Below are 263,126 nucleotides of genomic sequence, written 5' to 3'. Positions count from 1 at the left end.
CCGCCGAGATGTTCTAGAGGCTGCTTTAGAGGACTGTGACTTGGCGTCGTTTGCTGGGAGAGCTGTCGGTGACGACGGTCTGCTGGACCGCCGAGATGTTCTAGAGGCTGCTTTAGAGGACTGTGACTTGGCCTCGTTTGCTGGGAGAGGCTCATTCTTCTCGATTGGCTGGTCGACTTCCTCTAGAGTATATTGTTTTCCTGAGCGTAGACTCATGGTAGCTGAGTGGTATCTTCCTGTGCTTGAGCCCGCTGTGCTGCTGTCTTTTTACTGTTGTGCCCTCGCAACGCGTTTCTATGCAGAGCTAGACAGATAGCGAACAACTCGATATCTTCCAATAAAATCACAAGGCTTGACTTTTCTTGTAACGCTTTACTGAACGATTCTAATTGTAAAACTGAAATACAACACAGAAATGGAAGGACACATTAGTATACAGACGCATAATTGATATGTATACACAAATTTAGGTACGCCTGGGCAACACGGTACATCTGGCAACGAATTATATTTAGCAAGCTGGAAGGCATTCTCTTTAAATTAGCCCTGTACATAGTGTATCAAATACGGCTGCTAGTTAACCAGCTAGACAGAGAAAGTTACAACTAAACATTTTCTACAACATGCAGTGTACGCTAATCGTCTATAGCATTCTAAGTACTCACAGACAAACAATTTCCAAGACTGAAGCATGGGGACAATACAACCGAGGAGCACCGTGGCGCAGGTCTTGTTCCGGCGGCAGCTCCACGAGGAATGAACTCGCAGTGCCGTGGGGAGCGTGGTGACCTCATCACGCTCGGGGTCGTGACGTCGTCGCGTTTGCCGGTAGTTGCGTCGCTGGCCGTTGGGGCCTAGGTCGGGAGCAGGAGCTGGAGGCCAGGCTGGGCCGGTGCTTGCCGCGGGAGCGGAGGATAGCGGCGCTCCCGGCGGCTGATCGATGCGGCCGAAGACGCTGGGCCGGGCTGTGCCGGCAGCCTTTCTGGAGAGCCGAGTCGGGCCGGCAGCCGCCTCACGCACGTACGTCACGTCGTACGTGACGTGACGTCAGCACGCTAAGGCGCGTCTTAAAGGGGCAATGGCCCTAAACGGTGAGTTAAAGGGGCAACGGCCCTAACAGGTAAGTTATACATATTTAAGTAGGTTATGTACATACAGTAAGGTTAAGTTAGAGGGAGAGACAGCACAATCTTGATATCCCCAGCATAAGCCTATACATTCTTCATCGAATGAAGAAAGTGCTCTCTGGAGCCCCACCCATGTTCAAATTACATCTCTGAAACACAATCTCATTTTCCATTAATAATTGTTGCCAGTTGTGTTTTTCATTTACAATTCATTCCATATTTTTTACATTGGACTTTAAGCATAGTTAGTTTCTAAACCACTCATTTTCCATTCCAGCCTCCTTTTCTGTTGCTTATAAAAAGCAGACGCATTTAACTTTCTCCTCCACCTTGTTTCCCAGACAATAGATGGCTACATTTCTGGGCTATGGTTTTCCTTTCCCATCTTGCTTTGTATCTCCTATTTTTAATTTTTTTTGGCTTGTACCATTAAATCACTATCATGGGTAATTGTGTGTTCAGCTAATGCAATCCATACCAGAGCATGGTCTGCTGTGATGATGTCTACTGCTGTGTCCATCAGAGCTCGACAAGTGATCTGAATAGTAGAGAAGTACTCATCAGTAGTGAATCTATAATGAAATATAGAATCTCCCACCTTAATTCTACAAGATCCAGATCATAGTTTTCAGCTATCCCATTTTAATTAGGATATACTGACATTAAACAGTGCCACTGACAAAATCAATAGCATCACGCAAAACTGCCAAGCTGGCAACAACAGAAAACTGTGCTCCTGCCTAACTCTGACCCAAATTCCACTTTTTTTAACACACTGTAAGGAAAGAAGTTGCATATATACATAACCCTTCAGCTCCTTAAGATTAATTGCTTTTGAAGTGTAGGCCATGTTGTTTACTCGGCAAAAACAGCAGCCAATTTGTTCTTAGCAAATCCCAGAAACAGCAATCAAATGATTTGCTTTTTGATGGAACACCTCCGTTCAGCCTGTAAGTGTGACCCCGAGCTTCCGGTCGCCTGTCATTTTAATTCTCCGCTCCACTCCCACTCTGACCTCTCCATCCTCGGCCTCTTACACTGTTCCAACGAAGCTCAACGTAAGCTCGAGGAACAGCACCTCATCTTTCGATTAGGCAAATAACAGCCTTCTGGACTCAACATCGAGTTCAACAATTTCAGACTATAACCTCGGCCCCTATCTTTTCCTTTTTCTCTCACATGGCAGCTGTTGATGATTCTGCCAGTGCCATTTACACCTCATCTAGAGTCATTTTTTGTTTCTTAACTTGTCCCATTACCATTTCCTTTAGCGTTGCACCATCACCTCCTGCCTTCCATCTTATCACAGACCTTCCCTTTTGTTCTTTCCTCCCCTCCTCCCTTTCCCTGCCCCACACTTGCTTAAATATATGTTACTTCTCCAACATTTTCCAGTTCTGACGAAGGGTCATCGACCTGAAACGTTAACTCTGTTTCTCTCTCCACAATGCTGCCTGACCTGCTGAGTGTTTCCAGCATTTTCTGTTGTTTTTGGTGGTGTTGGTTAAGTGAGGAATGTTCTCTGGCACCCCAGCAGGACTCCTTTGCTCTTCAAATAGTGCCACAGAATCTTTTACATCCACCTGAGAAGGCAGACGAAGGCCCTGATTTTAATTCAGCAACGCACCGGGAGCGGTGGGGGCAGGCGGGCGGGGGAGGGGTCCGATAGCGCACGGGAAACCCGGAAGTAAGTGCAGCGCGTCTGTCAGTGGCTTTTTAACCCAGCCACCTCATTATCATTTTACTTCCGAGTTTCCTGTCCAATCAGCGGCAGCGGGCATGATGTGAACCGCCTGATGCAAATTTCAACTCCAATATTTAAAGGGACATTCCAAACATGTAATTTGAAGGAGTTTGGAGTTGGGAACCAAAGAGATGGAAGTGCCAGAGTGGAGTCCAGACGGGCAAACACTGCACCTCGCCTCAATGACGCCTCCCTGGATGTGCTCCTGGGGACTGTGAGGAGTCGGAGAGAAATAGTCTTCCCTCCCAATGGGAGGAAGAAACCTGCAGTGGAGATGAAGAATGCGTGGTTGGAGGTTGTGGAGGAGGTCATCAGCAGGATGTGGTGCAAATGCTCTTGGATTCAGTGCAGAAACCGCTTTAATGACCTAAGCAGGTCAGGAAAGGTGAGTACAGTGGCACAGTCACCTATGTCCTGCTGTATGCAAGACCCCACCCCCTCACTCTGCCTCCTCAAGCCTATTTTACCACATCACTCCTTACACCCACTTACCTTGCAGGTGCATCCCTCCTCCTCTTTCTATGCACTTCCTCACACCCCTATCTATCTATCCACCACTCCCACTTGCCCTCATCCTTAAGCAGTGTCATGCCTCTCCCTCATAGTCACCCTCACCAAATGCACTCCATCCATCGGATGAACACATGCCATTACACTCACTCATACGTGTTAACACTCCACAGCATGCACATGCGGGCTAACCCAGACTTCTGGTTTCCTGACCAAAACTCCTCCCCACCGCCCCCCCCCCCCCCCCAAGCTTGTGCAAAACGTCCCTGTCAATATCAGGGCCCAAAATTCACCTGCTGAAAACTGGCCCCCATTTAAATTCAGGGCTTAGATCCTCCTCTTATTCCCTAAATCTTATTCCAATGAATTAAATCTAATGTACTCAGATGTTGAAATTTCTTTGTGATCAGATACTGATAACAATTTGATATACATGCAAAGATTGTGTCAAAAACTGTCAAAAATCTTGTCAGAACTCACCTGATGGCAGTGTTTAACTGTGCCATACTGATCAGAAGGACCCAGGTCCAATTTACTATCTGTACTGAGTTAGCAGTGCTTGTACTGAGTTAGCAGTGCTTGTACTAGAGGCGCTACCACTAGCTATAGAGAGACAATCAGCCAGTGTTCCTGCTCTTGATTGCTATTTACTGATTCCTGTTGGACAGTGCATGTTTGTGGATGTTGAGCGAGGATAGGGTTGGACTTGCCTGTGAAGCTCCACTTATTATCTAGTCCCACACATGAAGAATAGCCACTGCGGCTGGGGGAGACTGGCAATGGTTGAACTGTACCCCAACAAGAGTCAGCACCTTCAGGAGAGGTGGGAGAAAATTGGGGGGAGGGGGAAAAAAGCTTAGTAAGAATGTCATCGCACATTAAGAGTGTATTTACAGCTGGCTTAACACTCTACCAACTGCTGCCAGCTCAACAACAAGAAGAAACCACTATGATTGAAACAGTACATATTACAAAAATACAGACAGCATGAAGCGATTTAGTGCCGTAGTCTAATTAATGGGATTCTGCTGATGTTATTTCACTTTCAGGGTTTGCTTCATTATTTGAACGGCTCAATTAGGTTACAGCTTTGTAATCACTTATATCACATATAAAGTTAATTACCCAACTAATAATTTATCTCATTAAGAATGTAGTGATTAATGATTATCTTGTCATCCAACAACTAATAATCGTCTAGATGCTTGATTGAGCCATTAAGAACCTGCGCTACAGAAGAATGCTGTTGACATTGTTTTGGTAAAACATTGGAATATAGTTTTAGTCTTATTATTTGGACAACGGAAATGCATTGATTAAGAAATGTAAGCTAAAGTTGCAACTTGACGTCAAAGTATTATTTCCATATTTATCTGGAGGTGTTGCTTTCACAGTGGGACTGAGCAGTTGATTACTCATTTCAAAATGAATGGAATATCTAGTTGCAAAATTAAATAGGTTTGCACAAGTCGAGCATTATTTTTATGTTTATCCTTTTGTGTTTTTGAGTTTTACACGGTACTTGAGTTCAGTGTAATGGACCACTCTTGTAAATGGACCTGGTGTTTCCCACAGTGCAGAGTGTACTTTTTCCTACCCAATATCTAGGTAAATGATAGCAAGACCCAAAGCTCAAACAAAACTCTTGCCATTGTGCTGGTATGTACCACAAATCGCCATGTGATTCTCCTAGTATTCGGTAGGTGGACTACATAGAATTTATAGCACAGAAACAGGCCATTCGGCCCAACTAATCCAAGCCTATGTTTTGTCTATGCCGGTGTTTATGCTGCACATGAACCTCTTCCCACCCTACTTTAACTCTATCAATATATCCTTCTAAGCTCTGGAACTCCCTCCCTAAACCTCTCCGCCTCTCTACCTCTCTCTCCTCCTTTAAGACGCTCCTTAAAACCTACCTCTTTTTCCAAGCTTTTGGTCACCTGCCCTAATTTATCCTTACGTGGATCGGTGTCAAATTTGTTGTCTTAAAATACTCCTGTGCAGCGCCTTGGGACGTTTTACTACGTTAAAGATGCTATATAAATACAAGTTGTTGTTATTATTCCTTTCTCCCTCATATACTTATCCAACTTCCCCTTAATTGAATGTACATTGGGCTATAAACCAACAGATAATTTATTTCACATAAAACAGGTAAATGAATAGTACTTAATGTAAAACAGTGTATTTACAGACATTTACAAATGTTGTTATCTTTCATGATATATCCAAAACAATAATGAGGCATCTCACCCTGAGCTATCTCTCAACTTATATGGAACCTTGAAAATGAATGTCTGCTTAAGTGGTGAAACATTGCCACAGAGTCAAACTAGCCTAGACACTCTGCTGGTTGTAGACACTGGATTGACTGCCAAGCTAAACGCCTGTAGCTCAATATAAACCCATAATTGGAATCCCTGGTCATAGAGCTATCCGTCAAAAGGACTACAAGGATCCATTGATCCTGCTCCTACTCACAGGCCTGACACGTGTCTTCATCCTAATCACAACTGTCAATCAAGAGATCTCCGAGATGGTCTGTTTCTTTGAACTGAGCCATATGCCTTAACTGACCTGTTTCCAGATTCTGCGATGATGTGGGTCCTAGTCCCTCATTTAATTGTTGCTGTAATAATCCAGTTGTTAAAAGATTAATACCGAGGGCTGTACATTCAACCAACATTAACATATGAATATCGCCTTTATTTGACAGAAACCAAAATTCAATGCATATTAATTGACTTAAGCCTGCCAGACCAAAATGCATATTACTGTACCTTGCAGAAATATCCCATAGAAACCATAATTAACCCAGTGTATACGACCAATAAACTAACGCAGACAATAACACTTCATTTTTGTCACAATCCTGTTTAGCTCTTTTCCACTTCAAGCAACTCCATATATTATAGTTCCACAAAGCAGGTCAAACATGCACTGATTTCTAATTGTTGGAACCAATTATGTGGCGTTCACATTTAAATTGGTTATTAAATATCTACACTTTGGCATATTTTAATTGTGATTGTCGGCAGCGAATTCATTCTAAGAATGAGATATCCTTTGATGGAAAATTCTCAAGTCAAGCAAAATAGGTTTGTGGGATGTGTTGACAATTAATTGAACCTGTGACTTGAGCCTGTGCCGTCAGGCTTGCAGTCTAATTTTCACCTCCATTGAGTGCATCAGTGTAGAGTGGTGGCTCTTTCCTTCCTCATTACTTTACATTACTTGCTCTGCATAATGAATATCTTTAAATTTTTGTCTCTGGAGATGTCCAAACTGGGGGTGTTAAAGTTGTGTTTACTGCATAAAGATGTGAGTGTGACAGATTAGCGTTCTATCCTGTTTGACAGTAAAATAATTTCTAGGTTACATGAGTTTTTAACTGTTCCATTATTCTGGCCATTTTAAAGTTGAGCCTTCTCTCACTTGTTGATGGCGCCGAACACCTCGAGTCTCTTCGCCGGGAGCAAGCGGAAGCCAAGCGCAAGCAGCGCAAGGAGCGCCCGTCAACCCAAGCACCCCACCCACCCGCCCCTTCAACCACCGTCTGCCCCACCTGTGACAGAGACTGTAGGTCCCGCATTGGACTCATCAGTCACCTGAGAACTCATTTTTAATGTGGAAGCAAGTCATCCTCGGTTCCAAGAGACTGCCTAAGAGAGAGAGAGAGAGAGAGTGATAGGATGATAGACCGTCCATTCACACATTCCTTTGACGTCTATTTTAATTGACAATTCAATAACCAAAAGCTGCCTAAAACTAGAGGGGCGATTTTAACCCAACCTCCTCCGCCTGCCTGGCGGGAACGGTGCAGGTGGGGGGGGGGGGGTTACAGTTGTATCTGTCACAGCCCACACACTATCTGCAATGTTCACGCCCCCAACATTTCATCTGACCGGTTTGTGGCTGCGTGTCAGGTGCCCACCCCAGGCGAGCGGGGTCCTAATTGAAAGGTCAAAGTAGAGCTCCGATAACATCATACCCTCCCCCACTGCATTTTAATTCAAATTCGCAGATGCTCCACAATTCGCCGGTCTGATGTAAGTGAAGCCTGAGGGCCCAATATTGGGTGGGCCTCGGGCCTTCTCTTTCTGGCGCAAGGAATGTTCCCTGCAGACACTTTGCGCCGCCCTGCCGACGTGAACCAATTTCTAGGCCATGAAGTCAATTCAGTATTAGCTCAAGCTAAAAGTCATAATTTAATTGACAAGCAACATGCAAAATGAATACAAATCCAACAATGCTTAGATGTGTATTAGCATAATTTTGAATTCACTTCAAAGGAAGAGAATAAAGAACTTGTATTTATATTGCATCTTATTATGTCCTCACGACATCCTCAAAATGCTTTACCACCAATGAGTTACTTTCGAACTGAAGTCATTGTTCTTATGTAAACAAACGTAGCAGCCAATCTGTGTACAGAAGATCTTATACAGTGAGATAAATGAACAGTTAATCTGCCCTTGATGCTGTTGATTGATTAAAGAATTTTTTTTTAGCCAGAACACCAGGAGAACTCCATGCCCTTCAGATATTGTTGTGGTATCTTTTATGCCACCTGAACAGGAGGCCAGAGAGGGGCAAAATACCGCAGATGCTGGAAATCTGAAATATAAACAGAAAGTGCTGGAAGTACTCAGCTGCCTGATGCTGCTTGATTTGCTGAGTGTTTCCAGCACTTTCTGTTTTTATTTCGGATTACCAGCACCTGCATTATTTTGCTTTTGTAGGAGTACCGTCAGGACTGGCGACAGGAACAGAAACTGGGTCAGGAGCTCAAGGACACTCAAAGGATCGATCCCTGGCATGAAGTTAGTGGCGGGGCAGGGAGTTCACTGGGGGTGTTGGCGTTGGGAGGGAGAGGCAAGGCCATGGCTTGGGAGGCTTGGGAGGTCCAAGGACTACTTGCAGGTCCAAGGGGAGCACTCATGCTCCTACTGGCCCACAAGGTCTCCCCAGAAAAGTAACATTTTTATAATTACATTGGCCTCTTCTGGCCACTCCAGTGTCTTGCACCAGGCCTTGCTGTTGTATTTGGCCCCACGAGGGCCTCCCACGATGCTAATTAAAAATTGTGGTGCAGCACTGATGATGTCATTAGGACCCCGCCTGCCTGTGGTGGGCGGCCTCCACGCTGCCGGAATCCTGACAATTAAAATGACAGGGGGCGGGAACACAGCGGCTTTTGCCCGGCCACCATTTTAACCCCACCCGCCATCCACATAGTTCCTGACATGAATCTTGTCATTCGTGTGAAAATGACTTATGAAATGATACTGGGCGGCCTGCTGGTGGCGCTGTCCAGGGAGAGTGTAAATACTCGGGCACGGGCCCAACTTGCTCAGGACATTCTTTAACAGGAACCAGTGAAGGACACAACAAGATCGCCATGTTGAAAAACAATTGATTAAAGCCTTGTTTAATACTTGGACCAAGTGCCTAGTAGTTTTCTTATGTCAGTTGCCACGGGTTGGGTTACACGCGTGACTACAGTATCAGCCTAAGTTATATGCTGAAGTCCTGGAGTGAGTGCTACCAACACCATCAAATGCTTTACTCGCTTTTTTCTTCAGACGAGAAGTTGCAGAAATCCCTATATGCATGAAATTGTATTGATTACTTACCCATTGCAATAAATATATCTAAACACCTGACTAAAGATTATTATCAGCAGGGCTGCTGGTGTAGTGGTGTCATGTAAGATTCCTATTCTAATGACCCTGGTTCGATTCTCAAGAGGGGCAGTGCGTCTTAATTCATGATCTGCCGGTTCGATTCCCGGGCACAGACTTTAATTCACCGGTCTCGGCTTCTTTTAAGCAACTTGCTTTTGACATGCTCTTAATAAAAAATGCAACTAATTACGTTCTGCGAACAGCAATTTTGTGGTTTAAATTATGAGCATGTGCTTAATTGCGTGGTTCCATTTCATATTTTGACTTGCAAAGTACTCACATGTCCCATCAGCGCTGGGACAGCTCAGAATTTATTTGCAATTTCGCGTTGGCTTAGCTGCTCAGTTCAATTCATTCTAAAATATGTCATAAATTCTCCACGAAAAATTGAACAATTTAATTTGTTTATTCCATCAATCATCTTAATAAAGAGGACTAGTCACTTTGCTGCAAAGATTTTGCAAATTGTTATTCCAGTGTATGTAACTGTAGCAGTGGCCGCAATTTTGTTGACCTCGGTGGATCCATGGTGGGCGACGTCGGGGGCGGGTCCTGACCCTGCTGCTGGCTCCATCCCGGCCTCTGAAATGAATTTCCCGAGATTGGGCTTGTTAAGCCCGCCCAGCGAGTTTGCCGGCCAATTAGAGGAAGTGGGTCTGGTGATATCATTTGATGAGGCGTCATCAGCCGGTTTCCTTAAAGGGACCAAGGCCAACTTTCTTTTGACATTTCTGCTGTGAGTGTTCTACAGCACTGAAGTGCTGCAAACACTGACGAGCTCTGCACAATGGTGCAGGGCTGCAGCCAGGCTCTAGCATGACTCCCTCCATATGCTTATGAAGGGAGTCACAGCACGCAGGGAGATCCTCTTCCTTTCCCATGGGCAGAAGAGATCTCCCCAGGAGATCAACACAGCCTGGTTGCACATTGCAGAGGAGGGCACAAGTAGGGATGTGGTCAGGAGGACCTGGGTGCAGTGCCGCAAACATTTCAATGATCTCAGTAGATCATGAAATGTTAGTACAAAGCCACACTCATTCTCATCCTGATGTGCCTCTCATCACATCCATATCACTCTGCCTTCCCTACCCTACTCCTGCACATCCTTACTCACACCAACTTAACTTGCACCTCCAACCATCCGTCTCTATCTACATTATCACATGCCCATCTCACTAGCCAGCCCTCACACTCACCCTCATCCTAATGCAATCATACCAACTAACAACACACATGGGTAGGCACTTGAGTGTTTTATCCAATGTTCATGTAAAGTTTCTGTTAATGTGGTGTCAAACATTGAAACCTTTATTTTCAACACTTTGCGTTCTTGGACAGATTTGTGTTCACCTTTGGAAGTGGCTTAGTGAGTTGCAGTGAATGGTGAGACATAACGGTGATGAGTGTGAAAGGAATGACTTCGTCATTGTAGGGATGCTTTATGGTGTTGGTGTGGGGTGGTGCCAACCTGGCGCATCATGTGGCAGCTACAGTGTACAGCGTCAAGTGAAGTAAATCTGGTCATGGTACGGCCATCCCTGGCCTCCCGGGCAGCAATGTGGTCAGGTGCTGATGCCCTCTGTCCTGTGCAGCATCAGGTGATTGTGGAGAAGGTTGGTGGTGTTGTTGGTGCTGCTGGTGTGCCTGGTGCTGCTGGTTTTGAGGCTGATCATGGTGGGATTCTGAGGACTAAGGTGAGAGAGTATAAAGGGCACCCATGCTGATGGAATAGATGGCAGGTGAAGTTGAGATGACAGAAGCGATCTGTCAATGGTGAGAGAGGTAATGAGGTCAGACTGGATGGAGACTTGCATAAAGACTTGCAGCATGGTGAATCTGTTGTGGAAATACAGTGAGGAAGAGTTTGTGGCTCAGTGAAGATATATCTGTAAGGTGGGAGCTTTTACTGTACATTTGAAGCTGTCAACTCAACAGCTGATTCAATGGCCACTGCACTCCCGCCTCAGCTTGACAGGCATGGTCCACGACCAGCATGGACCCTGTGAGCGAGCTGCCAAATGCAGAAGGTGAGCTGAAATTCATTCTTAAATGTCTGTAAACAAGCCACTAATTACCTGAATTGGATCCCCCACTGTGAATCTGCCGCTGCATGTCGGGTTTGCTCAGCGCTGATGGATACGACATTGGGAAAAGGCATGTGGCAGCGGGTTCACAACGGGGTCCTGACCAGCTGGGGGAAAAAAAACACTTTCCCAGCCATCCTGCCACCGATCATGACTGCTGACCCCTCGGAAAATCCAAGGAAATTATATTAAAAGAGAGTTCTGTTTACTCTACAGAATTCATTTTCCTGATAATGGGAGTAGGTTAGTACAACGTGTGCTGCTTATACCTTGGACAAGATGTACTTCACTTGCTTGGGCAGTTAAAGACACTCGATCCAGCCTGTACCTGCTTATGTCACTACTGGGAAATTATAGACTACCTGGGCAATTTTCACTTTGGCAGGGTGGAAAACTGGCGTCAGCAGAGTGACCGCCCGTTATACGCCCCATGGGGGTCATTTTAACTTTTAGCGATAGTGTAAAATGGGCGATTTTGTATCAGCCGGTCGTTATAAAGAAACGGATTTATAAAGCATCTTTCATGATCTTAGGATGTCCCAAAGTGCTTTACAGCCAATGAAGTACTTTTCTGAAGTGCAATAACTGTTGTAATGTAGAAAACGTGGTAACCAATTTGCACACAGCAAGTCCCACAAACAGCAATCTGATAAATAAGAAAAAACTGTTTCCAGTGGCAGAAGGGTCGTTAACCAGAGGACACAAATTTAAGGTGATTGGCAAAAGAACCAGAGACGACGTGAGGAAACATTTTTTCACACAGTGAGTTTTTGTGATCTGGAATGCACTGCCTGAAAGGGTGGTGGAAACAGATTCAATAGTAACTTTCAAAAAGGAATTGGATAAATACTTGAAGAGGAAAAAATTACAGGGCTATGGGGAAAGAGCAGGGGATTAGGATTAATTGGATAGCTCTACTAAAGAGCTGGCACATGCACGACGGGCCAAATGGCCTCCTTCTGTGCTGTAACATTCTATGACTCTATGGGAGGGGGAGGTCCGATAGCCCATGGGAAACCCAGAGTGCAGCACATCTGTCAGTGGAGATTGCTGACAATGATTCCTCAGAGGAGCTGAGTCCTTCTGAGGCTACACCGTCACAGGACTCATTCAGACCATGCACCAGCTCAGATACTCACACTTCGGTGGGACCAGTAAGGCAGATAGTTGGGTTTTCACCTGGTGACTCACACTTTACAAGTGAGCAAGAGCAGATGGTGGAGTCAGGGACAGCAGTGGAGAGTCCGTGTCGGAGGGCGCAGCCCTGTCCAAGCTCTGCTCAGCTGGACACAGATGCTGAACCTCGGGGCCATCGATGATGAGGAGAATCAATGAACAGCAGACAATGTGCGATGCACTGACAGGCCTTCAAAGTGGAATCACCATGATTACAGAGAGATTGGAGGAGTCCATCTCAAGCATGAGGGGCTGATGTCACAGGCCACTGAGATGTCTTCTTCCATGGAGAGAGTGGCCAGCGCCATGGACCGTCATACACACCAATTACAGGAGTCCATGCACGCCTTCAACACCACTGTGCAGACTCTGGATGCCAACATGTCTGCCATCTTCTAACATGTTCTCCAGCACAGTGGTAGCAGAGAGATGATGGTGAAAGGGGTCGTGGAAGTGGGGACTCCACTCAAAGCGCTTCGATTTCTCACCCACAGCAGTCATGCTGCCTTGTCTCCCGATGGCCCAGGCTACCCCTGCACAGGTGCAGGTGGAGCAGTTTTTGGTGGGGACCTCACGAGCTCCAAAACCCAGAGGATGTCGGCCAAGAGCATCTCAGCAGTCAGAGCAGGGATCTGAGCAGCCTGCCTCTACCTCTGCTGAAGCCACAGGGGTTGCACCACGTAGAAGTAGCAGAAAAAGGAAAAGTAAGGCTTTGTAGTTGCACAGGGGTATGCACATGAGTGTCTGAGAAAATGTGTTGCTAAGTTTTTGTTCTTTATTTAGCTCACATAAATGTTATTCTTTTAACCACTTTTCCATCTTGTCCATTCTTGGGTGTTGGGTGATAAGTGGCCTTCTAATTTGTTGATGAATGTGAGGACATGAATTGATGGGGACCAATGGTGGGATGTTGAAGGGGTGGTTGGTTAGTTGCAGGACTGCTTTGTGTCAGTGGCATTGGGCGGGGGGGAGGGGGGAAGAGTGGCCATTGCATTTTCTGGTGACTTGGGTTCACTGCTGCAACTTTAGGGAACCTTGCATTAATAAGGGCATCCCAGGCAGCAATCCTTCCACCCTCCTTCTTCTTCCTCCTCCCCCTCCAAATCATCCGAGGAGGACCTGAGCTCTTTGCCTTGTTCCTCCTGTAGCTACAAACCTCGCTGTTGTGCAACGTACAGCTAACCACAACCATTCTGGAGACCCCGGCTGGTGCATACTGAAGGATACCTCCAGATCTGTCGAGGCACCTGAAGCTTATCTTCAGCATGCCGATGGCCTGTTCAATCACACATCTGGTGGTGATGTGGCATTCATTGTAGCGCTGTTGGACTTTAGTTGTCGGGTTTCTGACAGGTGTCATGAGCCATGTTTGCAGTGGCCTAGCAACCACCCCTTAAGTCTGCTTCCAGGTGTGAAGAGATCAGGGAGCTTGGACTGCTGGAGGATGAAAATATCATGGCAGCTACGCGAAAGTTTTGCACACACCAGCATAAACATCTTTTTGTGGTTGCCCACCAGCTGTACATTGATGGAGTGGAAGCCCTGGCGGTTAACAAATACTCCTGGTTGTTGTGGGGGTGCCCAGATTGCCACGAGTATGCAGTTGATGGTGCCCTGCACCTGTGGGAAGCCAGCCAGAATTGCAAAGTCGAGCGCCCACTCGTGCTGACTGGCATCAGCGGTGGCAAAATTGACATAATTGCCGGGCCTGGCAAACAACCCATCAGTCACCTGTCTTATGCATTTGTGCGCAGCCGAGTGGGAGATTCTGGATATGTCTGCGGAAGAGCCCTGGAAGGATCCGGAGGCAAAAAAGTGGGCAGTGGTGACTATGACAGCTACTGGTAACGTGTAGCCACCAGGTCCAGCGGGCAGCAGATCATCTTCTAGGAGGCTGCAGATGTCTGACACCAACTGATATGACATCCTCAGCCTCCTGAGACTTCATGGGTAGTGCCTCCTGCGAACTGCATCTCTGCTAATCCCCTCTCTGCTGGTTCCCTTTCTACTGTGCAGCGACAGATCTATGGGCAGCAGGCTGCTGCTCATCTTGGTCCTCATCTGATATCCAATCTAAGGCAGCACAAGCGACACCCATCCTGATGTGATAGAGCAAACCACCAAAAGTGTAGAAAGTAAAAGTATTGTGAACAAACCCTTTCCCACTAGCGGGTAGCATTGGTGGTACCTCGCCAGTGCTTTGAGGTGCCTGCTGTACATGGTCCATGTCTCTGAGGCATACAGCAGGGCGGGTATCACTATTGCTCTGTAGATCATGAGCTTAGTGCCGGGTTTGAGGTCCTGGTCCGCAAACACTCTCTTCCTCAGGCGACCGAAGGCTACACTGGCACACTGAAGGCGGTGTTGGACTTCGTCATCGACATCTGCCCTTGTTGACAGTAGGCTCCCGAGGTATGGAAATTGGTCCACGTTGTCAAAGGCCTTGTCGTGGATTTTGATAATCAGGGGGCAGTACTGTGTGGCGGGGGCAGGTTGGTAGAGGACCTTTGTCTTACAGATGTTTAGTGTAAGGCCCATGCTCTCGTACGCTTCGGTGCAGGTGCTGACGATGGTTTGGAGTTCGACCTCCGAGTGTGCGCAGACACAAGCATCGTCTGCATACTGTACTTCGATGACAGCAGATGGGACGACCTTGGATCTGGACTGGAGGTGACGGAGGTTGAACAGTTTCCTGTTTGTTCTGTAGATTAGCTCCACTCCAGCGGGTGAGATGGAGCATTGCAGCAAAGGAAAATCGAGAAGAGCGTTGGTGCGATGACACAGCCTTGCTTGACCCCGGTCCATACGTGAATTGGGTCTGTGGTGAATCCGTTGGTCAGGATCATGGCTTGCATGTCGTCGTGAAGCAGGCAGAGGATGGTGACAAACTTTTGAGGGCAGCCGAATTTGAGGAGGACACTCCATAATCCTTCATGGTTGACAGTGTCAAAGGCCTTTGTGAGGTCAAAGAAGGCCATGTACAGAGGTTGGTGCTGTGCCCTGCATTTCTCTTGTAGTTGACACACGGTGAAGATCATGTCCATTGTGCCCCTTAGTGTGCGGAATCCGCATTGCAACTCTGGGAGGAGCTCTTCAGCCACTGGGAGAAGGCAATTGAGGAGGATTCTTGCGATGACTTTCCCTGTGGCAGACAGCAGGGAAACTCCTCTGTAATTACCGCAAACGGACTTGTCACCTTTCTTGAAGATGGTCATGATTATGACATCTCTGAGATCTCCTGGCATGCTCTCCTCCTTCCAAATAAGAGAAATGAGTTCATGTATTCACGCCAATAGTGCTTCTCTGCCATGCTTTAGTGCCTTGGTGGGGATTCCATCTGCTCCTGAGGCCTTGTTGTTCTTCACACTGGGCTGGGGTTGTGCTGAGGTGGTGGCGGGTAGCATGCTGCGGGATGGAGTTGAGGACACTTGCGTCAAAGACAGAGTCTCGGTTAAGGAGATCTTCGAAGTGCTCCTTCCAGCGGGCACTGACTGCCTCTCTGTCCTTGATGAGTACCCCTCCGTTCTTGGCCCGCAGTGGAGTAGGACATTAGGTGCTTGGGCCGTAGGTGGCCTTGACTGCACTAAAGAATCCACGCACGTCATGGTTGTCGGCTAGCTGCTGGATCTCCTGCGCTTTCTCCACCCACCATCTGTTCTTTAGGTCACGAGTTTTTTGTTGGACCTCGGCCTTCAGGCATCTGTAGAGCTGCTTTCTTGCTCTCGAGTTGTATTGCTGTTTCCAGATCAGGAATGCCTTGCGCTTGCGGCTTATTAGCTCCTGGATCTCCTGGTCGTTCTCATCGAACCAGTCTTGGTGTTTCCTGGTCGAGTGACCGAGCATCTCTTCACAGGTGCTGATTATGGAGGCCTTGAGTGCAGACCTTGCGCTGTGGACACTCTGTGTCTCTGAATCACTGGGAGTCGTCAGGCTGGTTGTGAGGCGCAGGCTGAATAGGGCTTTCTTAGCAGGGTTTTTGAGTGCTTCAGCGTTGATTTTCCTGCGGCATTGTTTCTGTTGCCGCCGCTGTTTTGGGGCTACATGTTCCTCCGCAAGATCCTGCAAATCCATTGGCAGGATAGGCGCACCAACATCAGTGTTCTCGCTCAGGCCAACATCCCCAGCATCGAAGCTTTGACCATGCTCGACCAGCTCCAATGGATGATCCACATTGTCTGCATGCCCAATACGAGACTCCCAAAAGAAGCGCTCTACTCGAAGCTCCGACACGGCAAGAGAGCCCCAGGTGGGCAGAGGAAACGCTTCAAGGACACCCTCAAAGCCTCCTTGAAAAAGTGCAACATCCCCACCGACACCTGGAATCCCTGGCCCAAAACCGCATAAAGTAGAGGAGAAGCATCCGGGAAGGCGCAGAACACCTCGAGTCTCTTCGCCAGGAGCAAGCAGAAGGAGCGCACGTCAACCCAAACACCCCACCCACCCGCCCCTTCAACCACCGTCTGCCCCAACTGTGACAGAGACTGTAGGTCCCGCACTGGACTCATCAGTCACCTGAGAACTCATTTTTAGTGTGGAAGCAAGTCATTCTCGGTTCCGAGGGACTGCCTAAGAAGAAGGAAGAAGACAACAGGTAAGAAAGCAGCTGTGCATACTGATTATTTATTGGCATCTTTGCCTGAGATTGCTTCAGCCCACTCAATTGCCACTGTGTACTCGCCTTGCTTTCACTGGCGAGTTTCAGGAAGCCCGGGAAACCTGTGGACCCGACATTAAAGTGAAAACTGTGTCAATATCACTCTAATTGAGCGATTAGCATATGGAAATTCACAACCTGCCTCTCCCGAGAGGGTTGCGCGCACGCAGCCTAACGCGCTGGAGTTAAATGCGGAAATCAGCGGGTTGGAGCCGGCTTCCCCACACGCTGCCAATGTCGCCGGTTTTAACCACCCCCTCCCCTCCCACGCGCTCTTCCACATTAAAATTCAGCCCTGTGATTCTATGACATGCACGAAATAGTAAACATACATAATTCTTTAATTGCCTTTATCACAGATAATTCAGTTCTTCCTCTGAACAGTAATCTTCCTTGTTGTGGTTGTGTAACATACCTAACAAGCTGTCCAACTTAATGCATTTCATTATGATATAGCTTTCACAAGAATGCTAGCTTGGTTGTGTCTGGAGGAAGACGGCTGGCAATTGATAACCAGGGCATGGGCTTGTCTGGGTTCTAATATGATGTGCCACAACTCTGGAAACTTTAGGATGGCACAGAAGATTTATTTTCCTCTTTTCTAGAATAATAAACACTTGTTAAGTAAATGCCCTTCAATTCAGTGAAAGTTTAGTAAGGAATTTCTGTTGCTCATTTATTTTTAATTTTTTTTAATTTATGATGCTAGCTTCTGAAATGTGAACATCTTCACATGCTCTATTGCTTCCACTGCCAGTAATTTGACGCTTTACAGTAACAAAAGTCACACAACAGAATAAGCAAAAGGTGCCTGTAACTGAGGTGAACATGAAAAAAATGTGCATCCCAAACAAACATTTACAGTTAAAATTATTTAGCAAGTGGGAATAACTGAGTGATGTCACATCATGCAGCTTTAAGCTATGGCCTTTCGATTCTGTGATTTCACTTGATAATCTTTTGGAGTCTTGGTTCCATGCTGTTGTTGTTATGTGAATTATATTCCTTTTGACGTTAATATATTCTGCTGCGAGGGCAGAATTTTCTACTAAAAGGTTTTCTAAACCACATGGTATTCACAAATAGTTTTTAAAAATATTGTTACATAACATTTATTTATGATTTCTTGAGCTAATTATTGATCGTCTGCCAACGCATTGCATTGCATTTATCCCACGGGAGGAGAGGCACCATTTCTCATTTTGATTTTCCCTCTATGGCCCCTTATGCATTTCTTTTAGTTTTCTTCTAACCTAGCGAGTATCAGAATTGGCACCAATTCTGTCCAGGTGATTAGGTCCATTGAATTTTATAGGTGTCATTTTTACAGTTATTTGTTCATGATTCGTTCCATGCTAGTCACTGAGCAGGGAACATTGAAAAGGACATTGACCTGAAACGTTAACTCTGTTTCTTTCTCCACGGATGTTGCCTGGCCTGCTGAGTTTTTCCAGCATTTTCTGTTGTTATTTTGGAGGTCTTCTGTTTTGTTATTGACAGAGCAATAATGTAGAGAGCAGAGATCTTATCCCGTCAGGTATATTATATGAGCTGTGATTACTCAAAGAAAACATCAGGTATACAAAGTATTGTTTCCATTTTTCTCCAAGCTCCAACTAATTAAATATTCATTAAAAATGACTGCAGCAAGTTTGTCACAGATTAGGGTTTTTCTATAGTTCTGTGTGTCATTCAGTATACATGATAGCATTCATTTTTAAACTCCTGATGCTAACAGCTGCGTCATTTATCACAAAATGTGCACTGCCAAATTTTTATATTAATCCAACAGATACTCAGTTGTCTGTTTTGTCCTTCCACTTTATATTTTTCTTATTTTCTATAGTTATATTTGCCAGGGAAAAATCATTTCCGGTCTCAGGAGACTTATACATCACACATAAAATAACATGGTTGTTTATCTCTCCTGATTGAAGTCAGCATTTGACCACAGGATTCCTCATGGAATTGGCACCATCTCGATTTCATGGGTTGATTTTCCTTTTATTTCACTTTGATGTAGAGGGAAATGATTGCATGTACACAGAGAAGCCTGTCCGATTTTCTATCCATTTAAGTTAGTGGGTGGAAGATCGGGTGAGCTGTTACAGTCGTGCAATTCTACCCACCCAATTTTCTTCTATGTCCTGTACCCTGGCTATCTTTAACGCCCAAGTGGCAATAAGAGGAAAATTTGCCCTTGACTGTTTAAAGTGACATCAGCGCGATGAGGGTTGTTAGTGCTAGGAAATTAAATACTTTCCAGTTTAGACACCCAGGCCTCGATATTGACAGAGGCGGACTGTGTAGGCAGGGGAACGGAGTTTCGAACAGGATAGCCGGGCTTTCCCTTTCCCCGCATGCTGTGGAGTTTTAACTCCGCAGTGTGCGACTTTTGTCTTTGACAGGATTACTCACCCGGAAGTCAGCCTGATTGACAGGCTTGGCTTCCAGTTGGGTGGAGAGAACTCCAGATCACCCCGAAGTCCCAGCAACAAGCACTTGCTTGCCAGGTATAGCTTTTTGCAGCTGCTCCCTCTGCTTTACCTCAACAACAATAACTTGCAGTTATATAGCGCCTTTAATGTAGTTAAACGTCCCAAGGCACTTCACAGGAGCGTAATCAGACAAAGTGTGACACAGAGCCGCATAAGGAGATATTAGTACAGGTAAAGAGGTAGGTTAAAGGAGGAGAGAGAGGTGGAGAGGTTTAGGAAGGGAAATCCAGAGCTTAGGGCGTAGACAGCTGAAGGCACGGCCGCCAATGGTGGGGCGAAGGAAATTGGGGATTCATAAGAGGCCAGAATTGGAGGAATGCAGAGTTCCTGGGGTGGACCAGGAGGGGTGAGGCCATGGAGGAACTTGAACACAAGGATGATAACTTTTCCTTTGTTGTGTTGCTGACTCGGGAGCCAATGTAGGTCAGCAAGCACGGGGTGAACGGGACTTGGTGCGAGTTAGGTTCTGGGCAGCAGAGTTTTGGATGAGCTCAAGTTTACAGAGGGTGGAAGATGTGAGGCCGGCCAGGAGTGCGTTGGAATAGTCGAGTCTGAAGGTAACAAAGGCGTGGATGAGGGTTTCAGCAGCAGATGAGCTGGGGCAGGGGCGGGGATGAGCGAGATGTTATGGAAGTAGAAGTAGGTGATTTTGGTAATGGTGTGGCGACACGCCACCACTGGACATAATCCGCTCACGGCGGCCCTTTCCTCCAGCAACTTGTTTCCCGCAGGGACAGGCTGCCGGGAGCACTTCCTGTCTGGGAAGTATTTAAGTGGATGTGCGGGCTTTTCTAGTTCCTGTTTGCCATGTGGTCAGAATAAAGCAGTTGTGTTTTCAATAGCTCTGTCTCGACTCCCACGTTTGCCGCCGTATCTCAACAATGGAGAGGATATGGGGTCGGAAACTCCGCTCCGATTCGAATAGGGTGCCAAGGTTACAAACAGTTACCTCAAGTCCCAACTTCAGTCGGGCACCCCCGACCCTGGGAGCTGCACTGAGGGCCGGAAGAGACCCAGTAAGGTATGTTTTCTAGAATTATTTGAAGGGGGGAGGAGAGTTTCACAGAATCACAGAATCTACAGTGCAGATAGAGGCCATTTCGGCCCATCGAGCCTGCACCGACACATATCCCACCCTATCCCCATAACCCCACGTATTTAATCCCCTAACACTAAGGGTCAATTTATCATAGCCAAATCAACCTAACCTGCACATCTTTGGACTGTGGGAGGAAACCGGAGCACCCGGAGGAAACCCACGCAGACACAGGGAGAATGTGCAAACTCCACACAGACAGTCCCAGTGAGTCTGTTGAGGGGTTTTTCATTCTGTGAGGGGTATGAGATTGTGTGCTTGCCTCAGTGAGTTGGGGGTTTCTAGAGTGTAAATTTTGCCACAGCAGGTGTAGGGGTTTCGCAAAATTCCCCTGAAAACAAGAGAAACATTGGTCCACATCGTGGATGAAGATTTATGTGTTTTGAATTGCCTCTGGGTCAGATCAATGTTTTAAAGCATGCTCAGAACCACGAAAGACTGCTGAGCTGGGCTGAGCTGGACTACAACGGAATCGAAGAAATTCGTGGAAGTATTCACACACATTGAGAAAGAACATCTTGATTAAAATTTGTGCTTTTGAGCCCGGTCAAACACAGAGGTTTACAGCTTGTAATGTGTTTGTGTGAAAGACCTGTCAATCAAACCAGGGAGGTCAGGAGTTGCCCACTTGACCCGAGGCCACAGAGACAGGTTGTTATGGCTGGCTATGTTCAGCAACCAATCACAGTCAGCTAGGCAGCTTGTAATGTGTCTGTGTGAAAGACCTGTCAATCAAACCAGGGAGGTCAGGAGTTGCCCATTTGACCCAAGGCCGATTATGGCTGGCTATGTTGAAACAAGCAATTCAGCAACCAATCACAGTCCTTTTGTTTGTGTACTGGAACTTTAGGCGGGAATCTTTCCAGACAGAACGGCAGCAGCACACAGGTATAAAGATAGCTGCTGAGAAGCTTTGCTCTCTCTTTTTACTTCGCTGGACCACAGGTGAGCAGGGTGTTCTGACTCCTCAACAAGACAACCTAGCAAGGAGTTTGGGGTGGTGATTTAAGGGAATTACTAAGATTGTTTAAATAACATTGTAGTCATTGTATCCCTTGTTTTTGCCGTCTGTACCCCCTTGTTATATACTTTTGTTGCATTTACTATGTTCGTGTGGTATAGTTTATATTTGATTATGGTTCTTTAGTTTAATAAATTTTGACTTTGCTCATATCCAAACCAATTGTCCGCTTTAACATCATTAATTGTAAGTCCTCCAGTCAGAACTGAAAGGTGGGGTAGCGATTCGGAACCACTGTTAAAATTGGTTTACAGTGCAGCAGGCAAAAAGGCTGCTGGCCAGGTATGTTACCATAAACCAGGTAATAGATGCCCTCCTACACAGGGGAAGGATGAACTTTTATGTTAGCAGGGCATTTATTCGTCCATGGAAGTTGAAGGGACTTGGGATGATTTTTGTGCCATCGCCAGTTCTGTTGTTGGATGAGAAGCTCAGAGTGCCATCAGGCTGCAGGTGCCTTTCAGCTTCTTTCTTAAGTAACGTTTTCATTACTTTTCCAGGTCCAGCATCTTGCAATTTTTTTTAAGCTGCTCTGTGGTTTTTTTTTTAAAGAACCATTTGTGTGATTCTGAAAGTGGGTTAATTTATTTTTGGCTTTGGGTGGCCCTGTCACATAACTTATGTCCCATAACATAATGCTCACAACTCCACCTACAGCTGTAATACTTTTACCATGTTGGAACGGTCGCCACTTTTAATATATAAAATGTATCAATATTAAAAATGCAGTGATGTTGATGGATACTAATAAGATGCATGAAGAGATGGGGAGAAAAATTATCATTTCTGGAATGATCGAGGATAAAAAGTGTTGAAGGTGAGCTGACAGTTTAATTCCTTAAATTGAACGAAAATGTATTCAAGAGAAATATACAGAAACATAAACATAACATGACATCATAGAATCTTACAGCACAGAAGGAGGCCATTTGCCCAATTGGGCCTGTGCCGGCTCTTTGAAAGAGCTATCCAATTAGTTCCACTCCCCTGCTCTTTCCCCATAACCATTCAGGTTTTTCTTTTTCAAGCATATATCCAATTCCCTTTGGAAACTTTGAATCTGCTTCCACCGCCTTTTCAGGTAGTGCATTCCAGATAATAACAACTCGCTGCGTAAAAAACATTCTCCTCATCTCCTCCTGGTTCTTTTGCCAATTATCTTAAATCTGTGTCCTCTGGTTACTGACCCTTCTGCCAGTGGAAACCGTTTCTCCCTATCTACTCTATCAAAACCCTTCATAATTTTGATCACCTTTATTAAATCTCCCCTTAACCTTCTCTGCTTTAAGGAGAACAATCTCAGCTTCCCTAGTCTCTCTATATAACTCAAGTCTGTCATCCCCGGTACTATTCCACGGTGGCATAGTGGTTAGCACTGTTGCCTCACAGCGCCAGGGACCCGGGTTCAAATCTGGCCTCGGGCGACTGTCTGTGTGGAGTTTGCACATTCTCCCTGTGTCTGCGTGGGTTTCCTCCGGGTGCTCCGGTTTCCTCCCACAGTCCAAAGATGTGCAGGTTAGGTTGATTTGGCTATGATAAATTGACCCTTAGTGTTAGGGGATTAAATACGTGGGGTTACGGGGATAGGGTGGGATATGTGTCGGTGCAGGCTCGATGGGCCGAAATGGCCTCTATCTGCACTGTAGATTCTGTGATTCTGTAAATCTCGTCTGCATCCTCTCCAAGGCCTTGACATCCTTCCTAAAGTGTGATGCCCAGTACTGGACACAATACTCCAGCTGAAGCCCAACAAGTGATTTATAAAGGTTTAGCATAAGAACATGAGAACATAGAATTAGGAGCAGGAGTAGACCATATGGCCCCTCGAGCCTGCTCCGCCATTCAGTAAGATCATGGCTGATCTTCAACCTCAATTCCACTTTCCTGCCCGATCCCCATATCCCTTGATTCCCTTAGAGTCCAAAAATCTATCTATTTCAGCCTTAAATATACTCAACAACTCAGCATCCACAGCCCTTTGGGGAAGAGAATTCTAAAGATTCACAACCCTCTGAATGAAGAAATTCCTCCTCATCTCAGTCTTAAATAGCCAACCCCTTATCCTGAGACTGTGCCCCCTAGTTCTGGTCTCTCCAACCAGGGGAAACAACCTCTCAACATCTACCCTGTCAATCCCCCTCAAATCACCTCTCATTTTTCTAAGCTCCAGAGAGTATAGGCCCAATCTACTCAATCTCTCCTCATAGGACAACCCTCTCATCCCAGGGATCAATCTAGTGAACCTACTTTGCATCACCTCTAAGGCAAGTCTGTCCTTCCTCAGATAAGGAGACCAAAACTGTGCACAGTACTCCAGGTGTGGTCTCACCAAAGCCCTGTACAATTGTTGTAAGACTTCCTTACTCTTGTACGCCAACCCTCTTGCAATAAAGGCCAACATGCCATTTGCCTTCCTAATTGCTTGCTGTACCTGCATGCAAACTTTCTGTATTTCCTATATGAGGACACCTAAATCTCTCTGAACACCAAAATGTACAGGAAACTTTCTGGTATCTGGCACTGACGGGACCGAGCTGGTGCCGTTAGATCAAAACTGCTGTATAAACCAGTGGCAATGTTAAAACATACAGAGCTTTTCAGCTCCGTGTGAATCAGCAAACCCTGTTGCTTAGCAACAGCTTCAAAACAGTCGGCTGCAGCTGCAAGCGTCTCTAGCTGAAGCTGTTGCTTAGCTACAGACCTTGCAGAGCCTGACTGGGAAAAAAAAGCAACGAGAAGTAAAAAAACTTATAGAAAACGGCTCCTGAATTTTGCCGGTAGATAGAGCTTTCCGGACTTTTAACCTTCGGTTTAACGAAAGTTTCCTGTAATAGTTTTTCACCATTTAAAAAATATTCTGTTTTTCTATTCTTCCTATCAAATTAAATAACCACACATTTCCCAACATTATACTCCATCTGCCACCTTATTGCCCACTCACTTAACCTGTCTATATCCCTTTGCAGGCTCTTTAGGCTGGATTTTCATTCAGTAGTCGGGAAGGAGGCGGGACTACAACTTTCGGGTTTTATTCCCGCCTCCATCGAGATGCGGCCAATCCACGCGATTTTCCCTTGATTGACCTTGTTGAGGCCGCCCAGTGGGCTCAGCAGGCCAATTAAGGGCCACCCGGCAACAGGTGACGTCACAGACTGAAATTTCATCTGTCAAGACATCTTGACAGATGAAATATCAGTGTTTCACAGCTGTTTGAAGCTGTCAAACACTGACAGTCTTACTTCTAACCTGAGTCCTTCTACGCAGACTCAGTTAGAACTCACACCGGCACTGAAAGCTGAAGGCTGTCACTTTTGACAGATCGCAGCCATTCTGCTTTCAGTGCCGGCTGAATGATGGACTCCCGAAGCCTAGAGGAAGAAAGGCTGTAAAGGTAAGTACAGGTAATTTAAACTTCTTTACACGCTTTAGACACACCAAACACACTTACCTTTGCACTCATGCACCCATCACTCACCTGAACACTGACATCGCGACCCCTCCAAGTCCTTCAACCCAACGGCCTGACTGCTCTAACCTGGCGTGGTTTGGAGCCATCGGGAATCCCACACGACAACCTTCAAAATAGGGATTAGGCTAAAAACTGCCTGTTAACTATCTGTTAACAGGCAGTTAATTGGCACTAATCCATTCCCGCCTCGGGCCGGCGGGTCCCAGTGTGGAGCGGGTACCCGCCTCCTTTGAAACTTACGTGGAGACGGGTTTTGGGCGGGATGGTGTCAGGACCCCCGAATTCGGGATTTTAGCCCCCCGCACGCCTAAAAGCCCGCCTTACGGCACACTGAAAATCGACCCCTTTGTGTCCTCCTTGATATTGTACTCTATGGGCTCAATTTTAATAGCCCTGAGGAGGCAGGTTTGGAGGCGAGTCAGCAGCGAAAATCGGAAAAAATGGCTTCAGACTGCCAACCCAACTCCATCCCGCCCCCACGCAATTTTCATGTGTGTCAGGTCAGATGCTCCCAAACTGACCCGACTGGAACAGGTGGGACAGGTAGTTAAGGCAGTTAAGAGCCTGTTAACTGCCTTGCTAATCCTATTTTTATAGTGGTTTCCCATTTTCGTGCTTCTGGCTCCTGTTTCCCATCTTGTCAGAAACACACCAGCTGCAAGGAGACGAGTTTTTCGAGGACATGATTTGTAGTCATTGGTGCAGTACTTTACAAGCGCTCCTCTAACATGGCTGCCATTCAAATGCAACAACTTTGTTGTTGGAGGTTTGGGATAGGACTTTGCAAATCTACAGACCTTGTGACTGTTCAAGCTGACGCTCATCTGCAGTGTTACCTGATTGGAACGATTTCAGGCCACTTTGAGTGTGCGCTTGCAAGCTTCTTGCCTCAACTGAAATCTATAGCAACGCGATGAGAACCATTTACATCCTCTCATCCTGGCCGTCAGATTCAGAGGAAGAGCAGCCGCAGCAGCACCAGCACCAGCCACAACAGCAGCGCCAACCTCCTCCTCCCCCACCTGATGCTACACTGGACACAGGGCATCAGCCCCTGACAAAATTGCTGGCCAGGAGGCCAGCGATGGCATCTCCATGGCCAGATTTTCTTCACTTGATGCTGTAAACCCTGGCTGCCACATGATGCGCCAGGTTGAGACCATCCCACACCAGCACCATGAAGCATCCCTTTAATGTCCAAGCCATTCCATGCATACACATCACTATAGGGGGGGGGGGGGGGGGAGTTATGACTGAACAATCACTGGAACTCGGTAAAACACTTTTCAATGTGTGCTCAGATCTGTCCAATAAAGGGCACTTTTGGTAAAAGATATTACACTGTATGACAACATATTAGCAGAAACTTGGACGTTGGCTAAACCTTTCAAGTGCCTACGCTTGTGTGTTGTTAGTTGGTATGCTTGCAGTAGGATGAGAGTGAGTGTGAGGGGTGGCTAGTGAGATGGGGAAATGATAAAGTAGATAGAGAGGGTTGGGTGAAGGTTCAAGGTATGTTGGTGTCCTGGGGAGGTCTCTTCCACCCTTGGAAGGGAAGAGAACCTCCCTGTGTGCTGTGACTCCCTCCATAAGCATTTAAGGAAACCGGCAGATGACGTGTCATCAAATGACGTCATCAGATCCGCTTCTTGTTAATTGGCCGGTAAAGGCCAATCAAGGGAAAATCACGTCTGCAGAGCGGAGGCAGCTGGGGGCGGGATCGGAACCCAGAAACCAGCTGACCCGCTCCCATCCTGCCTCCAGAATTAAATTTGCGGCCTATGTCTCTATTTATAAAGGCCAGGATCCCATTTTTTTTTGCAGCCTTATCAACCTGTCCTGCCACCTTCATAGATTTGTGTATGTAAATCCCCAGGTCTCCCTGTTCTGCACTCCCTTAAATTTTACAATTTAGTTTATATTGCCTCTCCTCATTCCTCCTTCCAAAATGCATCACTTCACACTTCTCTGCTTTAAATTTCATCTGCCACGTGTCTACTCATTTTATCAGTCTGTCTATGTCCTCCTGAAGCCTGCTACTCTCCTCCTTATGGTTTAATACATTTCCAAATTTTGTGTCATCTGCAAACTTTGAAATTATGCCTCCTATACCCAAGTCCAAGTCATTAATATATATCAAAAAAGAGCTGTGGCCCTAATACTGACCCCTGGAGGACCCTCCAGTCTGATAAACAACCATTCCCCACTACTCTCTGCTTTCTGTGCCTTAGCCAATTTTGTAGCCATGCTACCACTGCCCCTTTAATCCCATGGGCTTCAATTTTACTAACAGGCCTATCACGTGTATCATCTAATGCAAGAAATTAGAAAAAAGTATGACAACAGCAAAAATGATTGTTGGTGCCAGTTTTAAAAGGTGATAGTCCCCTTAACCATAAAGGAGCTCTTATGTAAAATCAGAGAATTCTCAATGAGGAAAGAAAAGTCTGGAATAAACACTCTGAAATAGGCTCGTGTGCAGCATAATTCGCTTGCTGAAGTTTCCATGGAAACTCAGTGTTCAACATTGGATTTTAAATGTGTTAAGTCCCACTGCTCATTTCCTGTTGGGTAATGAGTTTACAGATTTTAATTACTGCATTTTGTTAATACTGTCTGTGAACATTTATCCTACTGTTTGGATTTATTTTCCTTAGGTGCTATGAATTGCCTCGTGTTTCAGATTTCTAAAAAAAAATCCTAATTTATGTTGATTCCTTCGCTAATCTCTCTTTCTAAATGGCAGAGCTGCTTCACTAATGCCTTGTAGTTTTAAATCATGAGAGTCTTGAGATGTACTCTCAACACAGATGTAAGTATGTTGCGTATTAGATGGAGACAAAAATATCAGAAGAAAACAAGGACTAGTGTTTTAACTCACTGCATCACCCAGTTCTCTCTTCTCAGCATTTTCGACCAGCTTTCTTCCCTCCTCACCTGAAGGTGGCGATTTATGCTGGGATACAGATCCACAGGTGCTGGCAACCCCTTGGTACCTTGCTCAAGTGGCCATTCTTTGAAACAATGGGTGTCAGTGGGTCATCACTGCTGAGCCTCGTCCTGTCCTTACCTAGTTTCCATACAGATGCACTTCCCTGTCGGAGTCATTGAATGGAGATCAAGGGGGCGATTTTAACCTAATCCGTCTGTCAGCAAACAGATAAGTATTGGCCAGGATACCGGGGATAACTCCCCTGCTCTTCTTCAAAATAGTGCCATGGGATCTTTTACATCCACCTGAGACAGGCAGACAGGGACCTTGGTTGAACGTCTCATCGCCACAAGGAGTTAGATATATTTCTTAAGGCTAAAGGGATCAAGGGGTATGGGGAGAAAGCAGGGACAGGGTACCGAATTTGGATGATCAGCCATGATCTCATTAAATAGCGGAGCAGGCTCGAGGGGCCGAATGGCCTACTCCTGCTCCTATCTCAGCACTCCCTCGGTACTGCACTGGAGTGTCAGTTTAGATTTCTTGCGCTCATTTCCAGGGAGTGGGACTTGAATCCACAACTTTCATTACTCAGAGCTGAGAGTGGGACCCACACTGAACTACTGATGACTCAGAGTGGGGAGAATGTGGAACTCGCTACCACAAGGAGAAGATGAGGTGAATAGCATAGATGCATTTAAGGGCAAGCTAGATAAGCAGGAGGGAGAAAGGAATAGAAGGATATGTTGGTGGGGTGAGATGAAGAGGGGTGGGAGTAGATTCCTGTGCATCATAATTCGCTTGCTCGAGTAGCCCTGCCAGTGCGCAGGTGCGGCGGCCGAGGTGCTTCCTGGGAGTTGTAGTGGCCCCATGGTGCCTTTGTCTTCCTGCGGTATCCGGACAGCGCCCGAGCCCGGACTACAAGTCCCAGAGCGCCGAGCGGCCGACAGCCTGGGGAAGTTTTGTGGGCTGCGGAGTCTCACACACGGCGCACTGGCCGTGGCTCTCGGCTCGGTTCTCCGCTCGCTCCGGACCTGCTCCAGTCCGAGGATGATCGTGGCGCCGGCAGCCGAGAGGAACAAGGAGCCCATCCTGAGAGTCCTGAGGCAGCAGCTCGGCCCCTCCGCCGCCGCCCCCGCGCTGGCCCTGGAGCTGGCGTCCGGCTCCGGCCAGCACACGGTGCATTTCGCCCAGTCGCTGCCCAACGTGCTGTGGCAGCCCTCGGAGGTGGAGGAGCGATCGCTGGAAAGGTGAGGAGGAAGAGGGCGCAACAGATGGCTCTGCTTTCCCCTGTTCTGCTTTAATAGTTTTCAAACTGCCGTGTAGCGATTAGAATAGAGGTGAGATTGACCGAGCCGTGAGCCTCAGCACCGTCACTCACTCACTCACTGTCACTCACCCACACTCACTCACTCACTCACCCACTGTCACTCACTCACCCACCCTCACTCACTCACCGTCACTCACTCACTCTCACTCACCCACTCTCACTCACCCACTGTCACTCACTCACCCACTGTCACTCACTCACCCACACTCACTCACTCACCCACTCTCACTCACCGTCACTCACTCACTCTCACTCACCGTCACTCACTCACCCACTCTCACTCACTCACCGTCACTCACTCACTCTCACTCACCCACTCTCACTCACTCACTGTCACTCACCCACCCACTCACTCAGCCCCAACTCCCGAGCTCGCCTCTTAAAGGATGCGTCTACTGACAGCAATGGAATGGTCATTCCGTTAACCAAGTCAAACTATTTGTCAATGGTCACTATGTTCGTCAATGGCCACGCAGTTGATCAGTAGTCACTCCGTTCACCAGTAGGCACTGTTTGTCAATGGTCACTCGGTTTGTCAATGGTCGTGTCTTCGGTTTAAGTTAGCTCGTTCAACAGACGTGAAATGTTTGTGACTCATTCATCAGAACTAAAGGTCGCCGTATTCCCGGTGCGTGTATTCAGCGCTTTAAAACAATCTAGTAGTTTAATAAACAATTTCCAATTCTGTTTCTAAAACTTCAGAAACACCGTTGTCTGTTCAATGTCATAAAATTAAATCGAAATTAACCCAAAAAAATTAATTCGATTTATGCGCCGTGCCACTAATGGGGCTGGAGGTCCAGATCATAACTGTCTTTGTACAGCGCTATGAGCTTGTTCTTTTATTCGGTCTCAAACGACCAGTGCTGAAAGACAGACGATCATGATCAAGACCTGGGAATGACTGGAATCCAAACAAAAAGACCTGAGGCAGAACCAACTAAACTGAATTACAGGCTGTAAATGATCAGCCAGGCACAAGATTTACAAAAATAAAACTCAGTAACCCTTCTCTTAGGCAGTCCCTCGGAACCGAGGATGACTTGCTTCCACATTAAAAATGAGTTCTAGGGTGACTGATGAGTCCAATGCGGGACCTACAGTCTCTGTCACAGGTGGGGCAGACGGTGGTTGAAGGGGCGGGTGGGTGGGGTGCTTGGGTTGACGTGCGCTCCTTGCGCTGCCTGCGCTTGGCTTCCGCTTGCTCCCGGCAAAGAGACCCGAGGTGTTCGGCGCCTTCCCGGATGCTTCTCCTCCACTTTGTGCGGTCTTGGGCCAGGGATTCCCAGGTATCGGTGGGGATGTTACACTTTTTCAAGGAGGCTTTGAGGGTGTCCTTGAAGCGTTTCCTCTGCCCACCTGGGGCTCTCTTGCTGTGCCGGAGCTCCGAGTAGAGCGCTTGTTTTGGAAGTCTCGTATCGGGCATGCGGACAATGTGACCCGTCCATCGGAGCTGATTGAGCATGGTCAGAGCTTCGATGCTGGGGATGTTGGCCTGAGCAAGAACACTGACGTTGGTGCGCCTATCCTGCCAATGGATTTGCAGGATCTTGCGGAGGCAGCGTTGGTGGTACCTCTCCAGTGCTTTGAGGTGCCTGCTGTACATGTACTCAGTAACCATCCTGTAGATCAAAAGGTAAATAATGTCATGTTGTGGGACTGATCTCTGGTAAGTGCTGATCTCAGCTGAGCAATGGTGGGAGTGTGACTGTTGCCCTCTGAATCCCTAGTTTTATAGAGGAGTGGAAAATGGCCTGTTTTCCTGCTGTCAATTATCCAGGTACTCTCTGCTGGAATTGCAGACATGTGGTGGAAGGACAGGATCTGGCTTGACTGCGATGGCTCTCATGACTGAATAACCCACTAGCATTCAGTGTGCAAGTTCACACACAAAGATGGGTGAGATACCAGAGGGATGTCCACACCTGTGAAACAATACCACAGCATGGAGAGGGATTTGCCTTAATTATTCCAACCAAAATTGAGTGGGATCACAATGGAGAGTGTCAGAAAATGCAGGCGGTGAGGCCATCTCCCTGACTGGGATTTCCTCCTTATTGGGACTACTATTGGCCACAGCATCCCAGTCTGCCACGTGCAAGTGGCAGCAGGAGGGCAGGGCCTGAAACACCTGGCAGATTTTTCATCTTTCTGCCCCACTTCCCAGGGCTGCGATATGGAAGGCAATGTATGGTCCCAGGGATTGGCAGTAAAAGCCCCCAGGCAGCTCCAGAGAGTTACCCGTTGGCCTTCAGTGGGACTTCATTTCAGATCTTCAGGGAGCTTCTGTCCCTTTTAAGACCTCTTGCTGGATCTTCTGGTGTTGCAGTAGCCTTATTGGCCAGCTCCCTCTTGACAATGGGAATCCTGCTGGGTGCCCTACCTTCTATACCTGACCAGACCCAAGGGAATGGGTTGGGGCTGGACCATATACAGAGAGGGGAGGGCAGAAGTGCTGCCCCACCGGGAGGGCGGAAGTGCTGCCCCACCAGAACTCTGTCCCAAAAAGGAGAACTCCCCTACCTCCAACCCCTCCCACCCCCTGCTTCCACCTCAACCCCATGAGTCATTGCCTTCAGGAGAGAGGTAAAATTGACTCGTAACTAATTCCATGCAAGTGTCAGAAGTCAGCAAAAGATGGGTGGATTTCAGTGCAATATCTTTTCCTAAGTAAATGTTTTTTTTATTGGTTTAGTAACAGTGTATCATGATGTTTACCCTGCTGTATACAGAAATTATTTTGTCAGACTACATCTGAATTTCCTTGAAGGGTTCTGACGGTGATTGATTGAGTTAAGATAACACGTCAGTTAATTTCAGACCTCTTGTTAGTTGCCGCGCATGTAGTTCTAGTAAGAGACCATTTGTAATTTTCATCGTTTTTCACTATACTGTAAGGAATACACTTTTGCTTACCTTTTCAAAAAATTAAGATGAATAATGTTTTTCACATACATGTGGGCATGGAGCATTGATGAAATGTGGGCATTTTTAATGAATATTTTACCAGGCAGCCTACAATTTTTGTACAATACTGCTCTGTGATAACAATGCTATTGAGCTTGTTTCTTGAGATATTCATTATTTTGCTTCTGTTTATTATGATTGAAAAAATAAAAAGACTAAAAGTTTTTCAATGCCAGATTTTGTTTGATTCAGAATTCCTTATCAGTCTATAATTATCCTATTTTGCTTGTGTATGCGTTTCCATGTACAAGCAAGAAAAAACTAGGCTTTTGAAAAAGGGGATCTTCAATCTTACTGACAAAAATGTTGTGGTAATACTACTAGTGTATGTGTCTGTATAACCAAGCGCAGATTGGGTGATCGTTTTGTGGAACACCTCCGTTCAGTCTGCAAGCATGACCCTGAGCTTCCGGTCGCCTGTCACTTTAATTCTCCACCCCACTCCCACTCTGACACCTCTGTCCTCGGCCTTCTACACAGTTCCAATGAAGCTCAATGGAATCTCGAGGAACAGGCACTCGTCTTTCTACTCGGCACTTTACAGCCTTCCGGACTCAGCATTTAGTTCAACAATTTCAGATCATAACCACTGCTCCCATTTTTTCGGACAGCAGCTGCTGGTAATGGTTCTGCTATTCCCATTTACACCTCCTCTAGACCCATCTTTTGTTTCTTAACTTGTCCCATTACCATCCCCTTTTTGCCATTTGTCATTTAATCTCTCCTATCACAGACCTTCCCTTTTGTTCTTTCCTCCCCTCCTACCTTTCCCTACCTCTGCACTTGTTTAAAACCGGTTACATCTCTAACTTTTTCCAGTTCTGACAAAAGGTCATTGACCTGAAACGTTAACTTTGTTTCTCTCGCCACAGATGCTGCCAGACCACCTGAGTATTTCCAGCATTTTCTGTAGAGTAATCTGTTTTGTGCATGTATTTTTAAAAAAATCAGCTGCTTAATAAGAATTGTAATGATTTTTGAAAATGTGTATTTTTTTTATTTGTTCGTTGGATGTGGGCATCACTGGCAAGGCCAGCATTTATTGTCCATCCCTAATTGCTCTTGATGATATTTATATTCATTGTTGAGTCTGTTTGGAGCTTGTGTGGTCAAGCGGGTTGTAGGAAGGGGAGAAAGATATTCTGCATTCGCACAAGGTTGTAATCCATCCTTTCTCCACACTGACCGGTGCATTTCAAGGTTACCAACTCATCGCCTTGATGAGAAATGGATGATTCTGCGCGTTAGACAATGTACAGTCTGTTTGCAGCAATCAAAATGAAATAGCGGGAGGAACTTAAGAGAAGAACTTGGGTGATTATGTAGCACCCATTTGAATGAATACTCCAGGATAAAGCTTTTATCATTAAGCGTTTGTTAGAAAAATATATCCCCAGTGTTTTGTAATTGATTATTGAAGAAAGATTTTTTTTAAACACAGTTGGTGCAAAGTATTACATACATCAATACCCCTGCAGGCCTATTACAAAAGATTAAAAAATGAACTTTACTGAAGTGGAGTAATTTATTCCAACACTAATCTTCAAGTGCTAGAGGTGTGTGTGTATAATGATTTACCAGAGGCAGCATGGAGAGCAGTGAATTCAATTAACTACATTATGTAGAGGATGGAATTGGAGACACTTTAATGAGGCAGACAGCTGTAAGGTTAAGATAGTGTGCCAAAGAACCAAGGGTATGGCTGCCAATTATAACAGTGAACCTAAAGGATAACGGCATTGTTGCATGATTGATACCATTTTAATAAGAGACGTAAGAAATCCTATAAGTTGACCATTACAATTGGCATGTTGTACTGATACTCTGGGTCCAGTGTCAACAGTCACATTCTCACAATTGCCTGTGTTGAAAAACTAAAGGATCATTTTTTTTTTATTACTTTGTAATAGCAAATCTTCCATGATGTTTTTTTCCAGCAATACAAAATATGCTGCACAACCATATAACACACAATGTGCGCACATGTAACACACAGTGGAGGTTATTTTGAGGAAAGGGTGAAAACAGGCGCTAAGTGGGTGCTGAGCTAATAAGACACGCCTGTTTAAAAGTCTGGTTTTAGCCTGTAATTTTAGGGCTAATTGGTGAGAACCATGATTTAAACATGCCTAAAGGCACTAAAACGGACACCTGCACGTTTAGCACTCAAGCACTGATTAGGAGCAATTTTCATGGAGCGATATATGTAGCCTCCACGCGCACACTTCCACTGAAGGTGTGAAGTGCACTGGCTGACAGACAACAGCATGCATCAGGATGGCTCAGGGACCGAGGAAGAGAGCTCAAAGGTTCTCTGACGTGGCACTGGCGGTCCTGGTGGAGGAGGTACAGAGGAAGAGGGATGTCCTGTACTCGCAGGGGGCAAGGAGGCCACAGAGGCAAATAATGCAGCAGATGTGGAAGAAGATTGCCTGGGAGGTGACAGCCAGGAGCCCTGTCCCCAGGACATGATTCCAGTACCAGGAAAAAAATTAACGATTTGACACAAGTGGTCAAGGTAAGATCCCATCTCACAAATGCACTTCTCAATAACTGCGCCACAGCCAGCATCATAACCTCAACACACTTCATCCACCATCTAATTATACACTGACATTCACACACCCCACAGTATTGCATCCTTCACAGGCACTACTCACACCACAGACACCTCTCACAGCTCTTCAATCATGTGAGGCATCGCAGAAGCGTGCGCACACACACAAACAGACCTGCCAATAGACTCATTCACAATCACCACTCTTTTTCTCTTCCAGGACAAGATAGCACATAACAGGCGGCAGCAGGACCTGATTGGGGGAGGGGTAGCACAACTGCATGAGGCAGTGCTGGCGGTGATCAGGAAGAGAGTGACAGATGCCGTGGCTACTGGCAGAGTAAGGGACATCTCGCCTAGAGGTATGTGGCCACTTCAGCATCCTTACATATCCATAACTATTTCTGATCCCTAATCCCCCAAACCTAACCTCACAAGCTCCATATGGTCTCATCACACACATTTTAGTGGCCAAACGCACCGCACCCTAACCCTTCCAGCTTTATCATTGCAGGCACCCAGCAGCAAGATCCACCTCGCCCCCTGGTGGAACTAGAAGAGCAGGAAAAGCCACCTTGCTCCCCCCCCCCGGAAGAGGAGGGTGAGGAAGAAGGCACTGTGTCAATCGCTATCACTGTCGCAGGCACCAGCTCAGAGACAGGCACCATGCATAACTTAAAGGCTAGGGTAGAACATGGATCCTCACATGGGGATGCACCGGGCACTAGTGGGCAACAGCCACACCGGGTGGAAGGGACACCACAGGTGCCACCTGGAAGGGGGGGGGTGGCGGTGCAAGGTCACATACTAGTTCTGCTGTAGAGGAGTCAGATGAGGACCTCGCAGGGCTAAGCTACAGAAGAAGGCTGATTGGTTTAACAAACCAAATGCTTGGTGCAATGGACAGCCTGCCTGAAAGCTTGCAGTTTGTGGCTAGGGAGATGGAGGAGTCCACCGCCAGTTTGGCCCGTGGGTTGACGCAGAGCCTGGAACCCATCCTCTCCGGCGTGGAGAGGCTGTCCAATTCCATCTAGTGACCTGTGGAGCCCAACATCATGCAGCGTCTGATGACTGAGGTTGCAGCTTCCACTGCAGTCGTTGCGGCTTCCATGAAACGCCAAACAGCTTCTATGGAACAACAAAGTGCTGCAAAGGAAGCTCAGGCAGCTGCCATGGTGGCTCTGGGCTCCTTGGTTGAAAGCAGCTTGCAGAGTGTCTCAGCTGCCCAGAGATCTGTCCACCAGCAGATCAGTGGACTGGCTGAACCGACGCCCCGAGGTAGTGGCGTGGGAATCAGGGAGAAGGAACCTACTGGCCTCTCTCCAGATGCCAGTATCACTTCCCTCCCCTGCCACGCCATCATTGCCCTTGCCGTTGCCCGACAGCCAGGTGGCCCAGATTGCTGAAGCCCATGCTGAGATGGTGCAGTCTGAGGCGGGGCCATCACAGTTCACAGCCTCTGTCCCAGGAGGACATCAGAATTGCCCTCTTCAGAATCTCAGCAGCCATCCACCTCGTGTGCTGCTGCCACTCAGGTTGCACTTCATAGAAGCACCAGAGTAGGCAAGAGCACTTATAGATAGCTGCTAAGGGTAAGCACCAGGGTGAATAGTTTTGTAAGTGATGTTGGTTGTGTCATGTTTTCATTGTTTTTGCTCTAGATAAAGAGTGATTATGGTAATTGTGTAGTGGTGGTCTTTTTTATTGTGTTCTTGGGGAATGGGTTGAAAGGATTGAGTGCAGATGGTGGATTTCTTGATTGGCTCCTCAGTCGTGGAAGGTAAGACGTGGCAACAATGCTCCAAAGCCTGATGATAGAGAACGTCTTCAATTAGGTGGTGGTGAGCGTCCCTTCCAGGTGCAGGCCATCTACCTGGAACCCTCTGGTTCCCCCCCCCAGTCCCCCTCATCTTCCTCCTCTTGTGGCTTCTGAGCTTGACCCTCTGGCACAATGGCTGGTGGTAACAGCTGGTTTCTCATGATCGCCAGATTGTGGAGCATGCAGCAAGTCACCTTGAATCTGGAGCCCTCCTCGCCCTCTGCAGCAGCTAGTGCTGCTCTGCCTGGCCAACTCCTCCTATTCCTCCTCCAGACCAGGAGGGATCCCTAGCAATATCCCCATGACCAAGCACTCCCTTTCTCCTGGTGACTCCTATAAAGTCTCCAATAAGGTACAGTAGCATAGCACTTATTCTCTTTAGGTGAAGTCCTCAGAGAATTTGCGAAATAAATGTTTATCAGTGTTGGTGAATTCTTGACAAAGTGCCCCAAAAAGTCCTCTTCAAACGCAGTGTAGTCAGTCGATCTCCAGCAGCAAGTGAACAGTGATAGCTGAGCATGGCTGTAAGTAGCGCTCGCAATCCTCACCAGTAACTTCTTTACTTCTGTTCAGTTGGTCGCTGTTAGGAGGTTGTTAACTAGCCAACAAAATGGCGTGCAGTCTCTTTAATGAGCATTAAGAGTCAATTGGTAATCAGACCCTTAATGATCTTCAAGACGGCCGTTCCTAGTGTGTGCTTCAACTCCTTTACCAAGATGGCGTTAACCATGGTTGTCTTATGAAAAGACTTAACTAAAAGTATTTTTAATGTTTTACTTTTAGCATTTCTGCATATATTGCAGCAACAAGAGTGGAGAATGTCAAGCAGCCACTTAATATTGACTGTTCGCAGAGCTGGGAGACTTGGGGAGGATTGAAACCAAACACCTTTGATCTTATTGTAAATATCAATATGATTCACATCACAGAGATAAAATGCACTGAGGTGAGATTTCTATTCATTTGTGTGAATTAATTTTGTTCGATCTATAGCTGTCAGTCCCAAAGAACCAAGTTGAACTACATGTTGAAAAGATCAGCCCCACCATTTGGCTATTCTTTTACTGTTTATACGTTTATAAAAGACTTTTTGGTTCCCTTTTATATTACTCACTAATCTATTCTTATACACTGATAATGATGAGGAGTCCATTTTCCCCCTCCCTGAGGCCAGTTTCAGTGACCCAGAAGATCAACATAATAGTCACCTCCAAAACAATTTAAGTAACCCTGGTGAGTTGCTGCAGTGCATCCTATAGATCGTACATACCACTGAGTACAACTATTATCAAGCTTGGACACCAGTATCAAGATGTTAGTGAGCAGGGTTGAATGGGCTGAGATTGGCAAAGTCTGTTCTGCTTTGCCAATAGGTCCATCAATTTCTTTCCCTATTTTTGAGATTGGTAGTGATTGATTAAAAATAAGTGTCTTGCTAGACCACTTCAGAGAGCATCAAGGGCCAACCGTGTAGCGTGGGACTGGGGTTACATGTAGACCAGACCGGGTAGGGGTAGCAGGTTCCCTTTCCTGAAGGACATTCATAAATTAGCTGTGTTTTTACGACACTTGAGCTTTCATGATTATTTCTCGGTGCTAGCCCACAAATTACCAGAATTAGTGAATTCAATTTCACAACTTCCATGGTGGGATTTACAGAGGAACTGGAGTAGGCCATTCAGTCCTTCTGGCCTGTTCTGCCATTCAGTTAGATTGATCTGTACCTCAATTCCATTTACCTGCCTTTGATCCATATCATTTGATACACTTACCTAATTAAAAATCTATCGATTTCGGTCATGAAAATGTCAATTGACCCAGCATCCACAGACTTTCGGGGGAAGTGAGGTCTACATTTCCACCACCCTTCATGTGGAAAAAATGCTTCCAAATTTCACCCCTGAATGGCCTAGCTCACGACTTCCAGTACCACAGCCAGGAGGCTACTGTACGCTGTTCAATGGCTTGCAGCAGTTGTATTTCCTTTTCTGCATTTTCAAGCTAGATTTAACATATGATAACAGTCAGAAATTTCATTTTACTTTGCTGTATCAAAGCAGGAGGAATGCAAGTAACAGCATTCATGGTTCTATAGCTAAGAGCCAGGAGTGTCACTGAAATGCTTCGATCTATTTTAGGATTGGTTGCCATCACTTTTTAAAAGATATACACACCTAATACATGGAAAGTCTATTTTCATCGCATAAGCCTCTGTAATTCTCTTTAGCATAAAGTTTTGGCATAACAAATGTTGTTGGTGACTTACTGCAGCAAATTATTGCATCCCTGAAGACTTGTTTTTTAAAAAAGACAAGGCATTTGGTACTTCAACATTTCACCCAAAGAGCCAAGGCAGAGTGGCATTATTCTGCCAATGCCAGTTGCTGGTGTCTCCAGCACCAGTATCTACTGCTGTTGGCAAGTGGTTGCACATTTTTCCAGTTACTGCTCAGAAGATGCAATAACTCTGTGGCAAAATCCTGCAGTCTCTCCCTTTATTCCATTTAAATACCTTTTTTTGCGGCTATATGCCATCTATTTTTGGTGTTGTCACCCTCGCCATGAGCCAAGAACCTGACCATCTCCTCCTAAGCTGTTGCCAGTGCCTTGAGACTGCTCTGTGATGGCCATACACATTCCCCCCACCTGGCCCCTCACTTCCCTCAGGAGGAGCATCTTCTCTGATAGCTTAGCTTGGAACGTAGATGGAACCAGCCAAGCAATTCTCTCTGTGCATAATAGAGGAGCTTGGGAGGAAAAGAATCATAGGAGCCAGCACTGTTACTTAATAAGATGTCATTATTTACAATATTCTATTTCCTACAGGGTCTGTTCAAAGGTGCTGGCCAGTTACTAAAACCAAATGCCTTACTCATCACTTATGGGGTAAGTAATCCATGAGATTGGATTCTATGACAATGGAAAGATTTATCGCCTTCTAATATACCCAGTATTATTACTGTCATGTTAATAATACAGAAAACAAATGAGGTTTTACAGTATTTGCACTGCAGCACAGTGGTGCAAAGTCATTTATTTTTCAAGAAGTGACGTACAGCACTGTACTCCAAGTGGAAGGAACTTTATAATGCAAACCCTGAGAGCCTTGTCGTATGTCCTTGGGCAAGTTGGGCTAAGTCTGAGCCATTGAACTGTATACATAAGCAATAGTGAAGTGGAGCAGAGTGCAACTGTGAAACCTTTCAGAATTCTGAAATACCGAGGGTGATTTTCGCGTTGAACGTACATCAGGTGGGCGGTGAGCAGGGTGATTGCCCCACCTACCATCACTGGCGGGAAGCCCAAACAATTTTGCTGATCAGGCCTCGTTAAATAGAGTATAATTGGCAAGCTGTTGAACAGCGCTGACGGCATCTCGCCGACTGGGTGGACAGGGTCAGGAAGTCTGCCAGCTCCTCTGTGGAGCAGATCCGCCAGGGACGCCTTTGGAGCAGTTGATATGGGGGTGAGGGGCACCAGCACGGAGCAGGACAATTTTTGCGGTGCCATAAGGAGCATTCACGTTCCTAGGCTCCACAAAAACCATCCAAAAAAACTTCCATAGGAACAGGAATAGGCCATTCGGCCCTTCGAGCCTGTTCCGCCATTCATAGAAACATAGAAGATAGGAGCAGGAGTAGGCCATTCAGCCCCTCGAGCCTGCTCCGCCATTTAATGAGATCATGGCTGATCATCCAAATTTAGTACCCTGTCCCTGCCTTCTCCCTATATCCCTTGATCCCTTTAGCCTCAAGAAATATATCCAACTCCTTCTTGAATATATTTAATGAATTGGCCTCAACTGCCCTGTGTGGCAGAGAATTCCACAGGTTCACCACTCTCTGGGTGAAGAAATTCCTCCTCATCTCAGTCCTAAATGGCTTGCCCCTTATCCTTAGACTGTGACCCCTGGTTCTGGACTCCCCGCCATCGGGAACATCCTTCCTGCATCTAGTCTGTCCAGTCCTGTCAGTTCGATCATGACTGATCTGTATCCCCAACCCATTTACCCGCCGCATATCCCTTGATAACCTTACCTAACAAACATCTATCGATGATAGTCTTACAAGTTTCAATTGACCCGGCATCCACAGCCTTCTGGGAGACAGAATTCCAGATTTCCACTGCCCTTTGTGTGAAAAAGCGCTCCCTGATTTCACTTCTAAATGTCCCAGCTCTAATTTTAAGATTGTGCCCCCTTGTTATAGATTTCCCCCACTTGAGGAAATAGCTTTTCTGTATCTATGCTATCACATCCCTTTATCATTTAAACCACCACGGGGTAGAGTTTCTGCTTGTTTGCACTAGTAATATCCGCGCAATCCGGGCGGAATCGGCCGAACCAGCGCAAAAAGATCGGGGAATCATAAATGTGAGTTACGCCCAAAACCACTTGCATTTGTGTTTTCCATGATCTTTTCCACTGGTTCAAAATTCAATTCCCCCCCCCCCCGACCAAGTCAGGCCCCGCCCACAAAACTGGCCATGCTCCAGGTCGAAATTGTGAGATTCTGCCGACTGCGTTGGTTCGGGAAGGCTCCTCAAGTTCTGCTCATTTACTTAAGCACACAGGCACGTTTTAAATGTTTTTTTCATATCAAAAAATATTTTTTTTATTGAGAAACTGACTAGTGTGCACCAATGAAACTATTAAATGCTTCAGTATTCTTTTTAAGACATTTTCAGTAATTTTAAATCAGGTTACTCAGAGGTAGAGGACTGGACACTCTTACTAAAAATGCTTATTTCTGGTGATAATCCCATTTTCAGCTATATTAATAAAACTGCATCAGGTTACCACTCTTAAATACATCAAGAAAAAAAGAAACTATTACGTTTTATTATGCTGCCCGATTGTGCTGGTTCATTGAAGATTTTATGTTTGTGATTATGCCAATGAATGTTATCGGAAACATGAACTGTAACCTAACCAGCACATTTTGAGCACAATTTCCTGCTTGGACCCTAAGTGAAAACTACCGCCATGATGGGTGTTCTAAACTCAAGGAAATACAAGCCAAGTTTATGTAACCTGTCCTCCTAATTTACCCCTTTAAGCCCAGCATCGTCCTGGTGAATCTGTACTGTACCTCTTCCAAGGCAAATGGTATGTTGGCCTTTATTGCAAGGGGGTTGGAGTTTAAGAGTAAGGAAGTCTTTCTGCAATTATATAGGGCTTTGGTGAGACCACACCTGGAGCACTGTGTACAGTTTTGATCTCCTTACCTAGGGAAGGATATATGTGGAAAAGCAACTCCCAATCCTTCAAGCAAGTCGTTGAAATATATGGTGAAAAGCTGAGGCCTCAGTACAAATCCCTGGGGAACGCCATTTGTCACATCTCGCCAATCAGAAAATGTTCCCTTTATCTCTACTCTCTGCCTCCTACCTCCCAACCAATTATCAACCCATGTCACAGGTTTACCTCCACTTCCATGAGCTTTTACTTTTGATAATCTCTTGTGCGGAACATTATCAAATGCCAATTAAAGCTAATAACATTTGGGAGTTTCTTGGATATAGTATCTAATAATTATGCGCCAGAATAATACTGAGCTCTAATAATTTAATGTTTAGTGTTTTGGGTGCATTTTTTAAAAAAAAATTCCCATTACGTCTCGTTTCTTAAAGACAGTGCTAATATTGGGATACTGGCAACCACAAACATTCCGCCCAAATTGTAATTCTTCATGCGTGAGACTAGTCACTCACTGAGTGTCACAGTCGAGCCCAGTTATGTCTTCACTTGACATTTGCACACGTGTATTTTCAAGCAGGTGTCGGAGTGGGAACCCTGGCTGATTTGATATTTGTGCTTTCTTCCCCGCTGCCACCCCCCCCCCCCCACCAACACCACCCAGAGATGCTGAAATCAAGTGCTGTACCCCATTGCCACCCAGTGTGATGCTGGCTAAAATATACCAGGGATCGGATGTGTGATGCTCTTTGTTTGAATGACTCAGTATCGGGCCAAATGGTATATTGGGTCATTGGGGAAGCATGGTAGTATGCCTTTTTTTGTTGCCTGTCGATTTTGCAGTTGCAATGTTAATTCACCTCCATTTTAATGGGCTGTTACTTAAATGAGGAAAACATGCCTTCATTCATGGTTATTATTTTGACTTTTTTGTGGTATCTGCTGGTGTCAAGTAATAATTCACAGTCTCTTAAGATTTCATTTTTATTTTCTGCAAGAAATAAAGACTTAAGATACTTTGTTATCTCTTACTTGAATCTGCTGCTAGCTGCTGGGTTGTCACTAAGCAACCATAATAAGTGCACTGGAAATTACATTGATCAACTATATCTCAGTCAGTAAAAGTGCCTGATGTTAGCACTGATTTAGAGTTCTGCTTTGCTTCGTATTCATTGCTGTTATGGAGTTATTGATTCAAAAGTCATACTTAATATACAATCACTGTGGTTTCCCAAGGTGATTGTAGATAGTTTTTCTCTCCAACGTTCTCCTCTCCCAAAGGTGATGTGACTTATGCTGAGGTACGCTTCCATGAGCACAGGCTGCCTTCTGATATCTTAAGTGGCTGTTCTTCCTGTGTGAGGCTAACCAGTGAGTGTTAGTCTTTTCAGTCATGGCGGGTATTGTTGAGTCTGTGTGTTCCAGGTATACTTATTTTAAATAACTGGACACAGACAACAGGAAAAACTTAAACAGGTCTTTACTACTTGAAGGTCAGGGCTGAACTGCTTTACAAATTACTACACAGAGCTTATATACCGGTGTGGTCACCACCGGTACTACAATATACAGTAGCAAGAGAAAGTAGTCCATCTTCTTAAGGTAGTTCTCTTAAGGTGGTACAGGTTACACACACCACAGGTATCACAACAGAGCCCAATCCTGTTCTCACCAGACATCCAATACATGCATTGTTTCTAGCAATCAGGTCTGAAACACTAGCTGATTTTATTTTTCTCCACCCCCTCCCTAAGCCCAGAACTAAACACTGTGCTATGGCTAAGAACAGCGAATTCAGCATGACCCTGGGACTTTCCTGGGCTGTGTGGCTTAGCTTCATACTGGGCAGTGGGCCATAGGTGGATTTTATTTTATGACCATTTCTATTGGTACTTCAGTTTTCCTTCATTGTAAACTTGCATATTTTTCTGCTTTTTGAAGCTGACTGACCGCAATTTTCTTTTCCTAAAATCGCTGGTATGTAAGGAAAACAAATACCCCTTAAATGTTTCAGTAATAACTTTGAAACATTTTTAAAAGGTAATTTTGAAACAGGACTTTTTATTTTCTTCAGGACTAAAGTTGTCAATTGCCACTTTGTCTCCCCATACAGGACACCGAAGAAATTGGCAACATGTTAATAAATGAAGTCAATTCAAATTCACCTCTCCTGAATTGTGAGTGGCTCACAGACCTCTTTGCTTCCAATATTGAGCTTTTCCGTCAGTTGCCTCCGCTTTCTGTCCACTACTCTTTTCTGAGCCCAACTCGGTCCTCACCCCCACATCCTGCAGCTTCTTTTTTTTTTATATTCATTGATGGGATGTGAGCGTCGCTGGCTGGCTAGGCCTGCATTTAGCGCCCATCCCTAATTGCCCTTGAGAAGATGGTGGTGAGCCACCTTCTTGAACCGCTGCAGTCCATAGCGGTTGTTTACAACTGAGTGGCTTGCTAGGCCATTTCAGAGGGCATTAAGAGTCAACCACATTGCTGTGGGTCTGGAGTCACATGTAGGCCAGACCAGGTAAGGACGGCAGATTTCCTTCCCTAAAGGACATTAGTGAACCAGATGGGTTTTTGCAACAATCGACAATGGTATCATGGTCGCCATTACTAAGACTAACATTTAATTCCAGAATTCAATTGAATTGAATTTAAATTCCACCAGCTGCTGTGGTGGGATTTGAACCCATATCCTCAGAGCATTTGACTGAGCCTCTGGCTTACTAGTCTAGTGACATAACCACTACGCCACCGCTTGCCCACTGAATCCTGAGATGGCAGGACTGTCTTATGAGGAATGATTGGGTCGACTAGGCCTGTATTCACTAGAGTTTAGAAGAATGAGAGGGGATCTCATTGAAACGTATAAAATTCTGACGGGGCTAGACAGACTGGATGCAGGGAGGATGTTTCCCCTGGCTTTGGGGGGGGGGGTCTAGAACGAGGGGTCACAGTCTCGGGATACAGGGTAGGACATTTAGGACTGAGATGAGGAGAAATTTCTTCACTCAGAGGGTGGTGAACCTGTGGAATTCTCTACCACAGAAGGCTGAATATATTTAAGAAGGTGATAGATAGATTTCTAGATGCAAAAGGCGTCAAGGGGTATGGAGAGAGCGGGAATATGGTATTGAAATAGAGGATCAGCCATGATCATATTGAATGGTGGAGCAGGCTCGAAGGGCCGAATGGCCGACTCCTGCTCCTATTTTTCTATGTTTCTATCTGCCCCCACTCCTCATCAGACTTAATCTCCTCCATGAAGCCTACCACCTGCTCCCAGCACAGCTCTTAACCTCTCAACTTCCCCACCTTGGCCATGGACTTGCCGACATTCTCACCTCTGCCGATGTCGCTACCACTTTTAAAACTGACGCCATCACCCCTTCCTCCTTAAACTGCCCACCTGCAACCCCTCTTTTCTCAAATGACTGACCTTTCTCTAACTTCTCTTCAAAATCCTGAACATATTGCCACCCAGTTATGTGCTGTCATCTCGGACTACTCTGAAAAGTTAAAGCCAGCGCTTTATAAAGTAGCTTTAAAGAAACCACAGAGCAATGGATATATTTTCAGTTTACAGCAATCTGTAATAAAGTATTGCCAAATTAAAATGAAATATATTCCTGCATTCAACAGCAGGTTAATATAATTTATCTCTTATTCAATGGCATGTATCACTGTCTGTGACAATGTGCAAGTGTGCTTTACTTTATTATAGATTGTTCATTTTCACTACAATGCTCTATCCATTGTCCCTAGAAGTTGTGTGATATGTACACGTGTGCTTAATAATTATTGTCCCGAGGAACTCATAGTCACTTTCTGGCTATTAAAACTAATATTTCTGTGAATATTTTAAAGAACCTTTTTTTAAAAAAAACACGTGTTGTCAGTGGTAGGATTTAAGGCTGCATTTGCAGCTTCTCAAACTGTTGCATCATGAGAACATGAGAGGTGGTGCTCCTCAGTGGAAAGAGAAACCAAAGGCTGCTAACAAGTGAAGTGTTACTGGCAGAGACCTACCCTCCCAGCTGGAGCATGTTATGGGGACACTGCAAGAGGGGTTGTTGTGTGCTGTGTAAGAGAGATGCTTTCTCATACAAGTGTGTTGTTTCATAATATGATTATAGCATAACATGGTGATGCATGTAGAAAGCACTCCTATCTCCATGGACATTTTAGCATCCTGACTGTCAGATGCAGTATTGAAGAGAGGAGTAACTTAGAATGAACCCACCCACCATATTGATTTAAACTAAAGGCATTTTTTGGGGAAAAGTAGCAGCCAGAAGAGCTGAGCAGGGATTATGAAGAAAATCGAGACCTGAGGAGCACGAACAAATGAATATTTAGTGCTGCAGAAAAACCGAAAGGAAATGGAACCAGTAACTGGACCAGTGAGAAATTTGTCAGCATGTTTGAATTTTCAAATCCTTGAAGGTTGCTGCAATTTAGCCAATTTCTATGTTATAATTGCACATTATTTCAATTAATTAAACTAACGGTCAGTGATATGATTTGCAATGGCAGATCTTAATTGCATGTGTATTCTAAGCCTTGAGAGTGTTCTGACTTACTGCAGCATAATTAACATAATTTAACTCATTTATTGGTTGCTTAACATAATTTATTTATAAGTACCTGGGATATTCTGACTTGAACCCTGTTTATATTACAGTGCTGTCTTCAGAGTTAGCATTGTGATATAAATAAGATAGCATTCATGGAAGTACAGAAAAGCACTTAACATGCTGGTTTTGCTCCCTGCCTTCAGATGCAAAGCACTAGATGGTTGTGTATATTGTTCATTTATTTAAAAAAATAAGATAGCATGTTCCGTTAACTTTTTGTATTCTGTTCGGTCTAGATTTGTATCCTCTTAATGCCGGCGCTGCAAATTTGCAGCAGTATTTTAGCAACTAGTAAATAATGTAGATTTACTTATTGCTATTACCATACAAAAAAAGGTGCTAATTGCAAGCCTTTTTTAGTAAGGCCGTAAGATGGTTGGTGTGAAATTGTTGGGGGGGGGGGGGTGGAATTACAGTGAAGCTGTAAGCCCTGAGGTTGGGCTAAGGTGCATTGCCAGAGGGGACTTTACTCTGCATCTAACTGCTGTACCTAACCTGGGAGTGCTTGGTGCTGACACTGGGCACCCAAAATAGAAAGTTTTTCATTCCCATACTAACATCCTTCATCGTGCTGAGCACAAAATTCACGAAGAGTCTGTAACACCTGTGACTCTGTTTCACATGGACAGGGAAGCTGCCGATTTGTGTAAAATCACCTAGGCAACTGAAAACTGAACAATTATATCATCCAGGGAATATTCTAGCTCTCAATGAATCATAGAATGGTTACAGCACAGAAGGAGACTTAAGCTAGTCCCACTCCCCCACCCTTTCCCCGTAGACCTGCAATTTTTTTTCTTTCAGGTACTTATCCAATTCCCTTTTGAAAGCCATGATTGAGTCTGCCGCCACCACACTTTCAGGCAGTGCATTCCAGATCGTAACCACTCGCTGCATTTAAAAAAAATGTCCTCATGTCGCCTTTGGTTCTTCTGCCCGTCACCTTGAATTTGTGTCCTCTGGTTCTTGACCCTTCCACCAAAGGGAACGCTTTCTCTCCATCTACTCTGTCCAGACCCCTCATGATTTTGAACACCTCTATCAAATCTCCTCTCAACCTTCTCTGCTCCAAGGAGAACAACCCCAGCTTCTCCAGTCTATCAACGTAACTTAAGTCCCTCATTCCTGGAATCATTCTCGTAAATCTTTTCTGCACCCTCTCTAAGGCCTTCACATCCTTCCTAAAGTGCGGTGCCCAGAATTGGACACAATACTCCAGTTGAGGCCGAACCAGTGTTTTACAAAGGTGGTTCATAACTTCCTTGCTTTTGTACTCTATGCCTCTTTTTATGAAGCCCAGGAACCCGTATGTTTTTTTAACCACTTTCTCAACCTGCCCTGCCACCTTCAATGATTTGTGCACATATACTCCCAGGTCTCTCTGTTCATGCACCCACTTTAAGATTGTACCCTTTAGTTTTTATTGCCTCTCCTCGTTCTTCCTACCAAAATGTATCACTTTGCACTTTTTTGCGTTAAATTTCATCTACCATGTCCCCCCCCCCCCCCCCATTTCACCAGCCTGTTTGTCGTCTTGACGTATATCGCTATCCTCCTCACTGTTCACTATACTTCCGTGTTTTGTGTCATCTGCAAATTTTGAAATTGTACCCTGTACACCCAAGTCTAAGTCATTAATATATATCAAGAAAAGCAGTGGTCCTAGTACCGACCCCTGGGGAACACCACTGTATACCTTCCTCCAGTCCGAAAAACAACCGTTCACCACTACTCTCTCCTGTCACTTAGCCAATTACACATGGTTTGTTGGAGGGATAACAATGCGTGTAAGCAACTGCTCTGCTCTCCACATCTGGCAGTGTCATTCACCTTTTATCAGATCAGTAACCAGGCCAGCTGCTTCCATGACAACGCAGACTTGACCCCCGCCCACAGAAAAGCACCATCTGCTCAAGCTGACGTTTGATTTTTTGTCATAGCCTGAGCTCTAAATGAACAATGTGCTTGTGCTGTGACCTTGTGACCACTGTTGTCTAAACCAACTTCACCAGCAGCTCTTGAAATGACACCATTTAGTGGATCCTTATTCAGAGGTTCAAGCTGCATCTCACCCAAATTTGGATGCAATGCTAAATTATTGTGATGGGGAGTAACCATCGAAAAATGGCAGAAAATAGATCTTTATATAGCAATACAGTCTTGACACAAATCTTTCATTTCTGACCCCTGTCCTACACCTCTGGTTTGCGGAGCTATCCAGTTGATGCTTATTCCACCCTCAGGCAAACACTCTGAGGAACCTTTGCAGAAATGTCAACTGGTTGTGTTTAGTCTGGAACTGCCAAATAAATTTCTCGTTAGATTTATTTCTCAGTGTGTCATTGGAACCTGCATAAACACCCTACTGAGCGATTCCAACTTTTAACGTAGCTAAACCTACATGTGCAGGAGGAGTAAAGTACATGACTTTCAAAGGGTTTTACAATGTTAGAGTTGGAGCCTTGGTAGGATGTTTGCACAGAGAAACGGTGAGAAAGTGAGCAGAGCCGAGTTTTAATGTAAAACTTTGTGACTCCATACTAAATACGGCAAAAGTCTCTGCTTCTCCATGAAAGATGACTAGATATTTGCTACTGTTTGTTCAGTGGCATTGACTATATCACATCACACCATTGACAATAAAAGGAGCCTGCAGAATCCTGAAGCAGTGAAAACACTGGGACTTTGAAATTACCCTGGAGAATAATGGGTTTGGATTCTTATTGGATTTGTCTGAAACTCCACTCTGATATTTTATTTTAAATGGGTTAGCATCTCTGCTAAACCAAGAGAGAGATTTCTGACAACTGTGGTAAGCATTTGTACTTATCATCCCACAGCATCATTTCAAAGCCTGGGTGACTTTGCCAATTTGGAGTCCAAAACATTGAGTAACTGCATGAAGTGATGCCCAAAGAATGAAAACTTCAGAGCTGCATTTACAACCAGAGTAACCTGAGTATATCATTAAACATTAATATTATTAAAGTAGTTCTTCTCAATAATCTTGTTGTAGTTTGAGTTCTCCCAACTTTACCTGGAGCTCGGCCAGTAAAATCATACGTTCGACTGGGAGACTTCAGTGTAACAAGGTTTGACTGTATTTACTAGTGTGTTGGTGAAAATAGAGTCTTAAGGGTCACACAAAGTCCTCGTCACTGTTTCCAGGCAGGTTACTGGAGGGAATATTTTGATAAATATTGATAGTCACTGATTTAATTTGACATTGTTCTTTTCTGCAGCCCTACGCAGTCAATGGCGTGATTACTCCGCAAAGCAACATAGATTTTGATTTGAGCTTAAGACAAAGGTAAAATATGATGCCAATATTTTTTCATTTTTACAAAGTTTGTTTCTGTCGGTAATCCTAAAAGACAATAAAAATATGGTTTTGAAACCGCTCCGCTTAAATGTAATAATTTTCTTTTAAAAGAAATCCAAGCTGGGGTTTGAGAGATACGAGCATATTACAAAAGTTTGCTGAAGAGAGCGGGATGGCATTCAAGCAGATGGTATGAATTACTTATTTCCTAAATAATCATAATACATGTGAAATAGCGACCAACTGAGTGTTTCATTACAAACAAACCCCCAATATTTTCATGTTGGTCACTCAATGCATCCCATGCATTTGCATGTACTTGCATCAAAGACTTCTAATATACTAGTTGATCTTCTGTGGAATTGCACACTGTCCAGTCACTCATTTACCTACCTGTCTTTGTGTCTCCTGTTATGGTTCTGTTTCTCTCTTCTCTTTTATGGTTATCTCTTTATCCCCTTCTGCTTTTCTTTTTCATGCCTCCTTTCAGGTGGAAGGTGGTATGGTGCTGTGGGAAAGAAGTCACTGATGGCTGCATTTAAATAGGGTTTGCAAAGTAATTGTGGTCCTCAGAAGCCCCATCGTATCCTCAAACCCTTCAGCTTCCCATTACATATTTCCCTCCCAATTGCCTGCTAACTCATATCACTACCCCACCTCTTCTCCCTTGAATTACCCACTCAATCACTGTACCTTGGGTGAGTATTGGATAAGCAGAAATTTCCTCCAGTTAAATATTGGGAAGACCAGAGCGATTGTCTTCGGTCCCTGCCACAAAATCCATTCCGTGGCCACCGATTCCCCCTCTCTCCCTGGTCACTGTCTGAGGCTGAACCAGAATGTTCACAACCGTGGCATCCTATTTGACCCTGAGCTGAGCTTTCGACCCCATATCCTCTCCATCACCAAGACCACCTCCGTAACATCGCCCATCTCCACCCCTGCCTCATCTCATCTGTTGCTGAAATCCTCATCGATGCCTTTGTTACCTCCTAGACTGGACTATTCCAATGCTCTCTTGGGCAGCTTCCCATCATGCACCCTCCATAAACCTGAGCTCATCCAGAACTCTGCTCCCTGTACCCTAACTCGAACCAAGTCCTATTCACCCATCACCCCTGTGCTCGCTGACCTACATTGGCTCCTGGCCCGGCAACACCTCAATTTTAAGATTCTCACCCTTGTTTTCATAATCCTCCTTGTCCCTCCTCCAGCCCTCCGAGATCTCTGCGCTCCTCTAATTCTAGCCTCTTGCACATCCCAATTTTAATCACTCCACCATTGGCAGCTGTGCCTTCAGCTGCGTTATCCCTAAGCTCTGGAATTCCCTCCTGAAACCCCTCTACCCCTCTCCTCCTTTAAGACACTCCTTAAAACTTACTTCTTTGACCAAGCTTTTGGTCACCTGTCCTGCTATCTCCTTAAATGATTCGGTATCAAATTTTGTTTGATAACACGCTTGTAAAAGTGCCTTGGGGCGTTTTACGACGTTAAAGGAGCTATTCTAAATAAAAGTTGTTGTTGTATCCCCCTCCCTTACCTTGCTGTCATTCCCCCAAGGGCAGGTAGCCAGAGTTGAGAGGCCCCCTCCGCCCTTCCTGCTCCTACCCTCCCTACCTGTTTCCCTCAGATGCTTTTTTTTTTCAAAATTCATCTTGCTTTTTAAAAAAAGAATAAGCCAAATTAGAATGAGGAAATAATGTCTCTGCCTCTGCCTCTCATCGACTTCAATGGAAATTAAAATCGGGTGAGGTGTTAGAGGCTGCAGATTCACTGCCACCCATTTTTTGGCCAGTGATGAATGTTAAAATTACCCCCAGGATTTTTTGTTATGCAGAGCACGACCAATATCTAGAATGAGTTGCCAGGAAGGGTGATTGAGGCCCGAATACTACATTGATTTAAGATAGAAGTAGATGGGAAAATTGTAGGATTTAATGGGAAGATGAAGGGGCATATCAAATGGGCCAATCCAAAACCACCTTGTGAGCTCCCTTCAGAATGATTATTTTTAGATTGTTTTAAAAGTTGATTTTAACCCTACCCACCTGGCGGAAACTGGGCGAATAGGCAATTAAAATCGACCGGGTGACTTACTCAGCGATATTCCACCGTCTTCAATCTCAACCGGCTTTTCTCAGCAGATGGCAAGGACGCCGGCCTGAAACCGCTGGGGTCCCTCTTTAAATATGCAGATCGAGGTCCGATGGCGTCATCTGCCACAGATGGGCGGAAAATAACTGAAACCAGTAGTTTCCTGGCCGATGACTCCCTTAATGGCCCGGATTTTGCAGTGGTAATGACGGCGAAACTGTCAGCGTTCACCGTCATTACACCTCTGAAAGTGACAGCAACTTCTGGAATCAGCGCATGCGCAAAAAACGCAGAAATCCAGAAGTTGCGGTCAGTCATTCCCTGCTCCTCCGCAGGTTGCGCTGTGGAACTCCCCAGAGCCGGTGATCAATTCAAATCACAGTTCCTGACGAAAACTTCCCCTATTACGCTGGAATATAGTCGTTAAACCCCCCCTGAAAAAGTTAAGCCTTGTTAAGAGGTGTAATTGGGTATTTAACGGCGTATTGACTGCTGAACAACCGTTCTAACCATGAAAAACTAATTTTATATTTGGGGAATGGCAAATTTTTCCATTAATATGATAAATACATGGCTTTAATATAAAATATTTTCTTTAAAAGTTTGTTGATATTTCAGCTTCTACCTTAATCCTATGTATATGTCCCAATCTTTATTTCGCTCACTGTAAAATTATAAAAAAGTAAATTATAATCTGTGCATTTTACTTCCTGGTTTGCTGCCTGTGATGATGAAATCACTGTTGCTGGATGCTGGAGATTCACTTGATTTGACACCAGATTCAAACTAAGGTCAGGGGAGCTGAAATTCACACCTCCGAGATCGCTAGATCTTTGTGGACAGCTTTCTTCGGGGTCAGCGGCGAGCGCTGTCGTTTCACCGCTGACCGCAAATTCTCGGCCATCGAATTGTATCTGTTGATTCACAGAATGGTACGTTTGTGAAATGTTGTTTGGAAAATTAGATGAAGACAGCAATGCAAACCAAATGAATGATGTGTTGAGAACATTTAGTCAAACCCAAAAGGTAAATTTGTGAAAGTGAAAGGGTTGTGGCTGATTTTGTGGTAATGCTGCTTAAAAGAAGGGGTTCACTCAACAGCCTTAGTGTGTTAATGGTATTCTGGTTTGTTTTCAGGTTGATATGCCAGCTAATAACAAATGCCTGATTTTCCAGAAAAGATCAAGTGTATAGCAGAGTCAGCTATTCAACAATCCCATGGCTCAACACTGGGAGGAACTGTAATGTTTAACTCTAATTATTGTAACAATATTGTTTTTAAAGTTGATTTTTAACCCTACCCACCTGGCGGAAACTGGGCGAATAGGCAATTAAAATCGAATGATGCAGAAGTGCTGCTAAACCTCTATTAACTAGTTACTCTCTCAACTGAACCAAAGGAATGACTTGCATTAAAATTAATGCAGTCACTGGACAGTTTTTTTTTTTAACTGGTCAGTGGCCAATTTTCCTAAGCATTGAAAGTAATTTAAAAAAAACTTTTGCCTTATGCTTTGGAAATATACTGACCCAGTAGAATTCATTATTTTCAATAGACTTGCATTGACTTGCCTCGTTAGCTGTAAAAGAGTTGTTTGTGTTTGAGGAGTACTTTTAGCATAAGAATTTCCCTCCCCCAGTGTTATTAATTTCTTCACAAGCGGGCTGCATGTCAGGGTCTGTCCTTGGGGATTTTTGCTGGTCATGCAAAGCATTAGGTGGAAGAAACTCGCCACCTCCCTTTTCCATGTCTATGTTTAAGTTGAGAAATTGAGGCCTTGATAATCACTTGGATTTATGCAGTGCACGCCAAAAGAATGCTATCTCCCAAATGTTGTACGACATAAGTAACTTTTTAAAAGAGGATTTGCTATCATTACCAGCAGCATATGTTTATTGTTGGCTTGGAATACATTCTGTGCGTGGGTTTTGGCTGTAATTTTTCTTTGTATTTGATGTGGCTTGTACTTATACAGCTTGTAATTAAATTAATCCAGAGTTGTACATATTGATGTAAGGCTTGAAGGAAAACTAACTATCATTTAACTGAGTGACTTTGATCTGTATCAAATTATTATTGTAAACTGTGACCAAGTTTACAATATGTGCATAACACACTCACAATCTAAAGACATCAAGAATGGAATGATTGTTTATAATTGGTAAAAGTCATCAGTGGATTAACAACAGACTTAATAAAAGTATACATGGACTTTTGGAAAAAGCTATCTCACCCATCCTGGCCTTTCACCTTCAGCCCAGATTGATGGGATGAAAGTCCACTTTGTGCTGACTGTAAGGGTCCTTTTGAAATAAGTTTGTAGTGTCATTTCAGCTTCTAATAGACATAGACCCACAGCACTTAACTGTCCCCGATTCAACACTAATTGGCAGTGTCACTCAAAGTGGCCTAAGGATAGTTGGTGTGGGAAATGGAAAAATACCACAGTGATGCAGTACAGAATTCTACTGAGGTTGAGGAGGAGATACATTGTTGGGGCAGAGCAGAGGGAGCTTTGCTTTGCATCTGGCTGTATTGCACCCGAGTAGTGAGTGTTTTATGCTGACACTGGAATGGAAAGTGTCCTATTCCCTGACACTAATGCCTCTCGCCTTGATGGGCACATTTTTAAAAACCTCTCACTCTTGCATCCGGGTCTGTAAGCAGTGTAGCATTATGGTAGGACAATGGCGCAAGTATCTAAAATTGGGACTGTCCTTGTTATGGTTTCCTGAATGTAAGAGGAGCTTGTACAGATTCACACTCTATGGGGGAGGGGGAGTGGGAGTAGCCACCTTGCTACGAAGCAATTTGCTTTGCCATTTAAACTTCAATATTATTGAGATGTATTTGTCTACTGCAAATTGTTTAATAGTTTTTGGCAGTTTTTATCACTTTTATTCAAGTTTCTTAATACTCCTCCATCCATATGAACAAAATTATGTATAATGCTGAAAGTATGTCCCCAGGAGCTGGAATGGTGACACACCAGTGCAGTACTGAGCGAGTGCTGCACTGTCGGAGGTGTCTTCTTTCAGGTGAATGTAAATGATCCCATAGCACTATTCAAAGAAGAGTGGGAACGTTCTCCCAAGTGACCTGGCCAATATTTATCCCTCAACCAACATCACTAAAATAGATTATCTGGGCATTATCACATTGCTATGCGCATATTGGCTGCTGCATTTCCTGCATTATATTGACTGTAAACTGCTGTGGGATGTCCTGAGGTTGTGAAAAGCACTATAAAAATGCAAGTTCTTTTTTCTTTATGATCAAGTACCATTGCAACCATTGGTGTCAATGAAAATACATTGGCCAGGATTTTGTGCTCCGCAGCGAAGGAACGGCGCTTGCCGTTCACTAGGATTGTAGCTGCCCACGGTGTTTTTGCGGACTTTTGAGCGGCAACTTGCTGTCATCAGGCGTCTGATCCAGCACGGCACACGGTGTGTGACCAGGACAAGTAGCAGTGTGGCTCTTCAACCAGTCAGATTGAAGAATCCTCACCGAGACGCGCTGGGGGGGGGGGTGTCCGATAGTGCACGGGAAACCCAGAAGCAAGTGCAACGTGTCTGTCAGTGGCTTTTTAACTCGGCCACCTCATTATCATTTTACTTCCGGGTTCTCCATCCAATCAGTGGCAGCGGGCGTGAGTTGGACCTGCAAATCTGCAATTTGGAATTGGAAACAAAAGAGAAGCAAGTGTCAGAATGAAGTCCAGACAGGCAAAGACTGCGCCTCATTTCAGTGATGCCTCCTTGGATGTGCTGCTGGGGGCTGTGAGGAGTCGGAGAGAGATACTCTTCCCTACCAATGGGAGGAAGCAGCCTGCAGCAGAGACCAAGAAGGTGTGGTTGGTGTTAGCGGAGGAGGTCAGCAGCAGGATCCTGGATTCAGTGCAAGAAGCGCTTTAATGACATAAGCAGGTCCGGAAAGGTGAGTACAGTGGCACAGTCACCTACATCCTGCTGTGTGCATCACTCCACCCCCTCATGCTGCCTTCTCAAGTCTACTCGAGCACATCACTCCTCACGCCCACTTACAGGAAACTTTCGATTTACCGGCACCTAAATAACCGGAAAGCTCAGTTAACCGGCAAAATTCAGGAGTAGGTTCAGGTAAGTTTTACTTCATATTGTACTTGCCTTCCTCGATCTGTTGCTGTGCAAGGGTGTGGCTGCAGCTGTTGCTAAGCTACAGAGACACTTGGCCAGTGTTCTGCACCTGTTGCTAAGCAACAGGGTTTGTTGCTTTATACGGAGCGCTCAGCTCTCCATATCTTTTACTATAGCTCTCGGTTATCCAGAATTTTTGATGAACCGGCACCACGTCGGTCCTTTCGGTGCCGGATTGAAAAAAAGTTTCCTGTACTTGCAATTGCACCCCTCCTTCTCTTTCTAGGCCTTTCCTCACATCCCCATCTATCCATCCACCACTCCCACTCACCCATATCCTTATGCAATGTCATGCTTTTCCCTCATAGTCACCTTCAACAAATACACTCCAGCGATCAGATGAACACATGCCATTACTCTCACTCATACGTCTCTTTCCCTCCTTGCAGAAGAGAGCACAGAACACCAGGGAGAGGGAGAGAATCGGAGGGTACCCTCCAAACATCTCTCAGCTGATAAGCGCAGAGGAGGAGGCACCAGAGATCAGTGGAGTTTCAGCATCCCTAGCCATTTGAGACGGGGAACTCCCAGCTACCTGGTGACGCAATTAAATAAAAGCCACCCACGTGTAATATGGCACGTAAGTCATATTGACTTGATTTCAACAGCGGGTGAAAGATCATCATCTTCATAATAACTTGCAACATATTCTTACCTTGCCAGCACTAATTCATGTCTTTTATCTCCCACAGGGCCTTCACGCTTGCAGCAGCAGTCAGTGGAGGTGGCTGATGATGATTCCTCAGAGGACCTGTCACAGGACTCGTGCAGATCATGAACCAATTCAGATACTCGCACTTCGGTGGGACCAGTAAGGCAGATAGTTGGGTTTTCACCTGGTGACCCGCACTTCACAAGTGAGCAAGAGCAGATGGTGGAGTCAGGGACAGCAGTGGAGAGTCCGTGTCAGAGGGCGCAGCCCTGTCCAAGCTCTGCTCAGCTGGACACCGATGCTGTACCCGAGGGGCTGTCGAGGAACAGGAGAATCATTGAACAGACAATGTGCGATGCACTGACGGGCCTTCAAAATGGAATCACCATGATTGCAGAGATTGGAGGAGTCCATCTCAAGCATGAGGGGCTGATGTCACAGGGCACTGAGGTGATGTCTTCTTCCATGGATAGAGTGGCCAGCGCCATGGACTGTCATATGCACCAATCACAGGAGTCCATGCACGCTTTCAACACCACCATGCAGACTCTGGATGCCAACATGTCTACCACCTTAAATAGGTTGATGGATACCTTAGGCTTGGCTTCACTTCACAGGGTCGCACTGATCTGCACCATAGTTTTTCTCCAGCACAGTGGTAGCAGTGAACTATAGCTGGGCCATGAGAGGGAGATGGCGAAAGGGGTCATGGAAGTGCGGACTCCACGCAAAGCACTTCAACTTCTCACCCATAGCCCAGCTCAGTCAGTAGCCCACATGCTGCTTCATCTCCCGATGGCTGAGTCTGCCCCTGCATAGGAGCAGTCTTTGGCGGGACCCTCACAGGCTCCCAAACCCAGAGGACGTCGGCCCTCGCAGGCTCCCAAACCCAGAGGACGTCGGCCCTCGCAGGCTCCCAAACCCAGAGGACGTCGGCCCTCGCAGGCTCCCAAACCCAGAGGACGTCGGCCCTCGCAGGCTCCCAAACCCAGAGGACGTCGGCCCTCGCAGGCTCCCAAACCCAGAGGACGTCGGCCCTCGCAGGCTCCCAAACCCAGAGGACGTCGGCCCTCGCAGGCTCCCAAACCCAGAGGACGTCGGCCCTCGCAGGCTCCCAAACCCAGAGGACGTCGGCCCTCGCAGGCTCCAAAACCCAGAGGACGTCGGCCCTCGCAGGCTCCAAAACCCAGAGGACGTCGGCCCTCGCAGGCTCCAAAACCCAGAGGACGTCGGCCGAGTGCATCTCGGCAGTCAGAGCAAAGATCTGAGCAGCCTGCCTCTACCTCTGCTCTGTCTTTGTCCTGTTGGAACTGAGTCTTTTGAGTTCAGGTCGAGATCCAACTGTGCACTTCTTGGGGTCAGTACCTCTTAAACCTGATTAGTGAATTTCTGTAGCTTTTTACCCATTCGATTCAGGAAATGTACACGCAAATATTTTCTGAATTTCTGTGGCTATATGGGTTGCTACAAGCATCTGACTTTATACGGCATTTTTTCTGTGTGCTGATCAGCTATTAATAATAGACTGAAAATGGGAATCAGGTCTTGCAGAATTTCTGCTGGATCAGCCTCACTGAGTACATTACATTTTCAGTCTTCACTGTCACATTTATTAGGTTTCAGACATGGTTTCTGAAAACTTATCAGCAACTCTTCACAAGTTACTGATAACATTTAAATTTGTCTCTCTCATTTCATTTGATTTTTTTCCTCTAATTACAGAATCTGTTATAAAATACTGTAGGGTAATCCAACTAAAAATGAGCTATTCTGTGGTTCTTTAAGCCAAAAGATGTTGGGCTTTGGGCTCATCCCTTGGAGCCTTGGGCAGCCAACAATGTGGAGAATTGCCTGGGTATGTCCTGGCCACAAAATGCAGGACAAAACCAACCCAGCCAATTAATTGCCCTATCAACCTACTCCCAATCATCAGCAAAGTGATGGAAGGAGTCATAAACAGTGCTAAGAAACAGCACTTATTCACCAATGACCTACTCACTAATACGTAGTTTGCAGTTCACCAGGACCACTCTGTTCCAGGTCCCGTTACGGCCTTGGTCCAAGGATGGACACAAGCTGAATTCCAGAGGTGAGTTGAGCATGACTGCCCTTGACATCGAGGCAGCATTCAATCAAGTGTTGTACCAAGGAACCCGTGTAAGATGTAAGTCTACGGGGATCAGGTGGAAATCTCTCCAGTAGCTGGAATCATACCTAGCCTTAAGGAAGATGGTTGTGGTCACTGGAGGCCAATTATCTCCACCCCAGGACATTGCTGCAGGATTTCTCAGGGTAGTGTCCCAGGCCCAATTATCTTCAGCTGCTTCATCAATGACCTTCCCTCCATCATAAGATCAGAAGTGGAGCTGTTCGCTAATGCTTGCACAGTGTTCAATTCCTTTCCCAATTCCTCAGATAGTCAAGGAATGCCCACGTACAGCATGTCTTGGACAGTATCCAGACTTGGGCTGATAGGTGGCAAGTAATGTTTGCTGTGCAATTGCCAGGCAATGACCATCTCCAAAAAGAGAGAGCACTTTTCCTTGACATTCTAAGGCTTTACTATGGCCGCGTCCCTCACCATCAACATCATGGGGGGTGGGGGTGGACCAGCTGCGTAAATGTTGTGGCTACTAGAGCAGATCATAGAAACATAGCAGATAGGAGCAGGAGTAGGCCCTTCGAGCCTGCTCCGCCATTCAATGATATCATGGCTGATCATCCAAATTCAGTACCCTGTCCCTGCCTTCTCTCCATATTCCTTGATCCCTTTAGCCTTAAGTATATCCAACTCTTTCTTGAATATATTTAATGAACTGGCCTCCACCGCCCTCTGTGGCAGAGAATTCCACAGGTTCACCACTCTCTGGGTGAAGAAATTCCTCCTCATTTCAGTCCTAAAGGGCTTACCCCTTATCCTTAGACTATGACCCCTGGTTCTGGACTCCCCGGCCATCAGACACATCCTTCCTGCATCTAGTCTGTCCAGGCCTGACAGAATTTTATAGGTTTCGATGAGATCCCCTCTCAATCTTCTAAACTCCAGTGAGTATAAGCCCAATCGACACAATCTCTCCTCATAAGTCATTCCTGCCATCCCACGTATCAGCCTGGTGAATCTTCGCTGCACTCCTTCCATGGCAAGAACGTTCTTCCTCAGGTAAGGCAACCAAAACTGCACACAATACTCAAGATGTGGTCTCACCAAGGCCCTGTACAACTGTAGCAAGACATCCTTGTTCCTGTACTCGAACCCTCTTGCTACGAAGGCCAACATACCATTTGCCTTCTTAACTGCCTGCTGCACCTGCATGCTTACCTTCAGCGACTGGTGCACAAGAACACCCAGGTCTCTTTGCACTTCCCCTTCAGAGGCTGGGTATTCTGTAGCGAGTGGCTCAGCTCCTGACTCCCCAAAGTCTCTTCACTACCTTCAAGTCAGGAGCGTGCTAGAATATTTGCCTCGATGACTGCAGCTGCAATAACACTCAAAAAGCATTCACAATGCATGCGTACCATGCCTGCAATGTATACTATCTACCGGATGCACTGCAACGACTCACCAAGGTTTCTTTGGCAGTATCTCCCAAACCCATGGCCTCCACCACCTAAAAGGACAAGGGCAGTAGGTGCATGGGAACACCACCAGCTCCAAGTGTCCCACCAAGTCGCACGCACACCAACCTGACTTGGAGATGTGTCGCCATTCCTTCATTGTTGCTCAGTGTACAGAATCCTGGAACTCCCTAGCTAACAGCATTGTAGGAGCTACACAGACTGCAGCGGTTCAAGAGCCCCACCACCAACTCTAGGCATAGGCAATAAATGCAATAGTCTTGCCAGTGACACCCATATTCCGAGAATGTATTTAAAAAAAAAAGCCAATCCTAAAGAACAGGAGAAGGTTTGGATCAAAATGCTCTTGCACAACTAACAAACTCCACATGTATCATTTCTGTAATCTTCTGGATATTCCAGCATGAAGATCTTTTTATTGTTTAATATTAGTTAATTTAGATTGCGTTTTGTTCGAAATGATAATGTAACCATGAAATTAAAATTTTAAAAGAATTGCAAGTTGTGTGCTTTATAGTTTTAGTAACAAGTTATGTCTCAGCCAGTCAGTGATGGTGTTGACATTAAAGTGACTGCTTTGCTCAGTGGTTGTATTTTTTTCCTTTGGAGTCAGAAGGTTGTGGGTTCAAGTGGCACTCCAGGACTTGAGCACGTCATCTAAGGAGATAGCTCAAGTACAGTACTGAGAGAGTGCTGCATTGTCAGAGGTGCTGTTCTTTGGATGCGACAGAGGCTCTCTACCTGTTTAGATGGATATAAAAGATCCTCTTGCACTTTATTTGAAGAGCAGGCAGTTCTCTCTAACCAACAATATTGAAACTCATTAACTGATTAATTCATCTCATTACTGTTTGTGAGACCTTGCTGTGCACAAATTGGTTGCCACATTTGCCAACAAAACAACAGTGATTACACTTCAAAAGTAATTCATTGGGTGTGAAGCACCTTGGGATGTCCTCAGGATACGCAAGTGCTGAATGCAAGTTTGTTCTTTATTTAGGAAAATGACACATTGCAAGAAGAGGTTTTACAATCACATAGTGGCAACCACCTCTGGCATCTTCAAATTTAAGGTCTACACTCATGATGACACTTGGATTGCCTTTATATTCTGCTTCTCCTTCCAAAATCTGAATTAAAAATATTCTATACTACTCTGAACTTGCAGAGACAACTCCAATTTGTACTAGGTTGACCAGATGTCCCGGATTTGGGAATGTGTCACCGGCAAACAATGTTCCCGGAAGAGTCCTCAGTTTAAAAATCTTGTCCCCGATACTGAGTCTTTGATTTTTTTTCAATGCTAATATGCATAGAAACCCATTTCTCAGAGATTCTTGGCCTATTTGAGTTCAGGAACGAATTCCTGGAGTTGAATGGAGGTGACAATGGTGGGCCCGCCATCCCACAATGCAGTGCGGCTGAGAAAAGGCCTTATCTATAGCTCTAGCTGCACTGCACTGTAGGGGGATTGAGTCATCTGACAAGTGTTTCATCTAATGGTGACTGGCTGGAGGGCAGGACCTTCAGGAGAGGCCAAGGGAGTGATGAGAGCTGATTTATTTTACCAGTTTAGCTGTATGGTGCATCATGGTTTTTTTTTTATTGAGTAAGGGAAGGCAAGCTCTAAATTCTCCCACCGGGAAGAGGTTTGTGAATGAGACCTTCTGAGACAGAGGGTGTTTCATGGAAAATCTGAGTCTGTTGGGAGCAGATTTTAAATTGAGAAATTAAAATTTAGGGTATTCGGGGACGAGTAGATGGTACAGCACTATTGCCAGAACACATGCAAGATTCATGATTTGGTGTATCTAAGCTGCACAGCTGTCTGCCAGTGCTGCACAGCCCGGGACCAGCTTTTCCAATGCGAAATTTTGCACATGCGCGAAACTTTGAATGGGCCACACAGCCCATTAAAGGGGCCGCACACCCAAAAAAAATTGCAGGGAACATTGACTGTGTCCCCGGATTGCGTTTTGAAAATATGGTCACCCTAATTTATACAGGCAATTCCAATGTTGTTTTTAAATACTCTAAGCTGCCAGCAGACATGTCAGTCCATTAAATTCTGTGTCTGTGGGCCACAAAGGGAGACTCTCTCACCTGGTGCATTTTTGTTTTCCAACATCCTCAAGTTGTACTTGATCCAAATTTCAGCTGTGAAAATACCAACTGCAATAAAAATGACTAGGGTACAACCTCGGGCACAGTTTAAAGCAGCCCGACCCTTTTCTTAGTGATACATAGTAAAATTCATATATTTTGACCGTTAGGGAAGAACTGCACAACAAAAAGATTGCTTCTGCACCATATATGCTAATTTGATTGCATATTGATGTAGAGGGAATAAAATGTGCTCTCTCCTTCCTAGCTGGTTTTGGTTGACATGTTTTGAGCAGAATTGTAACATTTAACACCCACATCCCTTCGGTTTGTTGCAGCCTAAAAAAAAGGCTTAGCAATTTCATCCACTGCCTGATTATGGGATGGTTAGCATTTGGAAATATCCTGTAAACCCGATTTGGTTGAGAACTACTGCAGCAAGAGGGATGAATGTGGCTTTTTGAAGTGCAGTGACTGGTTACGGTAAATTAATGTTGCCATTTTGTACAAGGTAATGTGTCATCAACAACTAGCCAGGTTGCACTGAACGACAAACCTTTAGTAACCCAGAATGACATATATAATGACTTATATAACTTGCCCTTCAGTCCATCTGTTTTACTGATCAGCTGAGTAATTCCCCTTAACAAATCCTAATTCAAAAGCTGTATTGGTTTCCTCTTTGAACTCTTCGGAACATTGTCTGATATCAACCTCTTACAGAATACCCTGCAACATGCCACACTGTGTAAACCAATCCCATCTTGTTTGGCACAGTAGGTTAATTTTGTATGACTTCACTCTGCAGGTTGCAGATCACTACACCTGATTTAGTGCTGCATTTTACAAGGAAAAGTCTTACTACATTGGTGTGCATGTTGATTGGTGCATTCCTTCCTGTAAGGCTTCATTTGTCACAGCGCAAGGCTTTTATTATTACTCTTTTCCGAAAACAGGCTTGATTTCAGCCGCTATTTCTTTTGCAGTAAGCAAAGTGGTCAGGCTGGGATTTCCTTTGTGGGGCTCACGCCCTCCAAGGTTTGCAGGAGGAAGATTAGTTCATGAGGGGACATGAAAGATAGGTGCAGTTACAACTAGACATGACTTATGCAGCATTCCTTATTCCAGAACTCACATTTACAGAACCAGGCAGTACTACCTGGGTATGTCAGTAACCTGTTTTTCCCACCTCTGCTTCATAAGAGGGTGGCACAGAGCTATACCGTCTTCGCAAGGTCAACTTGTAGACGACTTGTAACACAAAGATGGCGCTTGTGGCTGTGTAGGTTACCACTGCATTAAACTTTTACACCACTGTCCACAGATGCATCTGGCAAGTGACAGAAGCCTTGTTTATAATGGACCACATATTCATCTCTTTGTGGAAATGAGGCATCAGCATGGCATGACACCAATTTCTACCAGGTGGTAAGGCTGCCAAGATTGCAGAGTTTATGTGGCACACATGTGCCTATCTAGCCAGAAGATTCCTGCTCCTCTTCTGTCAAAATCACTTGCTGCTTCTCACCTGAATTTGGCGTAAAATGCACCCCCCCCTTTCATTCACTTCTCCATTGATGGCAGAGCTTTCAGCTGTCATGGCCATGCACATTGGAATTCCCTTCCACAACACTTTGCTTCATCTCTCCCTACTCTCAGAAACCTCATCAAACCCACCTCTTTGAGCTCATCTTTAGTCACTTCTCTCAACTCTTCTTTCAATTCCTATTCAGTGTCCCGATTTCCCTCTCTGTGAAATGCCTTGGCATGTTGATCACATTAAAGGAGCTACGCAAGTGTAAGTAGTTATTGGCCTAGAAATTCAGTTGGCGCCGCGCCAGGGCTTTAGCGCCGGAAAGTTAGCGCCGGCGCTAAGTCCCCCTGCGCGCGCCAAAAATTCAGTAGCGCCGCGCCCAAACGGCTGCCGGCGCTACTGAAGGGTGTTTGTGCCTGAAAATGGGCGCTACCTGCCGCATTGCGGCGCTATTCCGGCGCCCGAAGCGGTGCGGCAGGCTCGGGAAGTGCAGGCCTCCTCCTTCAGTTAATGAGGAGCTGCCTGCACCCGCCCGCTGGCCAGTAAAATCTTCACAAAAATGAGCCCGGCACCTCAGGGAAGTGCCGGGCTCGCAGCCCAGAAGCATCTGTTCCGCGGGGGGGGGTGGAGGAGTCCGGGGAGGGAGGTGCGGGCAGGCGGCCGGCGGGAAAGCGGCCGGCCGCCGCGCGACCTTAATGCGCCGGCGCAAACTCCTGTAAGACTCGGTTGCCAGAGTCTTAGTTGCGGCTGCCACGGGCGAGGCGGCCGCAACTCAATTTCGGCGCTGGGGCCCGTCACCACGGCAACTGGGACGCTGCGCACACCGATGACGTCATCGGTGCCGGCGCAGCGCAACCGGTCTACCGCTGATGGTAGGGCCCCAGGGAATTTCTGAACCGGCTGTAAGTCCAGCGCAATGACCTCTAGCGCCGCAAAATGGGCGCAAAGCCCACTCAATTTCTAGGCCAAAGTATTCGAGCTGCCCAACATAACTTTACTGAAACTTAGGCTGCAAATTCGGCTCCTTTGCACCTGCTCTTAGCGCCCGGGGGAGGGGGCGCTGATATCGCTGCCCGAGAAATTCAGTGGGATGCTACTGAGGTGCTAGTCGATAGCGCCACACCCCCACCGGTAGTGGCTCGGGCCGCTGCGCCGCCAGCGATGACATCATCGGCATGCGCTGCAACCCCTTAGTGCCCTGCCATGACCCCTTACTGCCCCGCGAGGCAGTCGTGGTCGGCGTCCGTGCCAGCATCGCGGGTTGCGAACCAGGTGAACCTCCACTCGCGGGGTGCTAATTAAAAGGAGGTGCGGCCGCAACCCGCGCCGCCATTTCATCTTTTTTGCCCGACCCGCCATGGTGGCCCTTGGCATGGTTCTTGGCTGCCATTGCACAGCCTGGCACCGCATCTTGGTGCCAGGCTACAGCCATGCCGCCATGGTGGGCTAGTGTGGGCCATCGCAGGCCCTGCAGAGTTCGCAGTGTCCCTCTTTAACGGAAGGAGCTTTGCGCCCCCGACACCGCCCCGATTGGAAGTGAAGCACCTGAAATAGCGCACCGCTTCCTCGCCGGGGCGGTAAGCCGAATTTAGCGGCCGGGGCTGTACCTCTGCGCCGGGCGCTAAATCTCCAGCGATAATTCGGTTACTGCCCCCAAACAGGGCCTATCTGAATTTCGCCCCCTTTGTGTCTACTGCTACATCTTAGAATCATAGAATGGTTACACGGAAGAAGGCCCTTCGGCATTTTCAAGCCCGTGCCAACTCTCAGCTAGTCCCACTCCCCTGCCCTTTTCCCGTAGCCCTGCAAATTTTTCTCTTTCAGGTACTTATCCAACTCCCTTTTGAAAGCCGTGACTGAGTCTGCCTCCACCACCCTTTCAGGCAGTGCATTCCAGATCCTAACCACTCGCTGCGTAAAAAAGTTTTTTCTTACATCGCCTTTGGTTCTTTTGCCAATCACCTGAAATCTGTGTCCTCTGGTTCTCGACCCTTTTGCCAATTGGAAGAGTTTCCCTCTATCTACTTTGTCCAGACCCCTCATGATTTTGAACACCTCTATCAAATCTCCTCTTAATCTTCTCTGCTCCAAGGAGAACAACCCCAGCTTCTCCAGTCTATCAACGTAACTGAAGTCCCTCATTCCTGGAATCATTCTCGTAAATCTTTTCTGCACCCTCCCTAAGGCCTTCACATCCTTCCTAAAGTGTGGTGCCCAGAATTGGACACAGTACTCCAGTTGGGGCCAAGCCAGTGTTTTATACAGGTTCATCATAATTTCCACGCTTTTGTACTCTATACCTCTATTTATGAAGCCCAGGATCCCGCAAGCCTTTTAAACTGCTTTCTCAACCTGCCCTGCTACCTTCAACGATTTATGCACACATACCTCCAGGTGTCTCTGTTCATGCGCCCACTTTAGGATTGTACCATTTAGTTTATATACCCTCTCCTCATTCTTTCTACCAAAATGCATCACTTCACACTTTTCTGCATTAAATTTCATCTGCCACGTGTCTGCCCATTTCACTAGCCTGTCTCTGTCTTCTTAAAGTCCATCACTCTGCTCCTCACTGTTCACTATACTTCCAAGTTTTGTGTCATCTGAAAATTTTGAAATTGTGCCCTGTACACCCAAGTCCAAGTCATTAATATATATCAAGAAAAGCAGTGGTCCTAGAACCGACCCCTGGGGAACACCACTGTATACCTTCCTCCAGTCCGAAAAACAACCGTTCACCACTACTCTGTGTTTCCTGTCCCTTAGCCAATTTCGTATCCATACTGCCACTGTCGCTTTTATTCCATGGGCTTCAATTTTGCAGGCAAGCCTATTATGTGGCACTTTATCAAACACATTTTGGAAATCCACGTCAACCGCATTACCCTCATCAACCCTCTCCATTACCTCATCAAAAAACTCAATCAGATTGGTTAAACACGATTTGCCTTTAACAAATCCGTGCTGGCTTTCCTTAATTAATCCACCCCTATCCAAGTGACTGTTAATTTTGTCCCTGATTATTGTTTCTAAATGCTTTCCCACTATAGAGGTTAAACTGACTGGCCTGTAGTTGCTGGGTTTATCTTTACACCTTTTTTTGAACAATAGTGTAACATTTGCAATTCTCCAGTCCTCGGCACCACCCCCGTATCTATGGAGGTTTGGAATATTATGGCCAGTACCTCTGCGATTTCCACCCTCAATTCCCTCAGCATCCTAGGATACATCCCATCCGCTCCTGGTGATTTATCTACTTTAAAGTACAGCCAGCCTTTCTAATACCTCTATCAATTTTTATACTATCAAGTGTCTCCACTATCTCCTCCTTTACTATGTCTACGGCAGCATCCTCTTCCTTGGTGAAGACAGAAGCAAAGTACTCATTTAGTACCTCAGCCATACCCTCTTCCTCCATGCATAGGTCTCCTTTTTGGTCCCCAATCGGCCCCACCCCTCCTTACTACCCTTTTACTATTTAAATGCCTATAGAAGACTTTTGGATTACTTTTTATGTTGGCTGCCATTCTATTCTCATACCCTCTATTTGCCCCTCTTATTTTCTTTTTCACTCTTCCTCTGACCTTTCTATATATAGCCTGATTCTCAGATGTATTTGCAAACTGACATCTGTCATACGCACTCTTTTTCTGCTTCATCATATTCTCCATCTGTTTTGTCATCCAGGGAGCTCTGACTTTAGTTGCCCTACCTTTCTCCCTCGTGGGAATGTACCTTGACTGTACCCAAACTATTTCCTCTTTAAAGGCAGCCCATTGTTCCATTCCAGTTTTGCCTGCCAATCTTTGATTCCAGTTTACCTGGGCCAGATCCGTTCTCATCCCGCTGAAATTGGCCTTCCCCCAGTTAAACATTTTTACTCCAGATTGCTCCCTGTCCTTTTCCATGGCTAATCTAAATCTTATATTCTGATCACTGTTCCCTAAATGTTCACCTACTGACACTTGCTCCACTTGACCCACCTCATTCCCCAGGACCAGATCCAGCAATGCCTCCTCCCTCGTCTGACCGGAAACATACTGATCAAGAAAGTTCTCCTGAACACACTTCAGAAATTCTTCCCCCATCTCTGCCCTTAACACTATTACGATCCCAGTCTATATTAGGATAGTTGAAGTCCCCCATTATTACTACTCTATTCCTCCATATCTTTATCACTATCTTTGCATCTCCAGCAATCCTTCCTTCTCATCTGTTGACATTCTTATCCACCATGTTCCCTAATCCCATGAAATTCCCATAACTGCGGCACTGCTAAAATTGCCACCACAAAACTTGGTTTATTCTTTCTTACCATATGCTTCTTCTCAACAGCTCAAATTCACCCAAGACTTATAGAATCATAGAATGGTTACAGCATGGAAGGTGGCCATTCAGCCCGTCGAGCCTGTGCCGGCTCTCTGCAAGAGCACCTCAGCTAGTCCCACTCCCCCGCCCTTTCCCCATAGCCCTGCAAATTTTTTTCTTTCAGGTACTTATCCAACTCCCTTTTGAAAGCCATGATTGAGTCTGGAAGTGCATTCCAGATCCTAACCACTTGACTTGAATAATCTTACATTACAAGGTAGACTCTTCTGACAGCTCCCCTGTGATCCTGGACAGGAGAAATGGTTAGAGGCTAGAGGGGAGAGAAGGGTTGTGATAGACAACCCTTCTCTCATCTCTAGCTTTCAGCCTCTCTCTCTTTGGAAACCTTTCTTTCTATTTTGTCAACACCACTGTGGTTCGTGCTCCTCTGAGCTTCCACTCTCTCCTAAGATGCAAAGACATCATTTTATTTGCTCTTCCTCCTCACAATGTTCGAACCATAATGTCTCTTGTTCTAATTCATTCTTTCCCAAAACATGTAGGTCCTAAAAACCTGGGGCTGGAGTGGGTCTAAGTCCCATTTCTGCCCGGGGAGCACAATGTATGGGCCAAAACCTAATTGCACTGGGATACCTTCCTCTTTAGAACTGGACCTCTTAAATTCCAGTCGAGGATCTTCCACCCCCATCAAGCAGGGTTGACAGAGTTTTCAGGCTTCCCTGGGAAATTCCTCCCTTGAAAGGCCTCAGCAGAACTCATGCCAATTGAGACCTGGTGTGAGCCCATTTGCGGCATCCACTGCGTGAATGTCTCTTGTTTCTTGATGACTAGAACTGGATGCAGTATTCAAGGTGCAGCCTGACTAGAGCACTGTACAGTTTGATCACTAGTTCATCTGACTTATATTCTACTGTTTTAGCTATGTAGTTCAACATTCTATTGGCTTTGGTGATTACTGCTCTGCGTTAGATGGACATGTTTAGTGTTGAGTCTAATATCCCTAAGTAGCTTTCAGCTTTATCCTTAGCAGTTTCAACACCATTCATGGAGTACATGTAATTTATTTTTCCATTATATATGTAGCAGTTTACACTTGTCTATTAAATCTCATTTGCCTTACTTAGGAGTATTAGATTCAACTGTAAACATGTCCATTTAAGGCACAGCAATCACCAAAGCCAATAGAATATTGAACTACTTATGCCATTATTCTGCCTACATTCATATCTTGTCTAATTCATTTTGCAATTTCTGAACTGCCTTTTCTACTTCACTGTCCCTCCTTGTTTGGTATCCTCTTCAAATCTGACCAATTTGCATTGAGTTTCTGGATCCAGGTTATTTATACAAATTTGAAACAGTAATGGTCCCAACATTAATACAAAAGCAAAATACTGCGGATGCTGGAAATCTGGAATAAAAACAGAAAATGCTGGAAATACTCAGGTCAGGCAGCATCTGTGGAGAGAGAAACAGAGTTAATGTTTCAGATCTGTGACCTTACGTCAGAACTAGAAAAAGTTAGAGATGTAATAGGTTTTAAGCAAGTGCAGGGGCAGGGAAAGGGGGGAGGGGAGGAAAGAACAAAAGGGAAGGTCTGTGATCGGGTGGAAGGCAGGCGTGATTAAATGACAAAAGGGATGATTCTACACAGCAAAAGGAGGTGGTATTGGGACAAGTAAAGAAACAAAAGATGGGTCACAAAGAGGTGTAAATGGGAATGGCAGAATCATCAACAGCTGCCATCTGAAAAAATAGGGGCAGAGGTTATAGTCTGAAATTGTTGAACTCGCTGGAGAGTCCAGAAAGCCTAAAGTGCCTAATTGAAAGATGAGCTGCTGTTCCTCGAGCTTACGTTGAGCTTCGTTGGAACAGTGTAAGAAGCCGAGGACAGAGAGGTCAGAGTGGGAGTGGAGCGGAGAATTAAAGGCGACTGGAAGCTCTGGATCATGCTGGCGGACTGAACGGAGGTGTTCCGCAAAGCGGTCCCCCAATCTGCGTTTGGCCTCCCCAATGTAAAGGAGACCACACCATGAGCAGTAAATACAGTATATTAAATTGCAAGAAGTACAAATAAATAGTTGTTTCACCTGTGCTCAGGATTGTTTGGGGCCCTGGACAGTGGGAAGGGAGGAGGTAAAAGGGTAGGTGTTGCATCTCCTGCACTTGCTCGGGATGGTGCCGTGGGAAGGGGAGGGGGTGTTGGGGGTGATTGAGGAGTGGACCAGGGTGTTGCGGAGGGAGTGGTCCCTTCAGACTGCTGGAAGGGGAGGGGAAGATGGGTTTGGTGGTGGGATCACGCTGGAGGTGGCAGAAATGGTCCCAACATTAAGCCCTGAGGCACTCCGCACAATACTTCCCTCCCACCACCACCACCCCCCAGCCGCTGACATTACTCCTCTATCTAGTACTCATTGCTCCCTACCCATTCTATTTGCTAGTTTCTTATTCATTCCTTGGGTATATTCTGAATCCCCATAGCTTTTGAGTTTAATAGCCTTTTGTATGGAACTTTATCAAAAGCCTTTAGGACAACATTATAAGACTTACCAGAGTTTATTTGTGTTGTTTTACTTCCTCAAAGAAGTTCAGGAGGTTGGATCTTCCCATTCTCATCGACCAAGAAAAAAATAACTATGGAGGGGAAAAAAATGTTTGACAAAAGTGAATCTACTTCAATATCCCTTTTGGCAATCGCATTATCTGCAACTATGTTAATAATTGGTACAGTGCTCACATAATTTCAGGGGTCAGTCAATAGGATGGAGACATTTTAACCACATATTGCCGTTACAGTGAAAATTCATGTTCCCTATCCAGTTTACATTGTTTTAATATGGCAAAGACATCAAGGTCTATAAAAAGAGTGTAAATAATTAAGTGTGCTAAAAGCTACCATTACGTTTATAATTGTATTTGTATAAACCTGACAGCAAATTTTATTGATATTAAAATATAAAACTTATTTAAAGGCTTTTTTGGAACTGTGAATAATGAAAGCAATCATATTTTTAGATTAGATTAAAATATCTGACAAGATTTTGACCAAGCCATTAAAACGCAGAAGGAAATCAGCCTCCGAGGGCATTACAGCCTATACTAGCTCAGAAGTGGCATTGATCTTTGCAACAGACACTATCTCTGCCTGATTTCAATGTAATTATAAGTTTAACCAATGAGTTGCTGAGGAGGGGAGATACCTGCCAAAGGTGCTCCCTTCAGCAAGATCTTGCCATTCGCAACCTTGGCATCCTATTTGACCCTAAGCTGAGCTTCCGACCCCATATCCTCTCCATCACCAAGCCTACTTCCACCTCCATAACATTGCCGGTCTTCCCCCGCCCCCCATGACTCAGCTCATCTGCTGCTGAAACCCTCACCATGCCTCTCTTACCTCTAGACTGGACTATTCCAATGCTCTGCTGGCCAGTCTCCCACCCAAAAATCTTGCTGGCCATATGCTAACTCGCTCCAAGTCCAGTTCACCCATCACCTCGGTGCTCACTGACCTACATTGGCTCCCGGTCCAGCAACTCCTCAATTTTAAAATTCTCATCCTTGTTTTCAAATTCCTCCATGGCCTCACCCCTCTCTTTCTCTGTAAGCCCCACAACTCCCGAGATCTCTGCGCTTCTCCAATTCTGGCCTCCTGCGCATCCTCGATTTTCACCGTTCCACCATTGGTGGCTAAGCCTTCAGCTGCCTAGGCTCTAAGCTCTGTAATTCCCTCCCTAAAGCTCTCTATCATCCTTTATGACGCTCATTAAAACCTACCTCTTTGACCAAGCTTTTGGTCAACTGTCCTAATATCTCAAATAAAAACAGAAAATGCTGGAGAAACTCAGCAGGTCAGGCAGCATCTGTGAAGAGAGAAACAGAGTTAACGTTTCAGGTCAATGACCTTTCGTCAGAACTGGAAAAAAGCAGGAAATGGAACAGATTTTTAAGCAAGTGTAGAGGCTGAGAAATAGGAGAGGGGATGAAAGAACAAAAGGGAAGGTCTGTGATAGGATGGAAGGCAGGAGAGATTAAGAGATATTCAAGGCAAAAGGAGATGGTAATGGGACAGGTTAAGAAACAAAGGATGGCTCTAGATGAAATGTAAATTGTGCTGGCAGAATGAAAGACAGCTGCCATGTGGGGAGAAGAAAAAAAGACACAGGCAAAAAGTGTGGATAAAAAAATATATATATATATGATCTGAAATTGTTGAGCTCTATGTTGAGTCCGGAAGGCTGTAAAGTGCCTAATCGAAAGATGAGGTGCTGCACCTCGAGCTTATGCTGAACTTCTGTGGAACAATGCAAGAGGCCAAGGACAGAGAGGTCTGAGTGGGAGTGGGGCGGTGAATTAAAATGACAGGCGACCGGAAGCTCGGGGTCCCCCTTACGGTCTTCTCCCCACATGGCAGCTGTTTTTCATTCTGCCAGCACAATTTACACTTCATCTAGAGCCATCCTTTGTTTCTTAACCTGTTCCATTACCATCTCCTTTTGCCTTGAATATCTCTTAATATCTCTTAACCTCTTCCACCTTCCATCCTATCACAGACCTTCCCTTTTGTTCTTTCATCCCCTCCCCCCTTTCCCAGCCTCTTCACTTGCTTAAAAATCTGTTCCATTTCCTGCTTTTTTGCAGTTGTACAGGGCCTTGGTGAGACCACACCTTGAGTATTGTGTGCAGTTTTGGTCACCTTATCCGAGGAAAGATGTTCTTGCCATGGAGGGAGGGCAGTGAAGATTCACCAGACTGATACCTGGGATGGCAGGAATGACGTATGAGGAGAGATTGGGTCGATTGGGCTTACACTCGCTGGAGTTTAGAAGAATGAGAGGGGATCTCATTGAAACTTATAAAATTCTAACAGGACTAGACAGACTGGATGCAGGAAGGATGTTCCCAATGGCCGGGGAGTCCAGAACCAGGGGTCACAGTCTAAGGATAAGGAGTAAGCCATTTAGGACAGAGATGAGGAGGAATTTCTTCACCCAGAGAGTGGTGAACCTGTGGAATTCTCTACCACAGAAGGCAGTGGAGGCCAATTCATTAAATATATTCAAGAAGGAATTGGATATATTTCTTAAGGCTAAAGGAATCAAGGGATATGGGGAGAAGGCAGAGCCAGGGTACTGAAATTGGATGATCAGCCATGATCTCATTGAATGGCGGAGCAGGCTCGAGGGGCCGAATGGCCTACTCTTGCTCCTATCTTCTATGTTTCTATGTTTTCCAGTTCTGACGAAAGGTCATCGACCTGAAACGTTAACTCTGTTTCTCTTCACAGATGCTGCCTGACCTGCTGAGTTTCTCCAGCATTTTGTTTTTCTTTCAGATTTCCAGCATTTGCAGTATTTTCTTTTTGTCCTAATATCTCATGTGGCTCTGTCACATTTTGTTTGAAAGTACTCAACGCGGGCAAGATCAGAGATTTCATCTAGTCATGCAGAGAACCAAATCGTAGAATATCATAACGCAAAAACAAGCCATTTGGCCCAAGTCAGTGCTTCCATGCATTACCTAGTCTAAGTCTTGCTTTTTCCAAAAATGAATTATCTTTTAAAAGAAATTATAAAGCCTACTTTGAGAAGATTGCAGCAGAAAATTCCGCTTTCCAACAGCTCAGTGTAAAAAAAATTCTTATTACCTCTTCTCTTTTTCTGATTATTTTAATTTACACTCTCTTTACCATCTCAACAACCCAATGGAAACAGTCCATCACTAATTACTTTATCATAACCCCATCATAATTCTGAAAACCTTAAAAGGTCTTAATCTTCTCAGCAGGAGTAAAAAAAAGTGCTAACTTCTCCAGTCTCTCTTCATATCTGTAACCCTTCATCGCTGAAAGTAATAAATCCGAGTGCCTGTCTGCTAAAACAATATCCAACAGATAGAAGGGCCAATTTTTCAATGCATGAGCACATCCACACATTTTGCAAGCGCAATTGAATTTAGCAAAGTAGGCTCGAATGCCTGATAAATGAAGCGCCAAATTTAGCAACCTGAATTTTTATTTGCCATTTGGAAGGCCTTGCAGTTTAATTGCAGGCATTCTTATGCAAATTGGTTTCAATCAAACAGCCACAATTATTTTCTGTGGTTTACTTTTTTAGCACTGCTCACACATTTAAAATGGTACTGCTGAGATTTCCTGCCCTTGCTTTCTGAAGTTTAATTTTTAAATGTGTGAATTTACTGTGTTATAATTAAAAAAAAAAAATTCATAACAGCTGTTTCTGCATTATCTTTGTAGCATTACTTCCTACAAAAGCAAAATACTGCGGACGCTGGAAATCTGAAATAAAAATAGAAAATGCTGGAAATACTCAACAGGTCAGGCAGCAGCCGTGGAGAGAGAAACAGAGTTAACATTTCAGGTCGATGACCTTGTTCTCTGCACAGATGCTGCATGACTTGCCGAGTATTTCCAGCACTTGTTTTTATTAGAGCATTACTTTCTGTTGCTGTTTGCTACCACATTTTGCATTGCAAGACTCCTTTTGCAGATACCTTTCAGCACAGCACTGTTGAATCAGGTAGCACTGTTGAATCAGGTTTCATTAGTAGCAACCACAGAATCCTTTAGGAATTCCAAGGGCAGTGATGAAATTGGAAGTGTCTCCAATCAAAGGGAACAAAGGCAGGTGTACCACTTACTTGGCCTCGTCCTGGGAGCTAGGTCTTCTGATGTAGGTACATTTACTTGGGCGCCATCCGAGGACACTTGACTTAGCCGTCTGCACTTCACATCAGTTATCGAGTTATGCCATCTGCTCAGACCCTGCCTTCAGCCAAGATCTACACCACTGGTTACATTGTCCACATTAAATTGCATTTAAATAGCATCTTTCCCATCCTAAGGGCATCCATAACCCAAAGTTAGAAGAGCCAATTTCCACAACCAATGAATTATTTTTGAAGTATAATCGCTGTTATTGAAAGCAAATGTGGCAACCAATTTGTACATTGCAAAGACCCCAAAGAGCAAATAAGATGAAAGTCAGTCTGTTTTTGGTGGCACTGGTGGAAAGGGGAACTTTAGGCAGGAACCTCCTACTCGTCTAATAACACTATAGGATCTTTTACATCCACTTGGAGAGACAGGACCATGACTTAACATCTCATTCAATAGACAGCACCTCTGACAATACAGCACTCCCACAGTACTGCATTGAAATATTAGCCAGATTATGTGCTCGTCCTTGAGTAGGGCTTGAACTCTCAACTGATTCAGGTGAGTGGGCTACTAACTGAAGCTGACACTTATGTCAAACTTCAGTCCACGGATACATAAAACAAGCGAGTCAACTGGAGGTAGAGGCACATTGATCTTTGTAGTCTGAAGTGAAGTTACCAGCAGGTGATTACCATTTGCCTTCTGTGGTGCATCACCAGCCAGACCACCCTCCGTTACATTACCAAAAAAAGACACGGGTATTGCCAATGGAACAGCTATTTAGAATTTAGGAAGACTTGGAAAGAATGGAAGCTGCACAGCAGAGGCACAAAAGATGGTGAAGTAGTTGTCAGCAATAACAATTGCATTTACATAGCGCCTTTAATGTAGTAAAACATCCCATGGCACTTCACAGGAGCGTTATCAAACAAAATTTGACACCAAGCCAGAGATATTAGGACAGGTAACCAAAAGCTTGGTCAAAGAGGTAGGTTTTAAGGAGCATCTTAAAGGAGTAGAGGTAGGGAGGCGGAGAGGTTTCAGGAGTTAATTGTAGAGCTTAGGGCCTAGGCAGGTGAAGGTACGGCCGCCAATGGCGGAGCGGTAAAAATTGGGGATGCACAATCGGCCAGAATTGTAGAAACACAGAGATCTCAGAGGGTTGTAGGACTGGAGGAAGTTACAGAGATAGGGAGGGGTGAGGCCATGGACGGATTTGAAAACAAGGATACCCTGTGTAAAAACAAGTGATAAAAATTGGCCGAGAAATAAGAGTCCGATGAATCCTTTTGTAGAAGCAGTTGGGCTCTTCAAATGCACTTCTATGTTGCAGTTATCATCCAGCAACCCTGGACGCCCATTTTATACAGGTATGATTTACATTCTGCTTTAACGACAAAAAATTAATGATTTTTAGGCGTATGAAGAGGAAAACCCAGGCTCTATGGTTTTAACACCCATGCATTATCTAATCATCATGGCTTCCATCCTATCTACTTATAACCCACTGCCTGCTACATTAATGCTACTTCTGAAACAAATTTCCACACTACATTCCAAAGACGACGCAACAGATTTCCCCTCCCTTCACCCCAGCCTCCTACAGTTTGGTCCATCTGCTCTTACTGTTTTTTTCCTTGCGCTTGCACTTGATAAAAGTGTAGTGTGTGACGTCTATTTAACCTTTGTGCTCTTAAGTGCCATCTCGGAGGAGTAAATGTGGTGGCAGGCTGCTGTGGCGCTGTACCTCTATGCTGGGTACAGAGATGGCTTTACAATGGCTGCCTACAAGCAGTTGGTTATCTGGAACGCTATGCAACTTTCTAACCATTCCTAAAATATCACCCATACTTTATAATTTCTTGGAAATATTATTGCATTTGTAAAGATGTGTCGCTGCAGTGCATTAGGTAATTCATTAAATGGAAAAAGACAAACCAGGCATCTTATTTTGCAAAAAAAATTTATTTCACAGTCGAACATTGAAACTGTACAAAGAAAAATGCCAATAAAACACTTAAAATCAGTCTTAAGTGTCACACAGCAGCTATAATAAATGTGGAATAGTGTTTTACATAATTGAGCATTTTGCTTCAATTGTTCCCTTTTTTCTCAAAAAGACTAGGTGATACTGCAACTATTATCCAGTTTCAGGTGCAGAAGGTGGCCTATCCTCAGTGTTACAGTAGGTCTCTCCTATGCATTCTCTCCATTTAGACAGTTTACCTTTGACAAGTGTCATCCAAAATAGAAAGCGGTTACAATTAGTGGCCAAAATGCAAAGATTTTTATAGAAAGAGAAACACAGTTATCATTTACAAAAGAGGGAGACAGTTCTACTTCTTTTCCATTTTTGGAGAGGGGGGAAAAAGGGGTGAGAGAAGTGACAAGGTGCTTCTGGCATAACACAAATGCTAAAATCGTTGCTAAAACCTTTTGTTCCAATGAGCTGAAAGGACATAAAAAGACCAACTGAAACGTTTGTTCGGTTGATTTATACAATTTCCATTCAGACTTGAGTTTCACCAGAAGAATTTTTTGTTGTTGATGTTAAGGTCTTGAAATTTCTCTATGTTGTTGGAAATAAAGACATCATACTCGATTTGTTCAGAAGTTGAAGCTGGAGATTAAATCCCCATCACTTGAACTAATATTACCACAACGTTTGCTAATGTGGGAGACAGTTAAACAACCATTAAATCAACCATGACATCATACACTGACAGAGAAAAATATTACAAAACAAGTAGTCTATAACATATAAATTAAATAGTAATACATATTAATCTTTGTACTAAGAATTGTGGAAAAACATATGACCTTGTTAGTCAACCTTTGATCTTAAGAGTTGTCCTGGTCTTTAGAAGATAAAGATGCAAGGCATGGCTAAGGTATGAAAGGCCACATGCAGGCCGTTGCAGGCTAGATATAGTCTATAATATCAAAAGGCACGGAAGTTTAGTGATGCTAGTAAGAATTATAGTAACATGAGCATTCTTTGCATTTATACTGGTTCAATTCCCAGAGATTCTTCTTTCCACCATGTAGCAATAATATTAGTCACGAGGACAAAGGTAAAGTTTTATGTTCTGATCAAAGCCATGTAAACATGCCAGTACCACCTTCCTTAAAACTGGCTGTCCCTTTATTAACAATGGCACCTGCAAGCCACTTTAAAACACTCTAGTTTGAAATTTCAGTGCAAATTGTCAAAACAAAATGTAATGAGTGTCGGTTTCAACTAGTGCGTTTGCTCATTGATCAAAAAAAACGAGAGATTCCTTTGAAAAATGCAGAGCACATCTTCATTTGGTCCAGTCGGAAGCTGCAAGAACTGTTTCACGGAAGTTCAGGTGCCAAGCTTGGCCAGCTGGCAAAGTTCTTGCCAAACAGGAGAGCTTGAAACAAAACCTTTTGCTAAGAGATTTTGCAGTTAGTGCGTGTGCAGCTCTGAGGTGGACTCTGCGGTGGTCGGGGGGGTTTAGTTGACCTCTTCAAGCTGTTGGCCTTGCTTCCACCACTGCTGGAGGCCAGCGAGTACGAACGCCCATGCATCATGACAGCATTCATTCCGTTGGCCATGGAGAAAGACTTGAGGTGACTTTTTATGGCAACAGGTAGGGGTAGTTTGTCAATAAGGTGAACAGGTGTGCAAGAAACAATGGCTCGGCAACAGAGGTCTTGCAGTGTGAAAACTAAAAAGAAAGAAAATAAATTAAGTACTAGTTTTTTTTAAAAATACTGATTTAATATAATCCCACAAAGACTCTAAAATTCATCTAAAACCTCTAGAAAACTGCAACATTATAGATTACTTTTGAAAATGGCATGCGTCAGCCAGTGGCTCAGTTGGTAGCACCCTCGCCTCAGGTCAGAAGGTTGTGCATTCAAGACCCACTCTAGAGACTGGAGTGCAAAAATCTAGGCCGACGCTCCAGTGCAGTATTGAGGGAGTGCTGCACTGTCTGAGGTGCTGTCTTTCGAATGAGACGTTAAACCGAGGCCCCGTCTGCTCTCTCAGGTGGACGTAAAAGATCCCATGGCACTATTTCGAAGAGCAGCAGGGGAGTTATCCCTCAACCAACATCACTAAAGCAGATTATCTGGTCATTATCACATTGCTGTTTGTGGGAGCTTGCTGTGCGCAAATTGGCTGCACGTTTTCTACATTACAACAGTGACTACGCTTCAAAAAATACTTCATTTGCTGTAAAACGCGTTGGGACGTCCAGTGGTCGTGAAAGGTGCTATATAAATGCAAGTCTTTCTATTAAAAAGGCTCACCTTAGAAAGATTTTTTAAAATAAAGACAGAGAACTTCAACCCTTCAATATCTTGGAACGGTGAACTTTTTATAAGACTAAGGGCAGTCACAAAATAGCCACAATTTTAAAGATGTCTGCACCCATGTAGAAGCCATTTAAGGAATGGTTTAAATGACTCGGTGGCACTGCAGTTTCAAACAAGATGACCTGGTACACAAACAAGGCTTCAAAATTTAATTTGGGGAATTTGACTCATAATAAAACTATAATCAACATTTAAAGAAAAAAAAAAAGTTAGAAACCAAGCAAATGGGTAGGTACGGAGTCAACAACTGCACAAGGTTTATTAGGCGGCAACTCACATCAACCAGTGTGTGTTTTGGTGAAAAGGCCCGATTTGAAAAATAATAGATATAATGGCAAATACTTTGCCAAAGTGTCCCCTTTGTAACAAAAAAGGTATTTACCATTTTAATGAAAAAATAATGATCACTATTTTCTTTACAGCAGTTTCTGGGCCAGTTAGGTCATGCCAAACCAGGAAGAAATAGTCAATGGGTGGAAAAATCTAGCCCCCAGCTTCAGTCTTGCCAAAAAACCTTTGATGATCAATCTTTTTAACAACCCTTGGCTCTTGACCTTTTATTTCATTAGTGAACTCTGGCCACAAATCTATTGTTCTGAGCCAAATTGCCCATGAAAAATTAACTTTGAAGCCCTTACTAATCTTATAAAAAGTACCAATACATTAAAAGTTTAGCTGTAACTGTGACATTTATTCTCAGATTAATCCAATACTTAGATTATTTGACAAATATCATGGATTGAAATATGAAATTGGAAGCCTCTATTGTTATTCCTTGTACTACCAGGTCTGCTCACTTGGGGGCAGAGATTACTGTAAAATTACATTCATTGCATTGACACTTTTACATAATACATCAAAGTCGAAATCTATATTGCGTAGTTTTTCAAGTCATTGTTTTTTTAAAAAAAAGAATGCCATGGTCATTAGACACCCTTTGAGAAAATAATGCCAAAATTTAAAGATCAACTTCAGCATAATTTTAATTACAAGCAAGTGCTGACAGCACCATCTGGAGAATTGGCTGAGAAATACTATGGGCGAAGCGCATGCACTAAAACCCGGCACTTGCAATCTGGCAAGAATCTTCTTGACAGATCCTCCGCATCACCAGGAGAAGTGCCTCTGCAAATGGAGATTTGCGCTTTTTGCACAACTTCCGCCCGCTGAAAGGCCATAGAATTCTTACGCCTGGTAAAAGCAGTAAGGCTGCTTTTACCAGCATAAGAGAGTTTAAAATAACATAAAAATAAATTTTTCCAATCATTTAAACATTAAAAAAACCTGTGCAATAAGATACGGTTATTTTTAGCCCCTTTAAAACATTTAAATTTATTTTTCAAAAAATTAAAGTTTTGTTTAAAATATTTAATTAAATGGCATTTTAATTGATTTTACATATGCAATGGTTTTTATTTATTTCAGTGTGTTGGTGCATTTTTGCAGTCACCCCCATTCATACTTTTGACAGTTGTGTGCGTAGGGAACTGTCAAAAGTATGAAGGGGGGTTCCCTTCTCCCATTGGTTCACCTGGCCGTGATCCCAGGGGCGCGCGCGAACCGCATGCACCCCTGGGATACGTGGGCCTCTGCGCATTTCAAAGAGGAGGCGCCCAGGATCGCGAGCCTCGGTATCTACGGAACCAGCCGGTAAGTTCGTAGATTTTTTTCCGTTCGGAGGCAACCGCCCGCATGAAGCTTCCGATCGGAAATTCAGGGCCTATATACGTTTACAGTAGAATCTACCAAGTCCAGTTGAAGCAGCTATTCTCTAACTATTTACTTGCTTTTTTAAAATGCCATAAAATCCTTTGATGTTATTACAAAGGATTTGTATGGCATGTTGAAAGAACAAAAATATTGAGAATATGGTGGTCCATTTTAAGTCATTTTTTGAAAAATCTTATGATTCAATAGTTCATGATGCCCCACATAATTTTGCAACATAAACTTGATATTCTGCAAGGTCCTGTGAATACCCAACAGCCGCAAAGCAGCAACAGATGTTTAAAAAGTCAATACTAAAATGCTATCAGTTTGTGACATCACTTGGGCCCCTCAAATTACTGCCTTGATATTCACCCACAGTACCGTCTATTTTTTCCCCCCATTTATTCCTACTCTTCATGTCAATTTTCACCTCTTTGCTTCCATTCCCTCCTGAAGCAACTCTTAATGTAATGTCACAGGTGCTGGTAGCCCTCCGGTACCACATCCAAATGGGCATTTGCAAGGCTAGATGGTGAATGCTATTCGACCACAGAGGCACTAGAGCTGAACCAAATGATAGCTCAGGACTGCTCAGGCCAATTGTCATGCTCCTATTGCGATCCCAGCTGAGATCGGCTAACTCAACATAGATGAACAAATTTACCGTTCTTCCTGCTGATCACTGTATAAAATGTTTTATGTCCATTTATGCAATAACAATTTATTTAAAAAACTCTAGAGCAAAAATGAAAAATCAAATAACTCTACCTCGGTTTGGTTTCCAGAACCTTTCCATGCCATGTCTCATAAGCACAATGCGAGACAGTTCTGTGAAGGACTCGGTCACGTTGAAGTTGCAGAGTGGGCTGACTTCAAAGAACGTCATCCCATTTTTCTCAGCATAGGCACGTGCCTGTTCAGTGGGAACCTGCCGCTTGAAGGCGAGATGCAACCTGTTTCCGACCAAGATTCTCGGCACACCAGGAGCATGCTGAAAAGAAAGAAAATATAAAATCAATTGAGACACACTTTGTATTAAGTTTTCTGGCTCAAATGATTCCTAACTGTGTCAGCACTTTTGCCTCGGAGTCAGCAGGTTGTGGGTTCAAGCCCCACTCCAGGGACTTGAGCACATAATCCAGGCTGACACTGTCGGAGGTGCTACCTTGTTGATGATTTGGTAAACTGAGGCCCTTTGTGGCCAATCAGCCGGACATCAAAAAAAAAACCATGCCACTATTCTCGACTTTCCAATGCTCTTCTGGCCGGCCTCCCCGCTTCCACCCTCCATGAACTTGAGCTCATCCAAAACTCTGCTGCCCGTATCCTACCTGGCACCAAGTCCTGTTCACCCATCACCCTTGTACTCGCTGACCTACGCTGGCTCCTGGTCTGGTAATGCCTTGATTTAAAATTCTTATCCTGGTTTTCAAATCCCTCCATGGCCTCATCCTTCCCCATCTCTGTAACCTCCTCCAGCTCTACAACCCTCAGAGATCTCTGCACTTCTCGAATTCTGGCACCTTGCGCATCCCTGATTTTAATCGCTCCAGCATTGACGGCCATGCCTTCAGCTGCCTAGGTCCGAAGCTCTCGAATTCCCTCCCTGAACACCTCTACCTCTCTCTCCTCCTTGAAGACGTTCCTTAAAACCTCTCTCTTTGACCCAAGTTTTTCGTTATCTATCTGAATATCTCATGTGGCTTGGTGTCAAATGTTTGTTTGCTAACGCTCCTGTGAAACACCGTGGGACGTTTTACCACATTAAAGGCATTATAGAAATGCAAGTTGTTTATTCAAAGAGCAGCAGGGCAGTTCTCCAGATGTCCTGGCCAACACTGAGCCCTCAACCAACACCAGAAACCGATAATCAAGGCATGTTTGTGGGACCTTGCTGTGCAAAAATTGGCTGCTAGGTTTCCCCTACCACACTTAATTAGCTGTAAAGCGCTTTGGGATGTCATATGGTTGTGAAAGCATTATATAAATGCAAGTCATTTCTTTCATTAAGGAAAAAAAAAGGAAACTGCACAGCTCCCTAGGGCGAGCATGTTGATATATCCCACAGCTGGTTTTAGCAAAGCCTGGAGTTCCAAATTGGCAAGAATTTTCCTCACCCACACTGCCCTCTTTTAATTAACATTGGATATAATTGGGTGGGGAAGAGGGCACCTGCTTGGACAAAGTTCCAAATAAAGACAGATCTTTGCTCATTGTCCATAACAATGCCATCCAAGGACCATTTTAACTATCTTATATGGGAAAGATTATCTATATTGATCAAATATCCTATATGGGAAAGAATACCTATGCTGATCATATATGAAATGTAATCTGTACATGAGAATTACAAACTTTATAAGGAATATGATCTGCACATTTACATTCTGTTCAATTCCTGTGTGTAGCAGTATGAATACTGATAAACACTATACAGTGAGAATTGTAAATCCGACTCTTTAATCCCACTTTGTAGAATATCACAAGTACTCATTCTTCAAAGATCGAACTGATCAAGATTCCAGTTTATAAATGTTGTGCCATTTCTAGAGGGCAGTGTCAGCTAACTACACGAACATGTACAATTTGACAATTTTTGCCACCTTGTTACAACAGACTGCTACAGGGTTTTTATTTACGGTCTTTTAATGGACAATTACATTGCTTAAATTAAATAGTGAACACTTTTATTCCTGCTCCACATTTTCTGTCCTTCCTGACGAGAGGTCGAGTCGGTCATCAATGGCTCCAAATGTGAAGTTATATGCAGGCTACAGGCATAATGTCATGTTAGTTTTCAGTGCAAATGGTTTGGAATGAAAGCTCCTGATGCACAGTTTTAAATCGGAACTGGCTGTCTGAATAGTGGTAAAGGATACATACATAATTACCTGCCATTCTTGTAGAATAAATAAGCCACAATATTTATAGTAATTCTCCAAACCTCTCCCAAGTCACTTAACAAATTTAATATTTCAACCAGTCTGCAAGAGGATCACATATCAGTGCAGAAAGGTTAATTATGTGGTATGGTTCCATGCTCTGAGTAATGATCACATTTTGTAAGTAAATGTAATCGATTCATATTTGGCCAAAGAATGTTCCTGAATACAGGTATTATTCTCTGAAAGAAAAATGCATTCTGTTGTAAATCCATGAGCAACTTTTACCTCTGCGTTCTATCTAAAAATCAATAATCTCATTAAAAAAACAAATTTAAGTTGCAAAAATTTCAGGTTGGCCATGAAGCCAAGTGAAATTCAAGTGATTTTATTTAAAACCATTTGCTATTTATCTGCTTTGTACAACTGGCCCCACAATTGAAATTCAATTATTTTTGGAATATCCCAAGACCAAGTTCATTAACTTAAATTTTATGCCAATATTTTTTTATTGTATTCTTTAATAAATGGTCGAGTATCATGTAACTTTTTTTTTGAGGATTTTCGATAATTACTTTAGTCAAAGAAATGTAAACAGATTAAAAGAGAGTGTTTCTCAAATAAGCAAAGTTATGCAAAATAAAAGACCTCAGTGGAAAAAAAATACATCTTCATAAAGGCAGAGAGTGCCCCTACAAACTACAAGGTAACTCCACAGGAAAGCACCATTACTCATAGGTACTTCAGCACAGAATTCCACCTGGACTTGCAATAATTCATTCTGTTTTGTTTACTTTTATTTACAGGCTGCCTCAGCCATAACCATTCATTTCAGAGTGCGGATAATGGAACAGTTGCACACAGACACAGTCAGTGGTAGTAGTTACCCACCACCGGTATCAACTTAAAAGATTAAACCCCAAAAATAACTACTGGTGACATTAGTGAACAAATGCTTAATGCGTCAGTACAACATTTTGTGTGTGCTATTTTAATGCAGATGTTAACCAGCTGGTTTGAAGACAGGCTTTATAAATTTCTTTTCAGCCTCATTTCATAATTACACACATTTTATTGCACATTTACATGTTTCATAAAAGTATTATAAATAAAATGATGGCCCTGCTGACTTCACACTGACCAAAGTAAAAATAATGGTATGTTTAGTGCATTACATGAACACAATGCAAGAGAGGATCACCATGAATAGTACACAGAGCTTCTTTCCAGACTAGGTCATTGTACTTTTATTTCCAAAATGGATTCCAATTACTTCATGGCAAGGTGAAGATGTCATTCGTGTTGCAATCAGTTGTTGCCAAAATGTTATACAAGCTTGTATTGAAATGACTGAACAGGTTTTTCTAGTTATGCCATTTAAAAATATTGCAATACAGTAAGAAATTGTATATCCATTAGACCTTGTAATTATACTGGTTATTGTAATTATACGGAATACAACACTAGTTTCAGCATTTACTCACCACACCCTTTAACTGCCCTTTACAATAATTAAAATTCTAATCCCTAAAAATGCAAAGCATTGTTCCCTGATAACTCGGGGAGTTTATCCAGGCAGTAGATGAGCCAGACACTCAAACAAGTTTCCAGTTTTGATCCATGGTCTGTGGTAAGTTAGCTGATCTCAGCCAAGTAGCATTAGGTACACAACAACTTCATCTTTATAGTGCCTTTAAAGTAATAAAACATCCCCAAGAACTTCACAGGCCAACAATTGATGACAGTTGGTGTGGGTGGGGGGGGGGGGGGGGGGGGGAGGAGAAAGAGAGATTAGATTAGGTAATCAAAGCCATGATCAGAGAGGTAGATTTTGATGAGACTTTTGAAGGAAAGGAAAGATAGCGAGGCAGTGACATTTGGGGAGAGTGTACCAGCGTGTGGGACCAAGGTGGCTGAAGGCTTCACCGTTGAAGGGGGAGCAGAGAGTGTAGGAATCCAAATGTCACTCCCAAAAGAGCAGTGGGTACACACTGGCACATGGGGCTCGAGAAGGCTGCAGAGAGAAGGAAGGAGTATGACCGTGAAGGCACTAGAACACATCAAGGATTTTGAACTTAATGCACTAGAGGACGGGCAGTCAATGGAGGTCACGGACAAGATGCAGACAACAGAGTTTTAGACAAGTTGTAGCTTATGAAGGATTAAAATAGGGAGGTCAGTGAAGAAAGCATTGGGAGTTATTGAGCTGAGAGACAATGAAGATGTGAATTAAGCATTTCAGTGGGAGTGAGGGAAGGGTGAAGGTAGGCAATGTTGCAGAGGTGGCAACGGGTAGTCTTTGTGATGTCTAGAATGTGGGATTTGAATGGCAGCTCAGGGTCAAGCAGGATATCGAAGTTCCACACCACTGGTTTCAGCCTGAGAAAACTGCCAGAGTGAAATGGACTAGTGTGTGGAACTTTTGGCAAGAACTGGATATGATGGCTTCAGTCTTGCCAAGTTTAGTTTAAGAAATAAAGTCAAGGGTGGTGACAGGGAGATAGAGCGGAGTTTTATCAGCAATCACGTGAAAACTGGTCCCATGCTTACAAATAATGCCAAAGCGCAGCACGTAGATGATGAAAAGGAGACCAAGGATGGAACCTTGCGGCAGACCCAAGTTGACTTCAGGAGATACTCTCACCGTGTTGGGACAAGTAGAAGTGTACCTTAAACCAGTGAAAACCGAAGGGTTTTAAACAGTGAGCAATGGGAGAAGTGGGCGGTGACAACACTTTCAAGAATACTACAAAGGAAAGTACGGTTGGCGACAGGGCTGTAGTTGGAGTTTGGCAAGACGGTATTCTTAAACAGGGACAAAACAGAGCCCAAGGAAAGAGGGCCAACTGACTTTGTTTGGCGAGTACTGGGTGAGGAGTTAGGTTTGGAAAGGATCAAAGGCACAGGAAGTGGTCGTTCAGAGATGAACCGGTAACGGTGGGGTGGATAAAAGAGAAAAAACTCCTCACAAGCTTCTCGCACTAGATGCTGGAGGTGAGGATGGGGAGAGGAAGAGGGAAGGACGAGGTGGTCTGTCATCAAGTAAAGGATTCTGGGGTGATCTGTACCTTCCAGGATGATCCGGGAGTAACAGGAGGATTTGGCTGTGGAGATCAGGGCATAATATTGCCCACGGTGATCCAGCCGGATCTGGTGATGAATGGCCCTGCCAAAACCTGTATCTTCAGTGTCCCCAGGTTTGGGGAAGGAGGAAATAAAAGAGGGAAAGCATGCTGGAAAGCCGTAGGCCATTCAGCCCCTCGAGCCATTCAATGAGATCATGACTGATCTGTATCCTAACTCTATCCACCCACCTTGGCTCCATATCTCTTAATACCTTTGACTAGCAAAAATCTCACTGATTTCAGATTTAATATTAACTGAGCTAGCATCTGCTGCTTTTTGTGGGCGAGCGTTCCACACCTCTACCACCCTTTGTGTGAAGAAGTGTTCCTCAACTTCTCTCCTGAATAGTCTGGTTATGTCCCCTTGTCCGAGACGCCCCCTCCAGCAGAAAAAGTTTCTCTATCTACCTCATCAATTCCTTTCAAAATCCAAAAACCTCAATCAAATCACCCCTTAACCTTCTATATTCCAGGGAATACAAGCCTATTTGATGTAATCGCTCTTCATAATTTATCCCATGGAGCCCAGTTAACATTCTGGTGAATCTGCGTTCCTTCCAAGACCAAGATATCCTTTAGAAGGTGCAGTGTCCAGAACTGTGCACAGTACTCCAGATGTGGTCGAGCCAGGGCTTTGTATAGCTGTAGCAAAACTTCCCTTTAGATTCTAGCCCTTTAGATTTAAAGGCTAACATTCCATCAGCCTTTTTGATCATTTTTTGTACCGGACTACTATATTTTAGTCATCTGCGACACTCACCTTCTAAACACAAATACAACACACAATTAGGGTAGAGTCTGGGTGAGACTTCATGGGCACAGGGATTCTATACAATAGGAATAGCAAATATTTACAGCTGGGCACATGGAGTATGATGGTAGAATGCAAAAGAACTTTTGCCTGTATTTTTGTGCGATTTAGCCAGTAAGTTTCAAAATCAGTCAATTTCAGAAACTCGAGTCTTGTACATTTTGTAGGTTATATGCTTTTGGGTAAATTAATGTGACCGTATAATTGTCTTCGAAATCCTAGGGAAGCCAATACTTCCTTTCTGTAGTAGGGAAAACAGGAAATAAGTCATTCATCCTAGGAGTGGAAAGAAAACACACCCTGGAAGGAATCACAGGGCAAATTCTCTCATCTAAATGTTTAATCTAACCATTTTTCAGTAATTCATGTTTAATTTCATAACAAAATGGTATTTATAGTAAAATACTATTTCCATTTCACCTTCATTGCAATTTTACCCAATGAAATAGGATAGAAGAAATGACAATGTTAAATATCTTTAACATTGTTAAGCAGCAAAAATATACTGGAAATGTTAAGTACATTCACTAAAGCCACATTGCATGCTTATGAAGATTAGGTAATAAACTATAATTATTTCCTTTGCAATCCTAGTTTTAACAAGTTAAAATATTTAAACAATTACTAATTTGATCATTTCAGTAATAATTACTCCAAATTGGGCTAAAATTGTGTGTCATCAGTGGGGCTGATATCACCGTAAGTTATCTCCCCACACAACCCTAAAAATCACCAAAGCAGAGGTAATTCTATAAAGAGTTTGATACACAACACAAACGTCAGCATTCCAGAGGTTGAATTTAAAAAGGATACTTCTAATACAGACTTCTCGCTTATCCTTACAGTGCAGCATAGAAGTGAATTTGACCATAGATTAAATCTGGTCCATGGAAAATGATTAGAATCATAGAATGATACACAGAAAAAGGAGGCCATTTGGCCCATTGTGCTTGTGCCGGTTCTGTGGTAGAGCTATCCAATTAGTCCCACTGGTTCAGGAACAACTGCTGTGCTGGTTATTAGGCCCGATGCAATTCTGTAAACAGTGTCTATTTATGTATGCAAATTAGCTTAGAATGAAGAACTACAACAGATAAATTACATTTTTGGCTTCTATATTTCAATTGTAAATTCAAACTAGCTGCATTACAGTAATAAAAGCAGGACGTTATGACCACTGAAGATTAGTATACTTATGCTAGAAATTCACACTAATTCCATTAGTACAGCAGGAAATTAAGGTTTTATGGAGCACTATTATTCACACATACACACAGGAACACACAATTATACACACACACAAGTAAACTGGGCAAGTTCCTTTGAAATTACCCTCTTAAATCCAATTTGCCGCAACCATAAATGTTAAGACAACCTGCATATTTCAACCTGCCTTAAATTTCCATTTTAAATGAAAATATTTACGCATAGACTTTCAAAATTTAACTCAGTAATTTCATGGCATTGAGCTACTTTGCACTGTAGTCAGGTCAGCTCGGTGTTACAGCTCAGTACGGTGAGGTGAAATTGTGCGACATGTTATTACAGCCAGACGGCGCTGATGTGTTTGTATGAAATTCTTGTTTGCTAGCTATTCTGTTGAACCACTCAAAATAAACAAGCTAACGCCCATTAACAGTCAGAGAAATTTCAGACAATTGCTTGAATGCTAATGTCACAAAGTAATTTCACTCCATTAGAGACGTAAGGCAGTCATCTCCAGCATGCACAGCACAACCTCCAGGCAGATGTCAAAAAGAGACAGTTGTGTTCAGCACTTTGGGGAAAAATTCCTCTGTTCACTATTTATAGTTAAATTGTAAATGTATTCTTATATACACTAGCACATAACCTGGAGCATTGCTTATGGTGAGTCAGGAGATATGTCATTTATAAGGAGGAATGTACATGATGGAATGCAGAATGTATTATTCTGGTACAGTAGTATGTTGGCTGAGTTAGGAATATAGTAATTGTGAAATAATTAGTGGATATGGAACCTGAAATCAAAACAATAAATTGAAAAAGAGTTTCAACACACAGGTATAAAGAATAAAAGGGAAGGATAGATTAATGAATGTAAAATGGATAAAATTGTATATAAAAATCTATATATATAAAGCGGCTCTTATGTCTGTCTGTCCCGATGTCTGTCTGTCTGTCTGTCCGTTCTCTATACGTTTGAAAGTTACAGAGCGTACCGACGCGCGCGTCGCCTCAAAAGAAAGCTTGCGAGTCCGGACCGGTCATAGGCGTATTTACGTTTCGGCCGCACAAAAATCCCGCCCGCGGTATCCGAAAAACGTTCAGCCTTCCGCTCATTAGCATCTCATTAGCGACCGTGTGACGTCGAGGTCGACCAATCGGACGGCGGGTTCCTTCCTACAGTTGAGTGTCTCGACAATTGACCAATCCTACGCTTCGGTGACCTGACCGGTCGACCAATCGGTGCGTGTGTGGGCGGGCCTTATCCTTCTGAACCGAGGTGAGTGGCCGCCATCTTGATTTTTCACGATTTTTTCCCCACACTTTCAGTGTGTTAGGGAAGTAAGGTAAATATTTGAATTGTGTGTTAGGGAATTAATTAACAATTTATTTGAGTTTTATATTGTGTTTAGCAACCCCCCCCCCTCCTCCTCACCCTCGCGCAGGGGGGACTCGGGGCCTGAAGCTCAAAAAATGTCTCTCTCTCTCTCTTTCTTCCCTCTCTCTCCTTCTCCTCTTCCCTCTCTCTCCTTCTCCTCTTCCCTCTCTCTCCTTCTCCTCTTCCCTCTCTGTCTCTCTCTACTTACCCCTCTCAGGTTTCACGGTGCCGCGGACGGAGCGCGGGCGGGCCGCCCGAAGTTTCCCGCTCGCTAACGGCCGCCAAGCCGCCCTTGCCTGCTCCCCGCGGGCCGCCTCGCGCCGCCCGCACATGCGCCGCCCGCCCGCAGCGGCCGTCCATCAGCCGCGCGATACGCGGGGGACCTCAGCTCCGGTCCGTCCCGGCCTCAGAACCCGACCGCGCCTTAAGCGCTAGGCCCTGCACGGCCGCTATCGCAACGGCACCGGACCTCAGGCGCTAGGCAGGGGGAGGGGCCGGAGAGAGGGACAGAGGGGAGTGGGGGAGCGGAGGGGGTGGGGGAGGGTAGGGTAGGTGTGGGGGAGGGGAGACAGGGGAGGGGAGGGAGGGAGAGGAGGGGAGGGGAGGGGAGGGGAGGGAAAGAGGGGAGGGGAGGGAGGGATAGGACAGGGAGAGGACATGACGGGGAGGGGGGACACACACAGGCAGGGAGACCAAGCGCCCCAAAATTGCCCTCGCAACGCGGGGCTCCCCAGCTAGTATATTTATATATAGAGCGCATGCCTTCCAGATCCCTATCCATCTCTCCTGCAATTCCCTATTTGAATCCCTCCCAAAACAGACCTAGCCAAAAGTCATGAATGATATTTTCTGTGACTGATTATGACGCAGTATCCTTGGCACCATCCGTAAACAAGGGGTCAGCTTCCACAAGCTGACCAATGTTCCGTTTAATTTTTTTGGGGTGGGCGGCTCCTTTAAGGGGCTGTGCGGCCCATTCAAAATACCGCACGTGCAGTTTTTCCCCATTTAAAAGCTGGTGAGCCAGCTGCGCGGGAGCTCCAGCTAGCGCACGTTGCTGACGACACCCAGCTCTAACTCTCCATCACCTCTGTCTCCCCTCCATTGCCTATGCGATCAGATTGTTTGTCCGACATCCAGTCTTGGATGAACTGCAGTTTTCGCCAGTTTATCAGAAGATTTTCATTGTCGATGGGGGCGGGGCATGGGGGTTCTGGCAGGGGCCGAAGACAGAGTCAAGTTGAACTAGGCCATTTACAACCTGTTATATTCAACCCCAAAGCGGGGTTTCCAAACCCATACCCTCACAATCACAAAGATCACATCCTTCCACCTCTAACACAGCCTGCCTCGGCCCCTACCTCAGCCCAATAGCCACTGAAACCCTCATCCATATCTGTCATCTCCAAACCCGATTACCCCAATACTCATCCTAGCTGCCCCTCACCCCCATCCTTCACCCTCCATAAACCTCAACTCATCTAAAACTCTACTGCCTGTATCCTAACCAGCCCAGAGTCCTACTCGTCCATCACCACATCTTAGTTGACCTACATTAGGTCCCAGTTTCCCAATGCCACAAATTTTAAATCCTCCATAGCCTCCCCCTAACCTGCTCCTGCCCTACAATCCACCTCAGAACTCTGTTCTTCGGGCTTCAGCTTCTTGTACGTCCCTCCTCCCTTTGTCTCACCACTGGCATCCATGCCATCAGCTGCCTTGTCCTCATGCTCTGGAACTCTTCCCCCTAAAACCCTCTGCCTCTTGGGGGATGGGGTGGATACAGGTGTTTGGAAGCAGTGAGGAGTAGGCCTTGGAGCCTGCTAGCATTGGGGTTAGAATCCCCGAGTGCCATAGCATTGAATTGGGGAGGGGAGAAGGGAAAGAGAAGGTCTAAAGTTGCTGACTGTATCCAGGCATTAAAGTATTTTAAACGTTTTTCCATTTGGGTTGACAGCTAGTGGCCAAGCATAGTCTTGGGAGGGTGTGAATGACGGCCAGAGGCTAGTTGAGAAGGAGCCGATGGCCAAGAACAGGTGAGCCGAGATGGCAGGGAAGTATGGGTGGGTACATGCCAGGAGACCGATATCCACGAGCAGATCACATTTCACATGCACTGTGCGTATGTGTGTGTGTCTGTATTCGATAACATTCCTTTCTGGAAGGAAAGAAATTGGTTGCTATATGCAAAATTTTTAATATATTATTTAGGGGTTTACAATTTTACTACAAATGTGAAGGGGAAATCTTTCCTGTTTTTGGGTGCTATAACAGTCAACGGTCAGCCCAACTGCTAGAACAGCATACAGAAACTGAACAAGCAAATGTGTTTACCCGAAGGGATGTAATCATCACATTCTCTTCCCTTTCACAATTCGGAAAGCAGGGATGATTTTCACACATTCTTTAAAAAAACACACATTATCCTTATTCATATTCAGTCTTTATAAATGTATCCTTTTCCTGTTGTGTTCTTCCATTTCCTGTCTAACGTCTGGATTTTGTATCTGGCGTCTCTGGGGCTGATTTTCCTGACATCTGCTCCAAGGAAATGCACGTTTCCCCAGGTTCAAGAGGTCAGGAAAAAAGAGAGACATAGACCAATTCATCGGGTCTCTGCGCCTTTAGATTGCCCTGGGGTCGGGCAGGGGGGCAGAGCTGGGCCCGCACCCACAGTACGCACATGGCCTCACAGCCACGTAAATGAGGCGAGATGGATGTTTCCTGCATTACAACAGTAACTGCTCTTCAAAAGTACCTCATTGGCTGTACAGCACGTTGGGATGTCACGAGGTTGTGAAAGGTGCTATATAACCGCAAGTCTTTCTTGTTTTTCCATTGCCGCCTCAATTTCCTGTTGCAATGCTCCGAGCGCTGTAGTGCAAGGACACCCAGTGGAACACAACGCTATAGGCTGCTCTAGGGTCCCTAATGACCTGAGGTTCGACAGACAGGTGTCCTGGGGGCAGGCCAAAGACATCTGGCCATGTGTTTCTTTTTCATTTAAACAGCCCGCTAGGATGTTTGGATGCTATAGGAGCTTGCTAGCTGCTGCTGCTGAAGATCAGAAACCAGAAAGACCCGAGAGGCTCCGCTCAAGTGTGCGCCCATTCTCAGACACAAGGCCAAGCTGGGAGTGCACAAGACAGGAAAATTGCCCCATTCTCTCTACATACATTATATATCTAACCACAAATAAACTACCTGACACACAACCAATTTTCTACTTCGCTGTTATTTGTGGCAGTTTGCTTTCATTACAAAAGACCGGGCTGCTGCCAGTCCCTTCCTGCAAAGACAAAATCAAGGCAAAAAACACCTGTAGCCTTGTGGTTATGGTACTGGGCTAGTAACCCAGAGATCATGAGGTCAAATTCACCCCACATGGAAAGTTGTGAAATCAATTTAATAAATCTGGTCATTTGTGGACCGATACCAGATAACGTTGTAAAAAACACAACTGGCTCACATCCTTCTGGGAAGGAACCTGGTATCCCTACCTGGTCTGGCCTACATGTGAGTGACTGTTAATGCCCTTGGGGCAACAATGGGCAATAAATACCGTCTTCCCACTGTTGCTATCAACCCAAGAACAAATAAATAGACACACACTGAAGTCAGAAAGCTGACAGTCCACTCTGGAACTTGAGCATATAACCTAGGTTAAACAGTTCAGTACAGTACAAAGATTCCAACTGTCCAGGCCCAAAAGTGCCACTTTTCCTGTCCTGGACATTTAACATGGCCAGGGGACACCCTGATACAGGCCTGTCAACTATTCTAAGAAAAGCAGAGCATGCTCCTGGTGTCCTGGCCAATATCCTTCCCTCAACCATAAATAGATTAACTGGTCAATCATCTCAAAATTGCTGCTGGCTACAAAGCAAGGGTGAGTATACTTTAAAAAGTAATTCATTGCAAGTAGAAAGTTTTGGGACATCCAGAAAGAAAAGAACTGAAGAAAAAAACCTGCATTTATACAACGCCTGTCATAATCTCAGGACGTCCCAAAGCTCTTCACAGCCAATTAAATGCTTTTATAAAGTGTAGTCACTGTTGTAATGTAGGGAAACTTGGCAGTCAATTTGAGCACAGCAAGGTTCCACCAACAGCAATGACTAGATAATTTGTTTTAGTGATGTTGGTTGAGGGATAAATATTGGGCAGGAAACTGGGAAAACTCCCTGCTCTTCTTCGAATAGTGCAATAGCACCTTTTATGTCCACCTTAAGAGGGCAGATGGGACCTCCATTTAACATCTCACCTGAAAGACGGCATCTCCGACGGTGCAGCTCTCTGGCAGTACTGCACTGAAGTGTCAGCCTGGATTAGGTGCTCAAGTCTCTGGAGTGAGATCTGAATCCACGACCTTCCAACTCAGAGGCGAGAGCGCTACCACTGAGCCAAGGCCGACACCGGCAAGACACAAGGTGCCACATAAATAAAAATATTCTCTCTCTTATTATGTACATCTCCCTAAAACATGGTGCTCACTTGCTGTATTCAGTGCCAGGCACAGAAAGCAAATAACTTTATTGCATAGAGGTTGTGTTGATCACACTGTATGGAGGCAGTATTAAATTGCTACGCAGCAATTGTGCAACCGACCTTTCTGGGAAAAGCCCCATGTATTACAATTTACATATAAAAAGAAAAAAATTTACATATGCATCAAAAGGATTACAAAATAGGTTTTGTGGGCTCATAGCAGTACCCAGGAGGTGGTTCATAGTCATGATAAGATCTAAATGTCCAAACTGTTTCTTTCCATGCACCACTCACACATGGACAGTGTATAAAAATAAATATTTACTAACATTAGGAGCTTGCTTAGGATCGCTCAGGTTTTCTTACCCGTGTAAAATCTTATTGGTATTTTGGATCCATTTTATTCTCTCCTCGGGCAAAATCTCAAAATTTACCAGCAGTTAAACTCAGTTAGGGGTCATGAGTTGGCCTGTTGCCTCTCAACTTGCTGGTGGATGAGATTTTTAAATATGGTGCTGTGGATTGAATGATGTTCTTTCATTGGTTGGTTTCCACCGCTGAAACTTTTCCATCAGTCAGAACAGTGATGCATTTCAAATCACGAACCCGTATTTAAAAATCCAATACTTATAACTAGAAATGAGGAACTAGTGCTTTTCAAACAAGGTAATCAGACTTTGTGGGCAATAGTTTGGACACCCTGCTCTATTCAAATAGATTGATTAGCTTTTTAAAAAAAAAAAAAAATCTATAATGACAAACCGATTAAGTCTCATTAAATAAGGCACGTGGGGAAAAAAGGTATAAATTAGCTTACGTGGTAGTTCCAGCAGAGATCCAGTGTTAATTATACACAAAAGAGCACCTCACCTCATCAATTTCCTTGATCCACCGGTCAATCCCATCAAAGGACCATCTATTAGTGATGTCATAAACCAAGAGTATACCCTGAGAAACAAAACAAAACTATTTTCATTAATAACTCCATTAATTACACAGCTTTTCAAAGAACAGAGGGAAATGCATCAAGATAAAGGAGGTTCAGTCACAACACCATCAGTGAACCAAAGTTGTAGTTAATAACTTCCTGAATTTACATTAGCAATAGGAATTAAGGAAAACGCAAGGCTACCATAACAGGTTCCAAGACAGCAATGGGAAGTCAAAGCAATGCTACTGTGCAATTCTATACAAGCTACTACTTATAATAAATACTTGCATTCATATAGGCCCTTCATGTCAGACTCTCAGTGTAGTACACTATTAGATTTTGAAGTACAGTGACTGTTGTTGTGTAGACAATTTAAATCAAGGGGCTCCAATGACACAAGGCTCCAATGACACAAGGCTGCATAAGCCATGAACAACAGAACCACAAGATTAAATTACAGGCTTGAATTTCCACCACCTTGTATTTTAGAATGTTGGTATTATTTTGGAGTTGAATCAGCAAGTAGCACCTGCCATACTGTTGTAACGTTGCTATAAGGATGTGAAGAAAGCATTAGTGGCAGATTAAATTATCACGAAGACTTACACAGAATAGCAGAACAAATGGATAGGTTATCCAACAACAACTTGCATTTATATAGCAACTTTACCAAAAAGTCCCAAGGCACTTAAATTTTTTATGAACAGCTGTGTGGTGGGTGCATCGAGCTGAACAACGTGCATTGATACAACTCGCGTGTAAAAAATCTCTCAAAGCAAAGAACGAATGAGACTGAAAGGCACAAAAATTATTTGCTATTTTGAATAGAATTCCACAGGGCAGGGGAGAACTTGCTGAAAAATTGGCTTCGGACGGTGCAATCAACTATTATCTATGCCAATGATAAAATCATGGGGTCTCCTAGATTCCCCACACCAAGTTCCTGATCTTACCTCTACCATTAGAATGAAGTGCAAATTGAAGACAGACATGCAACAGGGAGAGCGGGCTCAAGCTTTTTTTTTTTAATTCGTTTATCGAATGTGGGCATTGCTGGCAAGGCCAGCATTTATTGCCCATTCCCTAATTTCCCGCGAGAAGGTGGTGGTGAGCCGCCGCCTTGAACCGCTGCAGTCCGCACGGTGAAGGTACTCCCACAGTGCTGTTAGGGAGGGAGTTCCAGGATTTTGACCCTGCGACGATGAAGGATCGGCGATATACTTCTAAGTCAGGATGGTGTGTGACTTGGAGGAGAACTTGGAGGCGGTGGTGTTCCCATGCGTCTGCTGCCCTTGTCCTTGTAGGTGGAAGAGGTCGCGGGATTGGGAGGTGCTGCTGAAGAAGTCTTGGCGAGTTGCTGCAGTGCATCTTGTAGATGGTACACACTGTAGTGACGGTACGCCAATGGTGGATGGAGTGAATGTTTAAGGTGGTGGATGGGGTGCCAATCAAGCGGGCGGCTTTGTCCTGGATGGTGTCGAGCTTCTTGAGTCTTGTTGGAGCTGCACTCATCCAGGCAAGTGGAGAGTATTCCATTACACTCCTGACTTGTGCCTTGTAGATGGTGGAAAGGCTTTGGGGAGTCAGGAGGAGAGACACTCACCGCAGAATACCCAGCCTCTGACCTGCTCTTGTTGCCACAGTATTTGTGTGGTTGGTCCAGTGTAATGAAATCTGTTTGTCTTGCCTGTATTCGTTTTGCTCTCATGTATATTACCCTCCCCCACACGGTGTATAGTTTCACTTCCTCTTTCCTGACTCATTCCTGCGAGCCAGTCAGTGTGTTGAGATGTTAGCTCTGATCTTAGTGATTAAAAGCCAACTTGTTAAAGTTTATAACTTCTAGTTTTGTGGTTATTGAAGGCACATCATCCAGTTAAGTTTCTGGTCAATGGTGACCCCCAGGATGTTGATGGTGGGGATTCGGCGATGGTAATGCCGTTGAATGTCAAGGGCAGGTGGTTAGACCCTCACTTGTTGGAGATAGCCGTTCCCTGGCACTTCTGTGGCACAAATGTTACCTGCCACTTACCAGCCCAAGCCTGAACGTCGTCCAGGTCTTGTTGCATGCGGGCATGGACTGCTTCATTATCTGAGGAGTTGTGAATGGCGCTGAACACTATGCAATCATCAGCGAACATCCCCATTTCTGACATTATGTTGAAGGGAAAGTCATTGATGAAGCAATTGAAGATGGTTGGGCCTAGGACACTGCCCTGAGGAACTCCTGCAGCGATGTCCTGGGGCTGTGATGATTGACCTTCAACCACCACAACCATCTTCCTTTGTGTTAGGTATGACTCTAGCCAGTTGAGCGTTTTCCCCCCCTGATTCCCATTGACTTCCGTTTTACTGGGGCTCTTTGATGCCACACTCGGTCAAATGCTGCCTTGATGTCAAGGGCAGTCACTCTCACCTCACCTCTGGAATTCAGCTCCTTTGTCCATGTTTGGACCAAGGTTGTAATGAGGTCGGGAGCCAAGTGGTCTTGGCGGAACCCAAACTGGGCATCCGTGAGCAGGTTATTGGTGAGTAAGTGCCGCTTGATAGCACTGTCGATGACACCTTCCATCACTTTGCTGATGATTGACGGTAGACTGATGAGGCGGTAACTGGCTGGGTTGGATTTGTCCTGCTTTTTGTGGACAGGAGATACCTGGGCAGTTTTCCACATTGTCGGATAGATGCCATTGTTGTAGCTGTACTGGAACAGCTTGGCTAGAGGCGAGCCTAGTCCTGGAGCACATGTCTTCAGCACGATAGCCGGGATGTTGTCGGGGCCCATAGCCTTTGCTGTATTCAGTGCACTCAGCCGTTTCTTGATATCACGTGGAGTGAATCGAATTGACTTAAGACTAGCTTCTGTGATGGTGGGGACCTCAGGAGTAGGTCGATATGGATCATCCACTCGGCACTTCTGGCTGAAGGTGGTTGCAAATGCATCAGCCCTGTCTTTTGCATTCACGTGCTGGGCTCCACCATCATTGAAGATGGGGATATTCATGGAGCCTCCTCCTCCCGTTAGTTGCTTAATTGTCCACCACCATTCACGACTGGATGTGGTAGGACTGCAGAGCTTTGATCTGATCCATTGATTGTGGGATCGCTTAGCCCTGTCTATAGCATGCTGCTTCTGCTTTTTAGCATGCATGTAGTCCTGTGTTGCAGCTTCCCCAGGTTGGCACCTCATTTTTAGGTATGCTCCTGGCATGCTCTTCTACACTCCTTATTGAACCAGGGTTGGTCCCCTGGCTTGATGGTAATGGTAGAGAGGGATATGCCAGGCCATGAGGTTACAGATTGTGGTGGAATACAATTCAGCTGCTGCTGATGGCCCACAACACCTCATGAATGCTCAGTTTTGAGCTGCTAGACCTGCTCTGAATCTATCCCATTTAGCACGGTGGTAGTGCCACACAACACGATGGGAGGGTTTCCTCAGTGTGAAGACGGGACTTCGTCGCCACAGTGACTGCACGGTGGTCACTGCTACCAATACTGTCATGGACAGATGCATCTGCGACAGGTGGATTGATCAAGTAGGTTTTTCCCCTCATATTGGTTCTCTCACCACCTGTCGCAGGCCCAGACTGGCAGTTATATCCTTCAGGACTCAGCCAGCTCGGTCAGTAGTGGTGCTACCGAGCCACTCTTGGTGATGGACATTGAAGTCCCCCACCCAGAGTACATTCTGTGCCCTTGCTACTCTCAGTGCTTCTGCCACGTGCTGTTCAACATGGAGGAGTACTGATTCATCAACTGAGGGAGGGCGGTAGGTGGTAATCAGCAGGAGGTTTCCTTGCCCATGCTTGACCTGAAGCCATGAGACTTCATGGAGTCCGGAGACAATGTTGAGGACTCCCAGGTCCATTCCTTCCTGACTGTATACCACTGTGCCGCCATCCCTGGTGGGTCTGTCCTGTCGGTGGGACAGGACATACCCAGGGATAGTGATGGAGGAGTTTGGGACATTGGCTGAAAGGTATGATTCTGTGAGTGTGACTATGTCAGGCTGTTGCTTGACTAGTCTGTGCGACAGCTCTCCCAATTTTGGCACAAGTCCCCAGATGTTGGTGAGGAGGACTTTGCCGAGTCGACTGGGCTGGGTGTGCCGTTGCGGTGTCCGTAGCCGGTGCCGAGGTCGATGCCAGGTGGTCATTCTTATTATTGTGTTTCGTAGCGGTTTGTTACAACGGAGTGGCTTGCTCGGCCATTTCAGAGGGCAGTTAAGAGCCAACCACATTGCTGTGGGTCTGGAGTCACATATAGGCCAGACCAGGTAAGGATGGCAGATTTCCTTCCCTCAAAAGGACATTAGTGAACCAGATGGGGTTTTTACGACAATCTGATAGTTTCATGGTTACCATTACTGTACTAGTAATTATTCCAGATTTATTTAGTTACCTGAATTTAAATTTCCCAGCTGGATTTGAACTCACGTCTCTGGATCATTAGTCCAGGCTTCTGGATTACTAGCCCAGTGACATTACCACTACACTACCGTTCTGTGCAGCTATCGCAGCTCTCTCACATTAAAAACAAACCTACACAATTTGATGCTGCGCAGCAAGAGTGTAAACTCCAATAGCAAAATTCAAACAGAAGAAATTAAACAACAAAAAACAAAGGTTGTGGGCTAGAAAGTTCAACCATTGATAGTGAAGGGTAATCAACAGCTTGGTCAAAGGTGGGTTTTAAGGAAGATCTTAAAAGGAGGAGGCAGTGAGTCAAAAGATGTTTAAGGAGGGAATTCCACAGCATAGGGCCTAGTCGACTGAAGACACAGCCGCCAATGGTGAGGCATAGGGAGTGGTGGAAGCACAAGGCGCCAGAGTAAGAGTTCTCGGAGGGTTCTAAGGCTGGAAGAGGTTACAGAGATTGGGGGGGGGGGGGGGGGGGCGGGAGGAGGGGTGGTGAGGTCATGAAGGGATTTAAACACAAGGACGTGAATTATAAATTAAAGGCATTGGCAGACTGAGAGCCAATGTAGATGAGAGAGCCCAGGGTGATGGGCGAGACTTGGTGTGGGAGAGTATACGGGCAGCAGAATGTTGGACGAGCTGACGTTTATGGAGGGTGGAGGATGGCCAGCAGAACAGTGGAGTTGGAATAATTGAGTCTGGAGTTGACAAAGGGATGGATGAGGGTTTCAGCAACACATGATCTAAGGCAGTGGCAAAGATGGCGACGTTATGGAGGTGGAAGTAGGCAGTCTTTGCGATGGAAAGGATATGGGGCTGGGTCCCAGCTTGGGTCAAATCGGATGCAGAGAGGCCCTAAACAGTCTGGTTCAACCGGAGAGAGTGGCCAGGAATGGGGATGGAATCAGTGGCAAGAGTATGAAGATTGCAGCTTAGGCCGAAGACAATGGCTTTGGTTTTCCCAATGGATCAGCCTTGGCTCAGGGGTAGCACTCCGAATCAGAAGTTTGTGGGTTCAAGCTCCACTCCAGAGACTTGAGCATATAATCCAGACCAACGACCCTGTGCAGTACTGTGGAACTGTTGCATTGTTGTATGTGTCTTTTGGATGAGCCATTAAACTGAGGTCCCATCTGCCTCTCAGTGGATGTAACCCATGGCACTTTTGGAAGAAGAGCAGGGGAGTTCTTCTGGTGCCCTGGCCAACATTTCTCTCCCAACACACATCACTAAAACAGATTATCTGATCATGCATCTCACTGCTGTTCATGGGAGCTTGCTGTGCGCAAATCGGTCCTGCTTCTCCATACATTACAACAGTTACTACATTTCATAAGTACTTCATTGGCTTTAAAATGCCTTGGGACATCCTGAGGTTGTGAAAGATGTTATATAAATGCAAGTCCTCTTCTTTCCTTTAACTGGAGGAAATTACAACTCATTTAGGATTGGCTATTGGACCAGCAGTCTGACAACAGAGGCAGTGGAGAGGTTGAATGAAGTGGTGGAGAGTCAGTGTACATGTGAAACCTGACCTAATGACCAACTTTCTTTTCTAATAAAAGATTTTCACATTTATTGGAAACTCCACACTGAACTCCACTGCCACCTCCCCCATCAGTGTAATCAACATTGTCTGTTTCTGTGGTCTTCTCTCCAAGACACAAATTTTTTGAATTTCCTGCACCCAGGAGTGGTAAAGCCTACCCTTGGATGGAAAAAGGCTGCTCTCTTAGTGATGCAGAACAATCAATGAGGGAGTAGTCCTTTTCAATTTACCTGGCTTGAGAAGTTGGAGCCAACAGCATAAAAATGCTTTTGAATAAGAGTATGAATTTTTGCACAAGTGTGCAACTTTACTGGGACTTTAGATCCAGATAGGTTCACTGGCTGGATCTAGCCGGCCTGAGACACCTTTTCTATATTATGTAACTACCGTAACTTCGTTTTTGATATGCAAGTGTAATCAACTGTGGATAAAAATTGTATCACTGCTGCACTTTACAGAGGAGGCAACCACCCGGAATGACAAATGGCTGGCAATCAACAGGGAAATATACCAATTTCACACAGTTCAATTACAAACATTAAACCAAGAAAACTGAATAAACAGAGATAAACTATAGTAGCAACATACCATTGACGAGCATTTAAAGTAAACATTCTCGTTTAAAATTAGTATTAATTTTTGTAGCTACTTGTTATTTTACGGAAGCAGGATTATAGAAACATAGAAGATAGGAGGAGTAGGCCATTCGGCCCCTCGAGCCTGCTCCGCCATTCAATGAGATCAAGGCTGATCATCCAAACTCAGTACCCTGTCCCTGCCTTCTCCCCATATCCCTTTAGCCTTAAGAAATATATCCAACTCCTTCTTTAATATATTTAATGAATTGGCCTCCACTGCCTTCTGTGGTAGAGAATTCCACAGGTTAACCACTCTCTGGGTGAAGAAATTCCTTCTCATCTCTGTCCTAAATGGCTTACCCCTTATCCTTAGACTGTGACCCCTGGTTCTGGACTCCCTGGCCATCGGGAACATCCTTCCTGCATCCAGTCTGTCTAGTCCTGTTAGAATTTTATAAGTTTCAATGAGATCCCCTCTCATTCTTCTAAACTCCAGCGAGTATAAGCCCAATCGACCCAATCTCTCCTCATACGTCATTCCTGCCATCCCAGGTATCAGTCTGTTGAATCTTCGCTGCACTCCCTCCATGGCAAGAACATCCGTCCTCAGATAAGGCGACCAAAACTGCACACAATACTCAAGGTGTGGTCTCACCAAGGCCCTGTACAACTGCAGCAAGACATCATTGTTCTTGTACTCGAACCCTCTCGCTGCGAAGACCAACATACCATTTGCCTTCTTAACCGCCTGCTGCACCTGCATGCTTGCCTTCAGCGACTGGTGCACAAGGACACCCAGGTCTCGTTGCACTTCCCCTTCTCCCAATCTATTGCCGTTCAGATAATAATCTGCCTTCCTGTTTTTGCCACCAAGGTGGATAACCTCGCATTTATCCACATTATACTGCATCTGCCATGCTTCTGCCCAATCACCCAACCTGTCCAAATCATACTGGAGTTTCTCGGCATTCTCCTCACAGCACACATGCCCACCCAGCATTGTGTCATTTGCAAACTTGGAGATATTACATCTAGTTCTCTCATCTAGATCATTTATATATATTGTGAATAGCTGGGGTCCTAGGACCGATCCCTGCGGTACCCCACTAGTCACTGCCTGCCACTCGGAAAAAGACCCATTTATTCCAACTCTTTGCTTCCCGTCTACCAACCAGTTCTAATCCAAGTCAGTACCTTGCCCCCAATCCCATGTGCCTTAACTTTACACGCTAATCTCTTAAACATAGAAGATAGGAGCAGGAGTAGGCCATTCGGCCCTTCGAGCCTGCTCCGCCATTCAATGAGATCATGGCTGATCATCCAAATTCAGTACCCTGTCCCTGCCTTCTCCCCATATCCCTTGATCCCTTTAGCCTTAAGAAATATATCCAACTCTTTCTTGAATATATTTAATGAACTGACCTCCACCACCCTCTGTGGCAGAGAATTCCACAGGTTCACCACTCTCTAGGTGAAGAAATTCCTCCTCATTTCAGTCCTAAATGGCTTACCCCTTATCCTTAGACTATGACCCCTGGTTCTGGACTCCCCGGCCATCAGAAACATCCTTCCTGCATCTAGTCTGTCCAGGCCTGACAGAATTTTATAGGTTTCGATGAGATCCCCTCTCAATCTTCTAAACTCCAGTGAGTATAAGCCCAATCGACACAATCTCTCCTCATACGTCATTCCTGCCATCCCAGGTATCAGCCTGGTGAATCTTCGCTGCACTCCCTCCATGGCAATAATGTCCTTCCTCAGGTAAGGCGACCAAAACTGCACACAATACTCCAGATGTGGTCTCACCAAGGCCCTGTACAACTGTAGCAAGACATCCTTGTTCTTGTACTCGAACCCTCTTGCTACGAAGGCCAACATACCATTTGCCTTCTTAACTGCCTGCTGCACCTGCATGCTTACCTTCAGCGACTGGTGCACAAGAACACCCAGGTCTCTTTGCACTTCCCCTTCTCCCAATCTATCACCATTCAAATAATAATCTGCCTTCCTGTTTTTGCCACCAAAGTGGATAACCTCACATCTTATGCGGGACCTTATCGAAAGCCTTCTGAAAGTCCAAATACACCACATCCACTGGTTCTCCCTTATCTATTCTACCAGTTACATCCTCAAAAAATTCTAGTAGATTAGTCAAGCATGATTTACCTTTTGTGAATCCATGTTGACTTTGTCCGATCCTGTCACTGTTTTCCAAGTGCTCTGCTATTACATCTTTTATAATGGACTCTAGCATTTTCCCCACTACCGATGTCAGGCTCACCGGTCTATAATTCCCCGTTTTCTCTCTACCACCTTTTTTGAATAGTGGGGTAACATTAGCTACCCTCCGATCCATGGGAACCATTAGAGTCTATAGAATTTTGGAAGATGACCGGCAATGTAGCTACTATTCCTAGGGCCACTTCCTTAAGTGCCCTAGGATGTAGATTGTCAGGCCCTGGGGATTTATCGGCCTTCAATCCCATCAATTTCCCTAGAAATACCGATTTCTTTCAGTTCCTCCCTCTCGTTAGACCCTATGTTCCCCGACATCTCTGGGAGGTTATTTGTGTCCTCCTTTGTGAAGACAGAACCAAAGTATGTATTTAATTGGTCTGCCATTTCTTTGTTCCCCATTATAAATTCCCCTGATTCTGACTGCAAGGGACCTATGCTTGACTTCACCAATCCTTTTCTCTTCAAATATCTATAAAAGCTTTTAGAGTCAGTTTTTATGTTCCCTGCAAGCTTACTCTCAGTCTATTTTCCCCCTCTTAATTAATCCCTTTGTCCTCCTTTGCTGAATCCTAAACTGCTCCCAATCCTCAGGTTTACTGCTTTTTCTGGCCAATTTATATGCCTTCTCCTTGGATCTTATGCTATCCCTAATTTCCCTTGTTAGCCACGGTTGAGTCACCTTTTTTGTTTCATTTTTATGCCAAACAGGGATGAACAAATTCTGTAGTTCATCCATGCGATCTTTGAATGTTTGCCATTGCCTATCCACTGTCAACCCTTTGAGTGACATTCCCCAATCAATCCTACCCAACTCGCGCCTCATACCATCGTAGTTTCCTTTATTCAAATTCAGGACCCTAGTCTCTGAGTCAACTACTTCACTCTCCATCTTAATGAAGAATTCAATCATATGATCGCTCCGACCCAAGGGGCCTCGCACAACAAGATTGCTAATTAATCCTTTCTCATTACATAATACCCAGTCTAAGATGGCCTGATCTCTAGTTGGTTCCTCGACATATTGGTCCAGGAAACCATCCCGTATACACTCCAGGAATTCCTCCTCCACAGTATTGTTACTAATTTGGTTAGCCCAATCTATATGTAGATTAAAGTCACCCATGATAACTGCTGTGCCCTTATTGCACGCCTCTCTAATTTCCCGTTTAATGCCATCCCCAACCTCCACATTACTGTTTGGAGGTCTGTATACCACTCCCACTAACGTTTTCTGACCCTTGGTATTTCTCAGTTCTACCCATACAGATTCCACATCATCAGAGCTAATATCCTTCCTTTCAATTGTGTTAATCCCCTCTTTAACCAGCAATGCTACCCCACCTCCTTTTCCTTTTTTCCTATCTTTCCTGAATATTGAATACCCCTGGATGTTGAGTTCCCAGCCTTGGTCACCCTGGAGCCATGTTTCCGTAATCCCAATCATATCATATCCGTTTACCTCCGTTTGCGCAGCTAATTCATCCACCTTATTACGAATGCTCCTCACATTAAAACACATTATTGGCTAGCCATGGACTTCTTCGTGGTTAGTACAATCTGCTTCATTTCTCTCCAAGATTAGGTCCCCCAGCCTTAAACAGATCTGAAATTAAACTTCCTTGCATATGCATTTTAAATGAGTCAGGAGTCAGTGATAAGAACTGCAACCACAGTTTGGAATCAATAGCTGAACTTGGATGCAAGTTACTTCCTACATAACGGCAGCAGCTCACCCTCAACTTCCCAGTGAGTTTCGTGAAGTTGTTGCATTTGCACATTAATTCCCTGTTAAATTTGCCACAGAAAGTTAGGGCTTATACTTAACAGCACAAGTACCTTTTTAAATGAGAAGATTTATGTTCCTGCAAAGCCAATAAACCTCTCCAGCCCAGAAAGGGAACAACTGTTAGAGATTTTTAAAATTTAAAAATATTTTTCTTACTTTTCCTGTCTTTTCTCTCTCGCTCTTAATCCAATCTTTGTTTCCCTCTCTTCATTTCTCTGTATCTGATTTAGCCTCAATTCACCATTTCCTTCTCAGTCATTCCTCTGTTTCTTCCTCAATCCTGAAATCGCATTGGTTAAGGAGATAGACTGTTGGTCCCGTATGCCCCGTTGTCCCCATTATCAGCTCACACTTCCAGCAGCTTATAAGGGCAAAAAAGTTGAGCTGAAGGGAAGAAGTCTAACTAATGGAGCACGCCGGGAAATGGCCCGCACCAGCAAATTCTGGGCCATCATGTATATCGACACAATAACCACCATTAATTGATTTTTGACAATACAAGTCAAATTTTCAGTCAGGTCATTTTTATTGCAGTTTTTAAATTCAGGGGAAAGTAGCAAAATATTGACATTGCTTTTAGATTTTATTAACTTTATAAATTCACGTGAACTTCCCTTACAGTGGAAGGTGGAAATGCAATAAAACATGTGCAATGGGACTTCCAGAGCTAGTCACATGTAGGATGACACTTACCAAGTGAAAAAAGTGCCCAATTTGATTAAAAATCTTTACTAATGCAAAAGTGCACTTGGCAAACTATGAAGAACACAGTATTCAAAGGCTAAATTTAACTATTCAGTAAACAACTCAAGACACACAGTCTGTCATTGACCCTCGTTAGCACCTAGCCAACACAACTTACACAATTGGACAAATGGAATTACGTGATACGGCACTCTCGTTGAGGAGCTGTGCTCAATGCGGCTGGGAGAATCGGAGCTACAATGTCATAGCCCAACTCCTGGCCTGTGCTCCCTGAATGTGGCTTCCCTGCAATTAATGGCAGAATCAGATACTTGATGTGCTTAAATAGAATCAACCTCGAGTATTCTTCCATCGAATAACTTCAGCCTTTCCTGCTCTGCATAATGTACAATGTTTTTTCTTGGCAAATATATGTTGCATTATGCAAAATGTTTTGTTTTCCTCTGATGCATTCAAATTTAAATTTTTAACACAAGCACTACATCCCTCACGGCGTGTTATAACAATGCAAGTGAATAGAATTCAAATTTTAATTTGAAGAGAAAGGCAAGGGATTTTATTCTTGTAATCTATAATACAGATTCCTAACCCATTACATTTTATTAACTAGAGGGAAATAGTGGTAGAACAACCAAATTATTTTTTTTTGTTACCTTTTGATTTTAAATCTTAATGTGGGAAAGTTTAATCAAAGCATAATCTCCCTTGAGCTGTGACACTATAGGAAATTAACAAAATTGGGATGAAATGCCAAAATCCTCTTGGTATGCCTCCATGAGGAGTCCTAACAATTTTACACATGCCCAGCTGATGGAGGATTAAGTAATGCATGATCACAGTTATAACTTAATTTCACCAAAGCATTACCAGACTCGATACAAAATAGAGGATTTTAGCAATCAGAGATTTAAATACATTTTTGGACAGAACCATACTTTCAAATTGGATACCTATTAGAATTTTATCAAGTTAGAGACTTGCCAATGCCCAAAATGATAAGGTGTGCCATTCTCCAACACCAACTTGACGTCAAACTACTCAATGTGTCCTATTAGCAAAACCAAAGTTATTTAAACAGTTATTCCAATTTAAAATCTCTATTTCAACACTGAATGTGATTTTTTGTCCTCATTAAGCAGAGCTATGGTAGTGTTGTGGAATGGAGCACTTTCGTATTTCGGGCACGCAGTATTGGCATCAAACACTCTCAAGTCATAGTTAGGTGTAGAGCACAGCTTCCTAGATAATGGAGCAGCTGCAACCTCAGTAGGGCACCCCTACTACACCAGTGACGTATTTACTAATGAGTTTGCTTTAGTTATAGAATTTCTAGTATAGTGCTTAATTTGACGAAAATCTCCAATCCAAAATACTATTCCCCCCCCCCCCCACATCCACTTTGTTTAAAGACCACTTCTAATGTTGCACTATTAACAAGGATGTGCTCGAGAGCAGACCAGAAGACTCATCCATTCCCTTCCCAATACTGAGAAAGTACACATTTCTACTCCGCAGGTCTCCACAATTAACATTAACTTGTGGTTTAGGGAAATCAGACATTTAACCCAGACTGTTCTACTTCATGTTGCAGTTCATCAGTGGACAGATATGCTGGCCCACCAGACCCCGTATGGCAATTTATTGTGGGTTTTTTAAATATATATATATATATTCACAGAATACAATCAAGTTATTAACAGGTTTAAATGTAACGACATACTGCTTAAAAACAGTTTTGTAACATGTCAGTGTATATACAAATCAAGCTTTGTGACTGATGCAAATGACATTTTCAAATGGAGGCAGATCTTTTGAAACAAAAGTAGTAGATATTTCTATGCTCATGCTTTTATCAGATAGTGATTTTTTTTTTTAAATCAAAGTTTTGCATACCTGCGCACCCCTGGAATAGGACCTGAAGATCGTACAGAACCTCCCTTGACCTGAAGTGTCCCTGAAACAAAGAACAGATTCATCAGAAATAACATCCTTTCAAAGCAAGTCCCTCAATGCTGAGCTTAAGAGACACTCGAGTTGTAAATAGAAATGGGAAAATTGCTTAGTATCATCTGTTGGGGTAAAACATGCAGATGGCAACAATGTAACAAAATTATTCAAATTTATCTTTTAAGATCAGTAAATGAGTTTCCCCCTTTCCAACTTGAATTGTAGTAATTACTTAAATTCCCTTAATTGATAGGGGACAAATATCCTGCTGTTCCCCTATCTTGTTGTGCCATTGAAACTTCTCAAACTGCTTCACACAATGAATTACTTGTCTGGGTAAGAGTGGGGCTATTACCTGGACGAACATGGCAGCCAATGTGCATCAACAACAGCTCCACAGAAAAGCAATGAGATGAATGATTAGGTAATACAGGTCGAAGAAGGAGTGCTTTCCTCTCCCCTCCACCCCCCCCCCCCATAGTTATATAGGATCTTTAATCTCCATCGGAGGGAGGTGGGAACCTCTGTGTAATCTAAAAGGACTGTACCTCTGCCAATTCAGCACTGTTCAACTGTACGGCAGTGTCAGTCTTGAACATGAGCCCAAATCCTGACGGGGCGTTCAAATACACAATCTTCAGACCAGAAGAAGAGCATTCTACCAAGGATTTGTATTCCATGTACAGTAATGAAAATTCAGCTCGCTCTTAAGAGAATTTAACTTAATTTTAGTTTGCCTCAGATTCTGTGCATCTTTCTGTGGGAGAATCTATAGATTTTATGATATTCTTGTCAGTTTCAGACACTCAGGTAAGTGGAAAGACTTACTCAAGTTTACAGATTTTCTGAAGGTATTCTCTTTATTGAAAGCATACAAATTAAATATCCTTGCAAGATAGGTGTCACAGTTTCTTGAACAAAATTTTGAGGAAAAGTTTTTTCAAAATGTTTCCTTTATGGTGAAATCAGCAGTCTCATCGAGAGGTAGAGTTATTAAACCTACAATGGATATTTGCCAATGAGGATGATGTCCCTTCCAGGAGGCGGGTTGGTTATTTAAATATTATAATGAGGCTGCGTGCCTCTGATTTAATCTCCATTTAAAATTTAACCCAGCAGCTAAAGGGAGGCGAGGACTGCTGGATCCAGCAGGGAAGTGTCTTTCCACTTACCTGCTTCCATGTCCCCCACCCCACCGAGCCACGATCTTCCTTCCCCCCACCCCACAAGGCCTCCGATCTCCCCTCCGACCTCTTTCCCCGCACCCCCCCTTTTCCGGCCTTAGCTGGCCTTGCTTCATCCCCATCTCGGCAGCTTTCTCAAATTCCCAGAGGAATCCCTACTATATATTGGTATGAACAGTGTTTTACTATCTCAGTATCTAGGTGATGAATTATATTATACATAGTCTGCCCATTAAAGATATGAAATATCTTGACTTAAACGTATGTTGAATTTCCATTAGAAATTTTTAAATCAATATTTGTAAAAGTTAAAAACTGTACTGTAAACAATTAGATATTCTAATGCAGGAACCAGTTTCACTTTGACCCGTGAAAATAACTGTAGAACTACCCATCTATGGCCATCATTGGTTATTCAGAGACATTACTCCGTGTTCTGTCTATATAAATTGCATACCACACACAACAGTAGAGGGTGGCAGAGACACCCATCTTGAACACTGAAGTTATACCTTTGCCAAGATAGACACAGCTTTATGCTAAATGTGATATGTAGAGTAGGGTGTGTGCCTTTGACTTTAACACAACATTGAGTAATAAAGACTGACCATCTCCAGATGATTTGGTATTTCTGGCCTATCAAAAAACAGATCAAGTTGGATTCAATTTAACCTCCAGGTTTTAGTTATTTTACTAATAAGATTTGAGAGTATTTTCTGTATTCTCATTTGAATGTTTTTGCTTTCATGTGTGAAAAAACTAACCAGAATTATATAATCCCATACATGCTACCTCATTTTTAAAAGAACTTCAATATTCTTGATCTATACTGCCACTTGAAAAAGCTATTTGCTTAACGCCTCATACAAATTATTTTTCAGTGATATCCTTGTTCTCGAGAACTCTTTTGTACCGCTTGTCTGGTTATGTCATAATCTCTTTTTTAAAGAACTGTTTTGAAGACTTGAACAGAATATGTTCCAGCTTAACTATGCTACTTTCCCTGCTGTGTCTCATTAGCCATTTCAACACATCTTTCCAGTCAGTTTACACCTGATGAACCCCAATGATAAAACGAAAGCTCTGGGCTTTCCGGTCAAGATTACTTTTAAAACCTGCTGATCTGAGGCTTTTTAAAACAAAAAACACAACAACCAAAACCCAAATGTGAGCTCCAAAAAAAAAGACATATCCAGAGACAAGATCTATTAACCATGATATTATAGGGCCCCTCATGACTCAGTGAGTTTATTAGTAAGGAGCTTAGCCATACAAACCCGTAAGGTCTCAAATTCAATTCTTGCTCCATGCTGGGGTAACTGGAACAACGGTAAGGGCACAACTGTCCCCAACTCAGCTGGGTTGGGAAAGAGAAGGGGTGGGAGAAAAATCAGCCAGATATCCTGCTCCTGATCACAACCTAGTGACTCCTGCTGTTAGCATGCACGTATATATGTAGCAGAGCTGAGGAATAGACTGGGCTCAGCTGTAACCCTCGTGTAGTCAAATAGCCTGTTGAATAATGGCCACTTGAGTGAGGTACTGCTGGATGCCAAACACCAATAGAAGCAAACCCAGCAAGGAGTCAATGCCTTTGGGAGAGGAAAGAAAACTACGTAGTGAGAAAAAATCTGAGCCTCAGCAACTTAGTAAAACAAAAGCTATAGACAAGGACATTTGAAGGCTTTCCATGCATTTAGGCAATTTTTTGGGTTTTCTGCAAACTCCAAATAAAAAATATTGGTGTAAACATTTGTACACCATCTCTATAATCTCAGTAGTGGGAGGAGGGAAAGCAATCAGAGTTCTAGTTCATGGCAAAGGGTAAATGGGTAATCCCATCAACTGTAGAAAATGGCAGCAGCTCATATGATGCTACTGACACTTAATTCCTTTGATGAAGCAGAGAGAACTGGCTCATTGCTTGAAAAAAAATATGGTGTTGATTTCAGTGGTCTACAATATCCTGTGATGTGTGCCAGCCCTGCTCAGCTAAAAAGGCTCATTTCAATATTTCTGCCCGAAGGGTGGAGAAACGGATTCGAACTTTCACTCAGGTTGTGTGGATTTCATGGCAGACTCACATGCATTGAAGAAACGCAATTTACTTTCTTAGGACATTTCAATGTTCAACAGTAGGTCCAGAATGTTAAAATGGCACTCAATAGGATGGCGGGGGATGAAGGAAGCTACCCAGGGCACGTGTAGGCTTGGTTCGGTACTCCTAAAGTGGATTATAACATTATATAGTAGACTAGAAGGTAGAACTATAGAAGTTTACAGCACATAGGAGGGTCAGTTAGCTAATCGTATCTGGGCGGGTGCTTTGCTAAAGCAACGCAAAACTAATCCCACTGCTCTGCGCTCTTTCCATCTACTTCAAATGTTTACTAGTCCTCCTCTAAACAATGCATGGGTTGCTGCCTCACCTGCTCTCTCAAAGCAATCCATGCTCTGAACAATTCTCTGCATATAGAAGTTTCTCCTAATCTCTCTCCTCACTCTCAGTGATAATTTTAACTCCCCAAACAGCAGAGGATAAATAGCGAAATACTATCAAAATCCTTCATAATTTTAAAAAGCTCTAATAAATCTACCCGTAGCCTTCTCTATTCCAATAGAAGTAATCTACAAGCTTTTCAAGTTTCTCATCTATAAACTACTGCTTCTTACACCTGGTATTATCTTGGTAAACTTATATTGCACACTGGTGTTGTTCTCTATGCTTCCATTAGTGAAAGGGAGAGCGGCAGACAGGGAGAGGACAAGACCGAGTGACAGACAGTGAAAACGAGAGTGTCAGAGTGAGAGTGAAAGTGAGTGAGACAGACAGAGAGAGCGTGACAGACAGAAATTAAATTAAATTTGAGTTTGCCATAGATACCATCTTGGGTTCAGTGATTGTCACTTCTGGAAGTAGTCTGAGCATCTTACTTTTATGAGGGGTGACTCATACTATCCCATATCTACTTGTATAATAGCATAACCCATGAGTGCAACAATTGCATCCTCGTGATCTGAACTGAGCATTTGTCTTTTGCGTGTGTGTTTCTTCGATCTGGTTGAAGATGGGTCACGCAACACTTGGAGACAAAGACACATGAATTAAGCTACTTAATTTTATAGTGTAGTGAACATACAGAATAGCAGTTAACAATCAATCTCACCTGTTTCAACTTAACTTCACGTAACATACAACAACATGCCATGCTTTCCCATAAGTGGGTCTTTTTTTTTTGGATAAGTGGGTCATCTTACTTGACTTAAACAAGATGACTTCTAATTGTCCTCCAATAATTTCTAACCTTAGTTTCCATGGAAGCCCATGCAGCTTTCTCTTTAAAAACTTGACTACCCGTTTCAAAAAAACTTGAATGCCCGCATCACAGACAGACATACACGGATCAAAGATTTTTCAACACAATGGATGTCAAGTGCATTCTGATTACCAAGGCAAGCTAACAAATTGCTTATTGTTTATACGACCGAGCTAGTGCGAGAGGGAGAGAGGGCAATGCACACACGTCTGTGTGTACTTCCTGTGTCAAATTTTCTCATTATAAATTCCTATGTCCACATTTATATTGGAAACTGCCTATGTAAACTTGGCATGCTATGATTACACCCTCCCGCCAGTGGGAACAGTAGCCCTCTGTTTTGCATCTTCCAGCTACTCAGACTAGACTGCAGAGAAACTATGCTGCAAACAACTCTAGCTCTCAGCTTCACAAATTAGTGCAAGTTTTATCAAAGGCTTTTTAAAATAAAAAAAAAGGACAGAATGTATGACTTTAAAATGGGGGCTGAATTACATCTTCCAATCATGGTCCAATTATCTCCTGCCCTCTAACCCCTTTCACCTAAAGGCAGCACTTGGTCTTCACTTCCCAGTATAGGTGATTGACTATGAATAAATTATGTAACAAGCCTCCTGAGACACCTTACTGAACGCCTTCTGAAAATCACAGAATCATAGAATGGTTACAGCACAGAAGGGGGCCATTCGGCCCATCAAGCCCATGCCAGCTCTCTGCAAGAGCACTTCAGCTAGTCCCACTCCCCTGCCCTTTTCCCGTAGCCCTGCAATTTTTTCTCTTTCAGGTACTTATCCAATTCCCTTTTGAAAGCCACGATTGAGTCTGCCTCCACCACCCTTTCAGGCAGTGCATTCCAGATCCTAACCACTCTCTGCGTAAAAAAGTTTTCCTCAGGTCGCCTTTGTGTCCTCTGCTTCTCGACCCTTCCGCCAATGGGAACAGTTTCTCTCCATCTACTTTGTTTAGGCCCATGATTTTGAACACCTCTATCAAATCTCCTCTCAACCTTCTCTGCTCTAAGGAGAACCCCAGCCTCTCCAGTCTATCCACGTAACTGAAGTCCCTCATCCCTGGAACCATTCTCGTAAATCTTTTCTGCACCCTCTCGAAGGCCTTCACATTCTTCCTAAAGTGCGGTGCCCAGAATTGGACACAATAATCCAGGTGAGGCCGGACCAGTGTTTTATAAAGGTTCATCATAACTTCCTTACTTTTATACTCTATGCCTCTATTTATGAAGCCCAGGATCCCGTATGTTTTTTTAACCGCTTTCTCAACCTGCCCTGCCACCTTCAATGATTTGTGCACATATACCCCCAGGTCTCTCTGTTCGTGCACCCACTTTAAAATTGTACCCTTTAGTTTATATTGCCTCTCCTCGTTTTTTCTATCAAAAATGTATCACTTTGCACTTTTCTGCGTTAAATTTCATTTGCCACATGTCCGTCCATTCCACCAGCCTGTCTATGTCTTCTTGAAGTCTATCACTATCCTCCTCACTGTTCACTATACTTCCAAGTTTTGTGTCATCTGCAAATTTTGAAATTGTGCCCTGTACGCCCAAGTCCAAGTCATTAATATAGATCAAGAAAAGCAGCGGTTCTAGTACTGACCCCTGGGGAACACCACTGTATACCTTCCTCCAGTCTGAAAAACAACCGTTCACCACTGCTCTCGGTTTCCTGTCACTTAGCCAATTTCGTATCCATGCTGCCACTGTCCCTCTTATTCCATGGGCTTCAACTTTGTTGGCAAGCCTGTTATGTGGCACTTTATCAAACGCCTTGTGGAAGTCCATGTACACCACATCAACCGCATTGCCCTCATCAACCCTTTCTGTTACCTCATCAAAAAACTCAATCAAGTTAGTTAGTTAAACATGATTTGCCTTTAACAAATCCACACTGGCTTTCCTTAATTAACCCCCACTCTTGTCCAAGTGACTGTTAATTTTGCCCCAGATTATCACTTCTAAAAGCTTCCCCACTACTGAGGTTAATCTGACTGGCCTGTAGTTGCTGGGTTTATCCTTACACCTTTTTGAACAAGGGTGTAACATTTGCAATTCTCCAGTCCTCTGGCACCACCCCATATCCAAGGAGGATTGGAAGATTATGGCCAGTACCTCTGCAATTTCCACCTTTACTTCCCTCAGCATCCTAGGATGCATCCCATCCTGTCCTGGTGACTTATCTACTTTAAGTACAGCCAGCCTTTCTAGTACCTCTATCAATTTTTATCCCATCCAGTATCTCAACTACCTCCTCTTTCACTATGACTTTGGCAGCATCTTCTTCCTTAGTAAAGACAGATGCAAAGTCCCCAGTTAATACCTCAGCCATGCCCTCGTCTCCATTTTGGTCCCTAGTCGGCCCCACCCCTCCTCTTACTACCCATTTACTATTTATATGCCTATAGTAGACTTTTGCATTCCCTTTTGTTAGCTGCCAATCAATTCTCATACTCTCTCTTTGCCCCTCTTACTTCCTTTTTCACTTCCCCTCTGAACTTTCTATATTCAGCCTAGTCCTCACTAGTATTCTCAACCAGACATCTGTCATACACCCCCTTTTCCTGCTTCATCTTACATCTCTTTCATCATCCAGGGAGCACTGACTTTAGTTGCCCTACCTTTCCCCCTCGTGGGAATGTACCTCGACTGTACCGGAACCATCTCCTCTTGAAAGGCAGCCCATTGTTTGATTACAGTTTTGTCTGCCAATCTGCCCGGGCCAGATCCCTTCTCAACCCACTGAAATTTGCCTTCCTCCAATTAAGTATTTTTACTCTAGATTTCTCCCTGTCCTTTTCCATAGCTAATCTAAACCTTATGATACTATGATCACTGTTCCCTAAATGTTCCCCTACTGACACTTGCTCCACTTGACCCACCTCATTCCCCAGATCCAGCAACTCCTTCCTTGTTGGGCTGGAAACATATTGATCAAGAAAGTTCTCCTGAACACACTTCAGAAATTCTTCCCCCCTCTCTGCCCTTTACACTATTACTATCCCAGTCTAAATTAGGATAGTTGACGTTCCCCATTATCACTACTCTATAGTTCTTGCACCTCTCTGTAATTTCCCTGCAAATTTGCTTCTTTATATCCTTCCCACAAGTTGGTGGTCTATAGAATACACCTAGTAGTGTAATGGCACCTCTATTGTTTCTCAACTCTAACCAAATAGATTCTGTTCTTGACCCCTCCAGGACATCCTCTCTCTCCAGCGCTAATATTCTCTTAATCAATACTGCCACCCCACCTCCTTTCTTTCCTTCCCTATCTTTCCTGAACACCTTATATCCAGGAATATTTAGTACCCAATCCTGCTCTTGTTTGAGCCAGGTCTCCGTTATCGCCATTAAATCATATTCCATGTGTCTATTTGCGCCTGCAGCTCACCAACCTTTTTTACCGCACTTTTTGCATTCACACACATGCACTGTAAACCTATCTTAGATCTTCTTGTATTCTCTCTTAGTCTGACCCCACCTAATACCATATAATGTCTTACTCTAGGGCTATCTGTCTCTCCCAATTAATGCTACATCCTGGTGCCCATCTCCCTGCCAAATTAGTTTAAACCCTCCCCAACAGCACTAGAACCAACCCCCCCTCAAGGATGTTGGTCTAGGCTCTGTTGAGGTGCAACCTGTCTGGCCTATACAGGTCCCAACTCCCCCAGAGCCAAACCAATGGCCCAGGAATCTAAAGCCCTCCATCCTGCACCATCTCTCCAGCCACGCATTCATCTGCTCTATCCTCCTATTTCTATACTCACTAGCACGTGGCACCGGGAGTAATCCGGAGATTACTACCTTTGAGGTCTCGCTTTTCTTTTCTCTTTCCTAGCTCCCTAAAATCTGCCTGCAGAACCTCATCCCTCTTTCTACCTATGTCTTTACCGATATGGCCATTCACCCTCACCATGTTCGACAGCCGCTCAGTGACACCCTTGACCCTGGCACCAGGGAGGCAACATACCATCCTGGAATCACGTCTGTGGCTGCAGAAACACCCGTCTGTTCCCCCTAACTATAAATCGCTTTTATCTACCCAATCGCTTAAAAAACAATTGTAAAAAGACAACTTGTTTTTAAAAAAACCGTGCTGACTTCCCTCAATTATCTCAGAAGAGTTTGTTCACAACTGTGAGACTATTTAATCTACAGTTACCTGCTTTATCCTTGCCCCCTCCCCACCAACCCCACTTCTTATACAGGTGTTCGTTACCTTCCAGTCTCCTGGCTTAATTTGTTTATTTGCTCCATTTCCACATGGGTGGGGAAAATGGGACAACTGTTTGATGCCTCCAGTCTGATTACGATTAGCAATAAAACTTACATTCATCAAGATTAGGAATCGAAGGAGACCTTTGCTACTCAAGAGCCCCAGATTTACAAATCTGGATTTGTGTGATACGGTGTTAGCAACATTATGAAAAGTAACACTGATCTCCACGTCAGACACGATTTCTCATTAAAGTACCTGAACTAGAAGGGAAAAAATTGGCCTTTTCACTGTCTCTGGGAACTCTGGAATTTATACTGCTTCTCAAAAAATTCACCATCTAGCAACCCAACTCAGTGTAACATGCCAAATATGGGGAGCTGCAATTGAATTTATCTAGAGTTTGGAAATCTAAGTTTGCATGTCTGAAAATGAGTCAATGATTTTAAATATTAAACCTATCCCATTTTCTTTAATTTATGAACATATCTAATTGAATTTCACCTGTGGAAAGGCCTTCCTTACCAATAATGTTTCAATTTACTTCACTGAACATTACCACGACATTTTATTGAATTGCTGAGAGTAAAGGTTTTGCATCATTCTTTAGTGATCAGGGTTATCATTAAATGGAGACAGTCATTAAAAAATTGCTATTTAGCCACATATATTCATCAATCTGATCCTGCAAAGCTTTTTCTCGTTTCCTTCAAAATACAGAGTCCTGTTCAGTATGTGGAGTTCAAACATCTATATTCAAGTCAGTAGCAGTTTTCTTTGTTAAGATTTTTAGGGATCATTTCCTAGAAGAAAAACTATTTCAGTTTAATAGCACGGGTATATCTTTTTGGAATCGTGGCAATCTATTGGGAATTTTCTAATCAGTACATTATTGTATTGCACGACTAATGTATTTAATGTTGAACTGATTCAGGGCTGAACAGGTCACCCTGAATGGCCACACCTCCTTCGGGGAGGCCAAAGAAGTGAAAAACGTACATTCTGTTTTAGCAAGTGTCTGACATCCTTTTCTGGTGGAAAAGGAAGTGTCGACTTTTTCTTTTTAAAGCAGCCTGCGCTTCGCTTTGATTATTTGGGATCACAAGGAATCTTGTGTAAATATACCATAGGTTCAACTCAGTGTCTAAATGTACAAACAATGCTTTAATGAATGACTTTTGGCAGACACGCAGTGGATAATCTTTTGTTACAGCAATAGATTGCATTCACTTATATATGAGGGTCATTACATTGTATTCTATGGAGAAACTTCTAATAAGATTTGTTTTGCCATGAGGTACGGTAGTGTACTGGTTACACAAGCAACCATGATCTACTTGAATGGTGGAACAGGCTCGAGGAACTGAATGGCCTACTCCTGTCTGTGGGGGGGGGGGGGGGGAAAGAGAGAAAGAGAAAGAGAGAGAACAAGAGGAAAAAAAGAAAAAGAACGTGCATTTATACTGTGCCTTTCACAACTTCAGAACATCCCAAACAGCCAATTAAGTACTTTTTGAAGAGCAGTTACTGTTGTAATGTAGGAAAACGTGGCAGCCAATTTGAGTACAGCAAGGTCCCACAAACAGCAATGAGATACATGACCAGATAATCTGTTTTAGTGATGTTGGTTGGCCAGACCACCAGGAAAACTCCCCTATTCTTCTTCGAATGGTACCATGGGATGTTTCATGTCCATCCGAGAGGACAGACGGAACCTCACAGTTTAATGTCTCATCTGAAAGATGGCACCTCCAACAACGCAGCACTCCTTCAGTACTGCACTGAGGTGTTAGCCTGAACTATGTGCTCAAGTCTCTGGAGTGGGACTTGAACCCGCAACCTTCGGACTCAAACTAGAGTGCTACCACGGAGCCACAACCGACAATCCAGAGAACTAGAGTTCAAATTCCATCATGGCAGTTGGAGAATTTGAATTCAATTTACAAAATTTGGGACCAAGAAGTTAAAAATCAGTAAAACTGACCATGAAGTTGTTGGATTGTCATAAAAACCTAACTGGTTCACTAATTTTCTTACGGGAATGAAGCTTGCCGTCCTTACTCGGTCTGGCCTACACCAATGTGGTTGACTCTTAACTGCCCTCTGAAGTGGCCTAGCAAGCCACTCAGTTGTATCAAGAAGCACCGTCACCATCTCCTTCTTGCAGCATATTGGGATGTGAAATAATGGCCGGTCTTACCAGCGACAAAGACATCCTTAGAATGCAATCAATACATTTACCTGAACAATTAAATTGTTCTTACTGAAAATGAATCATTAAATTGGGTTAAAACAAATAAACTTACATTTCACAGTATGAATATTTTAAACAGAAAGCACTTCTCTGCTGTTAGCTTGTGCTTGAAGGTTTGCAAAGTGAAGCATATTTGAGGAAACTACACACAACGATGTATACACGTACAATCCGTATGGTATATCAATCTAAGAAATTAGTTTGCAATTGTCACTCAACCAATGTATGCTACACACTAGTTAGCTAACTCAGCCAACTTTAAAGTCGCGCCATTGTGGAGTTCCATGGTTTCGTTTTTAAGTGAAAGTACATTTCCAACTCTTGACCATATGTAGTCGCGGGGATTAGAATCCGAACTAAGAAAATGTATGCCATGGTTTTCTCTGCTCATTATATAATAGTTTATAGAAATCATAAGCAAGTTCTTTGTGAATGGTCCTGGGCAGTACCTGAGAAGCCCAGGGGTTTAATTTGTAAACAGTCTCTGAATGTTACTGAATCCTCCCCCATCAATACTTGGGAACAAAACTACATAAAGTACTACCACAATAATTGTCAAAATATGAAAAAACATTTATAAAATATATAGTCTTACCAGAGCTCTAGCTTTACACGCCTGCCATCCAGCAGGATTGTAGTGGTCTTATAGTCAATTCCTGCAAAAACATAAAAGATTTTTTGTACATTTGAACCACCTTATGCACCTCTCCATTATTTCACAACAGTACGGTGCGATTTCTTCAAGTCATTTTATAAAATTACAAAAAATACTAATTTGCTCTAAATTCTACAACATGATGTATTTATATACAGTAGCGGCTTTAATATAGTAAAACGCCCCAAGGCGTTTCACAGGAGTGTTAGAAGACAAAAATTTTACACTGAGCCACATAAGGAGAAATTAGGGCAGGTGGCCAAAAGCTTGGTCAGAGGTAGGTTTTAAGGAGCGTCGAAAGGAGGAAAGAGAGGTAGAGGCGGAGAGGTTTAGGCAAGGAATTCCAGAGCTTAGAGCCTAGGTAGCTGAAGGCACAGCCACCAATAGTTGAGCAATTATAATTGGGGATGCTCCAGGGGGCAGAATTAGAGGAGCGCAGATATCTCGGGGGTTGTGGGGCTGGAGGAGATTACAGAGATAGGGAGGGGCGAGGCCATGGAGGGATTTGAAAACAAGGATGAGAATTTTGAGGTGTTGCTTAACTGGGAGCCAATGTAGGTCAGCCAGCACATTCTGGTAACTATTTTCTAGTTAGGTTTTAAATTCAGTAAATAACTTAGAAACGTAGGGATGTTATTAAATGCCTTAGAGCCCCACAGCATTAGGTGCCTCAGATGAGATTTGTGCCTAAAGTGAAAATGATTGTAGCAGACTGGAAGGGGAGGAGGAAGGTGATGAGGGTTAAGAGGGGTAAATTGATGATAATTACTGGCTAAATAATAAACCCAAGAGTTGTGCTCAATAGTACAGGGTGGTTCTGATTGGACAGCTGGGACCAGTGATCCAGACACTGCGTAAGCATTATAAGGAGTATGTGCAAGTATGCAGATATTACCAAGTTATTAAGAAAGCGCAATGCTTGAAGCAAGTACTTAAAATCAAAAAGGTACTCGGTAACTGAGTGGATGAATTGCAAATGGCGATTAGTGGGAAATCATAGAATGGTAAAGTTTAGAGCACAGGAGTCTGGCAATTGGCCCATCACACCGGTGCTGATGCTAGCACTGCAACGGGAGCCATCGACTTGAATCCCATTTACTCTGAAATTAATATCATTAAAGTATTTAAACTTTAGAGCTCTGGCAGGTAAGGGAATTATATCCTCCGTGCACCTGTAATTATCAATTTGTTTCCGTTCACATACTGTGCATCACGTCAGTAATAAAGCTACTCAAATGTCAAGAGTGGCTTTATTACTAAGCATTTTAATCCTAAACAACTCAAATAAGCATTTTTTTAAAAACTTAAATGTTATGCTTTTCCCATATTCCTATTTTTAAAAAATATTCTCCATTTGAATTTCATTTCTATTTAATCTACGCTATTGTACTTTCTTCCAATTTATTCTGTTTTATTTACTAATTTTCCTTCGTCTCCTGGGTCCCAGTCAACTTTGGGAGGAAAGACTTGCATTAGAAAAATTGATCTCTGGAAATTAACTGAAGGCCACTTTTGAAAGCACAGGAGTCTAATGATTCACCCGCTTGCAACCAACAGAATTTGTCATGCATTTATTGAAAGTATCAAACCATAAAACAATACAGCATGACAAGCTCTACTGATGATTAGCAGTCTGCAAGTGCCCTGATGGGACAATTCATCTGCAGTGCTCCATGGGTTAATATAACTTTCATTTTGCAAGTCAAAGGATTTAGGTGTAACAGTTTACCATACATTAGGGCATGCAAGTACACCCATAGAATACAGTCCATGGAAGTGAAATGAACAATCTGTCACACATTAGCCAGACACCATGCTGTGTCCAGCTGTGGTCGCTGTACTATGAAACACGAAGGAGATTACAAAGGAATGCTAGAAAGATTATTGCAGATGTGAGATTATAGAGCAGGAAGAAAACCAAACAAAGGCAAATCTATTCTAACTGATTTAAAATCAGAGGAATTAACAAATATCTTTAAAAGCTTTTAAAATAATGAATGGAATTGATCATGAACAGATGAGTTCTGTACAAAACTAAAAAACTAGAAACAAAAGGATTAAGAGCTAAAGAAGCTCTGAACTAAAAATATTAGCTCCACAATGCTCATTCCCAATTCCTGTATATAGTAAATGGCAGTGATTTTTAAGCACGAAAATTAAAAAATGGTCAGATCAGGTTTGTAACAGGAAATGGATGTCCACACGAGATAAAGGGATTAAGTAGTCTTTTCTCCTTCCTTCATTTTATGCTAGATCAAGACAGTGCAGTGTGACCCACCCCTAAACAATGAATACCAATCCTTCTCAAAATCTCCATTTTCCATAAATGTAGAAAGCAAAAGGTGAATTTTCCCCAAGTTTGCAGAAATTACATCGCTATTGCACCAATGTGAAAAGTTAAAATTCATTTATCTGCTCATGTACCTCTAGTCTGCAGATCAACTGCCACACTTTATCCAATAGTCCAGTTTGGTGACAAAAAGTGTGTCATTTGAGATGGAGACCTCAAAAACAACAACAAAATTAAAGTTGTGTTTCCCCTGCACTTTATCTACATACTGATGGGAAACGTGAGCATGCACAACGGTAACAGAAATAGTGAATTACAGGACAACTTTTGGTTTTGAAAATGTAAAAAACATGTAAATATGACATGATAGTTTCAATTCAGCCTGTTGCCTAACACACTACCTTTGCTCACTGATAAAGGCAGTTTTCACATGCAGTCTCTTATGAAATGTGTAGTGAACTAAATATAGCATGCCTCAGGGCTAACAATCGATCCCTGTACCACTGGATTATATTGGAAATTGTACAGGATGCCCACCATATACTGATCTCGGCTCTCAGAAGCGGAAAAACACCATACCAACAGTCCATATATTTCAGGCTAAACTACAAGGAGAAATAAATTTACTCCAAGTTAAAACTGTAGATAAAATAGCAATACAGTACTTAGTGATCATTTTAACTGCTTTCTGAAACTAAGTCACTGCATTTCAGGATGCTTATTCTCATTCAGAGTCCCATAAATTTAATCATTTTATGTAAGCACACACGTTGCCACTCACACTGTTCTCTCACTGCAGTTACCTAGAAATAGGCTTGATCTAGTTGAACTAGGGCTTCTGCACAGGCAGTTTCTCAAAACAAATAAATAATCTCTCTCACTAAGCAAGGTTCTTTGAAAAATCTCCAGATCCTCTTTCAACAGGCAGGTAAACAAAAGGCACACAATTTTCTGGCAAATAACGGCGAGTTAAAGTGCACGCAGTTATTAATGTGGGAAAAAAAATCCAGCAATTTGTGGCAAGGAAGTGATACACCGCGTGTTGCAAATTGCTGGATGATTTGCAGTCCTCCGCCATTGGTCTCGCAAAAACCGGAGCTCGCTGTCAACTTCCATGGAGTGTCAAGAAATTGCAACAAATGTACTGTAAAAACAAATTAAACCCACTGCAGAAAGTTAAGGCCGTTATTTAATGGCGTAAGGACCCTGTTAATGGGGTCATTTATGTTTCCAACGGTCTTCTACTTTGAAACCAGTTAGCAATTAAATGATAACTGTTCTGCACATGCCACATAAAGCACATAACCAGGATGCAAGTTAAACTGATTAAACCAATCAGTTAAACAAATTGGTTAAATTGATTTGTTGTGGGAGTAAAGTTGATGATAAATTAATTTTGGCTCGTCACAATTTCGAGTTCCCCCCTCAAAGTATGTGGGCGCACTAATTTGTAAGTAACCAACAATCACCATGCCGATTCCACAAGTAACACATGCTTTGAATTGCTATAAAATATATTGCTTTCACATGTAGGCAGCAGCTGCCTTCGGTTCCTGAATTTCATGAATTAAAAAACAATCTGAACCCTGGGCAGGAGGCCGTCTTATTCATGTTTGTGAGTCATGTTCCATAGGCAAAAAAAAAAACTTAGAACTACATTTTCCTGCATGTAATTCAGTGCTAAACTTTGTTTAAATAATGTCCAAGCTGCCGCTTTGCTAATCATTCAAATCATTTCATTGGTTAAGGAGATAGACTATTGGTCCTGTCATTCACTAAGGTCCCAAATGCCCTGATGACGTCATCGCAATCAACTCGCACTTCCAGCAATTTGTGACGCAAAATTAATTGGAGCTGGAGGGGGAGGAAAAAAATCCAACTCACAGCACTGCCTGCAAAATGCCTCGCTCCAGCACATTCTGGGCCATGGTTTTTTAAATAATTTGCATCTTCCAGTCAGAGCACACAGTATTTGGAGCAAATATTTAAAATTCAAAAATAATTGACCGTCCACCCATCTAATTGGCTAACTGACCTGATCTAAAAAACAGAAAATGCTAGAAACAAACACTCAGCCGGTCAGGCAGCATCAGTGGAGAGAGGACAGTAGGCTTAATGTTTTAGGTTGATGATCTTTCAATAGAATCAAGAGATGTTACCGATAAACCGCTTATAACGAGGAAGCGAGCCCGGGAAAAGGGGCAGGGAGAAAAAAAAAAGTGGTCTGTGATTAGGTAGAGGACAGGAAATGATTAAATGACAGAAGTGATAATGGTGTGACAAAAGGAGGCAATAATGAGAGAAATGAGAGAAATAAAAGATGTATCCCATTTGTGTAAATAGTTACAGCAGAGGGAGGGGGCAGCACAAAAAATCTGGCATAACGGTGAAGGCTCCAGTGGCCTGGGAATGTGGTGGAAAGAGAACGCAGGTGACACCAGGAGTGCAGGCTGCCCCACCAGCCCCATATTGGAGCGGTGCAAGCAATGTTATAGGGCTGGAGGAGCAAGACATTTGAGGGGTCTGTAGACAAGGATTTTGAGGGACAGAGATGGAGATCAGCAAGGACAGAGGCTATAGGCAAGTGAAACTTTGTGCAGAATAGGATGAGCTGGGGTTTATGGTGGATGGAATGATAGTGTCCAGGGAAGAGGATCCTGGAAAAGTCAAGTCTAGGTGCCAGAGGCATGATTGACAATATTAGCAGCAGTGGGGAGAGGTAGGGATGGAGACAGGAGATGCAAGCTATTTCAGAGCTGGAAAAAGGTAGATTTATTGATGGACCATATCTGGGGTTAGAAGCTCAATCAAGCAGGACAGAGAGGTTGTGCTGGCATCTAGGATTGGTGCTAAGACGTGGAGTTTGGAGAGAACCAAACAATGTCAGACAACATAGAAAAGGTCATTCAGGGTGTAGAAGTAAATCTGGGTATTGTCAGCATATGAAAGCTGATCCCTTGCTTATGGGCATTATAAAATGGCAACATATAGGTGAGGAATGGGAGGAGACCAGCTACTGGAGGAGACCAGCTACTGCAGGACAAGAGTTGTCTGTATTGGGACAGATAGGCCTGGAGCTATGTAATGGCAGTGTCAGAGGAGAGGCAAAGGAAGAACCATGTCAAAAAAGAGAGACGGGATAGACAGCACATTGTGGTTGGTCATACAAAATCTAATTGACTTTGGCCAGGTCAGTCTTAATACCATGAAAGGGACTGAGACCAGACTGAAGGGATTTTAACAGTGGCAGAAGACGAGGTTGGCAGAGTTGGGTGGCAATGACAAATTGCAGAATTCAAAAGACAAAAAAAGGGATATGGGATGGAGATGTCAAGGATAGGAATTTTGTAGGAGTAGGGAGATTATGGCAGTGAGAAACAAAATAGTGCTTGAGGAGAGGAAGCAGCTGACTATCAATGAACACTGGACTGAGGAGTAGTAATTGAGTGATCAAAGGGGGAATTAAGGTATTAGGGTGATGATCTCATGAAGGAATTAGGATGGTGGTCTCATGAAGGAAAGGAGTCTAGTGAGGGCTACGGTGGAAATGGGAAAAGGTATAGAGTGTTGTTAGGTTGGAGTAGCTAGAGGGAGAGAGACGGAGGTAAATAAACTAATTTTTGAAGGCAAAGAAATCCACAAGCTCCTCACAAATGACATCAGTTGTAAGGATACAGGAAACCAGGAAAGAGTCAAAAGGAGGCAGTTAGTAGTAAGGAGAGGCTTTGGATTGCCCTTACCCTCCAGATTAGACCTGAAGTAGCACTGGTGTGCCATCAAACCAATGGTCTTCAGATTCGAGGATGTATACTAGGGGGAGTGACCGAGATGGTGGATACTTCTGTGTCACATTTAAGCACAGGCAAATTTAAGCAAAGTTCTAACAATCTTCACAAAAAGAGAATGAAATTGAATTATTTGGAATGTGTGCATGTGAATGTGAAAACAACTTGCATTTATATAGCACCTTTAACATAGTAAAATGTCCCGAGGCACTTCACAGAAGAGTTATCAAACAAAATGACACCAAGCCACATAAGGGGATATTAGGGCAGATGCAAGATAGGTTTTAAGGAGCGTCTTAAAGGAGGAAAGAGAGGTAGAGAGGCGGAGAGCTTTAGGGAGGGAATTCCAGAACTTGGGGCCTCGGCAGCTCAACGCACAGCCACCAATGGTGGAGCGATTAAAATCAGGGATGCACAAGAGGTCAGAACTGGAAGAGCGCAGATATCCCCCTCAAACACAAAATACTAATTAAACACAAGTCACAATGTCTGCAACCTGTAACTTAAAAAATCTTAGCAATGAAGAGCAAAACAAAAACAGACATTTCATCCTGGGTTCTTAATTACAGTACATACTAAGATTAAACAGTTAAAATACATGGTGCTTGAGCTCCAGGCCGAAATGCACAAGTATATTCTAATGTTAAAAGTTCCCTAGCCAAACTCTGAATAAACCTTTAATGGGTTTAGTTAATAATAATACTTTGTGGCCTTAAAGAAACACAGATCCACCTTAGCAGGATTATACATACCACCTGCCCCTATACCTCCCCCCTCCCCACTGTCCAGGGCCCCAAACACCCCTTCCAGGTGAAACAGCGATTTACTTGTACTTCTCGCAATCTAGTATACTGTATTCGCTGCTCACGATGCGGTCTCCTCTACATTGGGGAGACCAAACGCAGATTGGGTGACCGCTTTGCGGAACACCTCCGTTCAGTCCGTAAGGGTGACCCCGAGCTTCCGGTCGCCTGTCATTTCAATTCACCGCTCCATTCCCACTCGGACCTCACCGTCCTTGGCCTCTTGTACTGTTCCACGGAAGCTCAACGTAAACTCGAGGAACAGCACCTCATCTTCCGATTAGGCACTCTGCAGCCTTCCGGTCTCAATATCGAGTTCAACAATTTCAGATCATAACCTCGGCCCCTATTTCATTTTTACTTATATTTTTCCACTCCTTTCCTCCCCCCCCCCCCCCTTTCCTTTTGTTTCTCTCTCACACCTGGCAGCTATCTTTTGCCCTGCCAGTACACTTTACACCTAATCCCAGCCTATTACCATCTCGTCTAGCTTCTAATCTCTTTTACTTCTTTTGGTTCTTTTATTCTTTTGTCCGATCGCAGCCCTGCCTTCGATCTAGTTCCTTTTCTCTCCAGTTTTGAAGAAGGGTCAAACCCGAAACGTCAACTCAAATTTCTCTCCACGGATGTTGCCTGACCTGCTGAGTTTTTCCAGCATTTTCTGTTGTTATACATACCACATGTTAGAACACTCCTGTCCTTGTAAAACATCCAACTTGCTACAAGCAACACCATGAATATACTCAACGACTGGAATTCTCTACCTAAGAAGGCTGTGGATGCTCAAAGATTCACAGTCCTTTGAGTGAAGAAATGTCTCCTTATCTTAGTCCTAGAACCCCTAGTTCTAGGCTCCCCCACAAGGGTAAACATCCTCCAAACATCTACCCTGTCAAGCCCCTTCAGAATTTTGTTTCAATGAGATTACCTCTTATTCTTCTAAATTCTAGGGAATATAGGCCTAGTCTACTAAATCTCTCATTAGGACAATCCCTCCATCCCAGGAATCAGTCTAGTGAACCTTTGCTGCACTCCCTCTAAAGGCAAGTATATCCTTCCTTAGGTAAGGAGACCAAAACTGTACACAGTACTTCAGGTGTGGTCTCACCAGGGCCCTATATAATTGCAGTAAGACTTCTTTACACTTATACTCCAATCCTTTTGTAATAAAGGCTAGCATACCATTGGCTTTCCTAATTGCTTGCTGTACTGACATGTTAACTGTCTGTGACTCGTGTACAAGGACACCCAGGTCCCTCTGAAGACGAACATGTCTCACCATTTAAAAAATATTCTGTTTTTCTATTTTTCCTACCAAAGTGGATAACTTCACATTTCCTCAGATTATTTTCCCTACTACTGATGTCAGGCTAACTGGTCTACAGTTTCCCATTTTCTCTCTCCCTCCTTTTCTTGAATAGCGGGGTTACATTTGCTACCTTCTAATCTGCAGGGAACGTTTTAGAATCTAGGAAATTCTGGAAGATCAAAACCAATGCATCCACTATCTCTGTAGCCACCTCTTTTAAAACCCTAGGATGTAGGCCATCAGGTCCACAGGATTTGTCAGCTTTTAGTCCCATTAATTTCTCCAGTACTATTTCTTTACTAATACTAATTTCTTTTGTTCCTTATTCTCATTAGAGCCTTGGTTCCCCACTATTTCCAGAATGTTTTTTGTGTCTTCTTTCGTGAAGACAGATACAAAGTATTTGTTTACTGTCTCAGCCATTTCCTTATTCCCCATTATAATTTCTCCTGTCTCAGCCTGTAAGGGACCCACGTTTACTTTTGCTAATCTCTTCCTCTTTACATATCTATAGAAGCTTTTACAATCTGTTTTTACATCTCTTGCTAATTTACTCTAGGCATAATGTCATTTCCAAATGTATTTGTGCTAAATGTACCAAAAATTTCAGTATGCTTTACTTCACATTCTTTAAGTTTGTCTAGTTTTGTTTTATTAAGATTCAATTATAGACTGGCATATGGCTAAAGAGAGTAAGTTACCACAACATTTTACTACAGTGTAAGACACAGAACTCTAATGAAAGTAGAGTTTTCTTCCTGGTTCAAATAGGGAAAAATTTCAGCAATTTATGTTTATTCAATTATGAAACAGCTAGAGTCAAGATGGAAACCAACTTCCCTTGACAGAACTTCACTGACTGGATAGCAGCGCCCAGCTGGCAGGTTCTTTGGCCTTTACTTCAGCCACAATGCAGAAGGTTGGTTATAGCGACTAATCATATTATTGATCCTTTGGAGGACTGTGGATATTTTATGTTGATTCCACCTTGTGTCGGACACAAGAATGGCTTCAATTGCTGGCAATTCAGATGAATTCATTACATTTAAATGGCTGAACCATCAAGGGAGCTTTGTTCTAAAACAAGTTCAGATTATATGCGTGGAAAGGCCAGCAGGTAACACCAGCAAACACGACTTTGAAGGGGCTTAACTTTACATCAAAGGAAGGTCACCCAGTATAATTTACCATTCATTTGCCCGTTTCAGTTGCCTGCTTTTCACTGCCTATACCACGTGAAGCAGCTAAGTGGAGTTACTTGTCATCATCTCCCATGTAATATCCAGAGACTCCATCAAAAGCTACTGAAAAGAACTAATAGGTTTTAGCTTGTTTGGAAGCAGTTTATGCGTTGTGCAAGTCAAGTATTGAAGCCAAAACCACTTCACTGCCACTAAACTTGTAGTGTAAACGCATTGAGTGTTGAGAACAAATGCCAAAAAAACTGATAAATTTATAAAAGTACATTCCATGCTTCTTATAATAAATATACACAACTTCAGTTTTTTTTAAAGAAAAACCTGTATTAATTTGCTAGTCTTTGAGATCTGCCTGCAGCTATCCTTTGGATTCATTCCCGTTACACATGCAGAGGTCAATAAAGGCACTGTATGCACAAACCAAAAAGCTTTCTCTGGGGAAGTTCCTTTCTCCACGAACACATGACAATCTGTTTTAGTAGAGCTACTAATGGCACCATACCCTCCGAGAAAAAGCAAGGTCTAAAGAGAAACTCTGAAGAGCCCAACTCCCTGGAGTGCACTGCTCTTTGTATAGTTTTACCCTCCTTATTAAAAGGCCTCTATAGCTCACAGTATGTCCATAGTTAATTCAGTAGTATAGAATTGCAGACAAATTCTCTCCCCATGACTGGAGTGATTGATTTGAAAGTTGTAGCTAATTTTGAGTAAAGTTGATTTGCTATATAAAGAATCAGGATTTTATTATTTGCACAATACTTTTGTACCTCACCTGGTCTCTTGTACCCAATCTAAATGTTAAAAATGCACAATGAGATCGTTGGTAATTAAAATTCTCCAGTTAAACATTATGCAAGGCTTCTGGTTATTTTGCTGTAAATTTACAAAACTGGTCGATTAAGCAATGCTTCCATTTAGCTTCAATAACCATTCACCATACCATAACCATTCACCATACCAAAACCAGAAGTGGAATTTTTCTTTTGGCCTGGTTCTTGAACAAATGCTCTATTTAACTGGCATCTTTCACATTTCAAACAAATTGTTTGAACGCACGTTGTAGTTTATGCCAGTTGGAAAGAGAGACTTAAAAAAAAAAATAGCAAAATTTGAAGCAAAATAAATGCACGCAGTAATATTTTTTGAAACCTTCGAGATCAAGTAATTGCATGGAGATCAAGGAAAACAATTTAGAACTTCAGGGATTCAGTGATTTGATTAGTAACATTTAGCTTTATCCTTCTACCATTTCAAGTGCATGATTAAAAACTCTCCACTTTCTCCACTGCTACATTCCAGAAACATGCAGTGAACAATATTGAATTATTAATCCTTTTTTAAATTATTCACTACCACAGGGAGAGTGCAATTTAGATCAAAAGCAATGCATCAAAGACTTATTATGCCATCTATGGTAAGCAATTTAAAAGCAAATTTATACACAAATTCATATAGGTCAATACAATCTTAAATTTATAGTTAAATATATAATTAACAAATAGCTATACAAGTACAATAGTTTCTTGAAGCATTAAAACACAGGATTCAATTACCTTTCTCCCCCAAAGCCTCCCGTGTCAAAAGTCCTGCATTCTGACAGTGGATGATCAAGATTTCATCTCTATGTCTATCAATACAATCCTTTGTTCAACTTACAGGGGTAGTTCAAGTGTAATTTCCATACAAGAACCAGATCTATTTTCCCTTACTTCTGTTGAGCTAGGCACTTCAGTCAAGAACTGCCGTTTGCCATTTGCAAGAAAGCCTACGTGCAAGCACCATAGTCAAGGAACTCAAACAAACATCGATCTCTCAGCCCGTAATGTGGTGCACCAACCTCTCTCTCCCCCTCCACCCCCACCCCCACCCCCCCCAACTCCATGACCAAACAAAAAATGATTCAACTTGTTGCCAAAGGAAGTTATCTTCATATGTTCCTCAAATATACAAACTGGATAACCAGAGTACCAGAAAGGTTGGCATTGTGTTATGGTGAACTGTGCCAGTCAACAGGTTAAAAAATGATCAGATATCTACTACACCTTCAGGCAAGCAGCAACAGGTGCAATATGCAGGACTTTGAAGTTGGAAATAAAGCAGATTTCAGAATATAGATTTTCTGTTCTGTTGCACTGGGCTGGAATTTGCGGTGGGTAAACGGCAAACTAACAGCATTTGCCATTATTACTCCTTCGAAACGGACTGCAACTTCAGCATCCTACCGCAGAAATCCTGAAGTTACGGTCGGTCATTCACTGGCTACGCTGTGGACCACACCCCACACCTCCACAGCCGGAAACCAGCGAAATCAGTGAAACGGACAAAAACTTGGGCTTTTCCAAGGCAATAATACTGCTAAATACCTCATTAAAATGTTAAGCCTTGTTGGAATAGGTGTAACTGGGATTTTAACAGTGTATTGACTGTTAAACAAATGTTATGGCCATGAAAAACCAATTTTTATATTTGTGGAGTGTCAAATTTCTCCATTATGATAAAAAATTACAATTTTTAAAAACTTATTTATAAATTTTTTTTTTTTTTAAGTTTGATCATTTCCTGGTTTCCTGTATGAGAACTCTGCTATGTGATTGGCTGCTTAGGCAATTTCACTGCAGATTGCATGAGGGAATTCCCACTACAGAGCGCTGAAATCACTTGAACGTCGAAAAAGGCAAACTTCTCGCCACAGAGATCGCAAGAGGGGAAGCTTTCTTCAGGGCCAGCGGCGAGTGCCTTTGCTTCGCCGCTGACTGCAAATTCCGGACCATTATTTCTCCGAAATAATTCCGATGATTCATATTACAATATTGGAAGTTTGGGAATTTTATCATTTGGAAGAAAAATCTATGTAAAACTACCACATGGTCTTCACCAAACCCAAACCCTGCATTAGTTTAATAGCGTGCAGATGCCAGCCTCACCATTCAAAAATATACATTCCCTATTTACACAATGAGCAGCTCTACTAAATATCAATATAAAAAGTTTGCATATGGGTCCGTAAACCAAACATGCACAAATCGGATATTTTCCTCATTGCTATTCGTCACATCTTGTACTATTGGCCAATCAGGAAAGAAAGAGGAAATTGGTTGGCAATTTATATGGACATGTATAAAATAGCAGGGAACTATCCTGGTGCTGGGATTGAACATTGTTAGAACAGAGGTCAGGTATGGACTATTTTCAATTTCCTATAGCACAAGTTAGCCAAATCACTAAAAGAGGGGATGAACCAAAGGAAATTGTCAAAAGAAATATTACATTACAATTAAAATACAGAAATTATGACTGAGATGTTAGTAATTTTAACATTAACAGCATCTTTATCACAGAAGTAAGTTTATTTCCCCTTAATTCTGTGTCTTAGTTCTCCCTCTATTTTGGATTTCGTTTAAGACTCTAAAACCTGTGAGAAAAGTCCATTTTGAAAGAGACATCAGCCAAGATCTTGAATTTTTAAAATAGGTCATTCCTACATGACCAGCTTGCCCAATAGCTTGCCAGACTCATCATATTCATATGCAATTCTTATATAGCAGTGCTGTAAGAGTTGGATCACAGGTCACACACAGATTACCCAGTCTGAAGAGACTTTTTTGTCTCAAGTTATTTCTTCCAATTCACGATTTCTTACAGTACCAAGGAGGGCCTTGGATCAGTTGTAGCACTCCTGCTTCTGAATCAAAAGGTTGTGTGTTCAAGTCCAGTGTAGTACTTAGGGAGTGCTACACTGTTGGAGGTACCAAATTTCAGATGAGATGCTAAACCAGGTACGCAGGACAGTAGATGACCATTCAGCCCCTTGATCCTGTTTAGTTAAATAAGGAACATTAAAAGTAGCACAGCAGACATGTCATTCTTTTTCTTTGATATTAGACGGGCTCTTGCAAGGGAGGAGACAACAGCTCAATGCTTATCTAGTATATCGAGAACAGAGACTAGCTTAATTAGAATAGTTTGGTGACCTTGGGAAAGGAGAGACAAGGTGCCAGAGAAAGTGAAAAATAAGATATCTGAAGAATGGAATCATCTTCACCCATGTCAATCAATACTATAATGACCCATGTAGTTTAAAGATGCACACGTGAACGGGGCATGATCAGGTTATGCTGAGCTCATCATATATGGGCATTTAGATTAGTAATTTGTAGTCAAGAAAAAGTGCATAAACCAGCAAATTGTAACTGGAATTTGGATTCGACCCAAGAAAACTGAGCTCAACAACTGTAAACGAGAGACCTCGCTTCCCCAGCCAAGTTCACTTGGTTGTAAATATTTTACCTTATTTAGAGGATTAACCTTTGAATAAATGAAACTTTGTTAGTGTACTGATTGAACTCAAATATAAACGAGCTAGTCAACAGGGACAGGACTAAAATTTGCACACAGGTATCCCTTTTAGCCACAGTTCTACCAGCACCCACCTGCCACAGTAGTGTCAACTTTAAGTTTGTGCAGGATGAGGTATATGAGGCAGAGAATTTAGAGTCGGCCCTCCCTTATTGCAGGTGGAGATAGTGAGGGTCAGTCTCAGAGGCTTCTTCCAGTCTTCAACTTAGGTTGCCACTGAGGAGTCACATAGATTTTCCATGCCATTCAGTGCAAAGGAAGACTGTATTGATTGCAGGAATATGGGGAAAGAGCCGGGGGGGGGGGGGGCAGGGGGAGAAGAGCGGGACTGGACGGGCTGAATGACCTCCTTCTGTGCTGTACTATTCTATAATTCAATAGCTTGGATTGATCCACAGGGTGGCTTAGCATTGCAGAGAACCAGCTCTAATAGGGTTAATTTGCATTGAATTTTTAAAGGAACACAGTGGGGTCTTGGACGGAACAGAAGTACTTGGGTTAAACAATTGATGGAAGAACGTAATTTGGCCCTGATGAAGCAACTTGCCTAACCTGGTGACGCCCTTCTCATGCTTGGCCAGGACACCCTCGGAGAGGTCACTTCTGCAACTAGCTGGGAAAGACATGGCCACTGTAATCTTCACCATCATTGGCAGTACAGTCTCTGCAGCCGAGGCATCAGAAGGTCAGATGCCAGCATACAGCATAACTCAGTTACTGCTTCCCCGGTGAAGCAGAGCCCGTGAAGGCAAGGGTCCTTGGACATTCCCGGGTTGATGTACCTGGGTCTGGGCAGTCTACCTTTGGTGCAAGCTAGCCTTTTATCACATCATTCTTTTCTTTTTCCTCAAAACACTTAGAACACCCATTAAGTGATTCAGATATTCAGGAATTGAATTGAATCAAATTATTTCCTGAAAGGCCAGAACTTCACTGGTCTTTATTTCCCACTTAAATGGGCGAGAGCAGTGCACAGCACACAATGCCATCTGGTGAGAAGATTGGGAAGCCCTATGAGGGCCAATTTGAATTCCACGGACATCAAATTCAGTATGTCAGTAACATTCTTAGGTCAGTAGCACAATATGAGCGGGGATCCAGCAAAATGGTTCCACGTCCAATATCCTGGCTCTCAAGCCTGGCAGGACCAACCTAATGAGCAAGAAAGTCAGCCCTTAAATCTGTTGGGTATAACCAGATTCGATGACAAAGTTTATATTCCAACAGGTTAATTTCATAACAGGTTAGCCAATTCTGGGAAAAGAATGAACCTGAATGTAGGCGGTTAAGAAGGCAAATGGTATGTTGGCCTTCATAGCAAGAGGATTAGAGTACAGGAACAAGGATGTCTTGCTGCAGTTGTACAGGGCCTTGGTGAGACCACATCGTGAGTATTGTGTGCAGTTTTGGTCGCCTTATCTGAGGAAGGATGTTAGCGAAGATTCACCAGGCTGATACCTGGGATGGCAGGAATGATGTATGAGGAGAGATTGGGACGATTGGGCTTGTACTCGCTGGAGTTTAGAAGAATGAGAGGGGATCTCATTGAAACTTATAAAATTCTGACAGGACTGGACAGACTAGATGCAGGAAGGATGTTCCCGATGGTCGGGGAGTCAAGAACCAGGGGTCACAGTCTAAGGATAAGGGGTAAGCCATTTAGGACAGAAATGAGGAGGAATTTCTTCACCCAGAGAGTGGTGAACCTGTGGAATTCTCTACCACAGAAGGCAGTGGAGGCCAATACATTAAATATATTCAAGGAGTTGGATATATTTCTTAAGGCTAAAGGGATCAAGGGGTATGGGGAGAAAGCAGGGACTGGGTACTGAATTTGGATGATCAGCCATGATCGCATTGAATGGCAGAGCAGGCTCAAGGGGCTGAATGGCCTACCCCTGCTCTTATCTTCTATGTTTCTAGAAGTGTACACACAAGGTGAGTATAGTACGTGGTATCTAGTGTGGCCATTTCTTCACTGTTCACAAATTCCTAGCTGTATGTAACCTTTAAAACATAAGGGGAAAACAAATAGAAATTGAGACTAATCAATTTTGTTTGAATACTGATGTTCAGTAGTGCATTTGCTACCAGAGGCAACTATTGCCTCATACCTGCTTGTGCCTCTGCTTTGTTTTGTCATGGTTTCAATATTCAATCAAGCAGACCAAGAAACTGGGTGTGAGAGAAACTCACAGAAGGAAACTGGGGATTTTATCTTTTGGAGCTGGGGAGAAAGAAGATATGTAGACTATCCAGCTTAGAGTAACTTGGGTTGTACTTGATTTTTTAAAAAATGCTTACTGGCTGACCAGACATTTTATCCTGTACCCAACACAGAAACTCACTGCTCATATGAAAGTCCTTTTCCGCCACCTCCAGCGTGATGCTACCAAACACATTTTCCCCTTCACTCCCCTTTCAGCAATCTAAAGGGTTTGTTCCATCCGTGACACCATGGTCCACTCTTCCATCACCCCGAACATCCACTCCCCTTTGCCCGGGACCTTGCCATTGCAAGCACAGGAGATGTAACACCTGCGCTTTCACTTCCTTCTTTCTCACCATCCAGGGCCCCAAACACTCCTTTCTGGGTGAAATAGCGATTTACTTGTACTTCTAACTTAGCATATAGTATTTGCTGCTCATGACTTCTCTACATTGGGGAGACCCAACACAGATTGGGTGATCGCTTTGCTAAACACCTCCGTTCAGTCCGGTCGCTTGCCACTTTAATTCACCATCCTACTGATCTCTCTGTCCTTAGCCTCCTACACTGATCCAATGACGCTCAGCGCAAGCTCGAGGAACAGCACCTCATCTTTCTATTTGGCACTTTACGGCCTTAACATTGAGTGCAACAACTTTAGACCTTAACCACTGCTCCCATTTTCTCTGACAGCAGGTTCTGGTAATGGAGGATGGCTGCACCAGAGCCACTGGAAGTGGAGGAGGTGGTGTGGGCTGGTGCTTGGAGTGGTCCTTACCACTGTGGTCCACCCAATTTTCTCCGCCACATTCCTGGCCACGGGAGCCTTTTCAGCTTTGCCAGATTTTCCGTACTTCCCTCCCCCCTGATGTTCCACTGTAACCATTTGCACCTCCTCTGGACCCATCTTTTGTTTCTTTTCTTGTCCCATTAGTACCCCCTTTTGCCTTGCACCATCATCCCTTTTGTCATTTAGATTCGGATTAGAGTTATTTGCCATATGTAACAAGTACAATGGAATGCTTGTTCCCCGTAGGGACGCGTCAGCTATACATACAGCGCCGCGTTCAGAGTCAATACAATGGCTTCCCGTGGCAGTGGGAGCACGATGTCCCTCAGCCGCTCCGTCCTCCTCTTCACCGCGGCCTCCTCCTCACTGTTGCCGGCTCCACGTGTGGTGGCCTGCTTCTCCCGCTCTGGCCACCATGCCCGGCTCCCCTCCTCCCATCCGGACTGCGAGTTACCCGAAATGGAGCTGCCGGCCGACGTGCTGCAGCGTGTCGCGAGTCTGCTGCTGCTCGTTGCGCTGCGCTCCTCTGCCCGACTCGCCGAACACATCGTCGGGATGTGAATGCTCCAATGCGGCCTCCTCTTCACCGTCGCCGGCTCCACGCTCCAAAATAACTCCTGCCTGCCATCTGATCACATACCTTCCCCTCCTCTTTCCTGCCCACTTTTCTCCAGCTCTGTATTTGCTTTAAAAGCTGTAAATCTCCACCTTCCAGTTCTGATGAAAGATCATCGCCCCAAAAGGATAACTCTGTTTCTCTCTCCACAGATACTACCTGACCTCTGAAGTGTTTCCAGTGTTTTCTGTTTTTATATGCAATGTTACTAGGTTTGTATTAAAGGATTACAAGTCCATACCTGTATAAACTGGCACAGATTCAGTACAACATTTGACAGGTGCTAACAGATCAGCATCATATTCCACATAACACTAAACAATAAGGAGTAAATATCAGTGGCAAGTCTGTTCCTAGAACTGGGAACAAGATTATTCCATCTACTGTAAGGCAGCTCTGATGAGCTATACAGGAGAGAGAAATCCTGCAAGATTAATCTCACTGCATTTTTTGTTCTCCCCAGGCTGAAGGTCAAATCAGCTGAAACAGACTACTTACCCTGTACACAAATCACAACACTATTACTCATGTGGTGCCCGACAAATCAGATGCATCAGCTGTGTTCTGCCACAATATTGATTACTCCGGCCTTCCCAACATTCACCTGTCCTTTCATTACCATCACATTCATTTATCAAGTGTCAACTGCAGGCAGCACGAAGTCAAAACTCAATATATTCTCGCCCACACAAAAAAATCATTTTTGCTTCACATACATGTGGAGAGAATTTTCTGTATGGCGATAGACAATGCCCAAGCTGTTTATGCAACAGAATAGTAACCCCATGATCTAGCAAATGTGTAAAGCTATAACATGTACACCCGAGAACAACAAGCCCGATTAGGGGCCGAATAGGGAATTAGCTCCACAAACTGCCATAGAATAATGACGGATTCAGCATTGTGCTGTATGAGCACCTAAATGCTCCAGCTGCTGCATAAATATCAGCCCTAATTCCCCTCCCTCACTAGCTTGCCTTAAGCTGTGACATCCAGATTATTGCAAAATTATAAATTCCTGTTAACTGAACTTGCTTAAGAGTTGTGCAGTTAACATTTGGGAAAGTGCCACGAGCACCAACATCCAAAATCTTATTTAATTACGCTTCCTGAATTAAAAAAAAAATTGAAGCAGATTGTCAATTTTACCCCAGAGAATTTAGCATAAAGACACTAATCATTTCCTGGATGTTCTCTTTGGCATGTCTTATTCACATAAAATAAGGGCGATAAGCAGCTGGTCAGTTTAGCAACACATTGTGGTGCAACTATTAGTCCATATTTTACTTTCGTCCTTGAACCACGGATCAATTTATAGCAGTTTTACTTTTAAACGATACCACAAGAGAGATTTGCACCAGGGGATTTAGAATCCAGGTCTTACAGCAAGTTCAATGCAAACATCTTTGGGGCGAAATTGGTCACCGGTAGCCTGCTTTACACCCCGCCGGACTTTCTTTTCCATTGACTTCAATGTAAAACAGGTTGCTGATTTGCTGTCATCTGTTTCCCACCATCACTGAAGACCAATTTCGTCCCCCTTGAGTTTTGTTAGCACCACTAATATTGGTGGTGCTAACAGTTTGCTTTCTCTTCCAGTAACTGACTTGTAAATGCCCAGAGGTCCAAGAATCATAGAATGATGCAGCACAGACGGAGGCCATTCGGCACATCGTGCCTGCGTCTGTAGTGGTTGAACAGTTTCTTTTAGTACTTGGAACCTCAGCACACCTATAATTTACAAGACTGCAAGCTAGAAACTGAATAGGAAGATGGGAAAAGCCTTTTCCCCCCCCAAGATGTCAGACCAGTCTATTTCAGTCAGAAAAAAGCTCCGCAAACTTAATCTAGCTTTCTATCCACACTACTTTGAGGATTGGAAAAAACAATTATATATGCCCAATTAATACAAATGACAAGCCCAGCAAGCTTCGGGCTGTTGTTGGTATGGCAGTATAAAGTATGATCTTCCGGCAACAGAGGCAAAACTGGGTATTTAATTGGAATCAGCTATGCCATGAAGCATGATGTATGTTATAGGGCAAAAATGATAAACAAGACAAGTACGACAAGTTGAGAAGGCAGTTTAAAAAAACATACGGGAACCATGGCTTTATAAACAGAGGCAGATTACAAGCACAAGAAATTTATGGTAAACCTTTATAAATCACTGGTTAGGCCTCAACTGGATTAGTGTGTGTTCTGGACACCACACTTTAGGAAGGATGTCAAGGCCTTGGAGCAGGTGCAGAGGAGATTTAACAGAATACCACCAGTGATGAGGGACGTCAGTTATGTGGAGAGACTAGAGAAGCTGGGATTCTCCTTAGAGCAGAAAAGGTTAAGGGGAGATTTAATAGAGGTGTTCAAAATTATGAGGGGTTTTGATAGAGTAAAGGAGAAACTGTTTCCACTGGCCGGAGGGTCGGTAAGCAGAGGACACAGTGAAGGGATAATTACTAGTCCTAGCCCTTTTGGGCTACCCCAGATCAGGCGTATTCCCCAGACGTTCACTCTCAACTTAAGTTAGAGATAGCCAAATTCCATAAGATGCTTAAATGGGTCTAAAGGTTCAGGTTCTCTCTCCCTAAAGGAAAGGAACGACTGAATATGTTACCGTCCTCCGGATAGTACTTTTAATAAGTTGAACTAGACTGTAACCTTCCGGATATTATGAGGGTCCGGAATACCCCCCAGAATTCTGCAACTCCTTACAAAAGAGAGTGTACAGAATTTGGGTTCGCGAGTTTATACAGAATTACTTGAGACAATTCTAAAAATATAGTTTTATTTAAGAACCAACATTCTGTTAACAGCTGCTGAATCAGTCCCAACATTAACAATTCAAAATACAGATAGCTTACTTTTCTAATTTCTCAGAGATCCTTATTCTCAAATCTTTACTTTGTTACATTTCTTACTTATTTCTAAATCCAGAACATCCACCAAAATCAATTACTTTGACTTCCCGAGACTCATAGTTAAAGACTTAGAGATGCCTCTGAAGAGTTGAGAAACGCTTTGTCCGTTCAGCGAGTTCTGCCTTTCTGTTGAAAAGGTCTATTTTTTATACTCTTTTTGCATTGGTTTCTTCTTTGAAGTTCTCTGCTGATGTCAGCTAATTGTCTTTATTAATTCTCTCTTTCGAATGCTTTCTATTCTTACTGTCAATTCAACTATTGCATGCATAATTATTTCTCTACCTTTAGGTGTTCCAAAAACCATCATAAAAACAATGACAGCAATGGTTTCTGTTTGATGCCATTCTTATCGAAGATTCTTCATTCAATTCTTAATACAGGTAGACTACCCTTTATCCGGACTTCCGAAAACCGAAACCCTCTAAAAACCGAAGGTTTTTTCGTTCAGCGTAAGTCGTGCGTACGACTTTGTGGTAAACCACTGTCATACCTGTCTGTGTCTGTATGTGTATTCCACTAGGTACAGGTCTGGACATGCCTCGGCTGACTCCTCCCACTATTCCAGGTATATAAGTGACTACCTCCCAGTCCCTTAGTATTCTGGACGGGTCGACCACTCGAGACAAGACCTTCATTCTTTAGTTAATAAAAGCCTGATTGTTACACGCTCAACTTCAGTCTTTTGAGTAATTGATGGCGCATCAGACTTACACTGAACAAAAAAACCTTCGGTTTTTAGAGGGCTCCGGTTGCGGAAGTTCGGATAAAGGGTAGGTCGTGCGCACGACCCCCCGCCAGCCGCCGACCCCGCCAGCCCCGACAACTGCCGACCCCCCCGCGGACCCGACAACCGCCGACCCCGCCAGCCCCGACAACCGCCGACGCCCCCGCGGACCCCGCCAGCCCCGACAACCGCCGACCCCCCCGCCGGCCCCGACAACCGCCGACCCCGCCAACCGCCGACGCCCCCGCGGACCCCGCCAGCCCCGACAACCGCCGACCCCCCCAGCCGCCGACCCCACCCCGCCGGCCCCGACAACCGCCGACCCCCCCGCGGACCCCGCCAGCCGCCGACCCCCCCACGGACCCCGCCAGCCGCCGACCCCCCCCCGCCGGCCCCGACAACCGCCGACTCCCCCGCGGACCCCGCCAGCCCCGACAACCGCCGACCCCCCCGCGGACCCCGCCAGCCCCGACAACCGCCGGCCCCGACCACCGCCGACCCCCCCCCCCGCGTACCCCGCCGGCGCCGACCCCGACCGACTTACGCTGAGCGTCAGCGTAAGTCGTGCGCACGACCCCCCGCCGACCCACCTTCCGAAATCCGAAATTCTCCTTTATCCGAAACTCGGCTGGTCCCGAGGTTTTCGGATAAAGGATAGTCTACCTGTATTGGCTTTACTGATTTTAGCAGACATTGTGACTCCGTACTGCTCCAAGTTCAATACAAACACAATGTAATTGCATGGTGTCATCTATTGAAGTCATATCTTCAAAGTGTCCTTGTTGGTATGGTTTTTACTATGTCTAAATTAAAGACACTTTGACCAGAGTGGTTCATGCATTTCTAGCTATCTCAATTGGTTGCATATTTAATCGTGTTTCCTGTCTTCCAAGTTTAACATAAAAACGATTTGACCAGCAGGTGTTTCTTTTACTTGATGTCATCGTTTCAAAGGCACTTGCCTCTTTTAATGTTTGTGTTTCTGTTTTACGTGTTAGTTTGTAACACCTTAAACTGGGCATTTTCATTGCGTTGGTTACAAACTGTAGACCTTTCAGAAGCACCAATGGTTTGCTTCAATCTTTCATTGTTTTAGTATTTTTAACTAATTCCCATTTCAAAGCTTGTTTACAACTTTATCAACTGATCTTTATCTCAGAAGCCTGTATTTCTGTTTACAGCCCGTGTCTCCGAGGCTTTAGATTTTTAAACCCAGTATATTCTGTATTATCAGTATTCTGTTCATATTATGGTGCATCTTTCTGAAACATGGCTTATTCCCTCACAACAGATTTATGATGATTGGCAAAAGAACCAGAGGGAGAAGAGGAGAAATGTTGTTATGCAGTGAATGATGATCTGGAATGCACTCCTTGAAAAGGGTGATGGAACCAGATTCAATAGCAAACTTTAAAAATGGAATTGGGTATATATATTTGAAAAGCAAAAATTTGCAGGGCTATGGGGTAAGAGCGGAGTAGTGGAACTAATTGTATAGCTCTTTCAAAGAGCTGACATAGGCACAAATAAGCTGAATTGACCCCTTCTGTGCTGCAAGATTCTATGCTTCCAACTGTACTCCTTCTGCAAAAATAACATCTATCCAACACTTGGCATGTTTAACATATTTCCATTTATAAACTGACCTTTTTCATATTCATACCATCCAATATTTCAGTAAATAGCATATTTGCAACTCAAACTGCATGTTCTCACTCAGCAATTCATTTTTATTTTATTTTTTTAAATCACCCACAGCTTTTGCAGGTCATCATTGAGATAGGCACACCATAGTACAAACATTTCAGATAACTGTTACAGTGAAAGGTAGATGCATCTGACCATTTACATTGTTCTTGAAGGCGTGTGCACTCTTTGTGGAAAATGAGTGCACAATCCATTTGCTGCGCTACCAGCTGAAATATGTACGATTTTGAAAAGAACACATTAATAAGTCTGTCAGTCATACACACATTATAGGGTGCAATAAGAAAACCAGTATTCTAATACAACTAAGGAGCTAAGATATATGCCCCATTGTAGAAAATTCCAGTAAAATCTGTCATGTCAAGAGAGATGAAGAGTGTGATAAAAGCTGTGCGCTGTGATTAGTAATGTAGCAACTGGCTCAACTAACAGCAGAAATTCATGCAGCACAACTATATTTTTCCAACAATCCCATATTAAATGAGCAAGTTTAACAAATGAATAGTTGAGCCATACAGACATAGAAAGCCCATGCAAGGATCCCAAGAATGGAAGGGGAGGGAAGAAAATTGCTGGAATATTTTTCAGGTAGAAATATTTATGTTACATAAATTAGAAGCAGGGTACATCATTTCTACTATACATTCATTATAGCTAGATATCTGTAAAAGTATTCTTAGCCAATTTTTTTTAATACATGAAACCACTGTAATAACGAATTACAAAAGCAAAAATTAAGACATAAAATGGAGGAGCATGTTCCCATTTCAACACTGCCAATAGAGAACCACAGCTTGTGGAAATGAACTTCAGTTAAAGGCTGCACAACAGCATTTGGTAATTGACAAGTTCGCCAACAGAGACCCTATGGGGGGCTGGCAAAACAGATAGTTAATTTTTTTTTATTCGTTCCTGGGATGTGGGCGTCACTGGCAAGGCCAGCAGTTATTGCCCATCCCCAATTGCCCTCGAGAAGGTGGTGGTGAGCCGCCACCTTGAACCGCTGCAGTCTGCGCAGTGCAGGTACTCCATAGTGCTGTTAGGGAGGGAGTTCCAGGATTTTGACCCAGCGATGATGAAGGAATGGCAAAGTCAGGATGGTGTGTGACTTGGAGGAGAACTTGGAGGTGATGGTGTTCCCATGCGCCTGCTGCCCTTGTCCTTGTAGGTGGTAGAGGTCATGTGTTTGGGAGGTGCCGAAGAAGCCTTGGCGAGTTGCTGCAGTGCATCTTGTAGATGGTACACACTGCAGCCACGGTACACTGGTGGTGGAGGGAGTGAATGTTTAAGGTGGTGGATGGGGTGCCAATCAAGTGGGCTGCTTTGTCCTGGATGGCGTCGAGCTTCTTGTGGTGTTGGAGCTGCACTCATCCAGGCAAGCGGAGAGTATTCCATCACACTCCTGACTTGTGCCTTGTAGATGGTGGAAAGGCTTTGAGGAGTCAGGAGGTGAGAGACTCACCACAGAATACCTAGCCTCTGACCTGCTCTTGTAGCCACAGTATTTATGTGGCTGGTCCAGTTAAGTTTCTGGTCAATGGTGACCCCCCAGGATGTTGATTTGGGGAGATTCGGCAATGGTAATGCCATTGAATATCAAGGGGTGATGGTTAGAGGCTCTTTTGTTGGGGATAGTCATTGCCTGGCACTTGTGTGTCGCAAATGTTACTTGCCACTTATCAGCCAAAGCTGGAATGTTGTCCAGGTCTTGCTGTATGAGGGCATGGACTGTTTCATTACCTGAGGAGTTGTGAACAGAACTGAACACAGTGCAAACATCAGCTAACATCCCTACTTCTGACCTTATGATGGAGGGAGGGTCATTGATGAAACAGCTGAAGATGGTTGGGCCTAGAACACTACCCTGAGGAACTTCTGCAGCGATGTCCTGGGGCTGAGATAATTGGCCTCCAATAACCACAACCAGCTTCCTTTGTACTAGATATGACTCCAGCCAATGGAGAGTTTCCCCCCCGCCCCCCCAATTCCCATTGACTTCAATTTTACTAGGGCTCCTTGGTGCCACACTTGTTCAAATGCTGCCTTGAGGTTAAGGGCAGTCACTCACCTCACCTCTGGAATTCAGCTCTTTTGTCCATATTTGGACCAAGGCTGTAATGAAGTCTGGAGCCAAGTGGTCCTGGCAGAACCCAAACTGAGCATCAGTGAGCAGATTATTGGTGAGAAGTGCCGCTTGATAGCACTGTCGATGACATCTTCCATCACTTTGCTGATGATTGAGAGTAGACTAATAGAGCGGTAATTGGCCAGATTGGATTCGTTGTTTTTTGGGAACAGGACATGCCTGGGCAGTTTTCCACATTGTCAGGTAGATGTCAGTGTTGTAGCTGTACTGGAACAGCTTAGCTACAGGTGCGGGTAGTTCTAGAGCAGAAGTCTTCAGCATGACAGCCGGGATGTTGTCGGGGCCCATAGCCTTTGCTGTATCCAATGCGCTCAGCCATTCCTTGATATCACGTGGAGTGAATCGAATTGGCTGAAGACTGGCTTCTGTGATGGTGGGGATCTCAGGAGGAGGCAGAGATGGATCATCCACTCGGCACTTCTGGCTGAAAATGGTTGCAAACGCTTCAGCCTTGTCTTTTGCACTTGCCTGCTGGGCTCCACCATCATTGAGGGTGGGGGATATTCATGGAGCCTCCTCCTCCCCCAGTTAGTTGTTTAATTGTCCACCACCATTAACGACTGGATGTGGCAGGACTGCAGAGCTTTGATCTGATCTGTTGGTTGTGGAACCGCTTTGGTCTGTCTATAGCATGCTGCTTCCATTATTTAGCATGCATGTAGTCTTGTGTTGCAGTTTCCTCAGGTTGGCACTTCATTTTAAGGTACACCTGGTGCTGCTCCTGGCATGCTCTTCTACACACCTCATTGTACCAGCGTTGGTCACCTGGCTTGATGTTAATGGTAGAGTGAGGAATATGCCGGGCAATGAGGTTACAGATTGTGGTGGAATACAATTCTTCTGCTGTTTTGAGCTACTAGATCTGTTTTGAATCTATCCCATTTAGCACGGTGGTAGTGCCACACAACACGATGGAGGGTGTCCTCAGTGTGAAGATGGAACTTCGTCTCCACAAGGGCTGTGTAGTGGTCACGGCTACCAATACGGTCATGGACAGATGCCTCTGCGACAGGTAGATTGGTGAGGACGAGGTCAAGTAGGTTTTTTCCTCGTGTTGGTTCTCTTACCACCTGTTGCAAGCCCAGTCTGGCAGCTAGGTCCTTCAGGACTCGGCCAGTAGTGGTGCTACCGAGCGACTCTTAGTGGTGGACATTGAAGTCCCCCACCCAGAGTACACTGTGCCCTTGCTACCCTCAGTGCTTCTTCCAACTGGTGTTCAACATGGAGGAGTACTGATTCATCAGCTGAGGGAGGGCAGTAGGTGGTAATTAGCAGGAGGTTTCCTTGCCCATGTTTGACCTGATGCCATGAGACTTCATGGGGTCAGGAGTCAATGTTGAGGACTCCCAGGGCTACTCCCTCACGACTGTATATCACTGTGCCGCCACCCCGGTGGGTCTGTCCTGCCGGTGGGGCAGGACATACCGAGGAATGGTGATGGAGGAGTCTGGGACATTGGCTGAAAGATATGATTCTGTGAGTATGACTATGTCAGGCTGTTGCTTGACCAGTCTGTGGGACAGCTCTCCCAATTTTGGCACAAGTCCCCAGATGTTAGTGAGGAGGACTTTGCAGGGTCGACTGGGCTGGGTGGGCCTTTGTCGTGTCCGAAGCCGGTGTCGAGGGGTCCGTCCGGTTTTAGTCTCATTGTTTCTTGAAGCGGTTTGTTACAACCAAGTGGCTTGCTAGGCCATTTCAGAGGGCAGTTAAGAGTCAACCACATTGCTGTGGGTCTGGAGTCACATATAGGCCAGACCCAGGTAAGGATGGCAGATTTCCTTCCCTCAAAAAAGGACATTAGTGAACCAGATGGGGTTTTAAGACAATCCAGTAGTTTCATGGTCACCAGTACTGATGCTAGCTTTTTATTCCAGTTTATTTAATTAACTGAATTTAAATTCCACAGCTGCCGTAGTGGGATTTGAACTCATGTCTCCGGGTTATTAGTCCAGGCCTCTGGGTTACTAGTCCAGTAACATAACTACTATGCTACCATTCCCGTAAATGGAAGCGAAAACCAAGTATCGGGTTAGAGGGCAGGGGATAACTGGAACAGGGCACAGAGATGCAATTCAGTCCCAATTTTAAAAAGTTACACATTGTCTTGATTTTTATATGTCCATTATAGATTTCAGTCTCCACATTTAGGACAGGTTTACATCGACAGTTTCTGTCATACTGTAATTATATCTCTTCCCCAGCAGCGCTGTAACATCTCCACCAGGGGTGGTGGGGAAGAGAGTGTAATTGCAGCATGACAAGTTTACACAGGCAGTTTCCAATATCAATCTAGACATCGAAAGAACAAACTTGCATTTATATACTGCCTTTCGCTTCCTCAGCTCCACAACTAAAGATGTATTTTTGAAGTGTAGTTATTTGTAATATAGGCAAACACGATGGCTAACTTGCACAAAACAAAGACCCACAAACAGTAATGAGATAAATGATCAAATAAAGTGGGTTTTTTAATTAAAAAGTGATTGTTGTAGGATAAATGTTGGCCAGGACACTGGGAGAATACCCTGCTCTTTGAATAGCACCGTTGGATCTCTTGCATCCACCTGAGCAGACAGACGGGCCTCAGTTGAATATCTTACCTGAAACACGCGTCTCCAACTGTGCAATACTACATTATATGCTCAGGTTTTTAGAGTTAGTCTTGAATACACAACCTCTGATTCTGAGTGGAGAGTGCTACCACTGAGCCAAGATCAACATTGAACATAGGAATTTATAATGGGAAAAAATGACTGGAAGTACGTGCAGCTTTTTAATATATTACTAGTCAATTTCCTGCGACATTGCACGTGGGAAGTCAGGCAATATGTTGTTTGATAAGGGCAGGATGGCACAAGGGAGAACATTGTCATAGAGCAATATTAAAAAATAGACAAACGTTACTGGGATAAAAGTTGTTCATCAGAAGGTTTTTGCATTATTGTAGGTTTCATAAAAAGGAAATCAGTAAAAATGTGAAATATATAAATTGTATAGTAAAATATATTTATAGACATACAATATACATGTAAAATAAACTTGAATTTTTTTTCTATAATGTGTATAAAGTTCTACAATGTGTATAAAGTATTAACAGAATTTTACACGCGTGTCAATTTCTCAGTGCAAGTGTGAAATTGGACATTCCGGCTGCGGTGCTAGGTTGAGGAATAAAGCTTAAGTGGTAGGGAGGAAAGAGGAAGAAACAGTGGGGCTCTGGAGAGATTGGCGGAAATAAGTGGGGGAAAAAGGTTGTAATGGTGAGTGAATGGCAAAAGTTGAACGTCAGGAAATGTTGCAAAGTTTCAGAAGGAAAGTTAGCAACTTCCAGAGAATTTGGTGCTGGTGAGTGCACAATAGTGGCATGAGATCCAAGCAGGAAAGGCAGTTAGGTTTGTCACGATAAAGAGAATGGGGAGCGCGAAATGTAAAAATCATAAAAATAATTATAGGAATTGGGGGCTGAAGTCTTGGGAGGTTTTTACAGCAAATGAAACATTAAAAAAAAGCTGGAGGAAGGAATGAAGAGAATAGTAACATTAAAAAAGCGAACATCACAAAACGGGTGTCAAACATCCAAGCTGAATCCAGCCCTCAAAACAGTTTAATCCGGCCCGCAGTGCTCTGCGCTTAGTGTTGCCATGTGTCCCGAAATAGGGACACAAATTCCCAGGAAAACGGTGGCTTTTAAACATCATGCCGCAGCACGGGGTCAGACTGGGAAATGGGGGCTTGGGCGAGAGAGAGGGGGAGTCCAGGGAAATGAGGGTCAGGGATGGGGATTTGTGTAAGAGAAGCGGACTATGGATTAGGGGTCAGGGGAGGGATTGGGGTGGACGTGGGGCCCAGCATTCCCTGCAGCCACAAGCAGTAGCCGCGTGTTGAATGTGAACAGTGCCGAGAGGGGAGCAGCCAATAAAGTGGTGAATGGAGCCTGGGAACCTTACTGTAGGTAAAAAAAGGGAAAGATGGTTTGCGCTGGTGAGCAAATGGGAAACAAGGTGACAGAGACTGAGGTTTCTCACTGCGCTCAGGGAGCATCACAAGCTCCAATACATGGAGGAGATGCAGCAGACAGGCAGAGTAAGGCTGGCAGCGGCACATAGTAGAGCTGTGGAGTGTGGGGGAGCACTCCTGCTCCTCCACACTCCACAAAAGGGGGAAGTAAAAAAGAACTTTCCCTGCCATTTCTTCAGTGGCCTCTAGTGGTCCCTAGAAAGACCAGTTTAGGCCGCTGTAGAACTGGAGAAACAAGTCAGAACTTGCACAGGTCCACCTAGTTTTTCCACTAATTTTGCAGAAGGGGTCCTAGAACACGTGCAGGACCCTTCTTTACATAACTAAGTAGATTCAACGCTGATGTCAGGCAGCCGCCAGGTCCACCGAAAAATAGCGAGTAATATGGCAGCAGCCTTTCCACTGGCACAAATTAAGTGCAAGACATCGCGCCCAGAAATGAGTATATGTTGCACTTGTTTTAAGCCCAAAAGAACGGGCAAAACACATACCAATTTCTACCCCCGGTGTGTTCAAATGACATTTACTGAATGTGGCCCACATCAAGTGCCAGGATGCCAAATTAGGACCACCATAAATTGAGTGGGACACCCCTGGTGTAAAAGAAATAGAAATAGAAATACTGGGAGCGAGACTTTGAAGAAAACAACAGCAATGTGGTTAAAAACAGAAATACTAGGAATGGCACTAAAAAAAAAACTATTTCCATCAATCTTTCCCAGAGCTCAACCGTTTCCTCGTCTTTCCTCCCCTAATGTTTCATACTTCCCTATACTTCATATTTACAAATACTGGAAGCAGTAGTAAATAAATAGCTGGACTGACAGTCAAAAAGAAACTCACAAAAGCGGTGCTAAAAATGAACAGCAGAGCTGCAGTTGAAAAAAAACAACACGGGAATTAAAAAGGAAAAAAGCAAAGTTGTGCTTAAAAGCAAACACTGGGGGTAATACTAAAAAGGCACAAACAGAAATACAGTACAACAAAAACCTGAAGAGCAGGACTGAAACAGGGGTGGGGGGGAAGAGTGGGAATAACAAGGCTATTGCAAAAGTAGATGTGGATTGCCATCAATCTGATGCAATTGACGCCATACTGAAACAGATACTGCATATTATTAAAATCATGCCCAAACATGGCACATCATGTTTTTACCCTTCAACCTACACACCAATGAAAGCTGGCCCAGCATTACTTAAATATTACATTTTTATTTTAATTAGAACATTAGCTATTCTGAATACCTATGCCAACGGGTGGGGAAAAAAGTCTTGGGTTTATGTTTCACATTGTATGAAAATAAGACTGAAGTGAATGACTGTTACCTTTTAATACTAGTAAAAGTAAATTTAAATGAAGATTTCCTGAAGACCATTAAGTACCACTTAATAAAATACAGAAAGTGACACTCTGAATAGAAGAGGGTTTTGATTTGATGCCCTGAAGTAGTGCCAGCCTTGACCTGTCTGTAAGATTATACCTTTCACTAAACAAATACAAAATGCTCTTAACTGATATTTACAAAAAAGTTTCCATTTCTTACTCGGTTCCAATTTGTCAAAAAGCATAAAGCTTTCAAACAAAGTGGTAAAATATATCCGTCAAAATATTTCTTTGGTCCTATCCAGTGAAGGCCAGAAACTGTTGAATCGGTTTGTAGCGTCATTCACATACCTCCAACTCAGTGACCACATTAGCTCTCCATCCATGAGCTCATTTGACTTTCGATAACTGAAAACTGCTTCACCAAGGAACCGCTCAGTGGCATCTACCAGCACCTTGCCAGCTCATTTTGGGGATGTAAAGGATAACACAGCAGGGTGAGCTCTGACAGACTACACCCACTGCCCATCATAGCGGCTGTGGCTAATGCAGCCATGAAATTATGGAGCTTTGGGGACAAGTTTAAAAAAAAAAATTCCCATGGAACTCTCAATTCTGGGGAGAATTGGAACTGATGTTTTCCCTTCCCAATAGCATTTTTTATTTTTATCATCACCCCTGTGCTCGCTGACCTACATTGGCTCCGGGTTAGGCAACACCTTGATTTCAAAATTCTCATCCTGGTTTTCAAATCCCTCCATGGCTTCGCCCTTCCCCATCTCTAACCTCTTCAGCCCAACACCCCCCACCCCCTTAAGACGCTCCTTAAAACCTACCTCTTTGACCAAGCTTTTGGTCACCTGCCCCAATTTCTCCTTATGTGGCTCGGTGGCAATTTTTTCTTTTTCTTTTAAAACTCCTGTGAAGTGCCTTGGGACAGTTTACTACGTCAAAGGCGCTATATAAATACAAGTTGTTGTCTTCGTGAAAGCTAAACTCGTTTTCTTAATGGAACGGGACAAAAACTGCAGATTTCTGTCCTGAAACAGATTCAGAATGTCTTCCAAGAGTGTTACCTCCTTTTCAGTTTGCTTTATCAGGGGGGAATAGCTGCTTCATTCCCATTAATTAATACCAATTTCCTCCCAGTAGAAACGAAACGCTTACATTATTTTTTTTCATTGTAGCTTTACATTCTCTCCAAGTCCAGGAGGCAGTGACATGTTCCCCCAGCTGGTGCTGTAAAACAAATCAATCCAACAAAATGCCTCACCCACTAGGAGAGTGCTTGCCCTCCCTCGATCACCTTTCCCCATAACATGTTACAGGTTGGGAACTCAGTGGACCGCTTCAATATCCTACCTGAGACAGAGCACACAGCTTTTCAAACTTGCTGCACACTATTTTTAAATGACAATTTAAACATTCAGCTGGCAGCATAGCACACAGTGTTTCTCTAGCTACAGGAAACTCTTGATTTACCGGCACCTAAATAACCAGAAATCTCTGTTAACTGGCTAAATTCAGGAGTAGGTTAAGGTAAGTTTTACTTCATATTAGTGGCCGTTCCAGGATCTGTGGCTGTGTAACCGGGGTTCCTGCACCTGTTGCTAAGCAACAGGGACGTCTGGATCTGTTGCTGTGTACGGGACTCTCGTACCTTTTACTATATCTCTCTGTAATCCGGACTTTTTGATAAACCGGCACCCCATCGGTGCCGGATAAAAAAAAAAGTTTCCTGTATACGAACAGTCGGTTCTCAAGTTGTAACAGTAGCTGTACAGTACATGGTAATCCATCAGAGCCACACTTGGGAATAAAAGGTGAAGGCGGCCTTGGATGGCTTAGACAGAATAATGTCTCTGCCAGTGAGTTCAATCTATCCCTATATTCCAGACATCTGTTGTTGCATTTAGGAACCTCATCAAATGATGCCGCACTCCCCATCAAGCTGTAGCTATAGCATCAGTAGAAATTGTGCTCTCTTCCATTCCACATGCCTCCACCAGCTGTGGCCAACTGCATCACCATGTTCATCGCTCACTCTTCAGCTGGAAACGGAGGCTCCGCAGGCCACCCATGTGCTGTTGATTTCCAACAAGGTGATCTCTCGCACTAGGTCATTTTTATTGGGGAATACAATGAGTAGCGGTCAGGTGCTTCTTCAGTCTCTCTGGCCACTCTCACATCTAATGGGCAATTCAAGAGTAGAATTAGCAGAGATATGAGCAAAGGTCATCTACTTGCCTTCTAAGCTAGAAATAAAGTGGCCCAGTGAGACCTAAACAAAAGAGGGAGTAGGAAGAGAAATAATTGTTCAAAGCTGCATGTCCTTAACTTGAAAGATCCCACCACTTTACAGATGCTAGCGATAGGTACAATAATCAGAATAGCATTGTTCGTCTTCGTGTACCATGTGAAGTCAGGGAACTGGGTCACACTGCCTAGAAGAGTAGTCAAAAGCTGGAACAAACAGCTAACACAAATCCAAGACACTGGGCCTAATAAAAAAAAGCACTTTTCCACATACAAACAAACATAGTACAGAAAAATTAAACATAGCTTATTGGGTTCAAGTCCCACTCCAGGGACTTGAGCACATAAAGCTTGGCTGACACTCCAGTGCAGTGCTGCACTGGTCGGAGGTGCCGTCTCTCAGATGAGACGTTAAACCGAGGCACCGTCTGCTCTTTCAGGCGAGCGTAAAAGATCCCATGGCACTATTTCGAAGAAGAGCAGGGGAGATATCCCCGGTGTCCTGGCCAATATTTATCCCTCAATCAGCATAACAAAAACAGATTATCTGGTCATTTTCACATTGCTGCTCGTGGGAGCTCGCGGTGTGCACATTGGCTGCCACGTTTCCCACATTACGCCAGTGACTCCACTTCAAATAGTACTTCATTGGGTGTAAAGCGCCTGGAGACGTCCGGTGGTCGTGAAAGGTGCGATATAAATGCAAGTCTTTTTTTTTCTCTCTTTATTACCAGAACCACTATCCACCACTCATCACTAAGAAGTGGGTTTCTTTAAACACTGCATTAAAAAGTGAATATTGTGGATTTTCTTTTGCTAAGGGCAATTTTACAATAAAACAACACTGGAAACAAAAGTGTAATTTTCTCAGAAGAAATACATTTCAGAACATGAATCCTCAGTGGGATATTTCTGTTTTCCCTTTGCTACTAATTTATTCCCTCCAACCCCTGAATGTATTAATGTAATTGCACATTGAAGCTGTTCGATAAAGATACTGTAGTTGAAATCCTGATCAAAGCTCACAAATTCTATTGACAGTGAATTGGAAAGACACTTCTAGCCTCAAATGTTAAATGTATTTCATGCAACGTAACACTGGGCTGCTTGAAGGAGGTTGTGACAGGACATCCTGTTTCCTGGAAGCCATGAGCTGCATCTTGACAATAAATTCATGGCAGCTACTAATTAGAGAGGGGGATATTTTAACCCTGCTGTGGTATAATCTCACACAACCATCTAGAATCTGGCAGAAGGGAATAGAAAGCCTCTTTACATAGTTGTTAGGATACTGGCTCATAACGCACTATAACATGCCTGTAAATTATAGGTACCATTCTGTAAAAAAATGATAGTAGCCACTTTTTGTTTTTTAAACTATACTTTACAGAATAAAAGAATAGGCAGTCACCATGATTATACATATGGATCGTGAAAATTACTTTAAAAAGAACTATTATTTCTTTGTTATCAGCCCAATTTCTGATATTTGAAGAGCCCTGTGGTTGTGTTTACTACATCTGGAGGTTTCCATTTCAACTTTGACTTGATGATTATGGCATCGCAAATTTAGTCAGTAACTTAGTATACTCATAATAGGTGATGCTCTAAAATAGAGGCCAATTTCAAACTACATGCAGTCTGTCAAATCTTCAGTATTCACCTCATTTCAAAAGCTAAATTCCCGTCATCGACCTTGGGCTGTAACATTGGCACAGTATTCTTGTTTTTAGATGCAAATTAGGCAGCTACCCTATATTGTGTTCCACTTGAACTGGAAATTCTAGTCCCAGATTTCTTCTCAACTTCTGAATCCCTCCTATTGCCCCATCCCCAACTTTACCGAGTAGCTTGAATGCTTCTGTTATGAAGTAGGGTTTCAGAATGGGCATACAATTGGCAAATGAATTTCAACACAGAAAAAAGTGTGAGGTATTACATAATGGTAAGAAAAATAAGGAGGTCATATATTACTTGGAAAATAAGAATCCAAATGGGGTAGAGGAGCAAAGGAATGTGGGAGTACAAATACACAAATCACAAAGTTGCAACACAAGTCAATAAGGCCATAACAAAAGCAAACCAGGTACGAGAGTTTATTTCTAGAGGGATAAAATTGAAAAGTCAAGAAGTTATGCTAAACTTGTATTGAACCTTGGTTAGACCACATTTGGAGTACTGTGTACAGTTCTTGGCACCATATTATAAAAAGGATAGAGACATTGGAGAGGGTGCAAAAAACCTCAGTTCTGGTAACCTACTTGTAAATCTTATTTGCACCCTCTCCAGTGCCTCGATCCTTTTTATAATATGGCGCCAAGAACTGTACACAGTACTCCAAGATAGTCACCAAGAAATCAAACAGGGAATTCAGAAGAAACTTCTTTACCCAGAGAGTGGAACTCGCTACCACAGGGAGTGTTTGAGGCAAACAGTATAGATGCATTTAAGGGGAAGCTAGATAAGCATATGAGGGAGAAGGGAATAGAGGGTTATGCTGATAGACTTAGATGAGGAAAGATGGGAGGAGGCTCGAGTGGAGCATAAACACCAGCATGGATTGGTTGGGCCGAATAGCCTGTTTCTGTACTGTATATTCTATGTAATTCCTCTATACATAATGTTGTTGTCCTTACTAACTTCCACTGGCTTTCCATTCAACCACACAGTAACTTTAAAATCATTATCCCAGTTTGCAAATCTGCTTCAGACCTATTTTCCAAGATGGACTCACCATTTCTGACTGATCTACCGTGTGTTTCCTCTCCCTTCAATCCATAGCCAGTGGCAGAGCCTACGGTCATTATACATGAGCACTCAAACTCTTTTCCCAAACCCCTCAATTTAAAATCACGGTCTCTATTTACAAAACCTACCTCTTTAAATCATCTCTTGTAACTTCTCTCCCATTTCCTTCTTGGTGTTCTCAAATCTCTGAAATGCCTCTTCATTGCTCTAAAACACATACTTTCCAGTAATCCCGACTGAGTGCAGAGGAGAAACAGAAGCAAATACTTCAAATCCCTCTCCTTCTGCCCCCAAGTCTCCCACTCACTCAAGCCCTGAACCCCCACCTTTCTACAGTTTCCTCCCCCTTCAATGAAATGCACCTCCTACACTCTCGATCACCATCCCACGCAACTCCTGTTCATTCAAGTTCCTTTCCTAGCATTCAAGCTAGCTGACAGTCAATGGTTCCTTTCCTCAGATGTCATCCCTCTCCTTTTAAAATGTACAATTAGCTCCTGCTCAAAAAACCAAATCTATCCTCTCCAACTTCTGCCCCATCTCAAACCTCCCTTTCATCTCAAGGTCTCAAGCTCACTTGAGTGATGCAATGTGGCCATACCTTATTGAACATACCAGGCTAGGGAGCATTTATGAACATTCAAGAATGAATACTTGTCCAGTGAAGAAAGCTTTGGCCAGTCTTAAACTAATTCCTAGTGGGTACAACCTCACAGAACAAACATCATCACAACTCAACTCAAGGATGTGCAATATGCATAACAAAATACAGAGTGTATTTACTATTTCTTGTAATGGCTCACCATGTCTTAGTCTTCTACTTCACTGTTGCAATTATCACAGAAACCACAGAAACCCCACAGTGCAGATAGAGGCCATTTCGGCCCATCGAGCCTGCACCGACACATATCCCACCCGATACCCGTAACCCCTACACCAACACATATCCCACCCTATCCCCGTAACCCGACCTATTTAAATCCCCCTAACACTAAGGGTCAATTTATCATAGCCAATCAACCTAACCCGCACATCTTTGGACTGTGGGAGGAAACCGGAGCACCCGGCGGAAACCCACGCAAACACGGGGAGAATGTGCAAACTCCACACAGACAGTCGCCCGAGGCCAGATTCGAACCCGGGTCCCTGGCGCTGTAAGGCAACAGTGCTAACCACTATGCCACCGTGCTGCCCTAATTATGGTTATGGTTTGCAGACTGCAGGGTGCCAAGGACCGAAAGGGAATAAAGAACAGTTAATATTGGATGTGCAACTGGAGTGACAAGATAATATGCATTGCTTAACTCAACAATAAACCCTGTCCTGCTTCCAACTCCATTTCATAATTTCTTTACAAAAATGTGTATTTGAAACAAAATTTAATGTCATAATAAGCAGGATACAATCAAATACATACTTTCAAGTGAAGGTCTGTGAAAAACTGCTATTTCATCTGGTGCAAGAATCCAGAACAAGTGGCACAATCTTAAAATTAGAGCTAGGCCTTTATGGGGTGTGTTGTGTTTGTACCGCTATCCACAACTACATAAAATAATAAAGCAGCAGAGACTGAGAGTAACTTCAAGTGATCTTTACTGGTTAACTGGAACTTCGGCACTGACTATACAAATCGATACGCGTCTGTTATATACGCTCGCAACTAAGGATGTACATCCGCAAAACAAAGTAGTCCCTTCAATGTTGTATACATTACACTTCCTCCCCCCTCCGTTTAATAGGATATTAACGCAAAATTTCTATAATTAACATACAGTAACCTACAGTTTTCTTAAAAGTAACAAAATTCAAATTCCAACATGACTTGTAAAAGGGCTGTTGACAAAATAAATGTTAAGTCTCTGGGGAGGCCTCCTCTGCCTCTCTGGGTAACGTCTCTCCAGACTCTTTTGCTTTGGGGAATGAGACTGTACAGGTACAGGTGCATCAGGTGAGCTATCAGCACAGGTAGAGCTCTCAGCTGTGGATGAGGCTGGTGCTGATGCTGATGAATCAGGAGTGTCTGTTTCCATGTCAGGAGAGTCTGGGCGAGGTATAGGGGTGTTTTCCACCTGAACATCCAGAATTTGGTCCACATGACGTCTCAAAACGTTCTCTCCCACATCCACAGTATACATCAGTGGTCCTTCTCTTGTGGATATTGTCCCTGGTTGCCACTTTTCCGTCTGGAAATCACAAGCAAGAACTGACTGTCCCACACTGAAGCTTCTTGTTGGCTTAGCATTCAAATGTTTGAACTGTTTGTTCTCTACATCACGACGTACATTTGGTTTAAGAAGGTCCATGCGAGATCTCAGGTTCCTGTTCAGAAACATCATCACTGGAGTCTGATTAGTGGCTGCGTGTACTGCATTCCGATAAGCAAAGAGGAAATTGTCTATCTTGTGTTGCAGTGGTAGATTCTTGCTGTACATTGCTTTGATGGCCTTCTTGAAAGTCTGTACGAATCTTTCTGCCAAGCCATTTGTAGCTGGATGGTACGGGGCAGATGTGTAGTGCTTGATTCCATTTTTCCTCATGAAACCTTGGAATTCGTCAGAGACAAATTGTCGTCCATTGTCTGTGCAGATTTGTTCTGGTAGTCCATTTCTAGCGAACATGGTCCTCAGAACTGAAATGGTCTTTTCAGATGTGGTTAATTTCATTTGAATGACCTCGGGCCATTTGGAATGTGCATCGACTGCAATCAAGAACATGGAGTCCATGAACGGTCCAGCAAAGTTGATGTGCACACGTTGCCATGGTGACGAGGGCCATTCCCATGGATGGAGAGGGGCTTGTGGTGGTGCATTCTGGGCCTTTTGACATCCTGAGCAGCTCTCGTCAGGTCCTCGATCTGTTTGTCAATTCCCGGCCACCACACGTTACCACGGGCAAGGCTTTTCATCTTTACCGTACCTAAGTGGCCTTCATGCAGTTCATCTAGCACTCAGTTACGAAGCTTGGGAGGAATCACAACTCGTGAGCCGCACATCAGTGTTCCCCGACATACTGATAACGGCTCCCTCCTAGCTGAGAATGCTAGAAACAATGAGTCACCATGCGCTGGCCATCCCTTCACAGTGATGTCATAAACTTTTGACAATGTAGGGTCATTGCGTGTTTCTCTTTCAATGAGGGAGTTTGTCACTGGTAGCTGCTCAACTATTGTTGTGTGAAATACCTCTGTTGAGTCAACTGTTGTAGTTCTGAGGTCGGCAGTGGTAAACGTGACAAACCATCGGCGTTGCCATGTTGCTTGGTCCCCTTGTATTCAATATCATACAGGTGAACCCTTAGGAAGAGTGACCATCGTTGCAGCCGTTGTGCCATCATCACTGGGACGCCCTTCCTTGGGTTGAAGATTGAAACGAGAGGCTGGTGGTCAGTTAACAGTGTAAACTGTTGACCATACAAGTAGTGGTTGAATTTCTTGACTCCCCACACAAGGCTGAGGGCCTCTCGGTCAATCTGTGCATAATTGCATTCAGCTGTAGTCAATGATCTTGAGGCACAGGCTATTCGTCTTTGAGCCGTCTGGGAACTTGTGACAACACGGCACCAATGCCATGGGGTGAAGCATCACATGCCAGTCGAATAGGTAAGGATGGGTCAAAGTGAGCTAGCACCTCTTCTGAAGTAATGAGTCTTTTACTCTCTTGAAAAGCTTGTTCACAGCTGCCACTCCACTTCCATTGTAACCCTGTCTGTAGCAGCGCATTTAGTGGATGTAACGCTGGATAGGTTGGGCCAGAACTTGTGATAGTAGTTCACCAGTCCAAGATATGATCTCAACTGAGACACATTTTCAGGTGTTGGTGCATTAATCTTGTCTGGAGACTTGTGTAAACCGTCCTTATCAATCACATGTCCACAGTATGAGATTTCCTTTTTGAAAAACTCACACTTGTCTCGGTTCGCTCGGAGCCCATACTCCCGTAACCCGACGAGCACCTGTTCGAGGTTGGAAAGGTGGTCGTTGACATTCTTGCCAGTAATGATGATGTCATCAAGATAACACTGAGTACCTGGGATCCCCTGCAGGACTTGGTCCATTGCCCTTTGCCAGATTGCAGGAGCTGATGCTATTCCGAATACCAGCCGATTGTACTGGTAAAGGCCTTTGTGCGTATTTATTGTCAGGTACTACTTTGATGCATCATCAATTTCCATTTGGAGATAGGCCTGGGCCAAGTCAATCTTTGTGAAGCATTCCCCTCTGGACAGGGAAGCAAAGATGTCCTCAATGCGAGGCAATGGGTACTGTACTGTGTGGAGGACTGGGTTAACAGTCACTTTAAAGTCTCCACAGATGTGCACTTTTCTTGGCTTTCCTGGTTTTGTGCTGGAGGTTTTCTTCATCACTGGAACAATAGGTGTGGCCCATTCACTCCAATCCACCTTGGACAGGACCCCTAACTGCTCCAAGTTCTCTAGCTCCTCTTCTACTGAAGGGCGAATTGCATAAGGCACTGGTCTGGCCTTGTGGAACTTTGGATTTGCGTTCTCCTCAATCTTAATTTTTGCTTTCATGCCCTTAAGTGCTCCTATTCCCTTCTTGAACACTTCCTGAGAGTCAGAGAGTATTTGTGACAGTCTCTCAGGAGTGGCGTTGCTGTCCTCCTTTGCGGACACAAACAGTGCTTGGATGGTGTGCCAATCCAACTGTATTTTCCTGAGCCATTCGCGTCCCAGCAATGGTGGTCCTCCATTTTCCACTACCTAGAGGTTCAATTGCGGTATTTTTTTTTCTTCTTTGTTATGTCACTGTCACTTTTATTTTACCTTTGGGGCACACTCTTTGTCCTGTGTATGTCTTTAACAGTACTTTAGTTGGCCTTAGCGTTGTGTGAAAACAGTTGTTTGTAGTCATGTACAGAGATCACTGTTAAAGCTGAGCCTGTGTCCAACTCCATTTTCAGCCTAACTCCTGCCACTTCTGGAGTAACCCATATTATTCTGTGATCCTCTGTTTCTTGCACAGTGTAGTTTTAGACAAGCCAGATCCTCTTCCTGAGTCTGTGTCACTTTTTTCTTTATCTGAACTGTCTCCAGTCACGTGATATACCTTCTTGTATCTATCTTTGAAAGGTTTCTTGTTTTCAGTCACTTGATGTGCCTTTTTGTTACTCTGTATTGTATCAGTTTTCGGCTTCTTATTTGCTTTGCAGACCCTTTCAATGTGCCCTCGTCTGCAATCTTTGTCTTTAAACCAACAGTCATTGTGGTCATGTGACATTTTGCCACAGCGATAGCACTTCTTTTCTTGTTTCAGTGACATTTTATTAGTTGAATATTCCAGGGATTTTTGTTGAATTTCTAAAGCGCCACGTGCTGCTGCTTCCATTGATATTGCGATACTCAGAACCTTCTCCAATGTGAGGTCTTTTTCAGACAGGAGCTTCTTTTGTGTGCTTTCATTTTGCATGCCACACACAAATCTGTCCCTCAATGCGTCTGATAAGCCCACTCCAAATTGGCAATGTTCTGATAATTTGCGCAACTTTGCCAAATATTCAGAAATGCTTTCATTTTTGCTCTGGTTCCGTTTATGGAATTTAAATCTTTCAGCTATGAGCAGTGGTTTGGGGCTTAAATGGTCTTGGAGTGTGTCCACTATTTGTTTGAATGTTTTGTTTGCTGGCTTTTCAGAGGTTAATAAACTACGTAGCAGCCCGTATGTCTTTGCACCCATAACACTCAGCAAAACAGTGGCTTTCTTTTCTACCTCCACTCCGTTAGCCTCACAGTACAACTCCACTCTTTCAATGTAAGTTGCCCAGTCTTCAATGCTGCTATCAAATGCTGCAATCATCGCCATTTTTTTCCCCCAAACCGGTTTCTTTCTTTACTAGTTAGCTAGCGTCATGCAAGTCCTGTGCACTTTTCACTTGACTTACGTATCCCCTGCCTAGCTTAGCAAGCGTGCTCCGTTTTCTCTACCCTCTCGCTCCTTTCTTCCAAATTTCGGTATCCTCTGGATGCGATGCCAGAATAGGAAGACGTAGGTTCATAATTCTCGTCGCCAATTTGTTGTGTTTGTACCGCTATACACAACTACATAAAATAATAAAGCAGCAGAGACTGAGTGTAACTTCAAGTGATCTTTACTGGGTAACTGGAACTTCGGCACTGACTATACAAATCGATACGCGTCTGTTATATACGCTCGCAGCTAAGGATGTACATCCGCAAAACAAAGTTGTCCCTTCAATGTTGTACACATTACAGGGCGAGGCCAGAAAGCACTTCTGCACACAAAGTAGTGGAAATCTGAAACTCACTCCCCCAAAAAACTAGAGGTTAGGGAATACAGGAAACTTTTTTTTATCCGGCACGGGCGGGACCGACGTGGTGCCGGTTCATCAACAATTCCAGATAACCGAACGCTACAGTAAAAGATAGGGAGAGCTGACAGCTCCGTACAAAGCAACAAACCCTGTTGCTTAGCAACAACTGTAGAACAATGGCCTCAAGTTTCAAGCGTCTCTGTAGCTTAGCAACAGCTGCGGCCACACCCTTGCACAGCACAGATGGAAGAAGGCAAATACAAATGAAGTAAAACCTACTCCTGAATTTTGCCGGTTAACCGAGATTTCCGGTTATTTAGGTGCCGGTAAATCGAAAGTTTCCTGAGGTGGTCATCTGGGCCTGGAGTTCCTGCTCGATTCAATTTTTTTTTTGCCGCATTTCAGCCAAAATCGGCATAAAAGATTGCAGGATTTGAAGTGCAATTTGCGTTCAGCTAATCGAGTTTACACGATCTTTTGCGCTAGTTTTAAAAGCACTGCGCTGGAAGCAGGCCCCGCTCACAAAACTGGCCACACTCCCAGGGTGAATTAACCATCATTGGGAGTTTCCACTAATTGCGCTCATTTGCAGGCCTTCAAGGAGTATTTAAAAGTTAAGCTGGTTCTTTTGGGCGCAAGATTGTAAAAGCAACATTTTAAAAGCTTTTGAATGTAATTTTTGTTTTGATTTACCAAGAAACTGAGTATACTGTAATATAACTAGGAAATTTTTTTTAAAGTGAATTTCAGTCATTTAAAATCATGTTACTCACTGGTGATGAATTATCGCTGATTAAAAATGATTCTTTTTGTGATACCCATTTTCAGCTGTTTTAAATCAAACTTCAAGTTACCATTTAAATATATGATTTTTTTTTAAATCCTTTTAAAGTGCTGGTTTGTGGCAGATTTTGTGTTTGATGATATACAAATGAGTTTGAACAGAAACTCAACAAAAATTTCAAAACGAGAGCAATGCATGCCGGAATCGCTGATTGCATCCAAACTGGTAACTCTACCCTGATCTCTAGGTTTTATGTTTTTCCAGAATTCTGGTGAAAAGACCAACTTATATTTGGCAGCTAGCAAATTTATGTTTTTGAGCCAAAATAAAACAGAATGTTTGCAATCAGGAAACCTTGTTTAAAAACAAAACTATTTTGGAAAGAATAAGATACTTTGATCATAAAATATCTTGATAACACTTACAACAGTGTTCAAAGTATAATGCTAAAAAGGAGTTTATTATTGCAATCAAAACACAAGAGCACACTGGACAAAATGCGAAATCTCTCTCTCAATGCAATTCTGTATAGAAAGCAGCATTTTAGAAACTGCAGCAATTTTAGGGGCGAGGAACCCCTAAAATGGTTTTATTTGTATAGATAGATGTTCAGGAATAAAAGTTGATTTTTGCTAAGGGTTATTTTTGATGCAACCAGAAGTATACATTTATTTTTATTTACACAAATAGAAATAGAACATATAAATAACACTATCACAATGATTCATGATGAAAAATACAATAGCATAAATTACATCCAGTTGTAGGTTTTGTATTTTATTGAATGCTCCTTTCCGTACCCAATTTCTGCCAGTAGTGGTACAAAAGTACACTGGAAGAATATAATGTTGATTTACATATTTCTGCAACAATGCATTGGCTTGTCTTTAGCCACTGTGTTTCAAACCATTAACATTAGCCAAATGCACACTGCAACAAAAGGATGTGCCTTTTATCACACAAAAAGCCTGTCCAACTATTAGATACCCATTGCCCAAGAGGTTTCTAGCAATAATTCAGTTTTAATCTATTATCTTAATGGTGTCTAAACATTACTGAAAGGTCAGTTTATAATAAACAAAGCCTTAAGAAAACACATACATTTTCCATTTGAGAAAACAATGTATAATAAAATTCATCTCAATTTACAACTGAGGGAAAAGGCTAAACATTACATTCAAATCAATCACCCATCTTAAAGAAGGTATTCCTTATCGAGGCAGGTGCTTAAAAGAAGTGCTTGCATCCCAAGAGGAGTCAGTGTAGGTTTGCACAACACACATATGGTGGGGGAAAGGGACTACAACACAGCTGCAGAAGGCACAAGAGGAAACTGATGTGGGCATCTGCCCTCGTCTTAAATGGTTAAGAGTGAAATCTGTAACAGAGTTCTGTGGTTTCTTCACTGCACAAGAATCAAGAGAGGAAGGGGCGAGAAACAAAAGTTCACAGGTTTAGGCTACACTGCTCTCCCACCCGATGTTACACTGCTCTCCCACCCGATGTTACACTGCTCTCCCACCCGATGTTACACTGCTCTCCCACCCGATGTTACACTGCTCTCCCACCCGATGTTACACTGCTCTCCCACCCGATGTTACACCGCTCTCCCACCCAATGTTACACCGCTCTCCCACCCGATGTTACACCGCTCTCCCACCCGATGCTACACTGCTCTCCCACCCGATGTTACACTGCTCTCCCACCCGATGTTCTTCCCACCTACACAGCACATAAATGAAAGGCCCCAGAGAAGTAATCTGCAATAGTGAAACCTTCATGAGCATTACCACTGATAAATTGGAAAAAAGGAAATGAATGAGAACCAAGAAACAGCATCTTTCCCATGTATCTGAGTAGATGCATCAGCTGGCATTTCTCAATGATTTTACATACTGTATACTGGAACACAGTTAATTTTAAAATTTAGTATCTTTCTTTCAAAAAGCTACTTTAAAACTAACATGTTGTAATAGGACTCTTAATGAACTTGTACTGTTGGGTGTTTTGCTTTAACCACAATTGAGGGTGTTTTGCTTAGGCCACAATTGAGAGAATAAAGTTGAATTGCTTATTCAATGGGCTAATGTGCATAAAATCCTAATCTTCCAAATAAGGTCAAAATATGTCCAACAGAACATACAGCTGTTATTGAGCAACAGTCTTTCACATGACACAAAACAAATTAAACCATATTACCAAACTCTCCATCACATCATCAATCCTCATTAGCACAGGCACGGAGTGAAAAACTTGTCGGCTCTTGCACAAACGCATACACAGCCTAAGATAGTGCATCCCTCCCAAATTCAAAGACACAAACCACTTCACCACCCATAGGCTTCCTGCTCCTTGCATCATAAAAATCAACATTCTTAATTTCAACAACAACTTGTATTTATATAGCGCATATAACATAGTAAAACATCCCAAGGCGCTTCACAGGAGTGGCAAGACAAAAATTTGACACCGAGCCATACGAGGAGAAATTAGGGCAGATGAGGTCAAAGAGGTAGGTTTTAAGGAATGTCTTAAAAGGAGGAGAGGTAGAGAGGCGGAGAGGTTTAAGGGAATTCCAGAGCTTAGGGCCTAGGCAGCTGATGCACGGCCGCCAATGGTTGAGTGATTATACTCAGGGATGCTCAAGAGGGCAGAATTAGAGGAGCGCAGATATCTCGGAAGGTTGTGGGGCTGGAGAAGATTGCAGAGATAGGGAAGGGTAAAGCCATGGAGGGATTTGAAAACAAATCTGGACCCCTATCAATTTTGAGCTTTCCTAATCCATCAAAAATGATATTACTATCTATTTTAATATTAATAATGCTATTCAATACTGAGCACCCCCCCACCCAAATCTGGAATGGAAGAGTCATCGACAGGAGTATAGACTGATATGAAAGTCATTCAGCAGCTCTGCCATAACCTGAGAATTAGTTTGAATCTGCCCTACAGTATCCTTTAGTGGCCCTATAGGATCCTTTATGGTTTTTTGACTTCTTACATAGCTGAAAAGCTTTTGCTATTAAGGCCACAATTACGCACCATCTTCTTTTCCAGCGATCTCTTGGCTAATCTTGACAACTTTTGTCTTTCTTAATTGCATGTGATACTTTTCCCTCATCTCATGCGAGTTAATTGCCTTAAGTACACAGAACTGAGAGGTTTATACCTATCAGGAAAGATTGGATAGGCTGGGGCTTTTTTTCCCCTCGAGAAAAGAGAACTGATAGAGGTCTTTAAGATTATGAAAGGGTTTGATAGGGTAGATGTAGAGATGATGTTTCCACTTCCTACAAATAGCATTTTACAGTGACAACACATTCTACAAACTTTGAATTAGTGTACGAATTAAATGAAAGGGATGGAAATGTATCCATGAGCATTATTGTTTGAAATTTAAAACAATGGCTAACTAACTGTGTTTGCCAAAATAAACATGAATAGCAATTCTCACTTCACTGAAAGAAATCTGCTGGAACACCACTGAACCCCAGTTGCCTACAGTAGTTAGTCATCAAGAAATACATTTTTATGCATTTGTAGAATGATTCCTATCAATTTCTAGCAGAACACTGCCTAAAAAGTAGACTATGGCAAGTATAATATGTATTTAGTAGGAGGTCAGAGTTTTATTTCAGCAATTTTAGTAGTGTAGTTTAGACTGGATTTGTATCCAGCCCTGAATGCTGGGCTATCAGCCAAAACATTTAGGTCAGGTGCATTACTCAAGTGTAGTTCCACCTGCACAGGAAAACTCCAATCCTCACGTCACACTGCAGAACTCGGAAATTACATGGGCGTTCCCCACAGAACACGCAGATGTTAACTGCCGACGATCTTATAACCTTTATAGTTCATGTACTTAAAATATCAGTGCGTATAAAACTGATATTTCTCAAATGCAAACCCATCCCACATATGACATACCATTAAGTACCCAAACTAATTGCAATTTCCAGCAGAGTAAACAATAGTTGCCACCATCTCAAAACTATTTAAATAGGTGCCATATTTAGTTCTTGGCTAGCTTCTTGCAATCTTTGATAATGCAACAAATAAAATTAGGCCACTCTGTCAAGATCTGTTGAACAATACAACAGATTAGCTATATAGCCTTAATACAAAAGCAAAATACTGCGGATGCTGGAAATCAGAAATAAAAGCAGAAAATGCTGGAAATACTCCGCAGGTTGGTTAGCATCTGTGGAGAGAGAAACAACGTTAAAGTTTCAGGTCGATGAACAAATGCTGTCTGACCTGAGTATTTCCAGTATTTTCTTGTTTTTATTTTATACTGTATTAGCTATATAGGATTATTACTTGCTCAGCAGAGTAAAGAGACACTCAAAGACAGTGCCCTCAGGCACAATGCCAGCAGTTTACATGAAGAGTCAGTGGAACTCTAAAATCAGTGGGTAATTACTCAATGGCGTGGATTTTGCGGTCAGCAGCGAAGGGACGGCGCTCGCCATTGACCTCGAAGAAAGTTGTCCAGGAAAATTTAGCGGGCTCTATGGCAACAATTTCCCCTATTACGATGTCAATTTCATTCTGGCGCCATCTATAGGGGCTCTCTGGCGTCCAGGAACAGTGAAGTCATCAAGCAGGCTGAGCAACTAATGAGGTTGAATAATTCTCAGACAGCAAACCAGGAAGCAAAAAGCATTACCATTCACTTTTTAATAATTTTTAGAGAACAAAATAAAGATTGGGACATACATATTGGGATTAAGGTGGAAGCTGAAAATCAAACTTTAAAAAATAAAAATTAATTTTTATTTTAAAATGGCACTTCACACTTCTAAAATTAGTTTTTTCCAGGGGCGAGAGGTTCTTCAGCAATAATTATGACTTAGCACGTCATTAAAAACTCAGTTACACCTCATCAGCGTAACTTTTTCCAATGGCTTTTACAGTGAGAACAGTGCGTAAAAAGTTGAAGTTCGCAGATGCAATCAGCACAATGTGATTGGCATGAAGACGGCAACAGCACACCTTGTGGAGGAGCAGGGCATCACTGACAGCAATTTCTGGATTTCCGCATTTAACTGCGCATGCCCGAAGTTGCTGTCAGTTTTACATAGTAATGCGGCAAGCGCTGACAGTTTCACCATCATTATAACCGCAAATTCCAGGCCATTATATTAATTCTCACGGAATTTCAGCTAATATAGCTAGAAATCTTTTACTGCGTCAGCCCAACATTTAGCATGCACAGATGCACGTTTGATCTTCTCCATACCAGGCTACTGAAATACAGGCAATGTTCCTTGTAAGCGCTCCCGGGACTCCGCGCAGCCGGCTCGCCAGCTTTTCAATGCAAAAACTGCACATGCGTGGTATTTTGAATGGCCCACACAGCCCCTTAAAGGGGCCGCACAGCACCAAACAAAATTACTGGGAGCATTGGATAAAGTTAGAGTTTTTATTTGTCTAATACACAGAGTGCATACTCTCTCTCCCCTATAGTGATACACCCCACTCACCCAAGTGCTTGGATGAAAGTCAGCAAGAGCTTAGGCACCTCCAAGATGGAAAACTGGAACCAAATCAACTGTATGTAGTAGAATCAGTAATCCATTTACTAAACCATTGCTTGTACTGCTGGAGTTTAAAACTGCAGTTTATCAGCATCAAGCACTCAAGCTATGGCTTGTCTAACCAGTTGAAAGAAAAAAGCAGCACTTGTATTTATATAGCGCTTTGTCTTCAGGATATCTGCTTCACAACCAATTAATTACTTTTGAAGTGCACTGACTGCTGTTACGTAAGCAAGCACAGCAACCAATATACACATAGCAAGTTCTCTCAAAACAGCAATTGTTGGAGATGGTTATTGCCTGGCACTTAAGTGGCAAGTAACGTTCGAGCCACACATCAGCCCAAGCCTGAATGTTGTCCAGGTCTTGCTGCGTGCGGGCACGGACTGCTTCATTATCTGAGGAATTGCGAATGGAACTGAACATTGTGCGATCATCAGCAAACATTCCCATTTCTGACCTTATGATGGAGGGAAGGTCATTGATGAAGCAGCTAAAGATGGTTGAGCCTAGGACACTGCCCTGTGGAACTCCTGCAGCAATGTCCTGGGGCTCAGATGATTGACCTCCAACAACCACAACCATCTTCCTTTGTGCTAGGTACGATTCCAGCCAGTGGAGAGTTTGCCCCGGATTCCCATTGACTCCAATTTTACTAGGGCTCCTTGATGCCACACTCGGTCAAAAGCTGCCTTGATGTCAAGGGCAGTCACTCTCACCTCTGGAATTCAGCTCTTTTGTCCATCATTGGTCCAAGGCTGTAGTGAGGTCTGGAGTGGTCCTGGTGGGGTAGCATTGCTGGTAAAGGAGGGGATTAATGCAATGGAAAGAAAGGATGTTAACTCGGATGAAACGGAATCTGTATGGGTAGAAATGAGAAATAGCAAGGGGAGGAAAACGTTAGTGGGTGTGATATATAGGCCTCCAAATAGTAATATGGAGGTGAGGGAAGGCATAAAAAGGGAAATTAGAGAAGCGTGCGATAAGAGCACAGCTGTCATCATGGGTGACTTTAATTTACATATTGATTGGACTACCCAAATTAGTAAAAATTCTGAGGAGGAGGAATTCCTGGAATGTTTTCGGGACGGTTATCTGGACCAATATGTCGAGGAGCCGACTCGAGATCAGGCCATTTTAGACTGGGTATTGTGCAATGAGAAGGGACTTATCAGCAATCTTCTTGTACGAGGCCCCTTGGGTCAGAGTGATCATAATATGATCGAGCTCTCAGTCGAGATGGAGAGTGAGGAAATTGAATCAGAGACTAAGGTCCAGAACTTAAATAAAGGGAATTACGAGGGTATGAGACGGGAATTGGGTAAGATTGATTGGGTGGTGTTTCTGGGGGGATTGACAGTGGATAGACAATGGCAAGCATTCAAAGATAGAATGGAAGAATTCCAGAACATGTTTATACCGGTTTGGCATAAAAATAAACCTAAAAAGGTGACTCAACCGTGGATAACGAGGGAAATTAGGGACAGCATAAAATCAAAAAAAAGGGCATATCAACTGGCAAAAAAAAGCACCAGACCGGAAGATTGGGGGCAGTACAGGATACAGCAAAAGAGGACAAAGGGATTAATCAGGAAGGGGAAAATAGAATACAAAAGTAAACTTGCAGCAAACATAAAGACAGACTGCAAAAGCTTTTATCGGTATATCAGGAGGAAAAGACTGGTAAAATCCCAAGTCGGTCCCTTGCAGTCCGATTCGGGAGAATATATAATGGAGAATAAGGAAATGGCAGACCAATTAAACTCATACTTTGGTTCTGTATTCACAAAGGAGGACACAAATAACCTCCCAGGAATATCGACAAACATAGGGACTAATGAGAGGGAGGAGCTGACAGAAATTAGTATCTCTAGGGATATGGTGTTGGGTAAGTTGAGGGGACTGAAGGCCGACAAATCCCCGGGGCCTGATAAACTACATCCTAGGGTACTTAAGGAGGTGGCCCTGGAGATAGCAGATGCTCTAAGGATCATCTTCCGGAACTCCATTGACTCGGGAACAGTACCCGTGGATTGGAGGGTAGCTAATGTTACCCCAATATTTAAAAAGGGGGGTAGAGAGAAAGCAGGGAATTATAGACCAGTAAGCCTTACATCGGTTGTGGGCAAAATGCTAGAGTCCATTATTAAGGATAAAATAGCGGAGCACTTGACAAATGGGGAAAGGATCGGACAGAGTCAACATGGATTTACAAAGGGTAAATCGTGTTTGACTAATCTGCTGGAATTTTTTGAGGAAGTAACTGGTAAAATAGATGGAGGAGAGCCAGTGGATGTGGTGTACCTTGACTTCCAGAAAGCCTTCGATAAGGTTCCACACAAAAGATTATCATGCAAAATTAAGGCTCATGGGATTGGGGGCAAAGTATTAACGTGGATAGAGAACTGGCTGGCGGATAGAAAACAGAGAGTTGGAATAAACGGCTCGTTTTCGGAGTGGCAGGCAGTGACCAGCGGGGTGTCGCAAGGATCTGTCCTGGGACCCCAGCTGTTCACAATATATATAAATGATCTGGATCAGGGAATTGGATGCAATATTTCCAAATTCGCTGACGACACTAAACTAGGAGGAGGGGTGGGCTCTGATGAGGATGTCAGGAGGCTACAGTGCGATTTGGACAGGTTGGGGGAATGGGCGGATACGTGGCAGATGCACTATAATGTGGATAAATGCGAGGTTATCCACTTTGGGGGTAAAAACAGGAGGGTGGATTATTATCTAAATGGCAATAGATTGGGAGATGGGGAAGTGCAGAGGGACCTGGGTGTTCTTGTGCACCAGTCACTGAAGGAGAGCATGCAGGTGCAACAGGCGATTAAGAAGGCAAATGGTATGTTGGCCTTCATATCAAGGGGGTTCGAGTATAGGAATAGGGATACCTTACTACAGCTGTACAAGGTGCTGGTGAGACCGCATCTGGAGTATTGTGTACAGTTTTGGTCGCCCCATCTGCGGAAGGATGTTCTTGCCATGGAAAGAGTGCAGCGGCGATTCACCAGGCTGATACCTGGAATGGCGGGAATGACCTACGAGGAGAGATTGAATAGTTTGGGCTTGTACTCACTGGAGTTTAGAAGATTGAGAGGGGATCTCATCGAAACATATAAAATTATGGCAGGCCTGGACAGGCTGAATTCAGAGAGAATGTTTCCAATGGCAGGGGAGCACAGAACCAGGGGCCACAGTCTAAAAATAGCGGGCAAATCATTTAAAACAGAGATGAGGAAGAATTTCTTCACTCAAAGAGTGGTGAGCCTGTGGAATTCCCTGCCACAGAGGGCTGTGAAGGCTAATTCAATAAATATTTTCAAGAGAGAATTGGATATATTTCTGAAGGCTAAGGGGATTAAGGGTTACGGAGAAAAGGCGGGGACGGGGTACTGAACTGGTAAGATCAGCTATGATCTCAGACGAAGATCAGCCATGATCTCATTGAATGGCGGAGCAGGCTCGAAGGGCCGAATGGCCTACTCCTGTTCCTATCTCTATGTTTCTATGTTTCTAAACTGAGCAGCAGTGAGCAGGTTATTGGTGAGTAAGTGCCACTTGATAGCACTGTCGACGACCCCTGCCATCACTTTGTTGATGACCAAGAGTAGACGGATGGGGCGGTAATTGGATTTGTCCTGCTTTTTGTTTGATTAATACAGCTGAAAATGGGTTTCCCAAAAAAATAAGCAATTTTTAAACCAGAGTCAATCCACCACCCGAGTAACCAGATTTTAAATTACTGAAAATGATTTAAATAAACAGAATCATTTGCCAGTTACACTGGGGTCCAGTAGCTAGTTTCTTAGTAAAAATTTTTTAAATTTCATTCAAAAGTCTTTAAAAGGTGCCTATTAGTGTCCTTGTGCCCAAAATAACCAACTTAATTTTTAGAGCCTCCTCGAAGGTCCGCAATTAGCGGAAACTCCCAATGGTAATTAAGACACGGTGGCATAGTGGTTAGCACTGTTGCCTCACAGCGCCAGGGACCCGGGTTCGAATCCGGCCTCGGGCAACTGTCTGTGTGGAGTTTGCACATTCTCCCCGTGTTTGCGTGGGTTTCCTCCGGGTGCTCCGGTTTCCTCCCACAGTCCAAAGATGTGCAGGTTAGGTTGATTGGCTATGATAAATTGACCCTTAGTGTTAGGGGGATTAAATACGTGGGGTTACGGGGATAAGGTGTGATATGTGTTGGTGTAGGGGTTACGGGGATCGGGTGGGATATGTGTCGGTGCAGGCTCGATGGGCCGAAATGGCCTCTATCTGCACTGTGGGGTTTCTGTGATTCTGTGAATTCATCCTGGGGGTGTGGCCAGTTTTGTGGGCGGGGCAGATTTCTAGCACAATTTTTATTAAACTAGCGTAAAAGATCGCGAAAACTCGATTTGCACTGAAAATTCTGTGATTTTTGCATGGGTTACGCCAATTTCGGGCGAATTGCGCTGGGAAAAAAAAACTCTACCCCATAAAAATCGGTAAATAGTACAAACGTCATGGCAGCAAGTTTATCACTGCAATTTCACTCATTCCCTCTTGTATGTCAAACAAGTTTGTCAAAGAACCTTCAGGAGGTGGACTCTCACCAATTAAGCTTCAGATCATCTACAATATAAAATTGTAACCAGTAAAAGCAAACTTAAAATTTATAAATGGCCGATTCCCAGTTGTGTGAATACAATTTCACCCATATTTCTGAATGCCAGTTAGCAAAGTAGTGTACAGGAGTGTAAATACACCTGCACACAGTGATCTGCTCTCCCCCATCCACACAAAAGCACAGACAGCAGTATCACTCCCAGCTCACACTGCTTTGAAGCTGGTAGTGTCAAATTAGTACCTGCCGTACAACAGCATAAGGTTTCCCCATTCAAGGGGTACATCGGGCAAGGTGTGCTACACGTGGAATCGGAGGTGCTCTGATGAGATCATAAACCGATTCACTGACCAATAGGTGCAAAATAGGGTGGAGGAAAGTGATCTAATAGAGCTTTATGCATCATGCAAAAATAAACAGAAGTATCTGAAGCAGCCTTCTGCTTTCTATTATGATGAACATTTTTGCTAACGTAAAGACAAGAAAAGCTCACATGCTGAAAAATGCAATAAGATTCACTTTTCTTTATGCTCAAAATGGTTTAAACCTAGATTTCCAGAGCACCCAATTCGAAAATTCAGAAATCTCAAAATACCAGACAAGCTGAAATATTGCAAACAATCTGCTAGACCAAATGAATATGCATGGAAATAGGATAGTGAAGGAAAATCCAACAGAAAATGTAAAGTTCGCAAAACAAGCTAATGCATGGGCCAGATGTTCCTATTATGTATACCTACTTGAGTAGGATTACAATATCAAATCGCAATTATTTGGAGCTCATGTTTCATGAAGAGGTGACCAGATCCCATAGTGCCAAAAGGCTTCAATCTGCCAGATGAGACTCCTTTAGTCTAGACCGTAGTTTTGTAAAACCTTTTGAAGCTGTAATGAAAACTCTCCTTTGTGCCAAACCTATTAAGCAGCATTTCCCCAAGGCAGACTTTGCTCCATGGTCTCAAGAGAAATGCTGAAGATTCTCAATCAAAAGTCAGCTATTTTCAGTTCATCCATTTGAACCAAATATACTCCTAACCTTTAGCAATAACAGTCACAATTATCCAAATTAAAAACAAAGGAAGAGACTACTACAAATAGTAATGCATCTTCCACCCAGTTTATTTCAGTGCAATATTTAGCATTGGCACTTACAAATAATTTGGTTTCTGAAAAGGACACGAGGATCACACAATGAGGTTACTATGCAAAATTAAGATTTCAAAACAGCCGAGTGACCAGTATTTGTAATGACAATGAGGACCATCTAGAGTCCCGATATCGCTCTTAACAATTCAAAGAGGAAACAGAGACGATGAAAGCTTATTTTGTTAATGGCTCTGCTTTTAACTGTCATGGCAAAAAGTACAGAAACCCATCTTCTCTGACACAGCACTTTCCCCCTTAACTGGAAAACAAACAAATAGTCACCAGAGTGCCAAAATGAACCCGTTTGATGCATATTCATCTATATAGAAAGCTCTAGAGGAATTGAGTTTAGGAGTGATCAACAAACAAAGCCTATTATTCAATGTAGAAGTGTTCCAGTGAGTAGCGATTCTAATATATTACAAAGACTAGATGTAGATTACCGGTTTATATTTGAATGAACCACTATTCTGTGTTGATTTTGTTACTGTACAAGTTGGGAGAATTTATCCAATAGGCAGAAGTCCACGACGTGCATAATTAGTGATGCAAACACACAAAACAAAATTGAGATCAGGACTCATGTAATTAAACACTTCTAAAATCACAGCAGTATACTCCAAAGATACCTCAGCTGGTCACTGAGCCAATGTGCGTAGGTTCTCAAAGCATACTGCTATTCTGGACACAGCAGGACTCTGAATATATCTCACTGAATTTTCCCCTACTTGGCAGGATGATTTATTATGTCATTGCACATCAGTATATGCGCAAGTGGTGAAAAAGAATACTGAATGACAATATCTAAGCTCTGTATAAATACTCCACTTTGATAATAGCTTGAATATAATCACCTTAGCCACTTGGAAATACTTGCTTTTGCAGGCAATTGTCAAACTACTGAACCCAACTGCACGACATAGCAGAGTTATGATCATTATATAAAAACTATAGCAAGAATCTATTGTGCAGATACATTTAGATCCTCACACCATCATACCAAACTCTTCCAAGCCAATTCTATGATTAAAATGGAAATAAAAAACAAACATTCACTATGGAAGAAGAATGAATAGAAACAGGATGATCAGAAGCTGCTGGATTTCTGACTCTTTAATATGAGAATAGTGTCTGGCTGGCTGATTTAGGAGTTCGGGGTTGTCTCCGTCACCAGTGAGCAAAAAGCTGTTATTTAAAGTGTGATTACGTCATAAACAAATAGTACAAATTAGTGCGGTTTAACATCATCTTACTGTGTATTTAGCAAATAAAAAAGACCATGAAAACAGTGACCTTTTAATGCTTTATTTTGGTCCTTAAATAATTCTGACAAAAGGCTAGGTTACAGAGGTTTGTTGAAAACACACAATGACCTGCAGATTATTGCACAAAATTCCCAGATTTCATCCAAATTTTCCAGACCTTTACTGCCCTTAAACAGTGATTTGGTTTTAATTGAGACAGGTTTTGCCTGTAGACAGAAGTATTTCCACTCAAAAGATAAATGCCACAAGTACAACTTGAGCTGTGTAGCTGGAAACATGGCCAAATTAATATTTAAAAATTATACACATTAAATCTACTTTCAATCAAATTATAGCAGTAAGCGCAATTTGGAAAACTGAGAAAAACAACAAAATGCAGCATTACATAGAGAATTGGTGGGAAGAGATATCAAGGCTGTAACACTTTCATGGGATCTGATGATTAGCAAGAACAAATAAATAGTGAGTAGTTTAGGCATCCAACCCTACTAAAAATCACAGATTTTAGATTGATACTTTTATAGTTTGTGTCTTCCATTACTAGTACGATTGTGGCCTTTTTTTCCAGTAAGCTCTGCATCATGTGGTTATTTATATCATGACACTAAATGGGAAAGGAACAAACAAAAAAAGCTGGAAGCACACACTGGGTCCATCAGAAAAAGAACAGGTTACTATTTCCACTTGAAACCCCGGGTTCTGATAAAAGGGCTCAACCTGTAACATTGGCCAGGTCCATTCTCCTCTTGAATACTAGGAGGCCTGCTTTACATTGGTTTTTATTTCAGATGCCCAGTATTCAGTTTTCCTTTCATATATAAATGTAAAGGAAGATCAAACAACAAAAGGAAAGGGTCTGAGAAACAGTACACTAATTTTTAGACCTATAAACACAATGGTGCATATAAACATAATGAATATTTCTTTTCAAAATGTTTTGGTAAATATTGTAATAGAATTTAACCCTTTAAGAGCGTGCAAACAAAATATCAATTGATGCAGAATTTCATAATGAGAATGAATTTCATAATGAGAATAAGAAAAAAAAAAGGGGAAAACTGCAAATGCTAAGAATCTGAAATAAAAACAAAATGCTGGAAATACAGTTCAGTCAGCATCTGTAAAGTAAAAAGACATTAATTTTCTGGGTGCATACAGTTCTAATCAAGTGCATACATCTGAAATGTTAACTTGCATTTTCTCTTTTTAGAGACTGCTTGACCTGCTATATTTCTAGCTTTTCTATTTTTATTTTATATCTAGTCGATTTCCTAAAGCATTGCCCACAGGGTGTCAACACCAAGAGCACTTTGTCAGTCAAGCAGGATCATGAAAGAGATGGGGGTGGAGAGGGGCAGAGAAAGGGAGGGGAAGCGGACAGAGAGCAGAAAAGGGGGAGGGCAAGATGGGAATGGAAGCAGAGGAGGATCAAATGGCAGAGAGAAAGGGGCAGAGGGGGAGAGGAGGGGCAGAGGGGAATAGGAGAGGGGGATAGGTTCTCTTCAGGATAGAGGTTGCATGGGGTTCTTCCATTACCTCGTGGGGGCCACTGACTCCACACTTCTCCCTGGGCACCGTCTGAGTCTGAACCAGACTGTTCACAACCTTGGCGGCCTATTTGACCCAAAGATGAGCTCCTAAGCACATACCTGCTCCATCACCAAGCCTACTTCCACCTCCGTAACATCGCCTGTCTCTGCCCCTGCCACAGCTCATCTGCTGCTGAAACCCTCATCAATGTTACATAGGCTCCCAGTTGAGTAATACCTCAATTTTAAAATTGTCATCCTTGTTTTCAAAGCCCTCCATGGCCTTGCCCGACCCGCTCTCTAACTTCCTGCAGCCCTCCGAGATCTCTGCGCTCCTCCAATTGTGACCTCTTTCACATCCCTGATTTTAAATCGCTCCACCACTGGCGACCATGCCTTCAGCTGCCTGGGCTCTGAAAAACCCTCCCTCTCCTCCTTCAAGATGCTCCTTAAAACCTACCTCTTTAACCAAGTTTTTGGTCACCTATCCTAATATATCCTTATATATATGTGGCTTTGTGTAAAATTGTGTTCGATAACGCTCCTGTGAAGCACCTTGGGATGTTTCACCATGTTAAAAGTGCTATATAAATGCAAGTTGTTGTTGAAATGACCAGGATGAGAGTGTAACGGTTTTGTTAGGGACAAGGGCATAAAAAGGTGGAGGCGACGGAGTGGTTGAGCAAATCAATGGCTACAGAAGTATTGTGGTGAAAGAAAGGCCAACGGCTAGGCAGTTGGGAGCTTAACTTGAGGAAAGGAATGCTTTACAAGCAAGTAAGCTACAACTGAGATATAGACAGTGTCATGAATGGGATACAGATCTTATTTCACAGCTCATGTATTTGGTTTATATACTGCACAACAAACAAGCAATTAAACTGAAATGTAAATTTTAATCTCAAATAACAACTACATTGATGCATATATTGAGGTGGTTCGATGACAAAACATTTGGACATTAGTACCAAACAACATCAGAAACGGAAGGAATTTTAGCCGACAGGAGTTAGGTTGGAAGCTATAATTTTTCAATGCAGACATCTTTTTTCCTCCCTCCTATGCTATGCAATGGAATAATAAACAGGCAGATTTCACTAGCTGGAAAGAGAAACTACAAATATAATATATAAAAACAGAAAATGTTTATATTTTAGATCAGAGCACCGAACTTAAAAACTCCCAGCCCAGCTGAATAGAGTTTTTCCACAGAAAAGCTCAAGCAAAAAGACTTGCATTTCTATAGCACCTTTCACAACCTCAGGGCATCCCAAAGCGCTTCACAGCCAATGACTTACTTTTGATGTGTAGTCACTGTTTGTAAATGTAGGAAATGCAGCAGCCAATTTGCATACAGCAAGGTCCCACAAACAGCAATGCAAAAATGACCACATAATCAGTTTTAATGATTTGGTTGAAGAATAAATATTGGCCAGCCAGGAAGAACACCCCCGCTCTTCCTCGAATAGTGCCATCGTATCTTTTACGTCCACCTGAGGGGGCACACGGGGCCTTAGTTTAACGCCTCATCCGAAGGACAGCACCTCGGATAGTGCAGCACTCCCTCAGTATTGTACTGAAGTATCAGTCTAGATTTTGCGCTCAAATCTCTGGAGTGGGATGTAAACTCACAACCTTCTACATAAGCACACAAGAAATAGGAGCCGGAGTAGGCCATTTGGCCCTTTTGAGCCTGCTCCGCCAATCAATAAGATCATGGTTGATCATCTACCTCATCTCCACTTTCCTGAACTATCCTCACATCCTTTGATTCCCTTAATATTCAAAAATCTATCGATCTCTGTCTTGAATATACTCAACGACTGAGCCTCCACAGCCCTCTGGGGTAGAGAATGCCAAAGATTCACCACTCTGAGTGAAGAAATTTCTCCTCATCTCAGTCCTAAATGGCCGACCCCTTATTCTGAGACTGTGACCCCTGGTTCTAGACTCCCCAGCCAGGGGAAACATCCTCCCTGCATCTACCCTGTCAAGCCCGCTCATTCTTCTAAGCTCTCGAGAATATAGGGCCAGTCTACTCAATCTGTCCTCACAGGACAATCCCCCCATCCCAGGAATCAGTCTGGTGAACCTTTGTTACACTCCCTTGATGGCAAGTATATCCTTGCTTAGGTAAGGACACAAAAGCTGTACACAATACTCCAGGTGTGGTCTCACCAGGGCCCTATATAATTGCAGCAAGACATCTTTACTCTTATACTCAAAACCTCTTGTAATAAAAGGTCAACATACCATTGACTTTCCTAATTGCTTGCTGTACCTGCATGTTAACTTTCAGTGAATCCTGTACAAGGACACCCAGGTCCCTCTGAACACCAACATTTCCCAATCTCTCACCATTTAAGAAATACTCTGCTTTTCTATTTTTCCTACCAAAGTGGATAACTTCACATTTCTCCGGATTATATTCCATTTGCTGTGTTACTGCCCACTCACTTAGCCTATCTATATCCCCTTGAAGCCTCCTTGCATCCTCCTCACAACTTACATTCCCAGCCAGCTTTGTATCATCAGCAAACTTCAATATACAAGTTGAGCGTCCCGAATCCGGCAACCTTGGGACCGAGGCCGAGCCAGTTTTCGTGTTTTTCCAGACTTCGGAACGTGTTTCTGATATCCGAAGTCCGGAAATATCGCAACCTGGGCTTGGACATTTCCGGACTTCGGACATCAGAAACACATTCCGAGTCCGGAAATGCTTGGGCCCGGCTGGCAGCGGAAACAGAGTGTCCGGATTCCGGACGACCCTGCCACCAATCGTCCCGGAGTCCGGAACATTCTGGAACTCTGGATTTTGAGTGCTCAACCTGTATTACATTTGGTCCCCTCATCCAAATCATTGATGTAGATTGTGAATAGCTGAGGCCCAAGCATTGATCCTTACGGTACCCCACTAATTACAGCCTGCCAACCCGAAAATGACCCGTTTATTCCTACTCTCTGTTTTATGTCCATTAACCAATCCTCAATCCATGCTAGTATATTACTCCCAATCCCATGAGCCCTCATTTTGTTTAATAACCTCTTGTGTGGCACCTTATCGAATGCCTTCCGAAAATCCAAATACACCACATCCACTGGTTCCCCCTTATCTATTCTTAACAGATTTGTCAAACACGATTTCCCTTTCATAAATCCGTGTCGACTCTGCCGAATCCTATTATTATTTTCTAAGTGCCCTGTTACCACGTCCTTAATAATAGATTCGAGCATTTTCCCCACTACTGATGTCAGACTAACAGGTCTGTAGTTCCTGGTTTTCTCTCTCCCTCCTTTCTTAAATAGTGGGGTTACATCTGCAAGCAAGAGTGCTACCACTGACTAAGCCATGGCTGACATCTAAGGTGCATATATTTTAGTGCAGTACTGCAATGGCCACGCGTGATTGTCTGTTAAAAAGTAAAAATTATACCTTAAAAAAAAAAACTGGAAAAAAGGTGAAATTCTAAATCGAAGTTAATACACAAGCTTGTTTTTTTTTTTAAAAAGGGGCGTTAAAGGGAGTTATTGTTGACATTAAATATGCCTTTTACGATTTTCACAAATTGATACATTTAACATTTTAAAAGACTTTTGATTTCAAAAGGTTGTTACAAACAATGTTTTAAAAACTTGAGACTGCAGCTACCTATCAAAAGGAAATTGACTACCGAGGTGAGGAAGTCAGTGATGATAAACACTGGTGTTGCACTTCTGATTACTTGGAAATCTGACAGATTTACCAGGGAAGAAGAGATGCACAAACGGAAGGTTACAAAATCAACACATGTATAGGACAGTTAATATCTTGGTAAAACACATTATATTTTTCCACCAGAGACCACATTTTACATGAAGACTCCATCGTTCTCAAAATTCAATCCTCATGACAGAAACTCAACTTTTTGTTGATAACTAGACAGGGGTAAAATATAAATTGGAATGGTAAAGCTCATAAAGGCAGAAATTGTGTACATGATTGATAAAAGCAAAGTGATGTCTGTGAGTTTGCTGCTGCCTGCAATACTTGGATTATAATTACTGTATAGACCACCGAGTCCCACTTATTTTACAACATCACTTAAACTCCCCAATCATGTTGGTCACTGTAGCCAGCTCACATCCATATATACATATTAAAAAATACTTTTGAAAAACTGCTGATATGTATGTAACCTGTTTCTTCAGAATGTGCAATTTATCTAGCTATATTCTCTATCTTTATCATGGGATAATTACAGATCACGAGCATGAGCGTACATTCAACGCACGATATAAACTTTTGCGTCTGCTGATGTGTAGGGGAAAATTACATACATCTTAATAATTGAGACAAGTATTCATGAAATTACACCCTGACTTGCAACCGAGGATAGAATAGGTTAGCCTGCTTTTTTATATATATATAAATTTTAAACACTACTTCAAAACTAAAATAAAACTACTCTTCCAAAAAAAGGCACCCACCCATAAGACAACTCAACTACGAACTCCAAGGTCACAAGTGCCACTGCTTGAACTTATTGTCTCAATTAATGAATTGTTCGTTCTGACCAAGTACAACGCCACACTAAAGCAAGATGCCCTACTCAAATGACAGTCCCTGCCAACCCATTACCACCATTCACAGTGGACATCAAAATAATTGCGGTTCTGATCATCTTGTCCTCTCAGCAAGAGGGAGAAGCAGAACAGCGAGTTGCCTACCCAAAAAAAGCATGTGCATCACAATTGATTTTATACGAGTGATACCAAATCATATTTACTGGCAGGCTAATCCAATTCCATCCGCAATTGCAAGTCGGTGTAGTTTCATAAATAATTGTCTCATATAATTAAGATGTATACAAAGTCTCGTTGGATCATCAAGTACAGACTGTACTAAAATTATAGTATTCAAATTAATTTGATAACATTTGTACCAAACCTTTAAGCAAGATATCCAATCCAGACTTACATTTGTCCACAATACTAACCAAAAATAGTTTTTCCCAATGACCTCAGTTCAGCTAATTAAAAAAAACTTGCAATTATATAACACCTTAGTACATCAAAACATCTCAAGTGTTTCACAATAAACTGCTTTGAGGGCAATGACTTATGCAGGAACAAAGATGTAATATGTTAATAAGTGAGTCTGTTTATACAACAGATGAAATATGTCTTTAACTAAATGTGTAGGTGACTTGGCAGGTTTTGCCCATCAGCAGGTAGGACCTTCAGTCCTTTTGGACAGCTCATGGCACTTTGAACCGGCCTTAAAAACTGTAATATGCTGCTTACTTTCTAGATAACAACTCCAGTTCTCTATATATATTAAAAAAGGTATTTAAAAAATGAGTCTGTTTTGCAGTATGCAGTTTATTCTGATTAATCCCAATCTGGAGTTATGCTGGTGACAATTACAAACAAAATACATTTCACAGACTTTCAGCAAGTAGAACACGCATTGTGTCAATTTTAACACATTTTAGTATAACAACCATTCTTTTACAATAACCAGCAAAATATTCTGGAACTAGTAGAAATGCAGTGTCATCTGTCATCAAGAAAACAACAGAATGTAATTTCGGAGCCTCTTGCAAATCAGTAGTTACATCCACTTTCACAATGTACACCATTTCATCCTGCCTGCATTCAATACCCTTTATGTTTTCAAACATGTCACTTTCAAAAGGTTAAAAGTAGGTAGGGAGATTTTAATGGCACTCTGATAAAATGTTGATGTGAATCATATAGCTGTCACACAAAGGCATAAGCACAACACAGTAGCGGAGAATACAATAAATTTGATTCAGCACATTCAAACTTGATCAGTAACTTTCATTTTATAAAGCTACCACCTAATTTCAAAACAAAAAAAGGTTGCAAGCTCTAAAGTAGGTCCAGGTTATAAATGTTTTAAACAAGTCCATGGCTACTGCAGAAGAATCTGGTATCACTAGCACTTCAGCAGATATGTCAGGCTTTTATGGATGTGTCACAATTTCAAGATATTTGATAATGAAACTTTATAAATATGACAAGCTTTCCTCCAAGGTCGGGGTTAAAAGTATTTAAGCAATTATAAGTTATGATTTACAATATCAAATGAAGTGTGAAATTAAATTAAATCAGGACACACCGATGGCCACAAAATAAAGATGTTCACAGGGATGCCTTTCAGCATATTCATGATGTTTACACTCCAGTGCAGTATCCAAAAACAAAAAAGGGGGCAAGCATTAACTGTGTTGCATATTTCACCCTGATGGTGTCGTGGAAATATTTTTCTTGACTGCATCCAACTTGAGCATGCAAGAGAGACCTTATTTAGTCGTGAAAGAGAGTGAACACCAATTTTAAAAATGTTTTTAAATGCCCAGGTTACGCATTCAACTTCCTGTACTCGGAATTGTTACTGGCGCAGGCTGCGGTGTTTGTGCCTAAAAAAAAATCAATGTAGCTGACGGGATCCCCTTACCGTTGCTGTAGGCGTAGGGGGACTCGCTGGCTCCATCCTGCAAACTTTCCAGGATCTCTCCCTTCCCAACATCGCTGTCTCCCACCAGCAAGAATTTCAGCAGGTAATCGTAGGTTTTCACTGGGCTGCCCTGGCTGCTCGTCGCCGTCGTCATCCTCCGTGAGACACACGGTTGTGTGATTCATCTCACGGTCACAGGGGCGAACTATTGGAAACACTCGCGGCCGCCAGAGCTCGGGGAAGACGCTGCTAGGCCTGCGCGGCTAGGAGGCGTGCTGCGCATGCGCCTCGCATAACCGCTGGCTACGGATGCGCACTGGAAAAGCGGCGTCACAGGGCAGCTGGAATAATTTTTGGCTGAGGCGACGCTTTTTATAGGTGTGTGGGGTTTTCTTTTTTTAAGAGAGATTCTTCTCGCGCAGTTTTTATTCGCGCGAGTGGGGGCTCCGACAGACGACGGCGCTCGAGCTCTTTCTGACAGCCGACGCACTTCGATGCACCTCCGTTCAAGCTGCGCTCCCATTGGCTGCGACTGGGCTGGCATGACGTGTTGCCCGCGGCTGATTGGACGGAAGAGAGCGCGCTAGTGTCCAGTCAGTTAGTAAATGCTCTGCGTGTGCCTCTTCTAATTAAAACGATATGGATTCAGTCATCAACCACCCCCCTCAAAAAAAATCTAACAAACGTGCCCCCCCCCCATTTGGCACAACTAATTTTAAAAAACACCCCAAATCGTAAATTTAACAAATTAAACAATGTTGTCACTCTTGCCGACGATGCACTCCGGTCCCTGTGGTGCCCACCGGTCGCGGATGGTGTGTAAATAATTATTGTTGTCATTTAGTTTAACTGTGTTTCGTTAGTCTCTTGTTTTCTCAAGGTTGACCCTGGAAGAAGTGATGGAGGCAGTTAAAAAAAACGAATACAAAAACTTGTCCCATTACCATCTTCTTTTGCCTTGCACCATCTCTTAATCTCTCTTACGATAGCAAAATACTGCAGATGCTGCAAATCCGAAATAACAACAGAAAATGCTGGAAAAACTCAGCAGGCCAGGCAACATCCGTGGAGAGAAATTAGAGTCAACGTTTCGGGTCAAAACCCTTTATCAAGACTAAAGAGGCACAGGGAATGAATTAGATTAAGAGGCCAGGCTCGGCCCCTATTACATTTTCACTTTTTTATCCACACCTTTGTTTTGGTTTTTCCCTCCCCCCCTTTCCTTTTTTTCCCTCTCTCCCACATGGCAGCTGTCTCCCATTCTGCCAGCGTATTTCACACCTAATCTAGAGCTGTCTTGTCTCTCCACTAGTCCTATCACCATCTCGTCTCGTTTTGAATACCTCTTAATGTCTCTTCTCTTTTGTTCTCTCCCAGCCTGGCCTCTTAATCTATTTCATTCCCTGTGCCTCTTTATTAGTTCTCTCAGGTGCTTCAGCCACGCTGAGGGAAGGAGGGAGATAATCCACTGTTTAAAAAAAAAAGGTTGCACACGCTCCTCGTAATTAGAACTGATCTAAACTAAAAGGGGAATAAAAGAAAGACTTGCATTTATATAGTACCTTTCACAACCTCAGGATGTTCCAAAGCGCTTCACAGCCAATGAAGTACTTTTTGAAGTGTCACTGTTGTAATGTAGGAAACACGGCAGCCAATTTGCGCACAGCAAGCTCCCACAAACAGCAATGAGACCAGATCATCTGTTTTAGTGATGTTGGTAAAGGGATAAATATTGGCCAGGGCACCTGGAGAACTCACCTGCTCTTCTTCAAGTAGTGCCATGGGATCTTTTAAGTCCACCTGAGTGGGCAGATGGGGCTTTGATTTAAGACACCCCTGGAATAAACTCTACCCCAAGTCACTTACAACAGCACTTTCAAACTCCCACTGTCTGGCCTTTGGTCCTCTATTCGCTGAAAGATAGAGTCCAGGAACGTCTCACGTTCCATCCTTGGTCTGTGCTGAGGCAGCTGGTGTGAGGATAGAGCAGGATATTAGATTAGATTAGATTTATTTGCCATATGTAACAAGTACAATGGAATGCTTGTTCCCCGTAGGGACGCGTCAGCTATACATACAGCGCCGCGTTCAGAGTCAATACAATGGCTTCCCGTGGCAGTGGGAGCACGATGTCCCTCAGCCGCTCCGTCCTCCTCTTCACCGCGGCCTCCTCCTCACTGTTGCCGGCTCCACATGTGGTGGCCTGCTTCTCCCGCTCTGGCCACCATGCCCGGCTCCCCTCCTCCCATCCGGACTGCGAGTTACCCGAAATGGAGCTGCCGGCCGACGTGCTGCAGCGTGTCGTGAGTCTGCTGCTGCTGCTCGTTGCACTGCACTCCTCTGCCCGACTTGCCGAACACATCGTCGGGATGTGAATGCTCCAATGCGGCCTCCTCTTCACCGTCGCCGGCTCCACGCTCCACGGCCCGGGGCCTATTCATCCTGTACTATGATTCTGATCTCAAACGTTGTGGCCACAGACAGTCAGTTCACCAGGCATGTACAATGCTGAAAGCTTTCTAATCAGGTGCTGGTCACTGAAGACTCAATATTGGGAAAAACTTCCTCCAGCAGTGCTATGGCAAGAATTACAAGTCCTCTGCGAGGAGTAAGGGAGAGGAAAAAATCTTATAATCACACAACAAGGCAGCAGTGAATGTATCTTGCTTTGTTAATTAGTGCATGTGGAGGTTACTCTTCTCATAGGAATCTGGAAAAGCAGATAGCAGCACCAAGATATATAAATACCTGACTAATTGTAATCTTTAATGCTTCCTTGGAAGCACCCCAATCACAATATGCATTCCACTGAATGAAAAGGCATACCAGGGTGAGTAAGAGTCAGTGTAGCCTGATTGACAGCATCTACCAAGATGCCTCTAACAATTGCAAAAAATGCTGGAAATACTCAGTAGGTCAGGCAGCATCTGTGGAGAAAACAGAGTTAACGTTTCAGGTCGATGACCTTTCATCAGAACTGGAAAAAGTTAGCGATGGAACAGGTTTTAAGCAAGTACAGAGGCAGGGAAAGGGGGAGGGGAGCAAAGAACAAAAGGGAAGGTCTGTGATAGGGTGGATGGCAGGAGAGATTTTGCTTTTGCCTCTTAACAATTTCTGCATCTCCTGGAACAGTTGCCTCGCAATGACCATGGAGAACTATCTTCACAGGATCTGAGACAACAAAGAACCAATGCAGTCATGCCACATGTTGCAAGGACACCCTCAAAGCCTCCTTGAAAAAGTGCAACATCCCACCGACACTTGGAAATCCCTGGCCCAAGACCACACAAAGTGGAGGAGAAGCATTCGGGAAGGCGCCGAACACCTCGAGTCTCTTCACCGGGAGCAAGCGGAAGCCAAGCGCAAGGAGCACACGTCAACCCAAGCACCCCACCCAGCCGCCCCTTCAACCACCATCTGTCCCACCTATGACAGAGACTGTGGGGTAGATTTTCCTGAACCTGTCGGGAAGAAGGCGGGACTTCCCCTTTCGGGTTTTTGACCTGCCTACTTCGACGTCCGGCCAATCTGCGCGATTTTCCCTTGATTGACCTTGTTGAGCCCGCCCAGCGAGCTCAGCAGGCCAATTAAGGGCCACCCGGCAACAGGTGACATCACAGACTGAAATTTCATCTGTCAAGAGTTTTTGACAGATGAAATATCAGTGTTTTACAGCTGTTTGAAGCTGTCAAACGCTGACAGTCTGAGTTCTGACATGAGTCATTCTGCACAGACTCAGAACTCTTACCGGCACTCAAAGCTGAAGGCTGTCACTTTTCACAGACCGCAGCCGTTGAGCTTTCAGTTCCGGCTGAGTGATGGGCTCAGGAAGAAAGGCTGTAAAGGTAAGTACCGGTAAGTAAAAGTTCTTTACACACTTTAGACACACCAAACACACTTACCTTTACACTCATGCACCCATCACAACTCCTTCAACCCGACGGCCCGCCTGCTCTAACCTGGCGTGGTTTGGAGCCGTCGGGAAACCCACAGGAAACCCCTCAAAATAGGGATTAGGCTAAAAACTGCCCGTTAACTACCTGTTAACAGGCAGTTAATTGGCACTAATCCCTTCCCGCCTGGTTTCGGCGGGTCCCAGTGCGGGGCGGGTACCCGCCGCCCCTGAAACTTACGTGGGGCGGGGTTTTGGGCGGGATGGTGCCGGGACCCCCAAATTCGGGATTTTCAGCCCCCGCCCGCCTGAAACCCCACTCGACGGCTGGGGGAAAATCGGGGCCTGTAGGTCCTGCATTGGACTCATCAGTCACCTGAGAACTCATTTTTAATGTGGAAGCAAGTCATCCTCGGTTCCGAGGGACTGCCTAAGAAGAATTAGGGCAACATAGGCCTGTCATGTGCCGTGGAAGTAATGGTCAGCTTTGTCTGAAAACCTGGCTCCAGTTCTCAGCAGGAATCCTGTATTGTTGACTTATGGGGATGGTCCCTTGGCGTGCTATAGAGGACCACTGTCCTTTAACCATCAAACAGCTCAATCACTTGCCTGCAGATTCATACATGCACAATGGGATTCTTGTTTCTTTATTAGTTGTCTCTTCATCTCCTGTCTCTTCAATCTTGGTAAAGACTGCTAATAGGTTGAGATTCTTCTTGAGGGTCTCTGAAGACATGCATTTATCGCCCTATTGTGTTTCTCTGCTTTAATGATTCCCATTCTTTTAAATTTCATGCTTCTGCCACTACTGTGCTTCCTACAACCATCCAAATCCGCACTCGAAGCTACACTAATAAGTTGACCTCGTTGAATTGGATGTAAACAGTACACTTACAATTGAGTCTCTCTAAAACACACCGTTAGCCATTAGTCTAAACTAGACTAATACAGGAAAATCTAGGCATGCAAATCTGTACACATGAAGAAAGTTATATTTTAGAAATGACCGTTGGTTATATTAGCTGATTAAGCTTAACATATGCAAATATCATTCCTTGTCAGTTATTTTAGGGTATTAACCCATTTAAAATAAACAGGAACTCTTTCATCCACAGTGATATATAGAATCCTATATAGTACATAATTAAGCATCGAAAACCCAGTTACTTAGGCTATGCTACATCCTTGCCAACAACTGTCAGGAGGGTGTTTCCAAAATATTATTGGAATACTACACAACATTTCCTTTAATTTGATGTGAAATAAACACCATGGGGTAGAAGTACATCTTGGCGCTGGCGCAAAACAGGTGGTATTGCATCGACTGCCTGTTATATTGAAGCAACTAGTACCGAATATTGGGCAGGGCATATAATGGGCGGATCATGTGATACTGCCCATTTTGCAGTATTGTCCGACATGAATTTCGACCCCCATATGGCTTCTTTTGCTGGGAAGAATAACACAGGTGGAAGTAGCTGCTTTTTCTCTTCTATTGACCGAAAAACTAACTGCTTGGAATTCTGATCAGCTCCATATTGTATTGATCATTGATGTCCAGTCTTTAAAAGGGAAATGGAGTTCTAACCTAATTAAATCATGGGTGACGTAAAAATACCGTACTAATATAGCTTATGAAAATTACAAGACAGCCTGCTTGTGAAATCAGAGTACAACATATATCTAGTAATTTATTTTCAGGTTTTATAATGTAGCACATTTCTGTAAATTTATAGCTGTCATTAAGCACACAGAAACTAGTTTTCATTTGTTCTATGTAATGTAATTCTCTACATACCTTTTGACAAGCCCACTAACCAATGGGGAAAATAATCATCGAACAATGTTGCTTTAAGAGCTTCTGTAATTTTGTAAGATCCAAGTGTTTTCTCTGTAAATATGTTGTTAGTAAACCTAGGCCTGAAAACTCTGCACAGTTCTCAGTGGAGGCAGCTGTGATACAGAGACATCACGCAATGGTACCATGTTGATGCAGCCTTTTCCTGGCTCAGACGCCATCAAAACCAGTCTCCAACGTAAGTTTCTGAGTTTGCTAATGGAGCTGCTCACGAAGACACCTATAACCTATGTCGTTAGCTCGGGTCCATGATGTGAGGAGAGACCTGAAATGGAGGAAATCATCATTCAAAATTACAGTATCTCCTGTAACGTAGATGCTTTTAATCATACTTATATTAACTAGATAGGGGACATGAAATACTTTATACTCCCTAACCCCCCAATTATGTCGACTGTAGGTAGTGAAAACTCTTAAGATAAAGATCTCCCTCTCTCAAGAGCAAATCCATGAATGGAGGCTGTGGGACGATTTGTGCCAAGCCTGAACAATAGCCCAATTCTGTTGTATGTGGAGGAATACATAACAATGGAAAATAACATGAAATATTAAATAATTTTTCAACATATTGTGAAGTTGCTTTTTCTCCATGCTTTGTGAATATACTTTTAGGAACATGGGAACAGGAGAAGGCCATTCAGCCCCTCGAGCCTGTTCCGCATTCATTTAGTATATTGACACACTCATTTTTCCAGTTTTTTTAGAGATTTGTTTTCTATAGAATACAGCATTTACAGTATCAGTGAAAACATATTATTGACCCAGAATTTGCTGTAACCGGTCAACGATCAGCACCCGCCATTAGTTAGACTTACCCTTGCCCGTTTAATCTCCATAATATTTGCACTGCAAGTTGCTGGAAGTGTGAGCTAGAAACAGCATGGCACACTCTACAGGGCATCTGGGACCTAAGTGAACAGGGCAAGCAACTGTGTACCTTCTTAACCAATAAGATTGAAGGATTGTGAAATTAACAGCCCAAAGCCTGAGCAGGAAGTGTAAATTAGAATAGTGAATTCAATATCAAATCAAGTACAGAAACAGAAATAAGGAGGGGGAAAGAAAGATTGGATTAAGAGAGAGAGAAAAAAGAGATAGAGAAAAGAAAAAATAGATGGTAATTTTTAATTTAAAAAAAATCTCCAACAACAATTAAAACCTGAAGGAATGAGACTCCACATTTGTAATAGTTCATTTTCAATGCCAGAGAGGTTGACTGGCAACAATTAACACTTATCACGTCGTTAAAAGGGTACTTAGTCTTGAAATGACTTGACTTACCTTTCTGTGGTGAGTTTATTTCATATCTACCATGCAAGTACAGGAACTTTATGCCGCTCAATGCCAGACAGCGAGATGCTGTATTTGTGAAGCTAACAGCAGAGCGGCACATTTCTGACAGTAACTTTTCGATTTCCACGTTTTATCACTCATCTGCCCTCACCTGAAGTTGCTGTGGCATTTGCACTTAAATAACGGCGAGCACCATTAGCCTCACCATTATTTTGACAGCAAATTTTGGGATATTTTCTTTAACATCTTGAATTAGCTTGTTTTTCCTGCTTACACTGTGATTCCTGTCCCCACATTACAGAGGTGTTCATGTCACCACGTTACTTAGCATATCTCATTTTACAGAACCGTATTTCATATTGATTTCAATGCAACCATAGAATATCAGTCAGTTAATCTCTTTATCTCCTAAATAACAACAGAAAATGCTGGAAAAACTCAGCAGGTCAGGCAACATCCGTGGAGAGAAATTTGAGTTGACGTTTCGGGTTGGACCCTTCTTCAAAACTGGAAAGAAAAGAAACTAGATCGGAGGCAGGGCTGCGATCGGACAAAAGAATAAAAGAAACAAAAGAAGTAAAAGAGATTAGAAGCTAGACGAGATGGTAATAGGCTGGGATTAGGTGTAAAGTGTACTGGCAGGGCAAAAGATAGCTGCCAGGTGTGAGAGAGAAACAAAAGGAAAGGGGGGGGGGGGAAAGGAGTGGAACAATTACAAGAGAAAATGAAATGGGGGCCGAGCTTATGATCTGAAATTGTTGAACTCGATATTGAGTCCGGAAGGCTGCAGACTGCCTAATCGGAAGATGAGGTGCTGTTCCTCGAGTTTACGTTGAGCTTCCGTGGAACAATACAAGAGGCCAAGGACGGTGAGGTCCGAGTGGGAATGGAGCGGTGAATTAAAATGACAGGCGACCGGAAGCTCGGGGTCACCCTTACGGACTGAACGGAGGTGTTCCGCAAAGCGGTCACCCAATCTGCGTTTGGTCTCCCCAATGTAGAGGAGACCGCATCGGGAGCAGCGAATACAGTATACTAGATTGCGAGAAGTACAAGTAAATCGCTGTTTCACCTGGAAGGGGTGTTTGGGGCCCTGGACAGTGGGAAGGGGGGAGGTATAGGGGCAGGTGTTACATCTCCTCCGCTTGCATGGGAAGGTGCCAGGCGAAGAGGAAGGGCTGTTTGGGGTGATAGAGGAGTGGACTAGGGTGTCTCGGAGGGAGCGGTCCCTGCGGAATGCTGAAAGGGGAGGGGAGGGGAAGATACGTTTGGTGGTGGGATCACTTTGGAGGTAGCGGAAATGCCGGAGGATGATCCGTTGAATGTGGAGGCTGGTGGGGTGAAAGGTGAGGACAAGGGGAACCCTATCGTGGTTCCGGGAGGGAGGGGCAGGGGTGAGGGCAGAAGTGCGGGAGATAGAACTGACATGGTCGAGGGCAGTGTCAACCACAGTAGAGGGGAATCCTCGGTTGCGGAAAAAGGAAGACATGTCTGAAGCACTGGTGTGGAAGGTGGCGTCGTCGGAGCAGATACGGCGGAGGCGGAGAAACTGGGAGAATGGAATAGAGTCCTTACAGGAAGCGGGGTGGGAGGAAGTGTAGTCCAGGTAGCTGTGGGAGTCAGTGGGCTTGTAGTAAATATTGGTCGATAACCTATCCCCAGAGATAGAGACGGAGAAGTCGAGGAAGGGAAGGGAAGAGTCCGAGATGGACCATGTGAAGGTGAGGGAAGGGTGGAAATTGGAGGCAAAGTGAATGAAACTGTCAAGTTCGGGGCGAGAGCAGGAAATGGCACCGATACAGTCATCAATGTATCGGAAAAAGAGGTGAGGGAGGGGACCCGAGTAGGACTGGAACAAAGATTGTTCCACATAGCCCACGAAAAGGCAGGCATAGCTGGGACCCATGCGGGTACCCATGGCAACACCTTTGATTTGGAGGAAATGAGTGGAGTTAAAGGAGAAGTTGTTCAATGTGAGGACAAGTTCAGCCAGGCGGAGGAGGGTCGTGGTGGATGGGGACTGGTCGGGCCTCTGTTCAAGGAAGAAGCGGAGCGCCCTCAGGCCATCCGGGTGGGGGATGGAGGTGTAGAGGGATTGCACGTCCATGGTGAAAAGGAAGCGGTTGGGGCCAGGAAACTGGAAACTGTTAAAGTGGCGGAGGGCGTCCGAAGAGTCGCGGATGTAGGTGGGAAGAGACTGGACAAGGGGAGAAAAGATAGAGTCAAGATAGGAAGAGATAAGTTCTGTAGGGCAAGAACAGGCTGAAACGATGGGTCTACCAGGGCAGTCCTGTTTGTGGATCTTGGGAAGGAGGTAGAAGCGGGCTGTGCGGGGTTGGGGAACTATGAGGTTGGTGGCAGCGGGGGGAAGATCTCCAGAGGAGATGAGGTCAGTGACAGTCTTGGAAACGGTGGTTTGATGTTCGGTAGTGGGGTCATGGTCCAGGTGGAGGTAGGAGGAGGTGTCGGAGAGTTGGCGTTCAGCTTCCGCTAGGTAGAGGTCAGTACGCCAAACAACAACAGCACCACCCTTGTCAGTGGGTTTAATGACAATGTCAGGGTTGGATCTAAGAGAATGGAGTGCTGCAAGTTCAGAGGGAGGTAGGTTGGAGTGAGTGAGGGGAGCAGAGAAATATTTTGCTTCTCTAAAAGCTGCATGTTATTTTGGATTAAATCTAAATCGATGATGTTGCTTCTTAATGGAATTTCGTCCAGTTAGTGAGCATTGATGATCATTTTTTAAGATTGTTATTACTTATAGAATATCAAGCATACTTACATAAAATGTCTGGGTCAGAAAAAAGTACTATTTCATAAAATGAAGTAATGTCAATTACCATTATAAATCATGTAAAGATTGGCCAATGAGCTTATTGTATTGGTAATATAAATATATATATTTTATTGCTATACATAATGATATAATGTTACAATTTGCAATCTTTCCCAGTGCTCTTTATTGCAAAAGACAGCTCCTATAAGCTGAATCTGAACATTATGCATGAAGTGATTGAGAATAGCATGTCTCAGGGTTAGCAATCCATCTTGTACTTGTGGGTATGCACTGGAAGTGGGTCTGCTCACTACAAACTCTTCACCTTGCCGATAAGGCATATATTTCAATCTAAATTATATATTGTATTCTTATAAGATATAAATTTATACAGAAACAAAATAAATAAGCAAATAAAATAACTTTGGTACTTAAATCTCATGATAATACCAATTCGTGAAGCCAAAACAACAAAGCATTATGGAATTCTTAGAATTTCTAGAGTCCTTTTTCAGAGTCTGTTCAATTCAATTCAATTCAATTTTATTTGTCATATATGCAGCAGACGTGTGTACTGCACAATGAAATGTTGATTTTTACGAGTCCTCCCAACATTGGAATAAATATGGCATAACAATGATAAAAATACTAATAGAAATACTAATAGAAAGACAGTAATAATAAATAAAACAACAGTAATAAATAATAATAAATTAATCGTTCATGAGTCTTATGGCCTGGGGGTAGAAGCTGTTTCGAAACCTGTTGGTACGAGACCGTATCTCTTACCGGACGGGAGCAGGACGAAGAGGTTGTGGCTGGGGTGACTCGCGTCTTTAATGATTCTCAGGGCCTTCCCCCGGCTGGATCTTTTTGTAATGTAACATGAATATTTCAGTTTCATGGAGATCCATCTTGTTGCTGTGACATAACTCCAGTTTGAAGTAAAGATGTAGCAAAAGGCTGCGGTAAATATACTTGATCCAGGCAGCACCTTACATTTCAAATCAAAGGCTTTTTAACATAGGCAGATGACTCAGGTGAAATCCCCAAATCCTTTCTGAATGTCCTGGTAATCAATACTAATTATTGCTATCATCTGGGTGAATGGGAAGTGGATAGCGGTCTAATAAGCTGTTTAATTGTTTGGATCGACTATTGGTATTTCATCTGACCTGACACTGCCTATAATGGCTGCAGCAGTCACAATTAACTCACATCTGCCCCTATAAACGCTTGTATAAACGCTCTACCCAAAGATGGTCAAAATAAGAGCAAAGGAAATCATACCAGAATCAGCAGCCATAGCTCCAATTTCAAAATCCCGGTGCCCTGGCCTAACTACAATTTCATATGTAAAGATATAATTAACACATATTTTATAATGTGAATAATAATAATTCAACTTTATTGTCATTGCACAAGTACATGAACAACGAAATGTGATCTTGCAAGCTCCCATGACTGGGAGAAGCAACCACCATTCCTCCTGTCCAACAATCTTCAGCCCACCGCCCGGGCCTGCTCACCAGCCGCTCCTCCCATGGCTCCTTCCGTGACCTTCTCACCAACCGCCCCTCCTCGGGGCTCCTTCCGTGACCTTCTGCACCTGGTCTTCCCTGATGGTCACCCCTCCAGGTACTAACCAGGCCAAGTGCGATGAAGCCCAAGTCTATCACAAAGATCCATATCAATTAGTGGTTATTTGTTTTTTCCACCTCCAGACCCACCACCGTGGAAACTAGTGCATTTGTTTCAAACAGACTTGTTCTTGACCATATCACATGATAAGCCTAAAACAGAATCTTATTTACTTTTTGCAGAATCAACTCACCTTTTAAAATTGGAACCTATTATAAACATTTTGTTCTCCATTGCTTGTGACATATTCAGTGTACGTATGAGTTATAAAATGTAAGTATGCAACAGAACTCCACTCATTTCCTCCAAATCAAAGGTGTTGCCATGAGTACCCGCATGGGTCCTAGCTATGCCTGCCTTTTCGTGGGCTATGTGGAACAATTTTTGTTCCAGTCCTACTCGGGTCCCCTCCCTCACCTCTTTTTCCGATACATTGATGACTGTATCGGTGCCGTTTCCTGCTCTCGCCCCGAACTTGACAATTTCATTCACTTTGCCTCCAATTTCCACCCTTCCCTCACCTTCACATGGTCCATCTCTGACTCTTCCCTTCCCCGACTTAACCTATCCCCAGAGATGGAGATGGAGATCGACCAATATTCACTACAAGCCCACTGACTCCCACAGCTACCAGGACTACACTTCCTCCCACCCCGCTTCCTGTAAGGACTCTATTCCATTCTCCCAGTTTCTCCGTCTCTGCCGTATCTGCTCCGACGATGCCACCTTCCACACCAGTGCTTCCGTCGTCTTCCTTTTTCCGCAACCAAGGATTCCCCTCTACCGTGGTTGACACTGCCCTCGACCGTGTCAGTTCTATCTCCCGCACTTCTGCCCTCACCCCTGCCCCTCCCTCCCGGAACCACGATAGGGTTCCCCTTGTCCTCACCTCTCACCCCACCAGCCTCCACATTCAACGGATCATCCTCCGGCATTTCCGCTACCTCCAAAGTGATCCCACCACCAAACGTATCTTCCCCTCCCCTCCCCTTTCAGCATTCCATAGGGACCGCTCCCTCCGAGACACCCTAGTCCACTCCTCTCTCACCCCAAACAGCCCTTCCCCTTCGCCTGGCACCTTCCCGTGCAAGCGGAAGAGATGTAACACCTGCCCCTATACCTCCCCCCTTCCCACTGTCCAGGGCCCCAAACACCCCTTCCAGGTGAAACAGCGATTTACTTGTACTTCTCGCAATCAGTATACTATATTCGCTGCTCACGATGCAGTCTCCTCTACATTGGGGAGACCAAACGCAGATTGGGTGACCGCTTTGCGGAACACCTCCGTTCAGTCCGTAAGGGTGACCCCGAGCTTCCAGTCGCCTGTCATTTTAATTCACCGCTCCATTCCCACTCGGACCTCACCGTCCTTGGCCTCTTGTATTGTTCCACGGAAGCTCAACGTAAACTCGAGGAACAGCACCTCACCTTCCGATTAGGCACTCTGCAGCCTTCCGGACTCAATATCGAGTTCAACAATTTCAGATCATAACCTCGGCCCCTATTACACATTTTTTCTTGTAATTTTTCCACTCCTTTCCCCCCCCCCCCCCCACTTTCCTTTTGTTTCTCACACCTGGCAGCTATCTCTTGCCCTGCCAGTACACTTTACACCTAATCTCAGCCTATTACCATCTCGTCTAGCTCTTTTACTTCTTTTGTTTCTTTCACTTCTTTTGTCCGATCGCAGCCCTGCCTTCGATCTATTTTCTTTTCTTTCCAGTTTTGAAGAAGGGTTCGACCCGAAACGTCAACTCAAATTTCTCTCCACGGATGTTGCCTGACCTGCTGAGTTTTTCCAGCATTTTCTGTTGTTATTTTGGATTTCCAACATCTGCAGTATTTTGCTATCATATAAGTTTTCATGTCTCACACTGCCACTTGTGATTTGCACCTTGCCATTCCTGTTACACACCAATGCTTGAAATTAAATTTGCTTTTCATCAACTTTGCTTCAAGTTTCCACCCTTCCCTTGCCTTCACGTAGTCCATTCCCGACTCTTCCCTTCCTCAACTTCTCTATCTCCATTTTTGGGGATAAGCTGCCACAACATCTATTGACAGGGCTCTCGACTGTGTCTGTCCAATTTCCTGCACTTCTGCCCTCACCTGTTCCCCTCCTTCCCAGAACCATGATAGGGTTACACTTGTCCTCACCTTCCACCCCACATCTTCCAAATCCCTCCCCTTTCAGCATTCCAAAGAGACCGTTCCCTCTGTGACACCATGGTCCACTCTTCCATCACCCCCAACACCTGCTCATCTTCACCCAGCACCTTCCCATGCAAGCGCAGGAGATGCAACACCTGCTCTTTCACCTCCTCCCTTCCCACTGTCCAGGGCTCCAAACACTTCTTCTGGGTGAAACAACGATTTACTTGTACTTCTTCTAACTTAGTATATTGTATTTGCTGCTCATGATGTGACCTTAACTTCTCTACATTGGGGAGTCTAGACACAGATTGGGTGATCGCTTTGCTGAACACCTCTGTTCAGTCCGCAAGTGTGACCCTGAGCTTACGGTCGCTTCTCCGTCCCACTCCCAGTCTGACCTATCTGTCCTCGGCCTCCTACACTGTTCCAATGAAGCTCAACCGAAGCTTGAGGAACAGCACCTCATCTTTCGATTAGGCACATTACAACCTTCCGAACTCAACATCGAGTTCAACAATTTCAGATCATAACCACTGCTTTCATTTTTTCCAGACAGCAGGTGCCGGTAATGATTCTGCTGTACATTTTATCACTCCTGCCTTCCACCCTATCACAGGCCTTCCCTTTTGTGCTTTCTTCCCCTCCTCCCCCCACCCCCACCCCTGTCTCTGTGCTTGCTTAAAACCTGTTACATCTGTAACATTTTCCAGTTCAGACAAAAGGTCACAGATCTGAAATGCTAATTCTATTTCTCTCTCCACAGATGCTGCCTGGCCTGCTGAGTATTTCCTGCATTTTCTGTTTATATACTTAAAATGACATTGTTGATCATACCCCTGAAAGCATTTCTGTTTCGCTGTGTATCATTTTCTGTGGATTTCTATAGCATTTGATTTATGATGCAAAGTCCACCTCATCACTGAAATAAAAGCCTGTTTTTTTATTTATTGTCACCTCTACAGGAAACTACTGCATTCACCATTGGTGCTTTAGGTTATATTTTATACTCCTCTCTGCAGCCACGTCCTCTTTCTCGGCTTTCCCAAAATGCAGTTCTACTTCCTCTTTTAGTCCTTCCCTGTCGGATTCCACCTACTGAGGTTTTCCAGATATCCCTAGTTGTAAACCTTCCTCCTTCTCTTCAAAACTACCATTTATGATGGAAACATATCAGGTTAAATATCATTTAAATTATGGCAATAACCATTGTTTATTATGTGAAAAACTGAAAAGGTAACAAAAAATTTAAGTATTAATAATTGGTCATCAAAATTGCAGTAGTCTGTTATGAATTTCACCTTATCCCCTTTGTTTTGTGAACAGTTGTATAGTTCACATAACAACAGAAAACGCTGGAAAAACTCAGCAGGCCAGGGCAGCATCCGTGGAGAGAGAAACAGAGTTAATGCTTCAGGTCGATGACCTTTCGTCAGAACTGGAAAAAAGCAGGAAATGGAAAGCAGGTTTAGGGGCTGGGAAAAGGGGGAGGGGATGAAAGAACAAAAGGGAAGGTCAGTGATAGGATAGAAAGCAGGAGAGATTAAGAGACATTGAGAGACATTAAGCGATATTCAAGGCGAGAGGAGGTGGTAATGGGACAGGTTAAGGAACAAAGGATGGCTCCAGATGGGGTGCGAATTGCGCTGGCAGAATGAAGGACAGCTGCCATGTGGGAGGGAAGAAAAAAAAAGAAAATATATATATGTGATAGGGGCCGAGGTTATGATCTGAAATTGTTGAACTCTATGTTGAGTCCAGAGGGCTGTAGAGTGCCTAATCAAAAGATGAGGTGCTGTTCCTCGAGCTTACGCTGAGCTTCCGTGGAACAATACAAGAGGCCAAGGACAGTGAGGTCTGAGTGGGAATGGGGCGGTGAATTAAAGTGACAGGCCACCGGGAGCTCGGGGTCTCCCTTACGGACTGAACGGAGGTGTTCCGCAAAGCGGTCACCCAATCTGCGTTTGGTCTCCCCAATGTAGAGGAGACCACATCGTGAGCAGCGAATATAGTATACTAAATTGCAAGAAGTACAAGTAAACCACTGTTTCACCTGGAAGGGGTGTTACATATTGATGGGCACAATATTTATGTCAAAATATTTGGTGTCTGTTTGTTTATTTTGTTTGTGAAAGGCATGACCTTTTTCCTTGCTCTTGCTGTTCATTGTGATTCATTATAGTTTCACTAAAAAAGGAAAGCTTACATTTATACAGCACATTATCATGTTGCTCAGAAATGTCCCAAAGCAACTTACATAGGTAAACATAGCAACCATTTTGCACACAGCGAGGTCCTGCAAACAGCAGTTAAGGTGACGGAGGAATGTTGATCTGGACAATTCCCTGCTTTTCTTCAAATAGTGCAATGGGATTTTTAATGTCTAGCTGAACCACCAGAAAAGGCTGGTTTAACTAAAGACAATGTGGCAATCCCTTATTACTTATTAGTGTCAGCCACTGGCTCAGTTGGTAGCATCCTCGCCTCTGAGTCAGAAGTTTGTGGGTTCAAGTCCCAGGATTGAGTGCAAAAATCTAGGCTGACACTCCAGTGCAGTGCTTGAAGGAGTGCTGCAGTGTCGGAGGTGCCGTCGTTCAGATGAGATGTTAAACCGAGGCCCAATCTGCTCTCTCAGGTGGACATAAAAGATCCCATGGCACCATTTCAAAGAAGAACAGGGGAGTTATTCCCGGTGTCCTGGCCAATATTTATCCCTCAAACAACATTACTCACTGATGTGCCAAATAACGGCCTGAATCCAAAAGGTTAAAGCTTAAAACTAAAGGCTTTTATTAAGTAAGAACATGGCATCAAGTTAACAGGGCAACCATCATTCATCACTGACCCAGCCCTTATGAGTAAGACCCAGCTCTTATAAGTAAGACTCACACCAATCCGGAGGATCCAGAGGGGCGGGGCTAGGGAGGAGCATTAGTGGTTACACCTGTAGAACATTCCCGACATTAACAAGTACAACAACAACAGACAATACAAATGCCAGAACACAGAGTTATTTCATCACATTCACCCCCTGCTATAGATTCAGTCTGTCAGGAGGTCTGATAGTCCTCTGGGAACGACGTAACTCTTGCTGAGGCTCCTCCCGGAGTACTAACTCCGGTTCATTTGAATTCCCAGAATCATCAGTGTTTTCCACACTGAGGGTTTGTGTCTCTGAAGGTCCAATACCACAATTGAAAACTCTACTCTCAGAGTCGAACTCTTTGAGCTCCAGCAGGTGCAAGATCTTTAATAGAGACCGTATCCTCTCGCCCATCCGGATATTGAATGTACGCATACTGGGGATTAGCATGGAGGAGTTGTACTTCCTCCACCAGTGGATCAGTCTTATGGCCTCTCACATGTCTGCGCAACAGCACAGGGCCCGTGGTCGTCAACCATGTGGGTAACAATACTCCATTAGTAGCTTTTCTTGGAAAACTAAACATCCTTTCATGAGGGGTGGCATTCGTCGCTGTACACAAAAGAGACCTTATGGAATGCAGCACGTCTGGCAGGACATCCTGCTAGCGCGAGGTCGGCAGGCCTCGCGACTTCAGAGACAGTACGATAGCCTTCCACACTGTCGCATTTTCTTTCTCGACCTGCCCATTACCACGAGGGTTATAGCTGGTAGTTCTACTCGTTGCAATCCCTTTCGATAGCAAAAACTGTCGCAATTCTTCGCTCATAAAGGAAGAACCCCTATCACTATGTATATAGTTAGGCATGCCAAACAAGGAAAACAGTTGACAGAGGCATTTAATTACAACAGCACTAGTCACATCCGGACGGGGGATAACAAAAGGGAACCGAGAGTACTGGTCTATAATATTAAGAAAATAGACATTACGGTCGCTCGATGGAAGGGGACCTTTAAAATCAAGACTCAAACGCTCAAATGGTCGAGTTGCTTTAATAAGATGAGCTGGCTCAGACGGCTTATAGAAGCGGGGTTTGCATTCAGCACAAACACGACAGGTTCTGGTCATTGTCCGAACCTCCTCAATAGAGTAGGGTAGATTATGGGACTTAATGAAGTGGTTCATTCTGGTAACCCCAGGGTGGCAGAGTGCATCGTGGAGACTTTGAAGCTTATCTATACCTAGACTAGCACATACTCCTCGTGACAAAGCATCCGATGGCTCATTGAATACTCCAGGCCTGTACTGAATATCATAGTCATATGTTGACAGTTCTATTCGCCATCTTAAAATCTTATCATTTTTGATCTTGCCTCTCTGCTTAGTATTGAACATAAAGGCCACAGATCGCTGGTCAGTAGTGAGCGTAAAATGTTGGCCAGCGAGATAATGTCTCCAATACTTGACTGCTTCGATAATCGCCTGTGCCTCCTTTTCCACTGAAGAATGTCGAACTTCTGGTCCTTGCAATGTACGAGAGAAAAGCGCTACTGGTCTACCAGCTTGATTAAGAGTTGCTGCCAACGCAAAATCAGATGCATCACTTTCCACTTGAAAAGGGATCTTCTCATCCATGGTACATACCACTGCCTTCTCAATGTCCCATTTGATATTAAAGAAAGCCTCCTGAGCTTCCGCCGATAGCAGAAAAGATGTCGACTTAATAAGAGGTCAGACTTTATCTGAGTAGCTAGCCACCCACTGGGCATAGTATGAGAAGAATCCCAGACACCTTCTTAAAGCTTTTACAGTGTGAGGTAAAGGTAATTCCTTAAGCAGGCGTAATCTTTCAGGATCTGGCCCGATTACCCCATTCTCCACAACGCAACCAAGAATACACAAACGTGTAGTATTGAAGGTACACTTGTTTTCGTTGTAGGTCAGGTTTAACCTCTTTGCAGTCTCTAGGAACTTCGCGAGATTTTGATCATGCTCCCGTTGGTCGTGCCCACAGATAGTAACATTGTCCAGGTACAGGAATGTTGCTTCCAACGCGTATTCATCCACCATACGATCCATCTCCCGTTGGAAGACGGATACCCCATTCGTCACTCCAAAGGGCACCCTAAGGAATTGGTACAGGCGCCCATTAGCTTCGCAGGCCGTATAAGGTCGGTCTTCTATTTTAATGGGGAGTTGATGATAGGCAGACTTTAAATCAATGGTGGAGAATACGCGGTACTGAGCTATCTGGTTCACCATCTCAGAAATACGAGGCAAAGGATAGGCATCTAATTGGGTATACAAGTTTATAGTCTGGCTATAATCGACCACAAGTCTTTTCTTTTCATTAGTTTTAACCACCACCACCTGGGCACGCCACGGGTTATTACTGTGTTCGATGATTCCCTCCCGTTGAAGCCTTTCCACTTCCTCTTTTATAAATTTTTTATCTTCTGAACTATACCGTCGACTCTTCGTCGCTATAGGTCTACAATTAGGAGCAAGGTTCACGAACAAAGAAGGCGGACTTTTAAAGTAGAAAGGCCGCAGACTGTGAGCGGAGGCTGGGATCCACCATACTTAAGGGTCCACCATACTTAAGGGTGACGCTCTCATGCTGACACTGAAAGTCCAAGCCTAAAATTAAGTTCACACACAACTGAGGTAATATGAGGAGTTTAAAGTCCTTATACTCCGTATCCTTAACGGTCAATGTGACTTTACAATATCCAGTTACCTCCAAAGTAAGAGACTTGGACGCCATCACGATTTCACTTCGAGTAGGATACACCTTCAATGAACAGGAGTTAACAAGGTTGGGGTATATAAAACTTTCAGTACTGCCACAGTCTATCAAACACCCAGTAGGATGACCATTAATCTTGATGTCCATCATAGATTTCGACAAGGAACACGGTATGGTCTGGTCAACCGTAACCGAGGCTAGAGTAAAACGATAAGCGGCAGCAGAAAAGACATCGGGTACAGGATTACCCTTACACACTTTACTAAAATGTCCCCGTTTCTTACATTTAAAACAGGTAGCCTCTCTGGCTGGGCATCTTTGCCTGGGGTGTTTAGATTGGCCACAAAAATAACACTTAGACCCATGGGGTACAGCCGCAACAATAGAATTAAGTGGAGGCTCCATTGGTGTTATGGATGCCTCCATACTCGGAACACACAAGGCTGAAAAAGACGCATGGGCTGATGCATACACTTCTAAATTCTTCTGGGTTACATCTAACGATCGATCAGTAGCGACGACTGTTTTTAAAACTAACGAGTCATTCTCAAGGAGTCTCTGTCTAATATAATTAGATCGGAGGCCAGATATGAAAGAATCGCGGATGGCTTCTTCCTGATACAATATGGCAGAGACAGCCTTGTAGTTGCAATCCTTAGCCAAAGCCTTAAGGTCCTGCAGGAAATCGTCCAGGGATTCCTCGGGTAATTGCCTGCGAGTAGACAAAAGATACCTGGTGTATACTTCGTTAACCGACTTAAGGTACTGGGCTTAAGGGCTGCGAGGGCCTCTTCATATGTAGTAATATCTTCAATTATAGAGTAAGTTTGATGACTTACCAAGTTGGTTAGAAGACCCAGCTTGTTAACCATCGGATCGAACGATGCGATGAAGTGTTCAAAACATCGAAGCCAATGCGTAAATTTCTTCGGCGCGTCTGCCAAATGGGGATCGATATCCAGACGCTTTGGTTTCAAAAATCGATCCATCTTCCAAAAGTTGTTACTTAATAAAATTGATGTGCCAAATAACGGCCTGAATCCAAGAGGTTAAAGCTTAAAACTGAAGGCTTTTATTAAGTAAGAACATGGCATCAAGTTAACACAGGGCAACCATCATTCATCACCGACCCAGCCCTTATGAGTAAGACCCAGCTCTTATAAGTAAGACTCACACCAATCCGGAGGATTCAGAGGGGCGGGGCTAGGGAGGAGCATTAGTGGTTACACCTGTAGAACATTCCAGACATTAACAAGTACAACAACAACAGACAATACAAATGCCAGAACACAGAGTTATTTCATCACACTCACAATGCAATTAAAGTTGCTTCTTGCTCCTCCTTCTAATGCAGTGCAGGAAAGGTGGAGCAATTTACCCAATTTTCTGATTGGACAACCAAAAAAAAAATCTCCCACATACAATCTTCTGATTGTAAATTAGAATTCTTTTTTTCTATATCTTTTTCATAACAACATTATCACAGGTCACTGCACCCTGATGCTATTAAACAGATAAACCCTTGCTTCACTCAATGTCCAGTGGTTTTAATTTTTAATTCATGTGCACTGTTGCCTGTGCACTCCCCCGACCCTTTCTCTAGTTGCGGCACTGCATTCCCCAGCTCAAAATGGAAATGTTTTTATCACAACTGCACCCAGATGCAAGACTGTCTGTGAGCAATACCAAAGAATGTCAGCAAGTGCTCCATAAATGTCTTATGGATAACCCACGCTTTTAAGAAAATGCCATAAACTAAGAGAGATTCATCAAGGCAAAACCCTGATGTGTTCGGCGAGTCGGGCGGAGGCAGCGCAGCACAACGAGCAGCAGCAGCAGCCACAATGACCCGCTGCAGCGCGTCAGCCGGCAGCTCCATGGCGAGAAACTCGCAGTCCGACTGGGAGGAGGGGAGCCGGGCATGGCGGCCAGAGGTCGGATCGTGAGTGGGAGAAGCAGGCCACCACACGTGGAGCCGGCAACAGTGAGGAGGAGGCCGCGGTGACGAGGAGGACGGAGCGGCTGAGGGACATCGTGCTCCCACTGCCACGGGAACGCATTGTATTGACTCTCTGAATGCGGCGCTGTATGTATAGCTGACGCGTCCCTACGGGGAGTAAGCATTCCATTGTAATTGTATTTGTACTGGTTACATATGGCAAATAAAATTGAACTGAACTGAACTGAACTGATGGATGATGCCCCCTATTAGGTTTTGCCTTTGATGTATTTTCTTTGTATTATATTTTACCATCTCTTATCACTGTTGTAAACTGGTAATCATTAGGTACTTATTTACACAGCCTCATCTACACCATTCCAAACGACAGAAAGATTACTTCTAGGGTGCAATTTAACTGAAATGAAAAAATTCTATAATGGCTGATCATAATTCAAGACAGAACTTGAATAAATCTTCTTAGTTTTTATAATCATTTTCTATAGGTGGTTGCAATGCTGCCTTAATATTTGTTAAGTTTGTTTACATCACTTTGAGCGTGATACTTACCATCAATTATTCATAAATAGCAAATGACTTTGCACTGAACCTGGAATATGTTGCCTAACAGTATATGCTTTGGGTCTCACCGTCTGCAAAATGGAGCAACCGACAAACAAATAGTCAAGGTTTTTGTGGTAGTTCTCCTCAAACAAAATAGTTTTATTAATTTTGTAAATTGGTTAACCATTAACAGAGAGAAATTATTTTCACAAGATCACAAGATAGATACAGATGAGTAAGCCCAGTCAATTAATTATAGCTCATCCTCCTAGTTCCCCAACAGGGCATCCAACTGATTCAAATTATTCCAGGCCTATTGCCTCCAGTATCTTACCTGGAGAACTGTTCATGTGAAGAAAAAATCCTTTCCATCGGTCTAATGTTTGTTCCTAGTTTGGAGCTGTGTCTTACTTTCACATTTTAGTTTCAAATGCTATTTTGGATTTATTTTTCTATATTAGTTACTATCTTACTTGTCTGTATAATGTCAGCTTTCAGTCATATTCTTCAAAGGCTGAAAAGCCCAAGTTCCTCCATTATTTCCTCATAACTCCGTTTCCTGATGCTAGGGATGTCTCTGAACCAGACCTAAGGCCTGAACCAGACCTAAGGCCTGAATGTCTCCCTGTATCTCGGTGATCAGAAATGAGCACATGCTCAAAGTATGGTCTGACCCGACCACTACACAACAACAATAACTTACACTTACATAGTGCTTTCAACTCAAAGAACATCCCAAAGCACCTCATAAACAGGCATATGGAAAACAGATGCTGAGCCAGAAAAGGAGAGATTTGGAGGGTTGAAGAGATGGATTTTGAAAATGCTTTTAAAGGAAGAGAGAGAGGGAAGAGGAAGAGGGGTCTAGCGACAGAACTTGAGAAAATAGGACCCAAGTGGCTAAAGGATCTGCCGCCAATGTGGCAATGCACAAGATGCCAGAGTCAGAATATTGGGGAATGATTTGGGCTGGAGGAGGTTGTGAAGATAGAGTAGGGTAAGGCCATCGAGGGATTTAAAAACAAGGGTGAGGATTTCAAATTTGAGACATTTGGACACAGTGAGCCAGTATAGATAAGAGAATGCAGGAATGATGGCTTGGACTTAGTGAGCGACAGGAATATGAGCAGCAGTTTAAATTTGTACAGTTTAAGTATGATTTCCTCCAACTTGTACTCTACTGTTTTGGCTATATAGTTCATCAGTACCTTAGCTCTATTGATTGTTGTTGTATAGTGATTTGGATATGTTGAACATCAAGTCTATTAAAACCCCTAGGGCTAGAAATTCGGTTGGTAGCGCCACCGATTAGCGCCTAAAGAGGCCGAAGAGTGGGGCGCTAGCCAATTTCTGGGCAGACGCAAGGCGCATATCGCCTCACCCCATATTGAGCATGCATTTAGCGCCGGCGCTAAATCTTAGCACCCGCTCATGGGCGCAAGCAGATTATGACGTCATTTGAGTGTGCAACGCCTTTTGGGCGCCCCGGACCTGAAATTCAGTGGCGCCCCCCTCCGTAGTGCCTGGCGCTAATAGTGACAGCTTACCTGGAACCTTACCAAGTCGCTCTCGGGCTGGAGGAGCGTTATTTAAAGGGGACTGGTGTGGTTTAAAAGCGGCAGCCATTTTTGAATCACAACTTCCTCGCGAGCTACAAAGAGTTGCTGAGCTGCACACTGAGAGCCATTTGACCACTGAGCCAGCGCAGGCAGACGATCAACAGCCTTCTGACCATCACCTTGCTGTTGGTGAGCCTTAACAATGGGGAACCTTCCTGTGGGCACTTATTATGGGGGCTGCATTGGTGGGGAACGTCCTGCTGCTGCATCATCTGCAAAGGGCACTGAGACACAGGGAGAGAGGGGCAGGCATAGCCAGACGGAGGAGGGCCAACAGACGTCGCCACAACAGACCTTATGCTGCCAGGGTTTTCCGTCAGCACTTTTCCGACATGAGCATGTCGGAGGAGCAGTGTGTCCGAAGGCTGCGATTTACAAAGGAGGTGGTGACTGAGCTGTGCCAGCTGCTTTGGACAGATCTGCAGCCTCAGATAAGGTGCAGGACATCTCTGTCGGTGGCTGTGAAGATGACTGTTGCCCTGAACTTCTACGCGACTGGCTCTTTTCAGGCTGCATCTGGGGACATAGCCAGCATCTCGCAGTTTGCGGTTCATTGCTGCATCCATCAAGTGACTGATGCCCTGTGTAAAAGGAGGCGGCAGTACATCTCCTTCCCAATGACCCCGGACAAGCAGCGGGAGCGCGCAGAGGGCTTCGCTGCAATAGCGCACTTCCCCATGGTGCAGGGTGCCATTGACTGCACGCACGTGGCTTTGCGGATGCCTGTTTTCAATCCGGAGGAGTTCCGCAACCGCAAGGGGTTCCATTCCTTGAATGTCCAGCTGGTCTGTGACCACCGACAGCAGATCCTCGCAGTGAATGCGCAGTTCCCAGGCAGCAGCCACGACGCCTTCATCCTGCGCCAGACTTCTGTAGCAGACCTTTTCGAGGCCCTGGCTCACCCAGAAGGCTGGCTTCTCGGGGACAAGGGCTATCCTCTGTGCCCGTGGCTGATGACCCCGCTCCGGATGCCCAGTACCCCTGCTGAAGAACACTACAATGCGAGCCATCAGGCGACGAGGAACATTGTGGAGCACACAATCGGCGTGCTGAAGCAGCGGTTCCGCTGTCTGGACCATTCTGGAGGAGCACTGCAGTACTCGCCTGAGTGAGTCTCACACTTCGTGGTTGTTTGCTGCATGCTCCGTAACCTCGCAATCCAACGTACCCAGCCAATGCCTGCAGACATTGACACACCAGCGGAGGAGGAGGGGGAGGAGGAGGACCAGGATGGGAGGGAGGTCCGAACTGGAAGGGCTGTGCGTCAGAGGCTCATCAGAAGTCGCTTCTAGGCCCCTCTGACGGAATGCTTGTAGCCATTGCAAGAACAGGAATGGAACCAACCTCATACCCCCAAGCCTGTGAAGGGCAAGATGCATGTAAATAGCAGACATGATCATTGTAAATGAATAAAGGGTTTTATTACAAAAAATGTGCTTCCTTCCAATATGATAAAACAAGACGGACAGAAATGTAAACTCACACACAGACACAGACACATTAGTCTCTCCCTCCCGTGAGACTGGTCAAATGATAAATAACAATACAGACAACATTAGCCTCTCCCTCCCGTGAGACTGGTCAAATGATAAATAACAATACAGACAGCTCCATTGGGCTTGAATCGACCTCAACAGAGGCTTCAGGTCCTCCCTTCACTTTCTGGCCCCTGATGGGGATCTTGGTCTTTTGCGAGTCTGTCCCCGTCCCTCCCTGCAGCTCTTCCTTAAGGGGACCCCCGTGGCTACAGCAAGGCTGGGGGAGGCCTGCTGACTGTCCCTGAGCGCAGATGCCCCTGAGGTGCGGCTTGGACGACCTCTGGGCCTAGGGGGCCCAGCTGCTGACTGCTCCACCTGTGCATGGGTGGAAGCAGTCTGTCCTGCAGGTGGTGGCAGCTGCAGTGGAGAAGTGCCAGTGGTGGCAGCAGGAATGCTGTCATCTTGAGAGAGGACAGCACCTCCCTGCTCCACCAACACACTGGCACTCCCACGGGGCAGCACTTCAGCATCCGGAGCAATCTGATGGAGCACAGATTTCTGGCCTGCTGTGGTGCTGTGAGGGCCCCGGGTAATCCTGCCTGAGCCATCGAGGGTGGCAGCAGTCACTGGTCGTGTGGCCTCAATTTGCGATTGCAGGAGACCAGCGAGTGACTGCATGGCAGCACTTAGCACTTGCGTGGCAGGTCCCAGTGCTTCGGCGAAGCCCTGGACAGTCCTTTCCATTGCTTCGGCAAAGCCCTAGACACTCCTTTCCATTGCTACGCTGAAGCCCTGGACAGTCCTTTCCATTGCTACGCTGATGCCCTGGACAGACCTTTCCAATGCTGACCCGAAGTCCTGCGCACTCCGGGCCTGTGCTGCGCCGATGTCGTGGACACTCCTCGCCAGTGTCTCGATGGTTTCAGGCAACCTTGCCACTGCAGCCATGAGCTCAGTGTGCATCCGGCCAGCCTGGGCGCTCATCTCAGTGAGTGCATGCACCTCCTCTGCGCTCTCTGCAGCAGCACTGGCAGCCTGACTCGCCCTCCGGGGAGATGGCCCCCGAGCTTCCCTACCCCCCCTGCGTTGCTGCAGCCCGCTGGTGCCTGGCAATGTGTCTTCCTCCGAGCTGGCCCCCCCGCTCCCCTCTAGGGAAGGTGTGCCTCCAGTCCCCCGTTGCGCTGGCTCGCCTGAGGCTGGTTCCGATGGGCCGGCTTCCTCCTGATTGTCGCCTCTGGAGTCACTCATAGTGGCAGCTTGAGGGCCCGCCTCCTCACCGGACGAGTCAGCATCTGAAATCAGGGAGGTACAGGAGTGGCTTTAGCGTGAGGACAGGGTGGCAGCGAGGGAGGCATGAGTGCTGCAATGAACTGTAGTGGATCGACAGACAAGAATCATGCTGGTGGGGGGACCAAGTGGTAGGAGAGAGATCAAAAAGGTGAGGGCCTTACCATCGTAGGCCACTATGGGGCCGGCATCTCCAGAGGCGACAGGGCCAGTCAGCCGGTGTCCCATGATCCTCTGCACCCTCTCCTCCAGATCGCTGAGGATGTGGCGGTCAGGCGGGCCTCCACTGGTGCGCAACTGGTCGCGCCTGTTGCTGGCCAGCTTCGCCTGCAGGAGAAAGGAAGGGAAGTGTTGAAACATCCTGCACTGAGTGTTTTGGTTTCTTTTTGGGTTCAATAAAGACTCATTTCTGAAAGAGAATGTTGTTTAATCTAAAGTCTTGTTCGAGATTTTCTACAGCTTTTTACAGAACACACTATGCTGTGATGCATCTAGAATGAAACTGAAAGTAAAACTCCTCTGGACTGCTTGTCTCTCACATGACCTCTGCTGGTCAGGCACAAGTAATCAAAAACACAGACAAATATGCTGTAAGGCATAAGTAATCAAACACAGACAAATATCATCACTATTTGCTGATATCATTACATCTCCCTTTCTTAAAACAAAAGTATTTTACTTTTAACTAACAACATTTAATGAACTTACATTATCATTATCATGATCAAGGTTTTTTACCCTTGCTTTGTGTGTTCACATGAAATATGTCAATACACTGGAACTTGAAGAAAGAATAAGATAACATTACTTCCTTCTTTAACAATAGTCCTTAAATTTGCTCAATGAGTCTCTCAGGAGGCTTCACGTGTCTTGAGGATTTTCTGATTGATTGTCCTTGAATCTGAGTTGTTGCCTCAGATGATTGGTTCTCAGCTGTGTGATCAGGTTGTTCACCAGTATCAGTCTCTTGACCTGCTGTGGCTGGTCCCATGAGAAGATCTCGACGATTTCTTCTCAGAACAGCACCCTCATCTGTCTGAATGGTGTATGATCTTGGTTGAACTTCACTCAGGACAGTTCCCTTCTGAGTCCATGTGTTTGTTTTGTCTTTCAACCTTACTTGGTCACCAGTGTGGAGTTCAGGTAGGTTTTGTGTTCCTCTGTCATAGTAGTACTTTTGCTTTTCTTTCTGTTGCTCTTTGAACTTCCTCACTTTCTCCCCCTCTTTTGTTTTCAGGAGGTTCTCCAGGATGGGTAGGTTTGACCTTAGCCGACGTCCCATCAGGAGTTGGGCTGGTGACATACCACACCCGAGCGGCGTTGTGCGGTATACAAGCATGCTTTAGTAGAAGTCAGTTCCACTGTCTTTTGCCTTGTACATCAGTCTTTTCACTGTCTGGACCGATTTTTCCACTAGTCCATTGGACTGTGGATAGTGAGGACTTGACGTTGTGTGGACAAAGTCCCACTCTTTGGCAAAGTGTCGGAAATTTGCATTGTTAAACTGGGGTCCGTTGTCTGTGAAGGCCTCGCTTGCCACGCCATGTCTGGAGAAAATGGCTTTCATACTTCTTATCACAGCTTCTGCAGTGGTGGTGTACAGTCCACAAACCTCTGGATACAGGGAGTAATAGTCTGTGACGACAAGATAGTCCTTCCCTTGACATACGAATAGGTCAGCGCCTACCTTCTGGTAAGGTCTGTCTGGTGCTGGGTGTGGCTTTAGTGGTTCTACCGGATTGCTTGCTCGATATTTCAGGCACATTGTGCAGTTTGACACCTCATTTGTCACATCTTGGTTGATTCGTGGCCAGTACATCACCTCTCATGCTCTTTTCTTACACTTTTCGATTCCCAGATGTCCCCCATGGATCTTTTTCAGCATCTCTCTTCTCAGACTCTTTGGGATAACTATTTTACTTCCTTTGTAGATGATGTCTTCGACCACTGATAGTTCCGCCCTGCAGTTCCAGTACTCTGCTATATCAGGTGAGCAGTCTTGCTTCATGTTGGGCCATCCATCCAAGATGCTTTTTCTCAGTCGTCTCATTGTTTCATCTTTGTTTGTCTCAGTCTTTATGAGCTCCATTTTTGCATCTGCTATGGGCAGTGCACTTGTGATCATGTCCACGTAGGCGTTCACTTTTTCATCCATTGTGGTGTTTGCGGGCTCACTTGGGTCAACAGCTCTGGACAATGTGTCTGCTGTATACATCAGCTTACCCGGTGTGTATGCAACATTCAGTGTATAGCGTTGCAGCCTGATCATCATTCTTTGTATTCTAAGCGGACAGCTATTCAGTGGCTTTTGGAACAATGCAATCAAGGGCTTATGGTCAGTCTCTACACTGATTGCTTGTCCTGCCACAAACTGGTGAAATCTTTCACAGGCGTATGTGATGCTGAGCAGCTCCTTTTCTATTTGAGCATATCGCGTCTCCGCGTCTGTCATTGAGCGCGATGCATATGCAATAGGTTGCCAGTAGTCATATTGTTGCAGAAGAACGGCACCGAGCCCACTCTGTGATGCATCTGATGATATCTTGATGGGTCTCGCTGGGTCATAAAACCTCAGAACTGGTTCTTCTGTGAGCAGTTTCTTTAGATCGCTCCATGACTTCTCATGCTCATGATTCCATTCCCATTCTATGTTCTTTTCAGTTAGTCTTCTCAGTGGCGCTATTTTTTCTGAGAGGTTGGATATGAATTTACCCATGTAGTTGATCATTCCATTAAACCTCTGCACGTCCTTTTTGCATTGTGGCCTTGGCATATTCTCAATGGCGGACACCTTTCTGGGATCTGGTCTGATGCCCTCACTGCTAAGGGGGGCACGGTGGCACAGTGGTTAGCACTGTTGCCTCACAGCGCCAGGGACCCGGGTTCAAATCTGGCCTCGGGCGACTGTCTGTGTGGAGTTTGCACATTCTCCCTGTGTCTGCGTGGGTTTCCTCCGGGTGCTCCGGTTTCCTCCCACAGTCCAAAGATGTGCAGGTTAGGTTGATTTGGCTATGATAAATTGACCCTTAGTGTTAGGGGATTAAATACGTGGGGTTACGGGGATAGGGTGGGATATGTGTCGGTGCAGGCTCGATGGGCCGAAATGGCCTCTATCTGCACTGTAGATTCTGTGATTCTGTGATATCTCCCACGAATGTCAGTTCTGTCACCCCGAGCTGGCATTTCTCTCTATTCAGCTTCAGGTTTGTTTTCCTTGTTGCTTCCAGCACTTTTTTCAGTCTCTCGTCATGCTCAGTTCTCATGGTTCCCCATACTATGATGTCATCCATTGATGTATCAACTCCCTCCAGGTGCTCATAGATCATATGGATAGTCTTGTGATACACTTCAGGAGCTGAGGCAATGCCAAATGGTAACCTTAGGAATCTGTATCTGCCAAATGGAGTGTTGAACGTGCACAGTCTTGAACTTGCTTTGTCCAGCTTCATCTGCCAAAATCCTGAGGATGCATCTAACTTGCTGAAATATTTTGCATTTGCAAACTGTGCCATGATTTCCTCACGTGTAGGAAGCTTGAAGTGCTCTCTCTTTATTGCTCTGTTTAGATCTCTTGGATCCAGGCAAATTCTGAGCTTTCCATTCTTTTTGTCCACTACGACGAGGGAACTCACCCACTCAGTTGGCTCATCTATCTTCTGAATCACGTTCAGGCTTTCCATCCTGTCCAACTCTGCCTTCAGTTGCTTTTGAAGAGCAAACGGAACTTTTCTGCATGGATGTATGACCGGTGTCATACTTTTATCTACTCTGATCGTGTGTTCTCCTGGAATGCAGCCTAGACCCTTAAATAGGTCTTTGTACTCTTTCATGAGTTCATCATAGACTGTCTCTCCTTCGCTTTCCACAACGAGGACTCTCTTTACCAGGTTCAGTCTCTCACAGGCTTTTAACCCTAGTATGGCTTGCACATCCTTTGGCACCACGATTAATGCTAGCGTGTGCTCTCTGTCCTTGTGTTTTACTTTGACAATGCATTTTCCTTTCACTGGTATATCAGTACCTGAGTATCCGGTCACTTTCACTTGTATTCCATGTAACTTTGGTCTGGGTCTAATTCTCTTAAAATCGGTCTCTGATATCACATTAACTTGTGCTCCAGTATCCAATTTAAATGGAATGTGTATGTCATTCACTTTTAGTGTCAACATCCAGTCTCTTTCTTTTTTGTTTTCAGACACAACATCTACATTGAATTCCTCTATCTCGCTTTCATCTACTGTATGGACCTTGCTTTGTTGCGCTTGGTTCTTACAGCAACGGGCATAATGGTTGTTTTTGTTGCATCTATTGCATGTTTTACCATATGCTGGACACTTTCTTGGTGGATGCTGTGTACCGCATCGACTACATGACTTCCGATTGTCTCTTTCATTTTCGTTTGCTGGCCACGTCTCTTTTTTCACATTGGCGCTCTCTTTGTTAAACGGTTTGTATCCGTTCTTTCTCACTGCATCCACGTTGCAGCTACTGTCACTGAACAGCTCCTTTGCCTGCAACTTCACAGTCTCTGTAACCCTACACAGTGCTATGGCTTTTCCCAGGTCTAGATCTTGCTCTCTTAGCAGTCTTTCCCTTAGACCATTATCTCGAATACCACACACCAGTCTGTCTTTTATCAGCGAGTCTGTGAGTCCCCCAAATTCACACGATTTGCTCTGGTTTCTCAGTTCAGTCACATACTGATCAATAGTCTCACCGATTTTCTGTACACATGTGAAAAATTTGTGCCTCTCAAAGGTCACGTTGCGTTTAGGTATGCAGTAGGCCTCAAACTGTTCCATTATTTTATCTAGCTTCATTTTGTCTCCATCAACAGCGAATGTGAAGTTATTATACACCTCCAGCGCTTCATCACCCACGACATGCAAGAACAGTGACGATTTCTGTTTATTACTTTTCTTGTCAGCTCCGATTGTCGCTAAATACAACTCTAAACGTTGTTTGAACCTTCTCCAATTTTCAGCCACATTACCTGTTAATTGAAGCATCGCCGGTGGGAGTAAACCTTCCATTTTTTCACTTCGTTAGCTATTCTCTAATGGTAAGCAACGATGTTCTCTTCTGGCTTGCTAATATGTGGAGAGCTGATTTCGCTTACTTGCCACAACTGCTTTCACTGTCCCATCAAGTTGCTAACTTCAGATTTTTTCTCTTTCAGCCACTTCTGACATCATGTTTTGGTTTCTTTTTGGGTTCAATAAAGACTCATTTCTGAAAGAGAATGTTGTTTAATCTAAAGTCTTGTTCAAGATTTTCTACAGCTTTTTACAGAACACACTATGCTGTGATGCATCTAGAATGAAACTGAAAGTAAAACTCCTCTGGACTGCTTGTCTCTCACATGACCTCTGCTGGTCAGGCACAAGTAATCAAAAACACAGACAAATATGCTGTAAGGCATAAGTAATCAAACACAGACAAATATCATCACCATTTGCTGATATCATTACACTGAGCAGACATCACCTGCCCCCAATGGTTGAATAGCCCATGCATCATGCACTAAGCAGACATCACCTGCCCCCCATGGTTGAATAGCCCTTGCATCATGCACTGAGCGGCATGTGCGTGTGTGTTTCCTCAAAGGGCCATGGGTGCTGGCTGACAGATGGCCTTTGGGGGTTCGGGCACCCTCTAGCCATGAAGTCAGGTGCAGGTGGAGGGATGAAGATGATCGTGGAAAAGGCACTCACCCTGACGACCCGAGTGAGGTCGTTGAACTTCTTCCTGCACTGGACGGCTGTCCTGGGGATCACGCTTCTGGATGCCACTCTGATGGCCACTTCCCTCCAGGCTAGCCGGAACTCTGCAGGTGGCGCCCTCCTCCCATCCTCAGGGTACAGAGTCTCTCGGTGGCACTCAACAGCGTCCACCAAAGTTTCAAGGGCCAGGTCTGTGAAGCGCTCTGCCCTCTGCCTCACCCTCTGCATGTCTTCAGAAGTTGTAGCGCCTCTGGTAAGTCTGCGCCGAATTTAAGGCGTGCCAGGAAGTGCTGTGTCTGGTGATCACAATTGACCCGCCCCTTTAAGAGCTGTCCGGCGCCAGTGTGTCTCGGGGTCAGTGATTATTGACAGCACCTGCGCTGTGCCTGGCCGCCGCGAAATTGGGTTGCACCGCCGGTTTAGCGCCTTAGGAGTCCCGTGCAGCGCCTGATTTAATGCCGCAATCACCATCAGGGGCGCGACTACCCAATATCGCGCTAGGTGGCGCTAAATTGCGCTTGGCGCTAAACTTAGCGCTTCGCCAGGACTAGCGCCCCAAACGGGGCGATAACGAATTTCTAGCCCCGTTGATTCCTTTCAACTTCATCCATATTTTGACACCATTTATGCAGTACTTAGGTCACCCATTTTTTCTTCTTCAGTGCATTACTTTCCACACTTTTACCTTTTGGCAATAGTCCCTTGGTGACTGTAGACTCATTTGTCCATGATCTGGTCACTATATTGGTTTTCATCAGTCCAGCTGGCTTTGTGTTGTCAGGCTTTACCTGTTGACACATAAGACGTGTTTAGACTTAGTCTGGAAGAGCAATGCATGTTCCATTCTTTTGAAAGAAATAGGAAGTTCCTTTTGATAATCAATCTAGTAGACTACTCCTGATGATGCTTATGGAACACCTAAGACACGAGCTTGGGGACTGGAGTAATAAGGGTGGGAATCAGGATCAAGCAATGGAGCAAGTGGTTAAAGTGAGGTTGGAGTGCAATGGAGCAGGACATGTAGCTTGAATTAGTGATGGAGCAGGTCTAAATCCTTTGGGGTGGTTGGATCTGTACTGGTGCTTGGTAGAGTAAGGTTAAGTGAAAGGATGGAGTGTTTTTGGTGAGTCAATTTCTGAGGACCCGAGGTAATTTCTTCTGTCATACCTGCAGATACAGAAAGAGGAAAAGTGTTAGGAAGACATCCTGATAAAAAGTTGTTACTAAGCAGATTTTGCCAAAGATCTGCATGAAGCTGTTGTTCTACGAAAGCTTTCATATCAGTGATTGTGTTATTGAATAGAATGCAGAGCAAAGCAAGGACAAGTGTTGCACAAACCCTGAACTGGCTCTCCTGCTTCTCCATCTTCTATTACCTCATCAAATTCCTGCCCCTGGACCTGGAGGACCTGTTCCTCAAAATAACAATTGTCTCTGTCTTTTTATGTGCTACCTTCTCAATACAAAACTGAAGTATGAATTGCTTATGTTCAACGATACCTGAAAATAAATCATTCTATTCGGAAACTCCTTAGTTCGGGGCAAAAACTTCCTTTACAGCTATTTTGTCATGTAATTTACACAAACATGATTTTCATAAAATGTTTAATGCTGAACATTACAAACTATCATTAAAGGAACAAGATACGTACAATTCCCTTTATCAGCATTGCTCCTGATATCAAAACCTACAGATTTATGGTCTGATATTGCATACCGCTGGCGCTAGTCATTTACTCTGATGTTGAACCTTGGACATTATAGATTACCATACTCACGTTGTTCTTTATTGCCTCCTCAATTTTGTAGTCAGTTCAATTGGACCTGGTGCCAGTCATTTATCATAAATAGAGACAAGGAAGAAAAATAATTTGTATATATTATACAACATAACAGAAGGTCAGGATGAACTATAGAAATCTATAGGACCTCTGGTTGGTTTTGGACTGATGTGCGGCCTGTTAATTACTGACCCCTATACACCTTGGGGTGTACACCCCATACATAGTTATAATTTCTCATCCACACTCATTTCTGTTCTTGGCATTTTTCAAACTTTGAATTTCTATTCTCTTAACAAGGACCACTGAATGGTTCATGCCGTGAGCATCTCTTTGACGCTACAAATACTGCTCTGTTATGCCAACAGGCAGTCTGCATGCAGTAGAGTGAGATGAATGATATAAATCTTGACTCCATCGCCCTAAGCAATCACCTAGTAGTCTGGCTGACAGTTGATAACATTTATCATAATTGAGGTTGATAGATTTGAGTGCCAGGCAGCCCCAGGACTTAAACCTACACTTGGTGGATTGCAAGACAAGTGCTCTTACCAATAAGGTACAGGGCTGTTTCCAAACACAATGGTCTAGATATTCAATCGCACCTGAAAACGCGCACGCAGGGGGCAAGATCACATACGAGCTCTGCTGCAAATGACTCAGATACTCACTTTGAGGGCCCAGTCTACAAGAAAGGCTGATCGACATATGCTAGATGCACTGGCAACCTGCCAGTGAGCTTGCGCACAATGGCTCAGAACATGGAGAATTCCAGCTCCAACTGTGTCACTCCGAACATGGAGACCATTCTGTCCACATGGAGTGAGTGGTCACCTCCATGAACACAATGGTAATACCCATAATGATGGAGCCTCAAATGACAGCTCTGATAGCTTCCATGGCACCTCACAGTGCTTCCAGAGCATCACATCACTCCTTCACTCTGTTATAGCACAGATCCATAGGAGTGCTGAGGCAGACTCCAAGGAGAGTGACCTTGGTTCCATGGGAGAGACACCTGATATCCTCTCTCAGGATGACAGCATTCCTGCTGCCATGCCTCCCACTCCGCCAGTGCCCTTAGTGCCACTTGGCCAGCTGGAACAGACTGCCCTGGCCCACGCCTAAATGCTGCAGTCTGCAGCCAGGCCCTCAAGGCCCACAGCTACTCAAGGTCGACCATGGCCACCTGAAGTGTCCTCAATGGAAGTTCAGCAACCTTCCACCTCCCAAGCTGTAGCCACTGGGGAACCATTCGTAGTAGCACGAGATTAGATTAAACAAGTACATAAGACAGTCACTAAGCGGTTGCACCAGGGTTATTCTTAATTATTCCAGTTAAATATTCTACACAAATGGAATTGAGTTGTTGGATTAAATTTGTTTTTCTGGATTTGGTGTTGGTGTTAATATTTGTAGTGAAGTGAGGGCAGGACCCATAAATTGAACTAAAGGAAGGCAATCAGATGGTGGCAGTAAGGACAGTGGTGATAAGGATTGCAGGGCTGTTGGTGTATTGGGGATGGGATGGTACACTTGAAGCATTCTTGGATGAGCTGCTCTCTAAGAGCTCTGGCAACTAGGGGCACTGGTGGTCAATGCTGCCCATGCTCTTCCTCCACTTCATGCTGCTCTTCCACTTCCTCCTGCTGCTCCTCCTCCTCCTGCTGCCTGGGTAAGGGCTGGTCCCTCATTACCGCAAAGTTATGCCACATGTAGCCCATGACTACAAATCTGGATATACTATACTGCAAAACTCCTCCTGAATGGCCCAGGCAGTGGAAGCATTGCTCAATAGCCACCTTGTTACCTGATGGCCTAGTTGGAATAAAGGCAGCGTGGACTGGCGTAGGAATAATGAATTATGACTGGGCATTGAGGGAGTGGAATTCCTTTATTTGAGAAATACGCTAGGCTGATGATGGGGAGTACATAAAACAATGTGGATGCTGTCATTGGCACCGTGGACCCTGGGGATGTCGGCAATGTGGGTGAAGACTGGTGCTGTCTTGTTCTGCTTTACTCTGTTCATTGGGAAAGTGATGTAGGTGTTCCTCCCGGTGTAAAGAGTTTTGATGACAGCAACAAAAGGGCTACAGTAACCTTGACAACCACAGGCAGTGCTATCCATGCCCTGGTTTGAAAATCCAGTTATGGTTGCAGCAGATGACATAGCTCAGTGATAGTCTCCTTGGCAAACGGAAGGTGGCTGACACATTGCTCCTCAGTGAAGTTGAGGTATGAGAAGTGCTCCCTGAAGACCTGCTGAACACAGTACCTGAAGAATGGCCCTCTACTCGGTGCCCTCTTCTGCCAGCTGCTCCTGCTCCCTCCTGTCATCTTCACTGCTTCCCCTCCAGCCCGCAAAACAGATGTACCACCCATGACTGCAATAAAACAGTTTTGAAGGCAGACAAAAGCTGCTGGACTTGTTAGCACTTGTTAGCAGAAGTTAAAAATCAGTAGTAGAACGTGGAAAATAGGCAAAAGAACATCCAGAAATGAATCAGCAGCCTAAAAGGCCAAACCAGCAACTAACCTGTATGGAGTGGATGAGCCCTTTAAATAGCGCTGCTGCAGAATTCTTGCTGATTGTTAGCACCTTGATTTGCTTGCTGGGCGAGTTTATCACATGGTGAGTCAAGCGCTGGGGCAGACCAATTTCATAGAGAGTCCTACACCTTATTTAAATATAATGAGCTGTTTTAATACTCCTGGCGCACATGACTGATTGCTATTTTATGTATGTGAAATTTGAACCAATTTAATGCAAGTGTGACACCTAAGGTGTGATATAGACTGTCTGTTCAAAACTCAAACTGGTGCCATTCATGCACTGGGCTCCACCATCTCCATGTCAACACATTGATAGGGACTTCAACCATGTCACACATCTCCTACAGTCTACTCTTCTGCAGATCAGTGGGAGTACCTAGCTACAGCTCCATGGGACTGTCAATGGCTCAATAAGAGTGGCACATGTTGTCCTCTTTCAGGATGACAGCATGCCTGTTCTTTTGCCTGTTCTTCAACCAATGCCCACCCGAGTGCTAGGTAGTCAGCTGGTCCAGACTGACCTGGCAGCAGCCAACATGCTGCAGTCTTATGCTGGGCTCTCTCAGGCTCGAGCTCCTAGAGGTCACCGACCACAAGCCTCTCAAGGGCCCTCATTTGAGCATCAGCAGCTAGACTAGCAAACATATCACTTAAGAAAGGCTAACACATGGGTGATAATGTTGTTCCATGGCAGTTCCAAGTCACACCATTTGCAATTACGACTTTGTCTGCTTGGTGGTTCTACAGTTACTACTGAGTCTGCAATGCCAGGTGTCATGTATATCATCATTGGTCAGTGGTTGGAAGTTCAGAAAGACTGGTAGAGATAGTGTTCAGGACTGTTAATGCGGGGGTAGGAGGGGAGGAGTAGTTCCGATGAAGCAGTGGTCAATTAACTGCTGCTGAAGCGCTCTAGCTGCAAGTGTAAGGATTGCAAAATTCTGCAGAACCCCAAAACAGAAGGATAACCCTATTTAAAACAATTTTGGACCATTACAGAAGAAATCTGTAAAAGATAAAATGCATGGTTGGGCCTAACAGAAGAATTCAAAGATTTGAAACAAACGTGGCATTTCAAAAGGACATGTACAGACTTGTCGGAAAAGGCTGCGACAGGAATGTGGGATTGACCTCTGCAGAGGAACAGTTTGGGCATTCGAAAGTAGTCAGACTGTCTGGGAGGAACAATAAACGAAACTCAGCCCCTATCTGGGAATTTGCATTCAATCAATAAATCAATGAAAACCCCAGCCTCACCTAAAGCCCAAAGCCCATTAAAACCCATGCATAAAAGAACCTGCACAGAATTTGAAGGCCTTACAGGAAATCTAAGATTAAAAAACAATTGAACAACAGTTTGAGACATCCAAAACCACTTCACACCTTCTTCAACTACTCAGGAAGCTATCCTGAAACCAGTTAACTAAATGGGACCAATCAAGTGGCCCTTAACGAGCCCACCCAAAATCTAACAAGATTAGCAGGCTTCGTTTAGTATAAACTAAAGACCTGTCTCCACAAGAAGTCAGTTCGTTCGATGAGTTTGATCAGTACAGTTCAGGCATTGAATTGAAACAGCAGTCAGTGAATTGAAGTCAGCAGTACAGTTCGGACAGACATAGAAAAAGGCACAGCTCATTCGAAAGACATCAGCCTCGGGACAACAGAAGGAATCGCAGCAACCAAGGGCCCCATGAAACAAACAACCAACAATATTACCAACAACTAGGTAATATTGGGCCACCGCGACCAACAAGAAACCAACCTGGAAGAAACCGAAGATCTGCAAGTTTTTCCCACTCTACAAACTATTCCTGCGTTTGGTGAGCATTTCCTGGTCCTCTGGAATTCAACCTAGTTAGTGTAGTGAGATTGGGAGGGTAAAGTATTTATGTCTATTGTCATTCTCCCTCGCATATTCTGAGTGTTCCCCCTTTTAGAGTGATAAGATTTATTGTGTTGTGTATATTTTCTTGTCTCAAATAAAATCCAAGTTCTTTTCACCAACTCAGTTGTCTGCGGCAATTTCATTACAACCCCCAAATAAGTCCAGGTCTAGAACCAAGGGAGTGGGAGCGATTCGAACCGCTCAGGGAGTCAGAGGTGAAGCTGACCACATACACCACCCCCTTACACAAGCGGATATTGGTTCACTTAGAAACAGAAAAATAGGAGCAGGAGAAGGCCATTCGGCCCTTTGAGCCTGCTCCGCCATTCAATATGATCATGGCTGATCCTCTATCTCAATACCATATTCCCGCTCTCTCCCCATACCCCTTGATGCCTTTTGTGTCTAGAAATCTATTTATCTCCTTCTTAAGTATATTCAGTGAATATATATACTTCTGCTTATCCTCCATCCCCACTGCCATTGTGGTCTTCATCAGATGGTGGAGATCCTCATGCTGTCCAGGCTTCAATTGCTGTCATTGAAAAAGAAAAAAGACTTACATTTATATAGTGCCTTTCACGACCATCGGGCATCCCAAAGCGCTTTCCAGCCAATAAAATACTTTTTGGAGTGTAGTCACTGTTGTAATGTAGGAAACACGGCAGGCAATTTGCACACAACAAGCTCCCACAAACAGAAATGTGATAATGACCAGATAATCTTTTAGTGATGTTGGTTGAGGGATAAATATTGGTCAGGACACCGGGTATAACTCCCCTGTTCTCCTACGAAATGGTGCCATGGGATCTTTTACACACATGGTTTAACATCTCATCTGAAAGACAGCACCTTCGACAGTGCAGCACTCCCTCAGTACTGCACTGGAGTGGCAGCCTAGATTTTTGTGCTCAAGTCTCTGGAGTGGGACCTGAATTCACAAGCTTCATGACCCAGAGGCAAGGGTGCTACCAACTGAGCCATGGCTAACACATTGTTGCACTGCAAAATTGTGCAGAATACAGCAGATGACCACCAAAAAAAAAATTAAAGAGAACGTTGGTCATGACAGCTGCCAGGAAAGTAACATGACCTGCATAATGGACTCATGGTGATCACTCTCCAGCTGAACATTAAGGTAGTGAAAGCCTTTTCTGTTCATGAAGGTTGCTGACTCATTGCAGATGTACTGATGGCAACTTAGGTTCAGTCAACTTAGGTTCAGTCAATCACACCCTAGTTTTGGGGGAAGCCTGCTACATTAGCAAAACCTACATCCCTTTTCTACTGGCTCCTGGTGTCCGTGGAGAACCTGATAAGCTGGTTGGCCCTTGTGAAGAGGGTGTCACTTACTGCTTGATGCATACATGGACTGCAGATTGACTAATACAACTGTTGCAGCTTGGAAAGAGCCCAAGGCAAAAAAACATTGTAGTCTGCAATTAGCCTCTGTCTTTGCCAAATGTTTACCTGAAAAGATTTCAGAATTTAATTTGTTTGTTTTTTGTTTGGAAATAAAAGCTCAAAAATAATTCTACAGCATGAGGAAAGACACTGAAAATTTTAAACAGTCTGTCAACTAAAATATTCTATTGACAATCATTGGTTTCAAATTCTATGGCGACGATTTCAATTTCCTTACAGTCCAGTTTGTGCTCAAAACCGAGGCGATAGTTTTTGCAGCTGACTTGATTTTCCAGAGGAACATGATTCCTGACAGCCAGAGCTCCTGTCTGAAACAGGCTTCATGAAATATTCAAATTAGGTTCAAGTGATGTTATTACAATGCCAATGCCATTTTCAGACCTTACTGCCTGACTAATGCCACATCCTGCTCCTACCCACCAACCATGGGTGGTGCAAGTCCTGAGGAGATAATTTCAAACAACGTTTAAAAAGATCTTCAGCTCTTCTCAGGTAAAGGTGCATAGAGCTTTTGGAGACATTTTTCTTGCTTGTGTGCTTTTTAACCTTAAAGGATCCGAAAGTGCTTATAGTTGCTATTGTAGGTTCTGAACTGTTATGGGCTTTCTGTCATTGCAGTTGTTTCTTGCGGGGGGGGGGTCCTTCTAGGAATCCCACTCTGGGAGGAGGAGAAGGAGGAATAACAGATGGATGGAGCAAACAGAGCTGTAGCTGGAGGGAAAGCAAATAGAAGGAGGTGTGCTTGGAGGAATATTTACCTTCCCAACAGAGATTATAGGCTCAGAACAACATACCTGCATTTGTCTGAGGAACAAAAACATCTTGCATTTATATAACTCCTTTTAATGTAGTACAACATCTCGAGGCGCTTCACAGGACTGTAATCAGACAAAATAATTGACACTGAGCCAAAGGAGGAGACATTAGGACAGGTAATAGTGGTTAGCACTGTTGCCTCACAGCGCCAGGGACCTGGGTTCGAATCCGGCCTCGGGTGACTGTCTGTGTGGAGTTTGCACATTCTCCCCGTGTTTGCGTGGGTTTCCTCCAGGTGCTCCGGTTTCCTCCCACAGTCCAAAGATGTGCGGGTTAGGTTGATTGGCTATGATAAATTGACCCTTAGTGTTAGGGGGATTAAATATGTGGGGTTACGGGGATAGGGTGGGATATGTGTTGGTGTAGGGGTTACGGGGATCGGGTGGGATATGTATCGGTGCAGGCTCGATGGGCCGAAATGGCCTCTATCTGCACTGTGGGGTTTCTGTGATTCTGTGATTCTGTAACCAAAAGATTGGCCAAAAGAGGTAGGTTTTAAGGAGCGTTTTAAAGGAGGAGAGAGAGGGTTTAGGGTAGTATTTCCAGAGCTTAGGGCTTAGGTGGCTGAAGATACGGCCGCCTATGGTGGGGCGAAGGGAGTTGGGATGCACAAGAGGCTGGAATTTGAAAACACAGCATTCTTGAACGGTTGTAGGGTTGGAAGAGGCTACAAAGATAGGGAGGGGTGAGGCCATGGAGGAATGTGAACACAAGGATGAGATTTTTAAATTTGAGGTGTTGGTGGACCGGGAGCCAATGTAACGAGCACAGGGGTAATAGGTGAACGGAACTTGGTGCGAGTCTTGATGATGGGGAGGTTATGGGGTTGGAAGCTCATCTTGGGGTCAAATAGGAAGGCAAGGTTGTGAACAGTCTGGTTCAGCCAGAGACATTGACAAGGGAGGGGACTGGAATCGGTGGCTAGGGGACGGAGCTTGTGACAGGGGCTGAAGACAGTGACTTCAGTCTTCCCAATGTTTAATTGGAGGAAATTTCTTCTCATCTAGTACTGGATCTTGGATAAGCAGTTTGACAACCCAGAGGCAGTGGAGGGGTAGAGAGAGGGTGGTGAGGTAAAGCTGGGTATATGTGGAACTTGACGTTATTTTTTCGGATGATGGTGAACAGTCCATAAGAAGGCTGAGATTCCCTAGGGAGGCAGTAACAGAGTTTGTCATATCCTGCAGGAAGTCCTGCTGCCAATTGCTGCAGCCAGCACAGCATTGCCTGTTGCAATCAAAGTCACTGCAGTCCTCAACTTCTTTGTCTCGAGCTTTTTTCAGGCTGCCAGTGGGAATATTAACAACATTAGTCTTTAGTTTATCCTTGACTTTAGTAGGTGACTGATGTCTTGTACATATTTATCACTTTCTCCATGGACATCTGGAGGTGGCAGAATGGGGCTCACACTGATTGCAGGTTTCACATGTCCAAGGCCTAATTGACTCCATGGACTCCTTCACACAACGCAACTGCCTTCGCAAATCTCAAGGGCTTCCACTCTATTAATGTCCAGCTTGTGTGTGATAACCAGCAGTGCATCATGCAGGTCTGTGCTTGCTTTCCTGGCAGCTGCCGTAATGATTTTATATTGCATCTGTTATCCATTCCCTCACTGTTTGCCCCTGCACAGCAAGTTATAGTCTGGCTGCTTGGAGACCAGGGTTATTTCTGTGCACTTGGCTCATGACATCTCTTAGGAACCCACACTCGGCTGTGGAACTCCAGTACAATCAGGTCAAAGGCTGGGTATTCTGTGGCGAGTGACTCACCTCCTGACGCCCCACAGCCTTTCCACCATCTACAAGGCACAAGTCAGGAGTGTGATGGAATACTCTCCACTTGCCTGGATGAGTGCAGCTCCAACAACACTCAAGAAGCTCGACACCATTCAGGACAAAGCAGCCCGCTTGAATGGTGCCCCATCCACCACTTTAAACATTCACTCCCTCCACCACCAGCGTACCATGGCTGCAGCGTGTACCATCTACAAGATGCACTGCAGCAACTCGCCAAGGCTTCTTCAGCAGCACCTCCCAAACCCGTGACCTCTACCACCTGGAAGGACAAGAGCAGCAGGCGCATGGGAACACCATCACTTGCAGGTTCCCCTCCAAGTTACACACCATCCTGACTTGAAAGTATATTGTCGTTCCTTCATCGTCGCTGGGTCAAAATCCTGGAACTCCCTCCCTAGCAGCACTGTGGGAGTACCTTCACCACACGGACTGCAGTGGTTCAAGAAGGCAGCTCACCACCACCTTCTCAAGGGCAACTAGGGATGGGCAATAAATGCTGGCCTTGCCAACAACGCCCACATCCCATGAATGAATAAAAGGTAATTGAGCTGACTATTGAAGTTGTTAAACAACAATTCAGGTGCCTGGACAGACCTGGTGGCTTCTTGCATAGAAAGACTGTCCCATAAGACTGTGGTTTGTTGTTTGCTGCATACATTTGCTCTGCAATAGGGACAACGCATGAAGCCACCACTGGAAGATGGCTTTCAGCATGTTGAAGGAGAGGACATGGAATCCACAGAAGGTAAAAAGGAAGCAGGAGGGGTCCAACAGTCGCCTGCAGTTACAGCTGTTTGGCAGCAGCGAATTGAAGAGAACTTCAGCTGAACAATCCATGCTCCCCTGCATTAACAATCATGTCCACCATCTCTCCCAGTCCTTCCACGCTAAAATAAACAGTATTAATGTAAACTAACATTGCAGAATCACCAGCTACTACAGGAATACTCCGCATACAAAACTTTCAAACAGCATTGTGGTTTTATTGGCTTACAGAAAAGCCTAAAAACTATTCGCACACTGGTGTGAGCTCTTGTGTCTCACCAAAGTTCTCTTTCACCTACTCTAGTGCTCCCCCAAAAGCTGCAATATGGGAGGTAGGAGGCGGCTGTGGCTCATTTAAGGGCCTCTAGGAGCTCGGGCCTGAGAGGGCCCAGCTGTAGACTGTAAAAATTCAACGTCTGCCAGGGGAGTCTGGCCCAGCTTGCTTTCTGGCATCATGGTGGGCATTGGTTCAGTGGTTCTTGGGGACGCAGAAGTGTTGTCACCATGAGAACGGGCACCATGTTTCAGCCCCTTTGCACGGCTGTCCCTGCTACCAGGCTGCGACTCAGCACACCTACTCATCTGTGGGAGAGCAGACTCTAGGAGATCAGTGATCCCAGAGAAGCCTCAATTAATTCAATCTCCCAGCCTGTCCAAGGCAGAAGAGGTGGTTGAGCCGAGATCATGCATGGTCCAAGTAGAAGCGTCTGTGAGAGATGCTGTTACTGGTGTCAGAAACTCCTGTGGGGGAGGAGGGTTGTTCAGCTGCAGTGGCTATTGAGGTGATCAGATGCTCCATGGTTGACTGCAGAGTGTTGATGCCATGCATGAGAATCCCACAAAAGTTGGTTGTTGACCCCAATGTGTCATGTTTTGGAAGTTCTCTGGCAGGCAGCCAATGTATTCAGCAATTGCTGGTGCAAATAAATAATCTTTCTTTGAACTGCTAGGCCCCTGAAGTCTGTATCTCTATCCCCATCAGCAGAAATAGGGCATGAGCTGGCCCTCTGGTTAGATCTTCCCTTGACCTTCCTTGCCACGTCCACCTGCACCTGCTCACTTGTGCTCCATGAATCCCCAATGCAGTCCCCCCAAACTCACTATATAAGTCACGTGGGATTCCAATTTCTGTGCTGGTGATTAGCAGGGTAAGATCGATTCATGGTACATTGTCATCAACCATCTGTTGCTCTTGCCCCACCCACCTCCATCCAGTTTCCTACTGCGAGGCAAACGTCAATTCCTAAATATCTGTCAATGAAAAATAATTTTTTTATTCCAACAAAATAAAGTACAGTTTCTGGTAAATCTTCTTTGTCTTTCACTCACTCTCTGGCTAGCTAATTGTCTCCTTTTTATGCTCACTTTCTGAATTAAAACTTTACATAAACAATTAATTCCTACAGCTTGTTTTTGAATCATCTGGAAAAACTCAAAAGAAACTGAGAAATCCTTTTACACCATGAGATACCTTTCCACCTATACTGAGAAAATGTTATGAAGCATGCTGGCAAATTGTGCACAATTTCATACAGGCTCAGGACTATGGCACTTCTCTTAGCTGACAGAGTGATACCTCTGGGGGAAAATACCCAGTGCAAAACCTGGCTTTTGGGAGAGGTTAAAGCCTTCAAGTAAAAACATTAATGAAAGAAAACATTAACCAAAGACTCAAAGACACAAAAGATAATTTCATAGTAAAATGTAATTGCGTTATTGTGAAGTATGTAATTTTAGGACCTTTTTGTGACACAAGACTTTTTTTTGGACGTTATGGGGTTGAAACTTAACATTGTTGCACCCATTTTATGGGCGTAAAACAGACGCAACAATAACCAATTTAACAGTGCAGAGGTCCGCACCCGATCATCACAGGAGTTCGGGCCCCTATAAATTTCAGTTATTGCTAAAAAATAGTGGTTAAAAGGATTTTGCGAAATGTTGTGATCAATTTGATTGTTTAAGTTTCAGACCTGGTAAATCTTGATGAGCCAGCATAATTAGAGTGAATTGGGATCGTTACAGAGTTATGATTGATTACCTGAAAATTAAAAAAAACACAAACAACATGCACAACACAGGAAGTGTGATGCCAGTGTGTTATGGACTGGAACTACTGCAATTCTACCATTTTAAAGTTATTAGATTATATATTGGATTGATACACTTGGGTTACATCACATCTTATTTACACACAATTGCAATTGCATACATAGAATAGAATCATTAACACAGTTGTGTAAACTGAAAGGACATGTCACAGTTATATATGGGGAAGGTAGCCTGACCACCTACAAGGAGGAAGCTGTGCCTGGGAGCCATTTCTATAGCAGCAGGAAGACAATGGGGTAAAAATTTCATACTTTTAGCTACCACCTCCCTGCCTTAGGCTGGCCTGACTTGACCTTAAGGGAGAGGGTTGGAGTAGAAATTCCCAAGGAGCATTGGATGGGTTGGATCAGGCCACATGAAAAGAGACCTGTTGTATCCGTGTGTTAATGGAGACACGGAATGCAGGAGTTGGTTTAACAGGTGTTTACTGAACAAAGTCTGGAGGTGAACTAAAAGATACAAGACACTATACAGGCTTATATAGCCCGAGTGGCCACTACCGGCATTACAGTACACAGGGGCTCTTACAGGCACATACACCACAATTCCTCCCCTTCTAGACAACCAGTACATAACATTTTTAAGTAATCATTAATTAACATGTTTACAAGAACAATAACCTACACATTTGCTGCAGTTAATCAATTATAAGTTATTCTCTCTGGAGGCTTCCTGACTCGGTCCGGATAACGCCTCGGTGGTGTAGTAGTTTTCGGTGGTGTAGTAGGTTCTTTTGGCAAGGTCGATTCGGCTTGAATGCCAGTGTCGGGTTCATCTGGTTCCAGTATCACTGGATCGGAGGTAGATACTATGGGTATCTCTGCTTCATCATTAGGCGTATAGAGTTGTGGTGTAGGTTGTCCCTTTTCGGATGACTCTATGATCTGGTCAGCATGACGCTTTATTATGCTTTCTCCAATGTCCACGGTATACATCAGTCGTGTGCAAATAGTTCCAGGCTGCCATTTCTCGGTACGGTAGTCCCGGGCCAAACCTTGTTGACCTATCTGGAAGGTTCTAGTTGGCCTTTCATTCATGCCTTGAAATTGCCGGTTCTCTACGTCCCTTCTGATGTTTGGCTTGATCAAATCCAGCCGGCATCTTAGTCTTCTATTGAAAAACATCATGGCGGGAGTTTGGTTTGTAACCACATGTGTTGCATTCCTGTATGCAAACAAGAAGTTATCTACCTTATGCTGTATTTTTATGTCTTCATTACCCATGGCCTTTATGGCCTTCTTGAAGGTCTGGACAAAGCTTTCAGCCAATCCATTGGTGGCGGGATGGTATGGGGCGGACGTGTAGTGCTTAACCCCATTGTTTTTTTAAGAACTCCCTGAATTCTTCGGACACAAATTGCGGTCCATTATCAGAACAGATCTGTTCAGGCAGCCCATTCCTGGCAAATATGGTCCTTAATACTGTGATGGTTTTTTCCGTGGTGGTGGAGGACATCTTTATTACCTCCGGCCACTTGGAGTGTGCATCAACCGCGATTAAGAACATTGAGTCCATAAATGGACCAGCAAAGTCGATGTGTACCCTTTGCCATGGAGATGAGGGCCACTCCCATGGATGGAGAGGGGCTTGTGGTGGGGCGTTTTGGACCTTCTGGCATCCTAGACAGCCCTTGGTCATTTCTTCGATGTCTCCATCGATACCTGGCCACCACACAAACGCTCTGGCTAGGTTCTTAATTTTCACTCCACCCAGATGCCCCTCGTGAAGCTCCTTTAGCACTTTATCCTGGAGTTTGGGTGGAATCACCACTCTGGATCCACACATCAAGGTTCCTCGGCACACTGACAGCTGTTCTCTTCTTTGCGAGAATGCTGGCAACAGTGGTTCGCCATGTGCTGGCCATCCCTTCACCGTTAAATCGTAGACTCGTGAGAGAGTCGGGCCATTTCTCGTTTCCTTTTCAATGGTAGAATTTGTTACTGGTAGACATTCCACTATGGTTGAGTGGAACATCTCCACTGGGTCCACTGTAGGTGTCTCTTCTACCGTTGGCGATAAACCGTCAGCATTTCCATGCTGTTTTGATCCTTTGTATTCTATGTCATATTGGTGTGCCCCTAGGAAAAGGGACCACCTTTGTAGCCTTTGCGCTGTCATAATGGGAACGCCCTTCTTAGGGTTGAATATGGAGACGAGGGGTTGATGGTCAGTCAACAAGGTAAATTTTTGTCCGTGTAGGTAATGGTTGAATTTCTTCACTCCCCATATCAGGCTGAGTGCTTCCCTGTCGATCTGGGCATAGTTACGCTCAGCTGAGTTCAATGAGCGTGACGTAAAAGCTATCGGCCGCTCCGAGCCATCAGGGAATCTATGCGATAACACCGCTCCTACACCGTAAGGGGATGCATCGCACGCCAGTCTGATTGGCAGTGATGGGTTGTAATGAGCCAAAACTTCCTTGGACGTGATCAAGCCTTTGCATTTATGGAAGACACATTTACAGTCTTCGCTCCATTTCCAAATTACTCCCGTTTGTAGAAGTTCGTTAAGAGGGTGCAGAACAGTTGACAAGTTCGGTAAAAATTTATGATAGTTGATGTAAGAAAAAGGAAACTTACCATCAAGTAACTTTAAAGTAAGCTTTAAGTAACTTATAAACACACTATATACACGAGAGGTCTTTACCATGCCTCTGGTAGAAGCCTCTTACAATACTGAACAGACCAGTATTTATACCAGTCCAACAGGAAGTGACATATGACAGGAAGTGAGGTATATACACAGTTCATAGTTCATAGTTCACAGGAAGTGATGACATAACTTCCCGGAAGTTATCATTTTTATCACATTCTTCCCTCCTGCAGGATTAGGAGGCTGTGGTCTACCTTTTGGTCCGCAGCCGCCGAACAAGGAAGAGTCGCACCCATTTGGATTCCCGTCGTAGAGGGTCGCTGGTCCGCTTACATGCGGTTGGCCATTGGTCAGAGTCTGTGTGGCCTGGATTGCCCTGTGAAGGGTCGGGGAGATCATGGCTTCGAGTACGAGCCCCAATAGGTTCAAAGTCGGACTGCCTCTGTTCAGAGGGAGGTGCAGAGCTGGTCTGTGGCGGATCAGTACTTTCATGCGCGGTACTGGGAGGGTCGCAACCTTGAGCACGGGGTTCTACCGGCACCAAGCTAGTTGGTGTCCGATCAGGATCCTGGAGAGGGGTACCCGATAGGTCCCAAGAGTTTCCTGGTGAAATGCCATCACCCGATGTCCCACTAGGTCCTGGTGGGCAGGGAGCCAGATCCCGTAATGATACGGTAGATTCTCGGCCGTCGGAATATCGTATGTTTGCATAGGTGGGGTTGGCATCGGTTAGTTCGACCTCGTCTACAAGAGGGTCATTTTTAGACGTCCGAACGTATCTTCGGAGTAATACAGGTCCAGGAGTAGTTAGCCATGACGGGAGTGATGTTCCATGAGATGAGCGACGCTGGAATCCAAAGAACCGCTCATGAGGTGTAGTATTTGTGGCTGTAGAAAGCAGGGACCGTATAGAGTGCAATGCATCCGGAAGCACTGTTTCCCATTGCTGGTCTGGTAGGCCCCGAGATCTTAAAGCGAGACGTACGGAATTCCAGATGATACCGTTATACCTCTCTACCTGCCCATTTCCGATGGGATGGTATGGTGTTGTTTTGCTTGTAGCAATTCCCCGTTCTGAGAGGTAGTCCTTGAGTTCCCTTGACATAAAGGATGGACCCCGATCTGAGTGAATATAAGCCGGCATGCCACAGAGAGAAAATACCTGCTCAAGGCAGCAGATTACTGTGGACGCCAGCATATTGGAGCAGGGGAAGGCAAACGGAAAACGTGAATATTCGTCGATCATGGTGAGCAAATATGTGTTCCGAGTTGAAGAGGGCACTGGGCCCTTAAAATCGATGCTAAGTCGTTGCATCGGTTGGGTTGCATGTATGAGTATACCATCTGAGGGGCGGAAGAACTGAGGTTTTAATTCCGCACAAAGCCGGCATTCTGAGCATATTTTCTTTACATCTCCAGTGGAAAAAGGGAGATTCCGTGATCGTACGAAATGTAGCATGCGCGTAACGCCAGGATGACACAAACCATTGTGGACATCCATGAGAGTGGAGGATGACATAGTGGAGCAGAATGCCCGTGTGAGGGTGTCCGGGGCCACATTCTCCTTGCCAGGCCGATAGAGAATGGTATAACCAAAAGAGGCCAGTTCCATCCTCCAAAGTTGTATTTTATTATTCTTAATTTTGGTTCGTTTTCGATTATCGAGCATGAAGGCGACTGATCGTTGGTCCGTGATCAATGTAAAGTGCTGGCGAGCTAGAAAATGGTTCCACTTCCGTACTGCCTCTATGATGGCTGTGGCTTCTTTCTCAACCGGAGGATAATGTAGCTCGGCACCTTGTAAGGTCCTGGACATAAATGCTACAGGACGACCTTCCTGATTCAGAGTAGCCGAGATCGCCACCTCCGAGGCATCACATTCAACCACGAAAGGGAGATTCTCATCAATGGAGTGAAGAGCCGCTTTCTCCAACTGTTTTTTGAGAAGGTTAAAGGCTGCAACAGCCGCTGTTCCCAGTGGAAATGATCTAGCATGCAGCAAGGGTTGGATTTTGTCCGAAAAATGAGGAATCCATTTAGCGTAGTATGCAAACAGACCGAGAGCCCGACGTAAAGAAGTCGGATTCTTAGGTGACGGGAGCTCTTGGAGCGGGCGAAGTCTTTCTGGGTCTGGCTTAATGATACCATTGCCTACGCAGTAGCCAAGGATGTTGATGGTCGGTTGCGACTCAACAGATTTGGATTCATTCAGGGTCAAATTACGGCGATGGAGGGCATCCCGAAATTTTTGGAGGTTGGAGTCGTGTTCCTGTTGATCGTGACCTGCAATGGTAATGTTATCAAGATAGGGAAAAGTGTCCCTTAGGTTTTCCTGCTTAACCAGGCCATCCATTGCCCGTTGAAAGACAGCCACTCCATTAGTAACCCCGAATGGGAGGCGACGAAATTGGTACAGCCGTCCATTAGCCTCAAAGGCTGTGTACTGCTTATCTGAGACCTTCAAGGGTAACTGATGATAGGCACTTTTTAAATCGTAAGTTGAGAACACTTTGTATTCGGCCAGTTTATTAACCATATCATCAATGTGTGGCAATGGGTAGGCGTCCAAGTCGGTATATTGATTGATGGTTTGCGAATAATCGATGCATAGTCGCTGTTTGTGAGGTTTTAGAGGGTTCTTGACAATGACGACTTGAGCCCGCCAGGGCGACGAACATGGTTCAATGATATCCTCTGCTAGAAGTCGAGAGATTTCAGCCGCAATAAAAGATTGGTCTTCCTGATTAAAGCGCCGCGATTTCGTTATTATCGGTTGGCATTGAGGTGGAATACTGGCAAATAATGAGGGTTCATCAAGTGAAGCTGCTGCTAATGCACAAAATGGTAATTTAGATGGTATATTAGAAATAGTAAGTCCGGGTTTGGATCCACCAAACTCAATGGTGAGTTTCTTATGCTGTTTTTGGAAGTCCAGCCCTAAGAAGAGATCACTACATAAGTCTTTGAGCACCGAAAGTCGGGTGGAGGGATACATACGACCATGAAGTGTCATATCAACAACACAAAAGCCGGAGATTCTGGTATTAAGTGATGACTGGGCCATCGCAATTGCCTGGTCCGATGGGAAGACATGTAGTTTCAATTTTGCAACAATCTGTTCCTTAATGAAACTATCAGTACTTCCTGAGTCAATTAAGGCATCTAAGGTATGCCCTTTAATTGAAATTTTTGTGGCTGCATGAGACAGGTTCTGTGGGCAAGCAGCTGCAATTGGTGTCGTTGCACAGAGAGTGGCTAAAACTCTCGGTGTGCTTCTTCGGGAGAGAGCTCGAGAGGAAGCTTGATAGGTCCTAGCTGGAGCATCTTGATAGGCCCTAATTGGGGCAGTTCGGTAGGCCTTAGCTGGATTGGCCCTCGTAGAGGCCCTTGATAGGCAAACTTTAGCAAAGTGTCCTTTTTTCCCGCAATAACTGCAGATTGCATTGCGAGCAGGGCAGGTTTTCCTAGGGTGAAAAGCATCTCCACAAAAGAAGCATTCCTTCCTAGATTGCCAAGAGGCTGCTAGAAACATAGAAACATAGAAACATAGAGATAGGAACAGGAGTAGGCCATTCGGCCCTTCGAGCCTGCTCCGCCATTCAATGAGATCATGGCTGATCTTCATCTGAGATCATAGCTGATCTTACCAGTTCAGTACCCCGTCCCCGCCTTTTCTCCGTAACCCTTAATCCCCTTAGCCTTCAGAAATATATCCAATTCTCTCTTGAAAATATTTATTGAATTAGCCTTCACAGCCCTCTGTGGCAGGGAATTCCACAGGCTCACCACTCTTTGAGTGAAGAAATTTTTCCTCATCTCTGTTTTAAATGATTTGCCCGCTATTTTTAGACTGTGGCCCCTGGTTCTGTGCTCCCCGGCCATTGGAAACATTCTCTCTGAATTCAGCCTGTCCAGGCCTGCCATAATTTTATATGTTTCGATGAGATCCCCTCTCAATCTTCTAAACTCCAGTGAGTACAAGCCCAAACTATTTAATCTCTCTTCGTAGGTCATTCCCGCCATTCCAGGTATCAGCCTGGTGAATCGCCGTTGCACTCTTTCCATGGCAAGAACATCCTTCCGCAGATGGGGCGACCAAAACTGTACACAATACTCCAGATGCGGTCTCACCAGCACCTTGTACAGCTGTAGTAAGGTATCCCTATTCCTATACTCGAACCCCCTTGATATGAAGGCCAACATACCATTTGCCTTCTTAATCGCCTGTTGCACCTGCATGCTCTCCTTCAGTGACTGGTGCACAAGAACACCCAGGTCCCTCTGCACTTCCCCATCTCCCAATCTATTGCCATTTAGATAATAATCTACCCTCCTGTTTTTACCCCCAAAGTGGATAACCTCGCATTTATCCACATTATAGTGCATCTGTCACGTATCCACCCATTCCCCCAACCTGTCCAAATCGCACTGTAGCCTCCTGACATCCTCATCAGAGCCCACCCCTCCTCCTAGTTTAGTGTCGTCAGCGAATTTGGAAATATTGCATCCAATTCCCTGATCCAGATCATTTATATATATTGTGAACAGCTGGGGTCCCAGGACAGATCCTTGCGGCACCCCGCTGGTCACTGCCTGCCACTCCGAAAACGAGCCGTTTATTCCAACTCTCTGTTTTCTATCCGCCAGCCAGTTCTCTATCCACGTTAATACTTTGCCCCCAATCCCATGAGCCTTAATTTTGCATGATAATCTTTTGTGTGGGGTCGTCCTCCTCTTCTTCATCAGAATTATCAGAATTAGATTCCCCCGTGATAGGGTTCACCTGAGACCGCTTGAATTGTCTGGTTGCAGCTACAGCAGCAGATCGAGATCTGGGCAGCTGATAGAGGTCTGCATTTCTCTTTGCCAAATCCAGTGAACAAGCTAGGTCAAAAGCTTTTTGTAGCTCAAGTGTTTTACTTTCTAGTAGACGCTGGCGTATAAATGGAGAGGCAATCCCGCAGATGAAAGCATCACGAATCATTTCTTGGCGGTACAGCTCAGCTGAGGCTGCCTGAAAGTTACAATCTACGCTGAGCCTGCGAAGTTCTTGCAGGAATTCGTCAATTGATTCCCCTGGCCCTTGTCGGGCTGTGGCCAGTAGATGTCTAGCATAGACCTCATTTGGGGTCTTCGCATACAGTTTCTTAAGTGCCCGAATCACCTCTTCGTAATTATCCCATTCATCAACATATTCGAACACTTTTGGGGTCACATAATTGACAAGTATCTTCAATTTAGCAGGAGCATCCGCTTTACATTCATCCAGAAAATTCTCAAAAGTACGATACCAATGCTTCCATACCCTGCCAGCTGCTGGTGTATTCGGGTCCAAGTCCAGACGAATAGGTCTAAGGATTTTCTCCATGATGGGTGGTTCCCTGGATCCTTAACTTCCGAGTTTGTCTGAAGGTCTAGTATTTGTCAGTGTAAATACTAAGTTACTTAAATTGATGTAAGAAAAAGGAGACTTACCATCAAGTAACTTTAAAGTAAGCTTTAAGTAACTTATAAACACACTATATACATGAGAGGTCTTTACCATGCCTCTGGTAGAAGCCTCTTACAATACTGAACAGACCAGTATTTATACCAGTCCAACAGGAAGTGACATATGACAGGAAGTGAGGTATGTACACAGTTCATAGTTCATAGTTCACAGGAAGTGATGACATAACTTCCCGGAAGTTATCATTTTTATCACAATAGTAATTTATCAATCCCAGGAATGACTTTAATTATGAGACATTTTCAGGTGCTGGGGCTTTTATGACCGCTTCAATTTTTTCAGGTGACTTATGCAACCCTTCTTCGTTAATTATGTGGCCACAATATGATATTTGTTTCTGGAAAAATTCGCACTTGGGGCGATTTGCTCGTAGGCCCCGTTCTCTCAGCCTAGTGAGCACCTGCTCCAAATTGGCAAGGTGCTCGTTGTCGTTTTCTCCTGTTACAAGGATGTCGTCTAGGTAGCATTGAGTCCCCGGAATCCCTTGCAGGACTTGCTCCATAGCTCTTTGCCAGATAGCTGGAGCTGATGCTACTCCGAAAACCAGTCGATTGTACTGGTACAGGCCTTTGTGTGTGTTTATCGTGAGCTACTTTTTAGAGGCCTCTTCAACCTCCATCTGTAGATATGCCTGTGCCAAGTCAATTTTGGTGAAACGTTTCCCTCCGGATAGTGAGGTGAAAATATCTTCTATCCTCGGAAGAGGATACTGTACCGTGTGAAGGACCGGGTTTACAGTCACCTTGAAGTCCCCACAGATGCAAATTTTTCTCTGTTCTTCAGATTTATCATTATTCAACGTTTTCTTCATGACTGGGACGATGGGTGTTGCCCACTCACTCCAATCTATCTTGGATAACACGCCTGCCTTTTCCAAATTCTCCAGCTCTGCCTCGACTGCTGGACGAATTGCGTACGGCACCGGCCTTGCCTTAAAAAACTTGGGAATTGCCGCATCTTCCACTTTTATTAGGCGGTGACACCTTTCAAGGTTCCTAGTTCCTGTTGAAACACTTCTTTGGCGTTGGCCAAGATGTCTTTTAATCGTTCAGGTATGACGTCATCATTTTTTTTCTTACTGGTCACCGTCAGTGCCTGAATGGAGTGCCATTCTAAACGTATCTTCCTGATCCATTCACGTCCCAACAGCGGTGGACCACCATCTTGCAGAACGTATAAATACAACTTCTGTATTTCCTTGCCGTTGTATACAACAGGCACCCTTATTTTCCCTCTGGGGTATACTTTCTGCCCCGTATATGTTTTCAAGATAATGGATGTATCTTTCAAAGGTATATGCGGAAATAGCCGCTCGTAATCCCGTTGACTTATGACAGTCAGAGCTGATCCTGTATCTAGCTCCATTTTAACTGGGGACCCCGCTATTGTGAGGGTAACCCAAATGGTCTGGTAATCTTCTTTGGCAATTACATTATGTAATTTGAGACAGCTTAGTCTCTTGTTTCCGGAGTCGCTATCGCTCTTCTGGTCTTCGGAGCTACTGTCCGTCATCATTTGTACCTTTCTGTACTTTTCCTTATTGATTTTTTTTCTGTCAGTGGATTTTTTGTTTCCAGATCGGCATACACGTGCAATGTGTCCCATCTTTCCGCATTGCCTGCATGCTTTGTCCTTGAACCAGCAGTCCCTCTGGTCATGGGTGGATCTGCCGCAGCGATAACATCTCTCGAAACCCTGTGTCATTTCATGGGTGCCGAAGTCCTGTGGCTTTTGCTGTATCTCTGCAGCTCCTCTGGCTGCTGCTTCGTATGATACAGCTACACTGAAAGCCTTGTCCAGTGTTAAATCTTTCTCAGAAAGTAGCCTTTTCTGTGTTCCTTCACTTAGGAGACCGCAGATGAATTTGTCTTGAAGAGAATCTGCCAGTCCTGCCCCGAATTGGCAGTGCTTTGATAGCTTCCTTAATTCGGTGAGGTAATCAGCGTTACTTTCATTCTTGTGCTGATTCCTCCTGAAGAATTTGAATCGTTCCGCTATCAGCAGCGGTGTTGGGTTTAAGTGCTCCTGTAGGGTATCAACAATCTCCTTGAAATTCTTGTCCATCGGTTTGGCTGGAGTGATTACGTTTCGTAACAGCCCATATGTCCTTGCGCCCATTAGATTTAGAAGTACCGATGCCTTATCATCCTCTATTTCATTCGCTGTGCAATATACCTCCACTCTTTCCACATATGTGGTCCAATCCTCTACATCACTATCAAAAGCAGTAATATTGCCAGTCTTAGGCATCCTGAAAAAAAATGGCGCCTCCTGCGCTTTCCTTTCTTCCCTGACGAGAAAAAACGGCGCCTCCCGCGCTTTCCCGCCGCTGCTGCCAACACTGTTCTCCGCGGTTTTTATTTATACAGATATTTTTAATAGTTGGAGACTCGTTCCCGTCGAACTCTCTGGGACTTTTCCCTCCCTCTGCTTGGTCCGAACGCCGACCTGCTTTGCAGCACTGGCCGTCTCCCGAGTGCTCCACCCTCCGTCTCTGTTTGCCTCCGCCTTCGCTGCTCGGCCCCGCTGCAGAGCCAACCGATCGAGCCCCAGCCCGCCGCCCAGGAAGGATTATTGCAGTACCTGCCACCAGTCCGGCTAGCTGATGAAACCACAGATTTTTTCCTTTTTTTTTCTTCGACTTTCGTCTGAGGCATCGATCTCCTTGAGGTGCTGCCGAATTGCAGGTAAGTCCGTTTCCAATTCGTCGCCACTGTTGTATCCGTGTGTTAATGGAGACACGGAATGCAGGAGTTGGTTTAACAGGTGTTTACTGAACAAAGTCTGGAGTTGAACTAAAAGATACAAGACACTATACAGGCTTATATAGCCCGAGTGGCCACTACCGGCATTACAGTACACAGGGGCTCTTACAGGCACATACACCACAAGACCTAGACTGCCTGTTATTTTCACAGGCATAGCCCATGTCTGTTCAGATTGGCATATGTCACAAAAGTGTTTCGTCTTTGACTGGTGCTGGCAAGAAGGGCAAATTCTGTCAAAATAAAGGGATAGACCATAGTGCTGCAAGCGTTCAAAATTGTGGTAACTTGTGAGCCCTTGAGGTTTCTGTACCCTGTGTCTTAGGCCAAGGGCATATATGGGGCTATGGCTGGGATTATGAAATATTGTTGTCTAGTATGGTGGAGGTGAGGAAAGAACAGGTATCAAGAATATCAAAAATGGCAGCACAGATGCAAATCCGCCTGAATATTTTAATGCAAATTGCACTTATATAGATTTTTGGAATTGAACATTCATACACAACGTTATGGGGGACTCATCTTTAACTACTTACCTGGTATTTTATATTGCTATGGTAACAGCTTATATTACATTATCACAATCACACTGCCTCCCTGTAAGATAATGCAATACCTTTAACAGTGACAATTGGAGTTTAATTTCTGGTGGGTTTCAAGATCAACAACTATACTAGATAACTATCACAGCAGGTTTATTTATATTGGATCAGGCTTATCTTTTTACCCAGACAGTGATCATGAATCTATTACAAAATGAAGAAAGTAAATAAGCTTTTCACGAAATCATTCTGAAAGCAGATTATACAGCTCCTGAATGAGCAATAGCTTTTAAACCTCTGGCCAACATGATAAGGTTATCCCATTTTTTTTCTGTGTGCTTGATTAAAAATCAGATTCTGATTGTTTGTAGATGTAAAATCTAATGATATATCATGACTTGACTCAAAAGGGTTTAAAATCCAGCCTCGGGGAGGTTGGGGGGTGGTCTGTAGATTGTTATTCCTGGCACGAAATCTCACCAAGAAGCATCCATACAATATGCATGCAGCTTTTCACTTTGTTTAATCATTTATGAAGCCTGCAGAGAAATGAACTTGCAATTCATAAAAAAATATAAAATGATATATGGTTAGGATTCTCATTAATGCGTGTTTAAAATGCAAACAACAATTGGTGCTGTGCTGACAATATCCCCCCCCTGCAATGTGTGCTTTCTTGTGGGAAACTCTCTGGTGACTGGGGGGCGGGGGATTTATGAAAGTACACATAACCTATTAAGATGGGTTGCTAGATCCCAACTGAAGTCTTTTTTTGGGGTGGGGGGTGGGGAAGTCTGGCAACGAACCTATGCTGGTGTGTCGGTTATTTTCTGCCTCAGGCAGTGATACATACACCAACATTATGTCCGTATGAGCAGTCAAAGAGCAATGCGTTCCCCAGCTACACAAAGCCCCTGACAGTTTTCAAGTGTTCTTTGTAGGAGGAGGAATTTGCTGTGTTTGTGGTGGCGGGACAATTATTTACCCAGGTTCTAATACATGCATTAATATTCATTTAATGGTACAATATGATTGTACTTTATATCTAGCATGCAGTGGTTTACAAGCCCGTGTAATTAGCAGTAAAATTATTCAATGTTGTTTGGCCACAACAATACTGCGCAACAGTATTGACCATACGTTCAGCTGCCTCTGCAACTTCCCTTCCTTCCCCTAGCCCACCAGGCCAAACTTCCTCTAAGGTTCCCCCCTGCCTTAGCCCTGAACTCGCATCTTTCTCCAGTTTCTCTCCGATCTCCCCTCATGACCTCTCCACACTCATCTTGTCCATGAGACCCACTTCCTGCTCCCTCGACCCTATTCCCACCAAACTGCTGATCACCCAACTTCCTTTTCTGGCTCCCATGTGAGCTGACATTGTTAACGGTTCTCTCTCAGGTACTGTCCCGTTCTCCCTCAAATCTGCCATCACCACCCCCTCCTCAAAAAACCAACTCTTGACACCTCTGTCCTTGCAAACTACCGCCCCATCTCCAACCTCCCTTTCCTCTCAAGTCCTTGAACGTGTTGTCGCCTCCCAAATCCGTGCCCATCTTTCCCACAACTCCATGTTTGAATCCCTCCAATCAGGTTTCCGTCCTTGCCACAGTACCAAAACAGCTCTCATCAAAGTCACAAATGACATTCTTTGTGACTGTGACAAAGGTAAACTATCCCTCCTCATCCTTCTTGGCTTGTCTGCAGCCTTTGACATGGTTGACCACTCCATCCTCCTCCAACGCCTCTCCACCATCTTCCAGCTGGGTGGGACTGCACTCGCCTGGGTCTATTCTTATCTATCTAATTGTAACCAGAAAATCACCTGCAATGGTTTCTCTTCCCGCTCCTGCATCATTACCGCTGATATCCTCCAAGGATCTATCCTTGGCCCCCTATTTCTCATCTACATGCTGTCCCTTGGCGACATCATACACAAACACAGCGTCATTTTCCACTTGTACGCTGACGACACCCAGGTCTACCTCACCACCACTTCCTCCACGGTCTCTAAATTGTCAGACTGCTTGTCCAACATCCAGTTCTGGAGGAGCAGAAATTTTATCCAATTAAATATTGGGAAGACCGAAACCATTGTTTTCGGTCCTCACCACAAACTCCGTTCCCTAGGCACTGACTCCATCCCTCTCCCTAATATCTGTCTGATGCTGAACCACACTGTTCGCAACCTTGGTGTCATATTTGACCCTGAAATGAGCTTCCGACCGCATATTCGCGGCATAACTAAGACCGCCTATTTCCACCCCCGTAACATCGCCCGTCTCCACGCTTGCCTCAGCTCATCTGCTGCTGAAACCCTCATCCATGCCTTTGTTACCTCTAGACTTGACTATTCCAATGCACTCCTGGCTGGCCTCCCACATTCTACCCTACATAAACTTCAGGTCATCCAAAACTCAGCTGCCCATGTCCTAACTCGCAGCAAGTCCCGTTCGCTCATCACCCCTGTGCTCTCTGACCTACATTGGCTCCCGGTTAAGCAATGCCTCAGTTTCAAAATTCTCATCCTTGTTTTCAAATCCCTTCATGGCCTCGCCCCTCCCTATCTCTATAATCTCCTCCAGCCCCACAGCCCCCCTCCCCCTCCCCGAGATATCTGCGCTCCACTAATTCTGCCCTCTTGAGCATCCCCGATTATAATCGCTCAACCATTGGTGGCCATGCCTTCTGTTGTCTAGGCAGCAGGACGCTAAGGACGCTCCTTAAAACCTACCTCTTTGACCAAGCTTTTGGCCATCTGCCCTAATTTCTCCTTATGTGGCTCGGTGTCAAATATTTTGTCTTATAATACTCCTGTGACGTGCCTTGGGACGTTTTACTACATTAAAGGCACTATATAAATACAAGTTGTTGTTGTTATAACAGACTAAACAGTTTATTTCCCTGCTTGAACATCTAATAATGAAGAGTTAACATATATTTACCACTGCTGAATGTGTTTTTTTTTATAAACAGTCACAACAGCACTAAGGAATTATGATCCATACAGAGAAACACATTTATGGCAGCCACAAATTTAAAATAACCCAGAGACCATGGAAATAATTTTCAACTTCACCCCCTGGGTGATAACCCGCCCGTTATAGAACCCACTCGATTTTCACCCCATTGATTTCGGGCAGGTTCCACAACAGGCGAGCGACTTGCTCAGCCAGATTATACCCAGGTGATGAAGTTGAAAATTACCCTCCATAAAACACCTTTGGAAAGCAGATTACACAGGGATCTGTCTGAATATCAACTTGAACAACTGAACTCTGTTGCATGGCCATACCCGAAACATCAACTTGATATACCTATCAATTCGTCCAATAAAAAGCGACGAGTTAGGAACGTAACTAAAGGTTTTTATTGACTAAATAACAGAGCCCACCCTCGTGGGTGATCGGGTCCAACAAGGAGGAATACCAGCCAGTCGACTACCTTTATACCTGGGCAGGTAGGTGGAGCCATGGGCGGAGTCGGAGGTGGTCAGCCCAGGTATAACAGCGCGACAAGAGGCGACCTCGTATAGTGATACAACAGTGAGAACAGTGAGAACAATACAACAGTGATAACTATAGTGTAACGATAGTGAACGATAAAAGTGGTTTACCACACAACTCATCTGCTCTCTCCACAGATGCTGCCTGACCTACTGAGAGTTTCCAGCATTTTCTGATTTTGTTTCAGATTTCCAGCATCGGCAGCTTTTTGTTTTTTGTTTATATTGTTTAATTCGCTGCCACTTCCCTCCCAGGAATGCCAACTGAAGAACTTCTGTTCCTCTCTTCGATGTGATTCCTGCTTTGTATCTTTTGCTCTGTACACCTTCATCGCTATCCCATTCCCTTCTTGTTTTTGATCACATATTTACTACAACCTGTTTTCACAGCCACATCTCTTTTTCAGTGCTCGTCTCCACGTGGATTTTGGCTCAAATCTCACCCTTCCCATTTCGGATCCCCCCATGAGAACTGTTATGTCTGTAATGTTCCATTAACCAATGGTCACATTGCTACATGAAATCCATAAAACAGGGTACAGTAGTGTAGTGGTTATGTCACTAAACTAGTAGTCCAGAAGCCTGGACTAATAATACCGAGAATTTGAATTCAAATCTCAGTTTGACAATTTGAATTCAATTAAAAAAAAAAATCTGGAAATAAAAAGCTGGTATTGTGGCAGAGCCACTGAGGGACTCTGAACAACTGTACATAATTCCCTTTAATGAGGTGTTCGCTGCAGACTAAATCTATACCATTGTATATACTATTTGCATGTACAGTGCGCGGTCCCTTTAAGAGTGCGGGCAAACGCGATGACGTCATGCCGCTAATCACGTGATCACCCAAATGCGGGAAAAATGTGATGACGTCATCCACGGGACCGCCCAGGCAGTCCTCGTGGAGCCTCCGACCTGTTAAGACCTGTATTCATACTTCTCTTGCATCCATCTGTTTAAACTCGTTAGTTTGACATTAAAAACCTTTTGGATTGATTTCCTGCGTCGAACTCAATCTCTAGATAGGAATTTGACCATTCCTACATTTGCGAAATCCATTCACAAAAGTCAGGGTCACCAAAGGAACACAGCATGGAGGCAAATGCCATTTTGTTGAAGCTGCCACAGTTCTGGGAGCAACAAGCGACCTCGTGGTTCATCCAAGTTGAAGCCCAGTTCGCCCCGAGAGACATCGTTGAGGATCAGACCCGATACTTATATGTGGCCTCCGCACTCGACGGCTCTACCGCCTCGTGGATCGTCAGTCTTCTCGAGAACCCCTCATCAGACCGCAAGTATGAGACCCTCACGCGGTTGCTACAGGTTTTCGGGCTCACGAAATCAGAGCGCGCCCGTCGGCTGCTCGCTATGCCCGGGATCGGGGACTCCAAACCTTCCGAGCTGATGAGCCAAATGCTCACACTCCTTGGCTCCGAACCGGAATGCTTTCTCTTCAGAGAGTTATTTCTCAGCCAATTACCGGAGCAAGTGCAAGCGGCCTTGGCGAGATCCGAGGTCGAAGACTGCACAGCGCTCGCTGCCGAGGCAGACAAAATATTCGCAGTTACGCAACAGTACTGCGCTGCCACGAGGCGCCCATCCCCCACAGATGCTGCCCCAGCTCCTCAGCCCGCAGGGCTGTGCTTCTACCACGTGCGGTTTGGCGCGAAGGCGAGACGTTGCCACCCTCCCTGCAGCTTCTCTCAAAAAAAAACAACTCCGTCCAATGAAGAACGGGTCTAACAGGTGCCCCGCAGCCACGATGGCAATCGGCAATGCAGGCAAGCTGCTCTTCATCACAGCTACCCTCTCCGGTCGTCGGTTCCTGTGTGACACCGGAGCGCAGTGCAGCATTCTACCCGCGTCAGCTCTTGATGTACAGGCTAGGAGGCACGGCCTCCCCCTCGAAGCGGCTAATGGCGGAGCTATTCGGACCTTCGGCAGACGGTGGGTCCAGGTGTGCTTCGGCGGCCAGCGGTTTTTCTGGGAATTCGTTACGGCCAAGGTTTCGCAAGCCATTCTCGGTGCAGATTTCCTGTGCGCCAACGGCCTCCTGGTTGATGTAAGGAACCGGCGGCTGATCAACGCGGCCACGTTTCACTCTATCCCTTGCCATCGTAGTAACACCATGTCACGCACCGTCTCCTGCACTTTCCCGACTCCGAATGAGTTTGCTCGCCTGCTAGGCGAATTTCCGGACCTGACCAGGCCCACGTTCTCCTCCACGGCCACGAAACATGGTGTGGAACACCACATCACCACCACCGGCCCCCCTGGTCCACGCGCGGGCCCGGCGCCTCGAACCTGGCAAGCTAGCGGTCGTGAAGGCGGAGTTTGCAACAATGGAACGCTTAGGGGTTATTCGCAGGTCGAATAGTCCCTGGTCTTCGCCTCTTCACATCGTACCGAAACCTGGCAGCGGATGGCGGCCCTGCGGCGACTATCGGCACCTAAACGACGCCACCACTCCTGATCGATACCCGATCCCCCACATCCAGGATTTCTCTGCCCATTTGGCAGGAAACACCGTTTTTTCCAAGGTTGACCTTGTCCGAGGCTACCACCAGGTCCCGGTGCACCCGCAAGACGTCCAGAAGACCGCAGTCATCACCCCTTTCGGTGTCTTAAAATTTTTAAGGATGCCATTTGGGTTGAAGAATGCCGCCCAGGCTTTCCAGCGCCTCATGGACTCCGTGCTGCGGGACCTCAAGTTCCTTTTCGTCTACTTAGACGATATCCTCATTGCCAGTCCTAATAAGGAGGAACACATCGCTCACCTACGCACCCTCTTTCGACACCTCAGCCAACACGGCCTGATTATCAACCCAGCCAAGTGTCAGTTTGGTCTGCACCAAATTGATTTCCTGGGACATCGCATTACCTCAGAGGGAGCGGTTCCTTTGCAAGCGAAGGTAGAGGCGGTGACATCCTTTCCACGCCCGCAGAACATAAAGGCCCTGCAGGAGTTCCTCAGCATGGTAAATTTTTACCACCGTTTCGTGCCTAAGGCAGCACTGCTCATGCAGCCCCTGTACGAGGCCTTCAAGGGCAAGTCTGGCAAGGATCCGGTAGGCTGGACAGTTGACATGGACTGGGCATTCACCGACACCAAGAGCGCCTTAGCCAACGCGACCATGCTGGCGCACCCGCTACCAGGAGCCACCATCGCCCTCACCACCGACGCGTCAGATTACGCAATCGGCGCCGTTCAGGAGCAGTGGGTGAACGGGACGTGGCAGCCGTTGGCATTCTTCAGCCGTCAACTGCGGTGTAACGAGCGGGCATACAGTACTTTTGACAGGGAGTTACTAGCCCTTTTTCTGGCCATCCGCCATTTCCGGTTCTTGTTGGAAGGACGTCCTTTCACTGCCTTCGTCAACCATAAGCCACTGACCTTTGCCATGGCCAAGACCGCCGAACTGTGGTCATCTCAACAACAACGTCAGCTGACATACATCTCCGAATTTACCACAGATATTCAGCATGTGGCTGGTAAAGACAACCTGGTGGCAGATTGCCTCTCCCGCGCGACCGTGCATGCAGTCCAGCTGGGCATCGACTACGCCCTCATGGCAGCAGACCAAGTCTCAGACCCAGAAGTGCAGGCTTACCGCACCAACACCACTAGTCTCCAGTTGGCAGACGTCAGGTTCCATTCAGCTGGTACCACGTTGCTGTGTGACGTCTCCAATACAACAGTGATAACTATAGTGTAACGATAGTGAACGATAAAAGTGGTTTACCACATTCACCCCTTGTTTAGATTTGAGTCCGGCGGGGTGAAGTGTACTACCAGTTCTGGTATGTCAGTCTGTCCGGAGGCCTCGTAAGCCTCTCCGATCGTCGCAGCGGCGGTGCTGCATTATCCGGTGTTAATGCTGGTGTCTGCGTGGTCGGCGAAGGCTCGTGGGGTTCCGGCATGCCGTCTACCTGGGCTGGAATTGGGGGGGGTGGTGGGGGGGGGTAAAGGTGGTGTCTCCGGAGTGCTCGAGGGTGCAAGGTCTCGTAAGGAGACAGTGTCCTCCCGCCCGTCTGGGTAAGCCATGTAGGCGTACTGGGGGTTGGCGTGCAGGAGGTTCACCCTCTCGACCAGGGGGTCCGTTTTATGGGCCCTCACGTGCTTTCGCAGCAAGACGGGCCCCGGAGAGGTCAGCCAGGTTGGTAGAGTGGTTCCCGTAGTCGACTTCCTGGGGAAAACAAACATTCGTTCATGGGGGGTGGCGTTAACGGCAGTGCAAAGTAGTGACCGGATGGAGTGCAGCGCTGTCGGGAGGACTTCCTGCCAGCGGGAGGTTGGGAGGCCCTTAGACTTTAAGGCTAAGAGGACGGCCTTCCATACCGTCGCGTTCTCTCTTTCCACCTGGCCGTTCCCTCGGGGGTTGTAGCTGGTGGTCCTACTTGCTGCAATACCTCTCGCTAGTAGGAACTGACGGAGTTCCTCGCTCATGAAGGAGGAGCCCCGGTCACTATGTATATAGTTCGGGAACCCGAACAAGGCGAAGAGGTCGTTCAGGCACTTGATGACCGTGGTGCTGGTCATGTCTGGGCAGGGGAAGGCAAAAGGGAAACGGGAGTACTCATCAACGATGTTGAGGAAGTACACATTGCGGTCAGATGACGGTAGAGGCCCCTTAAAGTCGATGCTCAGGCGCTCGAAGGGGCGGGTGGCCTTGATCAGGCTTGCTCTGTCCGGCCTATAGAAGTGCGGTTTGCACTCGGCGCAGGTCTGGCAGTTCCTGGTCATGGTCCTGACCTCCTCGATGGAGTAGGTCAGGTTGCGGGCCTTAATGAAATGGTAAAGTCTGGTGACCCCGGGGTGGCAGAGGTCATTGTGGAGGGTCTGAAGTCTATCAATATGCGCGCTGGCGCATGTAATTCGTGAAAGAGCATCAGGGGGTTCGTTCAGCTTACCTGGCCGGTACAAGATATCATAATCGTAGGTGGATAGCTCGATTCTCCACCTCAAGATCTTGTCATTCTTGATTTTGCCCCTCAGCTTGTTATTAAACATGAAAGCAACCGAACGTTGGTCGGTGAGGAGGGTAAATCGTTTGCCTGCCAGGTAATGCCTCCAGCGCCGTACCGCCTCCACAATTGCCTGGGCTTCCTTCTCGACCGACGAGTGTCGGATCTCGGGGCCCTGTAGGGTCCTTGAGAAGAAGGCCACCGGCCTCCCCTCCTGGTTAAGGGTAGCGGCTAGGGCGAAGTCGGATGCATCGCTCTCCACTTGGAAGGGGATGGACTCATCCACTGCGTGCATTGTGGCCTTGGCTATGTCTCCCTTGATGAGGGAGAAGGCCGCGCACGCTTCCTCCGTGAGGGGGAAGGATGTGGACTTCATGAGGGGTCTGGCTTTGTCCGCATAATTGGGCACCCATTGGGCATAGTAGGCGAAGAGCCCCAGGGTTCTCTTAAGTGCCTTAGGGCAGTGGGGGAGGGGTAGCTCCATGAGGGGGCGCATTCTTTCGGGGTCGGGGCCGATGAGTCCGTTCTCTACTACACAGCCAAGGATGGCAAGGCGCGAGGTGTTAAACACACATTTCTCCTTATTGTAGGTGAGGTTCAGCCGTTGGGCCGTACGGAGGAATTTCTCCAGATTCACGTCATGGTCCTGCCGGTCGCGGCCGCAGATGGTGACGTTATCTAGATAGGGGAATGTGGCCTGCAGTCCGTTCTGGTCAACCATCCGGTCCATCTCCCTTTGGAAGACCGAGACCCCGTTGGTGACACCGAAGGGGACCCTAAGGAAGTGGTATAGTCGCCCATTCGCCTCGAAGGCGGTGTACTGGCGGTCCTCGGGGTGGATAGGGAGTTGGTGGTAGGCCGACTTAAGGTCGATGGTCGAGAATACGCGGTATTGTGCAATCTGGTTGACCATGTCAGATATGCGGGGAAGGGGGTATGCGTCCAGCTGGGTGTATCTGTTTATGGTCTGGCTGTAGTCGATGACCAGGCGATTTTTATCGCCGGTCTTAACGACCACGACCTGGGCACGCCAGGGGCTGTTGCTCCCCTCGATAATGCCCTCTTTCAGGAGGCGCCGCACCTCAGAGCTAATGAAGGCTCTGTCCCCAGCGCTGTACCGCCTGCTCTTGGTGGCGACTGGTTTGCAGTCGGGGGTGAGGTTAGCGAACAGGGAAGGTGGCGGCACCTTGAGGGTGGATAGGCTGCAGGTGTTACGCGGTGGGCGGTTTAACATTCGCTGGTTGTCGACTGTGAGTGGGGGGAGGGGTCCACCGTATGCTAGGGTTACACTTTGGAGGTGGGATTGGAAGTCCAGCCCTAGTCGGACGGCAGCGCAGAGCTGGGGGAGGACGAGGAGTTTAAAATTTTTATACTCCGTACCCTTAACCGACAAGGTCACAACACAGTAGCCGCTAATGTCCGTGGCATGGGACCTCGATGCCATCGAGATTCGGTTGCGCGTTGGCAGGACAGGGAGGGAGTAGTGGCTCACCGTGTCTGGGTGGATGAAGCTCTCCGTGCTTCCGCTGTCGAACAGGCAGGTCGTGGCGTGGCCGTTTACTTTGATGTCCATCATCGACTTGGACAGGTGGTGTGGGCGGGCTTGATCCAGAGTGACGGAGGTTAGTGTGAAGGTAAGCGAGTCGTTGTCGTCTACGGGCGAGGCGGTCGTCGGGTCCGGGGGCCCGGTGGCAGTCGGGCGTGGTGGGTAAAATGGCGTCTCCCACGAGGTAGGACAAAATGGCGGAGAAGATGGCTGCCCCCATAGCTCACATGAGGCACTATTGGGGTCGGTTGCCTTGATCAAAGATGGCCGCCCCCATGACTCACGTGTGGGGATGCTGGCCTCAGTTGCCTTGAAAGAAGATGGCCGCCCCCACAGTTCGCATGAGGCACTGTTGGCCTCTGAAGATCCGCTCCTGCAGGCCTTAGAGAAGTGGCCTTTCTTCCTGCAGGTAGAGCAGGTAGAGTTCCTGGCTGGGCAGCGCGACCTCGGGTGCTTCTCCTGGCCGCAAAAGAAGCAGCCGGCGGCCCGATCGCGGGTGCCCGATGTCGGAGCCGGTACCGGGGGTGGCGGTCCCGGTCGGGTCCGGGACGCCGACGCTGAGGTAGGTCCCGGGGGCGGCGCTGCGAAGGGTATTGCGGTAGGGGTCGGGCCCGAGTCCCAGGGTCGCGAGCAGTACCTGGAAAACGCCTCCTGGTCCTGATGGGCCACCTCTAGGGAGAGAGCGAGGGCTTCAGCTTTGTCCAGGTCGAGGTCTTTAGCTTCAAGCAGTCTTTGCCGTGAGTAGTCGGACCGTAGGCCTTTCACAAAGGCATCGCGGATATTATCTTCCGTATTTTCAATAGCCGTCACCGCTTTAAAGTCACAGTTCCTGCCGAGTGCTCTTAGCGCCCGTAAAAATTCAGCTACAGACTCTCCTGGTTGTTGCGGGCGGGATCTGAGGAGGTGCCTGGTGTACATGTAATTTACCGGGCTCCGGTACTGCTGTTTCAGTAGGTTGATAGCGGCCTCGTATGTAGTCGTGTCCTGGATGAGTGCGTATACTCTCGGGCTCGCTTGGGCGTTCAGAACTCTTAGTTTGGATCTCTGAGGGACGCCGGATTCTTCCAGGTAGGATTCGAAGCAGTCCAGCCAGTGTTTGAAGTTGAGGGCTGAGTTTGCTGCCTGTGGGTTTAGATCCAGGTACGGTGGTTTGAGGGCTTGCAGCCAAGCCGGCTGGTGTGGCTGGTGTAGCCCGGTGTCTGAAAGCTGCTGTGGCTGTGCTTCTGGGAGGGCTCCTGGCTGGTCAGTAGTAGACATCTTTAAAATTTAGTCAATAAAATTGATATACCTATCAATTCGTCCAATAAAAAGCGACGAGTTAGGAACGTAACTAAAGGTTTTTATTGACTAAATAACAGAGCCCACCCTCGTGGGTGATCGGGTCCAACAAGGAGGAATACCAGCCAGTCGACTACCTTTATACCTGGGCAGGTAGGTGGAGCCATGGGCGGAGTCGGAGGTGGTCAGCCCAGGTATAACAGCGCGACAAGAGGCGACCTCGTATAGTGATACAACAGTGAGAACAATACAACAGTGATAACTATAGTGTAACGATAGTGAACGATAAAAGTGGTTTACCACACAACTCATCTGCTCTCTCCACAGATGCTGCCTGACCTACTGAGAGTTTCCAGCATTTTCTGATTTTGTTTCAGATTTCCAGCATCGGCAGCTTTTTGTTTTTTGTTTATATTGTTTAATTCGCTGCCACTTCCCTCCCAGGAATGCCAACTGAAGAACTTCTGTTCCTCTCTTCGATGTGATTCCTGCTTTGTATCTTTTGCTCTGTACACCTTCATCGCTATCCCATTCCCTTCTTGTTTTTGATCACATATTTACTACAACCTGTTTTCACAGCCACATCTCTTTTTCAGTGCTCGTCTCCACGTGGATTTTGGCTCAAATCTCACCCTTCCCATTTCGGATCCCCCCATGAGAACTGTTATGTCTGTAATGTTCCATTAACCAATGGTCACATTGCTACATGAAATCCATAAAACAGGGTACAGTAGTGTAGTGGTTATGTCACTAAACTAGTAGTCCAGAAGCCTGGACTAATAATACCGAGAATTTGAATTCAAATCTCAGTTTGACAATTTGAATTCAATTAAAAAAAAAAATCTGGAAATAAAAAGCTGGTATTGTGGCAGAGCCACTGAGGGACTCTGAACAACTGTACATAATTCCCTTTAATGAGGTGTTCGCTGCAGACTAAATCTATACCATTGTATATACTATTTGCATGTACAGTGCGCGGTCCCTTTAAGAGTGCGGGCAAACGCGATGACGTCATGCCGCTAATCACGTGATCACCCAAATGCGGGAAAAATGTGATGACGTCATCCACGGGACCGCCCAGGCAGTCCTCGTGGAGCCTCCGACCTGTTAAGACCTGTATTCATACTTCTCTTGCATCCATCTGTTTAAACTCGTTAGTTTGACATTAAAAACCTTTTGGATTGATTTCCTGCGTCGAACTCAATCTCTAGATAGGAATTTGACCATTCCTACATTTGCGAAATCCATTCACAAAAGTCAGGGTCACCAAAGGAACACAGCATGGAGGCAAATGCCATTTTGTTGAAGCTGCCACAGTTCTGGGAGCAACAAGCGACCTCGTGGTTCATCCAAGTTGAAGCCCAGTTCGCCCCGAGAGACATCGTTGAGGATCAGACCCGATACTTATATGTGGCCTCCGCACTCGACGGCTCTACCGCCTCGTGGATCGTCAGTCTTCTCGAGAACCCCTCATCAGACCGCAAGTATGAGACCCTCACGCGGTTGCTACAGGTTTTCGGGCTCACGAAATCAGAGCGCGCCCGTCGGCTGCTCGCTATGCCCGGGATCGGGGACTCCAAACCTTCCGAGCTGATGAGCCAAATGCTCACACTCCTTGGCTCCGAACCGGAATGCTTTCTCTTCAGAGAGTTATTTCTCAGCCAATTACCGGAGCAAGTGCAAGCGGCCTTGGCGAGATCCGAGGTCGAAGACTGCACAGCGCTCGCTGCCGAGGCAGACAAAATATTCGCAGTTACGCAACAGTACTGCGCTGCCACGAGGCGCCCATCCCCCACAGATGCTGCCCCAGCTCCTCAGCCCGCAGGGCTGTGCTTCTACCACGTGCGGTTTGGCGCGAAGGCGAGACGTTGCCACCCTCCCTGCAGCTTCTCTCAAAAAAAAACAACTCCGTCCAATGAAGAACGGGTCTAACAGGTGCCCCGCAGCCACGATGGCAATCGGCAATGCAGGCAAGCTGCTCTTCATCACAGCTACCCTCTCCGGTCGTCGGTTCCTGTGTGACACCGGAGCGCAGTGCAGCATTCTACCCGCGTCAGCTCTTGATGTACAGGCTAGGAGGCACGGCCTCCCCCTCGAAGCGGCTAATGGCGGAGCTATTCGGACCTTCGGCAGACGGTGGGTCCAGGTGTGCTTCGGCGGCCAGCGGTTTTTCTGGGAATTCGTTACGGCCAAGGTTTCGCAAGCCATTCTCGGTGCAGATTTCCTGTGCGCCAACGGCCTCCTGGTTGATGTAAGGAACCGGCGGCTGATCAACGCGGCCACGTTTCACTCTATCCCTTGCCATCGTAGTAACACCATGTCACGCACCGTCTCCTGCACTTTCCCGACTCCGAATGAGTTTGCTCGCCTGCTAGGCGAATTTCCGGACCTGACCAGGCCCACGTTCTCCTCCACGGCCACGAAACATGGTGTGGAACACCACATCACCACCACCGGCCCCCCTGGTCCACGCGCGGGCCCGGCGCCTCGAACCTGGCAAGCTAGCGGTCGTGAAGGCGGAGTTTGCAACAATGGAACGCTTAGGGGTTATTCGCAGGTCGAATAGTCCCTGGTCTTCGCCTCTTCACATCGTACCGAAACCTGGCAGCGGATGGCGGCCCTGCGGCGACTATCGGCACCTAAACGACGCCACCACTCCTGATCGATACCCGATCCCCCACATCCAGGATTTCTCTGCCCATTTGGCAGGAAACACCGTTTTTTCCAAGGTTGACCTTGTCCGAGGCTACCACCAGGTCCCGGTGCACCCGCAAGACGTCCAGAAGACCGCAGTCATCACCCCTTTCGGTGTCTTAAAATTTTTAAGGATGCCATTTGGGTTGAAGAATGCCGCCCAGGCTTTCCAGCGCCTCATGGACTCCGTGCTGCGGGACCTCAAGTTCCTTTTCGTCTACTTAGACGATATCCTCATTGCCAGTCCTAATAAGGAGGAACACATCGCTCACCTACGCACCCTCTTTCGACACCTCAGCCAACACGGCCTGATTATCAACCCAGCCAAGTGTCAGTTTGGTCTGCACCAAATTGATTTCCTGGGACATCGCATTACCTCAGAGGGAGCGGTTCCTTTGCAAGCGAAGGTAGAGGCGGTGACATCCTTTCCACGCCCGCAGAACATAAAGGCCCTGCAGGAGTTCCTCAGCATGGTAAATTTTTACCACCGTTTCGTGCCTAAGGCAGCACTGCTCATGCAGCCCCTGTACGAGGCCTTCAAGGGCAAGTCTGGCAAGGATCCGGTAGGCTGGACAGTTGACATGGACTGGGCATTCACCGACACCAAGAGCGCCTTAGCCAACGCGACCATGCTGGCGCACCCGCTACCAGGAGCCACCATCGCCCTCACCACCGACGTGTCAGATTACGCAATCGGCGCCGTTCAGGAGCAGTGGGTGAACGGGACGTGGCAGCCGTTGGCATTCTTCAGCCGTCAACTGCGGTGTAACGAGCGGGCATACAGTACTTTTGACAGGGAGTTACTAGCCCTTTTTCTGGCCATCCGCCATTTCCGGTTCTTGTTGGAAGGACGTCCTTTCACTGCCTTCGTCAACCATAAGCCACTGACCTTTGCCATGGCCAAGACCGCCGAACTGTGGTCATCTCAACAACAACGTCAGCTGACATACATCTCCGAATTTACCACAGATATTCAGCATGTGGCTGGTAAAGACAACCTGGTGGCAGATTGCCTCTCCCGCGCGACCGTGCATGCGGTCCAGCTGGGCATCGACTACGCCCTCATGGCAGCAGACCAAGTCTCAGACCCAGAAGTGCAGGCTTACCGCACCAACACCACTAGTCTCCAGTTGGCAGACGTCAGGTTCCATTCAGCTGGTACCACGTTGCTGTGTGACGTCTCCGTTCGGGACCCTCGCCCTATTGTGCCGGTTGTGGTAAACCACTTTTACCGTTCACTATCGTTACACTATAGTTATCACTGTTAGATCGTTTCCCTATAGTTATCACTGTTCACATTGTTGTATCACTGTACGAGGTCGCCTCTTGTCACGCTGCTATACCTGGGCTGACCACTGCCGACTCCGCCCATGGCTCCACCTACCTGCCCAGGTATAAAGGTGGTCGACTGGCTGGTATTCCTCCTTCTTGGATCCGATCACCCACGAGGGTGGGCTCTGTTATTTAGTCAATAAAAACCTATAGTTACTTTCTTAACTCGTCGCTTTTCATTGGACGAATTGATAGGTATATCACCGGTCGCCTGGCGCCGCAAGGTGTTTGACGCCATACATGGGTTGTCACACCCAGGAATGAAGGCTTCTCAGAAGCCAATGTCATCTAAGTTCATTTGGCGGGGCATGCATAAAGATGGCCGCGACTGGGCCAACACCTGCATGGTCTGCCAAAAGGCCAAGGTACAGCGCCACATCAAGGCTCCATTGGCCACCTTTGCAGTTCCTGAGCGTCGGTTTGACCACGTTAATGTGGACCTGGTAGGACCACTTCCACCTTCCCATGGTTTTACGCACATCCTGACCATAGTAGATCGCACCACCAGATGGCCAGAGGCGGTTCCCCTGTCGTCTACTACTTCGGCGGACGTGGCCAGGGCGTTCATCTCTTCATGGGTCGCCCGTTTTGGAGTGCCTGCTGACATCTCTTCGGACCGGGGACCGCAGTTTTCCTCCGAGCTCTGGAATGCGGTGGCTCAAAGACTCGGTGTCAAATTACACCGCACCACAGCCTACCATCCACAAGCGAACGGTCTGTGCGAACGTTTTCACAGATCGCTTAAGGCCGCACTGAGGGCCAGCCTCCAAGATGCTGGATGGGCAGACAAGCTGCCGTGGGTCATGTTGGGCCTTCGCACGGCCCCCAAGGAAGATCTTCACTCTTCCGTGGCAGAGCTCGTTTATGGTCAGCCGCTGCGAGTGCCAGGGGATTTCCTGCCAACACCAACGGAGCCATGGTCCGCCTCACGCCAGCTTATCAGCCACCAGGAAGCAGCCAGATGTTTCGCGCCAGTTCCCACATCGCATCACGGGTTTCAGGGCTCTCACGTTCCGACAGAGCTGAAACAAGCTGACTACGTGTTCATCCGCCACGATGCTCACCGGGATCCGCTCAAGGCCCCATACGCTGGTTCTTTCCACGTGTTAGAGGCAGGAGACAAAACCTTCAAGGTGGATGTCAGTGGTAAACCGGACCACATTTCGGTCGACCGTTTGAAGCCAGCACACCTGGACCTTGAGCGTCCCGTCGAGACTGCACAGCCACTGAGACGAGGTCGGCCGCCCACCATTGTCACGCCAGAACAAGTGCAACCACCTGTCAGACCACCCGCCGTCCAACAGCTTCCGCTTCGGGAATACAGGAGTCGTTCTGACAGGATTGTCAGACCCCCTCACCGTTTGACTTTTTCCGTTAAAGACAATTCTGGGGGGGCGCATGTGGCAGAGCCACTGAGGGACTCTGAACAACTGTGCATAATTCCCTTTAACGAGGTGTTAGCTGCAGACTAAATCTGCATGTTTGCATGTACAGTGCGCGGTCCCTTTATGAGCGCGGCAAATGCGATGACGTCATGCCGCTAATCACGTGATCACACAAACGCGGGAAAAACGTGATGACGTCATGACGCCATCCACGGGACCACTCAGGCAGTCCTCGTGGAGCCTCCGACCTGTTAAGACCTGTATTCATAGTTCTCTTGCATCCATCTGTTTAAACTCGTTAGTTTGACATTAAAAACCTTTTTGATTGATTGCCTGCATCGAACTCAATCTCTAGATAGGAATTTGACCATTCCTACAGTATCAGTAAAAAGGACCATGAAGCTGTCAGATTGTTGTAAAAACCTACTAATGTCCATTAGGTAAAGAAACCTGTCCTCCTTACCCGGTCAGCATGGTTGACTCTTAACTATCCTCTGAAGTGGCCTATCAAGCCACTCACAGATCACTCGGCTTCAACCTAGGCCTTCAGTCAGGACACGACGAAGGCCACACCCAACCCAGTCGACCCTGCAAAGTTCTCTTCACTAACATCTTGGGATTGGTGCCAAAGTTGAGAGAACTGCCCCAGAGATTAGTCAAGCAGCAGCCTGACCTGTCATACTCACAGAATCATACCTATCAGTCAATGTACCAGACTCCTCCATCACTATCCCTGGATATGTCTTATCTTACCAGCAGGACAGACCTCATGGAAGTGGGGGCACAGTGGTATACTGTTGTGGGGAGTAGCCCTGGGAATCCCCAACATTGACTCTGGACCCCATGACGTCTCATAGCTTCAAGTCAAACATGGGCAAGGAAACCTCCTGTTGATGACCTCATTATCACCCTCCCTCAGCTGATGAATCAGTTCTCCTCCTTGGAACACCACTTAGAGGAAGCACCGACAGTAGCAAGGATATAGAATGTACTCTGGATGGGAGAACTTCAATGTCCACCATCAAGAATGGTTTGGTAGCACCACCACTGACCCAGCTGGCCGAGTCCTGAAGGACATAGCTGGCAGACTGGGACATAGCTACCAGGTGGAGAGAGAATGATGGAATAACCTACTTGACCTCATCCTCACAAAGTCCCGTCTTCACACTGAGGGCACCCTCTATCATATTGTGTGGTGCTATCACCGTTCTAAGTGGGATAGATTAAGAACAGGTTTAACAACTCAAAACTGAGCATCCAGAATTGTATACAGCCCGGAATATCCCTCACTCCTCCAGCACCATCAAGTCAGGTGACCGACCCTAGTTCAATGAGGAGTGTAGAAGAGCATGCTGGGAGCAGCACGAGGTGTAACTGAAAATGAGGTGCCAACCAGGTGAAGCTATAACACAGGACTACATGCATGCTAAACAGCGAAAGCAGCATGCTGTAGACAGAGCTAAGTGATTACACAACCAACGAATCAGGTCAAAGCTCTGCAGTCTGCCACATCCAGTGGTGAATGGTGGTGGACAATTGAGCAACTAATGGGAGGAAGAGGTTCCATGAACAACCCAATCCTGAATGATGATGGAGCCTAGCACGCGAGTGCAAAAGACAAGGCTGAAGCGTTTGCACACCAAAAGTGCAAATTTGATGATCCTTCTTGGCCTCATGCTGAGATCCCCACTATCACAGATACCAGTCTTCAGTCAATTTGATTCACTCAACATGACATCAAGAAATGGCTGAGTGCACTGAACACAGCAAAGACTGTGGGAGCCGACAGCATTCCAGCTATAGTGCTGAAGACCTGTGCTCCTGAACTAGTTGTGTCCCTAGCCAAGCTGTTCCAGTACAGCTACAACACTGGCATCTACCTGAGAATGTGGAAAATTGCCCAGGTATGTCCTGTCTACAAAAAGGACAAATCCAACCCAGCTAATTACTGCCCTATCAGTCTACTTCCAATCATCAACAAAGTGATGGAAGGAGTTGTCAACATTACTATCAAGTGGCATCTGATGAAGGGTCCCAGACCCAAAACGTTAACCCTGTTTCTCTCTCCACGGATGCTGCCTGGCCTGCTGAGTATTTCCAGCATTTTCTGTTGTTATTTCAGATTTCCAGCATCCGCAGTATTTTGCTATCGTATTACTATCAAGTGGCACTTACACACCAATAACTTGCTCAGTTTGGGTTCTGTCAGGACCACTCGGACCCAGACCTCATTGAAGCTTTGGTCCAAACATGGACACAAGAGCTGAATTTCAGAGGTGAGGTGAGAGTGACTGCTCTTGCCTTCAAGGCAGCATTCAACCTGGAACATATGTGGTTTGCAGATTTCTTCCTGGCAATTATTAGTATTACTCTGAATGGCTGACAGGAGGCACAATCAAATAAGTATAAGATTTTTCTACTGAGATCGTGTGTCCTGTCTCCATTTAAAATAACATTTCACGCAGTATCCTTATTGAGAACTAACAAAAAAAACACTTGCCCAACTGAGGCAATAGAGTTGGAATTACAGCAAGCCCTCGAATTTAAGCTCAACTTTTGTGTGGAGGTTGTGCTCCTCGAGTTTGCTCCATCCTATATAAACATGTTTTTACTTTACAACTTAAAGCTCTTGATGTGTTGAACATCAACAATATTTTCCACCATTTTAAAATAGTTACCTTTTTCATTTACTCATTTATTTTGATTGAATTACAATTGTTCGATAAGCAATATATTCACACTTTCATATAAATTATGCCAAAGTGAGCACACCCTTTTATTCACATAACACAAAGATGTAAACTTTAATTGACTGAACAAAGAATAGAAAACAGCTCTGCAACCTAAACATAATACTCTAACCATATCAAAATCTGTTATGCCTTCTCCCCCCAAGCCCCCATTGTTAAATACATCTTCCTCCTCATCAAACACTTACCCTTTCCTGAACCAAAGGGCAGGAAGGTGTCCTGTTCCCAGGCTTTGTTAATGCTGTTTTACAACCTGTCACTAAATGGTACATGAGAACAGATAGAATGATTTTCCTTGTAGATCTTTCTACATTGTTAAAGTGCCTAGCATCGACTTGATATCTTACATTGAAGCTAGGAACTCACCTTTGGACAATCATGGACGTAAACCAATGTTCCATTGCTTTTTAGCCTGCTGAATCGATACAGAAACATGTTGGATCATGAACTAGTTGACAAACTAGTCCTAAACCTCTCTGTCTCTCATTCCTCCTTTAAGACGCTCCTTAAAACCTACCTCTTTGACCAAGCTTTTGGTCACCTGTCCTAATTTCTCCTTATGTGGCAAATTTTTTGTCTTATAATACGGTGAAGTGCCTTGAGACATTTTACTACATTAAAGACGCTATATAAATACAAGTTGTTGTTGTTATAACTTTCAAGATAGCTACATTCATTGAAAAGTTTTACCAAATGTAGTATGATAATGAAATGCATTTTTATTTCACTTGCAATACAACAAAAGGGCTGTGTAATACTTTTTCATGAAGAGTGTTCTGTACGTGGATGTGTGATGAATTTTTCAGGCATCTAACGGTGAACAAAATCAACATTTACAAGTAGACCTGTTAAATTGATGTTGTACAGCAGATTTATGCAGCCCAGAGGCACTGTTTATAATTTTAAATTTAGGTCTATATAGTAAATAATTGAAATGTTATACAACGGAAAAATCATTAAACCCCTCTGCAAAACAATTGCTGTATCTGTCTTCATAAATTAAGCCTATTATTGCAGCATACGGTGAGGCCTTATTTTACTTTATACTCTGAACAATTCTCTGTTGTATCACTCATACACACTAAAAGGGTTCCTTGAAACTCTATGCATTCTTAAATGTAAACAAAGGTTACATATCATCTAAGATCTGAATTCACTTCCTGTGATACCCATGTGGCAAGATTGTGGTCCCCATTGTCCTGTCGGGAGAAATGCTGAGTAGAAGCAAGGCACTTCCCGCAGGGAGGAAAAAGCCAGATTGAATTAGCCTATGCTCTCACATTCTTTGTTGCAGCTGCCTCAGTACTTAACTGGAATTGGCAGAGCTGGGTGGAGTTTTCTCCCTTGCTGAACAACATGAGGGAACTAAATTATCACTTAAAAAAAAAACTCCGCACATGTACAATTAGCTATCTCTCACCTACCAATACTCTTGATAGCACTTTTTGGGTGTCTTTAATATACACCACATTGATCTCACAACCTTGATCTCCAGTCATAATTGGAGAAAACAAGGTAAATAAACTCCAAAATAATCATTTCAACAAATAGGTTAAAAAATAAAACTGTTAAATAGGGTACAAAAAAAGAGAACTATACATTTGTCTGTAGTTGTTTTGGGGAACTCGAAGAGACTACAGGGAGAAGTTTAAAAATTATTTGATAGCTCCCCCCCCTCAATTTGAGTAGCAGTGCTGTACAATTGCAGCACACAATTTCTTCCGTTTGTCAAAGGTTAAAATAGACACGAACAGAGGTGCTACTTAAAGCATGATGGTACTGGCACTTTAAATATGCGAGTCAGAACAGAACAATTGTTATGATTTACTTTATTCAGTACAACATATTCCTTAGATCGTGACTGAGGATAATTTGACACACATTACTATTTGTAGGCTCACGAAATAACAAAACTATTAAACAGCAAGCTATAGAAGGCATTTTTGAATAACAGAGTTCGTCAAGTGTTTTTGAGATTTATTACCAGCAGTTCCTTTTCTGCCAGTTACTATCATCATCAATAAGAAAGCTCATCTAGTTCATTTCCTAAGGGACTGGTAAAATTTAGTTACTATATTGTATATGTGTGTGTTTTTAATAAAACAGATATGAATCTGGGTTGGTAAACAAAGTGTTAAGCTACATTTTCCACCAAGTTGAAACAAAGCACCTGACCAACACACAATTATCTTTTTGTTGCCTTTAAGAGCTTGTTTTGAAAGGAGGGACTACAGGGCATGCTATGTGAAATAATGAACAGATTAAAATGCTAATAGGAAGTGAGCGGTCTGTGCAGACACACTCAAATTTGCTGTTAAGAGGCCTGGAGTGACTCTCCTGAGAGATAGCCATCTGCTGTCGATGTGAGGATGGGGCAGTGTTATTCCACAGGGATCCTGGCAAGAGATGAAACCAGAAACATATCAAGCTTTCCATTTGCTGTAGGTCACTGTGGTAAGGCCACCAGAGAGAAAGCATTTGTTATCACCGAGCACAGAAAAGCATTGAGATTCAGTCTTCCAGATAGAAACTAAAATCAAGTCCACAGCCCTGATATGCCACACCCTGTAAAATCATTGGTGTTGACAAGTGTATATAGTGCTGCATGGTAGTAATACACGATAGAACAATGGAACTGATCAAACAAAGGCGAAAATACTAATCTTCAGAATATATTTTAAATATTGTACTGTGATACTTAGGAACATGTTTCCTGATACTGAAGACTCCATGTAATGTAACTGAATTATAAATCTTTCAGAGGTCATAACAATTGATTAGCTCCATTCTTAGCTGCTGTACAACTATGTGCATTCCTAATTTTTTGCTGACACAATTGACTGCAGGAAATGGTCCCTACGGGATTAAGGATAAATGAGTTGTATTTTAACTGCAAACAATGTATTAATTTTGAACATTTGCTAATTCAATTGTGTATACGAGGTTAGAATTTGGGTGGTGTGGTGCAAAAACATGTTGGAGTACCAACATACTGCAGCATTAGGCTTATCTCCCACACATTAGGGTTACCAATTTCATTATTGTTGGAGGGAGGTGCCGAGCAGCGGCTAAATAATAAGGAAATTGTGTAACATTTAAAAAACGTTTTGTTATTCATGGGATATGGGCGTCGCTGGCAATGCCAGCATTTATTGCGCATCTCCAATTGCCCTTGAGAAAGTGCTGGTGAGCCGCCTTCTTGAACCGCTGCAGTCCCTGTGGTGAAGGGAATTAGGGGTTACGGGGAGCGGGCAGGGAAGTGGACGTGAGTCTAGGTTCGGATCAGCCATGATCCGATTGAATGACGGAGCAGGCCCGAGGGGCCGTATGGCCTACTCCTGCTCCTGCTTCTTATGTTTATGAAGGTACTCTCAGTGCTGTTAGGTAGGGAGTTCCAGGATTTTGACCCAGTGACGCTGAAGGAACGGCGGTATATTTCCAAGTCAGGCTGGTGTGAGACTTGGAGGGGATCTTGGAGATGGTAGTGTTCCCATGCACTTGCTGCCCTTGTCCTTATGGGTGGTAGAGGTCACGGATTTGGGAGGTGCTGTTGAAGAAGTCTTGGCGAGTTATTGTAGTGCATCTTGTAAATGGTACACACTGCAACCACGGTACACTGGTGGTGGATGGGGTGCCAATCAAGCTGACTGCTTTGTCCTTGATGGTGTCAAGCTTCTTGAATGTTGTTGGAGCTGCACTCATCCAGGCAAGTGGAGAGTATTCTATCACACTCCTGACTTGTGCCTTGTAGGTGGTG

At 44.6% G+C, this 263,126-nt stretch overlaps 2 protein-coding genes across 3 annotated transcripts; one reads left to right on the top strand and one right to left on the bottom strand.

Annotated features, from left to right (window-relative positions):
• The first annotated feature begins 20,349 nt into the window (after positions 1 to 20,349).
• Positions 20,350 to 60,918, top strand: mettl26 (methyltransferase like 26). 2 transcript variants are annotated; one of them, XM_086000432.1, is made up of 6 exons: positions 20,350 to 20,504; positions 37,458 to 37,620; positions 39,501 to 39,560; positions 49,751 to 49,818; positions 49,942 to 50,020; positions 53,062 to 60,918. In XM_086000432.1, the coding sequence occupies exons 1-6, from the start codon at positions 20,365 to 20,367 to the stop codon at positions 53,116 to 53,118; spliced, it is 567 nt and encodes a 188-aa protein (XP_085856558.1). In that variant the 5' UTR covers positions 20,350 to 20,364; the 3' UTR covers positions 53,119 to 60,918. The 2 variants fall into 2 exon arrangements, with proteins under 2 accessions (XP_085856558.1, XP_085856557.1); XM_086000431.1 differs by lacking the exon at positions 20,350 to 20,504 and adding an exon at positions 28,967 to 29,251.
• Positions 60,919 to 76,917: 15,999 nt separating this feature from the next.
• Positions 76,918 to 184,040, bottom strand: rab40c (RAB40c, member RAS oncogene family). Its single transcript, XM_086000430.1, has 6 exons — positions 183,537 to 184,040; positions 120,661 to 120,721; positions 109,025 to 109,085; positions 95,794 to 95,871; positions 81,802 to 82,024; positions 76,918 to 78,668 (listed from the first exon to the last, which is right to left on the bottom strand). The coding sequence occupies exons 1-6, from the start codon at positions 183,688 to 183,690 to the stop codon at positions 78,391 to 78,393; spliced, it is 855 nt and encodes a 284-aa protein (XP_085856556.1). The 5' UTR covers positions 183,691 to 184,040; the 3' UTR covers positions 76,918 to 78,390.
• Between the last annotated feature and the right edge of the window lie 79,086 nt (positions 184,041 to 263,126).

The sequence above is a fragment of the Somniosus microcephalus genome, chromosome 11 (assembly GCF_052327205.1).
Source record: "Somniosus microcephalus isolate GS21.2 chromosome 11, FLI_Smic_1.0, whole genome shotgun sequence".
NCBI lineage: Eukaryota > Metazoa > Chordata > Chondrichthyes > Squaliformes > Somniosidae > Somniosus > Somniosus microcephalus.
Note: the sequence above shows the minus strand (reverse complement) of the source record. Positions and strands in the feature narration are given on the sequence as shown.

Bases quoted from the DNA above. Each gene is read 5' to 3' on its own strand.
- mettl26 (XM_086000431.1), top strand. From the start codon at position 29,052: ATGATCGTGGCGCCGGCAGCCGAGAGGAACAAGGAGCCCATCCTGAGA. The intron at 39,561-49,750 runs GTAAGTAATCCA...TCTTTTCTGCAG, and splicing joins CCTTACTCATCACTTATGGG to CCCTACGCAGTCAATGGCGT. The intron at 50,021-53,061 runs GTATGAATTACT...GTTTGTTTTCAG, and splicing joins GGATGGCATTCAAGCAGATG to GTTGATATGCCAGCTAATAA.
- rab40c (XM_086000430.1), bottom strand. From the start codon at position 183,690: ATGACGACGGCGACGAGCAGCCAGGGCAGCCCAGTGAAAACCTACGAT. The intron at 120,722-183,536 runs GTAAGGGGATCC...ATGTTTTTGCAG, and splicing joins CCCCTACGCCTACAGCAACG to GAATTGACTATAAGACCACT. The intron at 109,086-120,660 runs GTAAGACTATAT...TCTTTGTTTCAG, and splicing joins CGTGTAAAGCTAGAGCTCTG to GGACACTTCAGGTCAAGGGA.